General features: G+C 41.1%; 1 protein-coding gene and 2 long non-coding RNA genes across 11 annotated transcripts; 1 reads left to right on the top strand and 2 right to left on the bottom strand.

The window, feature by feature from the left end:
• Window positions 1–1,633: 1,633 nt before the first annotated feature.
• On the bottom strand, window positions 1,634–135,292 carry ZNF462 (zinc finger protein 462). Of its 9 annotated transcripts, none has more exons than XM_073226616.1 (14): window positions 131,771–132,277; window positions 131,127–131,175; window positions 80,478–80,727; window positions 74,220–79,789; window positions 73,288–73,452; window positions 71,458–71,561; window positions 68,529–68,647; window positions 64,845–65,036; window positions 31,001–31,268; window positions 29,038–29,174; window positions 20,212–20,435; window positions 7,538–7,670; window positions 3,148–3,271; window positions 1,634–2,037 (listed from the first exon to the last, which is right to left on the bottom strand). In XM_073226616.1, exons 3-14 carry the CDS (start codon window positions 80,695–80,697, stop codon window positions 1,833–1,835), a joined length of 7,461 nt encoding a protein of 2,486 aa, XP_073082717.1. In that variant the 5' UTR covers window positions 80,698–80,727; window positions 131,127–131,175; window positions 131,771–132,277; the 3' UTR covers window positions 1,634–1,832. The 9 variants fall into 9 exon arrangements, 7 of the variants coding, with proteins under 7 accessions (XP_073082717.1, XP_073082725.1, XP_073082702.1 ...); XR_012126920.1 differs by lacking the exon at window positions 131,127–131,175 and adding an exon at window positions 2,708–2,853 and having other exon boundaries at window positions 1,894–2,037; window positions 131,771–132,278; XM_073226624.1 differs by lacking the exons at window positions 131,127–131,175; window positions 131,771–132,277 and adding an exon at window positions 134,777–135,292.
• Window positions 131,131–132,940, top strand: LOC140847197 (uncharacterized). The gene is made up of 2 exons (XR_012126933.1): window positions 131,131–131,310; window positions 131,433–132,940. It is a non-coding gene; the product is annotated as an uncharacterized lncRNA (long non-coding RNA).
• A 70,739-nt stretch (window positions 135,293–206,031) lies between the features above and the next one.
• On the bottom strand, window positions 206,032–271,113 carry LOC140844969 (uncharacterized). The gene is made up of 4 exons (XR_012123558.1): window positions 270,829–271,113; window positions 258,263–258,430; window positions 253,021–253,095; window positions 206,032–206,434 (listed from the first exon to the last, which is right to left on the bottom strand). It is a non-coding gene; the product is annotated as an uncharacterized lncRNA (long non-coding RNA).
• Between the last annotated feature and the right edge of the window lie 17,245 nt (window positions 271,114–288,358).

Below are 288,358 nucleotides of genomic sequence, written 5' to 3' on the forward strand. Positions count from 1 at the left end.
AAATTAAATTAAAACAAATGCCCTACAAATAAAAATTCTCAACAGCAAGAAAATAAAAGAAGAACACGCTTTTCAAGTAAGCACTTATTCCACAAATGCAGTATCTTTCCATGGATTTTATTTGAAGCTGTGTGGGACACTGTCATCTCAGCAATCCCCCTTCCCTTACTTCCCTCCCCCTCCCGCAACCCTTCCAAGTAAAAAAAACAAAACATGAAAACCAAAGAATTCACACACACGCACATGCGCACAAGCAAACACACATCCAAGCACGCGTGCACACAGGCTGCTAAAACCTAGGCTTCAAGGAAAGTTTTTTCTACTTTTTGGAATGAAACCCTTTGTTCAATCAGAACATATTATAAATGTAGACTTAGATTTAGTCTAAGCTGCTCCCTCCTGAAAAAACTAATATGGGGAAACCAAGCAGCTGGCAGCTAGATTAAAAAAAAAAAAGTTCTCCAGGCTCCTTGTAAAATATAAGTATTTCTTGTCCACTCTCACCAAAGGGATGGGATTCTAGCACATCCCCCTGCCTGCAAAATAAATGAGAAACCCCCTAGAACACAATGCAAACAAAAACAGAACACAGATTTTAAAATCACACACAAAAGCCAGCCCATCCTAACAGAAATTATTTGTGTGAGACAGATAATATGTTAATTTGACAAGCAACAAAAGGGTGAAGAGGACTTCCTCATCTGGCCCACAAGCTGCATAGCTGTGCCGAAAAGTTTGGTTCTTTAGTTAAATTAAAAAAAAGTTAACTTCTTTGTTATTTCCATGTTTAAAATAAAAACATTCCTATTCACAAAAAACTAAATCTCCCTTGCCCCCAAATTAAAACAATAACATGCACACACACACCAAAAAACAATTCATATGAAAAACTGAATTGTGCTGTGTTTGTAACACTCAAACTGATAGAAAATAAATGTGGCAAACAAAAACTCCACAGTCACCTTAAAATTAGCCCACATCAATCTACCAGATTCTAAATTATAGTTGAACACTAATAAACAGCTTACCTGGAATAAAGGATGACAATTCACAAACAGTTATCTAATAATTAAAGTCTGTTTCTTTTTTTTGTTTTGTTTTTTACTAAAATAATTAAAAAAATCACAGTATTTTAAGAAATAAAACCCACGTGGGGATTTTAAGCACAATTTGTGTTCCTTTCTTTAAAACTTTTTTTTTCTCCATTCACCATCTTGCCCAGCAGTTCTCTCTACATTTAACCACAAAGACCACAGGTAGTACTGACAAATGCAGAGAATTCCCTTGGTTAAGTTTGAGGTACTAGGAAACAGGTGACTGTTTTTATGCAAAGCAGTTTTTTGTTTTCTGTTTTTTGTTGGTTTTTTGTTTTTTTTCCCAAAGCGGCTGCAGTTAGGTCTTGAAAAAGCTGAAGGTATTAAAACTAGAAAAACGCACCAAAAGTTGTGCGTCAAAAAGTTGTTCCCCTAAGAGAAGTCTTCTACTGTCATGGAGCTTCTGTTTCCATATACTGTCCGAGACCCCCACCGAGCACACTGTGTGCACGGGAGGTGCTTCCGTGTTCTGCAACAAATGATACTTCCATGATGAAGATCCGGAAGAAAAGATGGAGTGATGGAAAAGGAGCCACATATTCCAACCATTTAAATAACTTTAATTTACATACTCACTCACACAGGTACCAGTGCTTTGAAAATAGATTGTTCAGTCCTAAAAAGCAGCTTTGTTCTGTCTTCTCTTTTCTGTCCCCCCACCCCTTCTCAGCCCAAGCTGGCCCTCCCACTTTTTCATCACGGTTCAAGTAAGGTTTGATTAAGGATTTCACCAAACGCTTATTCGTTTTTGGCCTCTGCATTCTCCAGGAGAGATTTGTCAGCAGCTACTACGCAGATGGCTACCGTTTCATTCTTTAGGGAAAAGTCTATGCCGACTGCCTCGTCATCTTCCTTTTCTTCTATAGAGGGCATCTTAATACTGTCCACATTGTCTTTCAGGTGGATTTCTTCTCTGCTCACCTGCTTGGTGTCATTCAATGCCCTGGAAAAAAATTGATGGGTAGATAGAGATGAGTATATATTTTTTCCTCACTACACAGAAAAGACTCAAGCATCCTTATTTCCCTGATCCTAAAATATGCCTAGGGGTTTTCCCTCTGAACAAATGCCACTGATATTGGACTAAATTATGGGGAATTTATCCTTGCTATACCTTGGGTCATGTATTTTCCGATGTCTTATTAAAGATCTGAACCTACCAAAGAGTCTGCTATTACACAACACTTTGATTACACCATGCAGTCACGTAACTGTACTAGTTCCCTCCTCTACTGGGTCGTAAGTGATATGTGGTAACAGCAAGAATGATTCTTATGCTCAACTCATCAGCAGAACCCAGAAGCTTGGTGACTGGCTCTATTTATTAAGACTAAAAGAACGACTCAGGTATTTAAGATTTAATGGACAGGTCCAGAAACAAGTCAGAAACAAACCAAAAGCAAAAACCTGAAGATGGATCCTGTGTTGGGAAAGCTTAGTTACATTATATTCTCTGAGTTTTAGACAGTTAAAGGTTTCAGGGCATTTTCTGCTGAAAGGACCAACTCCTAGGTTCTCTCTGTGTCTGATGTAGTAAGAGCGCCTTGTCTAGGGGACTGTCTTTTGTTCAAGGATTTCATTAAGTGTTTTTTTACAGGTATGCTCCCACCTACCTGGGAGGCAGGCAGAAGCTGGCTCTGTCCCCGAGGCAGAGCATTGAAGGCACCAAGAGGTGCGTGGGAATGTTCAAGGCCACTCAGGGAATGAGTCATCACAGAGGCAGGAGCAGAAGCCAGATCTTTTGACCCCGGTCCACGCTCTATCAGAGAATGTCATGCTAATGAAAGCTGAAGGGACATTGGCCAGAGAAAGCGCTAAACTTCTACGCGAAGGCTTGAGCGGGATTTGTCATTCCCAAAGATGACTTTTCATTCAACTTCTGTCTGGGTGACCATTTTAAAAAAATAACAGAAAGGGAGAAACTACTTCCTGACAGCTGCCTCTCCTCCCATGCCCGGAAATGAGGGGTCTCCATATTGTCAGAGGAACCAAAAAAGAACCTGGTCTCCCTCTCACTTTTGGGCAAAGGTGTTCTTGGGATGGCTTGACTTACATGCCGTGTCTCAGCACATGCCTTTCCCACTCAGAACCCTGTGAAAATGCCCGTCCACAGAATTCACATGGAAATCGCTTCTCTGTGTTAATAGCGGCCCCACAGTCAGAAAATCTCATCAGGTCTGTGAAGAGAAAGGAGAAGTTGTTACCTGTGTGCAGTGGGAGGAGGCCGGAGGTAGGTCAATAGGAACCTTCACTGAAAAGCCATTCAAGAAAGCAATTTCCAGATTCAGTACTTTCTCCCCACTAGTTTTTCACCTAAGGGTATTTCTTGAATAGCTCTCAAGCGCTGTTCCTGGTTTCTGGGCTCTAGGTCTCCTCACCTCCCCAGCTGCTGCTTTCTTGTACAAATAAGCTCAGCCTTTCTTGCCTGAAGAACCCCTTTTGTCTGTTCCAGTGACTTCTCAGCGTTTTTTCCTATTGAATCTCTCCCTTCTGTGATGCTCTATCAGTTGGCACCTATTCATTTTCTACTGACTGGACACAGATGTATCTTGGTTCACTAAAAAGATAGAGGCCACCAAAAGTCCTGAATCAGGTGACACACAGTAGACTTCAGGGTTTCGACTGGTGCCAAGTGAGGCTGGGGGCGCACAATGTGTGGTCATCTGTCACGGATGTCATAATCAACACCTCACAGGTAGCCACCAGCACGGAATGAGATCTCCAAGCAAAGAACCTGGTATGCACGTGAATCCTGGACCACAGGGCGGCCGGCGTGTGACAGCATCTCCTCAGCTAGCAAGGGATCCTGGCTGGCTGCCCGGCCTCTATTCCGCATTGGTGGTGTTCATGAATGTGGAGATATACAGACATTTCTGGACATGTCTGTTGTAAACATTAAATAGTGACTGTGGCTGTTTTGTTTCCTCCACAGCGTTGGGCACACGTTAGGGGCCTGACAGATGTGGATTGGCTGGCTAGCTGGTTCCAGACCACTCCTCCTGGCAAACTCGAAGGCGGGAGCTTATATGGCCTTTGTGTTGTTCTGAGTCCCAAGCCCGTATGTCTTTCCTTATACCACAGAGGGCCAAATCTTCGTGCAGGTAATAAACAGCAAGACCCACTTCTGTAGTCACTGCAAAGTGAGGGCAGCGTGCAGGAAATGTTCAGCCTCGTTATATTTCTAATCACTCTGTGCCTGTCCATATAAAACGTCAGATGAGGATGTCTCCTGGTTGAATTACTCCACCTCATAAAATCCTCAGGATGACGTTAACAGGACAGGTGTCTCTGCGCTGCCTTAATCCTCAGCACAAAAAGCCATATGAATGGGGCCAGTTTTAACAAAAGATGAAACATTTTCTCACAAATTAAGAAGATCACCACACAAGCCATTAAAAATAATTGCACAGACTATCTTCCTTGATTCTTTTCATTGGAAATGAGTCGGCGCCATCTGCTCTGCGCATTAATTCCTTAGCAGGGATTATCTCGGGCAAGAAATCAACAGAATGCCTTCCTGACTCCTCCCAACTGCATAATGAGAGGGGGTGGGGAGGCTGCCGCTTGGATTCATTTTGATTTCTTCATGCCTGGTTTCCTCTCTTTCAAATTCCCTCTGAGCCTCCTAGGCAGCACCTGAGCTATGGCCAGACAGCCCTCTTCCTGGGTCTCGCGTTGAACGAAAGGGTGTCAGGAATGGGGCGGCCACAAGGTCATGCGGCCCCTGAATTAAGCGTGCTGGAGGAAAGCCTGCGTTGCCAACAGGGGGCATGCTCCTGGCACATTTACTCGCTTTCCCTTAGGAAACATGAAACCAGTCATCTGTTCTCTCCAATGGCTCATGCTGTTTCATCCTCCAAGGCGGCGGCCAGTCATTACCTGTCACACATCCAATAGCTCTCCATCAGCCCCGAGAGCCGCACTAATGCCCCCTCCCGCTCCCTGCTCCTGGATGACCGGCTGGCAGAACCCCGAGGCTACTGTGCACCATTTCTTCACGTTGGCAAGAATATACCTAGATGGTGGGAAACTGGCTCAAAGGAGACGGGACAAAGGAGGCTGTTCTTTAAAGGATTGGCCACAGCGATGTGAAGGTTTGGGCTCGGGCTTCCCATTAACATTACTAGCAGTCACTCAGGTAAACTCCCCACCCTCTGAGAGAGGAAAACATGCTTCTAAGTGCTGGACTTTTCGCCCCACATGGTTAAGGCCCATGAACGTGGAGGCCACACTTTCCAGTGAGATGCGACCAGACACCATGGAGTTCTTCCACGTCATACTGAGCCAGTCTCATGCCCAGTGTCCACGTGAAGGGGTGGCCAAGCTGGTCAAGCAAGGAAATTTGCCTGGTGCCCCACCCACCCAACTGCCATCTTTTTTCTTCTGATTTCCTCTGCTTTGATTTTGGAGGAGTCACAGGGGAGGGGCGGGCTAAAAGGGGTTCTTGGCTCTGCAGTGCTTATAACCTCTGAAATCATGTGTGCTCAGCCCTAGACTGAAAAGTCACAGCATCCAATGAGGGATAATTTATTTTCTAAGAGCAGCAGCAGGGCACTGAACATAATGAAGCAAGAGGGGCCTCTGTCAAAGGCATCCGCTTCCAGAAAACTCGAGTAGCAGCGCACAGACGTTCAAGAACTCATCGCTAAGAACATATTTGTGAAATGTGAAAAAGAAAAAAAAAACCCTGAAAATTAAAAAACCACGCTTCTCAGATCACAGCTATTTTCCTTGTAAGAAATGGATTACTATGGCCCCTATTAACAGAAGCTGTAACTTTACAAGGGCCATCAACCTCTGGGTGAGGATATTCGATCTGTCCCTTTACTCTTCAGGCTGACCGTGGGAATGTGGGTCCTGAAGAACTGGCACACATGGCCAGTGGCCCCCGCTGTGGTCTTGGCTGGGGGTCTGGAGCCAATCTGGAACCCCACTTCGCAAACCTGTGGTCTCCTGCTATGGTGTCACGGTGGGGTGGACTCGGGGGTGGGGGGCAAACACAGGGGTAGGTCAGCAAAGAGAACAGGCAGAATCCTGGAGGGAACTGGCCACCTAACAGGCTTTTGTAGGCAGGAAAAACAGATTCTGCAAAAGTACACCTTAGAGTGACGCCTAAGGGCCACTCAATAGACAGAATTCAGGGCCAGGTCCCTTCCGTGAAGAACATTCCACTTCCTGAAGGGTTGGGGGAAACAGTCTGTGGTATAAAAGAGGTGCCTTTGGAGCCAGAAGACCTACATCTAACCTCCAGCACTGGATGTTGTGGCCTTAATTTCCCTACTGTGAAGTGACCATAGTACCACCTATAGTGCAGGGTTATCATTTACTAGGCGGTTACTATGCTCCAGGGACTAGGCAATGTCTTGTGGATCATCACTCAAGCTTTATACAACCCTGGGAGATGATAAATGCACAAGGAGCTAAAATAATTTATCCGAAGCCACACAGCTAGTAAGCAGCTCAACTGACAGTCAAATCCAGGAGGCCAATGGCAGAACCCTGTACATTTTATAAGAGTCAGAGACAAAATTGAATATAAAGCCAACACTGGACATATTCTCAATAACAGCAACCGACACCATTGTTCTCATCACTGGGATACCTATAATGTTTATTACCCACGTCTATGTTACCCACAGGCATTTCATAAATCCGCAATAACTTATGTAACACACCTCAACCATATTCTTATATGTACCTTCTGGGGGATTTACCATATTCTGTGTTGACCAATACAGAAAACCAACTCTAGATCGTGACCATGTAAATGTCTGTAACTAAATACACTTTGGAAAACTTTATAGAAAATTATTTGAAAATAATTACAGACCCAGAGGAGGTTGGAAAGAGTACAAAACTCAAAACTCCCTTGAAACCATCCCCAGTGTTCTCTGTAAACTCATGGAAGCATAGAAGTTGGTCACTTTCTCTCTCTTTAAAAAGAAAACATTGCAGCAAGGGGTTAAGAAAAGCACCAGGCAGAGGTACCTAGGGAGAGGGCTCCGGGCTCAAGTCCTCTGGAGCAGTGCCTCACCAACTCAGCAGTGTCTACCCAGCAGCAGCCATTTAAAATAAGCAGCATTCAACTGGAAGTTCAATTATATTCCTCCATAGCCTCAGTGTCATCCATCCTGATGTCTGCCTGTCCTTATTCTGAAGATTCCTTAGACACCAGTTTTCCTTATTAAAAACAAATCACTGCATATAGTTTTTAGCAAACATACAGCTGTAGTCAGAACATGTGTTTTCCTTCGAGTTTCTATAGCTGTTAATAGTTTACAAAGACATGGCCCCTGACATTATCTCAAGCCAGTCTGTTCTGCTCCTTAACTAAGAAGGATCGTTCCTTCTGTTACTCCTACAACCACCTTCTGCCTCCCTTCTGTCTCACCATGGACGTGCTGGCTGCCATCTGGGACTCGGAGGGCAGGGGTGAGACTAACCTCTGCCATCAGCTTTGCTGCTCATTTCTTCTTCCTTGTCCTCGTCATCGCTGCTGGAGCTTTCCATCTTCTCCTTCATCTGTTCCAGCTGATCCAAGTTAACCCGTCCAACCAGCTCAAAGTTACGGCTCACCTGAAAAAGGGGCAAAGGAATGACGGGATGATGCACCAGACGGAGCGGATCTCCCTGGGGGCGGGATCTCCCCAACGTGGTCCCCTGGCACTGTGTTTCCAGATCCAGGTGCCTGAGAGGTCCTTTGCTTTCCTTTGATTCTTTCAGAGGTGGTTTGGTGCTTCATTCCCACATCCCACTATTTTTAATGGAACTGTTAACACTGGACCTTCCTTACTTGACTTAGTAAAAAAATGTGAGCTAGTCAAGAAATCAAACCCTGAAGGTGGGGTAGAGACTAGGTGTGAAATAAACATTTTTTTTTAAGTTGAATTCAACAGTATGATTTTTGTAAATAATGTTTCAAATACTTCTGGAGGCGAAGAGGCTCTGTAAGCCCCCTGAAAACTAGCATGGGTCACAGGCCTCTTCACCATGATCCTATGAACCCATGGGCTCTCCCAGCTTAGGTCAGATGATGACCATTCAATTCCTGACTCCAGTTTAAGTGGAAGACAGCATTGTTATTTCACTGCTGTTTAGAAGTTTACCAGAGTCTATTTTATCAAGCTTGGGATTATCTGAAGAAAATCTAAATAACTAGCCCCTAAAAATCCTTTAAAAGTGTTAACTACACTGATTTTCATCTACATAAAATATGGTTAGAATAATGTGGGAATCTAAACTTTCATCCAGGGGAAATAAAAACTAAGAAAACTCTATAGTGATGTTCTGTTTGGGGTTCTCATACAAATGGTGGCACCCAATATACCTTCTTCATTCATCTCTTTTCAGAACCTCTTCAGTTGGATGCATACAATTATCAGGAACAGCAGGTTAGGCAGGACACAAGCCGCCCAAATGCCTCAAGCCTGTCAACAGCGATGGGCTACTCCTCCGTGGATGGCACTGTGCTCCCGCTGGGGGCCAGGGGAGGGGCCTACAAAGATGGACAAGGCCCAGTTCCCGCCTCCTGAAGCTCAGAATTTACTTGAGGAGCTAGGACACCCATCGTTAATTAGATTCCAAGGACGATTTCCATAGCTGCCCCAGGAGAGAGTGTGGAATGAGAGCACAGGGGAAGAAAGGAGAAATTTACAAGACAATCCCCAAATATTCTCTGGGACCAGACAGGAACAAAGATTTACTGAGCACCACCAATTCCATATGCCTGGCAGATGGGAACACCAGCATCAACTGTGACTGATGGGAGAGCGACTCAGGATATCAGGGCCAAAAAACAGCCCTGTGAAAAGGCTTCACACTGTCCCAACAGCATCACGAAGGACGCAGGCAGCACTTAAAAGGAGGAAGAGAACTCAGGATAAAAGCTCATTTAAAACAAAAGAAACAATATATGGCTCTAGCTATCATAGCACAATCCATGAAATCACTATACTTTGAAAACATGAGGGTAGAAAAGGTCATCGCCAATGTCCACGCAAAACATCAGGAAAGGCAAGTTCTTGTTTTGCTAATCAAAACAAGTTTTAAAAATGAATAATTATTGTGTATCAATGATACTTTAATAAAAATATTAATAGAACTAAGGTGAAGAGGAAGTTGAGCTCAGAATCTTTCTCACCCTCAAAAAGTTCACAATAAGAGTCTCCAAAGGGCTTTTCCATGTTGCCCCACTTCCCAACTAGGGCTTTACCTATAGTGTGCCTCACCCCTTCAGACCTCAATGGATTGTTATTTGTTTTTATGACATAAAAGCAAAAAGGGAGAGCACAAGGAGCATGGGCTTTTAAATCAGCCAGATGGGAGTTCAAGTTCAGGGTTTGCCACTAACCATGACTGTGGGTGTTGCTCAACGTCTACCTCCAGTGTACTCATCTGACAAGTGACGGGGGGGATGGGGGGGGTTAGCACAGTACCTGAAACACAATAGTTCCCCCAAATGTACTTTCCTTCCCCTTTCTGGGAATGTGGCATTTCCCAATTTTGGCTTTTAGAAACATTTATAACCAGCATGGTAAATGTGTATTTATGAAATTATGCTTAGCCACAAAGTCCACATTTTAACCAAACAGAATTTAGGACAAATATTAAAAGTTTTCCGAGTTGCCAGCCAGTGTTTCAAGAACAGGAGGATGGTTCCAATTTGCCCGATTTTGAAATTTGTGTGAAGAAACATATTTTTAAATGGCCACTATTTGAAAAGCAGCCTTTTCCGACCACCTTCCCCCATTTCCCATCTTTAGCCAGAGCAACTGTAGGTGTACAGATGCGGCATGTGGGGGTGGACGCTGTCAGGGAACAAAAATACTGAAACCCATGAAGGCCACAAACAAATCCTCAAACATCTTTGATCCAGTGGTTTCTGTTCATTCGCTCGTTCATTCATTTGCTCCCCAAGAACCTGCTCTTGTGCCAGGCCTCATTCTAGGTATTGGAGCCCTGCTTCTCAGGGAACTCATGGTGACAGAAGGATATCTGTCATAAAACTGGATGTTATTTTTTTATTTTCCTTCTTCTGGTTTTTCTGAGGACTCTATTTGCCCATTTCCCCATCACCACCATCCTTTCACTGGAAAACGATTAACATTTTGGACTCTGCACAATTTTAAAAGAATACCTGACATTTTCATGGTATAAAGTTCATCCCGGGCTAACCCAGGACTTGTTTGTCCACAAGATTTCTAAAATGTTGCTATACAACTAAAAGATTTAAAAGTAAAAACTGAAACTTCTGCTTTGTAACTAGGATTAAAAAAAAAACACAAAAAAAACTATAGTGTTGAGTTCTTACTATATAGTTTAAATCCCTGGGTCAGCAATCCAATAATACAAAAGGAAGACTTTGCTGCATTTTGGAGCATCTCTTACCTGGATTGTTGCAAGCCCCTCCCTCCCTCTTTGCTGGTTTCCCAGTGTCCATTCTTGTCGCCTCTTGCATCTATTCTCCAGTGTGTTATGAGACTTTTAAAAATATATAAATCTGTTCATGTCAGTCTCTGCTTGTCCTGAGGATAGAATCCAAATTTCTTACTGTAGTTGACATGGCCAGCTATCACCCTGTCCTGGCCTACCTTCTCCAGATCACCTGACCTTACTCGGATTCCTGGGATACACCGTGTTCTTGCCTTTTGGCTTCTCTCTGCACATGCCACCTCCTGTCTGGAATTCTCTCAAGCCTGCCTCCTTCATGCCATGGCTCCTCAGCTGTAAAGCCTAAATTCAGTGTCACTGCACCTGGGAGACCATCCCTAAACTCCTCCTTGGTTAAATATCCTTAGTCTCTGCCTCTGTAGCACCCTCTTTTATAACTTAACCACTCAATTGTTTACAGCCTGCCTCCTCCTACTGAATTGTAAACTCCGCAAGGACAGACACTATGCATCTGACTCATAGTTGGACCTCCACACGGAAAGTGCAGTGTCTAGATTAGAGTGGGTGCTGATTTTACTTCCTGATACTGGATGTGTTCATTTTAACTTAATACATTTTTCTTTCCTATACATGTTCACAAAGAAAAACTGGAAAACAGAAAAAGCTCATTTAAGGTCTAACTACCTATACATTCTGTCAACAAGTTCTTGTATTTCTGTATATCCTGTTCTGTGAGCATAGGTTATTTAATTTCTGTAATCATATTAAAACATACAAGTGTGTATCCTGCTTGTTAATGCCTGGCAAGGCAAAAATGTTCTCTGTATAAATTATCATTTTTCATCACTATATAATACATCATCAAGTAGATACATTGTAATTTACTCAGGTCCTCCCATACAAGTCTTGAGTTATTCTGGCTTTTTACTATAAAATATAGTAATAAACCTTATTGTATATATTAACCTTTCTTTTCTGTTCAGTTTCAATTTTATAGGCTAAATTTCCAGACATAAAATTACAGGGTCAAAGTCAAAGGGTGTAGACTTCATTAAAGGTCTAATATATTTCTAAGTTGGTTTCTGAAATGATCATGCCAGTAAATTACTTTCTGGACCTAGAGATTGGTGGGTATCTGACCAACTTCTCAGCAGTGCAAAGGGCACATAGAGGGAAATTCGCTTCCTTTCTCTGGAGATGAGAAGTAATTTGTTACCTTGTTTCCCAAAAGGCCCAAAACAGAGGGAGAAAGAGCACGGCTAAGAGTTTATGAGATTCAGAACCTGGCCCCCTGCAGCCTTTTTGAAGACAAAAGGGGCTGCACGTGGTTTTGCAGGGTGGGTCGTTCAAATACAGTCACTCAGACTGGAGAACCGCGCAGATCCTGACATCCCATGAAAGTTATTCGTGAAAGCCCACAACTCCGTCCTGGGGAAGCCAGCTGTCCGCTGAGGGGAGACGCAGCACCAAGGCCACAGCGCCCCTTGGCGGTGGAGCAACGACACTGCGAACTCGTCCGTGCTCCTGCTAAACGTTCAGGCCTCACAACTGTCTTCTGTTTGATGTTTTCACCCACTCAGCAGAATGATTATAATCTGTCTCTAGCATGTGAAACAATTTCAATACTTGAGGCTTAGTCTAAGGCGAGAAGTATTATATGATTCAAAAATATGGTTGAACGTGCATTTTCAGATTGTCCTTAGGTGGCAGAAACCCAGACTTAAGAGGGAAGACTGAGATAAACTTGCTTGTTCATGAAGGAATGAAAATGGACACTCGTCTTCAGCTCACTTAGCAGGCATTAAGAGGGGCAGACAGTGATGGAAGAAAAATCCACCTAACGTTTCCAGAGCTTCCCGCTCCTAACCCTTCACATTTGTACCTTCAGAAGGGACACCCACTCAGGATGTTCACACCATCTAGTATTGCCATTTCATGCTGAAAAGAAAGACTGAAGTGAACTTCGTATTTCTAGAAAAAGGGACACTGGTGAACACGGGGAAACTGTCTCTTACACCAGAAATGCCCATCTCAGTCACAAGCTGAGAAAAGCATAGTGCTACCAAGATTTTGAAGGACATACATACAGCCCAGGCTGGCAAACTTTTTCTGTGAAGGGCCAGATAAGCAAGTATTCGAGGCTCTCTGGACCACGCGGTCTCTGTCACAACTACTCAACTGCTCTGGCAGCTTGAAAGCAGCCTCGGACAACATGGGAAGGCATAGGCATGGCTATGTTCCCACCAACTGTACGTATGGCACACTGAAATTTGAATTTCATATGATTTCACATGTCATGAAATATTACTGTCTTGATTTCTTTCAACCATTTAAAAATGTCAAAACCTTTCTTAGCTGGCAGGCCATATAAGTATCAGGTGGTTTACAGCAGATCTTTCCTTGTCTTTCAAAGTCAGAGAAGGAATGAGGGAAAGAAATTAGTGGTAGAAAGGTTCAGCAAAGCATGATTTCTTACAGGAAGATGGACAAAGGTACAGGTAAAAATCCTGAATTCTCAGAAAAGAGGTTTTCAATCAGAGCTCTTGTAAAAACTTCTAGAAAGGATATTCAGCTAAGTGTATTAAAGTTCTATGGTAGATGAGTTGTGACACTGTATTGACTGCACTATGCCACCGTCGTATTTTATCGATGCCTTTATCAAGTACTTAATGTGTTGGGTTGTGATTCTTTATTTAACCTTGTCTCATCTACTTGCTTATAAACTCTTCCAGGGTAGCAACCATTTCTTATTTAGCTTTATATATGCTCAGTGCAGAGTATAAGGTCAGTCATCTAGTTGACACACAGTAAATGTTATTTGACTTTACCGATAACATTAAAAACCCATGGGAGATCATAAAGTATGGTGAACTTCATAATATTGTATCCTATACAAATTTGCTTGTTAGTAAAATTAGACAATTTCTAGAATATTTCGTTTCAATTCTTACCTACAATGTGCTAAATATCTAATATGTGCTAAAAATTAATCCAGTGGTTTTTACATGTATCACTTAACACAACCATTCCGTAAAGTGTGAGTTATCTTCCACATTTGTAGATAAGGGAAACAGAACACAAAAGAACTAAGTGATAAGTCAGGATTAGAAAGCACATCTTCAGATTACATAGCTCCAGCTTTCCCTATTATAAGGTAAATCATCTGTAGAAATGCAAGATTATTTACAAAATTAACAAAAAAAATTACCCATGGTATCCCGGTCAAACACAAGAGGAAGAAAACTGAATTGTGACAATAATGGGCTGTTGCAATATTTGATGGGGTAAAGCAGTAGACTCACTTGAGAATTTTTCTCCAAAATGAAAACCTTCCTAAGAACAATAAAAATAAATGATGGTAAAGTACCCAGGAGGTTATGGAGCACAGAAGTCAAGGGGAGTATTGACTTTCTTTTGCAACCACTGTGCCAGAAGCAGAAAGCATGGATCTGCCAAGCCTAGTTTAGCAAAAGACCAGACAAAACCAAGTCATTCTGAGGATCTCTGCATAACTCAAGTCACAAGTATTCAAGGAAGCCAAGTGAAGGGTATCATTCACAAAGTCAAAGAACTTTGCTGTTGGCCAGCTGCACTGTCACCAATCTCTTGAACTCAAAATCCAGAGGGACAAGTGCTGATGCCTGTGTCATTTTGCTTACTTAAACAAACAGGATACTTAACATCTCCTATCTGAAAAGTGATTTCATTTATTGATTTACTGAGCAACCAGCTACTAGAGCTTGTATTGTGTGCAGGCACTATAGTTAGATTTTGGATGATAAAAGAAGTAAATAACGTACTTTCTACTTTAAGAACGTTGCATCCCATGGCGAGAGGGAGACGTGTTAGTAAATCCAAGTTGAGGCAGATATAGTAAGTGCCTCACTAGAGGAAGAAGTAAAATCCTACTTTGCCTGGAGAGATTATAGTTTCAAAGGTTACAGGCAAAGAACATCTTTAAATGTGGACTTGAGAATTAACACGTAAGGCTCTGCCAGGCACCTCCCTCTGATAAATGGCCACACCTTCTGCTCATCTGCTTCTGATTTCTCTGTCTCCCAAAACACATGAAAGAAATGAGTCTATGACAGACAAACCAAAAAGCAAGACTAAGATCCAAATCCAAAAAAAAAAAAAATGTGGCCAAAGGGTATGTTTTATAATTTGGAGGACGAGGTTCTTCCTTTCTTTTATTTCTTCTCATTTCCTTTGCCGGAAACAAATGTTTTGTGTGACTTTTTTTTGCCGGTGTGGATACATTTGTCCAGAAAACTGAACAATTTTATTGGAATAACTAAACTTTTGGTGATTCTTACTGCACTTGATGTTCTATTGCTTCCCCCAAGTAAAAGGAAAAAGAGATGCGAGTTCCTTAGAGTTCAGCCGCCTGAGGCTCCATTTGTATAAAAAATTAAAAACATTTCAAAGTAAATTCAATTAGTGAATCTGTATTGCCTGAATAGACTATCCTTCTAAATTTAATATAGCGAGCATGACAATTTTACGAGCAAACCAAGTTAGAGATAATATATTTTTATGTTCCTTAAACTAGCAAAGAGACTTCAGAACCATAAAGAACCCTAACAAGGTAGTGCATATACTTAAACTTTCTTTAAAAAAAAAAGGCATTTTTTTCAAATGTGAGAAGTGAAAGGTTTTTTTCATGACTTTAAGGTTCGTAGAAATACTGTCTTCATCTTTCCCCAGCATTGCTAACACATAAATGGCACAACTGATCTGATTTCATTTTGTGTGTGGGTGTGGGGGGCGTGGGGTGTGGTGGGGGTTAGGGAATAGAAAGTGGGAGGGATGGGAAGAATAGAATAGTCCGCTTCTAGAAGACCTAGTGAGATTGAAAAAAGTTGAAGGAAAAAAGAAAATTTCTAGTAGCCTGCAGTGTTTACTTTAGATTACAAGAGATTGCAAGTGATTCCTTGTTCAGTGGCACAAAGATAAAGGTCTAGAAAGATAAGATTCTCTGTCACCTAAAAATGATAGTGCTTTCTTATCTCTTTTCTACCTCACCTTGGCTTGAGAATAAACATGGCAACGTAAATCCAGAGCATTGGAGAATCTAGCTCTTAAATATAGTGGTATATTTGACTTCAAGGACCCTTCCTGCTATCCCAGTGTTCTGTTCAGTCCAGGAACGATACAGTCTGACAACTTGAGAGACATTCCTCAGGTTTACAAGCTTTACAGGCAGAATTCACAAGTCCAGTTCTGCATATCCCGTCTGTTTAATGAAATCCTTTCACTGAAAATACATCTGAAAGATACTGTAGGATTCTCTCCACCACACAAAATCACCTACAGCTATTTGTAGAAGAAGGTAATGAGCAGTGCACTCAACACACAAAAAAAGTAAACCTTAAGGTGTACAACCAATTGCTATGTCCACTGCACGTTTTATTTTTGGCAGTTTATACATTAATCTGGATATTGAGCATCTTGTAGATGTATCTGTTCCAAGGATCAACTTTATAAGAAAAGACTGTAGGAAATTAACATTTACTGAGGACCTACCATATATCAGGTCGCTGAGTTTTAGTAAAATGATACATTTGTACAACCCCTACCACAATCTAATTTAAGAATTCTTCTGTCACTGAGAAGTCCCTCATACCCTCTGCAATCCATCCCTGCTCTCAACCTCCAGTCCCAAGCAACCTCCATCTGATCTGCTTATTTCCCTAGTTTGGCCTTTTCTAGACATTTCATATACATGGAATCATAAATTATGTAGTCTTTTGTGTCTGGCTTCTGTCCACCTAACATGACGCTTCTGAGATTTATCCATGTTGTTATGTGTATCAGCAGCCCATTTCTTTTTACTGATAGTATTCCATTGTGTGGACATAGCACGTTTTGTTTATCCACCCACTTTATGTGGCACGTAGGCTTGCTGGGACGGACGGTAAGTTTATTTAACTTTTAAACAAATTGCCAAAATGCTCCGAAGTGGACATGCCATTTTACATTCCAACGGCACTGAGATTTCCCATTTCTCCACATCCTTGCCAACATTTCGGCACTATCAGTTTTCTTAATTTTAGCCATTCTAGCAGGTAGGTAGTATTGTTTTAATTTGCATTTCCCCAGTGATGAGTCTTACTGAGCATCTTTTCATGTGCCCTTTTGCCATTTGTGTATCCTTATGGGTAAAGTGTCTACTCTAAATTTTTTCTCAATTTACTCAATTATCTTATCAAGTTGTGAAACTTGTTCATACATTTCGTTAAACTCCTCTGTAGATAATTACTTCATAAATATTTGCTTCCAATCTTTTGTCTGTCTTTGCATTTTCTTAATGGTGTCTTCTGAAGGGCAAAAACTTAATTTTGATGACATCTAATTTATGGTATTTTTCTTTAAATATCCCTATCTTTTGGATGGTATCTAAGAAAAATTTCCCTAACACAAGGGACATGTTCTCCTATTCTTCCAGAAGTTTTATAGTTTTAGCTCACATGTGGAAGTTTATGACCCATTTTGATTTAATTTTTGTTTTGGGAGTAACATAAGGGTCAATGTTCCTTATTTGCATGGAATTGCAACTGTTCCAGCACTGTTTGTTGAAAAACTGTAATTTTCTTATTACATTGGCACCTTTGCTAAAAGCTAACTGACATATTTATAGGAGGGTTTATTTCCAGACCTTTTCTTCACAGCACTTACCCCATCTGTCTTACGCCAAGACCATGCTCTCTTCATTACCACAGCTTTATATTCACTTTTGAAATCAGGAAGGGTAAGTCCTCCAATTCTCTCCCCACACTATTTAGACTATGCTAGATCCTTTGTATTTCCATATACATTTTAGTATCAATTTCTACCAAAGAATACAGACTACTGAGATTTTTTTTATAGAGATTAGGTTGAATCTGTAGGTCCATTTGGAAAGAACACCAATATTGAGTCTTTCAGTCCACAAGTATAGCATACACTGAATTAACTTATTTTATTTCTCTGAATATTTTGCAGTTTTCAGGGGACAGATTTCACAGTTCTTATGTGAAATTTATTCTCAAGTAGTTTATTCTCTTTAATGTTACTCTTAATGAAATTGATTTTTTTACATTTCATTTTCAGATTGTCCATTGCAATATACATATAATTTGGATATTGATCTTATAGCCTGCAACTTTGCTAAACTAATATTCTAGTAGTTTTTAAAAATAGATTATATAGGATTTTCTACATACAAAGATCTTATTGGGAACAAAAAGTTTCGTCCTTTCCAATTCTTAAGCTTTTAAATGCTTGCTCTTGCCTGATTTATGGTCCTTGACTTTTGTGTTTTAATTATTAGCAAACTTTTCTTTAGTACAAGGTACACGGACACTCCACACTTTCATAAATGCTGAAATCAGACTTTTGTATATTCTTCACCCTGAAGAATGACCACTTTTAACTGGTGCATGTCACTGCCTATCAGTCAACAATTCGTTTTCAGCAGCGCTATTATCTTTGTTTATGAAACAGCATTTGGATAATTATTTCAAAAATTTGAACTGCATTTTGTATTCACTTAGCAAAGAAGGGATAGAAAGTGGGGATCAGAAAGCGCTGCATCATAGTAAGCACAAGTCTCATAAACTTAAAATTGAAACCAAGACGAAATCATTAGGCATGCTGAATTCTTCAGCTCACTGGACTTAATAAGCTAGTCAATCATAAGAATGAGTAAAATTAACATAGTATGGCATAGTGAAAATACAACACTGAAAGACTGTGTCTGAAGTCCAAGGTATAGCGAATTATTTTATATTTTAGGTCTTCAGGAATACACCCGCCTTCCTGATAGATGCTGCTCTTGTTATACCTGAACACAGTTCAACTCACAGACTGAGGAGCACAGTGGGTCTCAAAGGGCGGAAAATACTGGGAGTTCGTTTAACCATACAAAACTTCTGAGAAAGATATTGTGATTCCCATTTAGAAATCAGGAAACAGAAACAGAAATTTAAGTAACTTGCTGAAGCTGCACAGTAAATGGCTGAAACAAGATTCAAACCCCGGTCTGTTTGGCTCCAAAAGCTCTAAAGTGGACACTTCTTTCCTGAGCAGCCCATTTCCCTAACATGTACCTTGAAGCCCCAACCTGCACGCTTGCTCAGGAAGCCTCTGGCTCTACATCTACATGGTTTCTGACCTTCTCCGGTTGCCCCAGCAACTCACAAGCTGCTATGTACAACTGGGGAAGAATTTACCCTCTTGGTTTGTTTGCTCTGTCTCAAAATACCAGCTTGAAGGCTTCAACACTATAATACAAATATCTGAGGTGGTTACATAAATAAGATAGATGTGCATAAATGTAGAAAACTTGGTTAGAAACGGGTGATATTCCTTTGAGTTTGGGGGCAGAAAATGCCCCAAGAAGTCTGAATAAGAAAGGATATTAAAGTTTTTAAGTGAGGTAATTCAGGATTTTTTTTCTCTGCTTTCATTTTTGGGTAGACACAGCAGAAAATGAATGCATGCCAAAGCAGAAAAGTTACCATAAAGCCATTAAATTGTGGACGGCTGATAAAGTTCAGCCTTCCTTCTCAATACCCCATAAATTCTAACCTTTGCGTGCAGCTGATTCAGACTAAAATCTTTGTGACTTGGGTTTGTAAGGCCAGAAAAGAAAACTACATTTCTACTGTGGAGGCAAAGCAAGGAGAAAGGAAACAGTATCAAAAGTGCTTCTCATGGTGCCTTAAGTAAACACTCACTAGATGTTTCCAATTTGCGGGTTAATTAGAAAACATTTCAATAGGCTCTTTTCACGAAACAATACAAATCACAGCCTAGCCCTGCACTCTGGCCAATACACAAAACCAGAAACCATCATTTCAATTCCTGACGTGCCTAATGAATCACATAAGAAGGGACCTTGGAAGCTGTCCTGTATGATGCTGCCCTCTGATCAGCAGACCTTTGGAAGAGAATTTGAATCACAAACTCCTTATTTTATGTCCTGTACTAACCTATTCTTTATCAATTCCCCTCCCCAAATAAAACACATATTTTACAGTCCTTATAGTGTTCAGATATGAACAGCAATGCCTTGAAAAATCTTTTCAGTTAGCAAAATATTACAGACAACGCACGTGATTGACACACTGGCATAGCTGTCAGATAGAAGAGGGGCCAGCAACTGTGTGTGCACAGCCTGCTGCCTAGCTTTGTAAGTAAAGTTTTATTGGAACACATCCATGCCCATCCACTCATGCCTTGTCTTTTGCTGCTTTCTTGCTACAAGGGCAGAATTGAGTAGTTGCCACTGAGACCATCTTGGTCTGCAAAGCCCCAAACATTTACTATCTGGACCTTTACAGAAAATGTTCATCAATCCTTGTAAAACTAGATTTAAAATTGTATGGAAAAACACTCCTGTTAGGATGTTAAGTTGGAAGATACACTACTTCATGTATAGTATAATCAGAATTATGTAAAACAAAGGAAAGTGGGTCTGAAAGAGACTAACGATGTTAAGTAGTTGGATTTGGTTGGTGGCTTTCTGGGTGATTTTTCCTTAACTCCATCTATGTGTTCCAATTTTCTGAAACAACCTTCCATTTCTTTTACACCAAAGACACTGAACCTCACTGTAAACATTACTTTAGTCCATGACTCTGCCTTGCCCACACTGGAGTGACTAATGCAGCTCCGGCTCCCCGCGAGGCCCCTCCCCACAGGAATGCTGAGTGGGGGGAGGCAGGAAGTCCTGGGCAAGTACCTTATGCTCGTCCCGAAGGTGGCTGTCCAGTTCCTCCGTGTGCTTGGTCTCAAAGTAGCAGAGCTGGCATTTGTAAGGTTTCAGTTCATTGTGCTTTTCTATGTGTTGCTGGAGGCTCTCATCACTGGAGCAGGTGAAAGTACATTTATCACAGCGGAAAACTATTCCCTGCAAGTATTTTGACAGTTTGGAACGGCACACTTCAATGGGGACAACTCGCTCTTCTGTGGAGACAAATCGAATGTAAAGACGAAAATGTTTACTAATGGTAAGCAGAAGTTCTTTCTTTAGAATCTAGGAAGAAACTCACCCACTCAATTTTGCTACTCACGGGCCTGTGCCTGGGAAGGCCGCACATGCACGCTGACCCTTCCCCAGCTCCCAAATGGCACAGGCCTCTGGCAAACGTGTCAGTGTTTTATGACCTAAAGCTCTTTGTGTGCTTAATACGCCAAATGAGCTATACCTAGAGGTGGGCAGGCTGAAAGGTGCTTGCTAATTCCTGAACGAGGTGGTTAAAGATGGGGAGAAGGGAAGTGGCTGCCCTTTTTACCAACACTGATGATTACTGACAGCAAACATCAGCGCTTCCTCAGCAAATGTTACTTAGGTGGGATTTACAGACGTCTGTAAGGAGTAAGGAAACTGAGTCTGCAGGCAGCTGGGTACCACTGCTGTGCACTGTCCCAGCAACTCTATCAGGCTGGAATTGTCCCCATTTTTAACAAATAAAGCGAGGAAAAGAGCTCTTATATAACTCTCGAAAGGTCCCAGACATTGCAATTGGCCCAGCTGTGATCTCCATCTCTGCCTGTCCAACTGCAAATCCTATCTTCTATCATTTCCAATTCCACGGCTGTCTCCCCTTGCAAGATGTTCTCAAGGAGACTGTTTTCCTTCTCCTCAATCTCTCAGCTAATATCAAATTCAAAAACAAAGAAACCTGTTTGCTTTCATTCACTGAAACTCCAACTCTAGCCATGAAGAGCTCACAAATGAAATGGCTGCAGGCAACATTCAGGGGGAGATGGGGGTGGCGTGGGAGATACGGAGGATTCGTGCCTTTCAGACAATCTGTAATCTGATTGTCACAAGGGAAAAAATAAAAGAGAGGATTTGGGTGCTCTTCCCGTTAACATACCAAATGCTGTAGGGCTGGAAATGCGTGTGCTTGTTTACTTTGCACTCTCTCACCCTTGTGTTTAACTGCTCAAATTAAATTTCACACCAGTCTGCCCAGAGTATCGGCGCACGCGCCAGATATCCATAACCAGGATAAAATTAAAATCTGTGCTATTTATGCAAGGATCAAATATAGCGTGTGTTTTCATGCTGTGACTGGATTTCGGAAGACTCTGAAAGTTTACAAATGGACACACACAACATACACTTATATTATTTAGAAACAGCAATGTGTTATTAAGTCAAGAAAGCGTGATTTATTCTCAGAGTCACTGAGAAGCCACATTTCAGAGCATCAGTGTTGTGTGTGCTGACGTGACTCTCTTGGCGAGCCCTCCTTTTGTTGCTGGTCTGTGCTGGCCCCTGGGGAATTTTCTCCACCAAGAGTCACGCCTGAGTCTCACTGAGCACAGGCCTTGAATGCAGAGATTAATTGGCCAGCAAAAGGCTGGGCAGAGAAAGCGTGGAAGGTGGTTGTCTGCAACATACTCCGGGGAGCTCTCCTGCATATGTTATTTTCCCTAGACAAAGAGTCAGTCGCTTATTTAGAAATATAAATATTTTTAAACTAAAGTATAGCAGACAGCTAAGAAACACATGATTGTAATGTAATCCACACATTTTCTCAGAATAGCAAATGTTTAACAGTCTTCTAACCATTCAGTTCCACGGTTTGGTGTAAATGGAGGAAAAAAATGCTCTGGCGTAAACCACTGAGCCTTAAGAGAGCCCACGCTATGATGCTCTCCTCCTCTGAACCGGGGTTTCTCAATAGCAGCACCATTGACATGCAGGGCCAGTAAATCTTCACTGGTAAGGCCTTACTGTGCACCGCAGGGTGTGTATCAGCATCCCCTGGACTCTATTCACCAGATGACAATGGTGCCCCCTCCTCCCCAGCTGTGACCACCAGAAACGCCTCCAGACAAATGTACCACGCGCCCCAAGGAGGCAAGTCTGACCCTGGTTGCAAATTACTGCGCTAAGCAAAGGGTCAGGCATTAACTCCAGCGGCTCCAGGTAAGGCATGTGTGGACGTGGAGCACGAGCACACGATGGGGTGCAGGCTGAAGTCTGCGTACCAGTCTCCATGGGGTGTGCATGCCTTTCTACCTCAGGAGTTCACGGAAGTGCTGACATGCACTTTTCTGGAGCCTTCTTTGAGAAGGCAACCCCCCTTGGCTCTCTCTGTCCAGATCTGTACTTGGTCATTTCTGCTGCTTCCAATGTCCCTGGGCCCCGGCCTGTCCCATCTGCCCTGGTTCTGCCAGCTTCCGTGGAGATGGAAAGCAGCTGGGCGTGACTTCCCAGGTCACTACGCCTTGACCACCTTCACACAGCCTTTCAGTCACCCTGCAGCCTTCATTTCTTCCCTGTAAATAATCAATCAGTTCAGTTCTTTCCAACTTGTGTTTTGTAGATCTCCTTTTCAGTTTCCTTTACCACTTTGGTTAGTTTTTTTGCAGTTTCCAGTTTCACTATTGAGTGTAAGTGAATTTTACACAAATCCATGAGCACTCAGAATAATACTCCTGAGTTTAAATAATAATTAATGTAAATGACTGTGATCAATTATTAAGAGCTCACTGTGTTTCAAGCACTGTTAAGTATTCCACTCTCTCGCTACTTCTTATTCTCCTAACACCCTGCAAAGTCAATTTTATCATCTTCAGTTATTGAGGTGGGAACTGAGAACTGGTCTGCCAAGCAACTTCCTTGAAGTCACTCCTCTATTCCTTGAAGTCACTCCTCTAGTTCGGTATAAAGTTGTGACCTGGGAGCATGGGTCTCCTGACCTTAGCCAGCACCCTCATCCTTCACCCCAGAAATAAATTCTCAGAGAACAGCCAGTCTGTATGCAGCATATGTATGAGCCTTTTATTTCTAATAGTTAAAAAGTACAAAGGCTATAGGTGTCTAAGGCAACCATTTCTATCTTAATTGCTTTCAAATATCTTCTGGATTTGACAAAAGGTAACTTCTCTGCTTGCCTACTCTGAAATTAAGACTTCTTGTTTCCAAACTGAGACATTACCAACATCCCAAGGCTCTTAGCTCTATGGATTTTTGCTAAGATGTTAATTATAGAAAATAGCTAAGTTTCCCCAAAACATGGCTAATATGACCAAGATAAAAAACAAGACAGACTTTGAAAGGCAGGCAAATGACTGACAGCATTTTCTGAATGAAGTCATTCATGATCAAGGCAGGTAAAAAGGCCTAAAGAGACTGGAATGTTTCCAGGTATGGGCTGAGCCCCGTCTTGGCTACAGAAGCTCAGCGCTCAGGGCTTTTTTCTATGAGGGCAGTGACAACTGTGCGTCTTTCTTGACTTCACACCTCTCAAAATTGCTTTGGGTAAGAAATCAAGGTCTGAATCACACTCATTGTGACTCAGCTTTCAGGGCTGGCTGCAAAAATATTATGACTTCACCAGTTTGACTACAAGATAGATTATATCTCTCATCTTCTCCTTCAAAAGATGCTTGGTGCTGTAGCTGGATGTAAAACCCAGGAAGCTGGACCCCAGGGTAATGCCACCCTGAAGCACACGGGTCCTCAGGTGCAGTAAGAGCCAAGTGTGTGCTGTCAGGCGCTCAGTGGAAAAATCTGCAGAACTGTAACTCCACGGTTGGTGGTGCGGTGGGGAGGGGCCACCTCTGCCCCCAAAACAGTGAGAAACCACATCATCATGGAATTCCAAATCACCGAGGGAAAATTCTTCCTGAAAGGCGCACCACAACACACACGGGTGTCCTCCCCACACTTTGCCAAGTCTAAACGAAGCAGGGAGAGACTTGGAAGTCATTTGCTCCAACAAACTTTGTATGCAAATCATCACGCTAGAGGACTGAGACCCTTTCTGGGCCAAACCAAAGACCCACCCATTACTCTCTCCCAGCCAAACAAGTGACAAAGGCTGAGGATGAGAGAGCCACTAAGAAAACAACAACAGTTCTATAAAAACAATTATCCCAAAACATAACCTTAAACAGACACACATATACATAAATACAACAGCTCCAGACAAGACGTTATTAAGTTTTGATGTTAGCCAGGGTACCACCCTCAAGCCAGAGAGATCTGGGAACCGCCTGTCTACTTCCAACAGGCAGGCAGAAGCATTTGCTAGGGATGGAAGGGAATGGGTGATTTCACTGAATAAAATGAAAGGTTGGCAATCTCACTGTACATTTTTTTCTCAAGAAAAACAATACTGATCCCGTAAGTTAGGGGAGATTAGTTCAATTCCAAAAAAGATGCTACCTGCAGGGTTCACTTAAATTCAGCATTTGTCTAATTATGGGGCCACAGGTTGGGAAATAGAAACTTGAAAATGTCAACTGGACACAGCTCCGTAATTACAATGTAAATATTTGGCAAAAGTACATTTCATCACTACAATTCAATTGACCAATTTTTCAGGTTCATTATAGGTGTACCAGGTACATATAGGCAAAGCTACGCATGAGGCATTGTGTTTCCAGTGGCAATAAACTCAATGGAAATTAACTCATGAAACTATTTATTACCTTGTTCATTGTGTCTTTTCCCATTAAAGTTCAAGTTCCTTCAGGACACAAACCTTATATTTTCATGGCTGTATCCCTAGAGCTTAAAACAATGCTAGCATACAGCAGGTGCTCAATAAATATTTGTTGGGTGAATGAAAAGCCATCAAAAGTCCTACCACCAATGCTCTCCTTGAAACAAGTCTCGGGGCTTAATTTTTCCTTGGTTAAACTGGTCCAGTCATGGCCAACCTCACCAAATGCTGATCTAACCTAAGTTCATAGTTCCTCAAAGATGGGCCTACCAGTCCCTTGGTTTGGTCTTTGCTGAGTTAGTATTCATCAGATGTCTCACCCGTACCCGGCTTCCTCCGATCTGTCTACTGAGTAAAGTCCAAACTCCTATGTGGGTGTCCACACCTTCCATCATGTGGCCGCGTTCCCCGCCTTGCCTCCTATTCCCCTCAGACCCTCTCTGCAGTACAATCTAGTATCACTCTGTAAACACATCTCACTTCTACTCCCCTGAGGGGTTTGTTCAAATTTTCCATCCCTCATATAGTGGGTTGAATAGTGTCTCCCAGAAATTTATGTCCACCTGGAACTTCAGAATGTGACCTTATTGGGACATGGGTCTTTGCAGACGTAATTAGTCAAGAGGAGGCCACACAGACCCACACAGGGAATACGGCCACGTGCAGACAGAGGCAGAGGATGCAATGATGCAGTTACAGGACAAGGAATGCCAAGGCATGTTGGGAGCCACCAGAAGCTATAGAGAGCTAAGGAGGGGTTCTTCTCCAGAGCCTTCAGAGGGAACACAGCCCTGCAAACACCTTGGGAGAGACAAAAACCATTGAACTCTAGGTGGCAGGGTGCATCAGGACAGCCCTGATGGCATCTGTGTCCTGGCCTGGTGTTGATGTCTGTCTCAACTCAAAATGCCGATTTTGAGTTCCCTGAAGTGAAATGAGGAAATCCCTCTGATTTCCCATAAGTGAAATGGATTTTCTTCCCTGTCCTCCTCATTTAAATTTATCAATTTGGACAAAAAGCTAAGGAAACTCTATTTTTGCAGTAGCTCAGTGTCAGGGCCAGTCCACAAGTTGTTTTTCTTGCCTTTCATTCCAAGTATTTTAATTAACCAAGGCCTCAAAAAGGTCTCTTCCTGCAGACCCTGGAGATGAAAGATGTTTATTCATCCAGAGCAAGGAAAGCACAGGTGGAGAAAGAGCCACGTCTTATCACTTTCAGCTCAGCCCCAGCTTGACACTGCAAGGCAGACACCCAACCCTGTCTCTTGACTTGTCCAGACCAACTTCCCACCGAGTTGGCATTTTGAGTTGAGACAGACATCAACACCAGGCCAGGACACAGATGCCGTCAGGGTGCTGATGCACCCTGCCACCTAGAGTTCAATGGTTTTTGTCTCTCCTAAGACATCCCGCCCCTCAGATAATCCCATCTTCAGAGCCCAGCTGCCACGACCATTGGGATGTCATTAGGACGCCCAAAAGAGTGACACCACCCGCCTTCCCCAGGGCGAGGCTGGGACGCCTGGTGGTCAGATCCCAGCCAGGTCACTGGTTAGTCATTTGACCTTTAGGTAAGATGCTCAGTCTTTTGGACTCTGATCTGTATCTTGGCATCAGGGGTAACAGCACATTAATACTGGGACAACCAGCACATAGGGTTTTGTGAGAATGCCATCCACTGACACGCCGGAAAGCACTTGGCACAGCACCCACACCCAGCAAGCTCTCAGTGGCAGTGACCATTGCTGTTAATGTCGTCATATGGCAGCCAAGCTCACAGGCGCACGCTATTCCAGAATGTGTGCTTTCTGACCACTATTTCTACGAGGACGAAATTTATATACTCAGACGCCTCTCTTAGATTAAATAAGCAGAAGGGACGTTAGGTAACCACTGACAGGCAATATGATGGATGGGTTATGGGATCAGAGGACTGGGGTTGACTCAGAGCTTCACTGCTCACCAGCTGGTGATTTTGATTAAACTGTTTCAGCCCTCATGGGCCCTGTGGGACTTACCACTGGGTTTACGGTGGGGACAATATATACTCTATCATGCATGGTCCCCCTTAGGAGAAACCACTGGAGAAATTCTTTTCAGGTTTCAGGGTCTAGGATTAGGATTCCCTAAAATTTCCTGAACAAAATTTCAAAAGTCTAACAAACACTCTAAATCCAACTGATTCTAGCTTCTTCTCTCCCATGGTCTCAGCCCACTGCTAACAAGTGCACAGCCTCATGGCAGACGCCCAGCACCCAGGCTCTTGGTGAGCTTTCCCATACTTTCAGATCAGTTCCCAACTGGTTTCTCCTTATTTTGCATTTACCCCAATTTTCTCATTTGTACTGAATCCTGTAGTTGTACATGAGTATCTTTAAGATGCCTTAAATCCTCTGGAATGACCATAAAGAGCAACACTAAATCAAAGGAGAAGTAGATTTCTCAGCATCAAGCTTCACCTATGTGAGACAGGACTGCGAGCAGTAACAGCTCTGTCCGCCAGACGCCGTAGGAAGATGAAGTGACAGTGCACGAGCGCTTCCTCGAGGGCACTGCTCTAAGGGCGTATTTGTGGCGTTAGCGCGCAATCTCTCACTGCCTCCTTTCTTGCATTCTCAGCTCAGGGAAGGAAAGTCATTGAGCTCATTAGGCATCAAAGCTCTGATCCCGCCAGGCAGCAATCTGGGAAGAGAGAGGGAATCAGCCACAGAAGCGAGGTCTCGCTGTTTCTGTTTGCGTGGCAGCAGCGCTACTCATGGCCTCTTCCCCAAGCTGTGAGAGGGCACAGAGCCACGGCAGCACATGGCCAGGGACCCAAAGCCAGGCGACTGGGGCGGAACACCAGGTGGGACCACTCGGGCCAAGAATCCCTGCCTAAATGTTTCTCCGATGCTTCTCCCAGCTTGCAGTGGACGTCCCAGCCAGCGCCGCTCTCACGTCTCATTAGCACCACAGGGAGGAGCAAAATCTGAGCATGCTAAATGCTGAGCCTTCCCAGAAGTTTGCAGCAGACAGAGATGCAAAGTCCCCAAAATGCTGGTGAAAGACAGTGGGGCTCGGGGGAAATGCTGGAACCTTTGAAAATGCTCCCAAATACCCAGCATTCAGAGTGAGTGACATCTCTGCAGGGCAGCAGAAGACACTCACTGCTTCTGAGGACAGATGTAGCAAATATCAAAAAGCTTTCCAAGGTTAGAGGCAAGGGAAGGAAGACAGGAAGGAAGACAAAGAACAGAAGGGAAGGGAGGGAAGGAACAGGGAAGAGATGGAAAGATCAGTGGATGGAAACAGTGAGAAAGGTTGGCAACAGGTGTATCCTAGTTATTTTCTTCCGTCCATCTCCGGCTTGAACCTTTCAGGACAAAGTACTTTTTATGTAAATGTATTTTTCCTTCCAGTGCAACAGAAGCTTGTTGTTTAATAGTGTTTTGATTGGCCATGAATACACTCAACTTGAAGAAAAATTGAAGAGAACTTAAAAGAAGTGTCCATGTTTATCAACAGGCACCAACACTCACAGAGTGCCCAGTATCGACTGACAGTGGAACATACACGAGACCCTTCACGTGTTATTTCATAGGCATGACTGTCCTCTCTTTCTACAGAGGGGGGAGAGGTCGAACACAGACAGCTTTAAAAACTGAATTGGAATCCAAAGCCTATGGGTTTTCTAATGCATATGAGGAAACTTTTATTTTTGAGAATTTTCTCTCTCCATCCATTTCCAGGGAAATTCCACATCCTGCCTTGGAAATCATCACCTTGGTTTCCCAGAAAAGAATTGCTTACAACCAGATAGCTCTTCACCGTTTACAGTGCGTCCTCACCCACCTTTGCAAGGCTGCAAGGGCAGAAGACTCAGAAGTACCCGTCCCTCATGCTGGGCCAGAGCTTTTCCTGCAGATCCCACCCCTCTGCCTCTCCGCAGGTGGAGGAAACCGTCTCAGCAGGACGGCGGTTTTTATCCCCATGGGCTGGCATGTGGCTGTGCACAGTGCCTTCTTGCCTGGAGGTAGGTGAGGAACAGGGGACCAGGGCAAAGGGGCCACTGCCTCCTAGAGAAGGCATCCCCAGCAGAACCCCGTTAGGCAGCTTACCTCGGTGCAGCACGATGTGGTCAATCATGTTGCGTTTGTATTTGGTGTGATAGAGGCAGAGAGGACAGCGAAGATCTTTGGGACCCTCCTCAGGAACTGCTGAGTGCCCGGCTTCCACGTGCATAGTAAAAGCAGATCTGGGAAAGAGGTGGGGTGACAGGGATCAAGCCACTCACACATACCCTGCTGGCAGCCCGACTACAGCGCTTCTGGGTGTGACCCCCCTGCTTGAGGGGCCAATGCCATGCTGCCAATCACATCTGCTAACCATGGTCCTTGGCCACTCAGCCAATCACGGAACTGTCCTGCCTGTTTTCAGAAATTTGCCACCTGGCTGGGTTCAGGGCTTAGTTGAAAAAGAAATGGATTCCCCAGATACTTTATTCTTGACAATTAGAAATGACCTATTACAAACATGAAAACAAGATCTCTATAAGAACAAACATCTCATCAGGCTTATTAGGAGAGGGACTATTTTAAAGCTAGGTTGATTTATCAGTGGCCTATGTGATAAGGCGGGGAGGTAAGGGGCAGGGCCAGTTGGCTAAGGAAGTCATGACAGTTGACGACCAGGTAAACCCAGGGCTGCAGCACCAACAAGAAGGCAGAAGGGCTCTCTTGCCTCCTCCTTTATCCTTTTCAAAACTTCACAATTTAGAAAGCCTTAAATGTCTCATAAAAACGGATGCAGACAGTGGTATAATGGCACGGCCCCATCCTTATTAACCCAAGTGCCTCTGTCCGAGGTGATGTGTACACCTGTCAGGGGCCCTTGCCATCTCGGTCCTGTTAGCCTGCCCTCAGTTCTAAGTTCACATACATATTTATCTGGAAAACAACCAAATTAATAGTCAGATAGAATACATTTTCCATCAAATCCCAGCAACTAAAATGTCGATGGAGAAGAGACTTGTTCCTCTAATTCACATTTTACTTTGGGCATGAAGCCTGCTTTTCACCAGCCTCTCTGTGTGGAGTCTGTACTGAAGCACTGGGGTGGCCTAAGGAGCAGATAATAACGGCCTGACACCTGTAATACAGCATGTGATATTACACGAGCACAGCGACTCCCCACCTATGCAGTTACAACATTGAGGAGTGTCAGCATTGTGCCAGGCACTCTTGTAAGCACTTTACAGAGACACTGGTCCATTTTGTCCTCATAAGAGCCCTAAAAGGTAGGTACTGTTATTGCCTGTATTTTACAGACATGGAGAGACCCAGTGACTGGTCCAAACTCACACATCCAGCAAGTGGCAAAGCTGGAACTCGGACCCAGGCAGCCAGGCACCACACTATGTACTTGTAACCACTAACCTCAATGGTTTCTCAGAGGCTAAGATTCCATCACAGGAGCTTAGATCACCTGACAGGAAGCACTCCACTCTTTGAGCTCCCCGATTTTGTCATATGCAGAAGCAGAGGTGACTCTGGATTCTCTTTTTCTAGACTGGAACAATGTCTCTACCACTGCTCAAGTCTCGTCCTAATGGAGTGGGGTCTTGATTCTCTGGGTGTCTTTCAATAATATGATTGTAAGAAATAAGAATTTTCTACAAGGAAGTCACCATTACTGGATGTTTTGACTTTGACTTTGCTTAAGAACCTATTTCTTTTTTCCAGAGACAAATTAAAAAAAGGGAGCTAGTTCTCTGAAGGGGCAACACTCATGGCTTGATGCCCTGGGCCAAGGAAATCCTTTGCCACAATCTGACACAGCTTGGGCATCCATTTGCTCTGATTTTTAAATTTCTTCATTCTGACAGAGCTCTTCATCCTTTCTTCAAACCCTAAACCTGTCTTTGGAAACTAGCCTCCTTTTGTGAAGACTGGACCCAACCCCTGTATCCTGTGTGCTGGGCCTCCCCTGAGCCCCAGGTAGGAGAGAGCAGGGAGGAGTGTGGTGACAGGAGGAGCAGGCGCAGCCACTTTGTTTTTCAAGGCTTTTCTTTATGCTACTTACTTAAAGCCTGTATAAAAGGAGCAGTCTTTGCACTTGAAGAGCTTCTTCCCGCCATGCTTGTCCCTGTAATGGCGTCTGATGCTCTGGATGTAGCCAGAGGAGAATTCACAGAATTCGCAGTGAAGAACAGCCTCGGTTTTCTGCTCAGCGCTCCCAGTGGTCCCCGAGAGAGGCACAGGGCTAACACGGCTGTTGTTCCTTGCCAGGGCAGCAGACTGATAGTGGTTCAACTGCTGCTGAACATCTGGAGGTTCTGAGTAGGATGAGTCTGTGGACAGACGGGGAAAATGACACCAGACACAGAGAACAGAGCAGAAGTTTGACACTTGAATACCCCTGACATGAGTTTTGAGTATTTTTTTAATAGGATGAGTATGATCCCATCTTTCATCTTCATTTACATTCTACAACAAAGATCTGGGCAAAGGCAGGTAGGGAGGAAGTGTAACTTCTTCTAATCTGACTTTGAGGGTTCACAGCATTTAAAAATAAAATTCTGAGGTTAAAGATTCAAAGTGAAGGAAGAAAGTAAACTGTGTCTTAAAGGAAACTGCAGCATGGTGACAGGCCACCAGAGTACCCGTCCTTGTCAGTGAGATAAATAAACCTGCACAAAATACACAGAATTCTACGTGAGAAAGGAAAGCAGATGATGAACCATCTCCTCCTTTGCAGCCCCAAATTATTCATGACAATAAAAAAAAAGCCTTCCACTGAAATGCTCAAGCACATGGTACTCACAAATATAAAAATGTTTTATGCCTTCAGTCAAGTGATTTAAATTTTAAAATATAAAGATCCAATAGTCTTCTCCTGGAATGGATGTTTAAAGCTTACTCAGCATTAAGATGGAGATTTATTCATAAATCCCATTAAAATGAAATTCCAAACAAGTTTCCCTGAAAGGTAGTTTAAGGTTTGCAATTCAGCGGAAAATGTCAGAGATGACAGGCACAGGTCTTAACCCTGAGAAGCTTCAATGGCATGTGGTAGAGAAATCTGATCTAGATGGGAGGTGGGAAAATCTCAGAATTCCTTCTTAAAAAAAAAAAGAAAAGTAAAAAAAGAGAGAAAGTAAAAGGTCTTGAACCTTTTCCCAACACACTGCTTTGAATGTTGAGGTCAGGAATTCAACAACAGTGTCCGGTATACCCTACAGCTGCCTATGAATGACACAAATGAAGCCCATGAATACCACACGGATGAATTTCAGTGTAACTTTCCTTGAAAAGATAACAAAGGGCTCTTTTTTTAAGCCTTTCAAAAAGCAGGGGGAAAGGGGATAGACACTGTACCCGCCTCCTACTGAGTTTGATTTGATGGACACAATTTTCCAAACCATGATCCCCCAAGGCAGGACAGGGAGGAATTCTATAAAACCCGTATTTGATGAAACTAGTACCATCCATCCTATCAGCCTCTTCAAAAAGAAAAACAGAAACAGAGCAGCCTTAGCCTTCTTTCCTGGGGGGCTACCTCCTGTCTTCAAAGTACAAAAATAACCCCCCTTCTTGTTCTCCTCTGCCCCCTTTCTCAATTCCTATTCCTCAAGACTGAGAAAAACCCCTTTGGAAATTGTAAACAAACCTGCCACATACACAAAAATAAAACAAAAGGAAACTTGAACAAAATCTCCAAGCCTCCATGGGTTCATTACCAGGTGTGAGTTGAAGACAAAGGAAGATAGAAATGCACAACTGAATTCATTTTACAGATTCTTTTATCTCCTCTTTCTTTCTCAACCTTAGCTGATTGAACCCACTCAGGATCACAATAATGCAATTGTCAACTTCTCATTCTTTCTTTCAATAGGTGGTTTGTTTACCATTTCATGGATTGTTCGAGATGTTTTTCTACTTAAGCTCTCAAGACCAGTTTCTGCTTAAAACACACACAATGAAGCTCAAACACATTCTGCCTCTCTTGTTAACGCAGGCCTGGGCTGCAGCGCGGGCCCCGACACAAGGCACCTGACAGCTTCCATCCCTTGAATGCAGAATTATAAAGGAACAAGTGGCTCCTAATCAGATGAAAAGCCAGGTAAACTCACCTGCTGCTCCCTTCCATCCACCACCCACCACCAAACACATACACCAACCTCTTGGGTTGACCCCACCCGAGGGAAGGGAGTCTCCTTCAAGGTTAACACTTTTTTTTTGTCTCCAGAGCTTACTGCATATTATTCCGTCTATGCCAAAAAATGAGTTCTAAATTTTAACTCCAGTATTTATGTTATATGTATGAAACTTGAAGAAATAAAATGTAAGAAATCGTGGGGAAAGCATTCCAAGGCAGGCAGACCCATCACCCTTCTTAAATGGCAATGCAAAAGGAACAGCCGTACGGAGCCACGCTCTGGACGCCTTCTGTCCTGGTTAAAATCCGATGGACAGCTTTATTTACAAAAATAAGCAAATTCCACCACTTATGATACATTTGTAGTAGTGCCAGGTCTTCTCAAATTTTGGGGTCTTCTTAAAGCTTTACTTTCTGGTGCCAAATATACACCCTCTCTCTCTCTCTCTCTCTCACTTGCAAGTTTGTAAAAAATGTACAATTTTAGCACTTTGGGCACTAAAGTGGTAAAGACGTGAGCATGTATGATTCCACTGATCTTAAAAAAGCCCACTTGCTAAGCTATACAAAATACCAGTTTGTTCATAAGGTAGAGCCTGAAGACCACAAAGAGGGTCCTTTTGTTGCCAATGTTGGAAAGACAAACAGATTGTTATGTCATGTATGTTAAAAATCATTAGGACTATTTTTAAGCAAAAGACAGGAAAAAAAAAAAAAAAGTCCCTGTGTTTGGAGAACCAGAATTGTGGTCATGGGGATGGCAGTGGAGGCCCAGGAGCCTGAACCCAACGCAAAATTCTACACCCAACTGCAGGCCACCCAAGTCACATGGTTACACCTGTGCAGCCAGTATCATCTACGACTGAACCAACAAAAGATCCTAGGTTGGTCCACACATTCCTAACCCAACCTTGAGATACGTAGTCTAAGGGTTTAATTCTCTGACTTCTGACTTTATTTAGAAATTAAATTACAATGTATAATTGTAGTCATGAGATAAATTTAGTGGAGTTCTATGTAGCTATCCATTTTGTACATTATCTATAAGAAAATAAGTACATTTTATAAAATCAGGATCAAACTAGAATTTTAGAATGGATGGTCACAATGCTTACAGGCATGGGTTTGGAATTTCCTGAGCAGCCCACAATTAATGCTTACAACTATAGTGGGCGGTGTCATAGGCTCTCATTCCAATTTCATGGATGAGGTAGCTGAGGTGGAGAAAGGTTGGTTGCACAGCTACTAAGAGGCAGAGGTAGGATTTGAAGTCTAAGTCTTATCTATTAGGCATCTGTACTCAATGGTGACCTCTGGGGTCCCAGCATACAAGTCAGAAGAAGAAGAAAGAACACCTAAGTGTTCCATCAACAATTAACACACCAGAGTAAAGGGGGAAAAGGTGATGGAGAGGTTGGAAATGTTGAGAAAGTAACATTAGAATAGATAGAAATGATAACAAGAACACACATAAAATAACATTAAACTGAGTATGAAAGAAAACATTAAAACACACATTTCAGGGGAAAAAAATAATCAACAAAGCAAGATTTGTGGTAAAGAAAATGATACCCCAAATTTCAAGACTCTTTATAAAACCAACAAAAAAAGGGACCATAGCAAATAGCCAGAACTGGAAATCTACCTGCCCAAATAAATGACAGGCTTTAGTGAGAAGCTTGGTAAGATGCTGTCCTTAAATAATAACGGTCTAAATTCCTCAGGTGGCATTTGGCTGGGAAAAGAAAGGCACATGGATGCAAATGGGTGATGGATGTTCAGAAGTGGTTCTTGGCTGGCTCAGCATTCCACAGCAGGGAAAGGGCTGAGTTCTGGCGGACACCTGTATCTCTCTCCCTCAGTCATGTTCTTGGAGAAATGGGAAATTTCTTGCTTTATTTCAGCTTTCCAGAACACCTGCCAAATCCAGGCAAGTATCACTTCAAGGTTTTTTTTTTTTTTCCTTCCTCTTTCCCCCAGAAAGTAGGCAGCAGGGGGAAAAAAAATCATGGGAAATTTGACATTATAAAGGCAAACAACGAATAGGTTGAACGCTGGAAAAGAGTAATTAAGCATGACAGAATGAAGCTTCTTGAATCTTCTGTTCTACAAACATTCAGTCAACACACTTAACGTCAGGCCATGTTCTGGTGCTAGGGACTCAAAGTCAGAGACAAAAGGGGCTGCCTTCAAGGAGCTCAGGTCTGCAAGGGGAGAGAGCAGAGCAGTCGGCTGTTACGACACAATAGGCCTTCTCCATGTCTAGCAGACTTACTCCACTGGTTGAAGGAATGAAAGAGGCAAAGAACAAATGAACAGTAATGGGAGTTTAACTATTTCAAGACTAAAGAAGACCTGCGGAAGAGTAAGAATGAGTTGGGCAGTAAATTGTGGGAGCCACAGAGGACAGCCCCCTTCTGAACTGAGGGATCCAAGAAGGAAGCCATATAGAACGATCAATTTTCAATTTTCCGCAGCTCTGCATAGAGGGTGTGAGTGAAGGTCAAGTAGTAGAAGCCCGTTGGTGCCAGCAACCACACTTACTTATATCTGAGCTAGATTTTCAAGCAGACTTGGAGATAGGCTCTTTGGTCAGCGTGGATCAAGTACCAGTAAAAAATAAAAGACCATGGATGTTAGGCAAGCAAATTTTAGAGGTGGCCAGAGAAGCAACTGATTAAATTAGACCCACTCATTCAGCAAATACTTGCTGAGCATCGAAGTCAAAGGGAGACCCTGTTCTGGGACAGTAGGAATTGGTCCCAGTCCTCAAGCAATTCACTGTCTCAGACAGACATAACTGCACATAACGGTGATATAATGCAAAAAAAAAAAAGTCTTAATTGAGGCATCCGAACAGGAATAGTGGAGAAGGAAGCAAGATCAGTACTGGTGACTGACGGAATGTGGGAGCCAGAGAGATGGAGGGAGGATGTCAAAAGAACCCTGAACGTCCATTAACAATGCAACTGGTATCAGTTAATATGTTAATGAAAGCATCACTAGATATGAAGATACTAAATGCGCATGTCACCACACCTCCACTCAAGTCATAAACAGAAATTAAACAATTAGATTTTTATCAGTGAAAAAAAGTGACTTAGTTCCTACAGGAAAAACAAATGAATATCAGAGAATGAGTCTGAACAGAAAAATGTCTACATCAGAGGGTGGGGTAGACTGAATAAGGGAGAACTTAAGATCTCCAAGTGCTAAAACAGCATAGGAAGTTCACAATAATGTACGGATTATACTTTTCTTCAGAAAGGCAGGTGATTTAGCAACTAAAGGCTCATAGTATAAGGTATGAGAAATAGATTATTACCTGTGGATAATTTAACCACAAATACTATAAATATCCACTATCACACTATTGGGCAGAGGTAGTACCCAAATATGCTGGAAATGCCGTCCATTATTTCTAGTCTAGATATTATAGAAAATTTGAGAAAGGTACTTATGAAAGCAGTTTAAGGCATATTCTAGTTAACAGCCAGGAAACATTTGGAACGGCATGGAACTTCTGCCATACAACTGCTAATAAAATAAGGCAAAGGACAAAAATAGTCTGAGTATCTTTATGCATGTGGTAGTGACCGGAATCTGTAGTGCTGCAGGGGGCTCTGAGACGCCGAGTCTTCATCTAAAGCTGAAAAACTTGTTCAAGCTCCATGTCTGATGGACTCTTTCAACTCGACAAGCTGAAAGCTGACATCGCATTTGCCCACATTTTTGCATTCTGAATGTTAGTGAATGACTCACCACTTTGTTCAAGCTTAAACTGGGAGATTCTTCCTTCAAATCGTCAGATGTTTCCTGTGGCAGAGTATTTAACCAGGTTCCATGTCCGAGAGACGTAAGTCATGCTCACCTCCAATCATTATCCTCTCAGTCACCTGCCTTCCCCTCCCATTGTTCATGTGTGTCCTCATATCCCATTCGGGCACCTCTAACGGCTTCCTATGTGATCCTCCTTCCTCTAGGATCTATTCCAGTTCGGGCGGCATGCACGTGATGGATGTATCACACACATCACTAATATGACCGTGACATGACTCTAGCCTGATGCTCAAGGATAAAGTCTCTCCTCCTTAGCTCAGCACACACACTCTTCAGTTTGGCCCCAGCCCATGTTGCCAGCCTCACTTCCAGCCAGTTCCAGCTTCCTTGCCCCTTCTACCTACTTCATCACTGGGAGTTAATAGCCAGGAAACATTTGGAAGTGAAACCAGGTAGACGGGGGCTACCTGGTTCTCTTCCTCCTCTCTGCCTGGCAAATTCCTACCCACCCTTCCAAACTCAGCTGAAATGTCACCTATTCTGTGAAGGTTTTCCCCAACAATCCCAACAGAACTCTGCTCTTCTCTGTGCTTTGTCAACACACACACTTCAGGATTCTCTTCCTGACCTCATTATACACGTTATCTCCCTACAACCGGCCAGGTCAAGGCCTCCAGCCTTCAAACATCCTGACCAACAGTGAGCATGGCAAGCGCGCAGGGATCAGTGCTGCAGGCCGCTCTCCGGCAGACCCGTCCGCTGCTGCTCTCAGCAGACTAAGGGACGCTAACTAGGATCGGTTTTATTTGCTCCCAAACTTCTTTACACCAGTTTTGTTACTGAGCTTATTCAATTTCATTAATACTATCTAAAATGATCAAGTATTCTAAAATGAGAAAACATCATTTCTACTAAAGATATATTGAATGATTTCAAGATTTGATAAAGTCAAGTTGCTAAAAAAAAAAAAAATTACTGTCAAATTGTGTTTTAGCAAGACCAACTATGAAAGACTCTGAGAACATAAAAACCTAGAAGGACTGTGCTCTAAGACTGTTCCACAAACGTCTTAATCATCATTCCACTTAAAAGAAATTGAAACTGGAAATAGCACATGATGCAACGTAGGTAACTGTGGTTCATGCAAGAGAGAAAATGGGGAGCTCCAATCAGAGTACCCAGGCTCAAATCCACAAGCCTGACCCTTCCCCACAATACTGGTGAATGAGTCTATTTTTTAAGTGAAAATGAAATGCTTACAGCATTTTGAAAAGGATTTCTTGCATTAAGAAACTTCCAAACATAACTGAGAAACCAGGTCTTGACTACATCAGAGTTTCTTCTCTGTGTCTACGTTTGCTTCCCATTTTATATTAATTCAGAAAATATTTATGAAGAGGTTTCTATGTGCACTTCTAAGCACTTGGGATATGTCAGTGAAAAAACCCTGCAAGTGCCCTTGCCTGGGGAGAAGAGCTTGTATTTTAGACGGGACTGGAACACCTCAGGGGCTTTTACAGCCTCAGACGCTCGTGGTCCTTTCATAATGAAAGGTACCTAGGAAAATGTCTGCTAGATTGATTTGCAGACAACTTTCTCTTCTAAACCTCATCTTGTTTGCCTAGCAATCCATCTACCATCTACTGTTTCAAGTCACAAAAAACACTACGTGGCACAGAGCTGTCAAGGTGCTTCACAACATCAAGAGGCTTACTTATTTAAAGAGATTTTTTAGGTTCTGTCTGCATTTCTTTGAAACGTAACTTCATTTCTTTCTCAAGATGCTTGCTGTTCACTTTGTGTCATTAACACGAAGCAGAATTTGGCACCCAGGAGACCACCACCAAGTGCACATCGCCCCTGCAGCCTCCCAAGTGTTTCTTCTGGAGAGTCTAGAAATGTTCTCTACCTGCCGGCCATTCCGAAGAGAGCCACGTCAGAAACTAAGCCTTGAAGCACAAGCCATTTCCACTCCTTCTGGATAGTGTCTAAAGGGGAACAGAAATCTCTAGAGGCAACCATATTATTTTATTTCCTTCTTTTGATTATGCCTTGAAAATCTCCAGGCCAAGGACTCTGGCACCTCCTTGTCTTCTATCACATGTGGAGCTCTCTGGCCTGGATGCAGAAGGTTGTGGCACAATGGCCAGGGGACAACGGAGGCTGGATGACTATATATAGGAGTTCTGGATGTAGTTGTCATGGAGGCAAATGGAAAAACAAACGCCTAATCCTGAAAATAAGGTTGAGGCCAAACTTGAAGGAAACACACACTGAAAACTTCCTGTCATTCTGATGAGTGAAAACAAAACCTTGAAATATGATCAGGGAAAGATAAAAAAAAAAAAAAACACAAGACAAAACAAAAAAATCAGTCTTCAAAATAATAAAAACATGGCAAAAAATATGGGCAAGCATCTCTTTGTGAGATTTAGTGTCCTATCATACTCAAGTTCATCAAAGGGGTCTTTTAAAGACCTTATTTTGCATGAAGCTTCATGTTCTCACTCACTCTATATTGAATGCAGGCAAGTGTGTCCCAAGACAGAGGATTCCTAGGTTTGCATTTCACCAGGTCCTGTATTTGGGGACAAGTCCAGTTGTCTATTTTTTCCCCCCTATGGCATCACCATCTACCTAATCAATGACTCTAGAACAAATCCTTAACTCATCTCCCTTTCATTCTTCATGTTCAATGAGTGAAAAAGCCCTGACGGTCCAACGTCCCGAAAAGCTCCCAACCCTGTGATCCACTCACAGTTGCACTACCACTGCTTCTATTCAGGTCCTCCCAGTGCTTCCATGAACCTGCCCTGCACACTGTTTCTAACAGGTGATTTTCAGGTTTCTTTGCTCCCTAAGATTCCTTTCTTTTCAAAAAGCAAATGTGATTATGGTACTCACCCCTTCTGACAAGGAAAAGTCCAAACTCGAACCCTGGTGCTTCAGCTGTCCTTCATTTTCCCAGACCCACACGGCTCCCACCCTGTGTGCGCTTATTGCCAGCCACGTGGAAGGCCCCTAGCATTCACTCTGTGGGCTTTCTTTCACTGCTTCTTTGCACAGTCTCATGACGTCTTTCTATTTTTCAGCCTGGCAAACTCTATCATCGTTCAAAACTGAACTTGCTCAGTTCAGATTTACCATCATGATGAAAAAGCTTCCTTGATCTTTCTAGATACATGTATGCACTTCCCACTAGCACTCACCATGCTGCACTGAGGCTCACTTATTTATATACATAGAACCAAATTATTACCTCTTTGAAAGCAGGATATCCACCCATCCATTCGTTTATCCATTCATAACTTTTTTTTCCCATGGTTTTTAATCCATTGATAACTTTTTTAGAGCTTATATCTTCCAGAACTTAGCTCAGGGCCTGGCTCAACACAGATGCTCAATAAATGTATTACAAAGATCCAAAAAGAGTGCAAACTGGAAAGAGTGCTCTGGAAAACCCAGACTTAGAAAATTCAGTTAATTGAATGTCACTCTCTCTTTGGACATGGAGGCTAACAGAGGCTTTCCATTCAAACACGGACTCACTTTTGCTGAAACAAGCCTGCATCTTTTTTTTTTTTTAACCTGGGGAATGGCTTCTGACATTCAGAATTTGAATGACATGAAATTCAAAATCCACAGCCATCTCACAAGGCAAAAGCATAACTTATGGTTTTGACCCTAAATCAGCTATTAAGTCGAAACTTTGAAACAGATTGTCAGGACATGTGGGAGCCACTAGATGATTATATATACAACTCCCTCCTTTTCTGTATCCAATGGTAGGCACAAATGTTTGTGGATTGCACAGGTATAACTGGTACCATATGTTTAAGTGCATCACGACTTTTCTACAGGCAATTCCTAAGGCCATGAAAACAGCCCTCTGCAATCCATGAGGGTATTCGTGGATTACTTTCAGGTACTTAGCACTACACGCTCTATGTGTAACATGTTTTACCAATTTTCCTCCATTAGGTATGTACTCTCATCCCATGTACAGACTATTCATTTTGCATAAAGACTGGTGGCAGCTCAAAAAAGCAGAGATGGCTTCATGTCATCAGCAAGTCAATGGAGAAACAGGAACATAACCTGGGGCTCCTGCATGCCCCAGTTTTGAAAACGTTCTTTTTCTGCCATAGTCATTAGCAAACATTGTAGGTGTTCCTTCTGCACTCAATGTATTTGTAACTCAAAGTGTGTGTTCTTAAAAACCCTCATTGAAACAGGCTGGAAATCTATAGGGAAGCAAAATGAATGTGCAGTGAAGGAGCCCTTTTTTAAAAACGTTTTCTCGGTGGCATCTGCCATTGTTAATTGAGAAGCTCTTAGAATATGAAATGCATAATTCACCTGTGACTCTTGAATTGTGTGATGAGGAAGTAATGTTTCCTGCCGTTCATTCAGATCATATGGATATCTTTACCACACTGAGAATCCAATGAAAAAATTTGAGTACAAAAGCCTCTTTGTATCAGTGACTTGGCCTTAACCATGGAGAGCTTGCTAGGAACTTCAGATGGTATTTAGCGCTCACAGGCCATGGGCAAGACCACAGTCTTCCTTCTCGAGGCCTGTCTACAGGGAAGACGCCCACTGACTTCAAGGACTTGGTCACAATGTAGAGCTTACAGGGAGAGCCCAGGCAGGGAACAACTGTAGAGATTTCTTAAAAGATCAGATAATCAGGAGGAGAGGACACACCTGAGTATAAGAAGCATATAAATTTAGATACAGGGAGAGCGCTAAGTGACAATGTAGAAATCAGGAGAGAGAGGTGCTGGTTGACAAAGAACAAATGAGCAGCCACGCTTCAAAGCACAATTATTCTAAACTTGTCCCCAGCAGTGGGAGTCTCCTACCCAACAAACCCAGTGGGTTTCTTTCCCTTTTTTCTTTTTTCTCTTAATCCCATGCAGTCTAAGAAAATACAACCTAGCTCTGGGTTGAGTTTTTAATCACCATTAAAGCAGTGGGTTCCTCCCACTCCAAACTCACCCCCAGGAATACTACTGCTCAGTGGTGCTGGGCGCAGGTGTAGGGTGGAAGCCTCCAAGAAGCCAGAGGGATCAGGTAGTGAGTTCCAGGTTCTCCTTTCACTGTCTCAACCAGCTGTCTAGCAACGTGTTAGGTGCTTCTTCCAAGGTCTCTCATTGATATTCACCATGACCATGTGCGAGTACGAGCCTCTTTGTGACTCTCCTTGTGGTCCTATAAGCAGACCTCTGGTTCCTCGTTTGCAAATGGAAACGAGAGCCCTGGTGGCTTCATGGGTGCTGCGCAGAGTACAGGAAACCAGTGTGTGAGATACAGTGCCTGGCACCTAGGGAGGGCTTCACAGGCCTCAGTTCCACAGTGATTCAATCTACATCATATAATTTTGCCCTGAATTATAAATTACCTTTTAGTGTTTATGAAGTGTTTTCCACAGATAAAAGAATTTGGTCTCCCTAAGTGGGTTACAGGATGGAGTGGCACACAGGCACTCCCCTGCACACTGCAACTAACGTTCACCACAGCTCCAGGCACCTGGGAGGTACTCAGCAGCTAGTTATTGCCCTGACTCTGGGCGAAGCCGACCGCGCTACTTCTAGCAACAACCACCAGCTTTGTTTGCAGGTGGAGATGGCAGCAATGGGAGGCGAGTGACTGCAGGGCTTGGATTCAGCTCAAAGGCAGAGCCTGACCTGATTCAGTGATTCACCCCCATTTTGTTGGATAACAATGCACACTGAACGGTCACAGATCAGCTTGCTACAAAAAGGCTTGTCAGAGCAAATTTAATTTCCAAACTTTAGAGGCTTTCCTGGCAACCATTCTGAGGTCGATTTCCTTTTAAATTTTCTTCAAGATCACTCCAGCTTTGAGCAGCCCTTGGGTATCCCATTTACAGTTGTGGCAGTCACCCCAGTCATTAACGGTCCTCCCCCAAACCACCCTGACATGGCAGCCCCTCCTTTACCCCCTTCACCTCATTTTCTTTATATTGAGAGCACTTCTTGCCACCTGATTTGTAGTAGATATGTACTGGGCAGCTGTCTGGTTCTCCCTACCATCTATGGGAGATTTTTGTCTCAAACTTCTGAGCTTGCATGGATTTTTCAATCTTATTTCCTGACTGACAAGGGCATTGAACTTCCTTGGGAGCTTCTGGTTCAACTGAGCATGTGGTGTTTGCCCAAATTCAATATGAGAAACCTAAGGGTCCATGCCAAGGGGCAGCCCTGCCATTGCATGTCTACGTGTCTCAGCCTTCTGAATGGCACTGTGAACATCAACACTTCAAGCAAGATTCATTCACTCATCTAATTCATTGGGAGTGCCTATGGTGCACTAGGAAATCTGCCACACTCTGGGGACTGAAAAATAAAACAATGGCATCTGCCTTCAAGAAGCTGATGGTCTTGGGCAAGATGGAAAGACAGCTACAACAGAGCAGGATCCGGGCTAGGATTCCAATGAGAGCTCACAGACCTAAGGAGCAATCAAGGAGGCCCCTCAGCCAGGCAGGAAGGCCGCTGGAGGAAACGAGATTCAAGTTTTCAAGGACGAGTGGGAATTAGCCAAGTGAACAGAATAATGAGGAGGAAGGGCAAAAATAAGCAGAGAAGGGCTTCCAGGAAGAAGAAGTAGCGAGGCCTGGAGCTTGAGATAGCAGGACTCTGTAATGGCAGGGCATGCAGCCTGGCTGTGCCACAGGATGCAGGGGAAGAGCTGAGGACCGATCCCAGGGAGAAATGTGAGGCGCAAGTAACAGGTTTCCATGCTGAGCTTGGAATTTATTCTGCAGGCCAAGGATACAACCACCAGAAGGTTTAAACACAAACCAGAAGACAGTAGCTTCACATTTTTACACTTTCTATGTCTATAAACTGTGCCCATAGCCTGACCAACTTCCTCGGATGGGGAAGGCACCTTGGTGTAAATGGATTTCTACTGTGAGAAAAACGAATCAGCAGCACGTCCCTTACTGATGACGGAGTATCAGCAGCAGCCTGTGATGCCAGGTTCTGTTAGGTGGAAAACACCTATGTATTATCTTCTCTGGGTTTTACTAGCAGGTTGGAATTATTCACCTGAAATTCAGTTCCTGCCGTTTCTACTGAATACACTACACTTAACTTACGTCAGGAACAGAATATGGCCATACCTGTGGGAAAGAAGACAAACTCAGAAGGCTGTCTTTTCTGCTTCCTACCAACCCTTCATGTACAAAAAAATAAGGACAGGAGACTAAATGCTGTATCCACATGCTGGCAAACACCCGAACGTGTTGCCATCAGCCAAGATCCTTTGGTCTGTTTTCACATACAAGGTCTCAGGACCACCCACAACACTTCTAGATCTGCATTTCACTCCTTAGTGAGATGAGGTTTATGAAGTACTCAATAGACATTTTACTACTTAGTAATACACCCATGCGTCAATCCAAGGACACTTAATACCTATTTCTTGGACTCATTTAGATGCAACTCAATGGTCTAAGTATTACTTTGCAAATTGGTTGAATATTCTTCTGAACACATTCTCTTTTTATAGTTTGGTTCATACCAAACATCGTATCTATGTTCAGTACATACACAGGTACCCCAATCATCAGGTCTCATATTTCAAGGGCTCTCAGGTTAAGTGTTAATTATTGTACCACCCACTAAAAATGAGTGAGTCCTCAAAGAACAACAGTTCAATGCCTGTGGGCATTTCTATCTGTTGATTAGCAGAGTAGCTGGCAGCCAATGGGGCTCTGGAGTCAGGGGAACATACTCAAATCTTGATTTACTACTTTCAATGATTGTCATGACTATAGAGGACACAACTAACTTTCCTCTTGTATTTTTAGAGTGTCTACTCTCGGGAGGATGTGTTCCTATGCCAGGTGTTTAGAAGATGAGCAGGACAAAAACCCTGTCCCTAATGAGCTCCCCATCTGGTCTCATGGACTTGGCAGAATAGATCACATGTCCCCAAGAGAGGTAGGTCACTGCACTGTGGGATTTCAGAGGGGCAGCTGATTCAAGTCAGGGGACATCCTGGGAAACGGCACGGAAGTGCAGGAATCTGCAGATGGCTTTGAAGGACAAGCAGGGTGTGGACATGTGCACATGGAGGGAGGGCTGGGCACCTGAGGATGGTAATGGAGAAGGCCTAGAGAAGGAATTTTTTCCCTCAACAGGCCATGCAGAGTGGCTAGAGATTCCTTGAGAAAGTATGAGATGACTTAACTTTGCTTAGGGTAGACTGGAGGGAGGAGTTTGAGGTGGGGTGGATTTGGTAATGGCTTAGGTAGGAGACCAGACCAGGGAAGGAAGAGCAGCGTGGACTGGAGAGGACATGATATGGAAACAGCGGGGCTGAAGGTGGCCACACCAACTAGCTGATGGGACGCTGGTCCGAGAAGACCTGAGGATGCAGAGACCTACTGGGGACCATGAGCCCTGGCAGCGGGCGGGTGCGGGAGGAGGCTCCTGAGCTCCTCTTTAGAACCTCTCAGGGGAAGAGAGTAAGAAGGGGGTGGAAAGAGGATCTGGGGCTCACCCTGAGACGGCAGGGCTGGAGGCTGAGACTGTGGCAGCATGATCGGAAGAGGAAGGCGGACCCCACGTGTTCGTGAAGGGGGACAGCGCAGAGGCGACGGAGGGCCAGGTGAGCTCTAAAGGGGGGCAGCTTGAGGGAAGGCGGTAAGAACAGGGTGAGGAGAAGGCACTCCCGGGGAGGCCGGAGGGCCGGGAACATGCGGTGGGCCGGGCCCACAGGCAGAGCCTCCCCAGGAGGGACGTCAGCAGCTTTATATGCCACAGACGAGAAAAGAAGGATGACGCAGGAGCAGAGGCCATGCACTTGTGTGTCTGCGGCTGCTCTCAACCCTGGTGAGCCATTTCATTAGAGCGGCTGGGGCCGGAATCACACAAAGGACTCCAGAGGGAGACGGAGGAAAGGGCGGCGCAGCCGCATAACCAAGGAAGGAGGGAAGGGCTCCCTCCCAGAGACGTCGCTGGAGTCAGCAGACAGGCCCCTTCACGGGAGTGGTTTCAGTAACGTGCTACAGACAGAAGAACACAGACTCCAGCCGCCCAGCAGGAGTGAGCTGGGAACGCCAGTTCCTTGGACAGGTTTGGAGGACTGGACTCCAACTGTGGGAATAAAACTGCAGAAGGTCTGATCAGATGTGCCGAATGGTTTTAATACTTAAAACACAGAGCACTTTCCTGGGCCTCAGAGGGCTCCCATTTTTTTGACTTTACAAGGGAAAAATCACCCATCTATGAACTGAGGTCTAGAGAAGCGGTATGACCCAGTGGATGGGAACTGCACCCTCACCCCAGCTCTGGCAGGTGGTCACTGAGACTTGTCTTAGGGCTATTTTCTTCCTTCCGAAAACAGGAGGGAGCTGGTGGTGGAAGTTCCTGTCTCACGGGGCTGTCATGTGGATTAAATGAAATGAGATGAGGTTTGTAAAGTACTCCGTAGACATGCAATAAATGATAGTTACCATTAATTAAAAATGTGTATTGATTAATGCCCATAATAATACTAATCAAGTCTGACACTGAAATTTACAAATGCATTACACCAGCCCGTGAGGACATCAAGTGCTAAGGAGTTTGTGTGGGTGGTTTCAATTAAGCCCCCAAATTCAAATACATTTAGATTAACACAGCTCCAGATTAAGCATGGCTTTCCAAAATTTTAGGCTCCCAAAAACAGCTCATGATGTGGAGATTTCATTCAGCTTCTAAGGCTAGACATGATTTTCCCCCCCTTTTCCACTTAAAAAAAAAAGCCTCACCAATCCCTGGCTGATAACTATTTATCAATTGACAAGTAATTTGCTTCTATTATACTACTTTAATAACACCTAATATTTTCTAGTAACTTATTATGAAAGCATTTCCATATTATCTCATTAGATCCTCAAAATAACCCCATAAAGTAGGCATGGTTTTTATTTTACATACTAGAAACCCAGGCTCAGGGAAGGCGAACGATTTATCTTAGTACACTCACATGCCCTACGGAGGAGGCAGGGCCCCCGCCCAGGCCTGCACAGCCGTGCCCCTCATGGCTCCCACGTGGATGGTACCTCCTGGATTTGGGCCTGCAGCAGTTCTCAGGCGGGGCCTCAAGCTCAGGGCGCCAACATCCTGCACAGACTACTAAAATGATCTGTACAGAGAGCTGGTTTCCAAAAGGTCACTGGCCCCTAATTTTCACTAGCACCAGTTGCTTTATTCAATCAAAATGAATCCAGTGATACAAGGGAAGAGTCATGTTCCCTGCCAGTCCAGCAGCGCCACTCCAAAATCCCACTGCTTGTAACTGGTTGGGAGCTGGGAGAGAGCTTCCAGGGAACACGTGGATGCTTCCTGAGTGCGAGTCCCAAGCGGAGCCACAGCCACCGGACTCCCTGGGCAGAGCCTGGGCCCACCAACACCACCCTCACTCCCCTTTCAGCTACAGGAAGCCCCCCCCACCACCACCACAACTCTGGTCTGCAAGGAGTGGGCCGCAGACCTTCTGAGCTCTCTCAGGCCAGCTCAAGGAGTCACCTCCTCTTGTGGGGATTATGATCCGTACAAAAGCCATCAATTTGCTCAGCACATTACAGCTTACAAAGTTTCTTATACACTGTTGTTGCCTTCTCTCTATTTGGAAAACAGTTCAGTAAATACATAAAATCAGAAACCTGCACTTGACTTGCACAGAACCACCATTCCTCCATCATATAGTTCTCAAACTCTTTTCTGTTCTGGTAAACGTAATGGGTGGACATCTCTGTTCCCCAAATTCTTCCCTATCTATACTAGACAGTATCCCAGAAAATCAGAAGAGGAAGGAATACAGTGCAAAATACTACAAATCTTTTTGTTAAGCTACAGGGGTAGAAGGGCAAAATAATGACGCCACTGGGAGAAAAGGATAAAGAGTAAAAAAACCCTGTTTTTAATGTAAACACTGAATTTAATTTTTTAAAGGTTTTTCCTCCAGTCTTCCATTATGTAGGTAATATAATCAACATGCGAAATTAGTCGATGTATTAGCAAAAATGATCTTATTGTTAACATAACAATATACAGAATTCACTGATTTTAATGTGTTGGTTGGAAATTTTACTTACCCCACACTGTCTGCCTTTGATTTAGTTACCACAATTCTTATTTCTAACAGACATGTTGGTGGCATTATTAACTGCCCGCGAGGTAGACATGGATTTCTTCATCTTTCCTTCTCTGTATTCATTTAATTAAAAACCTATCCCTGGGCGAAATTTTAAAATACTGTAAAATCAAAGCAACAGTAAAATCACAACTCACAAGTACGATAATCTGTGATTGCAACAGCTATTAACTATACAGCTCTTCACTCCACTTACTCACTATTAGCTTTGGGGCAGGCAAGATGGACTGCAGCAATTTACAACTCCTAGCACAGTGGTTGTGAATGGATTCCTGTCTCTTTTACTCAAGAACGTACCCTGGAATGCTTACAGGTGTACTGACGTTACAAAGGGATAAATCTGAAAAAGCACAAATATATTTTTGAAAGTAAATTGGATTTGTGGTGAATAAAAGTAACCTTAAAAACAGATGGGAGATGGCGGAGCCAAGATGGCAGCGTGAGGAGAGCAGCAGAAATCTCCTCCCAAAACCACATATATCTATGAGAATATAACAAAGACAACTCTGACTAAAATAGAGACCAGAGGACACAGGACAACATCCAGACCACATCCACACCTGAGAGAACCCAGCGCCTCGCGAAGCGGGTAAGATACAAGCCCCGGCCCAGCGGGACCTGAGCGCCCCTCCCGCCAGCTCCCAGCGGGAGGAGAGGAGTCAGCAGGGAGGGAGAGGGAGCCTAGGACTGGTGAACACCCAGCCCCAGCCATTCAGACAAGAGCACAGGCACAGTGCATGCGTGGGGTCCTGGATACTAGGGAAACAGGGTGGCAGGACCGGTGAGTGGGTGCCTGAGGCCGACGCCGCAGAACAAAGAAACAGGAGTGGCCATTGTTTTTTATTTTGATTTTTTTTGGCAAGTGCTTTTGGAAGTCTTAAAGGGACAGGGACCTCAATACTAGGGTAACAGGGAAGCAAGACCAGTGAGCAGGTGCCTGAGACCGGCACCTGAGGACAAAGAAAATCGTGCTTTTTTCTCTTTTTTAATTAATTAATTGATTAATTAATAATTTCATTCATTTATTTATTTATTTTGTTGCTGTTGTTGTTTTGGTTTGGAGAGTGCTTTTTGGAAGTCTTAAAGGGGCAGGGCAGGACACATAGTCCAGAGGCAGGGAATCTGGGGATCTCTGGGCACTCTAACCCCCTGGGCAGCAGGGAGCACAGAGGCCCCTTACGGAGATAAATAGCCTCCCAGCCGCTCCCCCTCCAACAGGGCTCCACCATTTTGGAGGAGCAGCCCCAGCCAGGCCAAGCCCACAGCTAGCGTGGAGATAAACTCCATAGCAGCCGGGCAGGAAGCAGAAGCCCTGTCTGCGCACAGCTGCCCAGCACAAGCCACTAGAGGTCGCTATTCTCCCAGGACAGGAAGGCCACAAACCAACAAGAAGGGAAGCTCTTCCAGCTGTCACTCCTACCAGCTCTGCAAACTATCACCACGAAAAGGCAAAACTACAGACAGACAAAAGATCACAGAGTCAACACCTGAGAAGGAGACAGACCTAACCAGTCTTCCTGAAAAAGAATTCAAAATAAAAATCATAAACGTGCTGACAGAGATGCAGAGAAATATGCAAGAGCTAAGGGATGAAGTCCAGAGGGAGATCACAGATGCCAGGAAAGAGATCACAGAAGTGAAACAAACCCTGGAAGGACTTATAAGCAGAATGGATAAGATGCAACAGGCCATTGAAGGAATAGAAACCAGAGAACAGGAACATATAGAAGCTGACGTAGAGAGAGATAAAAGGATCTCCAGGAATGAAACAATACTAAGAGAACTATGTGACCAATCCAAAAGGAACAATATCCGTATTATAGGGGTACCAGAAGAAGAGAGAGGAAAAGGGATAGAAAGTGTCTTTGAAGAAATAATTGCTGAAAACTTCCCCAAACTGGGGGAGGAAATAATCGAACAGACCATGGAAATACACAGAACTCCCAACAGAAAGAATCCAAGGAGGACAACACCAAGACACATAATAATTAAAATGGCAAGGATCAAGGACAAGGAAAGAGTTTTAAAGGCAGCTAGAGAGAAAAAGGTCACCTATAAAGGAAAGCCCATCAGGCTAACATCAGACTTCTCAACAGAAACCCTACAGGCCAGAAGAGAATGGCATGATATATTTAACACAATGAAACAGAAGGGCCTTGAACCAAGGACACTGTATCCAGCACAAGTATCATTTAAATATGATGGCGGGATCAAACAATTCCCAGACAAGCAAAAGCTGAGGGAATTTGCTTCCCACAAACCACCTCTACAGGGCATCTTACAGGGATTGCTCTAGATGGGAGCACTCCTAAAAAGAGCACAGGACAAAACACACAACATATGAAGAATGGAGAAGGAGGAGTAAGAAGGGAGAGAAGAAAAGAATCTCCAGACAGTGTATATAACAGCTCAATAAGCGAGCTAAGTTAGGCAGTAAGATACTAAAGAGGCTAACCCTGAACCTTTGGTAACCACGAATCTAAAGCCTGCAATGGCAATAAGTACATATCTTTCAATAATCACCCTAAAAGTAAACGGACTGAATGCACCAATCAAAAGACACAGAGTAATAGAATGGATAAAAAAGCAAGACCCATCTATATGCTGCTTACAAGAAACTCACCTCAAACCCAAAGACATGCACAGACTAAAAGTCAAGGGATGGAAAAACATATTTCAGGCAAACAACAGTGAGAAGAAAGCAGGGGTTGCAGTACTAATATCAGACAAAATAGACTTCAAAACAAAGAAAGTAACAAGAGATAAAGAAGGACACTACATAATGATAAAGGGCTCAGTCCAACAAGAGGATATAACCATTCTAAATATATATGCACCCAATAAAGGAGCACCAGCATATGTGAAGCAAATACTAACAGAACTAAAGAGGGAAATAGACTGCAATGCATTCATTTTAGGAGACTTCAACACACCACTCACCCCGAAGGATAGATCCACCGGGCAGAAAATAAGTAAGGACACAGAGGCACTGAACAACACTCTAGAATAGATGGACCTAATAGACATCTATAGAACTCTAGATCCAAAAGCAACAGGATATACATTCTTCTCAAGTGCACATAGAACATTTTCCACAATAGACCACATACTAGCCCACAAAAAGAGCCTCAGTAAATTCCAAAATATTGAAATTCTACCAACCAACTTTTCAGACCACAAAGGTATAAAACTAGAAATAAATACAAAGAAAACAAAAAGGCTCACAAACACATGGAGGCTTAACAACATGCTCCTAAATAATCAATGAATCAATGAATAAATTAAAATAGAGATCAAGGAATATACAGAAACAAATGACAACAACAACACAAAGCCCCAACTTCTGTGGGACGCAGCAAAAGCAGTCTTAAGAGGAAAGTATATAGCGATCCAGGCACACTTCAAGAAGGAAGAACAATCCCAAATGTATAGTCTAACATCACAATTATCGAAACTGGAAAAAGAAGAACAAATGAGGCCTGAAGTCACCAGAAGGAGGGACATAATAAAGATCAGAGAAGAAATAAACAAAATTGAGAAGAATAAAACAATAGCAAAAATCAACGAAACCAAGAGCTGGTTCTGTGAGAAAATAAACAAAATAGATAAGCCTCTAGCCCAACTTATTAAGAGAAAAAGAGAATCAACACAAATCAACATAATCAGAAATGAGAACGGAAAAATCACGACAGACTCCACAGAAATACAAAGAATTATTAAAGACTACTATGAAAACCTATATGCCAACAAGCTGGAAAACCTAGAAGAAATGGACAACTTCCTACAAAAATACAACCTCCCAAGACTGACCAAGGAAGAAACACAAAAGTTAAACAAACCAATTACGAGCAAAGAAATTGAAACGGTAATCAAAAAACTACCCAAGAACAAAACCCCGGGGCCGGACGGATTTACCTCAGAATTTTATCAGACACACAGGGAAGATTTAATACCCATTCTCCTTAAAGTTTTCCAAAAAAAGAAGAGGAGGGAATACTCCCAAACTCATTCTATGAAGCCAACATCACCCTAATACCAAAACCAGGCAAAGACCCCACCAAAAAAGAAAACTACAGACCAATATCCCTGATGAACATAGATGCAAAAATACTCAACAAAATATTAGCAAACAGAATTCAACAGCATATGAAAAGGATCATACACCATGACCAAGTGGGATTCATCCCAGGGATGCAAGGATGGTACAACATTCGAAAATCCATCAACATCATCCACCACATCAACAAAAAGAAAGACAAAAACCACATGATCATCTCCATAGATGCTGAAAAAGCATTTGACAAAATTCAACATCCATTCATGATAAAAACTCTCAGCAAAATGGGAATAGAGGGCAAGTACCTCAACATAATAAAGGCCATATATGATAAACCCACAGCCAGCATTATACTGAACAGCGAGAAGCTGAAAGCATTTCCTCTGAGATCGGGAACAAGACAGGGATGCCCACTCTCCCCACTGTTATTTAACATAGTACTGGAGGTCCTAGCCACGGCAATCAGACAAAACAAAGAAACACAAGGAATCCAGATTGGTAAAGAAGAAGTTAAACTGTCACTATTTGCAGATGATATGACATTGTACATAAAAAACCCTAAAGACTCCACTCCAAAACTACTAGAACTGATATCGGAATACAGCAAAGTTGCAGGATACAAAATTAACACACAGAAATCTGTAGCTTTCCTATACACTAACAATGAACCAATAGAAAGAGAAATCAGGAAAACAATTCCATTCACAATTGCATCAAAAAGAATAAAATACCTAGGAATAAACCTAACCAAACAAGTGAAAGACCTATACCCTGAAAACTACAAGTCACTCTTAAGAGAAATTAAAGGGGACACTAACAAATGAAAACTCATCCCATGCTCATGGCTAGGAAGAATATCATCAAAATGGCCATCCTGCCCAAAGCAATAAATAGATTTGATGCAATCCCTATCAAATTACCAGCAACATTCTTCAATGAACTGGAACAAATAATTCAAAAATTCATATGGAAACACCAAAGACCCCGAATAGCCAAAGCAATCCTGAGAAGAAAGAATAAAGTAGGGGGGATCTCACTCCCCAACTTCAAGCTCTACTACAAAGCCATAGTAATCAAGACAATTTGGTACTGGCACAAGAACAGAACCACAGACCAGTGGAACAGATTAGAGACTCCAGACATTAACCAAAACATATATGGTCAATTAATATTTGATAAAGGAGCCATGGACACACAATGGCGAAATGACAGTCTCTTCAACAGATGGTGCTGGCAAAACTGGACAGCTACATGTAGGAGAATGAAACTGGACCATTGTCTAACCCCATACACAAAAGTAAATTCAAAATGGATCAAAGACCTGAATGTAAGTCATGATATCATAAAACTCTTAGAAAAAAATATAGGTAAAAATCTCTTGGACATAAACATGAGCAACTTCTTTATGAACATATCTCCCTGGGCAAGGAAAACAAAAGCAAAAATGAGCAAGTGGGACTATGTCAAGCTGAAAAGCTTCTGTACAGCAAAGGACACCACCAATAGAACAAAAAGGCATCCTACAGTATGGGAGAATATATTCATAAATGACAGATTTGATAAAGGCTTGACGTCCAGAATATATAAAGAGCTCACACGCCTCAACAAACAAAAAACAAATAACCCAATTAAAAAGTGGGCAGAGGAACTGAACAGACAGTTCTCTAAAAAAGAAATACAGATGGCCAACAGACACATGAAAAGATGCTCCACATCACTAATCATCAGGGAAATGCAAATTAAAACCACAATGAGGTATCACCTCACACCAGTTAGGATGGCCAACATCCAAAAGACAAACAACAACAAATGTTGGCAAGGATGTGAAGAAAGGGGAACCCTCCTACACTGCTGGTGGAAATGTAAATTAGCTCAACCATTGTGGAGAGCGTTCCTCAAAAAACTCAAAATAGAAATACCATTTGACCCAGGAATTCCACTCCTAGGAATTTACCCTAAGAATGCAGCAGCGCAGTTTGAAAAAGACATATGCACTCCTATGTTTATTGCAGCACTATTTACAATAGCCAAGAAATGGAAGCAACCTAAGTGTCCATCAGTAGATGAATGGATAAAGAAGACATGGTACATATACACAATGGAATATTATTCAGCCATAAGAAGAAAACAAACCCTACCATTTGCAACAACATGGATGGAGCTAGAGGGTATTATGCTCAGTGAAATAAGCCAGGCAGAGAAAGACAAGTATCAAATGATTTCACTCACCTGTGGAGTATAACAACAAAGAAAAACTGAAGGAATGAAACAGCAGTAGAATCACAGAACCCAAGAATGGACTAACAGTTACCAAAGGGAAAGGGACTGGGGAGGATGGGTGGGAAGGGAGGGATAAGGGGGAAAACGGGGCATTACGATTAGCACACATAATGTAGGAGGGTGGGGACATGGGGAAGGCAGCATATACAGAGAAGACAAGTAATGATTTTATAACATCTTATTATGCTGATGGACAGTTACTGTAATGGGGTATGTGGGGGGGGGACTTGATAATGGGAGTCTAGTAACCATAATGTTGTTTGAGTAATTGTACATTAATGATATCAAAATAAAAAATAATCAAACAAACAAATAAATAAACAGATGGGACAAGCTGGAGAGCAGAGCTAGGAAGACTGGCTAAAATCAGAGAAAGTACAAAGTGAGGGTTCTTCAAGGTTGGGGTCTGGCAAATTAAACCAGAGAAGGACAAAGAAATTAGAGACACAAGGATGCTGGAGAAAGTCCCTCTGAAATGGCCAACCCAAGGTCTGGGTTGGGTAAAGACGAGCTGGGTAGTAGTCAGGGAAATGTACATGTAAATGAGTCTGAGATGCTGGAGGTGGAGCGGTGACGGAGAACTCCTTGGCACATGATGATGGTGGTTGGAGGACAGTCGGGAAGTAGGCAAACCTCTCTGGCTGAGGAGACCAGGTAGCTGGTGGGTCATTATTCTTGAGTCTAGTATATTAGAATCCAGACATGACAGAGTGAAAAGGAAGGCTGTGAGCCTGGCACAGAGTTCACCAAGGAACGTGAAAGAACATTCCAGAAAATAAAGAGAAGGAAATAAGCAGCACACAGGCATTTAAAAGGGACCATTAAATGAAGGAAGCAGAAATACACTGAAGAGGTGGCCAATGGTAAGACACATTCAGTCCTCTTCTCAGCTGCCTGGAGCAGAGGGACCAATCATGTTGGCTGTAGGCAGGTTTACGGGGAAGGCAGAAGTTAGATAACTGGAGGAGGGAGGGGTGACCAAGGAAAGGTGCCCCAGGGCAAGAACACACACTACTGTCTACACACATGGCCAAGGCCCTCGGCTTTCTGCAGACATCATGTAACACAACTGGGCTCAGTCACTACAACTCCTAGACTGGTTCACATGTAAACTACTGTTTCCTTGTTTCTCCTTGTGGTTGATTCTCTTGTCGTTGCACAGATTAGAAGTATTTATTGAATGGCCTGCCAAGTGCGAGAGCTCTCAAATAGTCCTTGACCTTAGAGAGAACACAGTGTAGTTGGGGAGACACATATGGTAACTGACAATTGTAAGAGTATTTGGCAAGTCTAGTAATAGAAATGAATACAAGGGCCAGAAACTACCAATGTTATTTTATATTTATTCCCTAGCAAAAACTCATTATCAGTTCATTACTCTGAACAGTCCAGACAGTCTGTAATCTTGGATTTTGTCATTTAACTTATGGACCATTGTCATATGTGACAATATTTCAAATGTATTAAGTCTGAAACATTAGGAAAAAAGACTTTACTTAACTTTTCTAGGACATGATTGGCAAAGCCTCTTATATAATTCTGAGAATCCCACCTTAAACACACACATCATGGACACACGCAGAAATACCTGAAAGCCTTCAGGACTCAATCTCTATTATTTGAAGGTGAATTGTTTTGGCTTGCTTGTTTTGAGGTATAGACCCCCATCTTTTAAATTGTAGTTGAGTCAAGTAGTGATAGAAACTATCAAGTGAGAAGAAAACATGAAAAAAAGTTTGTATATTATGGTCCCAGTTTTCTAAAAAAAAAAAAGAAAAGAAAAAGAAAAAGAAATATCAAAACAAAACAAAACCTATGTTTGCAAATGCATAGAACCCCTAGATGACTTGACAAGAGATTTATTTTGGGTGCTGAGAGGGGCTGGCATTTTATGTTAAGTATTGCCATAAAGCTGTTCTTTAATTACAAGTTGGTATTACTTTTGTTGTTAAAAAGAAAAATCCATGCAGGTTATCTTAAAGGGAGTAACTACCATCCATGACTATTTTAAACACATTCATTCTTAAAGACTCACAGATGCTAATATAATGCCCCTCTAGCTCCGAAGTACCATCCCACTCCTAAAGGGGATTTGGACCTTGCTGCTGGTGGTCTTCCCTGTTCAGCTGCTTAACAAGTCTAAAAACCTCTTCCTGGTACCAACTACCCCTGCAGTCTAGCTCTGCTTCCTCTCCCCTCGCCGACTATCCCCTCACTAGCTCCCATTACCCCTACTCCACTCTAGCCAGACTGGTCTCCTTGCTATGAGGATTCCTTCTTCTGTATGTTTGCTCCCATCTGCTACTTCTGCTTGTATGGACTTCCTTCTGCCTGTATTAATCCCACTCACCCTTCAAAGCCCAGCCATAGTCCCACCTCTTCCAAGAAGCCCTCCCTGACTCACCAATTCCTTCTCCTCTCCATGGCTATAGCTATGAATATCCACACACACAATTTCTCACGTCACTCTGTTCTGCTCCTCTAACTCAGCACTACTGGTACCTATTATTAACTTAAACTCTGAACTTCAATCAGTAGTAAGAACTTCATTTTAGTTTCCTTTGGAAGATTACAAGGACCCTGAACGTAGGGGCAGGGGCCAGGTCGCTACCCTGGATAATGGACGGATGTGTATTTCCACCACGAGACTTCCATGACGTGGCACAGAGGTTAAGGGCTGTGGGTTCACACAAGCTGCACCATGTATGTTTTGTGATTTTACACCCATCATTTCAGTCCTCACTGTCTGTTTCCTTCTCTGTAAAACGAGACTAATAATTTGTGCCTCCAATTCATTTGACATATTAAGTCAGATGACAAATTTAAGGCAATCAGAATTTTAAAAAAAATATGCTTAAACTATTCATTTAGGAATTAAAGAAGAGACATCCAGAACCCTTATAACAATACCAGAATGGAAGACTTTCAAACTGATCAAAGGGGGAAAGAAAAGAGCAATGATAAAGAATTCAAGGACTAGATGAAGGGTTTTGAAGGTCCTGTGAGGCTCGATGTGGCTATCGCTGCAGCTTGGAAGAGGGCTCACAGCACATAAAAATAAAAGATGACATAAGGAGGGTGGCTTGCATGAGTCATCTAAGAATACTTTGTGTCCCTGAGGAAGCTGAAGAACCTAGCCCTGGATGACTTCTCCAAGAGCAGCGTGCTGGTAAATAAAACCTTAGCGGGGCCCTGAATTCTCAGCCAAACACCTCCTTTGGGTTGAGCTTTATGACTCTGAATCTACTTACAAGTAGAAAAGCCTCCAAGGCAGGAACATATCCCTTCCTGGGCATAAAGAACAAGCGACTGAATCCGGCGAAAAGCAAGCAGATCCTACCTAAGCCTCTCAAGTCACTTTGGCCTTTCTTTCTTTATTTCACCATTTTTATATTTAACCACCACCACTGGGATTTTTCCATAACTTACCATTTAGGATTACAGATGAGTTAGCATGAAATATGTCCATCATTTGGACATGCTTCCTTGGGCCACACCATCAAAACTCATGTAATTTATATATATATATATATAAAAGTTATAGTTGTTTGGAAAAGGTTATTTCTGGCATATTTCTCTCATCACTGCACTTAAAATTTTTTTTTCACCTGCTCATCTTGCCTAGGACATACTTTCTGCTCTAGGAAGGCTGGCCCAGGATCCCTATCTCTGAATCATGACTCACTCATGCCAGTCCCCCAAATCCAATACCCTTCCTTCTGCTACTGTAAAATCCTCTAATGCAGAACAGTATTGGAAAGAGAGGAGGGCCATCTATGAATCATATGAAGTCTCAAGAGACTTTGAAGGATTTTTATATCAAATATAACTAGGCTAAAATATCTAGCTCCAGTTCCAGGGAAAGAAAATTTGAGGTAGGCAAGAAGACAAGGGAAAATTCTTCCTTTCAAAAAGAAACCAAGATTAGTCACTTTTCAATGACTCAACTAAGAGCGGAATATATTTTGTGCCAAAGAATAAAGCAGATTTCTTCTTTCTTCTAGATACTTCCCACAACAGAGGCTCTAGAGGACTTCAGGTAACGTCTCAGCAGTTTGCCAAGAGATGCAAAGTCAGATATGGAATTATGGAGCAAACTCAAGTGTTGCTAGGAACTAGCTCTGAGTGAGTCTGGAAATATATGCTTATATTCCTGGTGAACAAATGTTTTCCTTGGCGTGGGAAGAGGGAGATGGGTTTGTCGGCAAAGTTCCCAGGACATGGAAAACTTACACTTGAAATGATTTTTTTAAATCCTTGGCACATGAAACTGTGGCTAATTCAAAAAGTTACAGAAATCTCAGGCAGGTGGGTTTTCTGGAAAGGTCTATCCATGATATTTGACATCAGGGTGGTGATCATTGTGGAAGCTCCCTATTTGCTATTGAGGCCTTCTAGTAGTTTCCCCTGATAACTTCTGAATGCACAACAGAGGTTACAGAATCATCTGTACAGGTTTGTACCACTGGAGTTGCAGACCTCCAAGTCATTACAGTAGAAATGCCATCCTTCATAATAAGCATTAAAATAAACTCAAGATCGCACATTAATGTAGAAATTCTGATGTCAAAAAGGGAAGGTTAGTATTCTCTGGTCAGATAATTTTGAGAGCAGAAGAACCTATTAAAAATTATGGCCAAACCATTAAAATGATGCCTTGTATCCCATGTGCTATAAACGATGTAAATCTTTGTACTTCACAATTATTCACTTGAGAGTCTCCATTTCCCTATGTCATTTTTAAAGAAACAACCTCTTCTTTCTTTCGCCCCCAAGAGAAATCTGATTGCAATTGGAACCTGTGTGGAAGGTCTGATGCCCTAGCAACTAATTGGATCCTCTTAAAGGTTGAATTTTATGTCTGACCTATTTAGAAATCTGAAAAGGTTCTCTTTGAAAAGCAGGCATCTTAGATCTTAATTTTTCAGTGTCAAGTATTGCTATAGTCAAGGTTAAATGAATTGACAGTTTGGCAATAGATTCAACACAATTCTCAGAGATTTTCCTTTAAGCTCAAATATAATTCATATGCAAACATTTTTAAAGCTATAATACCCTACATTTCATATATGAAATGAAGAATATACTTAGGTCAAGTTACACTTGAAGTGAAGTCTAGAAATATTCCATATATTAAATATAAGGGTCTATAATATCATTTGTTAACGTCTGGATTAATTTCATGGGTATTGCTGTAATTTTTCCGTCAACCATCTATGGCAGGAGTCAGTGACATTTGACCCAGGGGCCAAATTCAGCCTCCCTTGTTTTCGTACATCAAGTTTTATGGGAACACAGCCATGTCCATTTGTTTACACAGTGTTTATGGCTGCTTTCGTGCTACAATGGCACAGTTGAGAGGTTGTAACAGAGCATATGGCCCACAAAGCCGAAAAATATTTTCTATCTGATCCTTTCCAAATGTTTGCCAATCCTTGATTTATGGTTTGTAGAGATTGACCAGTATTAAGTCTCATAAAGAAAACTCTCTAATATACTATGTTAAAAACCCTAGTGGACAAAATTTCAGGCAGAAAAGAAAACTTTATTAATGTATGAGTTCTATTGATTAGTTTCACTCTAAAGCTTCTCTGAATTTGGATTTAACTGCAATCAAACTCTGTATGTTTTTTGGCAAAGACACAGAGAATAAACTAGCGCCCTCCAGGGTGAATGCTTGTGTACACTTGATCTAAGAAGTGTCTCTGCTACCCAGTGACCACATCAGTGATGCCACCTCTCCAGCTCTACTACATTTTCTGTCTCCTTCTGGGTGTTGTAAAGGTTTACACTGTCTCAACCTACCATTTCCCACCTCTACAGAAGGTCTTGTTATGCAGGGAACAACGACAATGTTCAAAATGCTTTCACAGACGACCTTTTCCCCTTGGCAGAATAATTTGTCAGAAAATTTTCTGAGAGCAGTCCCTAGAATTCCATCTTTGGAGGGTCTGTGTTTTGAACTTGCCCCCTCAGTAGAAATGAAATAAACTTACCCTCACACAATTTGATTCTGAGGACTTAGTAAAGACTTAAGAGACTCAAGGCCACGAACTGAGCTGAAAACTGTTAGGCCTCCAAGAAATCACTGAACACTAGAAAAAAGTCAGGACGTAGTATGTACCCACACCTAACTGCCCCCACTCACAAGTCAGGGGACAGAATCAACAGCCCAGCCACAAGTACAAACAGAACACTGAGATCGTCAATAGAAAGGAGGTAATCAGAGTTGGGTTGGGGCAGTGAAACTTGGTTTTCAGAGGAAGGAGCCATTAGTCATCAGAGAAGGCTGGGAACATCAGTTCTTGTTAGTGAAGCCACTCAGGAATGAGTGTGGTGGGACAGAAGGGCGACTGTGACTGTGTTGAGAGGACTTGGATATGACAATAACAAACACCTGTGGTTCACTGACTAGAGGTGTCTTTGCAAAAACAGTGTGTATCAACTATTCTAGAGTGTAGAACAGAAGAGCCAATTGAAAAGTTGTAACAGAAAATCTTTTGCTAAAAAAAATCACAAAGCTCTTTACAACATTTTCTTATAAATTAGTAATAGCAAAGACTTCTCCACTGGGAAGACTACATGGAGATTCTACACTATGGAGGGAGGGGTGATTGCCTCAGTGTCTTCCCTAGCCTGCACCTGGGGCACGGACCTAAAAAATTTACATTATCCATACTCATACTTGTTTCATATCCAGTTTAAGTGTCTGATTTTTGTTTTAAACGCATCACAGTAGCTACTTCTCAAGGCAGGCAATTCCATATGGCATGAAGGGGTAGACAGAAGAAAAATAATCTTTTCTTCTGGGGGAAGTTCAAGGGAGTAAAAAACTAGAGTGTGACCACTGGTGACTGCTTATAAAGGATGTAGCTGAATTTTAAATTGCATATCCATTGCCCATGCATTGTGTAGCTTCTCAAACCTAAACAAATCTCATAACTAAACTACACTGCTCTAGTTTCTTTGTTATTTTATAGATGTCTATGTGTATTTTTTGGTACTGAAAGCAGAAGACTTGGAAAAAGCCTGATAAAACCCAGTCCTTTATTTTGTGTGACAGAAGGAACCCTATAAACACAAACACAGCAGCGTACTTCCTTTTGTTGACAACCTTATGATTGCCCCTTAACGCATTGTTTAGAATACCAATTACATGTCATTTCTCATTATCCTACACACAGAACCAATGCCACATAGCCATTGCTTTTCTTTCCAACAACCGATCACAAAGAATATATAAGGGATTCACGTGCTGGTGAAACATGTCAAGATGGACAGCCCAGAGCCTAAGAGCTCTGTTTACGTACCGAACAGGTGTGTGGCCAGGCAGCTAGGGTGAAATCTTCCCTCCACCTTCTCAGGTTCCCTCCCTTACAGGGCTCCCCGCTGGGTTGGGAGAGAGAGTGGCTTTGGAAGAACCTTCTTTCCCAGCTTGCTTTCTTATGCCAGAGAAGACTGGCTCACTCTCAAGGCTGCAAGCATTTGACCACTGCAAATAGCAGTGAGCATGTCGACTCGTTTTATTCACATCCCTCACTAAGGAATCAGAAAGCCAAGGACACACTGGTGATTGCCCCGGTTTTATGGATCTCTCCTCCCCTCAGGCCTGCAACACATTTTTGGTTCTTGTGTTCACAGTGTCCTGGCATCTGTAGTGTGGGAAACCTTCACTGAGAGCCAATAGCCCCACAGCTTCTCCCTATTAAAATGTGCAATTGGATTTCACATGCATGTTTCAAACACCATTCAAGGCATGATTTACAGGCTACTGTCTAGCCCCACAGCTGTTTTTTTATCCCCCAGAGTTAGCCGTTCCTAGGAATCTACCACTCAGCTCCCTAGCAAACAGTCCTCCCATTTCAACCTCCTCAGTCATTCTTGGGCATCCAGAACCTATGCACGGTGTATATTGTAATGATTTCAAGAAAATATTTATTGTGCAAATAAACTATTCATTATTCTTTCCAGAGAGCTATTTATTCATGAGAATAGTCCACTGGATGCCTTCTTTCTATTTACCCCACCTTCTAACCAAGCTTTTTTAAATCAAATTACACTAATCATTGTCACCCCATTGATATGTTATTGATATACATTAAAAACAGCCCAAGTTCCTGGAACTGTAATGTAGGCCTCACTAAACAGTTACCACCCAAGGACTTTCAGAGTCACTATGTTTCTCCGCAAGAGGGGAAAAAAAATCACTTTTATACATTGCAGATTATCTTTTGGGGCTGAACAGACAGGAGATCTGTGTTATGCAGTTATTAAACATCACCTATCATGTTTCTGTGACCATCCCCCCCCAAGGTCCTAACCTAGTCCAGCATCAAGAATCACCCCAGGAAGGTTGAGCCTGAGGCTTAGGGTTACAGTCAGCTCAATACCATGCTGACAGTACCTTCTGAACTGTTGACTTTAAGCTATCCGGAGGACGAGAATGGTAGTGTACTTATGGTTCTTTGGTGCACAGCATAGATCCTGGCAGAGAGAATGGACTCTAGAAATGGACTGAACTCAGCTCTTCTTAGCCTATGCAGAAGAAGATGATCGGTGCAGTGACTAGTCTGTGGGGCTGCCTTGTCTGTGACCAAGACTCGCCTTCCATGGAAGAAGGACAAAGGAAAAAGACGGGATGACATTGAGAGAAATGTCTCAGGGAAAACCTCTGATGGAAATGGGGTTTGGATGGTCGATTTCATCCAAGTGGCTCCAGAAGTGTAGCTTCCATTTCAGATGAAAGCAATGAATTAAAAATCATGTTAATAAAGATGTTATAAATTTATGTCAAGGTGTATTTTGCCCTTTTGTGCAACATACCCATCTTTTCCAATGAACAGACTCTCAAATTGCAAAAGGGATATTTTCCATAGACTCTCACATGTACTCTCCCTTAAACCTAGCTTTAAGACTACATTTTCCTGGAAAACACCACCGCGAGGCTTCCTCCTCCACTTAAACCACTACACAACAGATGAGGAGACACTGTGCTCCTTACAATCCAGTCATAATAACAAGCCTTCTTCGTTAAATAGAAGTCCGTTAACATATGAATACCAATAAGGACCTGTTGTTTTTAGCATAGCATTTAATGATTTTGCCAAAGGAAAACCCACCAAGTTCTACAACTCAATAAAGGCAGCTTTTAGTTTCAGGACTTACCTTTTCCCCCTACAGTTGTCTCCATACAGGCCTCATGAATGAAGATTACTCATTTACTCTTTTGAATAATCTGATAATTGACATGTCCAGTTGTCAGATCTTCAGATTACCTGGAAAGCCTATCTTTTTAAACCCTTACATTAAAAATAACCCCAAATTCATTCTTGTTACAAATGGTCCCAGAGGCCAAAACTTCAGTCAAAGGGTAAAAACTGCAGAAATAAAATGACTGTTTAAAATACCTACTATGTGTCAGATGTTATATTAGCCATTTTACATGTATACCTTGTTTCATAATCAATTAAGGTAAATATCATTCTCCAAGTTTACATAAACAGAAGCTAATACTGCCCACAAAAAAACACAACTGGGAGAGAAGCAAGCTTCAAAGCCAAGGCTTTGTTGCGAAGAGCCCATGAATTAGCTTTCCAGTCCACTAAGCTCCTCCCAAGAACGTAACAGTAGATCTTGGGTACAGTCAGTTCCCTGACCAGTATTCAAGTGAGAAATATTCAAGCTGGTGGTAGATACCTGGTTACTAGAGATGCTGCAGAGATCTGAACATCAGAGGGGCACAGAAGACTCTAAGGTCATCTACCTCTCTAAGAATTTATAGGCTTCCTCCTCTCCTAAGCACCCCATTCTGCAGCCACCTAAGGTGAGCTGAGTAATCAAAACACTTCTGTTTTTTGGTCTGATCAAAACACTAAACCATCCCTTTGCTCACTATGCCACACCTGTATGGCTTCCTGTATTTCTTCTGAAGCTCCCTAGCTGGGCAGTTAAACTCGCTTCCTAACAGAAGCTTCTCAACACCCTTCAGCTCTAAGAAATCACTGTGTTATACTTGCCCCATCCATTCCTACCCTGCATCCTGAGTAGTTAACTCACAGATCTGGCATTTCTATACGCTTCATGGTACATTTTTTTTTAGGACAAGACAGAACATAATAAGTAAATAAGTAAACAAAGCAGTTGACCTGCCTGGCATTCCATCCACTTTCTTGCTCACAACCACGAGGGAAGAATCCCAGCATCAGTTCACCCCACACGATGTGCCCGTCCCACCAAGGCTCGCGAGTATTGGGCTTTTCCCGTTCTTCCCTTGCCACAGCACCAGATGCTCGCCGAGTTCACTTGTCCTTCCCACCCCATTTCTCTACTGTTCCAACATTTTCACATTTCTTCCTTCACTTGAACCATCATGTGTTTGTTACGATTTTCCTCTAGAAAGAATGACTGGCTGTTCATCCCAGCCCACCTCAACCTTAAGTGGTTAATTCTGGCTCGGAAGCCCACTTTTACCATTAGAGTCTTCCACTTCCTCCGCCGGGGTAGCTTTTTGGGAGGAGTGGTGGGCATGCGAGGAGAGAAGGCTGACAATTCGTGGCCTGGGGAGGGTCAGGGCTTTTCCATGGACCTTGAGGGAGTGTTCCTTCAACTGGCTGATTGTCATGGTGGAAAATGAGCACCAAGAACACTTGTAGGCATGTTCACCTGGAAGAGAAGGGTGGTAAGGGACAGACAGAATGGAAGAAAGAGGGAGGAAGGGCGTCGGGTGGGGTGGGAAACAAAGTAACACAGTTAGTTCACTCTGCAGAAGGGCTTCTCAAGCTTCCTGGTCTAAGAAGCCTCATGGACCCACTGCCTGCCCATTCCCACCACCACAGTGCTCCTCCGGATTGAAACTCTTCAACAAGCTCCAAAACCAAGTGACCTGCTCCCTTTTCATTTCCTGCTCTTCTTACAGGGATAAGCCTATGGGTTTGATTCTCCAACCGGGAGTGAAACCAAGTGTCTATGATACGTCTGTCAGAAAGTTCCCCAATCTCTTTCTTCCTCTCTCTGCTAGAAATGACCATGTCAGTTTTCATTCAAGGTTGCTTTTTATCATCTGCAGAAAATGACACGCTTAATTCTTATCCGAAGGTTTATCAGTGGCTTTCTAAGCACAAAGCCGCTCAGTGTAAACTCTATTGTGCTATTCTCATTCTTTTATTTCTTTGCTGACTCTACACCTTCCAGCTTCCATGTATCTAAATTTCATTTTTTGGGGGGAACCGCTTCACAAACCTCAGCATAAAAAACTCCATTTCCCTATCTAATCAATACTGCAAAAACAGGTAAAGATATTTCTGTAACTGAGAAAGAGTTGTGAATGTATAAATGTGTGTGTATGTGCATGTGTCTATCTCCAATATTCTTCAATTAACAGGACATTAAGTAAAAATAAGTGTCTTCCTTTTACTTACTTTTATACCACCAAAATACTGCACAGATCACTATGACCAAATTAAATTAGAGTGTGATTTACCTGAGTCCTAAGTCAGCTTTTAAATTAATTGCATTTTAAGAAGCAAGGGTATGAAATGGTCATGTGTAGGTTGCCCAACAGATATCCACTAGTTTGAACAACTCAGACAGTGGTCTGCTTTTTATGACAATAAGTTAGAATGTTCATGCCTGTAACTCAGTAACAGCACTTCTGAGAGTTTACATGAAGGGACTATCCTTTAATACACAGAAAGCTTTATTTAGCAATATATTTATGCTTGAAAATGGTATGAAACAACTTAAATTTCCAATCAGAGGCAAATGATTAAGTAAATGTGGGCAAATCTTCTTGGTGAATACTCATTCATTTAAATAAGCTCTCGAAGAGTTGTGGTAACAGAAAATTATGAAAAATGAAATACTTATACTCAGAAAAACAGAAAGGCGTAATACATTTTAGATTAAATTATGATCACAATTGTTCAAAATTATTAGAGAGGAGACAGCAGAAAGGAAACATCAAATGGTACCAACAGTGGTCTTTCAGTAATAAGATGATGGGTGGCTGGCTGTATTTCTTCTTTCATTTCCAAATTTTCTCTAATGAACAGGTATTTTTTAATTCATTTTTAAGGTGACAATTAAAAACCAGAGACAAGGAAAGAGAAAGAAGTAGAGACTAAGAGGAAGAAATGATCATCAGTAATGAGAGTTTTGTGGACAGCGAAGATGAACTGAGGACAGGGCTAGAGCAGCAGTGAGAAGGCAAAGCCCTGCCCTTGCTTTTACACAGCTGAGGTGGTTACTTCCCTGCTGCCTTGGAAATTACTAAATGGTTTCACACGTGCAGTGAGCGCGGCATCCCATGTTCTGCATAAGCCTCCCCTTCACCACTGATGACTCCCAGAGCACACATTTCCCAGAAAGCCCTTGATGATACAACATGCTACAGCCCAAGGTAGAAGGGCAGTTCAAAGAGGTCAAAGGTGGCTGTCTCTGAGCCATTACCTAGGGCTTAACAGGAGAATGCTGGGCACTATCAATGACCAATGGTATTATATAGCATAAGAAATATACATATATACAGTATTACATATACAATAATATATATTTGTATTAATTATTGTAGATAACACTACTGCCCTCCTTACCCCAATTTCCAATTTGTTTAATGCAAGCCTGGCTCCAGGAACCTTGTTGGGTAGCATAACACTCAGAACTCAAATCCAGATTATTTGGTTAGTCTACATGACTTTTCATCCTTTAAAATAAAATCAAGTAAAATAATCCATTGAACAGACAAGATGAGTCAAGAGTCCTGGGGAAAAAACTGTACTGGTTTTCTCCAAGCCAAGCCACTCTCAGTGGCTAAGAGCCATGTCACGGACACCAAGGTTCCAGGGTGTGTAGAGAAGCGAATCATACTGTTCCCGCTCTCTCTTCCCGGATGCTTCCCTCATACCAGCCAGTGAGCACAGAAGGTCAGTCTGCTTGGTCAGCTCCTAGAACATCATCTGAGCTCGATGCCCTGGGGTAAGCATACAGTCTCTGGCACTCGTTTCAAGTCCTTCCCACAGGCCAAACCATTTACCCAGCTCCCACTATGATTACAATATACAGAGGTTAAAGACTGGTTTGAACCCAGAAACCTCTTACTCCATGCAGTTCTGCAGAATTTTGTGGAGGTATAAAAATACTGACAGAGGAAAGCCCATACAGCAAATCTCCCTGTCCCATTCCTTAAGCCCAGGGTACTTTGGGCAGCTGGAAGGCCGGAGCAGTTTTACTCCATTAGTCAGTTCAACCCAACTTCAGGAAAAGCTGTCCAAACCTCTGAGAAGGCCACAGGCGGCTGCGGAGTCGGACTCCTGACAGTGACAGGGATCATCGTAAGGAGACCACCAGGTTCCTCTCCACTGCCTTTCCGACTTCTGACCTCTGCCCTCCCCGGGCTGAGTTCTGATTAGCTACCTGCGGGCATCCTCTATCATATGCAAAGTGGAGAAGAACAGAAAAGAAAGAGAGACAGTGTCTTATCTGTGATGAAGATACAGGTTTTTGTTCTGGAGTCCAGTTCTTAGTGAATGGGTGATGTGGTCTTAAACAGGTCACTTGATTTTGAGTATCCATTTCCTCACCTGATACTTTGGGTGACACAACCACTTACCCTTTAGGATGGTCAGGAGGATTAAAATAAGATGAAATAGCGTGCTCAGTGCAGAGCCCGATGAGATGGAACCACAGAGTGACAGAGCCCCGCATAGCTCTCAGGTACTTGTGAACCAAAGTCGTTTCTTATCTAGTGTGTGGAAATGTATCTTAGGGCTTCTCATGAGGAATCTTACACATCTTTAGTTCTCTTATCCCTCTGAACTTCTTCAAGATTGCAACTTCATTTTAGTTGGGAATTATCTTTAGTGGTTGTATCAATTCTTGCATTTCCATTAGAGAGGCTAGGTATTTTAGAAATTTCTCTAAAAGACAAAACCTGTTGGTAGCATGAATCAACTATGACATGGATGACGTTGGCTTGGTATTACTTTGTCTTGAGGCGAGTCTTAATTTTCTGTTTTAGGTCAGAATAAAACTGAATATATAAGCATCTCAAGAATAGCTTATTCTCATGTGTGGGCCAAGAGGTTTTTAAAATTTCACTCAGTAAAGATCACTGGATTTCAAACTCAGAGAACTAGTGCATCGTGAATACCAACTCACCAGCATGAGCTTTGAGTATATGCGTTTTCAGCCGGCTGTTATATGAGGACTTGAAGGAGCAGAGTTTGCATCGGAATGGTTTATGGTGTCCGTGGTGGGTTTGCATATGGCGATCCAAGCTGGATGTAGAAAGAAAAATGAAGAGAAAATGATAGGATTAAAAAATTGCCCTTTTCCATCTCTAAGCTGTTTGTTTTGTTACTTTCCAATGATTTGTTTTACCTACTCTAAAGGACAGGAAGCTCAAGGAAGTAGTCAAAAGTCTTTTTTGGATTGAGAGACACGGCATTGCTAACAGGTCTTGGTAAACACTACTTTTCCCTTCTCTAGAAGCACTGATAATTTGAAAAGGGCATCCAAAAAGGAAAGGTAAAATATGGGTGAATTCAAGTTTTCTGCCAAGTCAGTGAAGAATAGCCCTTTATCTCGTTGAAAAAAAGAATAGGAATCAGAGAAATTCTGCATTTAAAAAGGGCTGAGTTTCTAAATCTTAATCCCATGTTCACCATGAACACTCGAGTCGGGAAGGGTTTTAAAGTGGTTGAATGACAGGCAACAGGCTATATTTCCAAGGTCTTTGCAAATATGGAAGCAAAGCACAAGCAGGTTTAAAGGCTGTCATGTGACCCAAAGGCTGGTCATCCCTTCTGATAAATACAACCATGTTTGCTGTATATCAGTCTTCCAGAAGCAACTTAGAAGGAAGTTATTTAACTATAGGGAATGATCAGTATTTCATAATAATTACTAGTCTAAAAAATAATCAGTCTACTAAACAAGGTGTGGGAAGAAGTTCTAATTTGTATCAGTACCCCAGAGAACTCAATTCCTTTCTAAATACTCATATGGGAATGATACTGCTTACCATCTAAACGCATGATGTTCTCCTGAGCTCCACAGCAGTGCTTCGAGATGTCTCTGGACATCTCCCTCTGGCTGCCCTTTAGCTATCTGAAACTCAACTAGCTCTAAACAAAACCATGACTTTTTTCTCCACAACAAAATCTCTTTTTCATTTCCTCCTTTCTCTAAGGAGCACTACCATTCCCAGTCGACGAGACCGGAAACCGAGGTGCCATTTGTACCCCCTATGTTAAGACAGTTTTTCCAAGTCATGAAGATTCTAGTTCCCTCAACCACGGTCAGAATTCCACCCTAACTTCTCGGATCAGCTACCACCACTGCCTCCTCATTGATTTCCCCCATCTTTTTTTCAACCCAACAGCATCAGAGTCAGATGCCGGGAATCAAATCCCAGCTATTACTTCTTATAAACTGTGTGGCCTTGGGCAAGTTAAATAATCTCTCTCTACTAAAGGGCCTTACTTTTCCTATCCATAAAATGGAGATAATTATGGCCTGTACCACAGAGGGCTGTTCTGAGAATAAAATAATACTTGAAGAAGCTTAGGAAAGTGCCTGGCACATAGTGGAGCTCAATACATGTTAGCAATTATGACTTCAGTCATTTCAGAGGCTTTCTTTTACCAGTAATGAAAATTCCAAAGTACTAATTCTGTATTTGGAGACTCCAAATATGGTCTCAAGTGTTCAGACCTTATTTTCTACTGTTCCTTTAGATATAACTTAGATACCAGGAAACCGGACCACCAGCTGGACCCCATGGGCCTCTGTCTTCCACAGGCTTGCATTCTCTGGTCCTGCCCTCTACAGTGCATGCCCTTTCCACACCATTCAACTCCTATCTTCCTACTTTAAAACCGACTCGAATGCTTCCTGCTCTGTAAAACATTCCTGATTCTTGCAAAGTGGATGCCACATTTCCTTCTTTGAAACTTCATAGCGTTTTATTGATATATTTGTTAAAGACCAAATCATTTGTGTGCTTGCTTTCTTTATAACCCAACTAGACCCTAAAAAGCCTCAGATCACTGACCATGTCCTGCTCATCTTTATGTCCCAGCACAGTACCCAGCATAGGGCATATTCAGTCATTCACAATGATTTATCAAGGTTGTGCTGTGTGTCAGGAAACAGAGAGAGGCTGGTCAATAAAGACTTACTGAATTGATGAGAATACACAAGTTTTATGCCAGCGCATAGATCTGATGACCAGATTAGATATTAGGCTCTGTGTAGTAATTAAGAGTTCGTAACTCACCCTGTCCTCTGTAGAAGCACTGTCTCCTCCTGCCTCTCCACAAGCACTAATGAGCACTTTTTAAAAAAGCAAATGGTCCAACATCTATTTTCAATTACCATAAAAAGAAACCACATCTGTCTTACCATCAGTCCCCTTCCCCCAAGACTGTAGAACATGGTGTGGCACGCTTGTCTCTCTTAGACAGTTGAAAGAGAAAGGCACCACAGGTTTGCTCCTTCTCAGGACCATCCCTCTTCCTATCGCCCTGAAAGGCCTTCCTTACCCAACACTGCAAACTGACAATTTCAAAGCGGTGATGGGCTCCCTCTCAACCACCTGTACTTCAAGGCCCTCTCTTGGGTATCCATAAACTCCTTTCCTTTCAAGGTCTTTTTAAAAATACCAAGCCATGATTCCATGAGTCTTTGGTCACACGGGTTGAGTTGATGGTCCTAATTTTACCTCCTTAGCCATGCGATTTCCCAAATGAAACTTTACTTCGTCAAATGATGATAGAGTTCTGGATGTTTGACAGATGTACCAGTAAACACATCTACTATCTGGTCTTCCCTTGCATGAACTAGAGCAATACCTCCAAAACTGTCATTTAAAAAAAACGCCTGTTATCAGCCAAGTCTAATGTCAACCACATTCTTAGGCCCAGTTTTCAGATAAGGTGACTGAGGCTCAAGTTAACAGCCAACTAAGCAGGCAGGAATCTTGAGAGGGGCCTCTGACTCCCTAAGGCCGTCTGCTCTAGCCTGGCTGCCTTCCACTCTGACACTTCCTCCCAGTTACCACTTGCGACCCCTCCAGAGCACTTACTTGTGTCTGAAAGCAGAAACAAAGGAGCAATACTGGCAGCTGTACTTGTCCTCACGGGTGAACATGGCCAGGGCCAGATGGCTCCTCTCATGAGAACGCAGCCCCTGCATGGACATCAGGACTCGGTCACATTGACTACAATGGTATCCCCCCGGCCGGGTTTCATCTGCCAACATTCCATCAAGCAAGCAGTGTGCACCATCCACCCGGTCCACCAGGGTGCCGCCGGCATCTTTGGCAGCTTCCAGTCCATCCAAGAACAAGTGGGAAGGGTCCTCAGCCTCCTGCTAAGAGAACCACACACACACACATGCCCCACCAACAAAATAAATATCCATCATCGTAGCCCCCAGCTTTCCTCCTCTCCCTTCATGCTCCCAGATTTCTCAGTATGTCCTGGTAAGGCTTCCTCCCCTGCCTCTCCGGCTCCCTGACTGCCATTCTTCATGCAGTGGAGATGATTTTAAGGCAACATGTTCAGACATAGGTTGCTACTGCCTGGGAAACGTGAGAGGGGCTCTCTCACTCTGAAGACAGTTCACTGATTTATCTCCCATCTTAAAAAGAAAATTCTAATTGGGATCCCATCTAAACTGACATAAAGCAGGGTTAGGGTTACAGTTCAGAGACAAGGAAGGAAGGAAGAGGAAAAAGCAGAGTAGTTTGGTCATCTAGGAGTCTTGGGCCATCACTGGGAAATTAAGTGAAGATCCTTTCCTTTGCCGCCCCTGACCTGCAGATGATGACTTCACCCCTTGAATGAAGGTTGCTGTGTAATCAATCAAAAAAATTAAGGAGCAGACTGGCTTTAAGTTGCTTATGTGTCAAGGTGGCTCCTTGGATTACTGATTACCCAGGAAGAGCTGCTCTGTCTCCCTCGAGTGGTTCCAGAAAACATACCAGGGACACACCGCAGTGGCGTGGAAGAAGCTGATGCCACCGTGCCTGGGTGCCACTGCTCTGCAAACAGCCACAAGGCTTCAGTCTTCAAGAATAGCAGAGACTTAACCTCTATGCCACATTGGCAAAACAGGGTGCAAGATCAAGAAGCGCAGATGACAACAATATATTCACATAGCCACAGCCCTGAACTAACTTCTCTGCTCAAAAATGATTAAGTACTTAGCAATCTCCTGGAAGGCAGGGATGGTGGCTTGGTTATTGAAACAGTGGCTGCTGTTAGGATTATGTATGTTATTCAAAACAGGTGGCCTTATAATGGTTGTGGGAGAGGGAAGGCATTTGTCAGCAACATATGGGGAGAGGGGATGGAGGAAGCAAATCAGGTCAGCGGGCTCTCACGGCCAACTGTGACTTAGAGGCTTTCGTTTCAGATTTAGTGTTTCTCATGCTCCTCGGAGGACCCAGGATAAGAAGTAAGAGACAGATTCTCCTGGGCTATCTGGACCATCAGCCAGATGAGAACAGTAAGAAGTCAGGCAGTGGGAGGAGCAGAAGATGATGGGAACAGAACCCACTTGATTCGTCTCAAGAGCTCGGGTAACTCGGAAGAGCAAACACGTAATGGCACTAAATGCAGAACAGAAGGGCGACCCAAAGCCTCCTGTACCGAGAGGCCCGGATCTTCTGTTTCCGCCAAACTATCCACGTGGAAGGCAACCAGATCGAAACGCGACCGGGTCGAGACACGGAAGGTGAGGAAGGTCCAACCTGCAAAGAAATCAAAACAAGCCAGACCAATCCAAGCATAACTCAGGAATGCCCACATTCTGGGAGACCCTTTCCTGAGCTGCTTTGAGCAAGGGAGTTAATCAGTAACCCACAGGGCTCGCACACAGGAATGCTCATCCAGACCTTTTCAGTCCTCACCTTCACAGCGGCTGACACGGCGGGGACACTGCCATACTGGACATGCTTCCGGAGGTGATTGCAGATGGCTCGCAGCGTTGGGTGCACTTCCACACAGAATTTACATTTGTAGCCCACCACCTTCCTCTCCTTGATCTTTGGCACCTCTTCTAAGTGACCAAAAGGCTGGTAAAATACAGTGGTAGCCATCAGTACTCCGAGCCCGCCCTCGATTGCGGCATTTATTCTTGGAGCTTACTAGCACACTTTATTTTAAAGCAGATTGCAGGTTAAAAACTGAGGGAGAGCAACGTGAGTATTTTTACGTAACGAATTTGTGAGAGTCGCGGAGCACTGCCTACTATGCAAAGTCTCTGGAACCCAGACATGTTACAACTGGTGAGTAGAGAAGATTTCTGCGGAGACGCCTCATCATCACTGCCACCAAGTTATCTGGTTTTCCAGCCAATTTCAACTATGCAGGTGAGCCGTTGCACAGCTACGCCATTAGCGAACTTCTTGACCCAAAAAAAAAAAAAAATCTACTCCTTGAGAGGTCGGGTTCCTGTAGTAGACACTGCAGACCAAGGCGTGGCTGAGAAGCGCTAGTGATACCAAGAGGTGGCCCACAACTGCCTTAGGTAAGAAAGAGCAAGCATTGTCGTGTAACTGGGCCGCAGATAAGGCTACCCTGCAGGAGGAGAGACAGAGAACCACCCCAACCCTCCCCTGGGGAGCCTTGTGGGGAGTGAGAGGGAGGCAACAGGACTATGGAGGAGGGAGAGCAGAGAATGGGGGATAATCGGGCTTGGGATGTTTAATTGACTTATTGACTCTCTGGCAAGCTAAGTCACTAGGAAGCCTGTAGTGCTCTGGCTGGCAGCGGAGACGTGCACGTGGGCACCAGTGACGAGAGGCCTCCTGGGGGAAGGGAAATCAAAACATATCCTTACCCTCTCTTGTTTGAAATCTGCAAATGCACCATCTGCATATTTCTGCTTGCTCAAAAGCTGTTTCCTCCTCTCCTGGCGTTTGGCACGCTTCTGGAATTCCTCATTGTGAATGTTCAAGTGTGAGGTCAGCTCTGCTGTGCTTTGCAGTTTGCTATCACAGTGCTTACACTGGTAGGCGGAGTTCTGCCAGCGGGAGCCGTTGCCCAGAATGACGAAGTCCCTCTTCAGGTCCCGGCTGTGGTGGTCAGTGTAATGCATGCACAGCAGCTCTGCTGTGCTGAAGGAGAGCTTGAAGCATTTGATGCAGCGGAATGGGAGCCACTCGATTTCCTGCGCTTCGTTTCCCTCCACCTCGGCTTTCTCAAAGCTGCTTCTCTCCTCCTCTTCCATCAGCATAGGCCTCTCGTGCTCGTCGGCATAGACGGCGGTGAAGTAACCCCCCAGCTTGCTGGCGTGCTGCTTCTTTGGGAACACTCCCGGGTGGCGCTTCATGTAATGGGACACAATGCCCTTCTTGCTGAAGGACTGGAAGGAGCAAAGGGAGCACTTTTTCTTCTCCACTGCGCGCCGGAGCTCCTCGCTGAGCTGCGGGGAGTCATCCTTGGGCGGGGACGGGATGATCACCTTGTTGGGCTTGTCGCTGATGGTCCTGGAGGCTGCCAGGCAGTGCGTGTAGTATGCGTCAATGTCATGGCGCTTCTGGTAGTGGGCTGCCAGCCCTTTGCGGATGGGGTTGGTGTAGGCACACAGAGCGCACTTGAACAAGTTGTTCTTGCCCTCTGGTTGTGCTCGGACATTGTTGTGTTTGATGCGGTAGTGCCTGGCAATCCCCTTCCTGGTGGAGCAGAAGTACTTGCAGAGCTGGCACCGGAACACAGTGTGGGAGACCAGGTGCGAGGTAGAGAAGTGAGAAGTGGACACGGGCTCCTCTCCTACCTCCTCCTCAGTGATGGACACTTGGGAGGGGCTCACTTCAGTGGTTATCTCGGGCTCAAGGGACACTGGCAGCTTCGGGGGCGACTGGGAAAAGACATCAAATTCAGGCTGGTTGTGATACTTCTCATAGTGGATTTTGAGCTTCTCCAAAGTGCCATGAGTGTACGGACACAGTTTGCAGCGGTAGGCACCGTACCCTTGCTTGAAGATCCTGCTTGTCTCCTCCACGTCATTCTGGGCTATGTCGGCAGATTGCTCCACATCATGCACGAAGTCCTCAGCGGTCACCTTGATGGACGGGTGTCGCTTCTGGTAGTGGGTCAGGACGCCGTGGATGCGGGTGTTGATGTATGGGCAGTGCCTGCACTTGTAGACAGCGCCAGGGTTAATGTCAATGTCCTGGGCAAAGTCGGCGGCCTTCACTTTCATGCCAGGGTGCTTCTTCCCATAATGGGTGAGAAGGCCGTGCAAGTTGTTATACTCTGACTGGCACACGGTGCACTGGTACGGGGTGGAGGATATGGCGGGGTTGGCGGAAGCTAGTTGGATGCTCTTCTCTGGGGAAAGGCTTGCATCCTCTGGGCATTCAGCTTCCTGCTCGGGGAGTGGAGGGGGCATAGTGTTTTCACAACTCATGGGGCCCACCAACTCTTCGGTTGGAGGAAGGGGGTTCTCCACAGCATCTTTCTCCTTAATTATGTCCAGCAGCACCGACTCGTCACCATTCATGGCCCAGGGGTGGAATGCTTGGTAGTGATTGGTGATGTCCCAGATGGAGAGAGCTTCAAAAACACAGTCTCTGCATCTGTATGTTTTGGCTTCAGCTGGCATCGTGAGAGAGGGAGGGGATGGGTCTGGCCCAGCCCAGAGTTTAGTAGCCATGTAAGTATAGTCGACGTAATGCTCCGGGTGCCTCCTCTGGTAATGAAGGAGCAAGCCAGTGGGCTCTGTGTGCGAATAGATGCACCACTCACAGTGGTAGCCAGCTTCTATCAAGCCATCTAGAAACGCCCACCGCATGATGGATGTGACGGTGGCCTTCAGGGCAGGGTGGTCTTTCTTGATATGCTTCCTCAGTGCATAAAAGTAGGGGGAGGTATAGGAGCACTGCCTACATTTGAGTGCTCGGAGTTTCGTTTTGTCCCGCTCCACATTTGAGGCAGGGACAAGCACACAACTGGCAGGCTTCCTCTGGTTCCGATCACAGAGGCTTCGAATGGTGGCCGTGTGTTGCCGGATCACATCCGCATTGGCCTTGAAGTCTCGGTGCTTCTTCTGATAATGAATGAGGACACCTTTGACCGTCCGGTTCCCATAATCACAGTGCTGGCAAAAGAACATCTCGTTCTCCACAGGGGGGCCATCTCGCTCAGAGCTGCTTCGGTTCAGCTGCATGGGGGCAGGTGGCCGAGGGGAGCCTTGGGGCCCCTCAGCCCCTCTCATCACTGCAGCTGTGGGAGGAGCCTGTCTGATATATTTGGCAGTAACCTTTATTTCTGGGTGTCTTTTCTGGTAGTGGACAAGCACTCCCACAACTGACCGATTGCTGTAGGAACAGTGTTTGCAGTAGTAAAGCTCAGTACTGAGGTCTGGTGGCGGGGGTTGTGGGGGGGGTGGGGAACCCATGTTGGACATTTTGGGAGACATTGGAGCACCCACCTCAAATGATAATTGAGAAAGGGCAGAGCCCCTGTCCACAGACACCATTCGCATGGTTTTCTGGATCCTAAAGTAGGAAGCCTTTTCTTCAGGGTGTTTCTTCTGATAATGAACCAAGACAGAATGCATGTTGGGGCTGGCGAATGAGCAAACATCACAATCGTAAACGACAACGGTGTTAACCGAGGGGTCCTTCTGATTTTCACATTCTGGAGAAAAGGTCTTTGAAGGAGTGTTTTTATTAAATGTAGCCGGCATACCACCACCACGAGACACAGGAGTGGAAGTTGCCATGTTTTTGGGAGCCGAATTCAGAATCTCGCGCAGAGTCTGCGATTCCGTACTCAGCCCCTCTTGCTGCTCCACGACATAGCTTGAAAATATCATCGCATTGTTAATCTTAACCGTGGGATGCATTCTTTGGTAATGTGGCATCAGGCTTCTCACATTCGGGCTAGTGTAGGAACAAAACCGACACCGGTAGATCAGGTCCGAATGGTCAAAGTTGAGCACGTTCATGGCTTCTGGATGGTGTTCGCCGTAATGCTGCTGCAGATCTTCGAAGTTGGTATAATCGATGTAGCATTCCAGGCACCTGTACACCGCACTGTGATCATTGGGGTCCAAGATGTACCTAAAGCTGAATTTAATGTACGGGTGCATTCGTTGGTAGTGGGTGCTGACACTCCGGGCAGATTTGTTGTTGAAGTCACAGTGTTTGCAATAGTAAAGTCTTCCAGAGTCACTAAAGTCTGTATTTTCATTGTTGTGCTCAGTTCCATACATAGGAGTCTGGGTGTTGAGCAGAACCGTATTGGAAACCTGGTGATCTTTCATGGTCGTCGAAGAGCCATAATAATCCTCTTCATCTTCAGAAAGGGTGAGCTCAATCTCAGCCCCGTTGGTGGCGTTGTAGTCGTGGGTGACACTTCTGAAGTTGGGCTCCTTCTGGGACTCACTGGTGTCTCTCACCCAAATCTGTTGGGCTGAAAACGGAGCGGGCACCTCCAGGATCGGCTCGGCTGGCTCTTCTTCCCTGTCCAGCTCAACCTCTATCTCCACTTCATTGTCTTCCTCTTCCTCCTCATCATCCTCGACATTGATCACTGCGTCTTCCTGCTGTTTGGTTTGGTTAATTTTGCTCTGCAGGTTGCTTGCTATCTCGTCAATCCTGGTTCTCTTCTTCACGGGTGATAAATCAAGAGGAAAGTCATTAGTGAGCTTCCTAGAGGCCTTAGCTACAAAATTATTCTTGGAGGACAACCCAAGAATTGAGGTCTGACTTTTCTTCACAGTGTTGCTGGAAGAGGGGTGGCTGTCTGTCTCACTTTCCAATGGTAGGCTTGAGGGCTGCCCCTCGAATTTTGGCAAGTTGTCACAGAATGAGTGTTTGTGCTGCTGATGAACCCTTAGCCCTTTCAGGGTCGTGGTGGAGTAATTACACATGGTGCACTTGTAGGGGTGCAGGGGCGGGGCTGGCACGGGGGGCTGTGGCTGTGGGGGTGGGGGCTGGGGCGGCACCTGATGTGCAGGCTGCGGCTGTGATGGGGGTGGGGGAGGGGGTGGTGGTGGCGGCTGTTGCAAGGCATCTAACATGACTCCTGACTTTCTGCCATTGATGCTCGAGCTCTCATAGGCCACTACGCCTTCACTCAGTGAGGAAGAAATGCCTTCGCTCTGGGAATTCACAGCATCCCAATCTGACATTGTACCCGTGTGACACTGTTTGTGAGCCCCAAGTTTTAATGAGCTCTTGCAAGTAAATGGACATTCGTCACATTTGTAGACAGCTGTCTTTCCAGATAAGTGGATGTTCTCTATGTGACGGGAGATGCTACGCCGATGCATGGTGAGGAAAGGACAAAAGGGGCACTGGAACCTATTCATGAATCTCCTAAATGGAATTCCCTTGGTCTCCAATAATTTGTTGCCATCTGAGCCCATCAGCTGTTCAGCAGACATGCCTGATACCTGGTGATCCATAGCATTTAAACCATTCTCACTGTCTATTTCATTTAACTCTTCATCAGAACTAGAGTCATTCAGCATGCTGTTAGTTTCCAGGTCAGCAGAAGAATTGGTCATGTCAGCTATTCCGTAACGGGATCTCTCTGCCAAGTTCACTAGGCCGGAATTGTGAGGTGACTTCGGCTTCATCTGGGGGTAAGACATGGGCGAAAACTTGGAAGTGGAAGAAGCATTGGGTCTCATGATGGAGTTACTGATGGAGCCCCGGTAGTTGGAGACGTTGGTACTGGGGATCTCCCGGCTTGCAGTATTCATGGACAGATAGGTGGAATTGGAAGTGGGGCTGGGAGCACTTTTGTTCTGCACATCAGGCAGATTAGTCCCTTCTTGTTGCTGTCTGAGACTAGAGAGGATCTTGACCATGCTGCGGTGTTTCTTCATCATGTGATCACACCAGCGTTCGCGGCGAGGGGTCTGGTAGCTGCACCACTCACAGCAGAAGTTACCTCGAGATTTGGTCAAAGGCTTGACCATGGATTCTAAGATGCTGCGCTCCACGACCTCTGCAGGCAATTCCTTGCAGGGATCCTGCAGGGACACGGGTGGGACCATGGGGTCTGGCATCGGAGCAGGGGTGGGGAGGGAAGCAGTGGTCTCCTTCAAATTGCTTTTGTGATACATCTTCTGATGCTTGATTATTCTTGCCCTCCTTGGTGACTTGTATGTGCAAAACTGGCAAGAGAAGACCTTTCCAAATCCCTCATGCATCATGATATTGTAATTTAAGGATCCTGGAACAGGGAGTCCCGCCGAACTCCCTTCAGCTTGAGCTCCGTGGACCTTCCTGGTGTGTTCAATGAGGAGGTTTTTTGACCTGAAGTAGCGTACACAGAACTTGCACTGAAAAAACTTGTTTGTTGGTCTGGGATTCGGGACAATATGCTGACTGTAATATCCTGGACTGTGGCCATAGTAACTTCCAGTCCCCAGTGCAGTTGCATTTTGACCTAAAGAGAGAGCATAAGGTAAGTGGGAAAAGCAAAGCTGAGGAAAGCATAAGAGAATTAAGGAAATCAGTCATGCACATCAATTTTTTCTTTTCAAGTATTCTTCATTAGTCAACATCACATTCAAAAGGCCTACCATCTCAAGGTGAGGCCCTGGAGAGAATTAACGGAGCATCAATGAACATACACACATGGCTTCTCATGGTCAAAGACGTGGTGCTCAGCTTTAGGTACAATCCTCCTATCTTCTCCATTAATGTGCCATATCGCTATAAAAATACAAGTTTCACAGACTGCATTATTCATTCTAGAACTTTCTAAGATAGTACCTTGTTCTCCAAATTGAAAGGAATCTTAAGAGACCCAGGAAGCTGAAAGGACAATAACCTAGAATACTCAGGAAGAGGAACATGACATCCAAACCACAATCCAGTTTCTAGTTTCAAGTAGCACCTTGGTACCTCACTTTACATTAAGCACAACAGAAACTTGCAGCTTTGAAGAGGGGCTTGAAAGCCATGACTGCTGCTTCCCCACTTCTCTCCCTCACAAACATGGAGTGGAGAAACGCAAATAGGAGGAACAAGAATCTCATAGAAGCCACATCTACCAAGGACCATGGTCACAGGCTAAAAATAGCCAGGAGCAATGAAATAGATCAGATTGGCCAAGCTGAGGACAGATTTACCTGATAAATCTTCTGCAATCGCAAATTCATCCTTTATAGAAGAAAACTCCACCTCTGTCTGATTACTGGCATTCATGGACCCGGATCGTGGCTCATCAGCATTGTCTTCAGCGACATCAGTTGGCTGCAGAAACGCTGTGTGGACATCCTGAATGTGTGCCTTGAGATCTTCATAAGATGGGGCTCTGAAGTCACAGCCATCACACTGAAGCACCTCCATGATCTGGGTCTACTCTCTCACATTAGGAACCTGGGGGAGAAGTCAGAACAAAACATGTCGAAGGATGTACTAACTGCACAGCCCAAGCGGACAGGGCTACAAGTGCAGTAATGGAAAAAATTCCATTACGGGCAGATTTCTCCTACTGAACTTTGCCAGTTGGAACAGTGGCCAAAGAAAGGCAATCAGGCATAATAGGGATGCTGTCCTTGACTTCATAACTTCAAAGAAGGGGGGAAAAAAACCAGATAAACTTTTTCTAGCCTGATATGACTATATCTTCAAAAGACATTTGTCAAGGAAACCCTTAATACTTCAAAAGTTTTAGTAGTTTCTGAATTTCTTGAGTGAATTCAAATTTCTTAGGAAGTTAATATTGATTTTGATTCTTTCTGGGACCCTTTTTTTTTTCTGGACTAGAACTTTCTCAGTAGTAAAGAGGATGTCCACACAGGACAGGACAAATTCCAATCTTCATTAGCTGTTGTAATATAGTGACATTGATGTTTATCACCAACTGGTGAAACAGTATTGAATCTTGGAGTGGTGGCAGAAAGAGCATTTTTGTACCTTTTATTATAATATCTTAACTAATATTGCACACACCTCTTTCCTCCAGTTCCCAAACAGTTTAGTATTTTTTTTTCCATGAACAAAATGGTCATTTGCTTTTTACCACCTACCAATTGTAACCTAACAGATTCTCCAATCTCATTAGGTCATAAAATATTTCTCATGTGATTTTTAAACAACCAACTTTAGATGACAGTCCAGTTTCTAGTTTCAAGTAGCACCTTGGTACCTCAATTTACATTAAGCACAACAGAAACTTGCAGCTTTGGAGAGGGGCTTGAAAGCCATGACTTGCTGCTTCCCCACTTCTCTCCCTCACAAACATGGAGTGGAGTCTTTACTTAAACACAAATAGCTTTGAATAAAGCAAAACTTACCCAGCTACCTTCACTCTGCCGTTTACCGCATGATTGAAAGATACAGAGAGCTTCCCACTAACTCAATGGAGAGGCCCACCATTAAGAACTTTAAAATGTATTAGAAGATGTAGTCCTTCCTATCTTAATATATATCCTGAGTTGAGATACCCAGTTATTATCTTAATGAGTGAGTGACTTCACTGAGCTCACTGCAAACTCTACTGAGTTGCTGGAATCTAGAACCAGATGTCCAAGAACTAAAGCTGTAGCCAAATCTTTCTATACTTATATTGTGTGGCAACTTCCGATGCTTTTATTGTAAAAGATAAATTATTTCTGCAGGAGGAACAAGGTCTAGTAAAATGTCAATGCAGTGAAAGGAGCCATTGCAGGAGGATTTTCCATGAAAGAATGTTCCTGCTGATAGACTGCTAAAATAACTTCTGGCAAGTCCAGCTCTGGACGGACTGAGCTTGCAGAGTGAGACACATATTTAACTCCTCTTCTTTCACCCAGCAATTTATCCTTTTTCAATAAACATTGAACTGTGCACCAGAGTCTTTTCAGCTAACTAAGTCTCAATATTCCAGATACACAAGCTTTTATGTCTAAGCACCAACCCAAATTGTGTGGAAGAGGTTGCTATCAGCTCTGGATCAAATTACAGCAGTCACCGAGGCCCCACCCCACTTCTCCTTTCGCGCAGTCCATTAGACCTGAAAACAAATTTTTCCATGGTGCAGACGACTCCTGCATTTAGAACACTTCACAGAAAAAAGCAGATCATCCACTGTGCACTCCCATCCCCCCAGCTTAGTCCTTTCATCTCAGCCAAACAAGCCCCAGCTCTGCTGAATGTGTTTATCACACTTTCAAGAGATATGAGCTCCTGCGTCACTGAAGCTCTAAGACTCACTAAGCTGCCCTAGTCCTCTGAGCTTTAGGAGCAGCCATTTTAGCTCAGAGCTTCTCCTCCGTGCACAACATGGCTTCTCTGGGATTCTGCTAGGCTGACAATCAGAAATGCAGAGTAGAAGGGCAGGCTGGGCGCCTCCTATGCTCTTCTGCTCCCAACAAAGAAGGAACTGTTTTCATTGCTTTCCGAAAAGCAGCACCTTTCTCCTCCTCAAATGTCATTCACCAAGATCTCTGAAGGTTCTTTTATCCCATGATTGATAAGCGTGTGCGTGTTAGTCCCACCAGAGAGCACTGGGTATCGCAGTCCGGTCCTGGACCAGACCCTGTTCTACAGCAGGACTTGGGGGTGGGGGGGTGGGGGGACCTCCAGAACGCCTTGGCTTCTTAGGAGTCGTCCTTCCACACACAGAAGACATACCATCCGACTCTGCTTGCCAGATTCCAAAGTCTAATGACCTTTGTTAATCACCAGCCAGTCTGTCTGCCTCAGCAGAGCCTGCCAACAGACACACCCTTCAACACAAAGGCTGTAGCTATGCCTTTTAGAAGAGGTTCTCTCAAAGCTCCATTGTGTGGCCGAGAGGAAAACAAAATCTCTTCCCTTCAAAACTTCAAGCCTTTAGAAATAACGCAACAAAAGGCTTTCTGCTTGTGTGTCTTTTGGAAATTTTGAGGCTGGTTTGCACAACATCAATAAAAATTACCGTTGTGCACAGGGAAAGCAGGGCACCTTCAGCATTAAGTCATCCACCCAGAAGGGAAATTGATCTCTCTATGCACTTCTCTAGTGTCTTGGTGCCTTCCAAGGCTAGGATCAAGGATCCTAACTTTGCTGGACGCAAACACAAACCAACAAGCCTCCTTGTTCAGCGAGATTAAAGGGTTATGAGATCAGAAAAAAGCCACTGATTTGGAAAAAGGAACAGATGATGAAAGTGATTTCCTAATGGGTTCTAGCTTTAATGTTGTTGCAGCTTCTACCTCAAAAATAGCTCAGAGCCTTAGAAGAGGTTAATCTCCAGGCTGTACACAGAACCAGCGTCAGGTACAGCTCAATGGCCTTCAACAGGATCTGCACCAAGTACTAAAACCAGGAGGCAGCCTCCTTTGAAAGCCATTCTGCTTTGTACACACATTTCTCCTGAAGATGCTGACAGGAAAACAAAGCAGAAATTTCCACCATGGCCTACACAACCCAAGAAACAGAAACTCGACGTGTTTGGGACACTGAGGATGCAGAGGCAGGCACAAAGTGACAGCATGAGGAGAAGGGAACAGGGCAGGAGAGAGACAAAGGAAGGGGCACCTGCGGATGACCCACTGCCAGCCAGAGGCTGTTTTTGCAGCTGACAGAATCCTCTAGAAACCCACACCAATGAGGGAAAAGAGGAGTAAGCTCTGCCTCTGTGACCACTTCATTCAGCCAGTAAGAGCAGTGACCCTACAAGGCTAAGCCAGACACTCATCTGCTATAAAATCATGGTTTAAAGGCGAAAGCCTTGACCTCATAGCTACTTACTTCATTTAAATCAGAAGATTAGCAGTACTGTTTTTTTCATCATTGACCAAATCAACAAAATCAAAAGCAGAAGAAGCGGCTTCTGAACTAACGAAAGAGAGGCACTCTACAATCAAACAAGGACCCCCAACTCTTACCCCCCATACCATATCTCCAGGCCCCCCAGGCTAGACAGGTGTCTGACTACTGGACTCTATAAACACCACTCCAATCCCTGCTAGCAAATATGGACTCATTCTCAAATAACCCAAGCACCTGGTGATTAGTCCTCCTAACGTGAAACTCCCGGACCATTCAAAGTAGCCATTACTCTTCAGTACTACTTATGATCAGTTGTTGGTCAACCTGCATTCATCTTTTAGGGATTTCAAAATGAGGGCTTTTGATAAGAAACCCAAATCTAGTTCCCCATGTTTGATAAACTCTTGAAGACACATGTTTTTAAAAATCCAGAGATCTTGTGAAAGGATACATACAAGAGAATGGGCAAGGGGAAATTATGGACCCAGGCTGCTCTTTCTCAGTCTTAAACACCAATTTGAATTTCCACTGTCTGCACCCCCACGTTCTGCGCTCAGAGTCCCAGGGATCCCGAATGCCCTGTGTTTCCTTCTAACACACGACTCAGACGTAACTGGGGAGAAGAGGAGCCCTCGATGTTTCACGGGTTCTCAATCCTGCCCCCATCAACCCTCGCCCAGGTCAGCGTGGCCAGCACTGCTCCTTAAGCTCCCAAGGCCCAGACGCATAAGCATGGTCTTCAAGTGAAAATCCCAACTGTCTCCAGGAAGGGTCAAAACTATAATGTGCAGCCCTTGCCAGATCTAACCTGTCCTCTGACTGCAGGACTGTGGACCAGAAATAAAGCACCACAACCGCAGGGATGCATAACAACTAATTATAACCTCCTTCAAAGCCTTGAGCTACAGGATCAGAAGCACCATGAGGTGCTCTTCCCCTGTCCACTCCAGAAACCTACTTTCATTTGTAAGATACTGAACTCCTCAGTTCTCCTGAACCCCAGTTCTAATGAAAGGAATCAGTTGGTACCTGCTGGTGGTGCCTTTCTTTCCTTTCCTATGAATGGAAAAACCAGTTCTCCAAGGACAGGTAGTGGAACACATAACCTTTGGAATAGTTCAGCTAGAAAAGCAGAGAAACCAGGAACCTAAGGTCAGTCTACAAATGTATTTGCAGAACAGAAACTGTGACTATGATGAGGTCCAGGAGCTGTGGGGTACGTTGGGAGAATAACATTTCTAATTGCAAGCCCTTGATTAGCATGGATGGGGAGGAAGGAAGAATTTCCATGCTTATGATGAAAAATGGGAAAAAAATCACAAATTGATTTGCAAATGTGGGTTGCTACCCTTAGCAATTAGGGGTGCTCCACATTACTACTTAACATTTACTCTTGTCATGGTCGAAGTATGAGTTCTAATAATTTAAAGATCATATAAAGCATCTTTCCAAACAGGACTAGGCTGAGAAATTGTGAAATCTTTCATGAACAGGAACAGTAGTTACAGGATCATACCCACAAATGCAGGTATAGAAGGTATCTATGTATGTATGTATGTATGTATGTATGTATGTATGTATGTATGTATCTATCTATCTATCTATCATCTATCTCTGTCTACCTATCTATCTACATCTGTGTGTATACAATATATTCATGTATATATCTTTATATGTATTCATATATATTTTTACATGAATATATACATACAAATATATGAAATAATTAATTTTTACTTAACTTGACCTCAGATATGGGCATGTGCACTCCAAATTTAACAGGAGCTTTGTCTGTTAGAGTAAAATCAGTCCCCTTCTGAGTAAGTACAAATGACATACTTGATACTCCCATGTTAGAGTTTTAAAAAATAAGCCAGCAAAATAAGCCAACAAAGAACTTCCCCAACAAGCTACCTTCGTTGATTCCACAGCATTTGGTGCTACTACAGATCCTGGCTCACCATGTGGTGTCTTCAAATGTCCTATCAAATGTTGATACTGTTTGCTACATGATCTAAGCAGTTCTGTGTACTCTTGGCAATTCACCACACTAATGAAAGGTTTAACATATCAGGGAGGATAAATAATTAAGGAATTCAGAGGGGAGACACAGCTGTTCTTCAAAACGAAATTTTCAGAAGAGAAAGGATTAATTTGCAATCACATATGTAACCCTTAATATAAGACTGAATTTATATAGTAGCAGAGAAATACCATGAGGCCTGAGTCCTGCCTCTGTTCTATGTGGTCAGCCTGGTCCATCTGTGGGACCTTGTATATAAGCACAAAGTCTGAAGCAGGCAATCTGCAAACTAATAACCAAGGCACCTTCTGGCCAAAGATGTGGGTCTTCAGTTTATCTCGTTTTAGCTTTGGTCTCCTGCATAAAGTTTTCAAGTATTACAGCACATGTTGGAGTAACTGTTCATTAACAGATACCTTTGGGATCATCATTAAGATGAGATGAACATCTAGGGATGTAATGTGACTAAAAAAATGTCAGATATGTAAATAAGAAGCGATGCTGGCTGACTGACCTGTTATGAAAGCAGGTAGTGAGTGTCTAATACAGAAAGAGATCATACATACCTTCTGGAGAATTCATGCATTCCTCTGCAATGATATAAGGGTAATTGAGGCCAACAGGCCAACAGGCTGTCTGCCAGCTCTCCTGTCCTTAGAAAAGGAAGCGTGTGATTTGAACAAGGAGATAAAAGAGGAGAGAAGGGACAAGCAAAGAAAGGGAGGAAGCAGGGTGGTATCTCACTAGCTTTGGACTTCATTGTCTGGAAAGGGGAACCTGCAGTTCACTAGATAACTCTAATTCTGAGAAGTGTCCTGACAATATTCTCCCTGAGAAGCAAAACAAAACAGAAGGAAGACGCCTCCTCACACTAACATTCTCAAAACGCAACCATGACAAATGAGATCTCAGCTCATCTTGTTCTTTCAAGTGACGGAAAACCATCCTTGGTGTTGAGTGAATTTTCTGAAATGTCGCGGGCCCGTCAGGAAGTTCCTTGGACACTTTGAAGCCATACTTGCCCTCGCATTTAGAACAAGAGGTAAGTAATTTCTCTCCTGTACAGGCAAACCTCACCCGAATGGCAGAGTGAAAACCACGGTGTTCCTTTATAGATGCTTCAGAATGCTGGCTGGGTTTCTACAGATACTTTTCACACGACAACAAGTCTCATTATAAAAATTGTAAAATTAAAGGGAAGTTGCAGATACACTGCTGGGTCTTCATTACAGAACTGATTAGGATGCAAAGGAAACAGAAGCTTCCGTGTGGCGAAAGGCCGCACTGTGCATCGAGAACCTCCTCTGTGGATCTGAAAGCCTGACTGACCTCAGGCCTTGGGCAGGTCTCCATGGTCTAACTGCTCCCAGCACAGAAGTTCTGGCCAACCACACAAACTCTAAACTCTACAGTTTCGGTGAATGAATCCAGAAACCATTCTGACAACGTACCTTCCTGCTCTCTGTGACAATTCAGACAGAAAAAAAACAAATGAAAAAATGATCCATGATCCACGGTTGTTGACTTGTAGAGAGCATAAGGAGGTTTTGCTAGAACTTCTTTTATTCGAGGAGAAGCCCACAAAAGCCCCAACCTAATCCCTCTGAGACCTGCGCATTGCCTTGTACTCAGAAAATAGACAAGTCACTTCCTTTTGATGAGACTTGTCCCAAGTTTGCCTACGTCAGTGGTACACAAGGTCCTGATCCAAACAATGCAATGACCTTTCCAGTCTCATTTCTTATATCTGACAAAACTGATTATATAAATATAAGCCTGGCTCCTGGGTCTGTCTGTCTCTCTCCAAACCATGGTTCCTGATCTAACTAAGCCACCAGGATGAAGGTCCTACCCAGATCGCTTTCTGGAAAGGTAAACAATGGCTGGGCTTTTGCGGATCATGAACACTTTCAAGTCCTCTTACTCAAAGAGGCTGATATTTCTTTTCCTCCTCTTGGCCTCCAACTACAGCAGAAGCCATTAGAAGACCATCCTTCCTCCTCAGTAAACCAACTAACTGGTGCATTCAGATCCATTGCTGTTCCAACAAATTAGTAAGATCTTACAACAGGAAAAACATAGTATGTGTTATATACAGACCTGGAAGAAAAAAATTAGTAATTTTTTTACAAAATAGCTCAGGAATTTATTTTCTCTTGCAATTTCCAATCTACTTTCAGCAAGTAAGTTTACTCCTAAAAATCACTGCACCCCCCCCCCAAGACCTTCTCAACAGAAAGTTAAAACATTTGTCTGCTACCACAACAGTAGAATTTATCATCATGTGAAAATACCAAAGTGCTCAGGTATCTGGCCAAGCGCCACATTCCATAAATCCTTAGTGATAAGTTTAACAAACTTAGGTTTTTCAGTTTATTCACTATTGGGCTACTCTAAAAAGAAAGACAAGAATATAGAAATGCCTTTCCAGCAAGCAGAAGAATTTATTCCCAGCAGGCGTGATGACTCTGCCTGCCATCTTCACCTTGAGCAATTCTTTTGAAGCCTTTACTTGGATCCTTCGGCTAAATGAAGAGATCAGATCATGATGTCAACCTTTTTGTACAAAGGGAGTGTTTTATAAGATTTCCTTCTCAGATTCTGAAAGACTTTTTTCTGACTTAATTCATATTCCCTTACTTTTTATGATTGCTTAGAGACAACTAAATACCCACTTCTGTGTATTGCTGACTCCTCATCATTCAAGTCTGGGCTCCAGGGTTCTATTCTGCACAGGGCTTTCCCTGACCACTCCACCTAAGTCAGCCTACTCTCCCCATTCCCATGGAATTGAGCTCCCATCCACAACCCTGACCACACTCAAGTTCTCTCTACCACATGCTGCTGCTTTATGTCCTTCCCTGTTGACAGGATACCTCGTTGGGGGCCGTCTCCCTCCACCAGAACAGAAGCACCCTGAGAGCAGGTCCATGCCTACCGTCTGCTTTGGTATCGTCAGCACTGGGGACAATTCACACAATGGGTACTCAGCAAATGTGCTAAATGAATGAATGGACAAATGAATGAGTGACAGGATGCCAATTAAACACAAAAAGATTGATCGTGAGAGTCAGATTCTTCTACTAACTCTACGCTATCAAAGAGCAGCAGTCCCAACCAGGGGCAATTTTGCCCCCTTTCTCCCAGCCCAGGAATATTTGGCAGTTTCTGGAAACATTTTTGGTTCTCACAACTGGAGGGGAGAGCTACTCTACTGGCATCTTAATGGGTAGAGGCCAGAGATGCTGCTTAAACATCTACAATACACAGCAAAGAGTGATCTGGCCCCAAATGTCAATAGTACTGAAACTGGAAACCCTGCTGCAAGTGGTCTCTACGTATCTTCAGTCTCTGCACATAAACCACCTGCCTTTGTAAGCTTTTCATGGGGTCCTGGCTGGTGAATCTCTGGACTCCATGATCAGCAAGTCCTCTCTCAGCTTAAAGATGTTATGATTCTATGGTTCTAAATAATCTTAATAGCCCTCATGTCACATGATACCATAAGTTTCTAGTTTTGTTTTTCTGATTTGTGTCTTTTATGAAAAACTTGTAAAGAAAAATCTAAGATTAAAGCATGTGGTGGGGTCCATCTTTCTTTAGAGATAAGGCCCTTGGCCTGGGTGATGATGCTGTGAGCTTTCTGGGTAAGTGGTCAATTAAAAATGGTCAAGTTCTGTACTTAGCATGTGGCCACCAACATTTCTGTGCAAAACATGATGCACACTTTTTCTTCTCTCTAATATGTAAAATTACCTTCTTTCAAAGTGATGAGGCCCCAGGCTACTGAAAATTACTCTTCAGAGGACAAGTAATGGGTTCCTTTTGGTTCTTATACCCCTAGGGCCCAGCACAGGTCTGGCCCTGATGAGGCTTGTATGAAGGAGTGTATGCATGCCTGCTTTCCAGGAGAAAATTAACCAGCGGCACCAAATCAAACTAAATGTTTAGGAACCTAAGCAATTCCAGAGAGCCTCCATGACCAGAAAAACAAAACAAAACTTACTGTTATGTGGCACACTTTCCACTCCCACTAATGAATAATGAAGCTCAGGAATCCTCATCACAGTGATTCGCTGACTCTGGGATATTAAGATTCTGAAGACCCCACTTGTCCTTGGTATTTGAGTAAATGGCCATCTTCCTTTTCCTCATCATTCCTGGGGAAGTACTCTGGCTGCATCGTTCCACCCCCTATTTATAATATTGCTAAACTACCCTGAACTGCTGGGACACTTGAGAGTCTATGGATGCCTTTCTTCCACAGAAGTCTTTTAATTCTTGTTTGCAAAGATTCCGCAAACCCTGAGGAACAACAGTCCCCTATAGCCCCAAACTGTATAAACACTTCAGTGCAGGGAAGTATGACAGAATTAGGGAGAAGCAGAGTTTTCTCTCCTTTGCTTCCCTGAATAATACTGAAAAGGATATATTACTTAAGCCTTCCTGAAATCAAATAGAAGAGTTCACTCTAAAAGTCAAATATCTATAGGCTCATAACGAGCCCACCTTAAAGACCCTGTCGTCCAAGCTGGTCTACTATCATCTTCCTTTTTCAGATAGTGAAACTGAGATCTGACGAAAAACAATCTGTCCGAGGTTTCTGGAAGAAGCTCTCTAAGCGAGGAAAAAAACGTTTTGAATTCCATAATTTGAGAGAGGAAATCAGCAGCGAAGACACTCTACAAATGTTGTTCAGTTCACAAAAGCTACTCACACTTAAAGCCCAAGCCCCATATATCCTCACTAACAAGTCTTTGTTCACTTGGGGAGGCAGATGCCCAAATAACTTCCAGCGTCCCCTCTGCTTTGAATTTTACACTCAGGAGAGTAACTGAAAAGGTGCAAAATCCATCGTCTGCAGTTTGAGTGTTCAAAGATCTTCTCAGGCATGCAAAGAGTGTGTTCATACTTTGGAAGCACATCGGGAAGACTGAAAGTTGCTGACAAAGGTATTCACAGAAGAGCAAGGGCTGTAACACTGAATTATCTTTCTTCAGCATCCAACCTCAAGGAATCCGAACAAGGTTACGTAGAGGCTTTATGCCTGCCAAATCTACCCCATGAGAAACATCATCTTGTTTCTTATGGAAAATGTGCACTGCCAACAAAGGCACTTAGGGGTATCTGTAATATCGGGGTCAGTTCACTTAAAACTGAAAGGAGAAGAGCAGGTCAGTCCTACAAACACTGAGCAAGGAGGCTAGTCTCCTCATGGCACGTCCAGGGCATGGCTTCAACCAATAATCCCAGAACACTGTTGATACCAGTATTCAATGTATATGAATAAATTCATATTACATACTGTGTTTTGAAATTAACTTCCACTTGGAATATTTTACCACACTTACTAATGTATGTATATACATATTATTTATTTATCCTTCATTTATCTGTAACTCTACTAGACATCTGTGTTCATTAGTTGGATATGGAAAAGCTAAACATATCAGGAAGGCTGGAATTAAAGATCATAATGAAGAGAATGGCTTAGACATCATTAAGATGCTGAGGTCTCCATGTTTGTTCACGATTTTCCTTCCTGCAGAATACTTTTACCTACATTTTGAAGATCCAAGTAATTCTCATCTTTTAAGACAATGGTTCTCAAAGTGGGGTTCCTAGACCAGCAGCTTCAGCATCATCTAAGAACTTGTCAGAAATGTAAATCCTCACATTACACCGCAGACTTAATCAATCAGAAACTCTTGGGGTAGGGCCCAGCAATCTGTACTGTATGTAACAAGCCCTCCGGGCAATTCCAGGCCCCTCAAGCTTTGAGAGTAAGCTCATGTCTTCCTCTTCCCTTATGAAACAGTCCCTAAGACCACACCAAATGGTAAATACCCTTCTCCATCACACTGGGAGCTCTACTCATACATGCTGTTGATTGAATAAATATAAATAACAGCTATGCAGCCTTTAAAGAATCAAGGAGAGGACTATGTTTACAAAGTTTCACTTATTTAGCAATTAATGGGAAAACACTAAGTTGCAGAATGCTGCATCAGAAACTAGTAAGAGCACACTCAGAAAAGACAGATTTACAGTATTTTAAAGAGAAAACACCGTGGCCAGTGCAATGCTGATACTGATACCTCCCTTGAAAAACTTCAGAAGGGTTCATTACATGGTGTCCTTGACATTTCTAAAGTGGGATGAGGCAATACACAAAAGAAAGACTTGGAGCATTTTATTCAAAAAAAACTAAGATTTGGGTAAATGTTCAGGACCCTATACTCTTCCAAAACAAGAGGCTTTTGTGATAAACAAATCTAATTAGAATACACCTCTGAACTTGGAGTGGTTATTTGAATATCACACTAAAGCTACAGTGCAGAGCTAAACCCACAGTAAGAATCAATATCTGAAAACACAGATATGTTTGGAAATCCCTCAAAGGAAGGATATGTGCTTCAAGCTAACCAAGGGATTTCCCAAAAAAGGTGGCTAATTGTCTCAAACTGCAAACAAAGGCTTTGGCTGAAGGAAAAGAAAAAGGGAAATCTCCACAAAGAAAAAAAATGTTTGGCCACACCAAACCAATAGATCGATGGGGCCCTCAAATCAAAAGCAGGACTTGAAACTTAGAATCACAGAGTTCAGAGATAAAATTCATCAAGTATGTCTTGCCCAGAAGCCTAACCAGGACTCCAGTAGACTGCTGAAGGTCTATCAGAGAAAGACAAGCCATCAAGACCCAAACTCAGGTTCTAAAAGCAGAATTAAGCAGAATTTTAAGAAGAAATTCAAAGCCTCCTCATTACGTGGGGGCTCTGTGAAAGTTCTGACAGTTATGTCACAATCATAGATGAGTTAGACAAAAATGAACTGGGGGGAAAAAAGGAGACAGAAAGAAACAAGGCATGGAAAAGACCAATGCATAATCTATTTTTAAAGAACAAGGCACAGAAGAAAATTACATACAACGATTAATAGAGATACTATAAAAGAAGAGATCAAAGATATGGTAAGACATCAGAATGAGATGAAAGGGGAGCTGGCAGTTGAAGAAAGAAACTGACAACAAAAATATCACTGCAGAACCAATAAATATATTAAAGTAATAAGATGTGAATCTACAAATCAGAAACAAAGTTGGATGATGTGAAAAACAGTCTTCAAAAAACTGCACAAAAGGCAGACGGAAAGGACAAGTAGATGAAAGCAAGTAGAGAAGATGACAGATAAGGTTTGAAAACAGAGATCCAACTTACAGATGAAAGGTATTCTGGAGGTAGACAGCGGAACAAAATATGCTCAAATCTGTAATAGAAAATAATTTCACTGAAATAAAGGAATAGCTGATGTTCCAGGAAAATCTAACAGAGAGGTATCAAAATTGAAACATCTTGGTAAAGTTATAAAATTTCAAGGATAAACATTAAATTCTATAAAATCAAGATGCTTCAAAATTAGTCAGTTACAGGGGAAAAAGGCAGGAATGCCTGACTTTTTCAGAGGAACATTCAATTATAGAAAGCAGTGAAGGGATGTCCACAAAGCGTTGAGAAAGAGAACAAGACCTGAGCATTCATTCAGTTCTCAACTGTGTTTGCAACCGTCTATAAGAAGCAATAATAAAAAAAAGCACTTTCCAACTAGCACCTTCAGGAAATGCAGCATTTACTAGCTCTTCTTCAAAATCTACTCATTGATGTAATATATTCAACCAAGAGAAGATTCAGAAATGACATCCCACAAACAGGGAATTTAAAAGTAAACAGAAGATGTGATCATTGAATCTACTTACATTTAGAATTAAGACTGAATAATTTACGATAATTGCAAAACATGATAACCTCCCCTTAAATGTTATTAATTATAATAACAAGAAATTATTTCATATAATAGTAACAATAACATTATATAGAACTGGGGAAAAATCCTTCAGGATAATAACATAAATAAGGAGGTGGAAGTGAAGAGGCATTAGAGAATATTCTCAACTTTCATAGCAGGGCATAAATAAATACTCAAATTGCTTCTTTCTGGAGTTAATAAATCCCCAAATAGAGGCATAAAGCACATTAAAGTTAAAAACTTAATTAGTAATAAAAATAAAGATTCCAATGCTTTTAATGTTTGTTAACCAAAGAAAACATAAAGTAGTAAAAGATAGAAGACAAAGGAAATTGCACAGAAATAAATAAGTGAATGCAAAAAATCAATTAGAATCAAATATATATGTCATAGCACTACATGTGAACTGCATAATTCCTCCTGAGGAAAATATCCCCAGAGCAGATTTGAAAACAAAACTCTAATTGGAAGAGACACACATATAGCAAAAAGAAAAAATAGTTTGAAAGTAATAATAATATTAATAATGATCCCTATTAGGGATCATTATTATTCATGGTTATATTTATAAAAAAGCTTCTTTTTAAAAATTTTTACAAAAAAATTAAGGATAAAAGCAGAAAATACCAACAATGTAAAGGAAAATAAATTACAATTTTAAAAGTTTAAAGATGTACACTTAATGAAGATTTATCATGAATATTTATGCCTCCCCCAACATCACCAAATAGATTTTTTTTAAATGAGAAAAGATACAAGAATAGACATAAGCACTTAATAGATGAAATGGGGAGAGACCACTAAAGATAGAATTAATAGAGTTAAATATGATTGAGCTGAGACACATTTCAAATTCTATATCCTGGAAATGGAAAGCACGTTTTCATTTCAAGCAACTGTGGGACATTTACAAAGGTTTTAAATGCCATGGAGGTTTTCAAGCATCTATAATACCAAAATTAAGAAATAATACATTACAAAAAAGAAGTATCAGCCCATAGTTCCCACTTGCAATGCAATAAAACCAGAAGAAACAAAACAAAAAACTCCACAAATACTGGGAAAATATTTTTTAACATTCTGCTACACAACCAGAAATAAAACCTCAACTGTAGAATGTGGACTAAAAATGGTATGTGTATGAAATATGAACTTTGGTAAAAGCTATTCTTAGAGGAAATTTCATAGCTCTATGAAAATTATAAGTCAAAAATAATAATACTAAATGAATTAAACATCTAACTTAACAAAGAAGAAAAGGGTGAAAAGTGGAAGAGGATTTAATTAAGATAAAGACGGAAAAACCAAGAATCAAAAATTACAAAAACAATAAAACTGACCAAGTAACCACTTATTTTTTTTTAAATTCTAATACTGTATAAAATAAGTAAAAACTACTAGCTATCCTAGTAAGAAAAAAGGTGGAGGAGCAAGGAGGGCATAGCATAAATACAGAAAATTAATAAGAAGAAAATATCCAAATGTAAATGAAAATAAGCTCTAATTTAAAAATTTCTGTGTGCAACTCATAGTAGTATTTGTAAGGCTAAATGTAATGGACTGTTATTTGGAAACACATATATTACCAAAGTAAATCCCAGAGGAAACCACGCCAATAGACGACTAGGAAACAAAGAGCCAACACAACAACAAGAGAGCCTTCAAAAAATCAGCATATCAGACACTGTTTAAATTAGTCCAAAGCCTAAAGCAGAGTTCCACCCATGTATTTCTAAGGCTAGAAAAACATAGATATCAAAGCTTACCTCAAAACAATAAATAATAATGATAATGATAATAATAATAAAAGCAGACCAGTATACTTATAAATATTGAGGCATAAATTCAAAATAAAATCCAAGTACACATTAAAGGAGTATCACTCAGGGATCAAGTAGGATTCACTGAAGGAAGGCAGTGTTTCAATACAAGGGAACTTTGTTGCCAGAAAATCTGTATTTCACTACACTAAGAAATCAAAGGAGAAAAATAACTTGATCAGACAGGGGAGGCCGGATAGCAATTGTTGAAATTCAAGATACATTTCTAATAAAAATGGTAATATATATACACAAAACTCAGCATCATGCTTAATGATAAAACACTAGCAAAATTCAAGTTAAAAACCAGACAAGCATTATCATGATTACTTAGGTTTGTTATAGAAATGCTAGCCAATGCATTTGTACAAGAAAATAAAGTAAAAGAAGTAAGAATTGGAAAAGAGGAGGTAGTTTCCAAAATTTACAAGTAATGTTAAGTTCCCTGGATGTGGGCCCAGGTAAACAACACTTTCATTTTCTACTTCATAATTTAAAATTTTTTCAACAAGACTTTCTTCTTTAGCATATGAAAGGATCATGAAGTGTAAAGCACTGGAGTGATATTGGTCATCAATGGCTTTATTACCTCAGGTGTCAACCTGGCATTCCTTTTGCTACCCTGTTTGGGACTCTACTGACTCTTAAAATCAACAATCTCAGATGGATCCATATCCAGTGATTTTAGGAAATCCAGTCTTAAAAGTCATAAAGATCATTTTTAACTGATTATATACACATGTAATCAATTCTCAAGCAACAAGCTGCTCTTACTCATGCACTTTTATTAAAAGTCTTTCAGTTCAGTGAAAAGTTATACTTCATCTCCTTGTTAAAGATATTTAAACAGATGAAAGTAAAATTGTGACAATGAACTCCTTGAAATCAGATTATGAAGCCAATCCATTGTCTTCCCCTTATAACCATCTGGGAAGATCTCAGCCCTGTGTCTGTCTAAATCAGTGCTTTCTCCCAACTTCTCTTTGCCTACCTGCAGACTGGGTACCTACAAATTCTTGTTTTCCATTCTACTCAGTAGTCTGATGCTTACCCCTCATCCCTCTTCCTTTCCTCACTGTGACTAACTGAGAGGAGGGAGAGGTTTCCAGCTTCCAACTGCCTTTCCCTGCTTATCCCTGCAGGCATCTGTCCTCTCCCTCTTCTCATGCAACCATGGAAGGTGTGCTCCCCACTCCCCTTTATCTAAGGCTGATTCCTCCACTTGGGTTCTTGACCCTAGCCTCTCCTGCCTCATCTGGAGTCCACCTGATCTGCATTTTCCATTTTTCTGACTACTAGCTGGCTCATTTCCATCTTAAACTCTCTCCCATCCACTCACATGCACACACAGACAAACAAGCACGTGCACTCACTGGACCCTTCTGGCCTATCTTCTTCCCTGAATAAACAATGTAGGTTCGGTCAAAGCTGCCTGGAGTTGAATCCCAACTCTATGATTTAGGAATCCTTGACAAACCACTTACATTCTCTAAACGTCTCTTTTATCATCCATATAAAATCCATCCACATTTCATAGGGGTACTGTGTGGATTCATCTGAATAATGAACAAAAAGCATTTGGCATAGTTTCTGGTATAGAGGAAGACTTAATTATAATTGCCATTATTACCATTAATTGCCCCTTTTCGCAGAACTGCTTTCATTCTCCTGACTCCTCCCTGGATCCTACATCTGGCATCTGTAACTACCATCCTGCTCAAACAAATTCACCATGGTCAGGAATGCCCTTCTGAGCTCCAAAGGAAGGGTACTGGGGTACTGTCACTCCTTAGCTAAAGGAACCATTTCTCCCACATCATCCTCCACCATGGCGCACACTCTCCTTTAAGCAATGACTCCCTTCCCTGGATAGCTACGGCTAGCTCCACCCTGACCCTCTCCCCTGCACCGCCAGGCTGCATGAACTCTTCAGTGTTCTCATCCTTGGTTCCACTGGCACTGGGGCCAGATATGTTTGCTGTTGTGAGGCTGTCCTGGGCACAGTGGAACGTTCAGCAGCAGCCCTGGCCTCTACCCACCAGATGCCAAGAGCATCTCCCTCTTCCGCCCCCATCACCCCCAGGAATTACAACCTCCAGTGTTTTCCACAGGTCTCACTGGAGACACTGTGGGAAAAAATCATCCCCAAAATGAGAACCGCTTTCTCTAGATGGCCCATCCTGGCACCCCAGGGCTGCGTTGAGATCCTTCCTAGGTGTTCCTAATCTCCCAAGCATCTTACACTCAGCGCCTTCTGCTTAATTCCTGGTGTCCCCACACTCTACTGTGAGCTCCTTAAAGCAGGGACTATGTGTGGTTCGACCCCAGCCTTGGCCAGTGTGTTCTTCCTCCACTTGGGAGCAACTATTATGAGACATACTTTAATACAGATTTTCAAAGGAAAAAACCCATACACACTGGATATAAACCTTGATTATAACATGCATCCATTTTGAGAAATGTATAAAAGTGGAAAAAGTGTGCCTTAAGACCCAGGAAATAAGTCATCAAGCTGAATTGACAGGCTTTGGCGGGGTGGGGTATGGATGTGAGTGGAGGAGCTGAGGATCAGAATTAGAGAAGGGCTTTGGTCTCAGTCCCATATGGCCATGAGTTAGGGTCCTGGCTTGTGGCTGGAGGCTATTCTAAAGCAGATGAGCAGAACCCTTCTGCTGGCCTCTTTCCCTCATATTCTCAAGCACAAGTCATCACCTTCCTAATCTCAATGCTGCCCTTGTCTTAAGACTTTCTAGATGATTTGGAATTTTTTAACTCAATGATATGTTTCTACCTTCATCCTCCTTTTCTCCTATCCTTGTGCGCATTACTATGCTCCTTACACTGTTCATTCCTCTGGCAATAAAATTTCAGTCAAAGCAGAGCGTCCTTACAAAATACCATTTGCACTCATAAAACATTACTACATTCCAGAAGACTAGTGTATTTGGGGGATGAGAACTGTCAGAATTGAAAAGAACTAACTGGACTCCCAAACAGTTTATTTCTATGGAATTACTCAAAAAAATAAGTCTTTAAAGACCTACATATTAAAGTAGAATGAGGTCACTGATGGCCAAGGTTCAGCACAGCATAGGCAAAGCTCTCTGTCACCAAAGCTGCAAACCCCTGGCATCCACAGCCTCTGCCCGTTACACAACCTGGGCTTCACCTTAAGGAATTCTTAGGGGAGGTATTCTTAACATTTATAGAAAAATGAAAAAATAAGTTGCAATAAGAATGCATAGTCTGTTGCTAGTTAAGTGATAATGATAATAATATGTTAATATATGAATACAGGAACACAATCAGATGACAGTAAGCCTCAAACCCTTAACAGTGAGTTTTCTCTGGGGTGGGGTTACAAAGGACTTGCACTTTCTCTGAACTCCAACTTCTATGATGTTTGTATATTTTTAAAATTAGTATGTTGATTTTACAAGCTGGAGATTCTTTTTAAGGTTTAAGTGTCTTCAGAGAAATAAGTAAACAAGCTAAACAGTCTCCCTTAAAAAAAAAAAAAACCTCCAGGTTCAACAAGTCAGCCCACATTTTAGGGAACATGTGGGTGGTGATCACTGTGGTGTTTAAATACTTAATATGTGTCCACAATAATGTGGGCATGTGAACAAATGAACACAGCCAAGACCGACCACAGAACATTAAATGCCAATTAGCAAAGGGACCAAATGTCAGTGCTTTGCTAGCTCGCTTCCTGAGCTTCAGACAGGAGCAGGTGTGTCCCATGTGAACACACACTTGAACAAACTTGAATCAATCCGTTGACCCCACTGACTGACCATAATATTCAGTTTAGTTTCATGAGGCCCTAATGGAGGAGGATAAAGATTCTGTCCTCAAGGCACTGGCCAATTCACTGCAAACAGGGAGAAATATCTTAAATGTCCCTCCAGGGAATATCAGAAGCAATATAAACCATTACCCCCTGGAGATACATGGGCCACCAGTCATGACCATCTCATCCCACAACTGAAGTGCGGTGAGGTAAGGTGGTCAATCTGAGACTCAGTGAGGTAAAGTCTGGCTTAGAAGTGCCTCGTCATTGCCAAGAGCCACTGCGTCACACATCTAGTGAAAATGGAGTCATGGGCCTGGAGTTCTCTGACCTCATTTAAAAAAAAAATCATTTTCAATCAAGCCAAAAACACACATCTATTGATCAGCTACTGTGTGCCCACACCATCCATTTATTGCACAGCTGAGTGCCTACTGAGTAGCTGGTATGGTTCTGGACATGCAGGAAAAGCAAGAGACGTCGGGGGACAAAGGACAGGTAAAGGGCATGCTCTTTCTCACAGAAGAGAACATACAGTTGGGACAAGACGAACATAAAAAAAAAATGAGAGAATGAAGAATTCTTAACAGTTCATAGTGAAGAGTGGATTGTTATGGTGCAGTTTCCAAGGGCAAAGATGGGTAGAACAGCTGGGAGAGCAAAGAACATGGTGGGTGAGGGGGTTGGACAACGAATGTTCCGTAAAGCCAGGAAGCCAGTGAGGGTCAGGACAACGAGCATGGGTTTTAGCAGAGAAAGGTCACAGGCCCTAACAGTTAGGCTCTAACTTTAACACGACCACCTGGCCTCAGGCAAGATACACACAGGTTTCCTCACCTGTACAGTGGGCTTGTAAACATGCATCTCAGAGGGATTAAACATCTCAAATGTCACATCCTTCCCTCCCTCCTGCACTGGGAGAGCAACAGAGAGCTCTTATCATTCCTCACTGGGGCATGTGATACAACGAAAGCTGTGTCTTCTCAAGCTCACTTTGGCAGCACTGTGGACTTGTGGGGCGGGAGGCAGGGAAGGAGTGCTGGTGAGACACAAGCTCCTCAAGCAGCTGCTGAGATGGTCCAGGGACGAGATGACGTAGGTCTGGGCCAGTAGATACACAGGGGATGCAAAGGAGGTGGTCAGACCTAACCAATACTTAGAAGAGAGAAAGGACTAAGTAAACTCTTTTTCTGTGGACTCCACCTGATAACCAGGTTACCACGCTCTGACCCACCTAGAGCATCTGATGAGATGTAGTCCAAGCTCAGTTTTTTTACTCAGTTAGTTCTTCAGTGATAAATGAAACGTTATACCTTTAGCTGCATTTTAACAGGAATGGTGCCAGCAGAGGTGTAGAGTGTCGCCCAAGAGGTTTAAGAACCAACAGTCCTTAGGTTGGACTCCTTTAACAACCTGGCTCTCAGAAACAGTGCATCAACCTCTGCTAAAGGCATTCTTACATATTTTCCACTGAATTAAGTAGCAAGGGAATCACCTGGGCCAGCATTGTCTGAAGGAAATATAATGCAAGCTGTGTAAGCAATTTTTAATTTCCTAGCAGCTAGAAACAGGGGTAATTAATTTTAGTAATACAGTCTATTTAGCCTAATATACTCAAAACTATTATTTCAATATCGTATCTCTATGGTTATAGCGATAAGCTATTCAGATATTGTTTCAGTAATCCATAAAACTTAAGTATAAGGTGACAGACTCTCCTCTTTGAATGGTAGGAATCTCTAACTTTTTAGTCTTTATCTTAAAATGTATTAATTAGATATTTCATAATTCAATAGATTTTAGACATACAGCAACATCTCCGTTCAAGGTACACTTCAAATGCTCAACAGCCAGCCACCTGTGGCTCAGGGTTACTATGTTGGACAGTGTGGTCTAAGACAACCTTCAAGGATCCCTTTGAACAAAGCACTTATTCAACAGACTTTTCGTTGGAACTCACCTTGAGGCAGTCACTACTTCAGTTGAACATCTGGAGTGAGAGATTTAAAATGCCAATGCAATCACCTATGTTCCCTGGCTTACAGCCCTGCAGTATCTTCACATTTTCCTTAAGATAAAGACTAAAAAGTTAAGAGATTCCTCCCATTCAAAGAGGAGAGTCTGTCACCTTATACTTAAGGTTTATGGATTACTGAAACAGTATCTGAATAGCTTATCGCTGTAACCATAGATATATGATGGTCTTCCTCAAAGCACAGTCTCTGTGTCTACACCACTGTCAAGCTGTTCCTTTTCATAATGTGCCAACCCGAGAGATGATCCAACTGAAAAACATCTGGGGCAACACCGGCCATTCTGAATCTGGCACCTGGCCTGCCTAGGAGCACCCAGCGCGGTATTAAGAGCCTGGGCTCGGAGGCCACTCGTCTGAGTTTGAATCCAGGTTTCACCACCTATCATGTCTAATCGTGGTAAACTTGGGAACCTCTCTATGCCTCTGTTTCCTCACCTGTAAAAACTAGCTTAAAAAAAAAAGTATTACTAGTTCATAGGATTACAGTAAGGATTAAATGAGGTAATACATAAAAAAATTATTTGGGCACAGTCTGTTGCCAATAATTCTTAGCCATTATTCCTGTGGACTTTTCTAGTCCTCCAGAAACACCAGTATCATGTTTCTGAACAACCTGAGAGGTTTGTAGGCGGCACTGTACCATGGAAAGAGCAGGTCTGACCTGCACTTACATCCCCACACTGACACCTGACATGACCACGAGCAAATCATTTAACCCGTCTGAGCCCATTTTTTGCATACGCTGAATAGGAGTAGCAATAAAAGGGATCCACTGCGCAACAACCCAGTGAAGATTAAACTAGACCACAAACATAGGTAGTCTGGCTCTTAGAAATTTCTGTCAACAGTGCCTGCCCTGTCTCAGTACGATTAGCATCTCCCCTTTCCCTTCTCTGGACTCTGGTGCTTTGAACACATTACTTTGGAGATGAGTTGGGGTACATCTCCTCTGAGTGAAATTAAGGCAAAGGGAAACTATTATGACAGTACTGTTTGCGATTCCAGTGGACATCTTGTCATCTTACCAAATCTTTTACCATGTCTTTAATCATCACTAAAATCCATCCTACATAAGCCAGAGCAAGCCATCTCAGCCACTGGCCCTGAGGAGGACTATTCAATGAAGAGCATGGTGATTTCCTCCCGTGATGATGCATCCTCACAAGGTTAGAGGATGTCTCCTGAATATCCCCACTTCCTTTAAAAGTCTACAGAGCATTTGTCATTCATGGGTGAGTCATTCGTGGTGTACTGGAAAGGGCTGGTCAGACACGGTTTGGGACTTTGTCCTGGCTTTCTGCCAGCTGTGACTTTGGGGAAGTAACTTGACCTCTGTGGGTCACTGAGAGCACATCTGCTTCATGGAGTTGTCAGGAACAACAAATTCACATAATGCATACTAAAGGCCCTTGGTCTAATTTATAAAGAGCTTTGCAAATCACTGTAAGGCGGGGATTTATTTGAACCTGACACTCTTATATCTTGGTGGTGTATTTTCAGATTTGCTCTGAGATACAGAAGAGGACTCTTGCTGTATGTTAGATGTGTCATCTTCTATCTGCTTCCCCAGTTCCCAAGTCAGGAACTGGATCCAGGCCTCTGACTTTGAGACCCAGAATAGGATTAGGCAAAGGGAAAAGCCTGGGGCCTGGGTGACTCATGGCTGAGGAATTCATTAACCAGTGGAATGCTCTCTGCATTTCTTTCCATGTCAAGTCTCAGGGTTAGCAAGGTACAGATGACACATGGAGGAAACAGGCATTTTTCTTTTTAGACCAAATATTATTTACATATATACATACATGCATAGGTGTGTATGCCTCCAGATACAAAAGCAAAGATCTCAGCAAATCATTCCTCAATTAGGTTTTATAAAACCAGAAACCAATTTCACGTTTTGAAAAACAGGTGTGTTTTAGAAGGTAAGGCATTTCTTCCAGTTGTCTTTTTCTCCACTGCCGTGGAGTTTTAGCAAGCCCCATAAACTGATTTGACAAAACCCCATAAATGATTAAAACATTTAATAAAAAATGTAAGTAGAAAGAGAACTCCTTAGATAAGCCATCAAAGTTCTCAAACATTGTAAGACTGAAGTTGTGGTGTTACTGGGTGAGACATGGAGAGGTGCAGGTGTTATGACAAGCTTGATGATGCCAGAATCTTAATAAAAATTGTTTTAAAAGATGATCAAAACCACAAAGCGAACAGAAAATAGAACTACCATGTGGTCCAGCAATTCCGTGTCTAGGTATTTATCTAAAGAAAATGAAAACACCAATTCAAACAGGTAATATGTGGCCCTATGTTCATTCCAGCATTATTTACAGCAGCCAAGATGAAGCGACCTAGGTGTTCACCGATAGACGAATAGATAAGATGTGGTATAAATACACAATGGAATATTAGCCAAAGAATGAAACCTCACCATTTGCAACAACATGGATAGATCTAGAGGATATTATGCTAAGTAAAATAAGTCAGATAGAGAAAGACAAACACCATATATGGTATAGGGAATACAGTCAACAATATTGTAATAATTTTGTATGGTGATAGATGGTAACTAGACTTATTGTGGGCATCACTTGGTAATGTATAAAAATATTGAATCACTATGATGTACAGGAGAAACTAATATGATAGTGTATGTCAACTGTACTTGAATTAAAAAAGACTGAAAGCAAATAAATGCTATATTACATGCTCATGCAAAGAGCTACCTACTCTTTTGTCCAAGGTGCACTTTAGTTAATGAAAGAACCTCAAAGGGGACATTCCAAATACCCTGTGCTTGGATTTTCTCACACAGCTGTAGTTATTACAGCTCTATTCAACCAGCTGCTAATAATTTTCAAATGGTCCATTAGTTCTACCAGTGACCTTGGGCCACCACCAATTTCAGACCTCATCTTTATGTCTTAATCAAAAGCCTCCAATGGAATCCCCTCCCTCTTTCAACAGAGAAATGCCATTTTGAGGAAAGACTGTTGATCGCATAGCATCTTTGTCATTAGGGAATTTGTATAATGTGGAACTTAACCTACAAACCCCAATCTTCCTTAAAGGAAAATGATTCTTCTGGGATTTCCTTCTTTAAAGCAAGGTGAAAATTAAACTTTTTTTTCCCTTGTTTAATAGAACAGAATGCATGGATGGGTCTCTCAGGGCTCTGGAACACTCTCTTGAATGTGCTTGATCAACAATGGGAACTCATCCAGAGCAAAAAAAAAAAATGCCAGGAAAATATATCCTAAGCCACTTCAGATAAATCTAAGAAAACCTCACCTTCTCTATAATCAAGGGTGTGGAGAGGAAAAGAACTTTCCAAAGTGATTTCATTTTTAGATGTGATTTATTAATGGGACCAAAGATGATTCTATGAAAAGTCAACACCATGAAAATGAGAGCCATGGTGAAAAGGAATGTCCTTTTCTGAGGCTTGGGACTGAAAATATTTTTCTCTCGTGACCATCTTAACTTCAAAAGCAGAAGCAAAGAATGTCAACCCGTATAGAGCTTCGCTGGCTGCTCACTATGTTTCCATTCTTTCCACAGAGAAGGGGAAAGGCAGCCCATTGTGTGTCTCCACCAACCGATATGAGAAAAAAAAAAAATTGCACTTGTTTTTAAACTTTCAGAGGACACACAGAACTCAGGGAGAATGAAAACACAGAGATGAATAAAGACTATTTTGGAATTAAATGTTAGATTTCATAAAATCAAGAAAGAGAGAATTCAAGAAATGTCAGAACTTCCAATAACAAAGATTATGGGCTTTCAGTTTGTATGCTAGGAAAATGCATTTTTTTCTTTTTCTCTTTTTGCCTCTTTGTTATTTCTTTGGTAGTTTTGTTCCAGGAAGAACTTTAAATATATCAAACAATCTACCATTTCCTAGAAACTGATCATCTCCTTTTCCAGCTGGTGTATTCTCTGTTCCACCTTTGACTTTTTACTAATTCTCATCAAATTAGCTAAAAATATTGATTTCCTGTATGAGCCACATTCTTTGTCCAAAAAAAGCCTGCCTTATTCTTTACTCAACCAGAAGGGTACAGAGGAAACCATCAGCTTTTAAGAAGGCCATTTAGTTTTCAAGAATGAAGGTGAGAAAGTGGCTTGGGGCATCTCCTTGCTCACGATTGCCGGCAAGTTTCCAGGCAAAAGTATTCAGTTAATCTCTTGATAATTGGACAACACAGTCTATTATGCATGCCCTAGGATGCAATATTGTTTTATGTCACAGCATGACTGCAAGTGACATGAGCTTTGGTGTCAAGGACAAAGGCAGGGGATGACCTCAGGAATTCCGTATCAAAGCATATGCCCTCTGACCTAGACACATTTATCTCCCCGGAGACATTCACCCGTACTATGAATATGAAGGTAAGCCTAAGTGGCAGTAGGGGGTGAGACAAGCCTCAGTCATAGTATCACAAATGGTATTTAGCCTAATCACATAATACAACAAATGTATAACCATGCTTATGGACATAAAAAAGCACTGCAGAAGGTAGATAAGACATCTGGTTGAGTGGTTTCATGTGCTATGGATGCTAGTTTTTCTATGTCCAAAATGGGACTCCAGAAGTGGATGAAAGAATTTCCCTAAAGACACTTAGGAAACTATTACAAACCAAGAGATGAGATTACCAGTGCTCCTGGAAGAGGTACTACAGGTACTGCTGGGCTCACAGCAGGGATTTCTGAGGTACATACATGCGAATGGTGGTGCAACGCAGACGGACTGCAGATCTAAAGAGTAAGATCATCCACAGCCTAGTCTTAGCCAGGAAAGCCTATTTATATATAGTTTATATTGCCTCTGTGCTAATGCCATAACCAGATTTTATAAACTTAGGCAGAGTGTCATCCAGTGATGTATATATAGGTCAACCAGTGCAGAAAAAGTTTAATCTAAGAATCCTATAGGCACATGGGAAGGATGACAGATGGCATAAGACATCAATGTGGAATCTAGAGCATAAAGCACTCAAAGAAATGGTCATGTCCATTTGGTCTAGATACACATACATGTCAATGCCACCTGCAGCTTCCAAGGCAGTAATCCCACATCCTGATCACCTGGGTACCTAACATGTCTGAAAGAATGGATGACAAGATGTCCAAATAGCTTTGTTTGGGGGAGTCAGAGGGAGCAGAGAAGCTAAAGGAAATGCACTACTGCGCACCACGTGAGGTGGGTCAATGTGCTACACCTGCCAGCGACTACAGGTATAAACACTAGATTATGAGCTTCTAGAAGGCAGGGCCTGGATCTTTCATTTCATTTCACAAAGCCTCGCAAGGAGCCAAACGCCTAATAAATATTTGAACAAATGATCAAGTGAATGAATAAGAGTACAAGAGAAGTATGACTGGTGCCCAGCATTCAAAAACAAATAGGCGGTCTTTCTTCAGCTAAACAAGTGTGAGAGCAGGGAAAGGCTGGAGAAACACCCATGGCACCTGCAAATCAAATAGCAGGGCAGGGGGATGCACAGACAGTCCCATGAACAGAGTTCCCCAGCCCTGTTCCCTTTTAAGCAGATTCCCCAGTACAGGCACCACATCCCACCACTGGCATTACTTTCTAATCCCAAAGTCAGTAAGCAGCAGGGACAGCCAGACCAGAGCTCCTTAATGATCACAACAGGGCAGCAAAGAGACAGGAAAGTTTTACAAGATAAATGGAGAGGCAGCAATTTCTGAGACCTCCCTTTTAAAAAGGGTGGGGAGGAAGGGTGTGTAGAGGGGAGTGGAAGTACTGACTTCCACCTAGGTGCCCCATTAGGCCAATATTTTGCAAAACCAGGTGTGCGCAATTTGCTTATTAAAGTTCTCACCCTGGGGCAACTGACAAGACTCATCAGTCCTGGAAGACAAGTGCTATGACCCCAAGGCAAGTGAGAGCAAATCCGGAATATTTTAAGGGAGAAAGAGAGTCTTTCTGTTAAAGTGAAAGGGAATCATTTTGTTTAACAACTGACAGGGAGGAAAAGGCATCAGAAGTGGTTTGTTCCCAGTATTGTGTAGAAATTATACCATTACTTTCCCAAATGAAGGCTCAAGGTTCGACTGAGGTTCCAGAAGGAGCAAGGAAAATGTTTTTATTGATACTCTCTTAAGTAGTGGCACTTCAAAAGGAAATGTTCCAGCAGAGGGCAAAAAGCTCCATGGTGGGCTCCCTCGCCTCCTTGCTAAGAGGTCCATGAGTCAACAGTCTGTTGAGCACCAAAATCTCTTACAAACCTAGTAACCTCCCTCCTCATTGGCTAATATGGTGAGGAGAGGGATGGATGTGACGCAGCGCGGAGAACAGACAGCAGTGCATTCAGAGCCATCTGTTGCTGAGGATGCTAAAAAACAGGAGGGCCTCAGTGCTGTCTTCCAGACCAGCCAAGAGGAGCAAATGGATGTACCCGCATAGGAAATGACAGAGCCTTTCGTATGTTGTTATCAGTGGCGTTCATCTCAAATTGGACTTAACAGATTGTTCTGCTTGGGAAACATAGCTTCCTCCCTACCAAACACTGACCCTATCCAGGGCAAAGAATTAACAGTTCAGACATAAGATAAGCATGGCAGAACTGGGGGTTAAGTGCTCCAAACCCAGGAGATAAAACAAAGTTGCAGTTCCAGAACACTCTCATGCCTAGCACTGTGCTGGACAAATTCACAGCACTCTTTAGACTGCCAGGCACACTGATGCCCCACATGTGTCCTCACATCAGCTTATCTTTGGAGGTGGACAGGGTACCAAAATTATACTTAAAACCTTGGGAGGGCCACACTACCAAAAAAAAAATGTATGGCAAACGTTTTTCCTTCTCAATTGACTACATAAACTATGTAAGGATAATACAAAAAGTCCTCTTGAATCACAGTTTCGTTAATCTAACTACATGAAATCTATAGATTCTAATATGTTGCAATGCAATCAGGCCCCCTGTGAATTTTATGACAAACAGTTCATTTTTCTCATTAAAATAAAAAAGAGAGAAAGTAAAGGGGGGAAATAAACACTATGGGTTTGTCTTTCTTCCCTAAGATCTAGAGGGGTTCTGTGCTACTTAGTTACCTTGGGCAAGTCCCATAAACATTCTTAAATTCCATTTCTCTGGCCGTAGATGAGATTAAATAAATAATCTCCAAGGTTCCTTCCAGTTTCAAAATCACTTATGTTTTAATAGGTAGGAAACCTCCCAGGAAACATCTTGGAGCAGGGAAGGTCAGGATACCAGGGTTCCAGTGTGGATTTCTTCCACAATTTAGCTGTGTGACTCTGGGCAAGTGTGTAACCTCTCTGAACCATCTACAGAGAGAAAAGATTTGTCTATGAGGTCACAAAGAGCATGTAGACAATGAAAGGCAAACTATGGATGATGTGCACAACAGGTAAGGAGATAGTAAAACAGGGAGATTAAACGACCCCTCACCATTAGCAAGGCTACAGTATCAACAATGCAGAAAGAGAGCTCTTCAGGGTGTTTGATAGAACCAATAGTGAAAAAACTCAAGCACTGGTCCAAACCCTGGCTGGATAAGCCACCTGGGTAAACTATTCTGGCTGAGCGTCTCCTCCTGACTAAATGTCCTTTCACTGGGTTCAAGACATTTGGAAATAGAAAGATTTCTTCAACACCAAGTAAGAAAGTGTTTTGGGCGGGGTGAGTCTGTGATTTTAAAGCATGTAATTGTAAGGGACAGCAATGATGGGGCAGTGCCACCACCAATCATTTACCCTCTCCCACCTTCTGCAACCTTCTCCGCTTGATCTCCATGCTCTTTTCCAACAAGCCTAGACAAGGCACAGAATCCTCAAAGCAGAGCTCCAGGCAGCCTCCACCAATCAATCAAAACTGGCACAAGAAATGGAAGCTATCTGCCAACACTGTTGTAGTGGAATAAGCTTTGATGGCCAATGCAGGAAACTGAAATTCTACTTGAGGCTTCCCTACCTAACCTCTACATTGTGGACTTTAGACAAATCATTTTAGCCTTTCCACAGACACAAAACGCAGAGGGCTGGGCAGGATGATTTCACAGATCCATTCTAGCCTGGGATTTCTTTTCTTTGCATATAACTAGTAACTTTTACTCAGCAGATGACAGTAACTCCTTCCCTTTTGGACCCAGGACCCTATCTCCTTATGTTTTGTCATTGGCACGGCTGTTACCCATGGATCAAGTAGAATGTGCTCACAGACTATGTCTGGATCTTCAAGGTGGCACCCCGGCATTTTATTTATAAAACTGGGATTCAGTATCATCGCCAACATGCAGTGGCTTGAATCCTGAGAGCTGGATACCCTTGAGTCATTATCAACTTTCTAAACAGGCAGCACATTCACTCAGCTGAACAGAAAGACATTTCAAGCTTTAAAATAATTCTGCATTTACATAAACATACCGGAGTACTGCAAAGACAGAGAAACTTTAGAGTGGTCTGGTGAAGTAACAATCTCAACCACCTTCTTACCACCCCAGGCCCATTTTTCTTTTGTTCAACATCAGCCATGTTCAATGAGTCATTATGCAGCTCCCTCCTCTCATGCTCAGGCCAACAAACCAGCTTCTTGGCAAAGAGCTACCTCCTGATTATTATTACCTCCTATTCAAGTCTGTTATTTTATTCAAAATAGGCATCACGCATTTCCTAGGCTACCTTGAACACAGTTTACCTTTTCCTGGTGAAAACAAAAGCCTCCTCCATCTACTTAGAAGAGGAAACATTCAAAGAGCAAATCATTACAAGAACTCATGACTCTCTGGCGTTCTCTCCTCCCCCTTCTCTTCAAGTGTCTTATGTGAGGTAGGAACAGGGGCACAGGAAAGAACAGGAAATGTGTATCAATCAGATGGGCCCAAAACACCAAGCAGTCCTCAACTATCAGTCCCATGCGCAGGATAGCCAATTCCAGTTGTCCTTGCTCTAAACTCTTGGTGGTAGCATGAGCTCTGAAACATATGCCCCAAGGGCGGCCTAATGCAGATTTCTGCTGGGGCAGCTGGAACAGGACAGGACTGTTTGCCACAGTGATCTGAGTCACTTCTCAGCAACATCTCAGGGTTAACAAGGTCACATGTTCGGCTACTTAAGGCCTTGGAGGCACTTCAACCCCTTGAGTTGGGCAAGCATTAGAAGCCTAGCAGGTAGTGTCCAACTCCTCAAAATAACTCTGAAGAGACAGTCTTCCATTCTTGGAGCTTCTAAGCATGCCAAGGACATGACCATGAGTTCTAAGGCCGTGACCACTGTTTTCCGTTACTAACAGATTACTACTGTCAATAAGAGATTTCCTCCACTTTCTGCTTTCGAATCAATTGCTTCTTCTCTTCTACTTCTAAAACATCTCTCTCCTCCCTCCCTATGATACCTTTAAAGTTTGAAGGGAGAGTGGAGGAAGAAACCTCAAATATCCTTAACAATATTTGTTCTGTAGCCACTCTCTTTAATGTGCGCAGGGTTTTCTCGTGGTGCAGTGGTTGACAGTTGTTTGGGGGACAGACAACACGTGAAGAAAAGAAATAATTTCCCTGCATCTTCTCAGGTAGCCAGAGTGTTTCACCTGCGAATTTTGCAACAGAGTCATTTTTCTTTTTATTGAGATTAAGGCAAAAAACATCCTAGAAAGGTTGCGTTGACCACACACATAGCTTTGAAGCAGGCTCTCCTTTACAAGTTACTTCTTATCTTTTAGGGGCAATGTTTACTTAACTGGTTCAGTCATTCATCCACTAACAGTGGATCAACTACTTATCGGGCACACTATTAGACCCCAGATCAGGATGATCCTGTGGTCAAGGTCATTCTGATTCATAAATGGGTCAGTTAGCTGTGGCCCAATTAGCAGAAATAACAGCTCCAAACCAGGCCCGGCAGGCAGCCACATGGAGCAAGTCCTCGGACAACAAGTGCATCTCTTTATTGTTAATAGAAACAGGACAAAACACAACCTAACTGGGTGAATCAGTGGTGATTTCTTCGCATACAGAGGTCAACATAATTTAAAGTGCCTTTGTTTCTGCCAAAGGTATTAAAATGCAAAAACTGCATCCAATTTAATTGATGAACAACAGATATTCACTAACATTGTCTCCATGTTGGGAGGGAGGGGACAGGGCAGTGGAAGATAGCGGTGGTGTGAGGGCACATTAGGTAACTTGCATCCTAAAATGACATTTCCTGAACCTAAATCACCTGCAATACCCTTAAGGTGCCCCAGAGCTACTGAATTCCTGGGGAAGTAAAGACGGAAGCCTATTCCACAGCTCAAATTACTACTTGCTACAAATACCAAGCTCTGACAGCATCTCTTCTCCTTTTCCTCCTTCCTGCATGTGAGACACTGAAGTGCAGTGGCTGCTGCTTCCTCCCTTGCCACCTGATGGTAATGAATTCCCAAGACCAGTGCTTCCTAAATCGGGCTTCTAAGAACACACATTCTAGGGTTCCACCTTAGACCTACTGAATCCCTTTAGTATGGATTGACCTAAAAATCTATTTTCTAATAACCTTTTTGTTTCCAAGTCCTCAGAATGATCCTGAAGATCAGCTTGGTTTAAGAACACTGCCCCATACCCCAATTGTGGTGATTTTTTAAAACAAATTTAAAAGGAACTGTCCACCCCATCCATCCCACGCCACTCCACACTTAGGGTTCCTCAAACATTTCCTTTATGAGCACTGAAGAGAACAGAATGGTTTCCTTTACTACCACCCAGATATCCAGCCCATGGGCAGGCTAGACCCACAGATCGTTCACATTCTGAAGCTGTTAAAACAAAACACTGTGTATCTGGCACAAAATTTGCTCAGCAGCCCCCAGGAGTGTGTGGACTCCTCTCTTCATCTAAATGAACAAGCCAAGGTTGCTGATTCCAGGTAAAATGATAAGTCATAGGAGCCTTAGTCTTAAACTCTGGACTCTTTCCAAACTTCAAGCAGAAGATTTACTAATCCCTGGTTGGCAACACAAAAATAATAAATGCAAAGCCAAAATCACCTGCCATTAGCCAAATCTAATCTAATCTTTCCTTGCAGTAATAATTTTATTCAGGGTTCTTCAACATCAAACTTGGCCTAGCATGCACAAGAAATGAACTAACGACGGAGGCCTTATGTACAAGGTAGTCTGGGAAAATGCAACTCCTTAGAATGCTCTGGGATAAAACGTGAGCTTTAAAATCAGAATTAGTAAACAGGACCATGAAAAGCGAAGTCTTCATTTTCCAACCATACACTGCTCTGCCCTCACTGGGCCAGCATTAAGATGGTCTCTGCTTCAGAAAGGCTTTGACTTTCCTGCTATTATCCTAGTCTTGCTTTAACACATACTTTATATTAGAATGCGTTCCAGGAAGCATATGGCAATAGAACTAGGTCAACCATTAACCAAATAACAGGAAACTGCTCTGCAGCGCACACCCTTCAAAAGCCTGCTTAATGAGCTGGCTCTTCAGAATATGTCCTTCAGTGGGGTTGGAACAGGATCCATGGGTTTCTTTAATGCTGCAAGGTCACTTCATACCTAGAAAGCTTCTTCTGCACATACTACACTTTCACTGGTCTAAATCAGTCCACTGAAATGTTTGAGAATGAAATGCAAAGTTGAAGAAGTATATTTTCTTGAACCTGCTTGACCATCTTCAAAGCATGGCTATTGTACTGGTTCCATTGCTCCATTCTTCCAATTTTGTTAAATTCACAGCAACACTATATACTCTTCTTTCTCTGACATGTTTTTTTTTTCTATATTCCTTGAGGCTTCCATATCACAATTTACCCCATGAAATACATGCCACAATCCATATAGACTTAATGGGTCAAATAAAATCTTGGAAAAAGATGTCTTCCTTTTCTGTATACAACAGTTTTATACGAAAAAATGAGTTTTCTCGAAAATGGCCGACCTTGAATCCTCCAGTATTTCTCAGTTTGAACTTTTCTTCTCTAATATTTCAAATTCAATTCTATAAAATCTAACTTCACAATGCTCTGAAGAGTCATCTCCAAATCAGTATCCTTCAGAAACTACCAATAATCAAACTCTCCTTGGCTTCTTTAACCTAGATTGCCATCTAGACATTCTGACTTTCAAAACACAGTTAACATGAATTCTAGAGCTGGGCAGTTTCCCTGAAGTAGGAACTTACATTAATGCTCATTTTTAAATTAACATGTCAGGGTCAAATCTCCACTTACTGAAGTTGAATGCTATATGCTAGTGATATCCAGACTAGCAATCATTGTACAGAAGAAACTAAGACATAACCATTCTGTTTCAGAAATCTAGTTGAATTTAGGGAACAGATATTTAGGAGCAGTAAGACCTTTTAAAAAGTGCTGGATTGGGTTTACTGACTCAATACAATACATATGTATGGACTATGTACATCTGGCCTATGTGCAGTGCAAGATACCACGGGCAGAGAAGAACAAGGGATACCCAGGGCTTGCCTTTCTGGAGCTTCTAGTCTCATTCTGTTCCGTTAACTGATGATGAAAAAAACCAGACGTTGGTCTTCAAAATTGACGTGGCTAAATTTTAACTTTTTCCCTAAAAACAGTCAACAATGCTTCATTGAGCACCAACATAAGGAATGACACACTGGGCTAGAGGTCAAAGAAAATAGCCCCTAACAGTCATTAATATTTGTAGTCTTTTGGATTCTGGATTCCCCAGTATCTCTCATCCATGCTATTCTATTCTTGGGAAATGCCAGGCCTTTTTTTCATAGGAGTTAGTTGTGTAACAACAGCCAAATAACAACAAAAAAACCCAGAACTTCATCTAAGGAATTTAATAAATAATCTATTACAGAATGTTCAAGATAGCGCAAACAGAGGTTAAGGCGCTTTTCTTCCCCTTTACCAGATTTTGGAGTTGTGCTTCACAGAGGGGCACAATGGCTTTTAAAAGTGAACATATAAAAGATACTGCTCAGTCCTTAAAGCCAAGAAGTTAAATGTTTATCAGTCCCACCAGCGTAAGTGGTGAAGGAGCCTCCTCACAGGGATTCCATGTGGCCTCGAGGACATTCTGACTCCTATCAGATAGTCACTCTCTAACAGTACTCTGCCTATAATAATGTCTTATGAAAACTTAAGGATGGGAGAAAAGGGAATTAGTATTTTGTATGTGCCCCTATTCATCAGGCTCCGCACCAGAGCTTTACATTCATAATCTCATTTATTCCCCGCAAGAAACTTACAAAGTAGATTTTCTTTTTCCCCAGACAAGGAAATGTTAAGATCAAAGATTAAATCATTCACTCAAGGTCACACAACTACTCCCTGGCCCTGAGGTCTATGTTCTCTCTCCTACATACCACGGCCTCACTGCTAAGGTCTGCCCAGGCTTCCCAACATGGATGGCAGAGGGTTCGCATATACACGGTCTCTGTGCCAGAGCCAAGTGCTCCTTCCCAGCAGCACGGCGCTCCCAATACTCCAGGGCCCCGGAAAGATGGCCCAGCGTTTCTCAGAGTGCCCAAACAATGATGATGCAAAAACATCATCAGGCCAGTGTCTAAGATACAAAGCAAGATGAACTCAGCCGGTCCTCCTGCCAATTGCCCTCGTCCTTACTCATCTGCTGAAGCGTGCCAAGGCCTGCCTGGAATGACGCAGGAAGGGGTCACAGTGGGCAATCCTATACCCCTCCAGACTGCCACAAAATCAGAGCTCAGTGCTGAGCATGGCTGGCTCCTTCAACACCCATCAACACTGTGTCATAGGAATCCAAATTCGGAAAGAAACTATTTTCATCCTTCCACCTCAGCACTATGCCCAGGAGGTACAGAGTAAAAAGGAGAGGTCTAAAGGTAAAAGGTCTAGCAATCTGTGGACCCAATCCTTCCTGAAGTCCAAGTCCTCACATTGTACCTGCTGGCCATTCCTTGTTAATCCACAAAGGAGCCAAAATGTTCTGTTTTCCCTTATACTGAAGTTCTTATTACAAACACATTCAAGTAGAGAAATGCAGATGAGCATAATAGTGATGAAAGGCCCAACTCATACCATTAATAAAAACATACTCTGACAACCACTCTTTCTATGCTAGAGCAGCTCCGTAAAACCGACACCAGAAAGGCAGGATTGCTGAAATTCTGAGCTACTTAACATAAACAAATATTAAGTCCCTCCTTGGGTTTGGAGATGCAGCTAATTTTAGGTGACAGTTTCATATCTGATGAAATGGAGCCTGGACTTCTCACTGGTTTAATACAACCCTCATACTGACATTCAACCAACTCCACCCCAAAATTTTCTCAACTATGGAAAACAAGTAGCAAGGTAGCTGAAAGAAAGAATTCATTCCTATGCTGTGAGGTCTCCACCAACTAACCAGTCTGCTCCAGCCAACGGAGAGGATTACGGCGTTAGAAACATCTGATGATAGTCAGGCCTTGCGGAGCTTCCCTGAGTATTCATTCAAAAGAGGCTATGAAGATCCTCCTGAGCACATAGCAGAAATTGAGAGAGGGCTCTTGGTAATCAAATGCAACTCCGATGGTCCCCTTCCTGGGAACACTCTGGAAACCTCCATGCCTTGAACGCACACAGAATGTAGTTTCAGAGAGAAACCAGGCAGTACCATGTTCAACTGTTAAAAGAATCTACTTTTCCAAGAGTCCTTGAGTGTCTCTCTCTCTCTCCCCCCCCCACCCCCTCCCTCTCTCTTTAACACAGCTGTGAAGTCCACTGAATGTCCAGCCAAGTGTACTTGTGAATTTCCTCCCCTCTCATGCCAGTGTGAGGACCCCGTTCTGGCCTGGTGGCTTGATGCACTTGCTCATCAGCTTTCAGGGTTAACCAGGGAAAACAATCTACCCCTCAAATTGTAGAAGCTTTCTTTCCAGGAGAACTAGACAATCCTGATGGCTCTCTCCAGTTACATAGCAATTATGTAATTGCTGAGCTTCTGCAGAATCACTGGAACCATTCTGCAGCCTTCTACAGACTACAGCTGCAGCACAATGTTCCGAGATGATTGCAGCCTTTGAACGGATGGCCGGTCTCAAAGCTGAGCACAAAGAGACATACAATGGGATTCCATCTCAAGCACAAAAGTGCTCCTGCCTAACGAAGCCCTTTCTCCTCCTCCCAGTCTGTGCAGCTAACTCTTGCCTTTGCCTGCCCTACATGTGTGCAGAATGTGGTTCACTCTGTTTATGCTGACAGGTTCCAAAAGAGGCAGAAAATCAGCTGAAGTTTTGCCATGGACCATGCACAAGGTAATCATTTAACACATAATGTGAAAGCTCCAGAAGAGGACAAGATGCAAGGGGGGTAGGAAGCATCTCTCTAGGCTTCCTGTACTGGCATGAAATGAGTGCTTCCCTTCCTTCTGCCAGCTCCAATCCTTCATGTTGACATTACACATCCTGTACTGTAGATCCACCCCCATACTGCCGCTTGCCCAGCTGAATTATCTCCTGCGTCACAGCGGTGGTAACAGAACTGCTGGCTCGGCAGACCTGAAAGCACCATTTCAATGCTTAATGCATTCAGCAACTGGATAGACTACCAGAGCGTTGGCGCTGGTTTGTGGCCCTCTCAGCAGCCATGCAATCCTCGACCTAACCTTCTGCTAACCAGATGGTCTGTTTGCCTCTTGGGACCAAACCATTAAACTTTACTTTTTAAGTTCTATCAAAATGTAGGGACAGCTTACAGCAGTGTGTCTGGTTCATCTCCAACAGGGTTGCTAAGATGAAAATGACCTAAAAATAACTGGGAACTCTACTTTACACCATTAGAGAACAAGATATTTTGGAGTAAATATTTAAATGATCTGCCAGATTATGTACCCCAGCAGCACTGACTACACGTTTAGCAAACTGAATTGTAAATAAATACACATAAAGATGCAGAAATGCATGCGTCTAAGCGGGAACCCGTTTTCTACTGCCTTAAGCCACGGCTCACCATCCCCGGCTCCAAGCTATTTAAATGTGGCTGAGGACATTCATCTCCATCATAATCACTCAATTAACAAAACAAAGAACCTAACACAACTGAGAGAGAGTTCCTGCATGCCCTGGGTTCGACCACCTAGGCACACAGCAGGCCTGCCAGGTACTCCAAAGGCGCTCAATAAATGTTTGATTACATGAAGAGATGAATGGGCACATACTTCTTTAAATATAACGACATCTATAAAATGTTTTATGATAGTGAAGACATTAAATTCTTTCCAATTCTATCATCCCACAACTGTTAACTAGGCATGCAAAGCCAGGCGGCAGATGAATGGCAAGGTGCAAGCCATTTGCACCAGGGCACTGGATGGCCACTAATGGATCACTGCAAATGAACTGCAGAGGTGGCCATTTATTGGGTCCCTGGCAGGGTGCTGGGGGCTTTACATATATTATGCCTCAGCCTCCACCAGAGAGAGAATTCCATTTTCAAGATGAACTGGAGACTAGGGGTGAATTAGAAGCTTGACCCAAGTTAAGCCTATCACTCTTCTACTTTGTCATCACAGATACGTAAGGATCTTACAACTTGCGAAGAACTGAACACACATGTGAGGGTGACATTTCCAAACATATCACTTACTTAAGTCTCAAGGAAACTGGAAAAATCTTTACACTTCCAGAGCTTTTGTTTCTGCTTTTTCCCCGTATTCCTATTTTATTAAGGGACATTCCACATTACAGCCACTACCACATCCACAGCTATACACCCACACCTTTAGTTTGGGTTGTACTCTTTGAGACCAAAAATCTCTCATTTGAGAACATTCTAGAGCTATGAGCACTGGGAAATAAATTCATGGTCTCTTTTTCTCTCCTCCCTCAAATATCTCTGGATACAACAGTAAAGTGGCGATGATCCTGTTTTTCATAATTAAAAAAAAATCCATCGACACCCTTGTCTCTCAAGAAATTTCCGAAATGCAAAAATAAATAAGTAAGTAAATCTTTGGGGGAAATTTCCTTAATTTTAAAGGTGAAACACCACCATACTGTTTTACCAAAGACCCACTTACGTGTTCTTCATCACAGACACCATCACCACCTCCACCACACTGTCAACCACGGAGGCCACCGATCAATGTTCTGCTGACTTGGAGCAAACAAGGTTAGGTAAGTCCTGTTAGGCCCTACCAACACCATGCCACATTTTGAAATATCATCTACCCTTAAGGCACTCTAAAATTAGCCTCCTTACCCCTGAGATCTCAAAGCATCTGATATTACAGTGCATTAGTAAGACCAAGAAGACATGGGCTGTTAAAATAAACATTTGCACCAAGAAGACCAAAGCAATTCAAAGCAAGGCCACAGGGCAGTCCTCAAACTAGTTGAGCGTCATCTGTGAGTGAAGCCACAAAGGGGCACCCCACAGGTATATAAAACAGCATAGCCAGTATTTTCATTGCAATAAATAGTTTTCTCAGACAAATCCTTTTTGCCAGAATGATGCCACATAGGTACAGTAATGACATCTATCTTCCAAAAAAGCTCAAAGAAGTTCACACTCATTAAAAATTGATCCCTTCCAGCCCTCCAGGGAATATTTCTGCCAAGTTGGGATAGGCTTTGTTACCATGTAAATGCACTCTTCCAAGAGGACGTGGCATCATCCTCGGGTAGTTAACAAATCCCTACTGAATGCACACACATGCGCAGGGAGGCTGCGGGGTCCACAGGCAGGCAGAGCACGGCTCACAACCTGGAGAAGGCTACTTGTGCATGGGTAACAGCCATGGAGATCGTTCGTCAGGGAAGGCAGACACAACAAAATTAGTCAGGCAGGATTAAAAAATCAGAGTTTAAGTGCAAGGACAAAACAAGTCACACCTAGAAAAGCCCCAGGAGATGAACACTACCTCAGCGTCTTCATCAGTGAGGCAGGAACAAACTATCATTTTTCAAATGCCCATTATGAACCAGGACTCTTCTATATGGAATACTTTTTAGTCCTTATGGTCAGTTCTACAGTTACACTATAATACTCAAATTGTTGGGTAGGAAATCAGGGGAACAGAGAGGTTAAGTGACTTATTCAAGGTGACACAGCTAGAAAGAACAGACATAAAATTTCACTTGTGTTTGTGCAGTCCCAAAGAGTACACTCTACCCGCTTACATACCACTTTTTTAACAAAGCCCCCTGCAGAAAGAACTGCACATTCACCCAGGAATTCTGAGAAATGTGCACTCCTGATGTTTCCAGAAATAGTAAGTGCCATCTACCAGAGAGAAAAAAAATCTATACATCTATATAAAATACATTTACATACCTATACATATACATACACACACCCATAAATATGTAGTTGAGTTCCTAGCTGTTCTTCGGACAGTTCAACTGCACTGAAGTTGAGCCACAGTATGCAACTTTTAAGTGCATTATTTTCCCATATTAACTGCATGTCAGAAGAGGAAAGCTGCCGAGTGACAATCTGGCCCAGTGATTCACAGTATCACACCAACATACCCATTTCTGATACAGGTTGCTGTTTGTATTTCCTAGAAATCACTGCCTTCCTTTGGGAGACAGTAAACAATGTCCCCAGCAATGACACATTCTTTTTCTACTAGAACACACCGGTGGCCAAAGTCATGAACTTGGGGGAAAAAAACGTAATAATATAAAGTTAAAAGCTCTCACTCTATCTTCCTTAGACCTTAATGATCCAGTTGATGAGGCAGTATCTTAAACACAGATGACTTCCTTTTTCATTTTAAGACTATGCCTTATAAAGTAAAAGATCTATCCAAATGAATCACATTAAATCTACTAAACAGGTTTCATGTGCTGAGAAAAAAAAATCCAGCCAATTTTTGGATTTTTAGCTTCAAGATTCCCATTTGTTAATTCGTTACTGTTTTTTAGTCATATTGGACTCTTAGAAAACTAAAGAATCAATTTTTCCATAGACACCAACCCACACCATATAAGATGTGTGTGGTCAGACAAAACAAAGTTGCCACCAACCTTTCTACTGAAATGGAGGAAAGCTGAAGAGAAGGTACCAAGCAGGAAAAAGGAACAGGGAGGAATACACAGGGGGGTATTGGGAATTCATCGTTCAGAAGCTGCTTCAAATAAGATCTCCAACACTTACCTGTGCTGGGGTCAATTTTAATCATTGTAGTTGATGTCTAGAAACAGGGTTACGAATATAATTAGCATGAAGCAGCAATCGGGCAATCACAACCTAATTAAGTCCACTGACTAGACTATCTTGTTTTTCCCCTAATAATCACATAACATTTAACACTTGCTAATTTCAGGACCTATGGGTGATGTTCATTCATTATTAACAAGCTACAGCCACTGGTCAGAAAAAGAATGGATGAGGTACTCCAATACTTGAGTCAACCAAGGGGTAGGGTGAATTTCAGACAGCTGACACCTGTTGCTCAGTGCCACTTCACTTCTCACCCGTCCAAAATCACTAATTAGAGGCAAAGCCATAGAAGATGGAGTGAATAAGGACCCTGCCCATGCTAGTGGACGGCTACAGTACAGCTGTGCTTTCTGAAACATCTCTTTAATGTGATCTGTACACTGTGCTTTTTCACATGACAAGGGAATCTGTCTTTGAAAAAGTAATCTTTTCAGTAAAACAGAGGATTCCTCTACCAGGCCTAAACATACACACTTCATACATTTACGTCCTTGGGACATGATGTGTAAGGCTCCCTCTTGCCCGCCTCTCAAGGTGGGTGTACTTTCTAATTCAATGTCACCTGCAATGACACTCAGACCCGATTCACCCTCACTTTCTGCAAAGCTTCTGAGGATAGCCCGGGTAGGTCTGTCTTAAAAGAATGAACATTGAAGCAACACGCTAAGGACTGGTCCTGGAGACAGGCTGGTCTTTGAGACATGGCTAGGCTCCACTGAGGAGGGTAAGTTAAAACAACCTAAGGCTGATTATTATCCCTGTTGCTCTTAAAATACAATTCCACCTGGAGAACCACATGCTTTGGTATGTGCTTTACTTTCTTCAACTATGCAGTTATTTTGCCTGAGAAAAACTTTAAGAAAGGCAAACACCTTTGATAAATCTGGTTGATAATGATATGGACGGTAGGCAAAAATGAGTGACTGTGTGCCTCTATCTAGTTCACTTCACAAACAAGACACGTGCTTATCCTCCTAGAGGTTTTCAGTATAAGCCTGTCTGGGGACAGATCACCTAAATAAATCCACTGCAAAGTTAAGATTTTATAAAACCACCACTAGTTTATTCGCGGTTTAAGAATTTACTCAACCGCCTGTCTTAGAGCTGCTTCCTTACTCTATGGTGACGTTTCAGGGAGAGGCAAATAAAACGAAAAACATTCATCATGTCCCCATGATCTAAAGAGAGAGCACATGGCGATCCGTAATGGGCATGGGGGATCCCAGGACCCATGCTTTGAAGAGTACCTGCACTATTTTCCAAAAATGACCATTAGACAGTAGAATGAATTTTCAAACTACATCTTGTGGCTTTTGAAAACATTTCTTGTGCTTACAGAAACCAGAGCCAATATGGGGCACTGAGACATTCAAAAGGGGCCCTGAAGAAGGAAAAAAAAGACACCTTCTCTTAGAAAAAAGTCACACACTATATACTTCTGTGGTAACGGGTAGGTATTCCTTTTAAATACCCATGTGTATAACTACACTACTGAGCTTGACCCAGTACAATTTCAAAATATTTCTTCCCTAAATTTCCCCCTATGTGGTCTCTTGCTTTTTTTCTTCTTTCACCATCTCCTCTGTAATGCAAAATGAAGGGAGGGTGCTCTTTAAAGACACTTTGTCAAGCTTACAGTAAGTTGTATCTCTCATGTCTACTAATATACTACAATTAATTCTCCATTATGCTCAGATTTCCTTCCAGAACACCAGGATATACTCCTGGCATAAGCAACTGGAAGAGATAAACCATCAGGAACATAAGCTATTAGCATGCTCAGTAGTGACCAAGGCCAGTTCCCACCAGCTGCCAGCCAGGAGCTGGCGTTCCTGTGCAGGAGTCCTGGCTCCCCATTTCACAGCCCTATGACCTTGGGTAAATTACTTTACCTCTCCAAGCCTCAGTTTTCTCTACCACATGAACAGTCCCTGGTTCACATTAAACGTTAAACAAATGTTACTTAGTATTAATATTAACTATGAGTCACTCTGGGAGGGGGAGATAGCATTTTGTTGAAGGTCTATGTGATATTCCCACTCGACAGAGCAGTTGGCAGAATTGTTTGATGAAGCAATCTTCTTTATTCTCCTCATAGACAGTGTTCTTACCCAATATCAGAAGGGACAATGCTCAATTGACAGCAGGAGGAGGAGTTCTTACAGCTGAACTCTGACATTCAAATCAAAATCTCTTCTACCCAGATCCCCTTCCCAGATGTCATTATTAAATACTAATGAACAGCCAGCCTTCAGAGAAGACCAGAAAGACATTAACCATTGAAGAGAAAAGTTCCTGGGTGTTAAGTACTCATTATTAAAATCTTTACATGTTCTCTAGCTGGTATCTATTTTTGACCATCTTCAGTCCATAACCCAGTGTTCAAATTTCACCCCACATGAAGCACCCCTACATCAATCAAGTGCAATCTGGGTCAAATGACTGATGCCCAATTGCTGACTAACTGGTCACAGTACAGAGGAATGATGTCATTACAATTAGAATGGCTAAACATTCTGGACCACAATGGACTTATTTTGGATTTTAAAAATGCCAGGATTGGATTGACTGGCCAGCCGCAATCCTGGCTCAAGCAATGGCTTAATCCCAAAGCGGACACCAGGTAGATGCCACGGTCCCATTCCTTTCCCCTCTGAAATAAGCAGGCCTTTGTTCTTCACTTCTTCTAACACCCAGAGCACAGGGAGAGGAGCTCTATGGATAACCTAGAGAGGACTATCACATTTTCTGCCCATTAATAATGCAGCTCTTTTCTACTGTGCTCTATTCTCTACTTTGTTCATTTTCCAAGAAAATCTCCACATAGGCTTCTTAGCCAGTTCCTTCAAGTTTCCATCTGTCCTTTATCAGAAAGGCTGCATTTGTAACCCCTAAGTCACATAACTGTCCTCCAAGCTCACTTCTATTTTTTTACAATAAAAGCTGATGGAAGAACATGGGTTTGAGCACCGGTCTTCATATTTCACATGGAATAGGTACCAAATTACAAGGTCTTTTTCCACTTGCTTTAGTGTTTTCGCAAAAGCAATGCCTTTCTTCTTCCTACAGACCCCTCCCAGTGGACAGACCTCTCCTATTTTACCTTGTCAATCATTCCCGTTTCTCTTCTCCCCCTTTCCTGCACCCATCTATGCAGTCTCTCCCCCAGCAAATTTCCACCGTGTAATTATGACAGTGAGTTAGCCCACTTTCCTGTTAGCTTAACAACCCTATTTTCTCCTTGTGCTGATGCTACTGTTTGCTTTTCTGACGGGCTAATCCGTGTATCCTTTCAAGGCCTAACTTTCCCTTCCATGATAGCAGCTGGAGCTCTAATTCACAGGTGCCTTCCAAAGCTTTTCATTAGCAGTAGAAATGAGATGGTTTAGAAACCCATTTCTTAATCTGCAGGTGAGTATTGGAACCTTTGTGCAGCAAACATCTTTCAAGTATCCTACATTGTGCCGCTGCACAATTATTTTCTGAGTAATAGGTACAATGTTATAAGCGCATTTGTAATGGCAAAAGGGAGAATGTTCCCTCGGAGAAAATCAGCTCCCAACCCCTGCCTCTGGCATTTCCCAGCGCAAGAGAGAAGCACTCAGCTGACATGAGCAAAACTGAAGAATCATGACTTTACCTCCTTAAATCTGAACAGGGAAGAGAAGAATTCCAAAATTCGAACGCCTTAGGTCGTGTTCTGGTTCAACTGGCCAGATGAGGGCTTAGTGAGCGAGTTTGGCCTTCCCCAGCTGGGCTCTGTGGCAGATAAGCCTCCCCACAAATCCTGGGCTTAATTACTTCTGACACAGTTGTCTCGCCTGGGCCTCCAGCTCCTTTTGTGCTCAAACCAATCTGAATCCAAAGGTAAGTCTTTGCTTACTCATCTTGGACGAATGCTTCATTTCCTACTAAGCGATCCCAAAACATTTTCATCAGGATCCACTGGCTCCTAGAATTTTCCCCATCGTTCCTTGCACACTCTTTGTTAAAAGGCTATTCGAAAGCCTGGCAAATAACTTTCTGAATTAAGCAGTCTTCATCTTCACGTTACTTATTTTTTGAGCAAGTAAGTACCTACCAACCCTTCCGTTCAACCCCCAAGAACAGGCTCTGCTCTTTGCATGGAGCTGGGGTGAGATGCAGACAGGCACAGCAGAACAATTTCCCTAATATCCAGAAGCAACATGCAGTGAAGTGAACAAGCAAAGACAAAAAGCAAGGAAATCAATACCGAAATACCCACGACCTAGCACAAAGAGAAACCTTCCCTCCAAGAATAACTCAAGAAAAAAAGGTCTCCAGCTAGGAATTAGGCAAGACTGCTTTGAAGACTATGTAATCTGCTCACCAGAATTAAAGGACCACGCATTTGCAGGGGACCCTACCGGTCCCCTCTCACACCGCTCCCCCTTCTTGTCTTTCCAAGTCCTAAAAAAACCAACTTGGCGTTGGGGCCACACATCAAAAAAACTAAAAATGTTATGTATGATTCAATGGATGAGGACAGGAGCCCTCAGACAGTAGATACATTTTGTGATAGAATTTCCCAGCAGAAAATGCAAACCCAAGTGCTTCCAATTGACTTTGTATTTAGCAGTGTGTGCAGTTCTCCAGATTCAAAGTTCAAGGGGACAAGAGATTCCAAAGAGCTTCCTAGTAAACTGCAAATACAATCTCAATTCACAACAGTCTATTTTCCCTCACTTGGAAATGTCTTCTCCTGGGCCTTACAAATTCAGGAGACAGTTCAATTTAGGATTATCTCCTCTCCAGTGCCCCCCCACCCCACCCCACTTTTTTTTCTTCCTTCAGTACTGGCATGCAAACCATGCTGTTTTAACTTCTTTCCTGTTCTCCCAGTTCTTCTGGAACATTTTATTTTCAACAGTCAACTCATTTGGAGGAGTGCCACACTGAGGTTCAACTGTTTATAGCATTAACTGTGTTTCTGCCAGAAGTCCACATCCAGCACTACCTTCTCCAGACTGCCTCCTGGATTAGGAATTTATGCTTTAGTTTGGAACAAGCTTAGGAAACATGGAAACTTCCAAACATCATTTTTCTTTACAAAATAACTTTCACTTATCCAAGAGAAATCAGAAATGGAAACCTATTTCACCCTCCTAAATGTACTGTCCCCTCTCACCCTCTCATGGTGAAATGTTGCTCGTGTTGTTAAAAAGTCACTTTAAAGAAGTCTCCATGCATGTTGGGAAATAGGAAATAGTAGCCATTGGTCTGCAAGAGAGAACTGGGTTCTAAGGAGATACATGGGGGGCACATTTTGGGATGAGTGTGGAAGAGTGGGAAATCACCAGTAATTGCTTTTGACTGGATTTCACTCTCTAGGCCATTCATCAGTATTACAAAATGGCATCTCTGAAAGAAGCCAATTTAAATCTGTACCGCGTTGCAAAATAGATCCTCACAGTCCAACTGTGGGCAAATGCTGTAAGTTGCAATAGCTCTAGCAAACTTCCAAAGAAGGGCATCTGAAGAAGACTCCCAAGCCCTGGACAACACAACTATAGAGGAGAGTAGGACAATTAAAAGAAAAGCACAGCTAAAAAACCCAGTAGCTAAAGCGCAACTCAAAGTCACGTGAGCAAAACTTGCCTCTGGAACCTATCACTTCTATGAATGAAACCATACTCAGCCCAGGGCTCCCCAACATGTTGAATTCAACCAACAACAACAAAAAATCAATCCTTCTGCCCACTATGTATGATTTACAGGATTTCTCAGAGAGCCCTGCATTCTGGAGAGGTGAGGTGGTGTTTCACAAATTGCTCAGGTGCCGTGGGGTAGCAGAAAGGGCACTGGGTTGGGAGTCAGTCAACCTGAGTTCTAGGTCTGGCTTTGCTACAAGTGAACTTTCTGATCTTATGCAAGTCATTTCACGTCTGCTTGTACCAATGTCCTCTTCAGTAAAATGCAGGGGGAGGGGAGATTTGAAAGAGATGATCTCTCTAAGGCACAAAACAACCAGCTTCTCAATTAGAAGTTCTGACTGGTGGCAATTAATTACTTAATATTCATCATTTAGGAGGTACCTATCAGTCAACTTTTAAACCGTTTTATGTTAATTTCTACTTGGGAAAAATACTTTTTTCCATCACCCCACAACCTTAGCTTAATCTTGCTGCTCGGCGGTATTCTTTCATCTTACATAAATGCCTCTTTTCTTTTCCTTTCTTATTTTTTTAAGCAACCTTCCCCAAACGAAGACTTGTGCTATTAAAAGAGCTTAGAACTTCCCATTTCCTTGCTAGGGCTAAAATTAAACTGTCCATTCCTTAGGGCCCAACATAACATCTGCCAGATGTCTTGGCATATCACACAAGAAAAGGAATTTTTTCTAGCATTATCTACTCTCCTATTTTCTCATAATCAATTAATAGGTCACCAACACCCAGCTAATGTTTCTCTCAAAGCCACCAACTTCATAAGTAGAAACCTCAAAAGATATTTGCTTTCACACACACATACTCACATTCAGAGAAGCTGATTTTTTTTCCATTCATTCTATTTTAGCAATAGACCCTGGAACTATTTTCTACGACTTTTTTTGAATTTCCTTAGTTGCCAGATACCAATCACCCAATCACACTCATGTCAGATTTTTTGCAATCTGAGTTCATTATTTATATATTTCCTAATTTACGAGTGTGAAATAGCATCTCTGATTCCCAGTCATCAACCTGAAACATTCAGTACAGCCTTGCTGATGCTGTCCCGTGATGCAGTGAACTACATGTCTGATAAAGGTATATACTACAAAGATGGGAAGTAAGGTTACCTTAACCAAGAAATCTCAACACCAGGAAGAACTTCAAGATAGACTAGACCCTATTAAACCATCACACAGAAAATGGAACTCTTTCCCAAGGCAACTTTCCTTCTTTTCTTTCAGGAAAATTGGCCACAGGTACTCTAAAGTCCATTAGTAGGGCTGAACTTCTTTTCCCCTACAAGTTATCTCCAACACCAAAGAGTGGGGAAAAAGAACAAGTCCTCAAGGAACGTGGTCAACGAATTGGGTCAACATAAATCTAACGAGAAATATTACAGAATACGAAGATCCAACAAGAATCTTTTTTATGGCAGTGTGCATCACAGCTCACACGTATTTCTCCAGAATGATTTCTCTTTGTGAGGGATTAGAGCTACTGCAAAAACCTGCATAATGAGCCACATCAACTTGATGTCTCAAAAACAAAAAGGATCCCTGAGCTTTAACATCAAGTCAGAATGTTTAATTTGATACTCTTTTCATTTCTCTCATAGTGGTCCATCCAAAATACTTGTCCCATTTTGAAAGTGTATGCCCAGAAAAATGTAAGAAACCATGCGTTTAATTATGGTGCTCCCCATGTTAATGAAGGGCATCAGAGATGGACATGGACGTGCCTCTTAGTAATCAGTTAGAACATATTCTCAAACTCCAATGCCTCTTAGATACTTAATTTTTTTCCCTCCAGAAAAGCTTAATGCTAAGACTGTCTACAAAGACACCAAAACATTTGGTGGTAAAGTAAAAAATGTGGGGACTCCAGCTGCTGGACTGCCAACCACTCTGTCAGATTTTCCCCTCATTGAAGGAAGTAACCAGTTGTCCTGGTATCACCAATAAAAAAAGGTATCATGGAAGTTGGCTTCAAAATCAACATACAATTATTTACGTTTACATGAACATATATAGGTAATTAGATGCAAAATTATCTGGTAATTACTTTCTCAACTCTTATTCCATTGCATTTGAACTTCTGGGTTTGAACATGTAGCATCCATATATGTATTAGCAAATTTAAATAAAACATGGACAGCATTCCACGTAAGAGCAAAAGCAATGGTATCAAAAGACAACATTCAAAAATGAATGATAAAAGGTATTATTCCAAGTGAGATTTTTTTTAAGCGCTCTTGGAGGGCTCTAGGTTAATAAAGGAGCAGAGCTCTGAAGAGAAGGATTTTTAAATGAGCATACACATCAGCTGAAAATCTTGAAAAACCATGTATCTTCATCTGCAAAAATAGGGTTTTACTTCACTGACCATGGACAATTACCAGTTAAAGAACCATGATTTCTCCTCTCCTTTCACACCCCTCAGAAGAACAATAACCCTCAATTAATGACACAACAGTTTGGTTTGAAAAATGTGATGTTGTCATATACAGCACTGTGCACTTACTGAATGACACTGCTACCAGCTACTCAACAAAATACAATTACATCTGGAATCAAAACCACTTCAATATGCACGAAAATACCATAGACATAGGAACTTTATACACACAAAAATCTGACACATAATGAGAAAGCAAAGCAAGAAAAAAGCTGGTATAAGTCGCTCACCAATGTGTTCCTTATTTCTGTTGAAGCTGGTCTTTTTCTATTTCTCCTTAGTTGAAAATAAAGTCCAGTCAGCCTCCTTACAATGTATTAATTGGCTCTGAATCTCCTCCAAGTTTTCCTTCCACTGTGGAGCCTTCCTCACCTCTCTTCAACAGTCCATCTAACATTCTCCCAACATCTTCCCTCCTCCTCAAGATGGCTACCTTACCTAATGGAAAAGCAACCTCTTCATGGTTGGCTTTTCTAAATTCCTTGAGCATTTCAGGATTTCCTTCCTTACTTGGATCAGTTACACAGGTTCTCTAGAACTAATCTGTGAAGAACTCCATTCAGTGCGTGTGGACTGGGTCCCTTCTTCAGATCATCCTCACAAAATGTCCTCCTCTAAGACTAACAAATTCCTCCCTATCACAAAAGGTGAAGATACCTGGACATAAGGTTTTCTCAACTGGCACAGTAATTTAAAAAATTTGTTTCCATAGTGACATTGTTAAGGAGACATCTGATATTTCTGAAGACTTACAGTACTTGAGAACACAGAAAACAAACAGCAGAATGGAAGGGAAGGGGGAAAACAAAGGAACGAAAAGAAGGCCTAAGACACGAATGGAACAACCTGAAGAGATGTGGGCCCGGGAGAAACTGGTGTCTGTCAGTCTTAAGAGTTCCTCTGAGATCTTGCAGGGTTTGTCGTCATTCCTGCTGCTGTTTTGGCAGAAATCAACCCAAACCAGACAATGAAGTCTTGCAATGCATCAAAACATGATGATAACCCAGACCCACAACTCCAGAATCTCAGCGCAGGGTCACCACCATGTTCACGAGGAGGAAATAACATTCCTGGTGACTTTCAGGAGGCCTGGACCAACTTACAGTTCTGTGAAGACCTCAGTGGAAAAATGTTGAAGGTTTTGCCTTGCCTTTCCTGAAGGAGGTCAAAACCCTTCAGATCCACTCCAGAGAAGAAAAGAAATTCCAAAAGTTTACTTTAAAATGGAAACAAACACCTCAGTAACTTGTGAAAGCACTCCTTTGGTGGGAGAGAAATCTGAGCAGCCCTTAAAACCCCTCATTTCCTTGCAGAATGAATAGTGAGGAACCACCACAAGATTCTGCCCTGGAACGGGAGCAGGAGTAAGCAGGCAAGCCTCCTCCTCCAGCCATCACCAACAGAGCTTCAAAATGGAGACATCCATAATTTTATAAACACTTCTCATCTCAGCTTTGTCTCCTGGAAACCCGCTCTCCTCCATTTTCTGGTGGAGTTACAACATGACACGGCTTACCTGACTCAGTTCCCAGCTCTCAACCAAACTAGTCACTTCCTCCAAAAACCTGCAAGCCACCTCCAGAAACAAAACCAAAGCAAACCAAACGACCAACACAGACACTCAGACACAGCCCCCGGGAGCCCTGGGAGAAAGCCCCAACTGGTTGGTCTCTTCCCATCCCAGACGCGTGCTTAAAAATGAAACTTTTTTTTTTTGGTAGGGGAGGAATATAAAAGGAACTCCAGGCAGCCTCCCTCCCTCTCCATAGGTTAGAAGCTACAATGAAAAGAAAATGAGGGTTCCTTCAGGAATGGTGAAAAGCCTGGAGAATGAACGTGAGAAGGAGCTTTGTGTTTTGGAGTCTGGACTGGAACCAAAGCAGACAGCTTGCAAATGGAGGACAGGGAGATAAAGAAAGGGGAAAGAGAGGGGCTGCTCCAGTGGGGGGCGGCTGCGGCTTCCCCTCGTGCCTGGAAGGAGGGCAGCCCCCTGGGAACCGCACCAGGAGTGAGGCGACCCCCCAGGCCCCTGCCTTCTTTTCTCCCTTCCTCAGAGGAGAGCCAAGCGTGTGTAATGGCTTCTCCTCTCCAGAAACCGTTGTCCTCCTCCACCAGACGCTTCTGAGCCCCCAGGCTGGAGACAGCTCCTCGGCTGCCCCTGAGCCTGCGCCCCCCACCCGGCCGGCGCCCCCGCTCCTCGCCTCTCCGCTCGCCAGCAGCAGCCACCCCCCGACACATCCCGACCCCGCATCCCAACTTCGGGGACAGAGAGCCAAATACCTGAGGAGGAGGAGGAGGGGGTGCCAATCCGCACGGCTTTGCCATCGGGCTGGGGACAGGCGGACAGAGAGAGGGCAAGGAAGGAGAGGGACAGAGAAAGAGAGAGGTCAACCCGCTCGGGTCGGGGCGGCCCGGGGCGCTCCCTCCGCCGCCCCGGGCTCGCTCCCTCGGGCTCTCGGCTCAGGTCTCCTGCCTCCCGCCCTCCGCCCCCCTCTCCGTCCCTACTCCTGTCTCCACACTCGGAGCATCCGTCCTAAGCCTCCAGCCCTCTTCTCACTCATCTTTCATTTTCTCTTCTCTCCACAGAACTACACAAAATTAATTAAGCCCCAGCGCTCCGCTCCCCCCAGCAGGAGCGGCCAGCAGGAAAAGCACAGCCACCTCCACGGCCGCCACCACCACCTTCTCCTCCTCCTCTTCCTCCCTCGCTTCGCCCCCCCCTTCTCCGCCCCCCCTGCTCCCCCTCCTCCTCTCTCGCGGCTTCTCTCCCAACAGCCAGTCCAGGCAGGGAACTTCCTCTCCTCCCCGCTCCGCCAACCCTCCTCGGCCGAATGAATGAGCGCGTCTGTGCCTCCACCGCCCCGCGCTCTCCTCCCCGGAGCACTCGGACCACCCCGACGTGGCTGGTAATTGCAGTAACTTACAGAAGAAGCGTCCCGGCGCCGGGAGGTGTTTCGGGTTCTCCGGTCCCACCGCCGCCTTATCCTCTTTCTCTTTCTCCTCTTCCTGCTCGGGTTATTGTTGTGGAAGTTGTTTGGGAGTCTCATGTGCTTCTGCCGGGTCTCAGCAATGGAGGATCGCCATCTTCCCTGCCTTCCTCGGCTCCTCAGACTCGCTGCAGCTGCAGATGACCTGAGATATCCGTCTCCCTCTGCCTCTGCCTCTCTCTCCCTCCCTCCCTCCCTCTCACCCTCTCTCCCCTCTCTCTCTCCCCTTCTCTCCTCTCCTCCCTCTCCCTCGCGCGCTCGCTTTCTCCCTCCCTCTGTGTCTCTCTCTGAATAATGAGCAACCGGAGGGAGAGAAAGCAAGACAGAAAGAGAGAAGGAAGACAATCTTCTCCTGCCGCACAGAACGCCGGAGCACCAGGGGGTGCGCGAAGCCTTTCTAATAACAACAACAACGTGCCAGAGAGAGGAAGAAAAAAGAAAGAAAAAGAAAGAAAGGAGGAAAGGGCTGCGGAGGATGGGGAAGAATTATCCAAGAGCCGGAGAAGAGCAGAAGCAGCTGGAGGAGATGCTGCGGCTGCGGCTGCTGTCTCCCCTCCCCCACGCCGAACCCCAGAAGCCGGCAAGGTGGTTGCAAAGTTAAGGCTGGGACATTGTCTTTGTCACTCAGAGCAACACGGAGCCAGGCCAGTGAGATGCAAGAGGAGGAGGTGGCGGCGGAGGAGGAGGAGGAAGAGGAGGAGGAGGAGAAGGGGAAGAGGGAGATGAGATGAATAAAGACCTGCGGAGAAGGCTGCGCGAGGAGCGCGGCGGCCGGGCTGGGGCGTGCGCGCTCGCTTCCCGGAGGCGCCCGGCCGCCGCGGCCCGCAGAGGAAGCCCCGAGTGAGGACCCTGACCCGCAGCTCGTAGCGCTCCCACCATCAGCCCGGCCCCCGAGAGCCCCTCACACGCATCCATCCAGAGGCCAGTCTTTGCAAAGAACATACGTGGGGACCTAGATGGTTGCAAGTCTAAACCCAGATCAACCACGTGGGTCTTTTTAATCCTTTTCCAGCTTGCGGTGTATCTCCAGTGAAAAGCTCAAATTGTCCATTACTGGCACGTATTTTGAAGTCTTCTCCCCCCTAAATAAAGGCTCATTGTGCATTTTATTTCCTTTCCGATATGGAAGGGGGGGGGAGGGGAAGAACCCATCATTCCGAGCCTCGGAACCACCACTTTCTTTTCCTAACTTGTGAAATGTTTTGACGGCGCACCAAAAGGAAAAAAAAAAAAAAAAAAAAGCTTACTTAATTTAACTTTACAGCCTCCAACCCCGCGCTGTTTGCACTTTCTGGCTGATCGTCTAAAGGCTCGGAAAGTAACAATCAGCGCTCCTAATGATAAGGTGTCATGGTGTTGAAGACAAGACAGCCAAGATGAAGCTTTCACACCTTGAATTTTTTTGTGTAATTTTTCCCAAATCGTTCTGAACTATCTTTTTTGCAAAGAAGTGAGTACCCCCGACCCTCGCCAGGTCCCACGTCTCCTAAGTCTTTAATTTTATGAGGAGTGTGAGTGCTACTGTATTTTAAAAAAAAATCAATACGGCAAGTCAGGAGCAATTGAAGTTCAAGGGCATGGGCTGGTTGTAGCATTTCTATTTCTCTCATCCTCGTTGGACATCCACAGCCTCGGGAGAGAGGACACGCTGCGCGCGGGGCAGAGACCTTAATTAAAGTTTCTTTTGTCCGAGTCTGAATTGGGGTATGTTGCTAGATTCCTTTGCATTGGGGAACGCGCATCCGGTAGAGAAGGATCCTGGGCAAGACTATCTTCTTTAATCTACGCTCCCTGCCCCCCTCCAAACAACAGTCCTGGAAGATATATACCCATAAATCCATACAATAAAGGGCGAGGAGGAGACGCGCGCGGAGCTGGTTCCCATCGGATAGCGGGGTTTCACAAACAGATCTGAATCCTCACTTTCAAAGATTCTCTCCAATCGTTTATTCCGGGGCAGAATCTCTCACCCAGAGGCACGATTTCACCCCCTTCCAGTCAACACTTCCTGCCCTTTTCTCCTCCCACTTACATTGAAAAGCTTGGGAGCCCTAAAAGGGTGTTGATGGCGGGGGAGGTAAATAAATAAATAAATGACACTCTACGCGTGCGGCGGCGAAGAAAGGAGGGGAGAGGAACGGCGAGGAGAGGCCAGAGAAAAAGTAGGGACCGGAGAAACGCGGAGGAGAAAGCACACAGCCAGCTGCGAAAGGGAGACGGGAGTCAAGAGAAGAAAGGAGAGAAGAGGACGCAGGCTGTTCAGGACTCGGATGCCCCCGGCTTTGTGCAGAGCTGGGAGGACGCCCCGTTCCAGGTGCCTAGAGGGACCTAGGGAAGTCCTTCTGCCCCGAGCTCCTCCTCCGGGGACCCCAGGGGTGTCTGAGCGCCGGCCGCCGCTCCCCTACAGATTCCTCGTGGCAACGAGAGGAAGCGCGCCAGGTCTCCGCCGCCCCTTCAGCGCCCCGGCTGATAATTTACCTCTTTGTCTTTAATAAAAAGCTGACTTTTTCTGTCAAGCTCTGCACCGGGAAAAATAACAATCGTATTTCAGGTTGAAAGCGCCTATTACCGCAGGGTGTTGGAGGCTGTGATAAAATCACAGACGTGAAGGTACCTTGTGGGTTGGCTGGGCTCGGAAGTCCTAAGATGGGGGCCGCCCCTCCCGGGGGCTGGGGCGCAGGGAATGGGCGGTGAGCAGGGAGGAAGAAGCGACGCGAGGTCAGAGGAAACCCAAGGCTCCTGGGGCACCAAAGGGCTTCCCGCAGTCGGGGAATGAGCCCTGGGGAGGAGCCTTTCGCGAGAATGTGAGCGCGCCCCAACACGCCTCAGCCCTCGTAAACCCACTTGGCAAAGACCCGGGAAGCCGCTGGCGGACCGACTGCGGTGAACTCAAGAAATTAACCTGCGCTACAATTAAACGGGCTGCCGCCCTTTCGCACTCACCTCAAGGGACCGAGACTGAGAGCTCCCGAACCGGCCGCGGGGGGACCTGGCTCCTCCCTCCCGTCCCAGGAGAAGAGGACAAAAAGGGGAGATGGACTTGGAGATGGCCCCGCCCTTCAAACGCTCCAATCCTTGGAAGCTAAACCTCCTCTCCAAGCCTCCACGTCTAGAAGGGACAAAGGCAGCGAGGAGATCCTGAGAGCGATGGGGAGATAGGTGGCTTTGGGGCTTCTTCTGGGGGTGCATTGGGGGAAAGGTCCGCTGGCTAAGTTTGCATTCCAAATACAGCAGAGTCTTTAGAAGACCATCTTCTGGTTTAGAAGCAAATTGACTTCCCTAAGCCGTGAAGCAAACTATTGCAAAACTCCCGCAGAGCCCTGCTTTTTCAATGTGAGGTCTAAAATTTCAGTTAATGATGGCACACACAGTTCTCTTTGACTTTCTCGGAGTCACAAGTGCCTCAACTATCCAACTAAAATAACTGAAAAGAAATTAAACATGTTGGGGGAGTGGGCTTTGTGTTTGCCTGTTTTTACTGGGGGCAGTTCTCTTTCAAATGATAGTAAAGCAACTGAATAAATAAAAGCTGGGTCAGTCAAGGAAAGCGCGGTGGCTGAAGGTTTTAGTGAAAATCTTGATAAAGTTGGCACTTAAGTAACTGTAATTATGCTTTGCCATTAGCAGACCATTAAGATAAACAGGAGAAAGTTCACACCTCCTGCTGTTTCATTCCCTAAGAATATTCTCAAAGATAATACAAGCCTTGTTGGTGGGTTATCTTCTCCACCAGGAGGGTTAATTTATAAAAAAATTTTAATTAAAATGGAAACGCTTAGGGTTTGCCAACAATGTGAAGGAAACAATGTGAGGGAAATCTCATGGGGACGTGCTGACTCCATGAAATTTGCCCTTTTTTGCTGTACCCTATGCCATTATCCCCCAGAGTCATATGGGATTTCAAGACTTTATTAATGTTCCAGGAAATATGCATAGGTTGGAAGTCTGGACTTTTCTTCTCCCTTATCATGGGTGACTGGCATATAGGCTCCTCATAAAGGGAAATTATGGTTCATCAAAAGAGTGACTTTATGAGCATTAATAGAATAATAAATCTTGCAATTTTAGTGCAAGAAACAGTAGAGTCCTATAATCAGAGTGACCCATGCAAATACGACACACTTACTTGCCTGACTTTAGCAGGATAGACATAGTCTATAAATCATTTTGGTGTTTAAAGGTTTAGGAAAGGAAGGCACCCAAATTCCTCAGTGTGTGGGAGAAAGAGGGCTTCTGTCACCTGCAGGAAGCGATCATGGAAAGAAGGGAGTGTTGATCTAATTATTTTAAAAGATACAATTTCAACTAAAAAATTAGTCAGTAGATGTTCTATTTGAGTATTTACGTTCTATCATATACAAATGAAAACGTTCCTCTGCTAAAAAGTTCCTCTGCTTCTTGCAAACTCTACAAAGATACTCCAGTTTAAAACCCCATTTGCTGAATTCCAGCTGGAAAACTGTTCAAGCTGATGATTTTTGCAAAACAAAGAGTAGATGAATAGAGAGTATGGCTTTTACAGAAGTCTTAATTATTCTATCTTAAACATTTGACCATATTGTGATACACCTATTGAACTTGGTGGTATTTTCCCGCCTATGTAAAACTCCTTTTTCATGCAATTCAGTATAGTCTTTTTCAGTGTTTGAGTTTGTGATTTTTCAAGGGGTTACTTTGAAACCTTGAGATCATTTACTCCTGTTGGAAATTACTCAGTCTTTAGAATGTTTTTTTAACACTTCAAATTGGATGATTATGGATCACTCCAAATATAAAAAAAATGAAGTCACTAAGCACCCTAATTTTCTGATCCCTTAGGGGAAAAATCAATATATTCTCATAAACTCGTATCCAAATATATGTAACTAGTTGGCTAGTGTCCATGCCTAGGGAGAAGTGACTAAAAGACAAAGGTAGATGATTCATGGTTCTGAACAGCTCTCAAAGGAAGAGAAATTGCAATAACTTACATTAAACTTACTCTGTATGAATCTTTGTATATATACCTTAGGATACCAAAGATGTTTTAATACAAATGTTCTGAATTTTTTTAAAAGTCTCCCATAGGTAAAAACTAAATTTACAGTTCTATCAAACTAGTTACTATAATAAGGAACATTCATGTGTAATAATACCATTCAACCACTGAATATTTGTTTTGCATCTACCATATGATGTACTTAGAGCTGAATAGTAGGCATACAAAGATGAATAAGAGAAGATGAGTTAAAATCTTAACGCATGATCTACTTCATGAACCATTAACCTTAAAATCACATTACTTGGTTACAGAACTTTAGATTTTTGGTTTTCTCAAAAGAAATACAGGAATTTGGCCAGTTAGCAGACTATGATTAATTTGAACATTACTGTTCCTACTATGGAGTTATTGAGAAATAATACTTTGCTAAAAAAAAAAACTTTGTGGATTTCATTTTAAAGCCAGTATCTTCTCTTAACTTATAATTTAACAGGCAATTCTTAGTAGAAAAGATCTTTTTAGGAGAAAGAGCAACCTTTGATCAACTATGATTAGATTAACCAAAATTCGGGAGAAAGACTCAATGGAAAAGACTGCCCTATTACTGAGGCATCCCTTTCTAGCAGAAAGACCAGTATTTCCAGATTCCTACTGCTGGCATTCAACTGAAACCCAGAGAGGGGATGTGACTTGGTCAGGACCAAAGAGCTGGTCAGGGGCAGTCACCTCTAGAAGCTATGCCTCCATGGCAGTTTCCTTAAGTGATTTTCATATCACCTTCAAGATTTTTCTCTCTCTGTTTTTTTTGACATGTTTCTACTACTTGTAAAAGTATATGTTATTTTTAAATCTAATATTTTAAAAAATCTTAGCTTCATCAAAAGCAGTAATATTAGCCCATGAAATCCCAGGTCTGATGGGCTATTTATATATATGTAACAGACCTGTGTGATTTCATGGGTATTTACTGCTGTATTGCATACATAGTCAATACAAATAAAGATAAATATAATATAATTAAAACTAAAGTAATAAAAATGTTCAAATTTAAAATGTCTGATAGTATACATGCCAAACTGTTAATGTTAAGGAGTGAGAGAAGTGGAAAGTGTTTTAATTATTTTTGTGTGTACAAACATGAATCATTTTGTAATTAAAAAAATAAAAAATCATGTGGTCTAGTGGTAGCTAGTACACCCTTAATTTAAGTCTTCTCATTATATATTCTTGGTTGGAATTAAAAATTAACCTAAGACTTTTTTTAGCACAATTTCTTAAAATGTTCACACTTTTTGTCCCCTTAATTCTTCCTCTTAGAATCTACCCTAAGGAATCAGTCAGAAATGTAGAAAAGATTTATACAAAAAAATAATACAGGTAAAGAAAGTAATTGAAAATAACTTGTGATTAAGATAAGAGGAATGGTTAAGTAAATAATAATATATCTTCACTTTGACATATCAGGCAGCTTACAATTGTTTAGGGAGATTTTTGCAATTAAATTTTAAAAATGGCTTCAATCTAGGTAAAAGACCTAGCTACAGAATTATGATCATTATTTTTCTTCATACACACACACACACACACACACACACACACACACACACACAAATCACCTTGAAAGGAAATATGCCAGTGTGTCCATAGTAAGTTGAATTCTTATTATAAAATATTTAGGAAATGTAGAATTTATATATAATCTATATAAACAATATAATACATATATGATTATATATATAACTATAGTGTGTATATGTATACACATACATAATATACACACACACATATATATGGAGTTAACTGTTTTGTTTGAATTGTCAAGTATGGGTTTAAATGTAAAGTTAAATGATAGAATCTAGTTGTTTGTGTCTGGTAATTATAAATGTGTTTTAAAGAGCTTATTAATACTGCAATAAAATAGTTCAGCAACATTTTTCACAAAAATAATTTAATTTGCTTTTCACAGGGACAAGAGGAAGACTACACTTAGCATTTTGAATACATTTTATGTACAAAAGGAAAATTTGAACCAAAGAGACTGAATAATTTCACCTAAAATCTTCCATAGTTAATGGAATAAAGACAACCAAAATCCAGGTCTCCTAATTTCTGCTCTAACATTTTGAAAGCTGTAATTCCACTATAATATCAAAATATTACCAAATATAATTATCAAAAGAAAACTACTAATGGCCAATATGAAAAAAGTTCAACTTAGTTATGCAAATGAAAGCTATGATACTCTTAACCCTGAAAGTTGGCAGAAATCTATACTGTATGTGTACCTATATGTTTTGTTTATATTTCCCAAATGTTAAGAATACATATAATTCCCAGTTGTTGTGGCTATGGAAAAATAGACTCTCTAGTAGTCTGTTGGTGGGAATGTGAAATGTTTCAATCTTTCTGGATGTATTAAAAGTCTTTAACCCAGGAATTTAATTTTTAGAAATTGGCTGAAGGAAATATTCATAACTATCATCAAAAATTTATGTACAAGGAGGCTCATTGTGATATTAATACCCAACAACAAATGATTGGTTAAATAAATCATATTCACCTATGCAACAGAGAGCTACAATAGCTATCTATCAATCTATAAGAAATATTGAATCACACTAAAATATTTGAATTTTTTGATAAGGGAGAAGCAGACTTCAGAACAAACATATAGCATTATCCTATATTTGTAAGTGTGTGTGTGTGTGTGTGTGTGTGTGTGTGTGTGTGTGTGTGTCCAGGCATTGAAAAATGATTAGAAAAGTATAATCAAAATGTTGGTAGTTTTTTCCAGGTGAAGTAATTTTCGTGAGTCTTGAATTATAGTTTTTTTTTTTCACTGTGGCTTCTCAGACATTCTGACTGATTCCTTAGGGTAGATTCAAACATTTCCACAATGAACATGTTTCCTTTGCAATTAGAAAAACTTTTGCCAATACAAAATTTCTCTAAGACCAACCAAACCAAATATTTTTCTTATTTATAAAAGAAACATTAACTGTAAAGTTTTATTAATCATTATTTTAAAACACACATACCTTGAAATCCTTGCCTGCATTCATTTGCTTACCCATTCAGCCTTTACTTGGTGTTCAGTGCATCCAGTAGAGATTTTGGATAATAACTGCCAGCACTAAATGGACTCGACTTTGTATCCACAGGACCTACCTTCTGTAGATACCATGTCAGTTGCCCTTACACCACATGAAATCTACACTAACTCTTTCCTATCTACTAGGTTGAGATTTGATTTCCCAGGCAAGTTGCTAAAGGCAGTGTTTCACAAAAGTTACTCAGTGGTTACATGTTTTTTTAAGAGTATGGAAGGCAGAACAAGTTTATTTTGTAGTATATTTCTGATATTTATCCTGAGAATCTCATTCCAAGGGGTATTATTTTAAGTGAGTATTGATTGATTTAATGTTTAGAATTAAGATAAAACCAGACCTAGCAATGAACATCTACTCAATAGTTTCCAGCTCCTGCTCTTACCTTGGATTCCATGCATCAGTTTCTACATCTGTAAAAGAGAGACAATTAAATATAGGATTGCTATGAAGATTTTTTTAATGCATATAAAGAATATGGGTGTCTATAACTATAAGCTAATATGATTTATGTCCTTAAAACTTCATTACAAGCAGCATAGATGAAGGAAGAGTTCTGAATTTGGAGTCAAGATGCAGGTACCTAATCCTGAACAAATCAAAACTAAAGTATGTACCCATGACAAAAAAACAATCCATTACTATTTAAACAAACTTCAAAATTCAACAGTAATTAAAAGTTAAAAGCCTAAGTATAATTAATTATTTCTAAATTCTCCTAATACTGTTTATTTGCTGCTTGTCTTCCACTTTGTTATTTGCTAGAACTCAGCTACCAGACATGTGGCAGTGGGGCCAAAGTTTTTTTAAAAGTGGGTGAACAAATCTTAAAATCAAGAAAATTTTGTTGATTGATATCTCAAAATGAAGAAATAGTTGCATATGTTCAGAAAAATCCACCCAGTGCAGGAGTTGTTATAATAAATATAAATTAAAAAACTAAAGAAAAAGAGGAACATTTTATTTCACTTCATTTTTCTGTGAATTGTAAGGAGACCACCATTGTTCACTGGTCTAGCTTCTGGATTATCAGTTTTCACTGGACCACAATTTGGAAGTCACTGATCTATTCCAGATGAGAAAATGGTCTCAAGGAAAAGTGCTTTGCCCAGGATTACACACCAAACTACTCAAGATCCACACCTATTCAATCTCTCCTCTTCGTGGCAATTTCTGCTACATCCAGTTTGTCTATACTAGCCAAAGAGATTCCTTGAGCTGATATGGAACCCAAACCCCAGTTATCTTCTTTTCTTCCTTCTCCCATCCCTTCCTTCCTTTCTAAGGTTTCCCAGAAATAAGATCCTCTGTTTTACATGACCAACAATAATCAACAGTTTAGTCAACCAATAAATATTTTTTATGCTTTGTCTAAATTATTTTGATGACATTCACTTCATCATTTTTCTAACCTCAGAAGATTGGAAGAACACTTAATTGTGCTGTATGTCAACATCTTCTGTCTTTGAGAATGCTTAGGGTTTCCCTCCATATTTTTTCTTCTCATCTTTCAACCTATAAGGGTTTTTATAGGCTTAGGATCAAAAAAGAAAGAAAGAAGAAAAAAGACAAGGGGCATAAGATTTTTCATCTGGCAAATTTTAAACTTGCTTTTAATTCTCATAGAGATACATAAATGGAGAAACAGCACTATCCTGCTTAACAGGGGTCATATGAAGGAAAAGTTGATTCTTCTGGTCCTTTTTCAATCCCTCTATATCATGCAGAATTCACATAGGAATTATTATTAGAAAAAGAGATTGGCCATTGCTCTCATTTGTCTAATATTATGATAGAGTACTGAATCTGAAATTAAAGGGACTTTTTAAAAGTCATAAACATGGAATTATAGTATCAATTTGGTAATCACCTTAATTCCATGGATACTAGAACTTAATGATAAACCATGTAACATGGAAAATAAAAGCAATAATGATTACTATTACTAATACAGTTTCATTTGACTATGACCTGTAGCCATGATCTAGTACATAGATGTTCCTGTCCCATTCACTGAGAAGACTGCAAAATCCAAGACATCTCCAGTCTCTTGAACAATAACTCAGGAACCTAAGCCCTGAAGATGCACAGATTTTGCATGGAGGCTGGGAAATGCTCTAACACACTGGATCAGCAATAAGAATCTCTGACATCTATAGATGATCCTCACAAAGCATTTCCCACATGCATTTTCAAAATTATTCTTCACAACAATTTATGAGATGAAGATGATTTCTTCTGTGTTGTGTTTGGAGAAACCCAGGCTCAAAGTAGTTTACTGACTTGCCCAAGATCGTTCAATGAGCACTGGGACTCTAACTCAGGACTTCGGACACCAGATAGCACCATCTTTCCTCAATGTCATGTAGTAAACTCCTGATATGGTAATATGGTTTTTTGCATAATGTCTTATCTATCTATCTATCTATCTATCTATCTATCTATCTATCTATCTATCTATCTGTATATGTATTTCCTGATCACAAAAGTAATATGTATTATAGCAAATTTAGCAAATACAGAAAAGTTGAACAAAAGAAAAAGCAAAATAATATCTAGTTCCAAAATACAGAATTACTATTAACTCTTTTCTCTGTGTTTCTCCCTTTGCTACTTGACAGTTTATGTCTTTTGCTTATTTTTATTGCTATGTTCTGTGTATGTCTTTACATTGATTTGTGATGTCACCTTAAGATTAAGAATATCAACCCCTTATAATATGTAATAAAATAGTTTTCTTAGTTTTTTATTTGCCTTTAACTTGAATAATATGGCTTTTTGATATATGGAAGTTAAAACTTTTGTGTTGAAATTTATCATTTTCTTTATGCTTTCTACCATTGGTATAGTGTTAGAAAAGTCTCAAAAATCCATGATAAGACAACTATTTATGTACTTTTTTTCATAAATTCCAAGATTTTTATTTCACACTTTAAAAGCTATGTAGAATTTATTTTAATATGTGATGTGAGGTAGAAAGCAAACATAACTGTTTTCCAAATCATTAACTGATTGTCATAGTATCATTATAAAAACACCCTTCCTTTACCCACTTAATTAAAATGTCACTTTTATTACAAGCTATAATTTTGTATGTAGTAAGATAAGTTTTATTTCCATTTATTGGTCTTCTTTAGAAAATGTGTCAGTTTTATTCTTGGTTCTTATTTACTCTTTTATAATTAGATTTATCCCTTTAAGCTGAAAAAGATAACAATATTGTTTAGACTTTATTCAATATTTGAGCAAAATTTCCTAATATATATATGTGTTCTGATTAGCTCAGTCCAAATTCACTCAACGTGTAGGTACACAGGTTATTTTTTAGACTATGACCCTAAATAGTGGCTTAGTCATTTTACAAAATTACAGACACACTGTGAATTATAAATCCACTCGTTTGTATTCAACTTTATATCAGCTTTTTTCTTAACATAGTTAGATTCAGAATTCTGAGTATAATGTCTTATACTATTGTTCACTGTTCATCTTCACCTCACCAAAAAGCAGTTAAGGTAACAGAGGAATGACTTTAAAACTCATGAAAAAAAGAGGAAGAAGAAAATTCAATTAATGAAGTAAAAAAAGAAAGAAAAAAGATGTAAACAGGATATGACAAAAACATAGATACAATGTCAGAAATAAGAATAAGATATCAGAAATGAAATTGTTTGGCTAATATGTTCATGTCAATTTTCAGAGTAAATGTTAATGGATGAAATTTCTCTTGGGAGATAGAGACTCTCATACTGTTAAATCAAATAAATAACCACAAACTTCAATTAAGTTTATTAAATGGATTGAACAATTCCTCTATATCCATTTTTTTATGTGAGGATCATAGAATCTGTTAGTTTCTAGAAGGAGGTGTGTTAAACAACATAATAGTCTAAGAAACAGAAGTTGCAAACAACTATTTAAATAGGTCATAAATAAAAATAAGTGACCAAAAATTTTGGAAATAAAAGAGAGAAACCAGAAATCATGTAAGTACTATCAAAAAGATGTCAGAAAAAGATAATAGTAATATTAGGCAAAATAAAATAAAATAAAATAAAAAGGTTTAAAAACAGTGAAACGAAGAAGAAAAAATTGATAGAAAGAAAAATTCACCACTTTTGTACCTAGTAATATAGCTTCTAAATATGTTAAGTATCATCTGTCATATCTACAAGGAGAAGTTTAGAAAACTATAATGAAAATTTAGATTCTTGACATACCTCACCAAAAAGTGGTCCTCAAATACAAAAGAATATTAAAGGAATTGAATAGCACATTCATTAAACTTGATTATAGATGTATGTATAGAACTATGCATCTGATATTCTTTTCCAGTAACCAGGGAACATTTATGAAAACTGACCAGTCATTCAGCCACAGAAATAAAAGTTCTACAAACTTAATAAATACTGAAAGCAGAATACAGATCAGAGTACAAGAAAACTATAATGGCCAAAGGACAGAAATGTACACACACACACACACACACACACACACACACACAAACTACTAAAAATCTTTAAAATACCTTTCATAATAACTTTTCTTGGTTAAAAAGAGAACAAGCTGAAATTATAGACTTTAAATACAAACAACAGTGAGACTACTAGAACTCAAAACTTATGTGATATGACCCAGTAATAGTCAAAAATTAATATCTTCAAATGTATTTGTGAGAAAACAGAAAATATTTAAAATACACAAACACTTTGAATTAAAGAAGCTAAAATATTTTTAAAATGTTTTTTAAGTATGTAGAAAGTATTGAATGTTAAAGGCTTCTCTGCAAATTTACAAGTAAACTGTATCAATTAAACTTCCAACAGGAAAATCAGATTTCTGATAAAAAAAGAAAACACAAATATATGACATTAAGATAAGGAAAGAGACATAACTACAGATACAGAGGAGATTAAAAAGTTAGGAAAATATTATGTCAATGAAATCAAATTTCTTAGGTGAAAAAGATAATGTTCCAAAAATCTATATAAGAATGAAAATTCACTCAAGAGGAAGAAGAAAAGAAAAATAAACCAATTACTCTGGGAAAAGGGAAAACAGTTAACTCCCCAACTCCCACACCAGAAGTACCAGGTAAACTGAACTGCACCTTATAGAACCTATTTTCTGTTTGTAAAACATATATACATATATAATAAAGGTATTTATTTTTAAACTCCTCATATAATAATAGATGTTCATGGAAAAAATTAAAGAATAGAGAAAGTTTTAGACACAAAAGTCCTGTGCTATTTAAAGATTTTATACTCATTTGCTGTTTCTAGCGTTATTCTGTAATCCCACAAGCCAACAAAGGAAATCAAATCTAAAAATAAAACTTTATATTAATATTACTTGTAGATATAGATGCAAAACTCCTATGTAACACATTTCACACAAAAATCCAACAGTATATGAAAGAAGTGATTCATCATGAGTAACTAAGCTTATCCCAGAAAAGTAAAGATGCTCAAAACCAGGAAATCTATCAGTGTAGCACATTATATTAACTGAACACAGTTGAATTACCATGTGACCATCTTGATAGATGCCAAACAAGTAGTTGATTAAGTTTAATATCCATTTCTGACTTAAGAATAAAGCAAAATTGAATTTTTAGAAATTCACCACCAGAAGGATACTTTTTTCATTATCAGGATATCTACCAGAAAATTATAGCAAAATCTTACTATTGAAATATTAAGAACATTCCCATTTAGGTCAGGAATTAAAAAGAAAAATACCTGCTATCCACTGATATAACCTTAATATTTCACTGAGGTCTCAGCCTTTAAGATAATTCAAGAAATTATAAGAATAAACACTAGAAAGACTGAGACCAAATCGTCATTTTCTGCAACTTCAAATTAGAAACTTTCAAATGATCCTCCTACAAATTAACAGAACTCAGGATTCAAAACAGAAACAGAGGACAAGGGAAACATACAAAACCCCATAATTTTCCCACATGCCACTAATAACTCAATAAGATTGGATGCATTCAGCTTCTGTTAGAGAATGGTGCAATAATCGAGGTTTAAACCTTGTTTACCAGAAAGGGAATCTGGAGGAAGGAGTTCATGGGCATGTTAGTGGCTCACTAACATCTTTTGAGACCCAGACACTGTTCATCTTACTTCCTATCACCTCAACTTGTTGCTTTTTTGTCTTCATATTTGTGGCCCCATGGCCACATTGTGGGCTATCCCAACCAGGCACTGTGCCTGTTCACCAGCACTGACAGTTGGAAGAAAGAAGGGGGGTAGGAATAAAGGGGCTTACTTGTTATCAAGGAGTAAAAACTGTCAGAATTTCCCTTATCACACATTGTGTAATACTATATAATATGGCCAGTCTTGGTGGCAAGGGTGTCAGTGAAAGTGAGTGTTAACAAAAGCACAATCATTTGGATTGCTATGACTGGTTTAGAACAATCATGATTCATCCTCTAGAAACAGGCATATTGCTCTCCCCAAATAAAATTAGGATTCTGTTAGTAGTCAGAGGGCTACTTGGAACATGACTCACAGTGCATGTCACTATATAATTTAGAAAATATGATGGAATACAAGACCTGATCACTGAGATGACAATTTTTTAAAAAGCTGTAATATATCTAGAATAAACAATGAAATGTGCAAAACCTATATGATGATAGAAGTTTTACTGAAAGACTTTATAAAATGTCAAAATAATGGAGATACTCATCAGATTCTTGTATGAAAAGCCTCTATATGATACAATATTGATCTCTATATAATAATCTACAAATTCATGGTAGTTCTAATCAAAATGGCCTTTTCTTTTTTCACCTTGATAACTGATTCTAAAGCTAATCTACAAGAGGAGGGTTTCCTTTACAAAAATAAGACCAATATTAATAGTAATTGCTCACCATGTATCATAACATTTCTTGTACAGATATACAGTGACAGAAACAGTGTGGTGTTGGCACAAGAATGGAATACAAATAGAAGAATACAAAATGGAACACAATAAAGAATACAAAATCCAAAGCCAGTCTACGTATACATGAAGATTAGTATATAAGGAATAGTATTTCAAATCAGTTGGAAATAATTGACTCTTCTAGTTTTAATTTTTAAAAATGTCTCCACTTAAGAAGAAATAGTTATATTTCTTTCTTGTACCAAGTACAAAAATAAATTCCAGATGGATTAAAATTTTAAGTGTAGTAAAACAAAACTGTGACACTATGGGAGCCATGGGGTGTATTTTTATAATCTTGGGTGTGAAAAGATTTTCTAAAATGACATAGATTGACCGGTCAATCTACATAATAAATTCCATTGTTGAAGGAAGCTATAAGACAAATGACAGACCTGGAAAAGATATTTGCAACATACATAAATATTATTTACAAAGAGTTTCAATGATTCAATAAGAAAAGACAATCTACATCTTTTGCATGGACATAGGATATTATCAAGGAATTCACAGACAGCATACAAAATAGGCAAAACACATATTTTAAAAACATTGTACCTTTAATAATCATGAAAGTGAAAATTTTAATAATTATAAAATAATTTCATTCACCAGATTGTCAAATATATTACAAAATTGATGCTCTCCAGTGTTGATGTGGAAATACAAGTACAGAGTTTGTGGGAATATAAATCTGTACAGTGGCTTGGTGGACAATAGGGTGATAGCTATCAAAATTTAAAATATTCATAGCTTTCTGACTCCAAAACTACACTTCTAAGAATCCATCCTATAGGAATATTTGCATATGTGAACAAAGGTGTTTATTGTAGTATTGTTTCTAATAGGAGAAAATCAGGAGCTACTTAAATGTCCAAAAATACTGGAATTATTTTATAATTATAGAGTATAAATTAACACTATTAGAAATTTTTGTGTTTTCATTACAATTAGAATGGGTCTATTTATATTGACCCAGCAAGATCTTCAAGATATATTATTAAATTAAAAATTATATTTATTTCTTTAATGTTACATTTTTATATTACATTATATGTTACATTACAAATATTATATTTACATATTATATGAGTGTAAATTTATAGAGCAGTATCTAAAAGGGTGCTTTCACAGATGATCTCTTATGGATTAGAGAATATTAATATAGGGGATAGTGGAGAGAAAATATAGCTATAAAAGCATAGCTGTAATGGGTCTTTAATCTTTTAGTCTATGTATTTCTAACTATTCCAAGGTTTTCAAGTTAAGCGTTTATCATGTTGCTTTGCTATTAAAAATAATTTAAAAGGGACAGCTTAGTATTTGGATAAAACAGACTGAAGTTCAACTCCTGTATATATCACCTAATAGCTGTGACTTGATTTTAAAGTTCTTTAGAGACTCAGTCTCTTTCTCTACAAATAAGTAAAATGATATTTACTTTAACATATATAGATGCATTAACAGATCAAATGAGGTTATGTATGAAAAACACCTGGCTCATAGTAGGTACTCAACAAATGTTGGTGTCCTAAATGGCTGAGGTTAGAGGTAAGTAAACTATAATCTCTAATATTTGCTTTTCAGATTTTTGATTTCTTAAAGGAAGCATGATTTGATCAAGCATTTGCACTTGAAATTTTCTTTGAAAGATGACAGGGTCTACATTTTGAGATGAATTAAATATTTGATCATTCATTCATTTATACATTGAACATAGTACTATTTACTCTGTATTAGACAGTGTGCTAGACACTCAGAGGAGTAAAGATGAGCAAGAGCCAGTCCTTCCTATTGAAGAGCTTGAGGGTTGCCTTAATTTAATGCTTTCAGTTTAGCGAGATAAATGCAATTCTAGAGACATTTATACAATGCTAAAGAATAGTGCTGAGAAATCACAGAATCAGAGAATCTTTGAATTGAGTGAGACTCAGAGATCATTTATTCAACTTCCCATCTAATGCAAAAATCCCTTCTACAATATTCTTAAAAGATGGTGAAATAGTTTCTGCCAAAATAATAATGATTTATTAAGTGTTTATTATTGTACCAGACACAGTTCTTACTCTTCACAAACATTGTCTCAAACATCCCAACAAAACTGAAAACTAGTTACCGTCATAGGTAATTTGCACACAGAACCTGAGACCCAGAGAGGTTAAGTAATTTGTCTGAGGCAACACAGCTCATTCACAGGGCTAAAGTTTGAGCCCAGGTCAACTTCATCCCAGGACCCATGTTTTTAATCTGAATCACTACACCCAACTGTTTTCATAGCTGAGAAATAATTCCCAGTGATAAGAAATTAAATATATTGGAACTCTGTTGTTTCACTTCTTGTAACATTCTTCCCTATATAGTCCTGGAATCTATCTCCTTATAATATCAGTTCCATACCACAGTGAGGATCAAATAACACCTCCAGCCTACTGGACTTGCCAGGAATATTGAAACGCCTGACATGGTTTCTACTCTCAAACATCTTATAATCTTGTTTTTTAACAATTTTGCCTTTTCTATCTGGAAGGGCACAGAATACCTGCTCTGTTTTACCAGAGAGCCCTACAAATATCTGAAAACATGTCCATCCTCCCCATCCCAAATAAAAAGCACTCTACCTCTGACTGAATTTCTTGCTGTTGTTCCATATTAAATATCCTCAGTTCCTTCAGCTGTTGCTAGATTTCTAGATCCTCTCCATCTCAATTTTCTTTCTCCAAATGTGTACCTGATACTGTACTTGAAAGACAGGGTTTTGAACCATAGCAATGTAATGCTATGGTAGTACAGAGGAAGTTTAACTGACTTGCATTTGAATATAAACTTCCATTAATACTTGCAATAATGTTCCTTGCTTTTGATAGCAATAATGTTATTTATTTATATTAAATCAACTTAATACCACTCGGCTCTGTACCCCTCTCACCATTTTTTATTTTAACAAATACTGGTCTATCCAGGTCTGGTTTTTTTCTTCACTTTGAACTTGTCACATAGAATTTTTAATTCTTAAATTACTATCCCTGTTACATACAAGTTTAAAAAAATAATTGGCCTATGATTTCAGACTACCAGATTATTTTTTTCAATCTGGGTATTATTTTCCATTTTATTACATACCACTCCCAGCTTCATGAAATTCCCGGTCCCCAAAGCCCAGTGTTTTTGGGATCTCTTTGATCACAGAAAGGCAAAGGATCAAGGCAAAAGAGGGAGTTTTGAAGTGTTACTAATGACCTCTCCCAAGTTGGAATAGGTTCATTAATCAGTCCTCCTTTGTTATCACTGTTCAATCAGGGATGAGTTCACCTAAGTTGGCATCTGATGTATTATGTTATGAGAAACAGAAAACATGTTTGTGAAATTAGGGCACACTACAAGCATGGTATTTTCTTGTATTTGTGAATTTGGCCTAGTTTACAGTTACTGAAACCATAATGGATCCAATAATCAGTGCATTTTTCCCTCAACTCTTACAATCATTTATTCCCTCTACCTACCTACCTACTTACCATCTTCCTTTTTATTTCTCTACTACTTCTGCAAAGAATACAGGCCAAATTATAAAAATGAATTCCATTAAAAGGCAAAAGCAATAGTTCAAGAAATCTGAGCAAAGGCAAAAATGAGTAGAAAGAATAACAGCAGAGGTGAATTAGCATACAGATAATTAACACACAGATAGCATATATTGTATTAGTATAAAATGCATGGCATGGACTCTTACATGTGTGTTTGGGGTGGGCTAAGACAGGTGAAGACATATCATTAGGGACAAGACACTCAGAGGATAAAGGCAAAATAAGTTTTTATTTGTTTTGTATTTAAACATTTAAGAAAACCTGAATCTGTGGATGCATTTATAGCATCTCAATAGGTGATGGGTAACATCAAATCCTGATTGGATGAGAGGAGTTCTAGGAGGGCCACAATGCTGCCTGCTTAGGCAGGTTTCTCATGTTCCGACCTCATCCACAGTGAGAAGGAGAGTCCTACAAACACTGGATAGCAGGGAAGATGGTGCTATGGAAAAGCAGGTAACAGTTGTAGGGGAGGACAGGGAGAAGCTGATTCACCACACAGGGAGAAGCTGAAGAAAGTATGCTGAACTGGAGCGAGGGATGGAGCAAGCCAGTAGCTGTATTCCAGGGCCAACCATGTAACTTTGAACATGTAGGCTGTAGTAAGGATTGGGTATATAAGAGAAGTAAATGTCTGGTGCTGCATTGTGGAGGGGCAAGGGCAATACACACAAATTAGGAGGCTAGTGAAGTGATGAGTAACAGATGTTGACAGCTCTGTCTGGGGTCATGGGCATATCTATAAAAACGTTTAATAGAAATGTTAAAAGGGTGATGAGCATACTATTTATTGGAAACATAGTAAAAAGACTATATATAGAGTGAAGAATAGAATTCAGAACACTTTAGACCCAAGGCATGGTTTCCTGCCTTAGTAAACAGAGCAACACAATTATAATTTGTTTTGATTTTGATAATGGAGTCTCTTAGTTAAGATGAATTATACTAATTTTTTATGTAAAGCATCTGGGGTGATGAATTGGCCCTATTTGGTCTCAGATACACCCTGAACTTCATTCTTTTAAGTTGTTGACATCAGTCTTATTCCTTATCTTTTACCTTGTTTACATAAATGTGAAATGCTATATGCAACATAGCTGCTTTAATGGGAAATTAATACTCTAATTTAATTTAGCAACCTAATAATAGTGTTGACTATTTACTTTTTCCCAAATTGGTTATTTGCTTGGGATAAATTCCTAGAGAGATCATTTCTGGGTTACAGAGTATACGTATTTCTTTTGACACACATTGCAAACTACTACAGAATGTTTTGGTAATTTACCTTCTCACTAGCAGTATAGGAAAGCTTGTTTCTTCATATTTGCACCAACATTAGATGTTTTTATTAAGAAATTAGGCTTTGCCAATAATGTAGATAAAATAGAATCTTATCATTAGTTGGATTTTTATTTCTCTATTACAATATGTAATTCTTTTTTTCAAAATCAGTAGCCATGTCTTTGCCAAAATTCCTAAGGAGGCACATATCTGCTACTTATTGATTTTCAAGGATTCTTTATGTCACAAAGCTCCTTTAACCTTTTTAATAGAATATAAAACATTCTGTCATTCAGCGTGTATGTTTTGCTCACTTCAAATTCTGCTCCCTTTTAATTTAATGAGGAAATTTCTTTTCCCCTAAGAATGATTACTAAAAATAATTAAAATAAAGTTGTAGGTTTGCAATGTTAAGCATAAATGCAATTTGCAGACTGGGTAAAATTGTAACATTTCCAAATTATCTCGCCTGGTTTTTGCATATCCTCAGGAGTGGAGAGAAGTTCATCTCCATGTCAATGGGTAATTACCTGGGCAACCAAAGGCATGCCTGAACCTGAGAGGTTAAAGGGAGGGGCTTGCTTGCTTGCTTGCTTCCTTCCGGAGCAGGGGAGAGAGACGGCACTGGACTGCAGTTTGTAAGCAATAAATGGGTTTTAAACTTTATTTCTCCCTTTGACTGATTTCAGTTTTTAGAGGTATTTTGCCCTGGGATTTCCTCTTGCCAGACTTAACACAGACTTTGGATATTCATCTTTTCTCTATTTTACTATGCTGTTGCCCATCTGAGGGCATAGGTTTTAGAATTAGAATTTTATAGGTAATTGATACTTACATTTGTAATAATGAACTAAGACAGTGGTGTGCTGATAAATGTTTAATGAATGGATCTCCTTCTAGAATTTGTGCTTTCTGTGGTATAAATACTCCCATCATGGCAGATTTCAAACTACCAATGCAAAGTTGCGTAACAGACTCTTAAAAACTGATATTGAAGCAATGCAGGACTCTAAAATGCCATGTGAATCATTAGAGGGGGTAGATTCTGTAATACATAGTTTTATTGTTAGATATATTTCAACATTCTTGAATATTAATATATAGAGAATATTTTATTAATTGGAAAATCCCATTTAGCAAATGTGAAAGCCAAATGAAACTTACCTGTAGTTTTTCCATTTAAATCCACATCATAGGAAATTCTAGAAGTCTTGGAATTAACTAGGAAATAATGAAATATTTGAATGTGAAGTTATTTTCTACCATAGCAAATAAGACCCATGGTGGGGAGTGGGAGAATCATAAGAACTTGGATTAATTCATCCAGAAAAGAAGAGGCAAAGGATGGTGTTAATAATTATCTTCAAATGCTTGAGTGATAAAGATTAAATCAGAATAAAACCACCACCACCATCACCCCCACTACCACCAACCCCCAACACACACACTTTTCCCTATTTCCATAAAGTTAAAAACAAGAGAAAATAAACACTGGAAGAGGAGGGAGATAGCTTAAAGACAGAGGATTTGCCTGGTTGCCAAGACTGTCAAGAATGACTTATTTTTGGAGTCTCCTTTTTTCTATACATCTATTCAAATAATATAACTCTGTCTGGGATCATTTTGGCATAAATCTGTAATTGATCTAAGGAATTTCATACACTGAATACACTACTTTTGTTTTTCAGTATAGAGAAGGAGAATGTATTCAGCAAAAACAACAAAATTTTGAGCAACGTGGACTTGTTGAAATCCCAAAGTTCAGAATGACACCGAGCATATGAGTGATTGCCCTTGTGAGGGGGAGAACTTAGTGATTCAGGGAGGAAAACCTCAAGATGAGGGGATAGAGACTGGAAAATTCATTCGCTTGCTTTAAAAGATCAGCTTCACTCTGGCTCAAAATTCACATTTCCCACTTGTGTCTTTGTTCTTCAAAAATAAAAAAGAGGAAACCACCAATGAGAACATGTGGTGTTATAAATCATCCTGACTGTTGTTAGAAAAATGAGTAAGGGTTCTAAACAGTTTCAAAAGGTCCTGACTAGCCCTGTTCACTCACCTTGAGAAGAACCATCAAAGTAAGAAAACAAAAGGAATTCTATTTCCACACACCAGTCATCCGCAGTGTTCTCTTTGGACTCCTGGCATTTGGACCCAGTTGCTGGGTTACAGGCAAATATAATCAAAACAAACACTAAAAGGTACTCTTTTGGCTCTTGACATGTTGGAAAGGTCTTCTGCCTTCCATCCTCTACGCTAGCCAATTCTCAATGCAAAAGTGACTTTCCCACTTATTGTTGTCCTTTCCTTTTCTTCCTGCAGGACGACTCCTGATTACGAACTTGTTGTGGAGAAGAAGCCCTTAATTAGGAGGTCATTAGACATTTAGACCTTTACTCCAACTTCCTGCTAAACAGCACCAGGAATGTCACCTGTTTCCAGTGACTCTCATCTTCTCCTGTCCTTTGAGGACCAGTGGGATGCTAAGAAGCCTCCACAGTACCATGAACCCTTTGCTCCCACTTTGTCCAGTTACCAAGGCCAGACTGTTATGGAAACAAATGGTATTTTCCACTCAGAACTGTGGTGCCAGATTCAGTGATGGACTTCCTGCTTCTTAGCACTTGTGATGTGTTATGCTATATTTGAACTTGGACAGGAAAGCTACAGGCATGTTTAGAAGTTTGGGAAATAAGATCTATGGCAAAAGTCAGTTTGTCCAGAGTATTTCATTAAGGTCCAGGGGGTGCCAAGCACTTTAATAGAATCAGGGCATTTCACTATGCTGTGTGAAGGTGGACAGCACTGGTATGATTTGTCCTGGAGAAAAGAAGAGTGAGAGGAAGCTGTTCTAAATCCTCCAGCATTTGAGGAGGTGGTGTTTAGAGGGTGGCAACCAATTGTACTTCAACTCTGCGAAGGCTAGAACATGAGGAAATACGTTTGAAACCTAGACCTTCTGTTTGTTTTTAAAGAAGAATTTCCCAACAGTGTAAATTTCCTAATACCTTGATGGGTTCCCTAGAAAGAGGGCCACATCTCCTTTCTGAAAACCTAGACGAAAAAGGGTTACCTCTTATCCACCTGAAATGGACTGGTTTTGGATGCATGTTTTTGAATGTCTGTGTGTTTCTGTGAAGACAAGAGCTGGACTGACTTCTGACAGAGGAAATTTCTAACCATGATTGATCTTCAAAAAGCAAGTAGTCACTATATTTCCAAAAAGGTTGAAGGTAAATAATTTTGCCCCACTGTTTTGCAAAATCTGAGTCAAGAGAATAAGGTGTTTTTTCTAGGGTCACCCAAAATATGAGTGGTACAACCAAACATATACTTTGCAAGCACATATTGTGTTTTACTAAAAGTTTGAGAGCTCTGGAAAGAATTTTACCCTAATGACCTAAAAAATTACTACAGCTTTCCTAAGCTGACATACAGTATTTTTTTTTCTTCATTTGTTCTCATCATCATAGCTGCTATTCATTGAGCTTTTTCTATGTCAGGCATGGGACTCAGGGCTTTACCCACATTTTTATGTCTTTTAATCCTTACATACATTATATAAGATGTTATTATTTTTATTTACCATATGATGAAACTGAGGCTCAGATAAATTCTGCTACAACTTGTACAATTAGAATCACCAAACTAGTAGGTGGTGGAACCAGAATTAAAATCCTTGCCTCTCTGAATCCAGAGTGCTATCTCCACTCTACTGGCCTACCAGGGAAAGCCTGACTCAGCTGTTTTATGTCAAAAGGATTAAACTAATTGTTAATAAAAATATAATTCATACATATCAACCTTATTGAAATTGCTAAAACATAGATGATTTATGTCAATTAACATTTTTCAACCAAAGGTGGTTGAAAACCTTTTTCTGCCTAAGAAAATACACAAAGTGTTCAAAGCAAAAAACATCTTAATTCCCTTACTAGCATCCTCTTTCTGAAATTATTTTTCTGAGTGATTGTAAAGCCATAAGATTGATTTCACTGGAGCTGTATTTAATAACATAGCTAGCATCAAACTATGGAAATGTTTTCTAATGGCCTGGACTTTATGTTCAACAATTTTGTTCCATTTTACAATCTGAGTAAGGCATGTCTCTTACTCCCGGCTTCTGGAATATTCCAAATTCCTTTTGGAGATGACTCTTTCACTTGGGCCTCTTCAGCTGGCGCTTTCCCCTCTTTTCTCACGATCAAACTTACAGGCTCACTGTTTAATGAGAGGGGGCTGCAGGGTAGAACAGGCCATGGTAAAAAGTGCTTAGAACTTAATGTGCTTTCAGGCAAGACACTTAAAATCTTTGTGTCTAGGCTTCTCATCTATAAACTAGCAGTACTGACTTCTGTATCTTCAGTTGTTGTGAGAAGATGAGTGAATATAAATAAGAAAACTTGGTTAAATGTATACAAGTGGCTGTTTGCTTTTGACATGTGAAGTGGGGTATATCTTAGCTTTACTTTAAATACAGAAATTTGTAATAAGGAACCGATTTATTACTTGGTTTTTGTAATGACCCTTCATATTCTGTCTTCTTCCATAAGAAATAGGAACACTTCAAGGGAAGAGAATATAATACCTTTGTCCCTTTGCTTCGAATTTTCTCTATGGACCTCTACCAACATAGAACTCATTATTTTCTCCATAAAACCTGCTCCCTCTCTGTGTTTCTATCCTTGTTAACCATGTCAGAATACACTCAGTTTCAACCCCAGTCTTCCAAATTGGAAATCTTGGAGCTGTTCCCTGCCAAACCACTCTCTTTCTCTCTGCCAAAGAAAGAAATGGACATTCTCTTGTCCACTTCTCTTCTTTCTTTCTTCCTTTCCCAAGTTTATCTGGGCTTCCAATCCCGCTGATTCTATCACGCATATGTTTATTGGGTTTACCTTTCCACTTGCCATCCCCAGAGCCACTGTTCCTGGGAAAGACCTGGATCATCTCTTACTAAGGCTATTGCATGCTTTTCTGTCAGGATTGATAAAAGCAAAACTTTCCTTCACAGTCCCTGCCTGTAAATTTCTGTCTAAACGAAAATCATACCAACAGAGCCAACCAGGTGACTGTATTTTTCTGTTGTTGTGAGCTTTTGTTCCAAATTCCTATAGTAGGCATCAGGTTGGATGACATGCCAGCTGAAAGCATTGCTTGTGTCTGGGCTAGATGCTCATCTGCTCCAGGCTATGTTCTTCTGGGCTAACCTCTGTTTTCCTGCTGACCTCAGGGCCAGAAGGTAGGTTGGCAGAGGGTGAGGACAAGGCCCGACCCTTTTTATCTCATTGGCTATGTGGGAACTGATTTACGAGATGGAGAAGTGTTCCAAGGAAAAAAGGGAGGCCAAAGGAGCAAGATCCTCCCAAATGTTTCTCAGTGTGGGATCCAAAGCTGTTTCCCCTTTGCTCTTTCCCCAGAAGGCTCCAGCTGCTGGTGTCACGGACTAGCTCTGGGTTCTTGGTCTTAACCCATGCGTGGAGCTTGGTCTACTCCTCAGAAGGGAACTGGGGAGAGGAGAGAGAGGCCTGGATTTCTCCCAGAGCAGTGTTGCCATATTATGAATCATGAAACCATTTTTTCGTGGGTGGTGATCAGCATTAAAATGTAATAGAGTGCAGAGCAATAGGACACAACAGCATAGAAAGTATTAAAATCGTTTTTATGAAGTAAGAGTATAACTTTTTCACAAAACCTTTGTTTTAGTCATACATAGGGATGATTGTGTGTGTGCATGTGCATGTGTATGTGTATGAGTGTATTGGGTCATGGCATAAAACATATATTACTGTGTGGGTCATGGCCTAAAAAGTTTGGAAGCCAGTTGCTCACAGGACTAAGTCACGAGCACGACAGTCAAAGCCTTTAATAATCTGATTCCAGCTGCTTTCCAGGCTCATTTACCATTACGTTCCTTCTTACTGGTCTACCCTAGTTTTTCCAAAATTGTATTTCACATTTGTCTTTTGTCTTTACTTACATTGTTCTTTGGCATAAAAGGTAATTTTCACTTTTGCTTTATCTAAATCCAACTGATTCAAGAAGACTGTTTTTAAATGAAATTATTTTTCTGATTAAAAATTTGAAATGAAGTCCCATAATCCCATAATCCAGAAGGAGTATTATATCCTTATATCTTCTAGTCTTTACTTTAAAGCACATATACATATTTCTTGTACATGTACATATATATTTTAGAGCCCTTCTTTTTTTTTAATGTAGGAGGAAAAATTTCCAATGTCATTAAATATTTTCTTTAAATGTATGTGATAGATGAATCACTATATATTATTATGTAGATATCATTATATAGTTATCTTATTATATATTGTTGAACATTTAAATACTTTCTAACATTTTATTTTTATAAATAATGCCTTGATGTGTCTTTATGTGTCTCTCTGATTTTTTCCCCTTTCAATAGAGTATTATATTTGGATTTACTCAGTTAAAATTGTATTAACATTTTTGAGGGCTTTGATATATATTGATTGCTCTCTCATAAAAACTATATACTATCCTTATTTGTGCCAATATTGGATATTATCATTTATAAAATGGTTGCAACTGTGACAGATGAAAAATAATTTTGCATTATTTTCATGTACATTTTCAAGTATTAGTAAGATAAATATATTTTTCTTTCATGTTTATGGGTCATTTATATTGCATGTTATTGGAAATTGCTTGTCCAAGTTATCTGTCCATTGTTTTATGAAGGAGGTTGTTTTCAGTGTTTTTTCCCCTTATTATAAATCCTGCTTATTCTTTTTTAAAAAATTAATTTATTTTTAATTGAATTATAGTTGGCAAGTCCGTCTTATTCTCCAAAGCTCAATTTAAAACTCCATGTAACTTTCCTCCCATTTCTTAGTTTGAATCTTTGTTTTTCCTTAGCATGTATTTGTACCTCTACCTAGTAAACAGCTTACTCAGCCATGTGGGTTGCTCTCTTCCCCCCACTTAATTACAAGATGTTAGGGGGTAAAGGACATCATCAACAACAAAAAAAAGGCATCCTACAGAATGGGAGAATATATTTGTAAATGACATATCCAACAAGGGGTTAACATCCAAAATATATAAAGAACTTACATGCCTCAACACCCAAAAAGCAAATAACCCGATTAACAAATAGGCAGAGGATATGAAGAGACAGTTCTGCAAAGAAGAAATTCAGATGGCCAACAGACACATGAAAAGATGCTCCACATCACTAATCATCAGGGAAATGCAAATTAAAACCACAGTGAGATATCACCTCACACCAGTAAGGATGGCCAGCATCAAAAAGGCTAAGAACAAATGCTGGCGAGGATCCAGAGAAAGGGGAACCCTCCTACACTGCTGGTGGGAATGTTAGCTAGTTCAACCTTTGTGGAAAGCAATATGGAGGTTCCTCAAAAAACTAAAAATAGAAATACCATTTGACCTGGGAATCCCACTCCTTGGAATATAACCAAATAATACAACTTCTCAGACTCATGCACCCCTATGTTTATTGCAGCACTTTTTACAGTAACTAAGATATGGAAGCAACCTAAGTGTCCATCAGTAGATGAATGGAGAAAGAAGATGTGGTACATATACACAATGGAATACTATTCAGCCATAAGAAAGAAACAAATCCTACCATTTGCAACAACATGGATGGAGCTGGAGGACATTATGCTCAGTGAAATAAGCCAGGTGGAGAAAGATAAATGCCAAATGATTTCCCTCATTTTTGTGGAGTATAACAATAAAGCAAAACTGAAGGAACAAAATGGCAGCAGACTCAGAGACTCCAAGAATGAACTAGTGGTTACCAAAGGGGAAGGGTGTGGGAGCGTGGGTGGGGAGGGAGGGAGAAGGGGACTGAGGGGTATTATGTTTAGTACACATGGTGTGGGGGATCACGGGGAGAACAGTGTAGCACAGAGAAGGCACATAGTGGATCTGTTGCATCTTACTAAGCAGATGAACTATAACTGCATTGGGGTATGGGTGGGGACTTGATAATATGGGTAAATGTAGTAAGCACATTGTTTTTTCATGTGAAACCTTCATAAGAATGTATATCAATCATACCTTAATAAAAAATTGAAAAAAAAAAGATGTTAGGGGGTAGAAACCTTTTCTTATATGTTTTTATCTCTCTCTCCAGGAAAAGGAATAGATTAGGTATTCAGTATATTGATATTCTTTGCCAGTCTAGAGAGCAGAGCCATTTCTCTTCAGTGTGAAATTTTATAGGTTATTTTTCCTGTGCAGTTCTGGAATGGTCTGAGGCTGTACTCACACATATTTAGGAAGATCCAGTGAGCACAGAACGCATTCTTTTTGGAGTGCTGGGGAGAGAAGAGAACGGTGCTCTTCCTGACGTCAGTTTGGCTGTACTAATTTCATCAGCATTAGAGGTTTTGCACTCTGGGTGATGTGAAGTTTCTTATATCCCCTCTTCCTCTCAACATTGTAGTGTTCTGCCTTGATACACTTACAGGCCATTCGAGATCATTTAAATTACTCAGAAGTTATAATCATAATATGCAACTGCTGAGTCAAACCTCAGAGATCATCGAGTCCTGCACCTTAGACCCTCTATCTGCTTCTACTCTAGTGATTTTCTCTACTTGAGCTGACACTGAACTCTCAAAAAGAGTAAAACTCAGCCCAGTGTCACAGCGGCAAGTCTCCCTTTCCATGCTTCATCCTGAGGGACCCTCCCTCTGAGCCCCTTTTCTGGGAAAGAGCACTTATTGGACCCATTGGTTGGCCAGGGCACCAGCAGCAGATGCCACTCCAGAGTGGCCTTGCTGGTGTTCTCCAGGACTGGCATAACCACCACACCAGGGTTTTCTGTTTGCTTCCAGTTGATCCAGTTGTTCGTATTCTCTTAAAGTGTTCTCTGAAGGAATCTGATCTTTATGGAGTCACATATGCCACACTGTCCCAGGAACTTTGCAGATACTATAACATTATTTTTTTCCGATTGTTCCCATTTTACATGAAAGAATTGAGGCTCGCAGCAGTTGAGCTGTTGTCACACAGCCAGGGAGTAGTGGGGCACGTGAGCCGGCATTTGCCTGGCCCAGCGATCCTGTTCCTTACACTTCACCCTATGCCAATTCAAGGAAGAGTGATTTGGGTTACTGAAATCATATGTGCATCCCTGAGAGGTGCTCTGCCTTTTGGCAATGCATTGAATTTTGGGGGTGGGAGAGATTTGTTTTAAGATATATTTATTTTGAAAGTTAATTATAGGTGTTCTGATTAAAGTCTGAATCACTGTTTGTACAGCGAAGGTATGAAAAGTTTAAAAAATAGATGATCGAAGTATTTATCGAATGAAAGAGAATTATATGCTTATTTTAATCAAGAATGTGTTTAATTTAATGAGGAAATGAGGCTTAGGATCCACAATACCAGAAGACATTCTGCAGAGCTGTTATAACCAAAGACCTTGGAGTCAATCAGAACTGGACTTAAATTCATCTCTCATGAATCCAAGTTTGCTCATCTGTAAAGATAGATTATAAAACTTATCTCTTAGACCTTTAATGAGACAATAGATTCATCCCTTCACTATTCACTCCTTTGAAAAAAGTTCTTTTTGGATATTTACAATTTGCATGACATTGGAGATGCAGCCATGAAAAGACACAAGACATGGTTCCTGCCCGAAGAGAACTGACAGTCTGGTGGGTACATGTAAAGTGTTTGTCATGGTGTCAAGCACATGAGAAGCACGAATAAGTGGCAGATGTTAATATTATTACATTATTATTATTATCATTATTATTATGAGTGTGTGTTTCTACACCTTCTTGTAATTTTGACATATCTTACATTTTGATAATAGGTACGAGACCTAGTTAACATTTTCCTTATTGGCATTTCTAATTAAAGGATAGTGTTGTAAAGTACCAAGCAATTATTGTTAACAAAGGAAGTACTGTATAATCAGAGCCTTGCTTCAAGAATGTAGGATTTTTTCCCTGCTCCTTACTTGACTGTTTTTCTGTCTTTAGCCCCATGAAACAGAACAGTGTCTGGCACAATGAATAACTATGAGTTGAATAAAGAATGTACGAATGAGCAAGGGTTGCACAACACTTTAAACACAGCATCTGGCTGGTACCTACTGAGGAGGATGCTGTCTGGTTATAAATTGTACAATGAGAGGCCCCATGTAATAAGTGCCCTAGGACAACTTTTGGTAAACTCAAGCACCTTGGGGGAAAGTCCACAGGACACTCTAAACAAGACAGTTATTTTGAATGTCAACAGACTATAGTGGAAGAACAAGTGAAAATGCTGAATATGCAATAATCACATCCTGCAAACGAAGGATTCTAATCTGAAGGAATTAAAAGCTGAAATCGTTATTCAGTATTTTTCCACACATTCATCTATTTTATGATGTGTGTCTTTAAATATAGTTTGAGTAGTGTTTTATAATAATTTACTATGTTTTGAGATTCATATAGAATTTAATGCCTTATTCAATGGAAATACCTTTTACATGCGCTTCAAACATAGCTTTGAAAGTTTTCAGTAATGGAAAGAACATGTGGCACAGAACTTTGAATGGCTTTCTGCCATATCAAATTCATATCCACAAAGAGAAATTTGTTTATGTGTATCAGATTCCATTTCAAAAAATACCTCTTTGGGCATGAGGAGAGGGTGGAGCCAAGATGGCGGCGTGAGTAGAGCAGTGGAAATCTCCTCCCAAAAACACATAGAGCTATGAAAACATAACAAAGAAAAATCTTCCTAAAATAGAGACCACAGGACACAGGACAACATCCAGACCACATCCACACCTGCAAGAACCCAGCGCCTTGCGAAGGGGGTAAGATACAAGCCCCGGCCCAGCGGGACCTGAGCGCCCCTCCCCCCGGCTCCCGGCAGGTGGAAAGAAACCGGAGCGGTTTTTTTTTTTTTTTTTTTTGGCGAGTGTTTTTTGGAAGCCTTAAAGGGACAGGGACCCCGTTGCTAGGGAGGCAGGGTGGTGGGACCGGTGAGCGGGTGCCTGGGACCGGCACCTGAGGACGGAGGAAATCGCGCGTTTTTCCCCTTTTTTTCCCCTCTTTTTGGCGAGTGCTTTTTGGAAGCCTTAAAGGGACAGGGACCCCGGTGCTAGGGAGGCAGGGCGGTGGGACTGGTGAGCGGGTGCCTGGGACCGGCGCCTGAGGACAAAGAATATCCCGCATTTTTCCCTGAGGGACCGGTGGGCGGGTGCCTGAGACCCGCACTTGAGGACGGAGGAAATCGCGCGTTTTTCCCCTTTTTTTTTCTCTTTTTGGCGAGTGCTTTTTGGAAGTCTTAAAGGGACAGGGACCCTGGTGCTAGGGAGGCAGGGCGGTGGGACTGGTGAGCTGGTGCCTGGGACCGGCGCCTAAGGACAAAGAATATCGTGCGTTTTTCCCTGCGGGACCAGTGGGTGAGTGCTTTTTGGAAGCCTTGAAGGGACAGGGACCCTGGTGCTAGGGAGGCAGGGCAGCAGGACCAGTGAGCGGGTGCCTGGGACCGGCGCCTGAGGACTAAAAAAAAAAATCAAGTGTTTTTTCCTTTTTTTTTTTTTTTTTCTGTTCCCTCTCTCATTATTGCTGTTGTTGTTTTGGTTTGGAGAGTGCTTTTTGAAAGTCTTAAAGGGGCAGGACAGGTCCTTTAGACCAGAGATAGGGAATCTGGGGATCTCTGGGCACTCTAACCCCCTGGGCAGCAGGGAGCACAGAGGCCCCTTACGGAGATAAATAGCCTCCCAGCCGCTCTCCCCCTCCAACGGGGCTCCACCATTTTGGAGGAGCAGCCCCAGCCAGGCCACGCCCACAGCAACAGCAGAGATAAACCCCAAAGCAACTGGGCAGGAAGCAGAAGCCCTGTCTGCACACAGCTGCCCAGCACAAGCCACTAGAGGTCGCTATTCTCCCAGGTGAGGAAGGCCACAAACCAACAAGAAGGGAAGCTCTTCCAGCGGTCACTTGTACCAGCTCTGCACACTATCTCTATCACCATGAAAAGACAAAACTACAGGCAGACAAAGATCACGAGACAACACCTGAGAAGGAGACAGACCTAACCAGTCCTCCTGAAAAAGAATTCAAAATAAAAATCATGAACATGCTGACAGAGATGCAGAGAAAAATGCAAGAGCAGTGGGATGAAGTCCGGAGGGAGATCACAGATGTCAGGAAGGAGATCACAGAAGTGAAACAATCCCTGGAAGGATTTATAAGCAGAATGGATAAGATGCAAGAGGCCATTGAAGGAATAGAAGCCAGAGAACAGGAATGTATAGAAGCTGACATAGAGAGATAAAAGGATCTCCAGGAATGAAACAACACTAAGAGAAATATGTGACCAATACAAAAGGAATAACATTCGTATTATAGGGATACCAGAAGAGGAAGAAAGAGGAAAAGGGATAGAAAGTCTCTTTGAAGAAATAATTGCTGAAAACTTCCCCAAACTGGGGGAAGAAATAATCGAACAGACCATGGAATTACACAGAACCCCCAACAGAAAGGATCCAAGGAGAACAACACCAAGAAACATAGTAATTAAAATGGCAAGGATCAAGGACAAGGAAAGAGTTTTAAAGGCAGCTAGAGAGAAAAAGGTTACCTATAAAGGAAAACCCGTCAGGCTAACATCAGACTTCTCAACAGAAACCCTACAGGCCAGAAGAGAATGGCATGATATACTTAATGCAATGAAACAAAAGGGCCTTGAACCAAGGATACTGTATCCAGCACGACTATCATTTAAATATGATGGTGGGATCAAACAATTCCCAGACAAGCGAAAGCTGAGGGAATTTGCTTCCCACAAACCACCTCTACAGGGCATCCTACAGGGACTACTCTAAATGGGAGCACCCCTAAAAAGAGCACAGAACAAAACACACAACATATGAAGAATGGAGGAGGAGGAATAAGAAGGGAGAGAAGAAAAGAATCTCCAGACAGTGTATATAACAGCTCAATAGACGAGCTAAGTTAGGCAGTAAGATACTAAAGAAGCTAACCTTGAACCTTTGGTAACCACGAATCTAAAGCCTGCAATGGCAATAAGTACATATCTCTCAACAGTCACCCTAAATGTAAATGGACTTAATGCACCGATCAAAAGACACAGAGTAATAGAATGGATAAAAAAGCAAGACCCATCTATATGCTGCTTACAAGAAACTCACCTTAAACCCAAAGATAAGCATAGACTAAAAGTCAAGGGATGCAAAAACATATTTCAGGCAAACAACAGTGAGAAGAAAGCAGGGGTTGCAGTACTAATATCAGACAAAATAGGCTTCAAAACAAAGAAAGTAACAAGAGATAAAGAAGGACACTACATAATGATAAAGGGTTCAGTCCAACAAGAGGATATAACCATTCTAAATATATATGCACCCAATACAGGAGCACCAGCATATGTGAAGCAAATACTAACAGAACTAAAGAGGGAAATAGACTGCAATGCATTCATTTTAGGAGACTTCAATACACCACTCACCCCGAAGGATAGATCCACCGGGCAGAAAATAAGTAAGGACACAGAGGCACTGAACAACACCCTAGAACAGATGGACCTAATAGACATCTATAGAACTCTACGTCCAAAAGCAACAGGATATACATTCTTCTCAAGTGCACATGGAACATTCTCCAGAATAGACCACATACTAGCTCACAAAAAGAGCCTCAGTAAACTCCAAAATATTGAAAGTCTACCAACCAATTTTTCAGACCACAAAGGTATAAAAGTAGAAATAAATTCTACAAAGAAAACAAAAAGGCTCACAAACACATGGAGGCTTAACAACATGCTACTAAATAATCAATGGATCAATGAACAAATCAAAATAGAGATCAAGGAATATATAGAAACAAATGACAACAACAACACTAAGCCCCAACTTCTGTGGGACGCAGCGAAAGCAGTCTTAAGAGGAAAGTATATAGCAATCCTGGCACACTTGAAGAAGGAAGAACAATCCCAAATGAATAGTCTAACATCACAATTATCAAAACTGGAAAAAGAAGAACAAAGGAGGCCTAAAGTCAGCAGAAGGAGGGACATAATAAAGATCAGAGAAGAAATAAACAAAATTGAGAAGAATAAAACAATAGCAAAAACAATGAAACCAAGAGCTGGTTCTTTGAGAAAGTAAACAAAATAGATAAGCCTCCAGCCCAACTTATTAAGAGAAAAAGAGAATCAACACAAATCAACATAATCAGAAATGAGAATGGAAAAATCACAACAGACTCCACAGAAATACAAAGAATTATTAAAGACTACTATGAAAACCTATATGCCAACAAGCTGGAAAACCTAGGAGAAATGGACAACTTTCTAGAAAAATACAACCTCCCAAGACTGACCAAGGAAGAAACACAAAAGTTAAACAAACCAATTACGAGCAAAGAAATTGAAATGGTAATCAAAAAACTACCCAAGAACAAAACCCCGGGGCCGGACGGATTTACCTTGGAATTTTATCAGACACACAGAGAAGACATAATACCCATTCTCCTTAAAGTGTTCCAAAAAATAGAAGAGGGAATACTCCCAAATTCATTCTATGAAGCCAACATCACCCTAATACCAAAACCAGGCAAAGACCCCACCAAAAAAGAAAATTACAGACCAATATCCCTGATGAATGTAGATGCAAAAATACTCAATAAAATATTAGCAAACAGAATTCAACAGTATATCAAAAGGATCATACACCATGACCAAGTGGGATTCATCCCAGGGATGCAAGGATGGTACAACGTTCGAAAATCCATCAACATCATCCACCACATCAACAAAAAGAAAGACAAAAACCACATGATCATCTCCATAGATGCTGAAAAAGCATTTGACAAAATTCAACATCCATTCATGATAAAAACTCTCAGCAAAATGGGAATAGAGGGCAAGTAACTCAACATAATAAAGGCCATATATGATAAACCCACAGCCAGCATTATACTGAACAGCGAGAAGCTGAAAGCATTTCCTCTGAGATCGGGAACCAGACAGGGATGCCCACTCTCCCCACTGTTATTTAACATAGTACTGGAGGTCCTAGCTACGGCAATCAGACAAAACAAAGAAATACAAGGAATCCAGATTGGTAAAGAAGAAGTTAAACTGTCACTATTTGCAGATGATATGATACTGTACATAAAAAACCCTAAAGACTCCACTCCAAAACTACTAGAACTGATATCGGAATACAGCAAAGTTGCAGGATACAAAATTAACACACAGAAATCTGTAGCTTTCCTATACACTAACAATGAACCAATAGAAAGAGAAATCAGGAAAACAATTCCATTCACAATTGCATCAAAAAGAATAAAATACCTAGGAATAAACCTAACCAAAGAAGTGAAAGACTTATACTCTGAAAACTACAAGTCACTCTTAAGAGAAATTAAAGGGGACACTAAAAAATGGAAACTCATCCCATGCTCATGGCTAGGAAGAATTAATATCGTCAAAATGGCCATCCTGCCCAAAGCAATATACAGATTTGATGCAATCCCTCTCAAATTACAAGCAACATTCTTCAATGAATTGGAACAAATAATTCAAAAATTCATATGGAAACACCAAAGATCCCGAATAGCCAAAGCAATCCTGAGAAAGAAGAATAAAGTAGGGGAGATCTCACTCCCCAACTTCAAGCTCTACTACAAAGCCATAGTAATCAAGACAATTTGGTACTGGCACAAGAACAGAGCCACAGACCAGTGGAACAGATTAGAGACTCCAGACATTAACCCAAACATATATGGTCAATTAATATTTGATAAAGGAGCCATGGACATACAATGCAAAATGACAGTCTCTTCAACAGATGGTGCTGGAAAAACTGGACAGCTACATGTAGGAGAATGAAACTGGACCATTGTCTAACCCCATATACAAAGGTAAACTCAAAATGGATCAAAGACCTAAATGTAAGTCATGAAACCATTAAACTCTTGGAAAAAAACATAGGCAAAAACCTCTTAGACATAAACATGAGTGACCTCTTCTTGAACATATCTCCCCGGGCAAGGAAAACAACAGCAAAAATGAGCAAGTGGGACTACATTAAGCTGAAAAGCTTCTGTACAGCGAAAGACACCATCAATAGAACAAAAAGGAACCCCACAGTATGGGAGAATATATTTGAAAATGACAGATCCGATAAAGGCTTGATGTCCAGAATATATAAAGAGCTCACATGCCTCCACAAACAAAAAACAAATAACCCAATTAAAAAATGGGCAGAGGAACTGAACAGACAGTTCTCTAAAAAAGAAATACAGATGGCCAAGAGACACATGAAAAGATGCTCCACATCGCTAATTATCAGAGAAATGCATATTAAAACTACAATGAGGTATCACCTCACACCAGTAAGGATAGCTTCCATCCAAAAGACAAACAACAACAAATGTTGGCGAGGCTGTGGAGAAAGGGGAACCCTCCTACACTGCTGGTGGGAATGTAAATTAGTTCAACCATTGTGAAAAGCAGTATGGAGATTCATCAAAATGCTCACAACAGACCTACCATTTGACCCAGGAATTCCACTCCTAGGAATTTACCCTAAGAATGCAGCAATCAAGTTTGAGGAAGACGGATGCACCCCTATGTTTATCGCAGCACTATTTACAATAGCCAAGAATTGGAAGCAACCTAAATGTCCATCGGTAGATGAATGGATAAAGAAGATGTGGTACATATACACAATGGAATACTACTCAGCCATAAGAAAAGGGCAAATCCTACCATTTGCAGCAACATGGATGGAGCTGGAGAGTATTATGCTCAGTGAAATAAGCCAAGCGGAGAAAGAGAAATACCAAATGATTTCACTCATCTGAGGAGTATAAGAACAAAGGAAAACCTGAAGGAACAAAACAGCAGCGGAATTACAGAACCCAAAAATGGACTAACAGGTACCAAAGGGAAAGGGACTGGGGAGGATGGGTGGGCAGGGAGGGTTAAGGGGGGGGTAAGAAGAAGGGGGGTATTAAGATTAGCATGCATGGGGGGGAGGGAGAAAGGGGAGGGTGGGCTGCACAACACAGAGAGGACAAGTAGTGACTCTACAACATTTTGCTAAGCTGATGGACAGTAACCGTAATGTGGTTGTTAGGGGGGACCTGATATAGGGGAGAGCATAGCATACATAGTATTCTTCATGTAAGTGTAGATTAAAAATTAAAAAAAAAAAAAAGAAAGAAAGAAAGAAAGAAAAGGGGGATTACTCCTTGATAGGATAAAACTATTGGTAAATCAAAGATCAACGCATGCTTTAAATATCCTTAATGTTGATCACTTAAAGGGTGTCAGATGATCAGCTATGGAGGTACTCTTTTCTGATAATATTCCTTTCTCTTAATAAAAAAAAAAAAAAGCAGTTACTGTGTGCTGACCTCCAATGAGTTCTGCACAGTGATATAGAGGGCATGTCAAAGTGTGGGCAAAGGGTCTGTTTGTTTCTATGCAGAAGATCAAGGCCTAGCTTGGATACCCAGAAAATGAACTTAGATATGATATGAGGAGGAGCTTCCGGCATCAGCACTCTCTGGAGGACTTGTGCCGGGGGATGATCATCAAAAAGCCTCCACAGGGATCCGGGCGATGCTGCGGTCGTGGCTGCGTCCACCCCACCCTCTCCTGGACTTGCCATAGGAATGAGGAGGGAGATGTCTAGGCTGGCATGTGCATACAGTGAGACAATGAATTTGACCGGATCTGTACTGTTGGAACTCAACCAGGAGTTGGGAGGGGTGCAAGGTGTAGCACTCCAAAATCTTATGACTATAGACTATCTACGGTTAAAAGAACATATGGGATGTGAACAGATCCCAGAAATGGGCTGCTTTAATTTGTCTGATTTCTCTCAGACTGTTCAAGTACAGTTGGACAATATCCATCATATCATAGACAAATTTTCACAAATGCCTAGGGTGCCTCAATGGTTTTCTTGGCTTCACTGGAGATGGATGGTAATTATAGATTTGCTTTGTTTATGTCACCGTATTCCTATTATGTTAATATGTGTGTGCAAATTAGTTAGTAGTTTAAAACCTATACATACTTAAGGTACTCTACAAGAAGATATGTCAAAGAAATAATCAATCCTCCCATGTTTCCTTCCATATGCTACATCTGTAGCTTTTCTTCTTTCTTCCTAATTACAACCCTTAAATAGAATTCGTGCCTCATATCGAATTTACCAAGTATCATAATTCCTCCAGGTGGTAAAGATACCTCGAGACAAGTGCTGGGCATAGAAGCCACAGGGCATAAATCTGCAAAGAAGTAAAAAGCTAAACATTTCAAACAATATGGCTTCTCTCTCACTTACCAACTTTACATTTCCCTGTATGGCCCCGGAAGATGACTGGTTAGCCAGAGACGGGTAAGATTCCTCAAGGGAGGAACAACCTAAGACAGGCACAGTCGCAGGGGGCCCATCAGGTGAGAATTTGGGGATCAACAGAGGTGAGGCTCAGAACCTCACCCCCCCTGCTTTGAGAGAAATCTTCTGCATCCGTGGATGTCTTGCTGCCCTTGTCTAGCCTGGATTAATACTTAGTCCATAGGCACACACCTGATCATCTGATCATCTACATTTGCCCTCTTACAGCACTAAACTATGTTTTCTACCTTTATCTTGCATCTACCTACCACTTCAGCATTTTATTAAAAATAATAATAAAGGGAGAAATGTGGGATCAACATATAAATCAAGTACAAAAATCAAACGAATATTCATATTTGACCTGATTGTTTATAGGTCATAATGCGTGATCAAAACCGAAAGTTTCTGTGATGAATGCCCTTGTACTGTTCACCATGTGAGAATTTATTCACTATGTAAGAATTCGTTCACCATGTAAGAACTTGTTGGTTATGCTTCAGAAGATTGGAGACTGACGAGAATTAGACTTGAGATGGATTAATGATTGTACATTGAGCATTGACCTCCCTATACTGAATTTTATTGTTGTTACCAACCATTTGATCAATAAATATGAGAGATGCCCTCTCAAAAAAAAAAAAAATACCTCTTTGCAAAAGATAAGAAAGCCCCAGGTAATAATCTCTTCATTTTATATCATAAGACCCATTCATTTAATATTATATTTACCTATTCATGCAATATTATAAAAAGTAGTATATAAAAAAATACTTTTATGGAATTTAAGATCATGGAATTGGACCCATACATTATTAACTATGAGTTAACTGGCATAATTTCTAGACCATCTGGAGATATCTTCTGTTCTAAATAACCTTTGCAAGAGCATTAGTGGTTATTTAGTTTCAATATTTCTATATTGTAATTCAAACTCATTACCACCATAAGGAAATTAATGTGATCAGTATGAGCATATTTTTACCTTTAAAGACATAATCATCATAATTTTGATATGTAGGCGAAATGAACTTGATAATGACGTCTAAAGGAAGGATAGCTTTTTTTCCCTGCCAACCTCTTTCCTCCAACACACACTATAATTTTTGATAAACACTGCAAGCTATAAGTATAATACTCCTTTACTGAAATATCAGGGAATTAATATTTGGAATAAATTCCAAACTATATCAGCTTCTGTTTTTTTTTCTTTTTTCTTCCCATCTAAAAAAATATGCTTTCATTCACTATGCATTGACTATAAATCAGAGAACCAATGCATCAGGGATGAACATAACCTTTCAAAATCTATCTATACACAAATACTCATGTATCTCAAACCTTAATTGTATGCATGTGTGCGAGAGGACTGCACATAGTATGTAAAAACATTGTTATGGTGGGTGAGCGCTTATGAAAATAGAAAACAGCACTAGCTTAAGCCAGCCATGGTGCGGGTAGGTAATATGAAAGTTTCTTTCTTCAGACCTAAGTTGGTTATAGCATCCCAATTCTGAGCTAAAGCCTTCATTGCAATTCTGGTCATAGAATTTAAAGATGGAAAACACCTATTAGGTTACTTAGTTTATTCCCCTAGGCCCAGCACTGAAGATTACTCTGAAAGCATATTTTATTTCTTCAGCTTCTTCAGTATTTGGCCTACCATTATTCTCAAATGTCTGTGCTGACAGACTTTTACCTTGTTTTCTTGGGTAAATATATTCTCCTGGAGTTCCTTACATTCCTTCAACATTTAGATATATTTTCTAATTTGCAAATACTGTTGTGTGCTTCTAATCAGATCCAAGCAAATGATTTTTTTCCTCCTTTATAGTATTAATCATCTGCTCATGGAGCATAGGTCCTGAAGCAATGTCAGGGTAATAATAACAATAGCTTTAATGCATTTTTTGTTTCTATGCATATATGTGTATACGTATGTAAGTACCTCATGGGCCACCATTTTCTTTCTCAGATTGCAGGTCATCAGAGTTATGTAAAACTCTGCATGCTGAATGAGCCACAAAATAGGATTGCCCCAAATCTCATTACTGGAGCAAATAGAGCCCTTGATTCAGTTCAAATGAAGATATCTGGACCTTGAAAGCAAATCTAAGCTGCTGGTACTTCTCAACCCCAAGAATCCCAATTGGACATACCAAAATGAATGGTGAGGAGCTTAAGAAGTATCAGGAATTTTTCTAAGCACTGCACACATTTAAACTAAATCCTTCTGAAAGTTTTTTGGAATAGATTCCAAATGGCTCTTATTTTACTGAAAACTGAGGCAAAGTTTCACCTGCCCTCTGTCACAGGACTGGTCTGGGATGAAGCTGGGTAGGATTCTAGTAGTCTGGTTTCTGAGTCTGTGTCCATAGCCATTGTGCTGATTAGAGTGAGTAGGCATGTCCTTTGGAGTCAAATGAACCCTGTTTGGAGGATTAGCTCTATCCCAACTTCGGTAGCTTTGTACAAATTACTTGTCCTGATTAAGTCCCAGTTCCTTTGTCTGGTTAGTGGGTTAATAATAGCCTCCTCTTAGGATTTCATGAAGATAAATAAGGAATTCATGTCCAGGTCTTAGTCTAGTTTCTGGCATATGAGTGACATCAAAGGTGAGTTCCCTTCTCTTCCTAATGTCAGGGAGGAACACTAGCCATCTTATTTATTTCTCAGCTCCTCATTCACCATTCTAAAAGCAAATATTTTTTCAAGTGACTGGCTTTTGTTCTCTACCTGAAGGCATAGGCTTGTTAGACATTTTGTGGTATGAAGGAATGTCTTTGTGGAATCAAGCTGAGACATGGTCTGACCAGTGCCTTCATTCCATACATCATGTTGCATTGATAGACATTGTATGGTGATTGCTCCAGACTTAAGTAAAGATTTTGTCCCAAAAGTTTGTTATAATTTGGAACTTGAATCATGTTTTCTTCTAAAAATTATGTTATGGGTTATGAATGATAGACCATTAGGTTAGTTGATATAATCTTTTTTAACATATGTCTAAGCTGCAACGGCAGCTGGTAACAAAGACAATAGTTGATTTGCTTGCCATAGTTAAATTCTCCTTCTAGATTAATCTATCCCTTTCAGAGCCCTGGAAGAGCCAGACTTAGATATTACAAGTTCTACTGACCTCTGATAATTAGAGGAGTTTTAGAGAACATATAAATCTATCAGCTGGCTAACAGAAGAATTTTAGAGAACTTATAAATCCATCAGCTGTCAATCAGATTCTAGGGAGACTTAGAATTCAAAATGCATCACAAAGACTGTAGCCTAACTATGTTGAACACTGAGATGCTACAGTTAGAGAGATTCCATGCTATGCCCATATTACAGATAGGGCAAGAAAAACCAAGCCAGGGGAAGAGAATGAAGTAGACTCAGAGCAGTGAAAGAAACCATGTAGTTCAGACAGTGAGATGGAGCGAGTGGCACCAGATGACCTTCTAGATCATGTGATGTCTGGTTGTTATATTCTACAATTGGAACTCATAGGATCCTTCTATATTAGTCAATAAATTCTCTTCTTAAACAAGTTTGAATGGGTTTCTGACATAAGCAACAAAATAATTTCAATTAAAGCTAAATTTCTCAGACCGAGCCCTTCTGAACTCTAGGAAGGGCAACCTTTCTGTCCATCTGGATGGCTGGCTATGTATGGTTGGGTAAGGGTTCTGATAGCTGGATCTGCTGTTATTAAGGGAGGGCCCTGTGTTGGGAGAAGAGAGCAAACAGGATCCCTGGCCTTGACAATATTCTATTTTTGTTAACTTCATCAAGCATTACTACCATTGTTTGAGGGTCTTCCCATCCATATACAATATATGGGTCTTCTGATTCACATTTTTTCTATCTTGAATGCTCCTTTGTTCCTCTCTACTTAACACAAGTTTATTCCACCGTTTTTGTAACTCAGGATGAGTCACAGAGAGTTATAGAGTTTTATGGCAGGAAGAGGACAAAGCCATCTAGTTCAAAGACTCAAAGAGGTTGCTCCAGGTCACTCAACTAGAAAGCAGTGCTGTCAGAACTTGAATTTAGGTTCTGACTTCAGTATGTTTTCCACTAGACAGCTCTGCCTATAGCCCACAGGGTCTTATCCACATCTAGTACATCAGAGTGGCCTCCTCACCAGGGAGTGTTAATTATTTGTTCCCCTGACTTATATTCTTGGCTCTTGTGTTATTCATGTTTATCTCAACAGGCTGCAAGCTTGTTGAGAGCAGAAAGAGTAAACTTTCTTTTAACTTGTAGTTCCTCCTAGTACTTCACTCGAAGCTGAGTATATAAGTGATCAGGACATTTCTGCATATTCCTTCAGTGACTGGAAATATGTAGGGATGAAAGAACCTCAGAGGTTTCCAAAGCTGACATCTACAAAAGATGAGGAACATTCTTAACACAGGCAAGTCCCATGAAAATAGTTTGATTTCATAACCATAGGTGAGAGGGAATTTTAGCTGAAGTGTAGGTACTGAACCCTTTACTCGTTAGGAGTGGGAGGCAGATCCTGAGGCTGGAAGCTACCTTAACTGCAGAAGTGAGGTGATGCTTATTGGAGGCACAAGCACACAGATGGACATGTGCACCAGTCATTCCCATCCAGGTGTGATGTGGGGGGGTATGCAATTTCCAGGTGGGGTAAATAAGATGAGTCATGGATTAACTTGTTTATTTCAAGTGGGGACCCTGTGCTTCTCATAACATCATCTTGGGTGGACCTCTTCTAAGATTTCATCCTTCACAGGGAGCATGGATGAGAGGGCAAGCTAGCCTTTTCTCTTTTCTGATCCTAAGAATGTCCTAGTTTTGACTTCCCTACTTACTACTCTCTTAGTGCTGGCAACCATCTTCATGGTCCCAGATTTCACTGTTCACACATGCACCTTAACACATTTTAACTGTATGTTTTGCCGATGTAGACATAATATTCAGATTAAGAAAGTGGTAGGTATACCGTTGGGTCTTAGATTTATGAAGCAAGTCCATCCTTACAGATACGACAAAGCTGTGACTTCCTGCTAGGTCATGTCTGACAATGACATCCTTTCCATTCACTTCGGCATATCCAGTTGGAATTTCTAGGTGTGAGAAGGGCCAGCAACTTAAAGATGCTCTCGATGATCAGGTATCTTCATTTGAACTGGATCAAGGTCTTCTTACTACACTCTATTTTCTCTACTGGTGAGACTCACAGAAATTCTAGCAATCCCATGGGAAAGGCATTTTACTTAGTTTAAGCTGAATATTTGCTGTGTGATTGTGAGCAGACATCCAAACTTTCTGAAATCTGGTTTCCTCATCAGTAGAGTGTAAATAGCAATGAGTTGTTATAAATGCCAACTTAGATAATATGTGTAGATTTTCTTTTAAACTGTGGAGTGTTTTGCATGTCTAGGAATAATAATTATTATTTCTATTCTAAAATTCATAGATAATCTTACAAAGCTTTCTTATTTTCATTGTTGGGAATGGACTTGCTGAAACACCTAGTACAAGCAATGCCCAGCTTCCCTGGTCAACCCTCTCTTCCGTGATTATAACAGGACATGTCATGCCAGCATGACTTTGCCCAGGTCATTCCCTCCACCTGGAATGCTCTCCACCTTCTTCTCAGATAGGCATGCCTACTCATCTTTCAAGGTCCAGCTCAAAAGTCCACACCTATGTAAAGCCTTCTCTAGTAACCCCTCGGGAAGAATTAATTGCTTCAACCTCTCCAGTAACCTTGCTTTCTAGCATTCCTATGGACTATTATAATTAGTTGTTTACCAATCTATTTCTTTAACCAGATTGGTGTTTCTTAATTGTTGTGTCAAGGTTGACAGATATATCATGAACCTTTCCCTGGTGTGCTACCAATATTGAATCTAAGTGTAAGGTTCTCCTTTTTTTTATAATTGAGTAGGCACATTTATTTCAGTGACTTCTGTTGTAAGATATGATGAGCTGAACAAGTTGTACAATGTGGTATAAAGCAGAATGTTACTTGCAGCAAGGAAAGGTAAGAACTGTCAACAGAAGGCCAGGAATGAGTAAAGATTTGAAATTTATGTCAAACTAGGGCAACAGTGAGACAATGTTTTGTGATTGATGGAGTCAACTTAAGCCCATCAAATACACACCAAATTTCTAGTATTTAAAAGTGTATCACAAATGCCAAGTAGAATCAAGAACCACTGTCCTTGTTGTTGAGGTCCTTGAGAGTGTGCATCTGTATTTGGATAAAAAAAAGAGTAATGCATAAGAATCAAGGCTGGTAGATCTGAAGAGGTAATTGGTCAAGTAATTTTTTGATAACTTAATTTTGGCACTTTTCTAATGAAAAGTAAAGAGATTTTTGGTAAAGTGACTGTCAGTGGCCAAAAATGTTTGGAAATTTACAAAAATGAGTCGAGTCTGTTTTGTGGTTAAGAACATAGGCTTTGAAAAACAGATAGCTATGTGCTCATATCCCACTTTTACTCCTTACAACCTGTGTCATTCAGTTGCTTATCATCTCCTCAGTTTTCTTGCCTTTAAATGAGGCTAAAGACTATATCAGGTTGGGATAATTTTGTCTACAAGTTACAAACAACTGACAATAAGATAATTAGTTATTTCACTTTGCAAGAAGTTCAAAGGCTCAGGGGATTTCAAGATTGTGATATTCAGTGACTCAGTTATGTTCTTTACATCTTTCAGCATTTTCATGTTCAGGATTCTCTACTTTGAGAGGAGAAACAGAGGCCACATATTCTAGTGTCTTTTGCTTAGGAGTGAAAGAATTTTTATGTGGAGACCAGTAGGTTAGCTTATTCCCAAAGTAACAATTGTTAGAGAATGGGATGACCATTACTGGCACAGACCAATTATCTTAGGACTCATGCATGCTGGGGAGTCATCCACAGCCACTACAGGATCAACTGCTTCTTTTGTTTTGAAGGGAACTTTTGCAAAACTCTCAGTTCATTGGAACATGGTAAAAAGGTAGCTCTTCTTATCAATTAGCCACTAATTCAGACCTAAGATGTCCACCTCAAACATCTGATTTGTATCATTTCCTTCACTTTTCTTTCTTTTTTTTTCTACTTAAAATATATTTTTTTCCCCCTCTGTTAGCCTAAATCCCTGTTCTCACTTCTGGTTAAGTTTTGCCAAGTCTGTCTCACATACAGTGGACCTAAAAGTGAGTATCTAATACACGGATGCCTCTTTGCTTACCTGCCAGTAATGTTTAGCTATTATAGTCTGGAAGCTTTCCTTTGGCCTTCAGAGTATGGATTTTGTTGTGTGCATGTTCTTGAGGAAGGAAGGAAAGAAGCAATTCCAGGATCAAGAGTCAGGTCCTGGGGTAGGTGTTTTCATATAGGATTGGCGAAAGGAAATCTAGGTTTCCCTGTCTCTCCTATTCACCAGCTGGGTAACCTTGTGCAGACTACCATCTCTTGTATCTCTCTTGCAAAATAAGGCTGATCCTGTGATCAAGATAATGATTTAGAAGGCTTCCTAAACATTTCAGCTCTGTGAAGAAAAAAAAAAGTTATTTTTCCTCCACTGGGCAGCTTTTTTGTGTAACATAAACATGATTGTCAGATGGCTATAGCCTCCTTTAGGGGAAGGTGCAAAACAAACACTGCAAATGATTTGATCTGGGAGTAGCTTCTTAGGTTTAGATATAAAAGAAAACATGTTTCTTCTTATTCTTTTTCTGCTGGAATTTACCCACCCTGGAAATTGTTAATGACCTCAATGGAGTCTCCTAGTGTTCAGAAAATGTCTCTGATTGAACTGGAACAAGGTGGATTGGTTTGTTTGGTTATGCTTGGTCATTTGGTCTATGAGGAGAGTTCCTCACTGCACAAATGAGAAGCAAAGTCCTCTGGCTTTCTGAGGATTAATGGACAAAGTGCTACAAACATCTGCACATTTGGTAAATCAATGAAATGTTACTCAAGGATAAGTATCATTTTCTGTAATGTTCTTTCCTGGACTTCAAGACTGAACCAGTCAGAGTTGTTTTTCAAATAATGAGAACTATTCCTTGGGAAGTAGTATCAAATAAAGTGACTTCAGGGATATTCCTTGGCCTAATCTAAAACTGAAACAGACATTACACATGGCTTTATTTAGGAACCTGGAAGTTTAACATGGAAGGAGTTCTTAGCTCAACATTCTTCCAGATTGTAGAAACCAGTTGATATTTCCTGACAAGGCCTCCTGCCAATCTAACCTCTCCTAGCTAAGCTATTTTAACTCTGGTTTTAGGCTGATATATCTCCTAGCAACACATCATCTCCTAAATAAAAACAGATCTCCCAGATGATCTTGTTCACTATTTCCTTCTATTGACCAACTTTGTTACCCAGTCTCATCACTGTCTCAACCTTAGTCATTCTTTTTCTTTTTCATTCTCTTCCTTCAATGCTTATTACTTCATTGTTTTCTCTTCACCTAGGTGATGACCTAGGTTAACACTGTCCAGTGTGGGAGCCATTAACCACATGTGCCTATTTTGATTCAAATTGATTAGAATTAAAGAAAAATTTTAAATTCGGTTCTTTGGGCATTGCATTAGCCATATTTCAAGTGCTTAAAAACCCATATGTGGCTGGTGGCCATCATACTGATCGGAGAGCACAGATATGGAAGGTTTCCATTATCACAGAAAGTCCTAGAGATGGTGCCGATCTACGTATTCAATTTTCCTGCTTCCTTAAGTGATTTCCCCCCTACTTTCAGCTAGTTTCTACCAATTTTTACCCTTATTCCTATAAAAAGCCAAAGATACTCATTTGAACCAACAGAAATGTCTTGGTAAATTGGTGCCTGGAGTGCTTATTCTTTCCCTTGGGCATAGCCATTTCAGAGTCTCTATATTCTGGAAATGACAGAAGAGGAAGTTGTTTTAGTCTTTAAGGTTTTTATTCTCAAAAACAGAACTTCATATAAGGTATTAAGACATGTGAACTCCTTGGTGTTTGAGGTGACCATAAACACAATTCACCAGTGATCACTGAATACAGACTTTTGTCAACAAGAGTTTGATCACCTATTTCACGCCTGTTAGGATGGCTGATAAAAAAAATCTAACAAATATTGGCAAGAATGTAGATAAAAGTGAACCTTTATATACTAGTAGGTGGGAATGTAAATTGGTAGAGCCACTACAGAAACCAGGATGAAAGTTCCTCATAAAATTACACTGAAATACCCTATGATCCAGCAATCCCTTTTCTGAGTATATATCCAAACTGAAATCAGGATCTCAAAGAGATATCTGCATTCCCTTGTTTACTGCAGCACTATTCACAGAGGCCAAGACGTGGAAGCAATGGAAAGGCCTACTGATGGATGAATTATTAAAGAAAATATTCAGCCTTAAATAAGAAGGAAATCCTGCCATTTGCAATAACATGAATGAACCTGTAAGATACTATACTATGTTAATAAGTCAGACACAGAAGGACAAATACTACATGATACCACTTACATGTTAAATCTAAAATAATCAAACTCATGAAGTAGAGAGTGGAATATTGTTGCCAAGAGCTAGGGGGAAGGAGAAATGGGGAAGTGTTAGTCAAATGGTGCAAAGTTTTGGTTCTATAAGACGAGTAAGTCCTAGAGATCTACTGTACACCGTAGCATTTACAGCCCTGTGCTGGCCTTCGTCTGCCTTGACCCTGGCCAGCTCCTCCCTTGGGGTGTATTCAAATAACACTTTAGCTCTGCTTCATTATTGTGGCTCTGCCTTTCAATTCTTTTTTTCGGTGGGGACAAGAATCGAGGAGAGCAAACTCGACCCGCAACATATTTGGTGCCGTGATTTGTATCAGCACTCCCACTTCTGCTGGGGATTGGACAACCAAGGCTTACTGTTCCTTAACCGTCACAACAACCGTGAAGGTCAGGATCATGTAAGGAGGAAGGCATTTTGACTTGCGGACTGTCCTTACTTGGTCCTAATTACCTTCTGCTTTACTTCCACCAAAGATGTCTGAGATGTCTGAAGGAAGGAAAGTGAGATGTGTGTCACCACTCATAGTTGATAAGACAGAAGATTCATGAAGGACTCAGCTATGATTCAGTCACCTCATTCTCGACATCCCCTAAGAAGAGCCCATACTTGGATGTTTGTTAAAGAAGGTGACGTAGGTAAGACGACATGACCAACAACTCAATGATTTAGAAACTGTACTTTACATATCTTCATCTGAACTGTTATAGATTTTTAATTTTTACAGCATTTGCTGGAATGTAATAGAGAGTCTGAAATTTAAAAATGAAAACACTTTTAACTCAGTAATTTAAAAAAATTACAAAGATGTTTGACATAGGCCATCTCCTTGCTAAGGTGACCCTTTCTCAATAGAACATGGCTCTGTGACTTTTGAAATGAGTCACTTAGCCCACTAGACCTTAGTTTTCATGTTTGAGAAATGTGATTAGAATGCCACCCACCATTCAGGACTGTGAGAGTTACATAGATAATAAGCATAGAGGCCTGGCTCCATATCATAGAAATAATAAGTTCAAAGATTGCTGAAGACTAGGTAGTTTGTTGTCCAAAATATTCTAATTATCAACTAAAGATAAATAACTTAAAAAATACAATACCATAATGTACACTTAAAATTTTTCTAAAAGGGTAGATGTGTGTTTTTATCACAAAATAATAAATAAGAGGGCAGAAGGACACTTGGAGGTGATGGGTAGGTTTATGGCATAGATGGTGGTGATGGTCTCACAGATGTAACTTATCTCCAACCTTATTGAGTTGTATACATTAATTATGTACAGCTTTTTGTCTGTCAAAAAAATTAAAAATATAAAAGGGCATTAGTTTCAGCAGAGAGTGTTCTGTACAATATGTCCAGACCTAACTTTCAGATTTTACTTCTCTAACTTCGTGCCTCCACTCCTGACAGCTCAGATCCTGACTTATTCCCTAAATTGATTCTTATCCTTTGCTTTTGTTAGTCCTTTGATTAGAGTCCTCATCTCTTCCAGTAGTCAGATTCTGATTTTAGCCTGTTCTCTGTTTTGTTTCCATGCTAATCACGCAAAGTTTGATGACTCATCTGCATTGTTGACAGTGTATGCTCTCCCCCTGCACCCACATTTTTGCTTTGCCTTTCAGAATTTGAGGCACGCTTAGAGCTTGAGGACGCTGTCTATTCCCCCATTGGCCAGCATGAGTTTTGATTTTCATTTGCTTTCCACTCAGCCTGGGGAGACTGAAAAGAATAGGAGGATCTGTTTTATCTTCAAAGAGCTTACATACTTGTTGGGGATAGAGGAGACAGGAAATAAGACCAGATGATTTGCAAAGACCTCAATGAGTGTTATAAGAACTGTTAGAATTAAGAGGATTTGGATTATTTCTTTAAAGAGGTAGAACCTGACTGTCTGGGGTTCTACCTCCTTAACCCCAAGGGAGGACATCTAGCTGGTGCACTGGGGCAGACGTCGAGGCAAGAATCATGTAGGACTGGCTTTTCCTCCATAGTATTTGTTTCCTTTCTTCGTTTTCTGTTGACGGTCACATCTACAGCTGGGCCCTGGGTGCTACCATCATTCATTCCGACACTTTCATATATGTGGTTCTGCTTAGCTGCCCATGGTACACAGGGAGCTTACGGTTCATTTACTTTTATTTTTATGTTTTGGCCATATATTTAGACATTTTAGATATTCCACTCGGGCTAATACTCACTTATTCTGAGAGTTGAGTTTAAGTCTGTGGCTGACTGTGCCCACATCTTCCACACAGAAAAATTACCTGTTGTTTTCTTCCTGGGAGATTCTGAGATCTTAATTACTTAAAATACTTCCATTGAGCTCATATGTTTTCACATATTATTCCTGGGTATTGACAGGTATCGTGGGTGTATAAACCTTATTTTTCAGATGGAAGATCTGACTTTCTACCATTGAAAATGATGTGCTCAGGGTATGAGCTTTTCTAGGGTTCAGAACTGTTCTTTTTCTTTGTCTCCCCTGTGCCCATTGTTGTTTCTGGAACATATCAGGTTCTCAGTAAATGTTTTCTTGGTGAATATTTAAAGACTGTCTCAGAAAAAACAACAACAATAATGCAGGGTGTGAGCAGAGCTCAGCTAAGCTGAGTGTGCAGAACTTCATCCTTCCACAGTGGTTTCAAGTTCTTCTCCTTGTTTGAAAGTGTAAGATGTTAAAGATTATTTCCTCTCTGAAGTTTTGCATGACATTTACCCCTGGCTATTATGCACTTATTCATTGAGATTTTGTAGCACTTTTATCCTTGACAGCACCAAACACATTGTATTTTGTGGCCTCTTTATACGTCTGTCCCTTCCTGTAGCTGTTGAAGTTTTTCATGGAATCATTTATGTTTCATTTTTATAAATCCAGTACTTGGCATAGTACCTGGCACATGGTGGACAGTAAATGATCATGTGCCAAGATAGATGCCTTTGGTGCTCCACACTGGTCCCCCTGGATGTCATCCCCTAGCCCTGTGTGTCTGTTCTTAAAAGTTCTTGAGAGGACTACCCTTGGGGCATAGGAAACTCTTTGCCCAGACCTACCAAGAGCCAAAGTGCTTGGTAGGTTTATATTCCTCAGGGGTGTCCTGGAGCTCATGGTTTACTGCTTCAAAATATGAAATTCCAGCTCCCTTGCCTCAAAGTGGACCTGACTCTATAGCATCATGTACCCTCCAGGGCTCCACACAGGTTCAGACTGAGACTAGAGTTTCACCTGAGCTTGCACCATCCTTGGCTTCTTCCCCTTTGCTCTCCTGATTTCCCCACACTTATCAATCTCTCCTGAGAACACCTCTTCAATAAATCTCCCTTGCAAAAATCCTCATGTCAGATTTTGCCTCCAAACTAAGACCTATGTTGATTCTGAATGTTGGAATTATACATGCAAGTTTCTTTGCAATTTACACTGACATAATAAAAGTGTTTCAACACCCAGGTAACTTTGAGAAATATTAGAGACAGAGCTCCTGTAATGATTTTCCAATCTCATTTTTAGGATGTAAAATACCTTTTATGGGGGAGACATATCCATTGATAAATATATTGATAGAGAGGACTGGCTTTCTTCCTATCAAAAAGAAGTGTGCTTCCAAGAAAAACACCAGGAAGCTAGCAATGGTGTTAAAACAGGACGACTCACGTATTAGAGCTGAAGAGATGGGACCCCCTAATGTATGAGTCACAGAGAAAACACAGCTGGAATGAAGCAAGACATTCCAACACATTCAGGAATGTCACTAATTCATTTCTGAATACTTGGGAAAATGTAGTCAACTGTGCAACACATACCTCTCTGTTTGCTATTTCCCACTGCACCTCTTACTTTCTCCATTTCTACAGCTCTCCAAATCTGTTTCTCTCACTGTCTCAAATAGCTGGTCAAATTTTCTTCCATCTTCTGGTGACTGTAGCTGCGGTAGGACCCAAGGTGCCCAAGGTGCCTATGGAAAGAGCAATGGCTGAAAAATAGGGCTTTCTTCATGGCTTTGTATATTTTCCAAGAAGAATAGATTCCTGGCATTTTAAAGGGATCATAAATATACCATTAATGAACCTGGAAGCCATCATTTTAGCATCCAGCTTAGAGTCAGGAGTTGAAACTGTTCTGAGAGGAGGAGAATGCACGAAAATAAAATTACCCAAGTCCAAATATCTCTACACTGCATAGGCGTAGGTGAATGACACTTGGGTAAACATGTGCATCAATATCTTTTAAGTGCAAACTGTCCCTTCTGAAACCCTTGGGCTGGTGATAACTTGACATACAGAAGACATAGCTCTACGTAGGCTATTTAACCAAGGAAAGATGATTGTCAGTTTTCTTCAGTGTTCTTTTGCTAATAGTCTATAAACATGGATGCCTGATTAGGTGCAGCTCCTTTTCTTCATTTGAAATCACCATTCAATTATTCTCCCCACATACTATAGAATGGCCACAGACCTCACTGAGCAGAAGCCAGCCGTCTCTCCCTTGAGCTTTCCTCTCCCTTGCTGCCTGTCCTTTGAGTGTGTAATCAGTTCTGATCTCCTGCTGAGTACCATCAGGGAAATGGCAGCTCTCGCTGAGAGACAGCAGAGCCGTTCACAGTCATGGAGCTATTGAAACATTGGCAGATATGACAGACATTTCCAAAGCTGTGTGAAGCATTAATTTTAATGTATGCTGTGTGTCCTTACTTAGTAAATATTTATTTGACTGTGAACGATAGGAGAGGTAAGCACTGCTTTCCCTCAAATACAGTTCCTGTATGAGCTCCAGCCCCCTTCTCTTGAGGGAGCTCAGGGCTCAGTTGTGGAATTTTGAAATAGAGCACAGAAAAAAAAAGAGGTGAGGCAAGATCTCTATTCTAGACTCAAACGTTAAGAGCCTTCTGTGTTTTGTCCAAACTGTTTCCTTTGGTCACATGGACATAGTGTAACCATGTTGGTTCAGTAACCAATAAGAATCTTGCTTAGCTAGAAAACAATTTCTAGGAGGACTGGATTGCCAATGAGATCTTATCTGGAGACATGTAGACTTATCTGACACTATCTCTCACTCCATTTTTCCCTAATATGGTCTTGTAAGTTAACCTCTATAGTCATTGGCTGTCCAATCTACTCAGAGGAGCTTTCTGGGGCCACCATCTCACCAGATGTATAGAAAACATTTTGTTCTTTAAACTAAGGGGATGGAGAAGTTGGAAGGCAGTAGATTGGATCACAACAATAATCACTGAACACCTGAACACCTGCAAAGGAGTCATTATTTTCACATGTACCATCTCAGATAATCCTAATAATTTCTATACAGGCCTTTCACAGAGGAGAACACTGAGACATAAAGAAGAAAGAATACTTTTCCTAATGTTACATAATGGCAGAACTGGGATTTATGCTTGGGACTTTCAAATCTAAGGTTTGGTGCTTTGTCTACTACATTGCAACAGAGAGTATTGTATACCTACAAGTATTTTGTAAACCTTAAATCTTTATGGAAATGTTAGTTACTGCTATAGTGGATGACTAGAAAAATGTGCTTGCTAATTTTGTCTGGCTGTTCAGCCATCCAGGGCTTTTCTAATGAGGCAATGAACCCAAAAGGGGTGAAGGGATGAGCTGCCAAGCCTTTTACATCAACTTTGTGTGCACTAATTAAACATCATGCTTGGATAAATGGCCCAGGATGACAAAGTCCATAGCTTCTCACAGATGGTTCCAAGAAGTTGCATGGCTGGCTGGAGAGGATTTGGTCATGAATAAGATGCAACCTCAAACCTCCTTCACTGGTTCTGTGTGACCAGGTACAATTAATCTTTCTTTGTATCAGTAGCAAGCTGTGGAGTGAATGTCAGGTGAGCTCCAGAAATCAATTTCCCATTGGTTAGAGTCTGCTAAATATGTGCCTATTTCATTATAATATATGAATTAAATATACTGGACTATGAAATTGAGCTCAAAAATATTAATTAATTGTGTTTTTTCCTTTGAACCTATGAAACCTCTCTTAAATACCCTTTGAGTTTTACAAGATGGATTATTTGCTAAATTTGCTCTCTGGCATTCTTCATATTCAGTGGAACTTCTTTGGAATTTTCTCCTGGAAAATTTTTACACTGGAGAGGGAAATGTACATAGACAAATTCCCCTAAGGAACAGAAATAGGTTTGCACCTTCATTTGAAATCACCATTTCAATTCTGTGTGCATTGGTTATGCATACTATGTTACACATTGTTACACTATGTTACAATATTAAGGCAACTCTAGTTTAGGGTTTTAGAGGAAGCTAGTTCTCTACACAAAACTTCAGTAAATCTCAGGGATGCTCTACCTTATCTGTCTCAAGTTCTGTAAGTGTAGAAAAACCCCTTTTTTTCTCACTTCAGGGTTTATGTGGCCAGCTGATTATACCTTTTAAATGTTGTAAAGGTCTGTTTTTTTGTGGAGTACCTGAAAAATTGCAATCAGAAGAGCAACTACTTTTTAAAGGCTTGAATTTTCTAGTGACCAAAAGAGGAATGTATTTGCTACATTCTCCATCTAATGTGGCTCAAGATCTGTGACCTCAATAGTTCCAGCCCACTAAGTCATTAGAGCAAAGACTCAACATCTAGTATAAGCAGACCATAATCTTATCTAGAGACAGTATTAATATTTGGGGTAAGTCTTTATTTACTTGTTACCAAGCTGAGTGTTTTCACATCTATAATCCTGTTAGTGTGCAAAAAAATACCTGTAAGGGTGGTAATGTTTTTAGTGTTCTACCAATAGAGACATGGATCCCCTAGAAAATGTAATTGATTTGCTCAGCATAGGAGCTGAGATGTGAACCCAAGGTTTTTAAATTTCAATTCTATGTTCTTTCACTGGTAATTGGGATAACTGCCTCCTATTGTTAACCACACATGGTATGTTGAACAATGAGGAAATGGCAAGCCATTCTGGTTAATCTTGCCCATCAGTCAGCTTGAGGGAATCTTTGGTAGTCCGAATGCTCTTTTTTACCCAATATTTATCTTGAAGATGATGAAGCATTATGGATCTTGAATAATAATCCTGCCTATAAATTCTTCACACTCAACTGAGGTAAATGATGAACTATTTTTAAAAATGATAATAGTGTTTGGTCATTCATTTGCTTCAAACAACTGGCCTAGGGGCTGATGTTTAAGGTGAAGCTACTCTTTTGCAGACATCTTTGGTGCTCAAAATTTCTTGTCATAGAAGGGTCATAGAAAATTATTATGAATCTGGAACACAACAAAGAGCTTAGATTTGTCTTTAGAGAAGAATCCCACTCTAAAGAGGTGAAAGAAAGAGAAATGATAAAGGTGAAGAAGGCCTTTGAACTTTGATTTCTATAATAAAAAGATGGGCTTCTTGGTCAATGTGTATGTGGTTTATTTTCTGAAGATGAGTTTATTCTTGTCTTTTAAAAATGAGTGATTTAATTCTCCAATATTTTGTGGCTAAGCAAAGTTGAGGCAAATTATTTGTAGTAAGAGGCTGTAGTTTCTAGCCATTATCAAGAGGTAACAAAGCCCCAAAGTCTAAGAAGCATGTTTCTTTTGACTAATTCAATGCCATAAGACACTTCCTATGCATTAGAAAGGGAGGTGAGTTAACCATGGTCACATTTTGTGGAATAAAAATGTGGCAAAAGTCAAACAGCTCTAGGATGGCATGAAGACCTTATTTTTGGAGACCATGTGACATGTATTATACTTGGCTTCATTTTAGAAAAGTGAATACCAGGCAAAGTAATGCAATAGACTAAGAAGATAGCATGTTGAACTCCTCTTTCTGGAATCACTCCCAGAGCTTTCACTGCTTACTATTCTCTGATGATTCCCAAATTTATATCTTTAGCTCAGAGCTTTGCAATGAACTCCAGACCCAATTTTCAACTGCCCGTTCAACAGTTCCACTAACGTGTCTTGCAAACGCATATTACTTACCTGACCAACAAAATCTAGCACTTCTGTATTTTTGTCTTTCTAGACTTATTCTAGTCAAGCCATTCTAGACTCTTCCTTTTGTTCCTTACCTTTGATCAGTTACATGCCATGTTAATCCTACCTTAAAAGGCATCCTCAGAAGGATGTCTCAAATCTAATTTTTCTATTTCGTTTACCACTTATTACCACCACCCTGGATTTTATTGCCAGGATTATTGTGAACGTTTCCCTCTGATATCCCTGCCTCCAATTCTCCTCTCTCCAGTCTCTCACATACTCTGCTGCCAGAATTTTCTCCCTAAAAGAATGTCATAATGTTGCCTTCCTGCCTAAAGACCTACATTGTCTCCTCCTTGCCAGCAGGATAAAGTTCAGACTCGTTTGTATGGTTTACAAGGTCTTTCACAGTCTCCACCTAGTTTATCTTTCCAGTCTCATCACTTGTTGCCCCCTTCAACCACATGCTTTACACAATGACCAGACAGAACTGTCTTGTTCCCTTAATATACGGTATGCTTTCTTAATTCTATTTGTTTGCATAAACTTTTTCCTTGGCTTAGAATCCCCTCTACTTTTCTCAGAGCTCCTAGTCATCTTTAAAAACAGCATATTGACTGACAACAGGTGTATTTATTGACCATTTATTCTATGCTAAGTACTTGGAATGTATCATCTCAATTAATTAAAAATAATCCCAAGATATGGGTGTTATTCATGTTTCAAAGAGGAGGTAATTACGATTTAGAGAGCTTGGGTGATTGCCAAATTTACACAGGGTATCCATGCTAAGGGACTCCAGCACCCACATTCTTATTTCTATAGAACAGTGCTTGAAAAAGTAAATGAATGAGTTATGAAGGAATGAACAAAGAGTACTAGGAAGATGGCAATCTTAGCTTTTGGGGAAACCATGCCATGAATTATATATTCTTTACCTTTAGAGTGGGAGCTACCAGACCCTTTTTAGCACTGAGAATAATAAATTCATCATCAACAACCTCTTCTCCGAAGCTTCTGTGATTACCACCATAACCCATCCAGGCAGTTAATAAGACCTCCCACTGCATTCCCATAAATTCATGCCTATCACTCTGTTGGTGGATGGAATTTTCAACAGTGACTCAACTGTCTGTCTCTCCCTTCCCAGACAATGAGATCCTAGAGAATCAAGAGATTCTAGATCATGGATATGTTTTGATCCTCTATAAACTGCTATAGTACCCAACATATTTTTGTACGGAGAAGGCATATGGTGTATCTCTGGAATAATGAGTGAATGAGTACTCCAAGAAGGCTTACCACCCATGCTTTAGTCTAGGGATAGCTATATCATAGCTACTGTGAAATTTCTGCTCATATTTCCACTCAGTGAGTTTATATCTCAGAGTGAATGTAAATTGGAAGCTATGATTCTGGTGTCCTTAGGTCTCTCCAAGTGGCCAAGTGTCTCTTCTAATGGGAGCATCTTGCTGTGCTCATTCTAGGTCAAGAGTTTAAGACACAGATTATGTTTCTTAATACAATATGACTCCTAAACACATGCTGATGATTTTCTCTGGTGTGCAACTGAAAAACTGGTAATCCATTCTAATCCTAGAGGAAAAACTGCTTCTTTTAGAATTGTTGAAGGGTTATATTATATGAAACTTTATGGATGATTTAAGAGATTTTTCCAGAGTATTTTTTTTTTTTTTTACTCTATTGAATTTTTACCTGAAACCAACACTGGAAACTAGTCTTTAAATAAGATGTGACTCTACTCCTATTGGGTGTTGGGTAGAGTATTGATGTTAAAGCTTAAGAAGATGATATTGAAGTTTCAACTTGACTTCTAGATTTTTCCCTCTGATTTATGATTTGTCAAAATGATATAATGCAACCAAAAGTCTTTACATGAGTTTATCTTCCCTTATGTGATTGGTATGCTATCTTTGCTGCATAGACTGATGCTAACTGCCTAGGCCACTCTGAAACTGCTGAGCCAAATACTAGCAATCAGGCAGGGCTGGCAATAGTATGGGAGTGTGTATAGGGTACATAAGCAAGCAAAGCCCATACTGGGAAGAAGAGCAAAAATGTGGGTGAGAGTTGGGAACAGTGGTCAGAGTTTCAGTCATCAGGATAGCAACAGAGAGATTCTAGATTTCACAAGTGAAAATCATAATCTGGGGGTTGGCAATGCGATGAGAGAGGTACACATTGATAGGAGCATATCAGCATATTAAGTGTATGAGCTTTTGTGAAGGCCCAGTCAGTTCACAGTGGCTTCCTTAGAAAATAGTTACATGACGTAACTACAGATGAGTCCCCTTGAGGCCTGCCCCTGCCGGGAGACACACAAAGCATTCCCATGGGAGCACCTGCGGGCACATCCCCACCCAAACCGGGATAATTTTGACTCCAGGAAACTGGAAAATAATGTGGATCCTTACTTTCTTTTCCTGAAGGACCTTTCCAGGGGTTTTATACAGTATAACATTCAGCAAAGTATATTAAATACATTATACATATTAAAATTCTTCTTCATTCATCTCTCTGTCCAAAGATATGAAAAAAATTTCCCCTCTTTTTGTTTCCAACCTATGGAAACAAAAACAAAAAGATTCTCTCCCAATCTCTGACCCTGTCCCCACATTTCTTGCCCCTCCATCTTCCTTTTCTCAGTTGAGATAATGCCCTTCTTTTCCTATTCTGGAAATATCCCTTTTATTCTTCAGCCCAGAGAAGGAGTCTGGTGAATTAAGTTCTCTTATCTTCTTGCAGATATCTATATCCCTTTTAAGGTATATTTCTTTAAAGCTATCCCAAGACTAGAAGATTTTATGGGAAAAAGAATTTCTAACAGAAGGCATGTAACTTGAAATGACCTTTCGCAAATGATGGTTGCTTCATCAAAGATCAACTGTTAACCAACTTGGACGAGGCTAGGCTTTGCAAAGTCCCACTACCAGCAAGAACATCCAGAACCAGATTGTCCAAAAACTCTATAAATGGCACTGCTTAAGAGTTTGTGGTTGCAATTGCATTCTTTACAATGCCCAATTAGTAGGCAATAGTGAAATGGAGGATGTGGTTAAAAACACAGTGCTGACTTGAGTATACTGATTATCTGTTCAAAGTCTTCCATTTTTTCCTTGGAGCCAAAGATTATTCCCAGCATGAGAATGAACTGGTATATTGGCTAAATTCAGAATGAATGACACAGGCTCAATCAGGTTTTCAGAGGATACTTTGGGAGATATTCTGTCAACTTGGTGAAATTGGGATATTTGAATAATAATATTACAAGTGGGAGATACATACATTTAGGAAAATAATTTGACTACTAGCAAATTAACTACTAACATCTATTAAGAGTTTTAAAAATGACCATTAATTCCATTTCTGAGTGTTTATCTAATGAGATGAGTCTGAATACTAAAAAAATAAAAACTTTATGTATAAAGATGCCATCACCATGTTTTTATAATAGAGACCAGTTAGTAGAAGGTGGAAGGACTCTTCTTTTGAGAAAAATATACAAATCATGATAACCATGTTCAAAATAGATAATTAGGCAGTCATTAATTAGCCTGGTGCTGGTTATGCCCATGTTATAATGTTTAATGAAAGCTGCACATTGAAAAGTGAGATCTAAAGTCATATATACTTTTGCAATATATACAAATATTGAATCATTATGTTGTATGCCTGGAACTACTATAACATATGTCAATTATATTTCATTAAAATTTTTTTAAATAGTTATATATACAGTAAAATGACTTAAAGATATATAAAACCATTTATACATAGTAAAAAGAACAACAAAAAAATTCCCCAAACTGTTAGTTGTAGTTAACCTGGGATGCTAGAACTATGGATTCCCCCCCATTCCCTTTCTACTTTTTCGTATGTAATGTTTTTATCTCTGAAGACTATGTACTTCTTTAATAATAATTGTAACAAAGGTTAGTAAAAATATTTTTAGGTACAATTCCAAATGGAACCAAGACCTTGGGCATGGAAGCCTATAGCTATAAACTAAATTTTCTTTATATATTTTGGTTTCACTCTTCTAATGACACCTCACAATGCAATTTCCAGCATCGTCAGCTGTGAGATGGTTGTAATCTCAAGGAATGCATGGGGTCTTAACAACCATGGCAACAGACTTTGTAAAAAGTTAAACAGAATGTGTCTGATTAAGCATCTACCACAACTCAGTTCAATTTGAATCTTACTCTCCTGGTTGATGGTGGAGTTCAATTGCTAATTCCAGGCAGGTATGCTGTGGTACTATTGCAAGAAAAATGCCATTTACTCCCTGTGTGGAGGTCTGTAGCTGTCACTTATTTTCTTGAACCTTAGTTTTTCTCTTCTTAAAACTGTGATAGGAAAACCTACATCAGAGAGCTGTTGACTAGAACCAATGAGGCAATTCATACATCAAAAAGCACCACGTGAACACTGGGGAAGTAGTTCAGTCTGTAGGGAAATGTACCTGGCTTGCTGTTGAGCAAAACTGCTTTTCCTGGCTCAGCCAGTTACTATGTCCTAGGCCTTAAAAGGATGACCCAGCACATCCCATCCTTATCAGATAATGGCACTCATCTTACAAAGTTCTGAGGGTTTGAATTAATATTTGTTAAAAAATGACTAATATGAAGCCATATAATTATTAATCACTATTTAAAGTATTTATCAAAAGCAACTTGACCTATTTATTTGCTGACTATGCTCCAATCCTTGGGATTCACCGTATCTGAATAACCAAGAACTCCTGATGACAGGTTATGGGCACAGCTAACAATGTTCCTGGATTCCAGTCTAATGGATTCTGAAAAGCATGCTTGGTTAACATTATCCTTCTTTTTGGAGAACTTGGACTTCCCATTGCTAAATTTGTGAGTAGAGTTTTAGTGTGAGTTTCCACAGCTTGGATGGTTTGCTATATCTGAAACTAACTGTAGAAATTATGGTACAGGTACTTTTCTGTTAAGATAGTTATTTAAAGATTTTTCTCTATGCTTTGTAGAAAGTACTTCTTGTGGGAGCTATGTCCTTGATTTCTGAGATACTTAATCATGTAGTTTTGTTCATGACACAGAGATATTTCCTGGGCCATTAAAAATGGCTACCCTATTCCAATTCAGTGAGAACTTACAGCAATTGGTTCACTGTGGTCTTCTCAAACAGGATAATCTTGAAATACCTATGTTAATAAATCCAAAATCCACAGTCTGGGGACAGAAAGGAAACTTCTGTGATGCAAATAGCAATGCCCTCATCAGGATGTTGGTTTTATTTGTAAAATGTCAGTCTCTAAACAATGACTAATGGTTAGAAGAGTAGTTATGTTTTAATAATTTGGTCATTTAATTTCATATCCTCTCCTTAGGTAATGCAGAATCTATGAGAATTCTTACCACCTGGAAGTTCTCTACTTGGTTTGAATGAAAGCATCCTAACCCATGAGATCTATGAACAAGGATGATTGACAGGGACTCCTTGTCCTAGTTCAGAGTAACCACATAATCACAGAATGTGCTCAGTTTCACAATGATGTCAGGATTAATTTGCTTACGGGAGAATCTTAAAATGGACTTGCAAAGCCTCTTATTCAATTTTCTCCACTATAGTAAGAACTCAGCTTGTTATTAGAAGCAGTGGCATTTGAAGCCATAGGAAGAAGTTCAGACCACGATTCTCAGTTACAGCTGAGAACTACACTATGTTTAATAGTACCCCTCCTAAAACATGAATAAAGAAACCCCCAAACAACAATAATACTAGAAAATCTTCAGCATCCTCCTCTAGGACTTCCCCCCTTATCTAGCATATGCCCGAGCAGTCAATGAATTCTGAATGCCTTAATGGAATCAGAACAGAGATTTTTGTCCAACTGGAAGCAAATGTTCTATTTTGAAATTCGGATGGAAAGTTACTGTTTTGAGAGTGTATGTGAAGGAAGAATGACATCAATCTTGATGAGCAATGTGGGGCTTCTCATGTTTTCAGGTGGCAGAGAACACAATAGTCAGGAGCTCATTGAAGAACACTACGAGATAATGATTCATTCCTTTCCATTATACAGATTAGGAACAACTCTACCATTGGAACACTGATGACAAAATAATAATAATAATAATAATGGCTAACATTTACTGAAAAAAATTGACTAGTGCCTGACTGTGCTCAGTAAGTTCTCAGTAAATGTTAGCTATTATTATTATTAGTTGTCATCAATGTTCCTGATAGTAGAGTTTTTCCTGTGAAATGGTGTTGTACAGTATCCCAGTTTTACAGGTGAGGAAATCGAGGTAACAAAAGGTTAAATAACTTGCCCAAGGAAGAGCACAGAGCTCGTAAGCAGTGAGACAGAGATGAAACCCAGGCAGAATGGCTCCAAAGCCTGAGTTCTATCTCTATAGGTACTTATTTGGTCATGAAAGAACAAATAAACAAAGCAAAACAAAGAGAGCAGATTTTCTTGTTAATACCTATTTGCAACTTGTTATGTATTGTTTTGTTGTCAGTGAGTGGAGACTTAAGAAAAGGAGCTAAAAAATTTAAAGAAGAAAAACTCAAAGTTGAACAAAACATTATCCATTACTATTTTCCCTCAACAATGAGAAAAAGACCAGGTTTTAGATGTAGAATCCATCAGTCCAACTCATGATAAACTACTGCTGTGGGGGATCACCATTTGAGAACTACTCAGGTATGAAAGAGTGTTGAGCTTCAGGTAAAAACACTTGCGTTTGATACAACTTCTGCTTTTTTTATTGCTCTGTGACTTGGGGAAGTGGACAAGAAAGAGGGAGAACGAGATGAAATGCTGCTAGCATACACCAAGATGTCTCTCACTGCCCTGCCTTGACTTACAGTCTATCACGTCTACTTTATTCACTGCTCAGATTGAACCTCCCCATTTTGTATATCTGTCAAACCCTGTGCATCCATTTTTGTCCTTTCTCAAGTCCCAGCTTGTCTATGAGACCTTGCTTAACCACATTAGCTCCTCACTGAATTCATGTCCCTTCACCAATGCTACAATGCAGATAACAACTTGGGAGGTTTTCAAGATATTTCATGTATAATTATCATGGATCTTCATTGTGATGGTAAACATCTTAAAGGTAGGGGCTGGATCTTTTTGGTCTCTTTGTTTGGCACAGGTCTCAAGATATGTCTGATGGTGGATGGTATTACATAAGAGACTTGAATAGGCATTGACTTGAAGCTGGTTCTACATTTCCATCTAAAGGTCTACATTTCTATCTGAAAGGGCTCTAGACTACTTCAAGGAAGATGGAGAAGAAACATTTTTAAGTTTGGATAACAGAAAAAGTATTTAAAAAAAATAACCGCAATTGACTGTTAAAAAGGGTAGTTTCTATTAAATAGAAGGCTGAGTCTTTCTGAGTTTGACTGTGCAGATTGGTAATTAGGAAGTAGGGAGAGATGACTTGTTCTCGGTGGTACAGGGAATGGAATTTGGAATTCCAGGGGAAATCCAGGAGGAGAGTAGAAAGGGCGAGAGGAAAATGAGCCAGAAGCAGGTGGAAATTTAGGTGTCTTGAGGGGCATAGGTCACTTGTTTCAGTTGTTTGATCTAAGATAAACTGTCAGACGTCTCTGCCCAGTGCTGTGTGTTTGTGTTTATGTGTTTGTGTGTGTGTACATATTTGTGTGTAGTGAGGTTTTTGTTGCTGGTTGGTTGGCTTTGTTTTTTTAGAACTGGCAAAGGAGCTCAGTTTCAGCTCTGTTTTCACATTTTGTAAATGTAGAATAAGGAATCAGGATTCCAGGAAGTAGACAAAAGCTTGGGCTCATAAGCCCTCTGGGGATTTGCAAAACTCTTGGAGAGGATTTGACTTTCCACAAGGCATTGAAATGGGATTCAAGCCAAGTGTACAGATCTTGAAGGTCAAACCTCAGATGATGATATCTGGGTTACTTTGTCAAGACTACATCTTGCCCTAGAAATAGTAGGAGAGGTCATGAAGGATAGTGAAAGGGAGGATAAATTTGGAATAAGAGGACTTGGTTTGTATTGTCACTCCAAAGCTTACTGTTTGGAGCTTCAGCTTCATCCTTTTTCAATGTAAATGCCTACCCAGCTGGTATGAAAATGAAAATAAAATATATAGCACATACTAGCACATGATATATGTTTGATACATGAATAGTTGCTCATACTGTGAAACTGAATTGATTCAACTCTCTAATCTGTTATATTTATCAGTCAGCAAAGCTAGATTATGCCTAGTAACAAACAATCACTAATTTTTAGTGGTTTATAACAACAAAATATTTTTCACTTGCTCTGTGCATCACAAAGTGGCTGAGTATCTGTTTTGTCTTGTCTCCATTCTGGAAACAGGCTGATAAAAGCAGCTATTATCACTGGCCATAAGGTGAGAAAGGAAAAATGCTTTGGAGTGACTAGAATTATGTGGCAAACAGCACTAAAGATAACAAAACAATATGTTTATCCATATTGTTTCTCCAACCTCTTCATGAAGGTTGGGGGCATGGGTTGTTGGATAGCAACTACTGAATGAGTGCTAGAAATTTCTTTAGAGTACTCTACCTTCTTGTAATCAATTACCCTCTGGTTCATGGCAGAGGATTGCTTTCAATCTACCACAATGATTCTGAAGCAGTAGATTTTAAACATCATTTAATTCAGTCAAAGATTTTAAAAGTACAAGTGCAGGATTTCCTGATGTAAAATCTGATGTGTTCAATTGTATGGCATTTGTGGCTAATTCTTCTGTCTTGATAGGGGCTAAAGATACTTCATATTCCAAGTCAAATTTGAAAATCAAATCACCAGAATGTTGAGTATAAAGTTTCTCAGTACTGTTACATCTCATTATGATATTTTTTACAGGCTAAAATATATATCTGTAACATGCATACATATATGAATACTCTGAAAAAAGGAGCATTTACAGAGGTAAATTTTATTTGTGGTTCTCTGTGCTGTGCAATATGAACGTGTGGGATTGACAGAACTGGTATGTAAAATGATGATAGAAATACAGAGACAGATCTCTGGCCAATCTGTGTTCCTTATATTTTCTCCCATCTGCTTGAAATTCTTATCAACCATGCCGACTTTTTCCCCAAATGCTATATACTTCTATACATATAAAGGCATAGATCCACCTTACTTTCTCTACCTAGGAAGTACTTGCTCCTTAATTACTTAGCTCAAATTTCATGTCTTCTCTGAAGTTGTCTACATTTTCTCAAAAAGACCAACCTGCTCCTTTCTCTGTAATTCCAAAGCACGTTGATAGTGATTTTTTCTATAGCACTTAGCACATTGCATTTTAACAGTCTGTCTCTCTCCCCTAGTCATTTCTGTATTACTAGCACCAGGCATAATTCCTTGTATATAGTGGATGTTAGAAGAATAAATAAAAGATTTGAGCTGGAACTTGAAGCTGGGTCTTCTAATCATGACTGCAGATCATGCTCCCTTTTTCATACTGCTCAACATAGGTTTGGCAGTAGAAATGTTAGCAGTAGAGATGTTTCTAAAGGTTAAGATCCTCACAGTAATTTAAATTACTAGAACATGTGCACTTTGAGCATAAGGATCCTTTCTGTCTTGCTACTATAGTGCTGATGCCTATATAGTATCTGATCTGTAACAGGCAGGCAGCAAATGTTTGTAGAATAAGTAAGTGTATTGCTGTTAGAAGACATTTTGGCTATTATTACCACTGGGCATTTTCAAAACTATTATTTTCCCCCAGCATGCCAGACAGAGAGAGCAGGACACTGGGCAAATACATTAAGATGTTAGGGGAAAAGAGGAAAGGTTTGGAGTATGGGGTCATCCAGTATGTGAAGATCTGTTTGTGGTGATGATGGGAACTCTATGATCCCCATGGCTTAATCATACTTGTCTGTGTTAAAAGGAATAGGGTGACTCTGAACCACAGGATCCCTGCTTTGCTACCATGCATGTGGCTGTCACCCAAACTCTTGGGGACTTCAGTGTCTAGAATATAATGTCTCTTCTTTATCCAAATCATCTAAGTGAAATTGTCATCTCTCTTACTAAACTCAGACCTAGAACCTCCAGTTTTGGTAGTGGAGGGTGAAGCTCAGGTGGGGAGAGCTGGAAGAAGTTGGTGGCCGTAACTCTGGCTTTGCTAAGATGTTCCTTCCCCCGGAGATTTCCCTGCCACCACCACCCAGCCTACTCCCCTAGTAGTATCTTGGTCACTCACATTAATCTGCCATAGTGGTATAAATGAAGTGGATAAAAGTATGTTTCTTCCACTGGACATCCTGGGTTCATATCTTGGTTTTTGGACTATGTCAAAATTACTTCACTTCTCTAAGCCTCAGTTTTCTCAGGTGTATAATGGGGGAAATTACAGTGTTATGGGCACTGAATCCTGACTCTCCCAAATTGATATGTTGAAACCCTAAGTCTTATTGTATTTGGAGATTGGGCCTTTAGGGATGTGATTAAGGTTAAATGAGGTCATAAGTATGGGGCCTTAATCCCACAGGATTGGTGTCCTTATAAGAAGAGGAAAAGACCTCAGAGATTTCTCTCTTCACACAAGCAGAGAGGAAAGGCCATGTGAGGACATAATAAGAAGGAAACTGTCTGTAAGCCAGGAAGCGAAACTTCACCAAAACCAAATTTGCCCACACCTTGATCACAGACTTCTAGCCTCCAGAACTGTGAGAAAATAAATATCTGTTGTTAAAGCCACCAGCTCTGTGGTATTTTGTGAGGGCAACTGGAGCTGACTAAGACAAGCAGTGTCTAGTATAGCTCTTGTGGATAGTGGGTGAAGACTCAATAAATGTAACTTACATTTGTGGTACCAGTATTTGACCAGTTGAAAAGATGATTCACAGATATGACTCTACTAGAAGTTCAGGGATAACCAAAGAAACATAGTTACCTACAAATAGGCACTTTGTCTATAAGACATTATTTACTCATCTCCAGCATGGGGCCTCTAAGAGTCGTTTGCATGTGCTGAAGTCCTGTTGTCCGTGTGACTCAGGCATGACCACAAGCAAGTCTCAACTCCAGAAGATCCCGAACCAAGGAGTGAGACACACTGAGAGAAGTGTCCTCTTCTTAAGGTCTGCTTGGTAAGTTCTAGATTTCTGTTTCTGATCGCCGTTTACAGGGATGGTTGACTGGCTAGAGTGCCTGGGAGGCGTCACCTGCTCAATGGCAGGCTCTTCCACCAACACTTAAGACCTTACCCTATGGTTCATTCCAGACAAAAACATCAAAAGATGCCTACAAGTCAAAGATGAAATACACATACAGCATAGGGGTGGCGCAGGGATGTCCTTTGTTACCTTCTTCCGTTTTAAGCTACTCAAAGAAGAGACAGCCCTTTCATTTTTTTAAAAAAATGGCCTTATTGAAATATAATCAACGTACTATACAATTTACCTATCCCGAGTGTATTCAATGCATTTTAGTATATTCGAAGAAAAGTACAGCCATCCACAAACTCTTTCATGGCTAATGTTTCTCAAAGTCCTTATATAACACCATGCACAGCCTGGGGATTTCACCAGTCCAAGGCCAGTTCATCCAGATAGTTCTTTCTCCAGTCTAAAGGGTGTCTCTTCTTCTCTCCTCTGGGTGCTGGCTCCAGCTCCTGCAGTGAGCATAGCCGCACAAGAACAAACACATCCCCATGAGTGCAAGCAACAGGTTGTTGGGCACAGGCTGCTTGCATTTTATGTAAGATAAGCTCCTCAGAGGAAGGGGGCTCTACCCTTCCTCAGTCACCATGGTACACACCCGCCCAAAATTCATGATTTCCTGAGACACTAGCTCGTCTCAGTTCTTCCCATGAATTCTCCGTGGGTTGAATCTTTTGTCTGAAGCCCTGCAGTCAGGGCTTAACAGACCATCCCTCCCTATATTGAACCTGGGATCATCCCAGATGTTGTTTTTAGTAAGCAGGTCTGGAGAAGAAACACTTTTAAAGAACTAGCATAAAGAATGCAGAAACACAGCTCAACCTAATACCCCAAATTTACATTACTGCACACAAAACAGGGTAGAATATTCCTTAGGTCACAGAAAACTGTTAAGCTTCTTAAACACAGAGCTTTCAAGGATCTTCATTTTAGATGCTGGCTAATGAAACTATTCCAGAATTGGGTTTCCAAGAACAGTGGCCATGTACTTGCATTCCATTTGCATAACCAAATTAGTTTTTGCTGGCTACTCCTCTAGAAGAAAGGGAAAATCTTGGAAGTGTATTCAAACAATCACCTCTCAGGAGACTGACAAATGCTTACTGAGTCGAAATACCAGGTTCCTCCAAAATCCACCATTGTCACCAGGGCCTCACAGCCTTCGTGCCTCGTCTTAGCCGGGGCCACATTTCAAGTTCCTGGTGCTCTTCCTCATCCTGGCAGTGCCATCAGGAGGAGGTTCCCCACCGACACATGCACAAGGAGGCTACTTGAGCTTTCTGTAGCTTTCATGACCTTTTATTTCACATTTGCTCGAAAAACTAGCAGCAGACTTAACCCCCAAGAAAAGTAGTTTTCCCCACAAATTCAGATTCAGCTAACATTTCCTGAATTCCAGCTGTGTGCTAGGTATTCTCACATGTTTCCTCTTAGGAAATCTTTACACTAAACCCATGAGGAAGGACTAATATTATTATTACCTTCTTTTAACAGCTGAGGAAATAGATCAGGTAATTGGTATAGTTACCAAGCAACAACAACTTTCTGAGTCAAACCTAAATCTTCTGACTATGGCAGGATCCATACCATCCTGTATTTTCTTGAAAAGTAAGAGTTTATCAGGGGCTATGCTACAAACAGGAGATTAGAACTGTAGGAGGTAAATATGTAGGATAGAAAGCAGTCAGTAAGTGTTAAATGAATAAATGGAATGAATGAATGGAATGAATGAATGAATGAAGAAACCTGGAGAACTTGATACTTAGTCCAGTAGTTTACTAGTTCAGCTCCTAGATGCCTGGCAATCTTGGAAGATTTTATTTTAGTCTAATTTTCATAGGCACTCCATCAAGCTTCCTTTTTCCTACCAATGTTCTTGGTCATGCAAGGAAGCAAGCAGTCACATTTACCCTCTTGAGAACTAAATCATCCTGGAGGTTTTCTGAATCTCTAGCCAGAGGGCTAATCTAATTCCTGGTTCCCCCGACACTCACTCAGGGACCTACTGCTCTTCTTTTCTTTGTAGGCAAATAGGACAAAATGGCACAAAGAACTAAAGACACATTTGGGTGGAAATTATGGTGCTGCCACTGATAAGCTGGGTAATTTTGAGAAAAATCATCTTTCTGAAGCTTACTTTATTACAGACACAATGAGGATGATAGCATCTACCTGATAGGGTGATTGTGAGGCTAAAATTAATGAAAATAGAGTTAAAAGCGTGACACAGTCCAGAACTGTGCAACACCTGGGCCCCATTTAAAGGTGCAGGTAGCTTTACGTGGACAGGATAGGAGAAGATGGTATCTTGTGTTTAAGAAAGACATTTATAGCAGTTGTACATTTATTACCAAGAGGCAAACATAAACCATGCCGAGATTATCATTCATCCCCTTGTCTAGGGCTTGGGAGGGGAGACATCTAGGGTCTTGATTTTGGCGAGAAATTCTGTTATTGTGGTTGATGTTATTTAAAAATTTAATAACACAATCATGACACTGTATTACCCATTTCTATGTGGGAAAATGGACTGGGATGCCTTGCAGTGAAGAAGCTCATGACATACCCCTTTGCTGGCCTTCTGGCTTTGCCTCGCCTGACTCCTGCCCTCATTAGCTGTAACCCTCCGGCTGCCTTGAGACTCCTGGGCTGTGCTGACCACTCTCATACTTGATTCCTCTGTTTGGAACATTCTTTCTATGTCTCTGTTCAAATACCAATAAATTATCAAGGCCTTCTCTCGCCACCTTGCATAAATCTTGCATCCTCCTCTCCTGACACGGCCTCTGTCATGTTCAATATTAGGCATTTACTTCCTTACACTTCCTCTCTGCCTCCATGAGGGGGGAGTTGGCCTATTATATTTACTGAATATATTTCAGAACAGTATCTAGAACATTAAAGGGACTTAAGACACAAATATTGAAAGAGTAAGCTAATATTCTTGTAATTGCTATTAGCATCATTAATATTATGATAAAGTGTTTCCTGGGGAGACTGGATTATTTCCACCTCTTTCAAGCACACCCTGAACTTGGTCCCCTCGGATTACCTGACCAGCACTTTGGTGTGGCCCCGTTTCTCCAGGCCCTCCCACCCAGCTTTCTCCAGTACTGCTTGTGACTTAGTACTCCTTATTGCAAATGGAAGGCAGGAGTGTCTGAGAAAGATGAAGCTCAGGGTTTTAGTAATTCCTTTTTTTTACTTAACACACATTTATGAAGGGCTCCTTATGCGCCAGGATCACTTAAATGGAGCAGACACAAACCAGAGTGGCTCCAATGGGGCATCCAGTCGACTTAGTAGATAGTCTCAACACAGGGTTCATGACACAGTTCAGGGGGCAAGCTCAGGGGTCTCAGAGAGTCCAGAGGAAACATCCCCACCTCACTTATGTCCCAGTCTGTTTGTTAGAACCAGGCTGATCATGTGATGCCTAGTCCCGGAGGTGAGTCATCCATGCTGCAGAAATAAACAGGCAACACCAAAATGCTGAAGACAGTCAAATGCAGTGGATTTCCCATAAGACACACTGGAGGTGTACCACTGGCGTAGCTTCCAGTGGTTTCCAGAGGTTGTTCAAGGTTTCTTCACATAGAAGAACCAGAAGCCGCAGATGCTTGTTTCGATTGATTTTCACCGTGGCCGCGCGGCCCCTTCCATACACTGGGCTCCAACTTGCCTCTTGCACATCGCACTCACGGGTGCGGCTGCCTCGCTGAGTCTAACAGCGGTCTGCGCACAACCTGTACCTGAGCACATGCTGTATCCAGAGAGACAAAGTCGTATGAATGTCTCCGAGGCCAGGGAATGAAATACTGATCCTGAATTTAGGGCCAAAACCTTAAAATGGTCCAATCCCTGAGCACAGCAAATCATTTGTGAAACTGTCTTATTTTCTTTTAATCTTCCGTGCTTTTTCACAAACCTCCTTTGTTTAAGCTCACGGAGGGAAGATCAGATGCTAAGTTTCTCAGTTTCTAAACTGGAGACACTACTTAACAAAACTGCTCACCCTCATTTACTTAAGGACAACACATAGTCTTTGAAAATGTTAATTCTGGGAGTTAATGAACAGGTTTTGGTGTCCTGCCTCCGAGGTGACTTGCATTTAGATTATACCTAATCACATTTTAGAGGCTGTTCGGGACAGAGAGATGGGAGGGGACGGCCAAGAGTGTCCTTAAACATGTTAGGCTCTACATATGGTTCTAACTATAATCATGTTTTCAAGGCCTGTGAGATGGAGTTCTCCAAGAACGCTTTTTATGTATGTGTTAGAAATTGGCTATAGTTAGCTTGGCTTGATACTTTGAAAGTTTTCCTGTAAAACGTCTCTGCCTCTCCTCCCTATTCTTGTTGGCTTTCTCTTCCTGCCCAGGATTCTGAGCTGGGTTTGAATTCACTTGAGGGAGATGTCTTGATTCCTTATCTTGGTCAGTGACATGTAAGGGAGGGGCACATGGTACTATGAAGGTGCTCACCCATTATCGGATTTATGAACAATTCCAAACATGGTGATTCTCTCTCCTGGAGGCCTCAGTCCTGCCCGAAGCTTGTGGGCTTAGTCTCACCCAGCCACAGAGCCAGCCCTAAGCAGGCTTGGCCCTTTGTCAGGAGCTACTCACCCACAGGCAGCTGGGTCAGATAAATGTCTTGCTACAAACAGCATCATCTTTATTTCCAGGGGGTCTGGGCCCAGCCCAATTACCTACAGGTCAGTGTGTTAGCTAAGCACCCTACCTGCCTTGGCTTCCTGACTATGCTCCACTTTTCCTAATACATGTCTTAATACACAGGAATCAGGCCACTTGAGTCCAACCCATGGGCTGGACCACTTGCCCACCTAGATCAGCATGGTCCAGTAGAATGGTGATGTGGGCTATGCATGCAAGCCACACAGGTAATTTCAAATTTCCCTGCAGCCACAATGAAAAAGATAGAAAGAAACACATGGAATTAATTTTAATGATATATTTTATTTAGTCCAATAAGTATTATCATGTCAACATGTAGGCTATATAAGAAAGTATTAATGAGCTATTTGACTATTTTTTCACATTAAGCCTTTCAAATCCAGTGTGGATTTTACACTTATAGCACATCTTAATGTGGACTTGCCACATTTCATGTGCTCAATAGCTACATGTGGCTAATGGCTACCATATTGGACAGTCCAGGCTTTGACTCAACACTGATTTGGACATTGTTGCAGGAGAACCAGGAGTTGGGGAGCTACTATTCTCTGTGAAGACACTTCTGTGGGAAGGTCACTGTCTATTAGTCCTTGTCTTCCCTTGGAGACTGAAATCAGCCTGCAAAAAGTATTAATTATAGTTTATACTGGGCCAGGCGGTATGCTAAGAATTTTATAAGTATTATTTCATTCTATCCTCAGAATAATCTGGAGGTTCTTTTATTACCTCTGAGGCATAAGAGGATATGTGACTTGTCCATGGTCAGAGAGTTGCCAAGTGGCAATACTGGGGTTTAAAACCAGTTCTGTTTAACACTGGAGTCTGAGCTCTTACCTGCTGTGCTATATTCCTTTCCCCTTGTACTCTTGGACACGGGAACCTGGATGGCTGCTCTCTGTCTCGGTGCCTATCCTGCAGCCTGGTCAGCCCCTCTCCCAGCCATGCCTGTTCCTGCTTACTTTTCTCAGCTGACTCAGCATGGCCATCCCAGCATGCTCTACAATTAAGTCAGCACAGGTTATGGTGGGAATTAATGAGTGCTTATGGCATGAGGTTCCAGGAAAAATTGATCTATAAGGAAAACCAAGTGAAACATTTCTCTGTCCTCTGTTTGGAAAAGCTGGTGAGCCCTGAGTTTCTGGCTGGCTTTCTGCTAATAACCCCAGGAATATGGCATTAGAACACATACCCAAAGTCAGCTGCTCAGCTAATAGAGACATACTGCATGTCTCAGGGGGTTGTCTCAGGTCTCTGGGGACCTGGAGCCTCTCGTGTTAAACAGCTGGTTTAGCACATCATCTGCCCTGTGAGCAGATGCAGTGGAAAGCTCTTATGAAGAATCCTTGGGGACTGGAAGAATGTTTGCTATGGGATGGATTTTTCATGGTGCCAACCCTCCCAGCCGGTCTGGTTTTCTCCTGGGAGGAAAAAAGGACTGGGCAGAGAAGCCCTGAGGATGGAGAGTGATCAGTGAGCTCAGGCAACTTCACAACCTCTGTGGGCATGCAGTGTGACAGGACATTCAGCTGTGTCCTAGCAGTATTTCCTCTATGCCACAGGAGCAAAATACAGTCTCCATTCCAAGCTAGCTCACTAGGACATGGGGATTCAGAAGCCTGGAGCTGTATGGAGGCCCTACATGCAGGATGTGTGTGCATTGAAATATCAAGCATGAACTTTAACACCAGACTGACAAGGTGCTGTGTGTTCTTGGATAAGTGACTGAATTTTGGTCTCAGTTTTCCCACCTCTAAAATCAGGATCCCACTTTAGGGGAATTGCTGGGTATGTGAAAGTGACTAGCACATTCTTGGTTCATAGAATACCCTCAATGCATTCTAGATTCCATTCCCTGAAATGAGGCCTTAAGTGGCAAGCTGTAGTGATGCTGAGAAAAAAGTGATTCATCTGGACAGAGAGAAATCAGAAAGGGTTTCATGGGGTAGGTTGATCTGGGGCTTGACCTTGACAAATGAGGAGATAAAGTTCAGTTATTAGTGTGCATGTGTGTGTGTGTGTGTGTGTGTGTGTGTGTGTGTGTGTGTAAGCAGTTAAGTCATCCCCACACAAGTGAACTCCAGGTTTGGTCACTGACCAACTCACTGCCTTCCTGGCTTTTGATCTTTTCTTGACTCTTGAGTCTGAATTAGGTCCCAATCCGTGTGCTCCTATATACCCTCCTATAGCTCCCGATATGGCTTCTGTTGAGTTTAATTGAATGTGGGTGTATTGGATTGAATAATGTCCCCTCAAAATTCATGTCCACTTGGATCCTTAGAATATGACTTCATTTGGAAATTGGGTTTTGCCAGTGTAACTAGTTAAACTCATACTGCATTAAGATGGGCCCTAAATCTAGTGACTAGTGTCCTTATAAAAAAGACATATGAAAACACCCAGAGAGGAAGACGAGGTGAAAACACACAGGGAAGAGGGTCAGGTAAAGGCCGACAGGGATTCCAGTGATACAGGTACAAGGAATGCCAAGGATTATTGGCAGCCACCAGAAGCTAGGAAATGCCAGACACCATACCAACGTCTTGAAATTTATAGGTAAGAATGGGTCCACCCACCCTCACCCATGGTGTCTGCCATTCAGAATTCTACCCTGTACCAGCCCTCTGTAGATTCATATGTGAACTCCAGAGAAAGAAGAGAGACTGCAAATCACCATAAATACAACTTCACCATGGTTGTCATAATAATACTTCCAATTATAATGGGACTTTTTGGACTTCCCTTCTTCTGCACGGATATTGGTTGACTTAAGCACATTAGACTTATGGAAGGAAACAAAGTGTTGCTTTGGCAGAACTATACCACATTAGTTGCATTTTTTGAGGGGCCCATGGGAGGTGGGTCAATGGTGTGCCTTAGCAACAGGGTTGAGGTGCCTTTATTCAGCTTTGAACTTGATAGATGTCACCGAGGTGTCTTGGACCTAGAGGGGAAGACAAGGTAAATGGTGGGAGCAGATAGGATGAATGTGTACATGTGAGAGGGCCCTTAGGGGATTCCTGGGAGTCAAAGGGTGAAATGATAGGATAATGCCAGAGTCCTCCAAGAATCAGAAGAGCAAGTAGTTTTAAAGTTGCTGAAATGTTGTTTTAATGAGAATCCATTTCTATCCCCTAGGTTGGTCTGTCCTGGAGACACACAGGCTACAATGATAAAGGGACCAGACAATCCCCTTGAACTTGAATTTACTGCAGGAGTGAGGGCCATGCAGGGAAGTGGGTGTATGAGGAGGAACTTTAGTGGATGGTTTGATATAAGAGAGACAGCCTTAGGTCTGGTCACCAGTAGGTGCCCCTCCTCCTGTCCCTGTTAATTTATTATTAATCAAACTGTTTTCGTATGATGAAATTGGTCTACATTGAAGGACACAGATTCTACTTGTTGATGACATATTTTAAGAATATTGCTGAGGATATTGCTTGTTACATTATGTAGTTTCTTTAAGATTAGTAGGTAAAAGTTCTCCCTGGTTTAAACATCAAGAATAGATGATGTTTTTGGGGGGAAATAATCTGTGTTGATCTTACTTTGTGGACACAGTAAATCTTCTAACTTGTCAGTCTTGTTTCCTTTTTAACATTGGTTGCTAGGAAGCTCAAAGACAAATTTTAGTTTCATTTCTATAGTGATATATAGTATTTGCTGGCTTGCATTTCATAAACTAAACTTATCCTTGGAATCTACTATCCTTATTTCTTCTCCCACGTGCTTCTCGAATGATTTATTTTTAATTCAATCTGGCAATGCTGTCCCTGAAGTACCTTTTTGGAATTAGGCAGAATTGTAAATAGACACCTATTACAATGTTGCTCCTTAACCTTTGGATGAAGGAAAAGGTAAAGATTTAGAGTCAGTAGACTTGTCTCAACTCACCTCATTTCTCTGATTCTCAATTTGCTTATCTATAAAATAGGGCTAACATTAAATTCTATCTCGGGATTCTTGTAAAAACCAAATGAGATAATAGATGTCAAGGTACTTTATAATACTGTTTGTTATAGTAAAAACAGGAGACTACTTCTCTTTTTGATTAAAAATTGTGTGTGTGATACACATAGTTTGAACATAAAGAAGTATTAAAGGCTTATATGAAATACGATAATTCCTTGGCCCAGCCCTTCCTGTCTCCAATCTACTCTTCAGAGGGAGCTACTTTAAACTCTTTTAAAGTGTTTATTTTGATATTTATCTTCAAATGTCTAAATAATATTATTATAGTGTTATTTTTTGATATTATATACTGGATTTCTATTGTGTTATATCCTCATATAATTCTTTGCTTTCCAATCCTCCAGCAATCCAATACAATTATGTAATAATTTTTTACCTACTCTATAGTTAGGGCGATACTATCACTACTACTTAAATAGTTTACCACCTAGCCAAGTAGTATAGATTTTTTTATACCTTTTATATTTCCCGTTGTTAATAATTACCTCAATTTTTTATTAATTTTCTGTTTAGTTACAGCACTAAAATTTTTTTCTAGATACACCAACAGCTATGTCAAACAGTGATTGTTGCAAATGCTTAATACATAAGGTACAACCTTTCAAATCTCTTATTTTCTTTTTTTCCAGGGGAGTTCTTTATTACAGTTCTCAATACCCCTCATCTAATCTGGATGAGTTTCACTCTAGGCCTGGTGCACATCATGAAATTCTGTTTGCCACTCTCTTTTATTCCTAAATCTTTAACTTACACTTTCATGACATAGTCCCTATTTTTGCTGACATACATCCTTTGGTAGCTTTTGAGAAAAGTCTACAATGTAGACATTTTTTTGAGCCTTGGCATATATAAACATTTGTCTATTTTTCCTTCGAACCTGAATAGTAATTTAGCTTGATATAAAATACTAGGTTAAAAATGTCTCAGAAATCCCCATGCTTCACTGACTAAAAATCAATGTTGATGCTGAGAAGTCTCAGGCCTTCCATTATCTGTTCCTTGTCTGTGACCTGCATTTTGATTCTGGAAGCTCTTTTGCATTTTCTATTTCTCTTTGGCATCTTGAAATTTCATGATGATTTGCATTTATGTGAGTCTGCTCCCGTTTTTATCCTACACACCCAAGGGCCCCTTAATTTCAAGTTTTGTGTCCTTTATTTCTCTGATAATTTCTTTTGTTCCCTTTTTGAATTCTATTTTTCTTTAGCTTTTATTATTGGGATGTCAAATCTCCTGATTGATCCTCTTTCTCATCTCTGTGTCTTCTGCTTTATGTGGGATTTTCACCACTTTCATATTTCTGATGACTTTTACTTAGATTAACACCTTTTAGATATCTGAGGGCTCTCTTGCTCTCTGATTATTTTTTTCTTATACCACCTGTTTCTTGTTTTATGGATTAACATCACTTCTTATCGCTGTAAAGATATTAAGTAAAAGGTTCTGTTTTTAAAGAGTTCTTAAGCTCTCTGTGTTATCTTTCTTTCCTCCAAATTTCTTTTTTTAAATATTTAGTTCAGCTCTTTTTAAAAAGTCATGTTGATGGTACTTCCTAAATGCCTGTTCTTATTTAAAATGGAGCCATTATCTGGAAGCTGTGTGCTTGTGTGTGTGCATGTGTATGAGGGTGTTTATGAACTGGTGGGCTTCTAGGGAGACCCAGAACCAAGACAGCCTTACCACTGCTGAAACTCTGGAATGTGTACCCATGGTGTTTTTTCTCTAGAACTGTTAAATTTTCCAGAGATAGATCTTCAAAATATCTGCTTTGAACTTCTTAGATTACTGACCTGTGGGGTTTGCAGTTCAGTAGGTCAGCTTACTTGTAAATGGCCTGTTCCCATCCTGTATCCCACCTCTGCTATCCTTCGCATCTGGTGCCTCTGAGCCTGGGGTCTCTCTGAAATAAACCTCTGTTCTACTACTGCAGAGGGTAAAAAAGGGGTAATTATCTGGCTGCCTAGAATGAAGGCGGAGCGTATGCATGGGGGTCCCATTCCTCTCTACAAAGACTTTCAGCTAATTCTTCTATTTTTATTTTCCATCCCCTCCCTCAAGTTCTAAGCTTCTTTCCTTTTCCCTCGAGGGTTCCTGCAGGGGAAACGGCTCACTAACTTCTCATGATTTTTTTTCATCCATCTGTAGGCAATGAGCTTGTAACTTACTCTCCTCTGCTGAGTACTGAAATCTGTTGAATTCTCATCTTCTGAAGACTTTTTTCCCCTATTCTCCTAGTCCCTGGGATGTCTTTTATCCATTCCTTTACTATCATTTTAGTGAGGGGGGAAAAGTAATTCCCTGTATTTATCTGTGAGTCCTATTTCAACATTCTCATAAACATAACACTATTTAAAAATATTTAATAAACTTTACTGAAGTATAATTTACAGACAGTAAAATGTACCACCTTAAGTGTACAAGGTGATGATTTTGGCAAATGCATACAGATAGCTAACAACGATGATCAAGATACACTTCTGCTAAAGGAAATCCTGTCATTTGTGAAAGCCTGGAGAAAACTTGAGGGCATCATGCTAAGTGACACAAGTCAGACAGAGAAAAACAAATACTGTGTAATCTCTCATGTGCTCATTAAAAAATCCTGAATTCTTAGAGAATGGACTAATGGTTTCCTGGGGCAGGAAATAGGTGAAGATGATCAAAGGAAATAAGCTTCCAAATATAAGGTGAGTAAGTTCTGGGGATCTAATGTTGATGACCATTAATAACACTGTACCTTATAGTTGAAAGTTGGCTAAGAGATGTTAAAAATTCTCACCAAAAAAACAAACAAAAAATGGTAAATATGTGAGTGATGGATGTTAACTAACCTTAGTGTGTTAATCATTTCACAGCATATGTGGATATCAAATCATCATGTTACACACATTAAACTTACAATGACATTCTAGGCCCATTTTACCTCAATAAAACTGGGAAAAAAAGATACATTGTTATTACCCCAGAAAGTTCTTTCTTGTCCCTTATAGTCAGTCCCCCTGACCCGCTGTCCCAACTCCAGGCCCAGACAACCACAGGTCTGCTTTCTGTCACTAGAGATGATAAATGTATTGTTTTTGTTTAAAAGATAATAACAGGGGTTGGGGAGGTTGTGAGATAGTGAAGGATTATTTTTATTCCCTTGCTGAGTCTCAGACAGCAAAGAATTTTTCAAAACTTTGTTCTTGCGCTAAAAAAACTAATACCTCTTAGAAAAGCATAAAAGACAAATATAATATTAAAAGGTGTTCTGTAAACTGTAAAATGCTTTCCTGTATTACTTAAAAATTTTTTTCTACATTATTGGGAATTCATTGGAGTTGAGGTGCTCTGCTCGGGGTGTGTGGTCAGAGGCTGGGCCAGGGCAAGGGGCTGAGAGCGTCAGCAGGACCAATGAGCAAGACCCCAAATGAAAATTTACCATGTGTTTCCCTTCGGAGAAACTAGTAACTGGAGAAAAATTACTACAGGACTGTGTGAAGAGAGCAGCCAGTTAAATGTCCACAAACCCTTCATATTTAGAGCAGAAAAGTAGGATTGTGCCCTGAAGGTGTATATGAGGTAGAATCAATGAGGTAACTTGTTCAGATGGTATTTTTTCCATTTGTTAGCAGCACATACAGATAATTTAATTGTTGCGATAGCCATAAGCAACAATAGACAGATGTGAATTAGGAAAGCTTAAATTAAGAGTTGATGTTTTTCATGGGTATAAATAGAGTAGGGGGTTGAGATGTCTCCATAGTTGGGAGGGATTCTCCAAGACCTTGAGCATTTTAAAAGGGCAGAAAAGTACACATCTTCAGGATGAAGGTGAATAATAGCTGGTTGGAATTATATGACATACAGAGGTTTCTTTTCCTTTAAAATTACAGCAAAAGAGCCTTGAACTTTAAAAAAATGAAACCAAGGTTTGTTTGATAAAAAATTTGAACTTCGATAGCATAACTATTCTTCATGCCTAACGGTTAACATGCATTCTTAATGGACAAGAAGTATGAAGAGGCCGCGTGGAAAAGAGAGGGAATAACGAGTCTATCACTTAAGTCCAGTTTAAGAAAAATCGATACCACTATTCAGGTTGTTGTAGAAAAACAGAATTAAAATTCACATTATCATGAGGCTACATCCTAAGGGGTTTTTTTTAAGGCTGAAAGGGAAATGTAGCTGGAATTTAATATTTAACTTATCAAAAGTATGTCATAGCTAAGAATTCTGATAACTCTGGACATTAATAAGAAGATAAATCAGTTATATCAGTAAAGATGTTGCTGTAAGTACCACATAAGGTCATGGGGCAGAGGAATATACATGTTAATTTAGAATGATCTGATTGGAGTGAGTGATCTAGGTTTTGCTGTAATCCTATTCTACCAACCTTAGAGTTTTTTTTTTCCTCTTTTCTTTTTCCTAACTCTTAACTAAGAAGAAACACTGGCTGAGTGATCAGAGAGCTATGACAAATGACACACACAATAGTCTTATTTCCCTTTGAGAGACAGGTCGTAGCATGGTGGATGGAAACAGTTTCTTCAGTTGTGTAACCAGCGTCAATCTGACAGCGGGAAGAGAAAAAAAGAGAAAGGAGGAAAAGGAGGTCAGCCCAGCTTCAGCCCTGAAATTTAAATGTTCTCAGGTAGTTTTTTAATTTTCCTGTTTTAGAAAGACATTACTCTAAAGGGACCTGAAGAGCAAACCCACAATTAATTGGGAGATTAGTGGGTTTCCAATTGATTGAGTTTCTACTTAGCCCCATTTTATGAAGGTAAAAATAAAAACCAAGCCTACATTTATTGAGTAAGCTGGGGTTGGGATATTTTTATAGTTACAGCATAGGATCCAGGGAACTGACATAAATGCACACTGGCCCAGGTCTCAGGGCATGGAGGGTTTGTTATCATCACCACCACCGTCGGCACCACCATCTCTACCACCACCACCACCAAGTATGTTTTGGTTGTGAGTTTCTTCTTTTACTTACAGAGCATAGAGAAAACAATAAATGAGGAGTTTGGCTCATTTTGTTCAGGCTACTTGATGTTTAACTGTGTTTTCAAATACCCTGTAAGTCCTATTTTAGTTTAAAGCAAAGATAAGAATAGCACTAGACTGGGCTGCAGGAAGTTGGAATTCTAGCATAGGCTGTGCCAATTACATGCTCACTGTGTGATGCTGGGCAAGTCTTCTCATTTTGGTTTCAGATTTTTTTTTTTGTGGTAAAATACATAAAACATAAAAGTTACCATCTTGCCCTTTTTAAGTACATAGTCCAGTGGCACTAAGTATATTCACATTGTTGTGCAACCATCCACCATTGTCCATCTACATTGTTTCATCATCTTGAACTGAAAGGCTGCACCTGTTAAACACTTAACACCCATTCCACTCTCCTTTCAGGTCTTGGCAACCACCATTTTACTTTCTGTATCTGTGAATTAACCATTTTAGGTGCCTCAGATAAGTAGAATCATACCATAGCTATCATTTTGTGTTTCAGCATAATGTTTTCAGTGTTGATCCATGTTGTATTATGTATTAGAATTTCATGCTACTTTAAGGCTGAATAATCTTCCATTGTAAGTATACCACATTTTGCTTATCCATTTATCTGTCAATGGGCATTTTGGTTGTTTCCTCCTTTTGGCTCTTGTGAATAATGCTGTTATTTATGAACATGAATGTATAAAATCTGCTTGAGGCCCTGTCTTCAATTCTTTTGGGTATATACCCATAAGTGGAATTGCTCGATTATATGGTAATTCTGTGTTGAATTTTTAAGTAGCCACTATATTGTTTCCCATTCTATTCCTACCAGCAATACAACAAATATTCCAATTTCTTCACATCCTTACTGACATTTGTTTTCTGTTTTCATCCTGATGGGTATGAAGTGGTATCTCATTGTGGTTTTGATTTGCATTCCCAGATGATTAGTGATATTGAGCATCTTTTCATATGCTTATTGACATTCTGTATATTTACTTTGGGAAAATGCCTATTCAAATCCTTTGCCCATTTTTTAATCAGGTTGTTTATTTTTCATGTTTCGTTGCAGGAGGTTTATATATATATTGGATATCAATCCCTTTTCAGGTATATGATTTGCAAACATGGTCTTCTATTCTGTGAGTTGCCTTTTTACTCTCTCAATAGCGTCCTCTGATGCATAAAATATTTTAATTTTGATGAAGTCTAATTTATCTATTTTTCTTTTGTTTCCTATGCTTTTGGTGTCATATCCAAGAAATCTTGCTAAGGTCAAGGTCATAAAGGTTATTTTTCCATGTTTTCTTCTAGCAGTTTTATAGTTCTTTTTTGATCACATATTTGAGAGTTTACTTTTGGGATCTCTATTTTGTTCCATTAGTTGATATGTCTGTTTTTATGCCATACCACATTGTTTTGATTAATGTAGCTTTGCTGTCAGTTTTGGAATCAGGAAGTATTAATCTTCCAACTTTGTTCTTCTTTTTAAAGATCATTTTCACTATTCAAGTTCCTTGAGATTGTATATGAATTTTAGAAAGGGTTTCTCTATTTCTGCAAAAAAAAATCACTGGAATTTTGATAGAGTTTGCATTGAATCTGTAGATTGCTTTGAATAGTATTGATATTTTAACAATATTAAGTTTCATTCCATGGATGCAGATGTGTCCCCATTTATTTGTGCCTTTTAATTTCTTTAGCAATGTTTTGTGGTTTTCAATTTACAAGTCCTTCACCTCCTTGGTTGTTTTCTTAAGTATTTAATTCTTTTTGTGCTATTGTAAATGGAATTGTTTTCTTAATTTCCCTTTTGCATTGTCATTGTTAGTGTGTAGAAATGCAACTTATTTTTGTGTGTTGATCTTATATTCTGCAACTTTGCTGCACTTGTTTATTAGTTCCAACAATGTGTGTGTGTGTGTGTGTGTGTGTGTGTGTGTGTGTGTGTTTAAGTATATATATGTAATCTTTATGGTTTTTTACAATAGGATCATATCTGCACTGATAATTTTACTTCTTCCTTTCCTGTTTGGATAACTTTTATTTGTTTTTCTTGCCTAATTACTCTGGCTAGAACACCCAATACTATTTTGAATAGAAGTGGCAAAAGCAGGCATTGGTGCCTTATTCCTGATCTTAGAGGAGACAGTTTCAGTCCTTAACCTTAAAAATAAAGTTAGCTGTGGATTTTTCATATATGGTCTTTATTATGTTGAGGTTGTTGCTTTATATGCCTACTTCCTTGAGTATTTTATCAGTTTTGGTCTTTTAATCTGTAAAAATAGGAGACTGAATGAGGTGACTCATTCAGCATAGTGAACATGGAAGTGTATCATTAATTGACCTTTGGTAGATGCCTAAACTCTTTAAGTCTTGGTTTTTCATTTATAAAATAGAGAAAAATAGCAAATAGTTATTGGGCAGATTAAAAAAAAGATGTATGTCAATTGCCTAGAATACCTAGTAGCTGTTTAATATTAGTTCACTTGTCCATTCCATACTGTCATTCAATAAGCATTCACTTAACATATACTCCTGTCAGCTTCTGGGAATGTTGCTAGGAATACAGAACTGACCAAGACATAGAAATGTTCTCCAGATGAATATGGTTTATGGATCTCTGTGATACTCTCCGGTTCCAATAATCTTTTCTCATTCATTAACTTATGAAGTGAACACTTTGGGATGGCTATTACAGACCAGACACAGAATTAGGAACAAAGCTAGGTGCTGAATAGCCAATAGTGACACTCCTCATCTCCAATAAACACACACAAAACAGACACGGTCTTTGCCTTCATGAGCCTACAACCTAGTGGGAGAGATAAAGAATAAATATTCAAGCTAAATATATAATTTTGAATTGTGTCTGGTAAAAGCTATGGAAGAAATAGAATGCTATGAGAGACAATAGTGGAAAGGGAGGAACTGACTGGGTGGTCAGGGAAAACCTGGTCAGGAGATGCATAAAGCTGAGGCCAGAAAAGGAAGGAACCAGGAATGGGAGGAATCAGGGAAGGAGAACCCAGCCAGGGATGACAGCATGTACAAGGTCCAAGGTGGGGAAGGACATAGTTTGTTAGAGGCTCTGAGAGAGGGCCAGTGCTGACAGAGCATTCTAAGTTATGACAGTGGTTCAAAATGGTGGTAGTAGAAGGCAGAGGTCAATTGAATAAGTTTGGATTTCACTCTAAGTTCAATAGGGAGCCAGAGAAAGTTTTCCAGTAGAGTGTGGGACATGATCTGATTAATATTTCAGGAAGCATACGCTGATTGTTCTATGGAGGCTGGATTAGAGAAGTCAAGAGTGGAAACAGGGAGTAAGATGGAGTGACTTGTGTTAGTATAGGGGAAAGATAATGGTAACTTGGTTCAAGATGTGGGGATAGGGTTTCTGAATTCTGGGCTGAAAAACTGGAGAGTTGGTAGCCCGTTGAGTTCCCTTATTTTAAATATATATTTAGGTCAGATGGACACATTGGTGATAATCATTACTGGGAAAAGCTACCTCTCATTTCTTTGGATTAGCTGTAGCCCAGTATTGGATGTGTTCTTAGAAGTGTCATAAAGCTCTCCTCCTGTGAATCACTCAAACTTTTAAAGATCTTTCTTTCACAACCCAAAGTAAATTCAGTCATTCATTCAACAAATATCTACCTGTATTGTTATAGGTTCTGGGGATACAGGAGAGGATGAAAATGCCAAAAATCCCAGTTCACATGGACTTTATGTTCTGTAGATGTATGGCAAAGATTTTTGTTGTATGGAGTTTCCCTGGGGCACTGAATAGATTTCAAATATCAACTATTCAGTTTATTTTGCTTTTCTCCCTCCCTGCCCCTACTTCTTTATTTCTTTTCTTTAAAGAAAAAAAGGACAGTTAATAAGCACTTGTACTTGGGAACTAGAACAACTTGGGGTCATATTAAGTGTAATCACTTACCAGCTGTGTGACCTTGGTCAAGTCACTTCATATATCTGAGCTTTACTTTTCCCTTTTTGATTTATGATGAGGGGACACCTGACCTCCAGGGACTTGTGAGGATTAAACTCATGTCTAGGGAAGGGTTTATCAAATGGCAGTACCTATTATTACTACTAAATGGTACCTATTATTACTACTACTACTATTATTACTGATTGAATTGTTATTGACATTCTGGGCTGGATTCCTTCAGAGAAAGTATAGCCCAAGTCCATACTTTCAGATCTTGGGAAGAGACCAGGCTACTGTAAAAGATCTTGGCCTGGGGTTGAGCCAGGCTCTGACATTTCTTGTCCTTGTGACCTTGAACAAACTACTTCCCAACTCCCAGCTGTAGTTTGCCCATTTGAAAACTGGGGACTCTTGTATCCGACTCACAGCATTCCTATAAGGATCAAAGACAAAAGTGTGTGCCAGTGTCTGGTGCAGGGCAGTAGTTATTCCTATAGGCAGCAATTAAGAGTTGGGACTTTGTAGCTGCACTTGTGGGCTTTAAAGTTTGACTCTTGCACTTGCTAGATGGTGGACATGGGCAAGTAACTTAACCACGTGCCTCAACTTTCCTCATCTGTAAAAAGGAGATCATAATGGCACCTACCTTGCAGTGATGTTTGAGGTTTAAATGAGTAAACATATGTAAAGTGCTCCTGCCTGGCATACACAAGCACTATGTGATGGCCCTTATTATTAGTATTATAACTACTATAATCATCTTGGCTGTCCTTTGTCAGAAAGTCTATAGATTACAGACAACTTTATAAAACCATTTCTAACCTCCCCCCCACCCCCACCTCATTAAGTGAATGAGGTCTTAAAAAAGAGAGAGAGAGCTCCCACCCACAGCCCCACATTCCCCTACTGGCAGTGCTTTCTCTTCTCCTTGTTGCAGTGACGCCACCTGGAGGGGACATTCCCTTCCCCTGCCCCCCATGGCTTCAGCAACAGGCCCGCTGGAGATCTGAGCAGATGTTTCTGCTTTTCAGACCCAGACATTTCCCCTCTTCCAGGAGCACATGCCAGCTCAGTCAATATCTGGAAACCCGCTGCTTCACAGTAGGGCTGAGGACTAAACTGGTACTTTACTAGAAAATGGTAATAAAGCAATTTGAATTGCTTTTCATCCTCCTTGCTCTTAACGGCTTTTAGGTTCATATGAGACCAATCAATTAATCCTGCTTCAGAGCTACAGGAATGGGGTGTTTTCCAGCCTTTGAACAGGCGATGGGCCCATAACAGAGATTTTCCAGCACTCTCCCGAGAGGACCACCCTGAGCCTGGTGTTCGGGCTGTGGTGAGTAGAGGTGCCATATTCTTGCATCCTGGCTGTCTTCCCAGGTGCTAATGAATTGCCTCTGTCCCAAAGGTGAACCATAAGTGTGATTCCGCTTTGCACATTCCACTTCTCACACACTCACTTCCTTCAATCCCAGGTTTCTCCCTGGGAGAGTTAAAGTAGAGATGACAACTCACTTGGGTGGGAACCAACATGCCAGGAAAGAACTGCCTTTTCTTTCCCGACCAAGTATGAGGCACGTGGTCTGGAAGCATCTTCCCTCACCCTGAGAATGTCCTCAGCAATCCCAGCACGCACAGGGCTATGCCTGACACACTGCAGCTCTCAGAGAATCACAGGGGAAGTGAATGAAGAATTGAAATGAACGTGTGGAAAGAGTGGAGGTCAGGACAGGATTGTTTCGCCTTCTCTTCATAACTAAGCGTTGAATCTTATTCTTTTAGGAATTAATTTCTTTAAAAAAATCTTCAGACTAAAGACAAATGATTAATCCATAAATGAAAGGTAACAGATTGAAAGTGATCAATGCAAGTAGAAGGACTCATTGGCTGCCCTGCAGACAAATTAGTGATGAGAAGAGCTGATATCTATCCCTAGTTGTGGAGTCACTGTGAGGTGTTTCTCCATCTCAGCACAGATTTTCTCCAGAAGTTGTCTCAGACTTCAAGCACAACTTGTTTAGACATTTTCCAGTTGTAATTTTTTTTTTTGGCTGTTAAAAATATTGACTTTGACAGCTTTAAAATAACGGCCTCAAAATTGAAATAATTTACATTCTGGAATTAAGATAATTCAGGCATTTCTGCTGGCAACGACAGAGTGTAGGAGCCAGTTATATAAATCCCAGGCTTGAGGAGGACTGAGCCATTAGCATAGATTGGTCTGCTGTGGGTATTCAGAGCAGTCACCTTCCCATGTAAATGGATCTTTATGTCTCTCCCAGGCAGGCCCAGATTCGGAGCTATTTTCGGAGCTCCTTTCAGGTCAGGTGATGTGGAAGAGGGTGGGTGACGGCCGTGGACTCAGGCCACACTCCTTTTGCTGCCTTCCTGGGGTTCTGCAAGAAACATGGAAGGGCTGAAGAAAAATTCTAGCCACTGTCTGTAGCATGTTTACCCTAGATGTTCTCCCCATGAAATCTTGGGTCTCATTCCGGAGGAGTCAACATAGAAGGCATTCAGACCAGCTCAGTGGTCCTGGCCCTGGACCAGAGCTCTCTGCCAGATTCCAAACACACCTGCTAAACAGATTCCTTTCTCCCAGCACTGTGCTGACATTTTTAGCTGGAACCCAAGCCACTCTCCTGATCCATAGCATTCCTCTGACTACTAACTGGATCATTTGTCTGCCCCATTCCTCAGGAGCTGCTCCTCGATTCTGGCTGGAAACAGCCAAATCAAAAGAAAACTTGGTCTAAAGCCAGAGGCTATGGATGAGAAACGATGGAGTGGTAATCATTTTCTGTAGGGAAAAATGCAAGCATTCAGAGTCCCTCTTCCACTGCCTTCTTAGTACCAGGCACATGCACACTTGTTAAATTTTGTCCTCCCCAAACTAATCTGAGGTGTCATCTTTGACATGAAAAATGTCAGAAAAGCTAAAGAATTTGCCCAAAGACACTTGATGGGTGACTGAGTTAGATGGACCCCACAGCTGTGGTTGGGGTATTTCACCTTTCAGTTGGTAAAGGATGGAGTCAGTCACCTCCATAGAATTCAGCAGGTAGAAGGATGCTTGAGCTGACAGAGGCTTCTCTTAAATATGTAGCATGTGGGTGGTTCTGAGTTCAAATCAGTCACAGCATCAGAGGCCTTTGGAACTTTAAGATGGGAAGGGATGAGAAAAGCCATCTTACCCAGCTCTTTAAGTAACACCCCATGCCTGACACCAAAAAGTAGATGATGGGTTCTTAACTAGGTGTGATTTTGACCCATTGGGGAGACTGAGCAATGTCTAGAGACATTTTTGGTTTTCATAACTTGGGTGGGGCCAGTAGGTAGTAGAAGTCAAGGATACTGCTTAAATATCCATAATGCTCAGGACACATAACAAAAAATGATCTGGCTCAGTATGTCAGTACTGCCAACGTCGAGAAACCCTGACATATGGAAAGGCAAGGTGATGGAAACATAGCTATTGGAGATAATCTGGAGCAAGGTCCTCATTATTATACACAGAAAAAAAGAGGCTCAGAATGGTGAGGTCACTTGCCCTTGATTGCAAGCAAAATTTTGGTAGAGGTAGAGCTATACTTCATTTGATACTGACACATGAAATAATTATATATGAAATAACAAAGTGAAATAACTATATATGAAATAACAAAGTGAAAAATTGCAAATAATGCATTTATAGAAAAGTATAAACAAAATATTGACAGCTATCATCACTGGGCTTAGTCACATTTATTCTGCATGTGCCATTATGACAAATACGAGAGGAAGATACTGCCCAGAGATGATTCCAACTTGAAAAAAAAGCCAATTGAAGAAGCTGAGGTATAGGGAGGGAAATAAACTGGCTCAAGATCTCATAGCTAGTAAGTGGCAGAGCCTGGAATTGAACCCACTTTCTCAAACTCTTAAATCAAAGGCCTTTGGGATGATCAGCCTGTGCCTTAGTTACTCCCATGACTGAAGACACATGAAAAATAAAGAAAGTTTATGTCCTTATATGTGAGAACTGTATGTTCCAACACCTTTTATTGTATTACAGTCATATGCATTTGATATATCTTTGGAGTCTGCTGCTCTGAAAGTTGCTGTCTTTACTCCTGTAGGCACTTCTGTTGGTGTATAAATTGCTCTGAAATTTCTGGAAGGTAATTAAGCACGATGTATAAAGAGCTACCCTTTGATACAATGATTTTACTCATTGGAATCTGTCCTATGAAAACAAGCAGAGTTGCAGATGGATTTATGTGCAAAGATATTATAATAATAATAATGGCTGGGACTTATTGAGCTCGTACCATATGCCAGACTCTGTGTTAAGTGCTTTACATGCATCATCTTATTTACACCTCCTAACAACTCTTTGAGGTGCCTATTATTCTATCCCCATTTATGCATGGGAAGCTGAGGCTTAGAAAGCTCTAATAATTTGGCCATGGTTATTTGGCTACTACATGATAAAGGGGATTCAAGGCAGGGCAGCCTGATCCATAAGATTTTTCATTTTAATGATTATGTTTTACTGAATGATAGCAGCAAATCACAATTTTATTGGGAAAAATTGGAAGGAACCTGGACGTCTACCATTAGTGCCCTTGGTTCGGTGAATTATGACCTGTTTCTCACTTTTGGTATCTTGACCTGAAGTGACCTTGCCTGGCTTCCTTGAGTAACCAAGACGCCAGATAGAGATGTGATCAGAGGCTTTGCAGAGAGGTCATACTTTAGCAGAATGTTATTTAGAGCTTAAGTGGTTATGGGATGGAGAAGGTGGCAGAGTGGAAATCAGACGGACCTCAGTTGGAGTCCTGGTTTGGCACCTCGTGTGTTCCACCTTTGACAAGCTGCCTTTCCTTCACCAAAGCTCACATTGAAATGGGAAGTCATGTCACGTCATGGGCTCCCTGGGTGTAATTCTTGGCTTGGAGAAGTGCTTGGTGGCCTACAGTTGGTGCTCACTAAGAGTGAGGAGACTGGGCAGGGGCTGAGGCTCTGAGGAGCAAGGCCTGCTGTTGTCCAAGGGCAGTACACTTCCTGCTGTGCTCTGGGGATGAGGAAGTAGGGGAAAGCCACCTGAGAACCCTGCATTTTTGTGGCAAAGGCTTGTGAGCAGCTTTAGAACAATGTCAACAGGATAATTGGCTGTGGGAATTTTCACAAGCAGGAAAAACAGACTCTCAGAAATCCAGAAACCAGTAAAAGAGGGCCTTTTTCTGTGGAAGCCCCAGCAGGTCTCCTGGACTGAGTGCATTTGAAGAGAGAAACTTAGAGAGGCTTGTGTAATCAGGGAACAGCTTCTGATACCTGCCCCACCCTCAGACCAGCCCTGCTGGTCACCACCTCCTGAGAATGGACCTTGGGGTCCTACTGCAATGATGGGGCTCAAATTTACTGGTCGGCCCAAGAATAATCTGTGCTTCAGAGGTGACACAGCTTGGGAGAGGCCAGAGCTGGAGGCCTGTTATCACGAGGGTTTGACTCATAGTGTATGAGAAGCGGAGGAGGCCTTGGAGATAAATCAGCCCAGCCAGCTCCTCCATTTGGGACACAAGAGAGGTTCAGGGTGCAGAAGCGACGAATCTAACGTCCAGCCGGCTGCTAAGGCAGTGGTGCTGACACCGTCCTGAACCCTGCTGACTCCAGAGGAGCTGTTTTCCTCTAGCACCTGAGTGTTATTTATTTGTAATCTTGGAGGATCTTTGGTTGAAGTATGTGCCTTTATTCAAGCAATTAAGGAGATTACTGACTTTTGTATATTGAAAATATATCTGGTGAACACAAAGAAGTATATACCCATCCTGTCAACAAGTGCTGACAATTCTAATCCAAAAACGTCTCTTGAATCCACTTCTGTCTGTCTGAGTCGCCTCTTTTCTGGATCTTTGTAAGTATCTAACTGGTTGTCTTATCTTCTGTAGCCACTTTTCTGCTCAGACCTTGTGTCAACACTGCCACCAGAATCATTTTTCAAGGAAATCTTCTCATGGTCCCATGGCTTGCTGGACAGACTCACACTTCTTTGGAGGACACATTCAAGGCCTTTTATAGTCTGAGCCCAACTTCCCTTGCCAGGTTGCTATCTAACTGTTCTGCCCCCCAACATTTGATATTCTCCAGTCATACCAGACAATTCGTAGTCGCTGCTTCATGCCTCCACCTACGTCCACAGTGTTCTCTCTGCCTGGAAGGCCCATCTTTTGTGCCCTAGCCCAAAAAACTTTTGCTCATCCTTTAAGCACAGCTCAGACATCACCTTCTTTATGAAACTCCCCATCGCACCTCTCCAGGCAAACACAATACTCTCTCTGCTCTGTTTCTTCAGTTCTCTGCGCACACCAGCATTACAGCTCTCATACTGCCTGACTGTCCGAGGAGGCTGTGAATACATTTTCATAGTAGGACTACATCTGTCTCATCCCCTCCCAAGTTCTAGCTTAGGGCCTAACACAGAATAAATGTTTAATACTGTTTTCTGATTTAATGAATAAATGGTTGAATTAACATAAATAAAATCATGTATTGCATGTCTTCTGTCCTTTGAAGCAGGCCATCTATCTAGATAGATATTCACCAAACCTGGAAGATATATTTGGGATGGTCTGAATTGAAACTATAGACTATGTAGGACCAAGAAATTTGTATGGACAGAGAGCACCAGTGACTTTAAAGGTAAGCCCTAAATAAAAACCATAAGGGAAGATGCTTTGAAATGCAGGAATGGGATAGAAATGGAGCTGCTTCTCATTTGGGCAACTCTACATTGCATACTCAGCGTGAGTAGTGGCACATATTTATTTAGATAATGAAGACATGATGGCTTCCAAATACAGTACCAGGGAGGCCAAGAAGAACCTGATAAAGTGTTTAAGTGAGGCTGATGAATGCCCAAGTGTGCTTTGTATTAAGGACAACCTCTTGAGAAGATACACCTTGAGACAGAGTCCCTTCCATCACCATCACCGAACATGAACCAAATATCAATCACTCACGGTTTTTGATGTAATCTTCTGACTTACATTTATTGGATCTGGCTTCCTGTATTTTGAGCTTTTATGTTTAAGACAGTAACTATGAGGGGGACTTGAAGTTCTTGAATCAGACCATATTCAGTGAAGAAGTGAAAGCTAGAAAGTTCCAACCAGCATTTTCTTAGACCTTAACTGTGACCTTCAGGTGACTTAATTGATAATGAAGTTTTTCAAGTCCTTAGCCTTATCATCCACTAATATTTTATATTTGCCATTAAGAGATGTGGGAATGGGGTTAGAAGACATCAATGAGGAGACTCCATTGGATTTTTGAAAATTATGATACTGTTTTATTGAAGGTTGACCACCCTTTGCTAAAAAGATTTGGATTAATCATTATTTTTATTTGTCCATTTAATCCTATTTTTCATTTCATGGGTAGGTGAAAGCTGGTTTAACAATACTTCCTTATAAAAAAAAATAACAGAATGCAGGGTGCCTTCACATCTGCCATCTTCCTGGATCTTCCTAACAACCTGAGATAAAGACTTAATAGACCATTTTCCAGATGAGGAGTCTGAAGTGCAGAGCAGTTAAGTCATTTTCTAAACCGAGTTAAACTGGCACAGATGAGACTTAAACGTAGACCGCGTTCTCTTGGGTGGCTCAGAGCTCCTGGTTTTCCAGCCTGTTTCCACCACCTCTACTAAGAGATGTGATTTGGAGTAAGTTGCTGTACTCAGTGTCCTCACCTGTAAAATGGGCATGATGGCACCTCTTCCTGGGATGTTCTGAACCCCATTCAGGAAACACACAACGTGAGGAAGGAAATAAAACTAGTAAATCTAAGTAACTACATTTGATTCCCTTTGGGTGGCTGGAATGCAGGCTGGGAGGCTGGAGTAGTGAGACTTGAGGATTGTAAAGGAGGCACATATTAGATCATTCAAGATCTCACAGAGTTTGCATGGTAGCCCAAGAGCATTGAAGGTTTAAGGAGATTATATAAGAAAATGGGAGGTTTGCATTTTCCAGCAGAGTCTCTCTGACACGGGGGTCTTACGAGAGTGTCCTAACTGGCCTTCCAAGCTACATTCTCTCCCTCTCCAATCCAGCCTCACAATGACACTTCTGCATTACACCATCATCTCCATCTCCTGGTTACACACCTTTACCAGCTTCACATTTCTCACAGGATGAAGAACAAACTGTGCACCCTGACTCTCAGGCCCTTTCCCCCATCGCCTCTGCCAGCCCGTCTGGCTTCATGTCATGGTTCCTTGCCTGCAGTCCCGGTGCAGTGGCTCATCCTGGGGAAAGCCCAGTAACTGTCACAAGTGTTTCTTACCCTTGTACATACTGCTCCTGGGAGTGGAATATTTTATTCTGTTATCTTCCAAGAGATATGATTCACCATTAAGACCCTGCTCAGCCAGCACTGTTCCACCTTATTACAATTATGTGTTTGTCCCCTCCATCAGACTGCGAACTCAAAAACAGTGGCCTGCCTTGTTCATCTTGGAGCCTTTAATGTGCAGCACTGTGCTCAGCAGTGTGGACATAGCAAATGTGTCACGAACCAGCATGGGCTCAGGAGCCAGACTGCCTGAGCTCTGACCTCAGCTCTGCCACTCACTAGCTGTGCAGGTTAATGTAACCATTTTGTGCCTCAGTTTCTTCATTTATAAAGTCCTTCTGGTATTGATTGTATGTATGTACATATTTCTGTGTAATAGTGGTATTATCCTGTGGTGTCTTACAGTGGTATATATAATGTATGTAAATGGATATTGGCTTATATATAGTATATATGTATGGACAGATAGATAGATAGCATTGTATGCACAGTGATAATAAAGGGGGCTGGTGAATAGTAAGTCCTCATTCAAAGTTAGATATTGTTAGTATCTCAATGGCAGCCCATGAATTGGAAGCCAGAAAATGTTTAATGATTTTCTTCTCCTTTGGATTTTCTGTGAAAATGGAGATACAGTAAGATTTGGGATGGAGCAATCTACAAACTCAGAAGCCAAGTTTAACATAAACTCCTCATTTTAGCAGAACAAACACCAAATTTCCCCAGTCTGCAAAAGACGAGACCCATCCAGATAGGTAAGTGAAAACAGAAACAGAACCCTGGAATGGGAAATAGGCCCCTTTTCTCCCAGGTGGCCATTGATGAATGCCCTCAAGCCGGGTCACTCTAATGGCCTTGTGGGTGGCATCCAGAGATGGCTCTGGGCCTTATAGCCAAGTGGCTGAAACGTGTTTTTGGCAGACCCTTCCTCTTGCCGTTTGCCTACTTGCACATTTCAGAGTTCTAGCTTCAGATGCTGCTTAAGCTTCCTTACTTCCCTCAATCAGAGCTTACTGTCTGGATTCACAGTCTCTCAGGATCCTGCTTGATTTCTGCAATAATAGTGTGAGAGTTTATGGGAAGTGGTTTTTCAGATTCATGTGTTCTAGTTAGCATTTCAGAATCTTCCCAGGTGAAAATAATCTCTTAGCAAGTCATAGAAGACTAGTCAGAACTGTGAAATGTTTACATAGTTAGCCTCTTAAATGAAGGTCATTGCTGGGGATTTCAGTGCCCAGCCCTGGGTTAATGTTTCCGATGACACAGGGACAGTCCATCTGCAACAACATGTCATGTCCCACAAACAACCATCTGTTCTATGTCATGTGAGAATATTCTCATCCCTAGGACTGGACCAAATTCCATATTTCTGGAGGCCCTGATAACCAATGGATAACTCACAGATGGGAGCAAGTATGCATGGGAAATGTCTAATGCATGGCCGTGATGGCTGGCAGCACTGGGCAAGAGGGAAAAATAAGAAAGAAGGAAAGCTAACAGAACCTGCAAGAAAGATGCTTGGACTCCATTTGGCTGACTTCCATCTCACAAAGAGCTTTAGATGGGAAATAAAGGGAGAGAATGTATTATATTATGAAACTAATGGTCCAATCTTTAATAAATTGAATGATTGCCTTATAAATAATATATAACATATAAAGCCAAAAATGCTTGTTCTGTAGACCTGTTTATTCAGCTGCTAAAATATATATCCTGGGCCACTTTCTCTTTTTCCCATTAAAAAATCTATTTCATTGAAAAAATACAACATCCTTCTGACATAAATTCTGATGTAATTTTTCAGAAAGGTGAAACTTGATGAAAATAGAGAGCTACTCTACAAAGGCCTTGCAAACCAGCTGGTTGATATTTGTCTGAAAGGACAAAAGAGGATGTAAAATGAGACACTGTGCATTTGGAGTGGGCTAGAATCAGGGAATGTGGATTCTAGTTCCCTGGCTTTCACCAACTAGTTGTGTTCCTTTGAGTAAATTACTACTAAACCTTTTTGACCTAGACTTACCCATTTGAAAGTCATCCTATTTGAATACAGGGCCATAACCTTTCTTTTTTGATCTCTGGTGAAAACAGAGTAGCCTCCGAGGGCTGGAAATCTCTTCAGAATGAATCTTTTATAACCTCTTGCCCCAAATAAGCAACAAATGCTCACTGCTTAGAGCTTTTTCTAGCTTAAAAGTTCACCCAGGAAAGAGCTTCTACAACCTGCCATCATAACTCAGTCCACTGTCTTGCAAACCCTCCATCAACTGGATGTGTAGAATGCTTTAAAGAACACACATGCATGTATGCGCATGCACACACACACACACACACACACACACACACACACGCACACACTCCTGACTGCAGAGGACTATTCAGATGCAACAGGTGCAATGAGTTATAGATCTTACAAAGAATACAAAGAAGCGCCCAGTCAGCAGGAACAGCGGTTGCCAAGAATTTTATTCATCAGTACAAATCCAAATTTACAAAGAACTAATCCCACATAATGGATAAAGGACAAAAAAGAAGGATTAATGGGGAAAAGGGAGTTTCAGAAAATTCACATCTCCAGTCTGCTAAACTCCTCGTTTGGCCGCTTCCTTTTCCCCTTTTTCCCAGGAGACCTTAATTTATTTTTCTTAAGAAAAATTAAGGTGACTGTGATGAATAGTTGCAACCTAAGAACATGTATATGTTCGACTGCTCTGCAGTTGGGTTGAATGTATCTGGGTGCGGAATAACGTTTGTGTTGGGAATGTGGGAAGACTGCAACAGAAAATAATGAATCCCTTCTCCATGACTGGCACTGCCCTTGCAGAGTCAGGGCAAAAATCTGTTTCTTCTCAAATGAAAAGAAACTTCTTTCCCTCAGCCATGGAAAGAACGTTCTCCTGGTGACAATGAAAATGAGAGGCTTAGCGGGCCAATCAACAATTTTCTCTTCAAGACTCACCATCAGTTTCTTTAGTAGGTAACAATTCCTGCCCAGGTTGGAAATCATCCTTGTCCTGTTGGTTTTAAGAGTTTACAGTTTCCCCTTTGTTCTGCAGCTGTACCTTGGGGATGACCCAGTTTAAGAAGAATGGACAGAGAATGACTTCCCAGCAAATGCCCTCGCCTTGGTCTTAGGGATTTGGGCCTTTTGTTGCTTTCCCAATATTCTTTTTTTGCTCCCTTTACTGGATGTTCTAACTCTCCACCTGTCCCGAAATGCTTCTCTCCTAGGATATGAGCCCCATTCTCTACTCTTTTCACTTTAGACTCTCCCATTTGTTGATCTCATTCACACCCATGACCTTAAACAGTACAGCTGTGTAGATGATTCCAAATCCTCATCTCTCAATTTCATTTTTTTCCCTCAACTGTTTGTCTAAATGAAATTGGGTAATTAAACATGGCTTTCTAGATGCTTTATGGCCACACTGAGTGAAACCTGTTTCAAACTGAATGCATCATTTTCCTCCTTAAACACTGCTCCTCTACCCAGGTGGCCAAGGGAAGGAACTCAGGTATATTCCCCCCTACAGGAAAGTCACTTTGCTTTGTAGTTTACTTTCCTGAACTCCTCACACATCTCTTGTTTTGTACTCCCATACACACCAGCAGCATGCTTTTACGTTCATCCATTTTCTCTCTTTCTTCATTCTGCCACAAACTGAAATATACTAAATATGCCTTTTACTGTACTTATCCATTAAAATGCCTGTCTCTCCAACAAGAGGGTGGGGTTTCTCAAGGTCAGGTTTATCTTTGCTATGCCAAGTGTCTAATATAGTTAAATCTCAAAATGGTCCCTGACAGCAGATGCATTTGGTAGGGCCTGCAGCTTTGTTTTAAGTAAAAGGAATTGCGTGTCAACTTAAAAAGTCTGAGACATTTCACATAAAATCCATTCAAATTTCTCTTGAATGAACAGAATAGCTGATAATACTGAACCAATTCCTGCTCAGCAGTAATGGAGGGGCGCTGAGGAGTGAGTCCTAGCTTTAAACAGAGCAGGCCTGCTCCAGTGCGCCCCTCTCCCCAGCTACTCCTCAGTTATTCCCAGTTCTCAGCCAACTTTCTCATGCAAGTTGCATCTGAGTTTGTGCTTCCTCTGGACGTCCAAAGCAGGTAGTCAGAAGATGTTTACTGAATGAACGCTACACTGTGAATCCCTGAGTGATACAGAATCTCAGATCTCCCAGTCCTACAGTCCCATTAAAGGTTAAAATTTTCTGCAGCAGGTTTAGGGATTCATTTCAATTCCCTGACCATCTCTATGATTGCATGCGAACTGGTGAGAACCAGTTCCTTGACTTCACAGGCAGCTCATCTCTCCCAGGCAGGCAGAAATCTCTAATTGTTGGAAACGTCTTCCTCGTATTAAGCCAAAATCAGGAAGGCAAGTATCAAAGTGCTGAGCAGTACAGTGCAAATTTTTAAGTGTTTGGAGGAGCTAGAGATTTAAAAAAGGAATGGATCGGGCTGCAGACACTTAGGAAGGTTAGGATTTTGCCAGAGAGAGGGATATGAGGAACACTATTCCCAAGGAAGAAAATGGCAAGAACAAACACATCAGTGTAGTAAGTTTTGGGGTGTACCAGTAACAGCTTGGGTGGCCCAGGCGGTTCATGGTGGCATAGGAACAGGGGGCAGAAGATGGAGACGGCATATAAAACAAAGGATTGGAGAGTTGTTAAGAGGGGTTAAACTTCGCCAGGCCTTTCTTCCAACTTCTGCTTACTGCTCATTTCCATTTCCAGCATTTCGTCTAACTTTCCTCTCTGCTGCCCCAGTGTCTAGTTTCATTTGCCTCCCATCTGAGTGCAGCTTCCCTGGCTCATCCCTCATTATTCACATCCTGGTTCCCTTATGATGCATCTTGCCCACCAAGGCCCAGACAATCTCCCTAAAATAACATTCTGAGGAGGTGTGCGGTAATTCTCCTGTCAAAGGAACTTGCGTTTTTGTTTTGCTTAATTCTAAACCCCTTTTCCTGAGTTTCAGAGATATAAACCCATGCTGTCTGCAGAAGCGAGTTTTGCACTGGTCCCCTTATGTTCCTCCTGTGGCTAAAATGGACTCCTTGTTCCAGCCTTCACATCCACACACACGGAGCCGCTTGGGAGTGGCTGGTGTGACGCTTGCCTTCATCTCTTACTAGCTGAGTGGCCTCTTGTAATTTCCTTAACTGAGTCTTAGTTTTTTAATATTTAAAAGATGTTTAATATAGACAAGTTGATGAGTTTTTTTTTTAAAGATTGAGACCAAGTGGGTTCTCTTCTTGCAAGCTGTTTCTGATCACCCCAACAACTGGGCATTTTTCCTCTTGGCCTGTGCCTTGTCCACAACTTTGATACATCTCTTAACAGACTGTATTCCAATTATTGACAATAATATAAGCTAAACTTCCTGAATATTAATTTTCCTGTGTCAGGCTCTGAGATGAACACTTCACATGTATCTTCCCCATATAATCCTATCCAGCTAGCCCTATGAGGTAGGGGTGATTATTATCCAATTTGTAACTCTTGGCAGGCAAAGAACATGTCAGGTTCTTTTTTGTAACCCTTTGCTGGACAGATGATAGGTATTTGTGGTAGTAGAATTTTAAGACAGCTCCAAGAATCCCACACCCTGGTGTCTGTACCCTATATAATCTCCCCTTGAGTATAGGTGGGAACCTTAATATGTTGAATGTCACATATCTGTTAAGAGGATGGATGTCACTCCCATGGTTAGGTTACACTATATGCTGAAGGTGAAATGGTTTTAATGATCTTATGGCTCCTTATCCTGTACGATAGATTTGTGAGACATCTGTCTACACTTGATGGTTGAAATAATGGCATGGTTGAGCTTGACAAGAAAGAGTATAAAGGGAGATGAGGAATATAGATAGAGCTCTGACCATCACACCTACACAAGCAGAAGATTAGGGAGAGGAAGGATCCCTGAACAAGAAGGAACAGAGGGGTGGCCTGGGATCAACTCAGAAATGAACAAAGTAGTGTTTTAAAAAGTATAAATTACCCATCACTCAGTGGCCTCTACATTTGCATTATTTTTTCATCCTCCTCTTTTCTCTACTATCATTCCTGGTAATTAAAATATTTTTGAGAATGTTATATTTTGCAAAGCCTCTTTTATTTATGTGATCTCATTACAAGTTAATGAGGTAGGTGTTGCTACCATTCCCATTTTATAAATGTGTAAACCGAGGTATGGGGATATGAAATAACTTGCCCCAAACTCAGTCACCTAATTTGTGATTAAATCAGGATTCACATCTAAGTCTCTGACTCCTAAATTCCGTATCTTTCTCACATCCACAAAGACAAGCACGAAGTGTCAATGTCTATACAAATATAATTCAGCCATATTCTAACCTGCTGCCTGTCTCGGAGACTGGTGGGGGAGGGGCACAGGGGGTGAAGGAGAAGGCTCTGATGAAGGGGCACAATGAGGAAGGCAACAGTCCTGCAGGCATCTTTGTATTCACAGGAAGCTGGTGAAATCAGATACAATAACATCTAGCAGTAAAAGGAAAGATGGATATGCAAATGAGGGAATGCACTCCTCTGAGCTGCAGAGGGATTTAAGAATTCCCTTTCTTAGAATGATAAGTAGGGTTTCAGTTGCCTAGAAAAAATATTGCACACAGCAATGGATGTGGCTGAGGGGATTAAAGGACCCAGGGCTGGTAAAAAAGAATTAGAGGAAAATGTTCTAGGTCTCCCCAGATTCTTCACCCAGCAAGTCAATGAACCCTTCTCAATGAAGCTGGAGATGCCATTCTCACCTCTGGTGGTCTTAGGGTCCCATGGAAGACATGATGGAGCTAACATTTACTCATCTATTATTATTAAAAATTGAGTAAAAAGCTTTTCCATCTCCAAATCAAATATAAGTTATCAGCAAATTGCCTTTTCTGCTGTTGACAATTCTGTGTTCAATCCAAGAGGCTTTTGCTTTGCTTGTTAGGGACACATAAGAACAGTAATAGTGGTGATGATGTTGAGGATGATAATGATGGCTACTGATGCTCTCTAGCTGCCAGGCACTGTTACATGGTTTACAGATTTGATTTCATTTTGTCATTACAATAATCCTGAGAGATTTTTTAAGTTTTTTATCTCCATTTTGCAAACGAGGAAATGGAACATGGGAAGGTTCAGTGATGTACTAGAGAACTCACAACTAGAGAGAGTGGAACAAAGTTTTAGGTAAAGACCTGACTTCACAGCCCTCTGACTCTTAAATACAGAGCTATGTAACCACTGAGCTACATGACCCCTGGGCTTTATGTCAAAATGATGCTCTACACAGGTGGCTTTGGGTGTAAAAGTAAACATTCCTGGTCTTGCTGCATCACTTGCATCTTTCCTGTCATTGTTTCTTTCTTTCTTTTTTTTTTAAGTGAACTGACAGTAACAATAAGTAAATTAAAAAACACTATTAGGGCTTTAAACCAACATGTGATGTGGAGTCTGACATCTTATCTCGGTGCTTTACTAGCTGCAGAAATTTGATCAGTTCAATGCAACTAATGATTATTGAGCACCTACTGTGTACCAGATGCTGTGCTAGGTCCTTGCTTCTGTGATGCTTAGAAGGGAAGACAGGCATCAAGGAATTAGGAGTGAATGTTAAAGATAGGGATGTTAAAGAAAGGGTAGATCCAGCAAGATCTACCCTTGTCTCTTAATGGTCTGACCAACTTTAGTTGACCTATCTAAAGAATGGTGATGGTAGCAATACCTGCTTTCCCCGTTTCAAAAAATTCAAAGTATTGAATATGACTGTATCATGGAAACTGTAAAAATGTAACTTAATTATCCTATATTTGGAATTGCTATTGGGAGATAGCCAAGGTCCCCATTACATAAGACTTGTCTGTAGGTATCATATCCCCAACTGGTAGCTTTAAGAAATCAATTCTAAGAAGGTATAAATTCAATGGTACATATAAGCCAGACTGTGGCCATTATCCAGCTTATGGACTTTAGAACTAATGTGTGCATTAAAAACACGAACAACAGAAATATATTAGCATTTATAGTACCATGAGTTCACATAAATGCTGAATAGATGGTTGGGTGAGAAGATGTGGATTCATAACTAGACATATAGTCAACTGGCAGATTATAAAAAAAGACAGCTGTGTCTCTGTATTGATAAATTTGGTGGGAGATTTTACTTTTCCCCTCTCTTCTGCTTTCTTCCAGTTGTTCTGAGTGTTTGCCTCAAGAAAAGGAAATAGTTCCATTTACCCAAACACAGGCATTTCCCATAAACTCTGCAGTCATGATCTTGAAATGAAATCTCAAAACTGAATTTCTAAGAGGATCAGTTGGAAACTGATGCTTGATGTAGGGAAGGAAAAGCTTTTACTCAATTATCTGCAATAACAGCAGGGGAAATGCTCAAAATTACTGATACAGTAAATGGATTTTTGCATAAATGTTCTCTGTTTTCAAGTTTACCTTAGTATGAAAGGCCTTTGTTATAGAGCACTCCCTCTACCTCACCTCTTATTTTCCAAGAATAGAGATATTTATTTATTTTTGTCAGGGGCAATGGACAAATCACCACGGTAGACTGTTTAGTGTTAAACATCTGACAGCTTCCAAGATTTGATTTTCCACAGTTAGGTGGGCAGTATTTGGTGACGCAGACAAAGGATGATGTGATCTTAAGCATAGTGGATAGATATCTCTTCCTATTTTTTTCCCTGAAAAAACCCCCAACTTTATTGAAATACAACTGTTGAAAGTGTACAATTCCATAATCTAAATTTAGGGCATTTTCATCACCTCAAAAAGAAATCCTGTGCTCATTAGCAGGCCCTCCCATTTCCTCTAATTCTGTCAGCTCCTTTCAACCACTGAACTGCCTTCGGTCTCTACGGATTTGTCTAAAGTGGACAATACATATAAATTGTATCATACAATAGATGGTCTTTTGTGATTGGTTTCTTTTATTTAGCGTGTTTTGGATTTCCTCTGTGTTGTAAAATGTATCAGTATTTTATTCTTCTCCATTGTTCAATAATATTTGATTGCATGGATAGGCCAACATTTTATTTATCCAATGTCCTACTTTTCTCACCTCTCTGCAACACTTGTCCCTGTTGGTAATTGTTTGGAAAACATTCTTCCCTTGATGTCTGTAATACCACTTTTGATTTTCCTTTTTTTTTTTTTTTTACTTTTTAGCTGTTGATACTCCTTAGACTGTACTATTCTTTAACAATGGGAGCCTTGCTCTGAGCAACATCCTTTGGAAGGCCTCACATATCACACCTTCCCAATAAATTTATTGACGAACACAAGGGCACCCCTACCATTTGGGACCCGGGGCTTGGCATGGGCATAATGTCTCAGAACCTTGAGCAATTACTCTCATGACTGACATTGTTCAGTCCCCAGGGAAATTCTCTACATCTTTTGCCCATGACTTTTAAACAAAAGCCCTCCAAATCCAAGTCCCAGAAAGGTGTGTGAGTTATGGGGCTATGGAAGCCAGAGATAGGCACTGCTTTGGAGCCCAGGCACATGTTTCATCTCAGATAACATGAATGAAGTACCTTCTTATATAATGAAGTATCATTTCTCCAAAGTGCTGCGTCCATTTTCTTGCTTTTCTTCACTTTTCAATTCAGAATTCTGGAAATATGCATGAATGAATATGGAATTCACAGTAGTGTCACAAAGAGGCAGGGAGACATTCCATAATATTAAATAGCTCACATTATTCTTAGATTTGTATATATGCAAGATTTAGATGGAATGAGTAGAAACTATGATAGTTTTTATAGTGCTCTGCAGATTTAGATACCACTCTAAGAGATAATGAAGTTAAAATATTTTGTAATATTTTCTGTGTATTCTGTATATTACATTTGAACATGATGTGTAAAATTAATGGTTCATTTATGAACTGAAGTATTAATTCAACATTTTTTTAGTTTCCCAGTGTTATTGCCTCAGTTTTATATTTTGGCACTACTGTGAAAAGAACATGAATTATATGAGAATGTAGATTATAACAACATAATTAGTGCTCTTGTTGAAAGGCAGAAAATAAATTTCATGGGATAATTTATAAAAACTCAGAAAGTGTGTATGGCTTCTTAAAAATCCCCACCAACAGAACATGCAGACATTCAAGAGACTAGCTGAACTCAGTCAGTCACCTTAAAATTGTTTTTTTGCCAAATTTCAGGCATTTAAAACCATTATTTCATACATTTAAAATTATACTATTATGTATAAAAATAGTAGTATATAAAATATACTATTATGAAGATATAATTTCAGAAGCAGGAGGATTAGACATTGTTAACAACCTGTTAACTTGATGTTTCACTTTCAAATACTAACCATCTGCATGTGGACTGCCATTGGTACTCTTGCCCAAGGCCCCACAAATAGAGACTGTCCTCACAGATCTCTGTTAGGACTTTTCTCTTTTCACTTTATATCCTTTTTCTGGCTGATATCCATTTCCATGCCTTCATGCCATTTAGTTGCTATGGAACCCAAGTTTATTTTTCCCACCCAGATTCATCCCTTAGCTTCAGACTTGCAGATCTTAATGTCTAACTTGCATGCTCCACCTTGGACACAGTGTGTCGCTAAGTAAATGCACACCAATTGTGCTCCTTCTCAAGCTGACTCCCTCTGAAACCTGGGAATCCTCTCGACCTCCTTGTCCTTCTCCCTCACCTCCTCCTCCAGCAGCATGTTGGCCATTACCTTCTGCTGATTCCACCTGCTTGACGTCTCCTGCCTATCTTCTCTTCTCCATTCCCATTGCCTCAACCTTTCTGAAGTCATTCCTCATTTCATGTTTATTTTCCTATTAGTCTTACTGACTCCAAAGTTGGTCCTTCCAGAAAAAGTCTGTTCAGTTTACTATCCAGCTAAAATTTTTCTAAAGTCACATGAGGACCTTTAGGGGAAGGTCCAAACTCCTCAATGTAGTATAAAGGGTGCTCTGTGACCTAATTACCCCCTGCCTCTCCAGCCACATCTTGAAATAGTTTCCCCCTTGCTCATTGTACTCCAGTCACAATGGCCTTTGAGCTTTCCCAAAATCCTCCAGCAGATTTTCTCTCACATCTCATTGACTTGAATTACATCCATGCCACGACCTAAACCACTGCTGAGGGGAATGGGCCTGTGACGCACCCCTGGAGCTGGGGCTAAGGGCATGCATAGGAACCAAGAATCAGTTTTCCCCAGGCTACCTGGCCTTCGACTTCTGACTCAAAAGCTTTGCCAAAGGAAATGTATTCTCTTTCTTCTCTTTCTTCCAAGCTCTCACTCCACAGGAGGAGAAGGACTAATTTCAAAAGAATTAATGAATTTTTTGTGTGTGGACTCCATTATCTATTGGAAGCTAGTCAATGGGCTCATCTCTGTGGGTTGGTTGTAAGTTACGGAGCCTGGAGAGCAGTCCGGGGTACTGGAGATTAATTGCAAAATGCATAAGAGCAATTAAATTTAATCACTATATCTTCTCCTTCCTTGTACAAAGAGCAGCCTATGTGGGGTTTGCCAATCGTATCAATCTGTTCCAGCTTCTAGGCCAGTAGTATTCACAGTTATGTGGCCCTGGAGTCACATTTTCTGTCACCATTAACCAAAGGAGCCACATGAGCCTAGTATAACAGAATATTCTAATACAGAAATGAAAGGTCTTGCAGCCTTGTAGGTTGTGGAAGAAGGACCCACACTCAGCCTGTTAGCTTTTGCCTGAGAGTATGATTTTCTCAGACAAAGCTCCAAGCTTGGCTTTATATCCAGAGGGGAAGAAACTGGTCTAACCGGTTTATTTTTAATCCTTTGTTTTCCCTCCACCATTTTTTAACTTTGACAACATTTTTAGACCACCATGCAGACAAAAGTAGTTCAAAAAAAGGAAATTCAATCAAACTGATTGTTTCATAGATGCGTAGTTCAATTCCAAATATACTTTTTTTTGAGCACCAACAATGAGTAAAGCACAGCACTAGATATTATGGGAAATACACAAACTAGAAAACATGCCATACACATTTTCTGAGAATATACTTTTAGCCAAGTATTTGGATAAATTTGGGTACATAAAATGAATAAGAGATTTCTCTGTTTTCAAGGTGAACATGTGTTTGAAGTGAAAAGAGACAAACTAGATGAGTAGAAAAATCCACTACTATAGCCTGAGTGTTTGTGTTGCCACCCCCACTCCAAAATCTTATGTTGAAACCTCATTCCCAGGGTGTTGGCATTTGGAGATGGGATCTTTGAGAGGTGACTAGGCCATAATTGTGGAGCCCTCATGGATGGGATTGGTGCCCTTATAAGAGAGACCCCATAGAGCTTGCATGCCCCTTCCACCATGAAAGGACACAGTGAGAAGACAGCCATCTATGCACCAGGAAGGGAGCTCCATCAGACACTGACGCTGCCAGGGCATTGATCTTGGATTTCCCAGTCTCTAGAACTATGAGAAAGATACTTGTTATTTATAAGCTACCTGGTTCATGGTGTTATGTTACAGCAGACTAAATAGATGAAGGCATGCACTGAATTTCATTGCAATGTGTCAAGTCAGTGCTGGTTTCTGTGGCATCAGAGAGATGGCCAAGCCAAGGACAAAAAGAAAGTGAGGGAAGTCATTTCCCCAGAAGTTATATTTAGGTGGGCATTGAAGGGCAAATAGGGGGTTTTGTCAGATGATCATGAGTCCCAGTTTTCAGAAGTAGAAATTGCTACAAATGCTCTGAGTTCTCTAAGGGGGCATCACGGAATGCTTCATGGAGGACGGATCTTTTGTTCTATGCTTTGGCAGCTGAGTGGGTATTGACAGAAATGGGCAAAGGATCGTCCATGCAGAGTGTGCGCTGCCCTTGTGACAGAAATAGGACAAAATATACTAAAAACTTCTCAGTTTACTCTGTCTTCTAATGAGGAAGAATTGTTTTGCTTGTTGGGTCAGCTCTGGGGCTCTTATAGGGAAATTCTGAAAAGCCAGGGAGACTGAAATGATACAGACAGAGATAGGGATACAGATGTAGATACAGCTATAGTTACAGATACAAAGAGCTAAGTAGGCAGGGGGACAAAGAACCTGGATGTGGGCTCCACGGAAACCTTGGAGCATGAGCTGAGAGGTGGGGAGGACAGGGATTTTGGGTCAGCCTTGACATCTGGGAAAAATGAGAAGAAGGAATGGGAAAAGACATGCTTCAGGAGATTTTTCTATGTGTTACTAGCATGTTCTCCATTTTGGTGTTTTATGAAAGACTGCTGTAAAGATTGAATTGATTTTGCATTTTTGGGTCTGGATTGATGTTCCTTTGACACAGCACTGTATCAAGATGGACACCTGTGTTTTATGTGAGTTGCATGAGGTAAGGTATGAAAGTTGGAAAAGCACAAGCAGAGTAGGGAAGCAAGAAGTCACCTTGAATGATGAAAGACCAAACTGTCTGAAGGGGAGTATTGGGACAAAAGTTAGGTTTACTGCAGGCAGTGCAGGGCTTCAAAGTCAAGGTTAGGAAGGTGGTTTGTGCTACAGGCAAGGCAGAGCCTCTGAGGTTTCTGGATAGGGTGGTTCTGTATCAGAGACATGTTTTAGGACAATTACATTGATAGCAGAATCGGTGGGAAAAGGAAAATGGAATAAGAGATCTCAATTAAAGACCTATTACAAAACCCAATGGACTTGGAAGATTTTTCATGAAATCGATTTATTTGAATCAACCAAGGGTTTGAGTTTAATCAGATGTAGCCTTAACCAGGGCTAAAATGAAAATGTGCTCACCAACCTTGTTATTTTTTGTATTTCTATTATTTGGGAGTGATGGAGGACTTGCAAGTGCTCTGGGTGGACCTGGAGTACAATGCAATAGAGCAAATTTTTACTGAGCCCTCATCAGGTGACTGGCACAAGGGTCTTGAGCACCAGGCTTACCATATAATTAGAGTTACCAGATCAACACATAAGCCAGCCCCCCAATGCACAGGGAGACGGAGGGCTGTAACTTAATGAGAGGCAGATGTCAACGGGGAGCAGATGTTTGCAGCTCTTCAGTTATATCAAATTAATCATCTCCTGACTTCAAGGTGCTTCTTGGAGTCCAGGAAATTTCCCTGTAATAAATTGTTCCTGGGATTGAATTGTAAAGTGAGAATCTATATGCCACTGCCTTGGATGCTTTAGAACAGTTCCCCCTTGAAGCACAAGAAGTTTGTTGATATGGACAAATTTAGGGGGAGGTAAAAAGACCAAATCTAAATTGCCAGACCTACTTCTAAAAATCAGAGAGGCTGGCCTTTTATTAATAAAATGAGCTGCTGGCCCTGCTCAACTTGTCTGCCCACCTTTTCATTTATTTAGCAAATGATTTTTATATATACACCATGTACTGAAGCTATGATAGTACATGAAAACACAGATGCTGACCTCATGGAGCTTACAATGTAGTAGTAAATAATCATCAAATTCATCTAAAATTCCAAATGTGCTAAATGCTAGAAAGAGAGTTATGAGGTTCTTAAGGAAAAAGGTAATGCAGGTGTTTGACTTAAGTTTGGGAGAACAGAGAAATCTTTTCTGAGTGAGAGATGAGAGCAGGGCTCTTCCTTCTAGCCCTTTCCTTCTTCTCTTCCTCTTCCTTTCTCTCCCCTCCACCCCAATTCCCTTTGTCCCTTCTTCTCTCCCCTCCCCACAGCATGCGTCCTCCTCTCCTCCCTCCCTTCCTGCTGCTTTTCCTCCAACCTTCTCTTTCCTTTCTTTTCTTCTCTCTCTCTTCATCACCTTCCCTCTCTCCTTTTTTTCTCTTCCTTTCCCAAATAAATTGCTGAGAGTTTGTTAGGAACCCAGGCCTTACACTAGGTCTGGGAGGGGGTTAAGGGCTGGCATACACGAAGAGCTGAACAGGAAACTGTCCGCATGCAAAGTGCCCAGAGACAAGGCACAAATCGTTGAAGTTCAGAAGCACAGGTGCGATGTTGGAGGTGGGTACAGGTGCATCTCCTGTCCACAAGAGGGGCACGAGACTCAGGCTGGGGTGGTGGCAGGGGCGGGTGTCGGGTGAGAAAAGAGTTTTTGAAGTGGCTGATGTTTGAGATCAGTCTTTGAGAATGCTAGGAGGTCCTTGCAGGCACAGGAAAGCTCCCATGTTTAAAAAGATGAAGAGAAGCATGACAGGCCTGTATGTCCCTGGGAAGAAGTTCAGGATGCCTGGGGCAAGAGGTGTGAGATGGGAAGATCCAGGAGATGACATGGTCGGTGAGATGGGTAGGAGCCAGATGGAGAACAGCGTCGTATTTTGGCCTGTGTGCAGTGAGGAGCCATTGAAGGCCTTAGGCAGAGAGGCACATAATCCAGCCTCCCATTTAAGAAGGTCTCTCTGGAGTCATGTGGCCATAGGGTGGTCCTGCCCACTCCCAGCAAACAGGAAGGGAGGCATCCTCACATCTGGCTTTTTCAAAACATTGTTTCAGGCTGTGGGGAAGTGTCTGGTGAGTCCTTTAGTGACCTCAAATGCCAGAACAAAATAAAATTTCACACTATTTGACTCTGACAGTGTTGCTGTGGCCCCCACCCCCTGCCCCAAGCTCCCTATTATGTCAGACCCCCTAGTGGAAATGAATAAACAACTTTGGAGTGTCTTCTTAATTGCTGGGACTTCTTCATTACTGAAATGATGATAGGGTAAACCATTTCCTTTTGTTTTAAATGGATGTTGCCTTTCAAAGTACAAAAATAAAGTAAAATAAGTAAAATAAAGTAAGATAAAATAAAACAAAAGCCTGTAAAGCACAAAGGGTCAGAAAACATCTACTGTTCTAAATCAGAGTTTCTCAACCTCAGCACTATTGACATTTGGGCTGAATAATTCTTTATCATGTCTTACATTGTAGGATGTTTAGCCGCACCCCTGGCCTTTACCCATTGGATGCCAGAGGAAATCCTTTCTCAGTCTGATGATCAAAAATGTCACCAGACTTTGCTAAAAGTGCCCTGGGAGCCAAACCCCTTGCTGAGATCCTTCTTTCACACATGCGGTTGGAAGTTTGGTAGATAAGTTCAGATGCAATTTTGCCAAAGTCTGCTCGGCAAATTCTTCCTGTGTGTAGAGTCTCATCAGCAGGGACCAGTGGCATCTGATGGCAAATGAATTCCGGCGCTGCCTGTAGAAGCACTCTCAGGTCTCTGCTGAGCATTAGGCAACCTCTCCCTTTCTTTCATCTCCAAATGCCTCTAATGTGTTATCATGGCACGGGTCCTATTTTCTCTCTAATTACATGATCAGATGGACCTTTTTCAATTTGGCTTTCAAAGCTGGTTACTCCTAGGAGACAGCTTTGCTAAAAGCATTTAATGATCCTCAAGGTAGCCAAGCCATAGAGGTGCTTCCTACAGGGCTAGGCAGGATGGGGATGCTCTGTGAAGTCCCATCCACCTTCCAGAGCTGCCACATCGTCCGTTTCTCTGTCCTCCCAGAGTGAGGCTGCTGGCTTCATTTAGGTTTTGCATTTCAGATTCCTGTTTGATATGATGCCAGCAGCAACATTTCAGATGTTCCCAGGCAATACACGGGCTGCGTTTTCCCAGCTAGGTTTTGTGCATGGCAGTACAGCCCCAGATGTTAAAATTACCATGTTTTGGAGTTGCCACTAGGCTGATGAATAGACTTCAAGTCCTTGGAGAATGAAGACTGTCCTATTTCTCTTTGTTTTCCAAGTGCTTCTAGTTTCTTTCAGACCTTAAGGATGCTAAGAGGTGCCCTGCTGGGTGCTTAATGTGGATATCTTCTGGAGCACATGAGCCGTGGACGTGTCACATTCGGGGTGTCTCCTGTGGGAGCCTACACCATGGGTGGATGGGTGGGAACCAATATTTTACCTGGAACCTTCAGCTGGGAGATTGTCTGCTATTTTTAATAGCACCCTTTTTTTCCCCTCAACATGGTTCTTTAACAAGGTCATGTCATTATCAGTTATTTAATATTTCTAAAATTAGAAACCATTTCGCTGCTGTGGCAGCTTGAGCTTTAGGCCAGACGTTCTGAGCCTTCTCACACCGGGGCTATTGACAGTCTTGTGGTGAGCCTTCCTGTTCTTTTTGTAGCCTTTGGTGGTTCAAAATTCAGCCAGGCTAAACTTTCTGCTGCCTTTTGGTTGGAATATTCACTTATTTAAGGAATCGCAATAAGCCACGGGACTCGGCTTAGCGCACTGATGGGCAGTCAGTATCCATGCTAAGTGGTGTTGCTCAACTAGCTCAAGACGGCTCTCTGATCAGTCTAGAGGAAAGGCGGAGCGGAGACAGGGGGTGCACTACACATTCCTTCCAAAGCAGCCCCATCCCACCCCACCGCTGCTTCCTAATAGGGAAGCTCTAAGTTATGCGGATAATTAAGAAGAGGTGAAGTGACAAGAAAGTAGAAGAAAGAGAAGGGAAAATGCACACTATTGTTTAACAAAAACCAATTCATTCCCTGCTGTGTGCCAGTCCCTGTGCTGGTGGCCACGTAGGGTGCGACTTAGTCTTGCCCTCACCGAACTCCTGTTCTATATGCAAAGGGGAGATGGGGAGCAAAAGCTGGAGGCGAACTAAGCCTATCAGGAGGGGTTCTCTTTAGCACTTCCTAGAATATAGAGAATTCTGACTCTCTCATGGGATCTCCACAGTGCCTGGGTACTGTTAGTATCCCCATTTTGCAGAGGCAGAAACTGAGGCTCAGACAGGTTAAGTAAATTGCCCAAGGTTACTTCACTGATAACGGATAGAGTCAGGGCTGGAACCCAGATCTTTTGACTGCAAATCCAGGGACCTTCCACATTCCCATCTGTGTCCAGCTGCCCTCCTCCACCCAAAAGATCCCCAGTGGCATTTTATTACTGATCTCCTGGCAGCCTCTTTTGTCCTTGTGCCACGTCTACAAATGATATTTACTCCTTCCATGGGGCTCCGTGCCTGCAGCAGCGCGGCTCATTAGGCATGTTGGAAATCTCAGCACCTTGTCAAGCACAGCCTTAAAGCAGGGGCTGCACGATGGCTACTGGTCAGCCTGTTTCTGTTCCCCACTGTGGAGGAGTGACTGAACACCTGCAAGGACTTTATGCCCATAAGTCAGTTCCTTGTCAAAGTCATTAACAGGGCGATCTGCAGAGGATGAATTCTTTTCCAAAGAATCTGAATTGGTTGGTCCTTGAGGTGAACATATCTAAAAAAGGAGGGGGAATCCTCTCAGAAAGAAATAATGTTTCAAACTTGTTTTCTTCTGTGGAGAAACAAGGAAAGTTTCACTAGGCCAAAAACGGCTTTAGCACACAAGATAATAAAGGTAAAAAGAAGTGTATAACACCTACAGCATGGGTGAGTTATTTAAACCAAGTTACAGGGAGAAAAAAATATGTGAAAATTTTAGCATCATGCCTAGAACTTAGTAGACACTCAGTAAATAATGGTTTTATGGAGTGAGCAAATAAATGATGTAGCGCCAAGAAACCCTCTCAAACGGAAAACCTTAGTGGCTCATTTTTACTACATCACACCAGAAAACCCCAGCCTCACTGATTTTTTTGCTCCAGTGGAACTGGCCCAGTGTTGACTGTGCATTTGGGACAATTAGAGATTATGGAAGATTTTAGATTCGGTACATGTACCAATTTATGTGCATGAGCTCTAATTACTGTGTGGGACTGTGAAGAAAAGGGATTCAGACTGGGAAGATCAGGGTTAAAGTCCTCATTTTTCCTCTTATTAGCTGTGGGACCTTGGGCCAGTCATTTACCCTCTCTCAGTCTCAGTTCCCTTCTCTGTGAATCAAGATGACATCCACAGAGATCTCCAGTGTTGTTTGCTGTGTATGTATGCCAGTGAGGGTGGAGGTGCCCCACAACCATCAGCTGGGATGCAAGTGTGAGGCATGATTCATATAATTAGTCACCAGTGTCCTTATCAGTACTGAATGAGTAAAATGAGTGACCAGATTTCCGATTCCAGTGTTAATAATCATCATCATGAACATTAATTAATTTGAAGTGGCTCAAGCCTTTGGTGGGGGACAAAGCACCCATTGAAGCTGGAGGAAAACCTCCCTTAGTGTTGTTGGAGGGCCACACCAGCGTGGGTTCTGCTTGCTGTCTGGGGCCTCCTTGTCCTACTGGAATCATCACTGGCTAGCAGCATCTGAGTGAAGGACTCTGATGCTTTTTCCCCACCATGCGTTGTGCTCAGAGGATATGGGACAACGGACTTCACTGAAGCCAAGCCAGGGCTGTGTGCTGGGCTGGTTTGCCAGTGGGAGCAGATTCTCTTCTATAGCCGGCTCCAAAGGGGAGATGACATGGGTGCTTCTGACCCTAACAAAACCGTATTTGTCGAAGGGAAGTCAGAAGGTGAGGAGGGGCTCTCATCCTCCCTTGGGTTTGTCCTGATCACCCTTCTTTCCCAGCAGACGTGGGTTAGGAACTCTGCCCCCAAAGACTTCCACAGGGCAAGATTAGGGAGTAAAGCCAGGGTTCTACCGACACCCCAATCCTGTCTCAGCCATAGGAAACTGGGCATTGGAATGGAATAAGAACGTAAGTGAATATATTCCAAGCTGTCAGCTCCCTCCTGATTTCTTTTTTAAAGGTTAACCTTCAACCCCTGTGCATCTCAAGTTTTCTCTTCCACAGCTTTGTCTTTGCAGCCATTTCAGTAATTTGTGTCTCTGATGGCTCTGCTCCACTTGATCAGACTAACCTGGATAGCGCGGGACCTATTAAGAGAACACACCATTTCCTTGGAGAGTCGCTTATTCCCATGATCACTGATAACAGTCCTCTTCCTGGGCTTGATGCTAATGACTTCTCAGTCGAGACTGGGTGCATTTTCTCCAATTGCTGTTTCTTCTTGAGCTATCACTTGCAGTCTTGTGGAAGCAAGGATGGAATATGCTTCATGAACCTGTTTTTTTTGCTCTGTTGTGATTATTGTCAGCAATGAGGATAAGGCAATATAAGTGAATGGGTGTCGGGTAATCAGGTTTTTGGGTGATTAGACAAAGAAAACATGAAGTGCTCCTATTTTCCTTGTTTGGAATTCAGAATGGATTTATAAACAAACAATGAGAAGGTATCAACAGACTTTACCACTTCACAATTCAAATCTAACTTTGAAAAGGGAGATTTCTCACAAATACAGTAAGAAACATTTTCCAACTTCTTACATGTTTAAAATTGAGTTTATATCCTCCTCATACCCCTGTTTGTTCCTCAATGGAGCCACTGTTTCTGTCATTCCATTTTAAAATTTCAGAGTCTCCTGTAATTCTTCTCATTCCACATATATGATATCTAATTCCATCTGGTCCTTGTAGTTGTTAGTATATGTGTATATACATACATACATATATATATATATACACACATACATATTTTGCCTTATAATATCTACCTACCTAGGTGAAGTCATTGTCTTTCAGTGTGTCCACTGTAAGAGCCTTTCAACCGGCTGTCATGGCCCCAAGCTTTCTGAACTCCATGCAGTCCTGCACCCAACTTTGAGGTCAGTGTTCTGCCAGCAACACTTTGCTCAGATCATTCCTTGCTCCAAGTCATGGACTTCTTATTTCTAGGAAATAAAAGCCACACTTGTCAGTGTGAGACTTAAAGTCATGTGTAACCTTAACCAACGTACTCATCCCTTCCCAAGAGTTTTCTCTTCCATTCCTTTAACGTCCAACCACACTGATTCAGGCATCCCCTAAAATAGCTTTGTACTTTTTGACTCCATATCTATGCTCATGCTCTTCTCTCTTCCTGGGATTTCACTTCTTTATGTGTACTTTTAAATGCTTTTTCTTCAATTAATTCTTAATAATCAATGCAGAGTGATGTATTATAGTCATATGCATATCTATTTGGCTCCCAGTGTATTTACTGATGTAAATATTTAGATTATTTACATCAATAAGTGTATTTACTGAATGAATGACTGTGTAAATAAAGATAGAATCAACATATTGTTTAGACTTTGGATTATATCATACCCTGAAATATATGATAGTGGAATCTTTTGGAAAACAGAACTGGTGTTTCATAGAATGGAGAATTTCAAATCTTTTTAGTCTTATCAAGGCCAGAATTCCCCTGCTATTTCTATCTTAACCCTCTCCTTGTTTTCATTTCCTTGGTCCCTACCTTTTCACTGTCTCATAAATATAGCATGTTATATAGAAATACAAATTGGAAAAGCGTTAGCATATATATATATGTGGCAATTACATCATTTCTCCTTAACTATGCCAAGCAGTCTCCATTATTCAAAGACAGCATGTAAATAGAGACAACTCTTTGCGATACAGTCAAGAGTAAAACCATGCAGTGAGTTCCTCTGGCCAAGGCCATCATTGGAAATAGTCAGCAGTCTCTTTGAGACCTTATCCTTTTAGCTGCTTTTAAACTGACATCCCTCATATTCTAGAAAACTGTCCTCCTCCTGATGTTTTGGAAAAGTCCAGGATCCTACGATACAGCTCCAATTGTCAATGGGACATGTATGGACATTTGTATAAGCGTGTATTGTGTGTGAGAGCATGTCCATTTGTATTTATGGGTTGGTTTTACCTAAAAGTTTCCCAGATCTTTTGAGACAGAAAGTGCAAGTCTCAATTTATTCCTGCTTAAAAGAAAGGCCCAAGTCCAAGGACTCAGAGGTTTGGTTTGGACAAGCACCCAGACATTGGGATGACTATCTGAAGCTCTTTGCGCTGGATCAATTGAGGACAGGGGTTGTTATGATATTTTCACGACTTCTCACTGCCATTCAGGCTAGAAAGGAGCCCCGCCTACACCACAATAATTAAGATTTGGGGAACTGGAAGAACGAACAGGAAAAGTAGACAGAGAAAAAAAGAAAGCTGGTTGCATTTCTTTAAGAACTGCCATTCTTCCATTGCCTCCCAAACTGTGATTATACCGCTAATGGCTGGGTCAGGCTATGACATGCAAATGTTATGAGTTAATAATGGACAACGTTACAATAGATCCATAGATTCACAGAACTGGAGAGCTAAAGGGACTTTGGGGATCTTCTGGTCAAAGCATATTTTTATACTGATTATAAAACTGAGGCTTGGAGAGAGGAAATGGTTTGCCAAGGACTCAGAGAGTAGAACTGGGATTCATTCCAGAGTCCTGACATTTGGTCAACATGGTTATTCTAAGTCATTAGCCATTCAATTCTATTGTAGCATATCCCAATGGATTCAATAGGCTGAGATCAGACTGAGGCTGAATTTTACTCTAATTCTCATTTTTATTTAAACTGACTTTTGTCAATTCATTTGTAGAATGAAGGCTTGAAAGGTGGGATGGATTAGTAAGTATGGGAGCCATCAGCAAGGGGGCAGTAGGACAGTCATGACTAAAAGTCCTTTGCTAGGAAGGAGCATAATTGAGCCTTCTGAACCAGGAGAGGAAATGCTTTCCTTCAAGGTGGATGATGGTTAGCAAAGACTGGAGGAGAAATGCCAGTTTAACCAGAATCCAATTTAGGGAGGCATACGTCACCAGTTAGAGAACCAACCAAACAGGAAATAAAGGAAATGGGCCAGGGTACCAAGAACCTTTAGCCAAGCAAGGGCAAGAAAGTTAGGGAGTCTTGGGAGCAGTACCAAGTAGAATTGCAGGCAGAAGAGCTGGCCAGAGGGCCCCCAAAAGGCAGGTGACTTCTGTGTCTAAACCTGTGGTTACAGCCATATTTTGGGGCTCCTTCCTCCTCTGCGATTTTGGTTTCTAACAGTTTCAGAAGACTCTTGATGGCAGAAATTTTATTAGTGTTAGTGAAACTCAGTTTTCTAATTTACTGATGCAGTATATTTCAAATCTTCCTATTCTGAAAAATCAAATTTATACACAGAATATTCGAGAAGCTTAAGTTCCATCACAGTGGGATCACAGACAGCAGGAGGAGCAAACTTACAACGTCCCCAAACAAGTGCTTTGAACTTCACAAGATGAAGTCTCCTTAATTATAGACTTTGTACAGGAAGGAGATCAAGATTATTTAATTCAGTTCTTTGCTTTTAGGTAAGTGAAACACTTTTTCCTCCCTTCCTGACCCCCTCTTTTTGTTTGTCAATTTGGGGGTGATATCATATATATATTAGATGATGGATTCAGCATCCAAGAAGTCTTAACTCTGAAACTATGGACAGAGACATTAACATCCAAAGACATGAAGCAGTATTAACCCTTGATGAATGATCAAGGTTCTAATATATTGTATGACTTATCTGTGGGAGGACATATTATGAATTAATTAAGCCATGTACAGCTATTTTAGGAAGTGGGCAAAGATTCATGGGAAAGAGGGCACATTTTACTAATTACAGTCTCAAAAGTTTATTTCTAGGCAAAAGTCTCATATAGTTTATGAAAGATGGATTGTAACCCTCAGAAGCCAGCCTGGGTCTATTGAGACCTGCTCATACTGGAATAACTTATTTTTCAAAACTGGTTAACAAGGGAAATGCTGTAGACATAACGTATCTGGATTTTGTTTTTTTCGGATGTGTCTGTACTTCACTAAAGACTATAGAGTCCTACAGATGGCAGAAAAAATAGGCATAATTCCATTCCAAACTTTATGATCTTATGAAGATGATAGTAACAGATTCTACAATTAAAATAGATAATAACCAATCAGTGACCACACTCAGAAAGAACTGATTAAGGGATGGATGGAAATCTAGCCCTCCACATGATGCTTTTTTTGGTAGTTTCCAGTTTAGTACTTCATATTATAACTCTTATTTTGTTACATGGCGATTTGAGATTGGTTTCCAGCATGATGATAGGAATCAGTGTCTGAGATTCCCCCAGTGTGAAACAATGGGAAAAACATCAAAAGAAATGTAATTTTATATGTCAATTTGACTGGGCCACAGGATGCCCAGATATTTGATAAACACATTTCTAGGTGTGTTTGTGGGGGAGCTTCTGGTTGAGATCAACATTGGAATCAATAGAATGAGTATAGCAGATTGCCCTTCTCGATGTGGGTGGGCCTTATCCAATCCATTACAGGCCTGGATAGAACTGGATAGAGTAAAAGGCTTGGCTGTCTTTGAGCTTGAGCACCAGCTTTCTTCTGCCTTCAAACTCAGACTCAGACTGGAACTTACCAGTGGCTCTCCTGGTTCTCAAGCATTTGGACTTGCACTGGAACTATACCAAAAGCTCTCCTGGGTCTATATCCTCAGCCCTCATAATTGAATGAGCTAATTACTTATAATAAATTTCTCTCTCTCATATTCTCTCTCTTTCCCCTCTCCCACTCCAAAAAAAAAAAAGAAAAGGGAGAAGAAACTGACTTTGGTATAAGTCAAGAGAATCAGTGTCTACTGAAACATCAACATTAAACCATTAATCTTAGGTCCAGAACAAGCAAGGCAATATCTTACTTATTACTCTGCTCTGATCAGATTACACCTAGAGCATCATGCTCAGTTTCTGGTAATCCCAAGAAAGTGGAAATCCAGAAGGAAACAACCAAGGTGGATGTGGTATCTCAAATCATGCCAATGATAAAATGGTCCAAAGAACTGAGGATATTTTTTTCAGGAAGAGGATTTCAGAGAAGGATACAACAGCTGTCCTCAAACTCTCAAAATGCAATGAGCAAGAAGAGGAATGATAATCAATCACTGTGACTCCAAGAAGCAGGCACATAGAGTGAGCATTTTAAGGAGAAGGAGTTCAGCCCAATCTAAGAAGCACTTGCTAAACATGGACTAGGTTGAAATGAGAGCATAAGTTTTCATCAAGGAAATGCTTTTTCAATCTATGAAGTTGCTTTTCATAGAGAAAGTGACCATTAACCAAGCAAATATGTGATATGATGGAATACTTACACTATTTAATGGATTTGCCAAAGGACATAATCACTTATAAGCAAACTGTAATTTTGAAGTAGGTCCCTTATGAAAGTTTCTGCATTCATACTTTTTAGTCAGCTTACTTTAAATACTTAGGTCTTTTTGAAAGTAATGTAATGAATTAAAAATACATTTGTTATCTGATTTTCCAGCAATTCAAGCAAATATTTCCTTAATTATCTTGAATGAATCACACTCCTCTGAAAATGTGAATAATGTGTACTAAAGAAATGTTTACAAGTTCATCTTGACTAAAAGTGCTCACTATGTGTTAGGCATGACTTTAAGCATGGATTCATTCATTTACAAGGATTTACTCCCTTAATCTTCATTAGGCAACTATGCGAAGTAGCTGCAATTATTATTCCCCATTTTATAGATGAAGAAACTAAGCCACAGAAAGGTTAAGCAATTTGTCCCAGAACATATTACTAGTAAGAAGCAAAGCTGGGCATCTGGCTACAGAGTCTGCGTTATTACCACATTATTTCTGTTAAACAACTTTCCAATTTTAAAGCCTTCGATTTACAAGTAGAAGTAAACCTGGGAATCCCTGAATGTGGTCATAGACATCCTACCCTACGAGACGCTCAGAAAAAGCATCTAATCTGCCCTGAAAGAGAAACAGTTTCATTGCCTCTGCTCACACTTCTATTGAGATACACAGGCAGGTTGAACATCTTTATAACCTAGTAATAAGTTGATGTTTCATTCCAAGTCATTCCCAAGGGATGTTGCTCTTGCCGCTTGCAACCTGAGCTTTTTAGATGCTTTGATTCTAATAATGCACAGATTAGAATTCATCTGAGCTGCATTCGTCTTATGAAATTTAATTTCATTAGACCTGAACTCAGACCTTAACTCTACCTCCTACTAGGTGTGCAGACTGGGGCAAATGACTGTACCATATGATAGCTTCCTCCTATACTTTGCAGAGTTTTTGTGAAAAAGAAATGAGATATTATGCATAAACTCCCCTGTAAAGACATGACACATAAAATAAGTATTCTAGAAGTGAGAGTACTTTTTTTTTCAATTGATAAATACTATATATGCTACCTAAAATTTTTTGATACTGCTGGTTGAGGGAAAATTTACCCCTTGTAATCTGAGTTTCTGTCTGAAGATAAAGAAGAATCACATTGAGACGGCCTCCAAGTAGTTCCACAGGTTTAAGTAGCTTCCTGTGTGCCTGCAATGGGGAGCTGCATACCAGTGCAATGTGTAATTGGGGATTTTTTTCAGGCTTTGCAAAACATTCCAGGGTATCTTAAATTTCCCCAGCATTGGTATTAACGATACAATTGTGTTTTAGATGTGGCCACCATGTCAAATGCACTGTCCATGAGGTGCCCAGTCTTTACACAAACACATGGAGCCCTTATTATAGTCTTGCCTCAAAGTAATAGGACACAGTGCCTAAGGTCTAGGCAGAAAGCTCTGGAACACTGCATAACAAGGTTACATTACTGAGCACTCTGCAAACACACAAAACAAATAAGGGTGTGGGAAGGGAAGTTCTACCTAACCACAATTCAGGTATTCAAGAAAAGACCTGCACAGGTGAACGGTTTTGTGAGTTGTGGATGGACCTTACATAGACCTTCTTGCTTTTTCAGACTACTTACACACAGATTTTTTTTTTCTCCTCTGGGTAACTGGGTTTGTGATTAATTTTTGTATCTCTTGACCTTTATGAATAAAAGGATATTTTGATTAAACAGTCTACTGATAATTCTTTTTCCTTTTTTTAAGAAACAAATTATAATATTGTCTTAAAGTAATAATATACATGATGCTGCAAATTAGAAAAATGCAGAGAAAAAAGTGAAAATTATTTGCAATCCATTATGCAGAGGTTGCCTCTATTAACGTTTGAAAGGATTGCTCTTCCTTTTTTTTCTATAAACATCTATGATACATGATAGGGTCATACTGCCTTTAAAAAAATAATTTAGTAGCATGTAATGAACATTTTCTTGTGTTGTTAGAAAAGGGAGAATGGGTATAACCACTTTAGAAAAAGATCTGACAGTTACTTATTTAACTACACACATACTTGCCCTATGATTCAGCAGTTCTGTCCTAGGTATAATACTCAAGGAGAAATAAAGCATTTGTTCACAAAATTACTTGTACAAGAATGTTCATCACAGCTTTACTCATAATGGTAAAAAACTGGGAAAGGCTCAAATATCCACCAACAGGTGAATGAATAAACTAGTCAGCAACAAGGAATGAACTATTGATACATGAAACAACATGGACAGATCTCAAAGTATTATGCTAAATGAAAGAAACCAGACTAAAAAAAGCACATATTAGGATTTAATTTACATGAAGTTCTAGAACAAACAGAATTAATCTAGGATGGAAAATACCAGAACAGAGGCTTCCTCTTGGGAGTAAGTTGGGATAAAGGCAGAACTGACTAGGAAAGGATATGAAGGAAATTTCTGGTGCAATGACAGTATTTTATATCTTAGTAAGGGTTTGTGTTACATAGATGTATGCATTTGTCAAAATTCATCAAATGATACACTTAAGATTTATGCATTTCATTGTATATAAATTTTTACATAATAAAAAGCAGAAAACACATACTGAATTTTAAGCACTATTTCTTCATCAGTGAAATGGAATCATATTTGGAAAGCATAATACCTTTATATAGCATTGCTCTTTAAGTGACAACAATCCTTGAGAACACAGACATTTCTTCAAAACGAAAGGTTAATATACTTAATATAAAAAAACAACTCATGCAATTCACTAAAAAGAAACCACTGAAACTTCAATTGAGAAATGGGAAAAACAAACGAATTTAAAATTCATTTTAAATTCTAACAAGAAATATACATATCAAGTAGCCATAAAATTTTCGCCCAACTCATTTCTAAAAAAATAATAATCTCTTTTCATGGAGAACCTAGTAGACTTGCATGCATAATCTCTATACAAATCTCTATACAAATATTTAATACATTTATCAAACATATTCAACTTCACCAGTATTCCAAAAAGGAAAATTAAAATAGTAACTTAAATTTTTTCTTAACACAAATAATGAAGTATAAAATGTGTAATAGTGGTGGGGAAGGTGTTATTGAACAAGCACTCTAAAATATTCCCAGTGGGATATAATTTGTTACAACTTTTTTTGGAAGTGTTTTTGCCATATGGAGTAAAAGTTTGAAAAGAGAATATATTCATTGAGTAAGTAATTTCATTCTGGGATCTTTTCTTGTCAAAAGTGTACAAAAGTGCAACTATAAAAATGATTATTCCAACATTATCTATAATTGCAGAAAACCAGAACAATTTGAACATCTACTATAAAAGGTTGGTAAATGATTTATTGGCATGTACTCACATACTGCAACAATGGAGTCCTGTCCATTTTCTTTAGTAGGATGCCAAATTGTCATCTGAACACTGACCAGAGTACCTGAGAGGTACAAAGAGAGAGGAACTTTTCTTTATCTTGTTCTGCCCAGGAGAACAGGGAAACAGTCAGAACTTGATTTATACATTGTCTTCTAAGCTTCTGTGGATTTCTGAGGCATAGGAATGCCAGTATCTCTGCGCACTAAATGAATCTCAGGACCTCAGAGAAGATGCCTGAGCTACGTGTGTATGAGGAAAGCAGGTGTGTTATTGCAAATGCTATTAGGATCCCCCTCCCTGTGCTCTAAAAGCTCCTTGTACATGTCCTATCAGCCCACCTATCACTGTATTGTACTACCTGCTTATTTGCTTTCTCCACTAATTCTTTGAGGAAAGCAACAATATCTGATTCATCTTGGTACCCCAGAGTAACTGTTCAATGTATTAAATTGAAAGGTTGTATAAAATAGTGGCTAGGCTCTATATTCAGACTGCCTGGGTTTTAATCTTGGCTTTCCCATTTCTTAGTTGTCTGACATTGGATGACACACTTATCTGTACCTCAGTTTCCTTATTTGGAAAATGGGATTATAAAAGTAATCAAACATATGGAGTTTTAGTATTAAGTGAGTGAATACATGGAAAGCTCCCAGAACAATGGCTAGGAGATAGTAAGTCCTCAATAAATGTTGGCTGTCATTATAATTCAGATAGCCATAGCAATTATTGTTTTTATAGAAAAATTGGTCTACTGAGAGAGACATAGCCATACTTGCCAGTGAGTTCTAATCACTAGATAATCAGTGAGTTTGCCTTGGGGACCCAGAAACACATTTTACTCACTTGGAGTTCATCCCAAGTCCTTGCCACTATGTCTGGTAAATGGTAGCTGCTCATTAAGTGTTTAATGAGTAGATAAAATAAAACCTATGGATCAGATGCAGACAAAAAAAAAGGAAAAATCTGTGGCTGCTATAACACAAATAAATGCTTCATTTTTTTGTGTTTTGATGACTATGAGTGTCTCTGGCTAGAAATTGGATGTATACACATCTTTGGGGGAGGCCATATGGCTCCATAGGATGAGGTGAGGGAATGGACTCAAGCAATTTGCCTCAAATCTGGGCTCTGCCCCTTAGTAGCTGTGCGACCTCATACAAATTACCGAAGTTCTGTGGTCTTCCATGTTCTCTTTCATAAGGTAATGTTGATAATCCCCATCTCCTGGAGTTGTAGTTTTGTGTTGTGTGTGCAGTCTTTATGTCAAATATTCATTAATTGATTAGCTTATTCCTCAGGACAAGAGCAAAGTCCACCCCCTGCAGAAACCTGGGAACTATGCACAGAACTTTATGGACCAGAGGAGGACACTTGTGCTGAAGCCTGGCTGTAGACCAAAGAATTAAACATGATGAGGTATATAGAGCACTTTCTAGAGTGTATTGTACTAATTATTTCTATTTCACACTACTTTGTGTGGGTTTCCAGGCTCAGGGGTGAGACTCCTAGAATCTATTTTTCTGTGTGGTTAAAGAGTAGTGGAAGTGGGTGTTCGTGAAGCTCTCGGAGGCAACATGTAGCCACGAACATGGACATCGTTCAAATCAGATCAGTTTTGAACATTAACATGGAAGAAAATGGTTTCATATGGACGTACTGGAAACTATGCCCTAACTTTTGTTAAGTTGATCCAAACAGCCTATCCTATTAGTCTTCTGGAATCCTCTGTGTGATGTATCATAGAAGAGACTGTATTTTTTTTTTCTTTAATTCAATCAAAGGAATTTTGTTGGGTTGACCTTTAGTAGACTGTGACACCAAAGCATTGTCTGAAGGTAATATACAAGATACAAATGGGGTTTTTGTCTTTTGGCTTAGGAGGTAAAGACATTATTTATTTATTTATTTATTTATGTATTTATTTATTTATTATTTATTTTTATTTTGGTATCATTAATCTACAATTACAGAAAGAACATTATGTTTACTAGGTTCCCCCCTTCACTAAGTACCCCCCCACATACCCCTTCACAGTCACTGTCCATCTGCATAGTAAGATGCTGTAAAATCACTACTTGTCTTCTCTGTGTTGCACAGCCCTCCCTGTGCTCCCCACGCACTACACATGCTAATTGTAAGGCCCTCTTTCTTTTTCTCTGCCCTTATCCCTCCCTTCCCACCCATCCTCCCCAGTCCCTTTCACTTTGGTAACTGTTAGTCCATTCTTGGGTTCTGTGATTCTGCTGCTGTTATGTTCCTTCAGTTTTCCTTTTTTCTTATACTCCAAATATAAGTGAAATCATTTGGTACTTGTCTTTTCCCGCCTGGCTTATTTCACTGAGCATAATACCCTCTAGCTCCATCCATGTTGTTGTGAATGGTAGGATCTGTGTTTTTCTTATGGCTGCGTAATATTCCATTGTGTATATGTACCACATCTTCTTTATCCATTCATCTACTGATGGACATTTAGGTTGCTTCCATATCTTGGCTATTGTAAACAGTGCAGTGATAAACATAGGGGTGCATCTGTCTTTCTCAAACTGGAGTGCTGCATTCTTAGGGTAAATTCCTAGAAGTGGAATTTCTGGGTCAAATGGTATTTCTATTTTGAGCATTCTGAGGAACCTCCATACTGCTTTCCACAATGGTTGAACTAGTTTACATTCCCACCAGCAGTGTAGGAGGGTTCCCCTTTCTCCACAACCTCGCCAACATTTGTTGTCGTTTGTCTTTTCGATGATGGCGATCCTTACTGGTGTGAGGTGATATATATCATTGTGGTTTTAATTTGCATTTCTCTGATGATTAGAGATGTGGAGCATCTTTTCATGTGCCTGTTGGCCATCTGAATTTCTTCTTTAGAGAACTGTCTATTCAGCTCCTCTGCCCATTTTTTAATTGGATTATTTGCTTTTTGTTTGTTGAGGCATGTGAGCTCTTTATATATTTTGGATGTCAATCCTTTATCGGATCTGTCATTTATGAATATGTTCTCCCATACTGTAGGATACCTTTTTATTTTATTGATGGTGTCCTTTGATGTACAGAAGCTTTTTAGCTTGATATAGTCCCACTTGTTCATTTTTGCCTTTGTTTCCCTTGCCTGGGGAGATATGTTCATGAAGAAGTCACTCATGTTTATGTCCATAAGATTTTTGCCTATGTTTTTTTCTAAGAGTTTTATGGTTTCATGACTTACATTCAGGTCTTTGATCCATTTGGAGTTTACTTTTGTGTATGGGGTTAGACAGTGATCCAGTTTCATTCTCTTACATGTAGCTGTCCAGTTTTGCCAGCACCATCTGTTGAAGAGACTGTCATTTTCCCATTGTATGTCTATGGCTCCTTGATCAAATATTAATTGGCCATATATGTTTGGGTTAATGTCTGGAGTCTCTATTCTGTTCCTCTGGTGTGTGGCTCTGTTCTTGTGCCAGTACCAAATTGTCTTGATTACTGTGGCTTTGTAGTAGAGCTTGAAGTTGGGGAGTTAGATTCCCCCCCACTTTATTCTTCCTTCTCAGGATTGCGTTGGCTATTTGGGGTCTTTGACGGTTCCATATGAATTTTTGAACTATTTGTTCCAATTCATTGAAGAATGCTGTTGGGGAGGTAAAGACATTTTGTTGAGAGCACCAGCAACTGGATTGTTACCTAGAGTTTTCTGGATATTTTGGGTGATGCGTAAGAAGGATCTCAGGATTCAGATTTTCAGTTTTTGCATTCATTAAGCTCTTCTAAAAGCACTCATTGTGCACCAGGCCCTGTGCAAGGTACTAGGGACCCTAAGATGAACAAAATACAGATAGATTCTGGCCTAAAAGAATTCTAGTGGGGGAGAAGAAAGTAATTTTTAAAAATATAGTTTTATACATGTTCTAATGGAGATGTATGTAAAGTGCTTTGAGGGGAAGAAGAGCTGGCTATTAATTCATCCTGGGAGCATCACAGACAAGGTGGAACTTTGGGTGGCTCTTGAAGGAGAAATGGAGGTTCACCAGAGAAATAAGAGAGGGCTGGCATTCCTGGGAGAGCAAAGAGCACTGGCTGACATAGCACGGAGAGGAGGCATTCACCATGGGGGTGGCGGTAGCTTGGAACACACAAGGGAGTGCCAAGAGGTAGGGGAGGCCACACTGTGGAAGACTTGAACTGGGGACTTTTTGGAAAATTTAAAAAATGCTGACTTTAAAGTGACAAAAGTAAGCAAGTAATGCTTGCTGTAGAATCTAAAAAACACTAGCAAATTGCCTGAAGTGAAATGTTCAAGTTCTAGTTCATCTCTTCTAGGCTCCAAATCCTACTTCCAGAGAGAACTGTGAGGTTTTTTTTCTTAGATGCTCCCATGTATTTTCTATGCATACATAATACATATGTGAGCATGGCTGTGTATATGAATAGGCACATTTTTACACAAGTGGAATCAATGTTTGTGCACAATTTGTTTTATTTCCATGAAAAGTTATATTTTAGACATCCCATTTCAGTCTATATATTCCTATCTTATTTTGAATGGCTGTATGGTATTCCACCATACAGGTGGACCACAATTTGACTAAAAATGATGTTTAAGGTTCATCTCAATGTAGTACTCTGGGAATTTCCATTGGCTTTCTTAGATCTCAAATAAAGATGGTAGTAAGGTAATATTGAGAACCAGTCGAAATGTTCTTAGTGGGTTACAACAATCCTCTTAGTGGGAAGGGGGCTTCCAGGTCTCAGCAGGTTACTCATCTCCACCGAAGTACCATGCCATTTGGTTTGACAGAAAGTCCTCAGAACCTTCCTGTTCCTGGGGTTTCAGCAAAGGAGTCAGCCTTGAAGCTAGATCTTGAAGCCCCAGCAGGAAAATGCCATTCTGTTCTGAGCAGAATGCTGCTGGACTGGTTTTAGGGGCAGGGGGGCTGTTTTCTCATTTTAATCAGTCAATCAACAAATAATTTTTGAATGCCTGCAGTGTGGTTCATATGAACCAACAGAGAAACATGATCCTTGTCTTTGAATAATTTATAATCTGGTTAAACAAACAAGATTCATGAAGCAGGTAGTAAGATTGATTAAGCAGAATGTAAGGATTGTGGAATTATGTCCTAAACAAAGTGCTGTAAGGACTACTGAGAAGGCTACTGAGTGTGGACTGTGATAATCAGGGAGTCCTCTGAGTAGGGGGAGATGTGAAATGGACTTAGGACGATGAGTAGGACTCCAATAAACAGGGTACTTACGGGGGACTTTCCAGCCAAAACCAGTGCACAGTCATAATCACGCAGTCGATTGATAGGAATACTCAATCCAGTTGTTTAAATAACAGGAAAGGTCTAGATTTTCTGTCTGAATTCTCAGACACCAAAGCATCCTACAAGTCTCCTTTCCTCATGAGTCACAGATTCCCCCTGGTGAATAAAGAAAAGAATGAACTTACTATCATGAAAAAAATAACTTACTATCATGAAAATAAGTTAATGTTTATACCCCACCCCTCCTGTTTTCAGGCATATATCACTCTTTTTACCAGGGCTGCTGGAGAACTGCTTTTCTGGGTTTCTGAAACTAGAGCAAGACATTATGTTTGACTTTCAGATGTTTGACTGTAACTGGAAGATAAGATAGAATTACTAAATAAGAAATGTCTAAAATAGATATGAGCCCATCATGAACTCTGGTCCATTGAAAAACTTTGGTATTGGTGACTTGGCATATCCCTTTGACCCAACTTTACTCCAAGTCTTTTCTTACTGTTGTATTCTCAGGTAATACTTCAGTCTTCCATAGGGTTCCTGTAGATATATGATATAGAGATTTCTCTTTTAACTGGGATTGTGGGAAACTAAGGAGGCTTTAAGATCTAAGTGAACAAAGGATGTGTGAGAAAGAATGCTGTCCTTGAAGTTAGAAGACCTGATTTCTATTCTGAATCTTCCATTTAATTTGCCTTATAATCTTGGGTAAATTACTTCACTCATTTGGAAGGACTAATCAAAAATAAGAAATATTGTTCAGTAGGCAGAATGTTGTATTGTGTTCTAAAGTCCTCTCAGAAAAACAGTTGAACTAGTTCAGGTGTTTTTATCCTAGGGAGTTATCCATGAATGTAAGGGTATTCTGAAGCTCTTCCATTTTATGTAAAATTTGGTCCATGTACATATATATGCATATATATTTGCTGGGGAGAGACTCCATAGATTTCATGAGATTTCCAAAGAAGTTCATGTCCCCCTGCCGGCCCCCCACAAAAGTTAATCACTTATGGATGATAGAAACTCTGAAGGCTTTTTAAGTTTGACAATTTTATCAATCTTTAATTTTTGATCTTTACAGTAAGACATAAATATTTTTACAAGGAGAAGGATTAACACAAATCCTTTTAAATCATACCATCTTTACTTTAATCTGAGGCTAATTCTATATTGTGGAGGAACATTTTTTTTTATTAGAGAATTCTATGAAGCCCAAAGTCCTAGAAGTTTTGTTCTATTAAACTTGGACTTGTTTGTATGCTGACATGTTGTTTATTGCATTAACACTGTCTATGCTAAATTATGTTGGGGAGAAAACATGTTTCCTTCAAATGAAGAGTGTTTCTCAGGGTTCTCTAAGGTCTATCCCTGGATTAAGAGGTTAAGTATTCCAGGGGAAAACTTATTCACTATCTTACTTTACTTTCCTGAAAAAATGTCATTTTCTGAGCTTTTTACTCTTACTTCTTTAGTGTTTACTTTTTCAGGTGGCCATTATAAGGCCATGCATTTAAACAAAGTTTCTGTGTCTTTCAAAGAAGCAAAGGAAAAAGCATTGCCTAATGTTACCCAATGTCTCTAATATGTATGTAGTCAATAAGAACCTCTTCAAATTGAATATCGGGAAAGAAAAGTTTTTGACAGATGAGTTTGTATTCTTTCTATTAAAAAAATGACAATGCAACTTATTTCCCTTTTTGATTTATCTACCAGGACTTTCAGACCTAAAGTCAATGCTCAAATATAATTTGTAAGAGGTTATTCATTATAGATATTTGCATATGTTTTCCAATATTTACTCCAATATTATAATTTATACATTTTTTGGATTATAAAATAGTACATTCTGATTGAAGAAGAATGTACAGAAGAACGTAGTCTCATTAGGACTAATAGTTATTATTCTTCTGGCCTTCCAGTTCTGTTTTTTAATGAATAGGTACACTTTTCATAAGGTTCAATCAATTGTACATAATTATATATAGACTACCTTTTTATTTAGTAACATATTATGAGCATTTTCCATTTCTATTAATGATTTATGATGACAGTTTGGTATTGTATAATAAAGATGTACCATTATTTTATTCTAAGGTTGACATCTTTATATATAAATGTTTGTACTCCTTTTTGTTTACTTAGAATAAACATCCAGAAGTAGAATAAGTAAACTGAAAGATTTTCACTAATACTGAAAACTTGCTTTATGGACATGTTACAACAATTTACACTCCACACCAGCAGCGTTGGAGGGTGGCCATTTCCTTACACCATTATCAACACTGATCATCTTAATCCACTTTACAGTAGAAAAAAAGACATATCATTATTTGAATTTATGTTCAAATTGATTTCAATGTGATTTAATATTTTAAAAAATTTATTAACCACTTGGAGGTTTCTATATGTGTAAACAGTATGTCATTGTCCTTTGCCCATTTTCCTACTGAGGCATCTGGCTTTTTTCCTTATTGTTTTGCAAACGTTCTTTGTATATTAAGAATAAAATCCCTTTGCATGTTTCTCCCATATGTCAGTTGCTTGTTCATTGCTGTGAGAGGCAGATAGTGCAGGGAGCACAGATAAAGACACTAGACCTGGACTCTCTGGGTTCATAGCACAACTCAGAAATTACTCAATACCTTTGTTCATCTCTTTCCTTATCTATAAATTAGGATAATAGTGCTATCTCCCTGCTATGTACAACAGTTGGAACAGTGCCTGGAGTCCAATGTGCACTCACTACTACCTAGGTTTATTAATTAGTAGTGTATTTTCAAATACCCTGTTTCATATTGTGCCGATTTATTGGTTGTCATATATCTTTTTTGGGGAGAGGGGCATGGGTGGAGGGCGGCAGACTCAAAGGAGAGCAATGAATGCCTGGGTCAGTGCCATTAGCACGTTGTGACAGCTTTGTAAAGGACAAACAGCATTCCAATTCCAGGTTTGATTCACACACAAAATAAATGTAGGTGTACAGAGAAAGGTACCTGAATATACTTGGAATGTGCTGATTGTAAAACACTTAGGTTATTGTATCTATTAAATTATTTTGTTTTAAATGACATATCATGTTCCAATGACCTATGAGGATCTCAGGATGTCCCACAGGTCCTCAGTTTAAACCTCATCTTTTCCATCCAGGAAATAATCCAAGTGGGGCTCACTTGCTTAAAGGGAGGGAAATGACAGACATTAGTGTGAGGCTTCTCCAGGAAGGAGCTGCCAGTTAGCCATCAACCCTGGAAGCCCACAGAATAATTTCACTTGAGACTGGAGACCCCAACAGCTGAAAATAAAACAAATTATGTTCTAAATCTGGCTTGACATGAGGAGTGAAGAGCCTCCAATTTGAAAATAATCACAGCCACTGTATCTTCATCCTCCAGATGAAGCCTCGCATTTTAGTCAGTCAGTGAGCAATGTTCCTTTTATTCTATTCTCAAAGTCTTGACATCACTAAAAATAAATGACTCAATTACACTTGTGCATAAGCAGCTGGAAAACTACCAAAATCTTCCCAATCTCGAAACTGTGTAAACAGAGACACCAGAGCTGGGGGTGGGGGGAGAGAAAAAGGAAACAAAAGTGTAGAGAGCAAGAGAATCTTAAGAATAAGAAGCTACACAAAAGCAGCTAGGGGAAGACGGGAGGGTGCTTATTCCATTTCTCTGTTCCCAGTAGCACCTTGTAGTCCATAAACCTTTGGGTCCAGGAAGCAAACCAGGTGGAAAAAAAGGATCAAGAAAGTTTGTAAACACCTTGCAAATAAATGTGCTCTGCCAATACACATTCCAGTGTTCAGGGGAAAGCATTGGCAGCTGCCTGGGGTCAGATGCCCCAGGATCCTGGGGGCCTCATCTAGAGCTTAAGGACTAATGGGAAAAATGGAAACAGAATGCTTGCTGGCCAAGAAGCCCCCAAATACAACCACAGAGCCCCTCATTTTCCAGAGACTGGTCTTCTGTGGTGGCTTTTATCTCAGAATGCACATTTACAAAAATGAAATGTTTCAAACGTCCTACACAACCGCAACATTCTTTCTTTTATTTACTGTCTTGGGTGGAAGAATATACTTTGTCTCCTAGTGTCCTTTTGCCAGGAATGCAAAGCAGGTTTGGCCAGCAGAAAACCTGATCATCTTTATTCCTTCCTTCGTGTTACTCAGGAGATGAAGGAAAAGGTCAGAGCGGCTGGGCAGCTGAACCTCATCGCCCCAAGATGGGCTGCACGATATGTACGCACTTCAAGGGGAGAACTTCACTGGAGGTGAAAGGGGAATGAGACTAACTGAAGAAAATGAGGAGCGAGAGCCGGGTTAAGCCTGGGGCCTAGAGTCCTCCGTGCTTCTTCTGAGAAGCTGCCCAGAGAGCGGAAGCCGAGCGTTCCTCCGTGAACTCTCTCCTTCTCTGGCTCTGCCAGCCCTTGCTGTGCTCTCATTTTAATCAGCAAATGACGTACCTCTGGGAGCCAAGGAATCCATGAAGGGACCCTGCAAGAGCGGTGGCAAAGAGCTTTCTTCTTTTTCCACACAAAGACAGGCCAAAGGGGAATGGTTTAAATTGCTTCCAGCAGGATTTAGGTTCGGCATGAGGAAAATCTCTGGGAGGGTGATGAGCCTCTGGAATGCATTACTAAGAGAGGCGATGGAATCCACTTCAGAGATCTCCAAGGATGCCACGGAATGCTAATCTTTCCTTAATGGCTAATATTTTGGTGTAATCAGAGGCCTAGGCATTGATGAACTTTCAAGTCCCTTTCACTCCTGAGATGCGAATATGAAATCTGGCAGTGGAATGGCAGTAGAATGGAATATCCATTGTCCTGTGACATCTGGAGTATTCAAACCCTGCTTCATTAGGTCACCTGAGGCCCCTTGAGTACCTGCCCCCACTCGTGATTAGGTAAGGATGTTGAGTTTACAGATCTGGTGGCATGGAGGGGAGGAAAGGGGGTATTGGGGAGAAAAGAATCACATTGAAAATAACACAGTTTAAATGCACCAGAAAGTGAGTCTGCGCCAACATTTAGGGAGTGCTGAAATTCGAGTAAGGGAAATGACAATAATCTATCAAATATTCCAAGGGGTAGGAACCATGCCAGAGCTGAAAAGCAGGGCAAGGCTCCTAAGCTGGGTAGAAGGAAGACAAAAAGGCAGAATGTTAAGAGCAGAATTTTTACTTAAGGGACCCTTGAAACTCAATCTCACCACAGGTGTAGCAAAGGAGTTGAGATGGGAGTGAATAATTAATATAAAACTGCATAAAAACTGCATAAACAGAAGGTAGCATCCAGGATTTTATAAATAAACCAAGAATGACGTCAAGGGTATTTTTATAATAAAAAGATAATTTCATCACTCCTGGGCCCCTTTGATTTATTGAGTGAAAGCTATTAGGTGGGGAACTGGGATGAACTTGCACCTGCCCTTGAAGGTGCTTCATGCAGGCAAATGGGAGCCACATGTTGGAGAGTCATGGACTGGCCCTTGCTGAAGGTCCTCCGGATGGATCTGGTGGGCCAGGTCATCAGTGGGGAGTGCACGACTGGGTGAGGGGCTCAGGCCCCTGGGAGGTCCATGGCTTAGTATTAAGGTACTCTGATTAGTGCATCTTCACGTGAAAATATTGTCCTGTGCAAAGAATCAGCACCTTTTTTCCTTTACTTTTTTTCTCCAGGGTGACTCAGTCATATAAGCACACTCATTTCTATTGAATAGTTTCAAAGAAAAAAACCAAACTAATTGTTATGTTTACGGGAAGAGGTGTAGGCTAGCCAACATTTTGCTTTCTGGTTTGTGAGTTTTTGAGCCAACAAGCAGAGAGAAGTGGTTAGCTTTCCTCTCTCTTGTATTGCACATTTGTGCAACATTGTCTTTTGAACTGTGACCTAGGCCATGGAATAGGGAGTCAGGATGACTGACGTATGGTTCCTGCTGTCAGAGCGGTCCAGTCAGGGTGGGGGACTAGCCTGTACCAGGCTTCTGTGTCAGGGAGCCCACCCAGAGAGCAGGGAGGGAAGGAAGCCATCATTGTTGAGCATCATGATTATTTGTTACTAAGTTTGTTACTAAGTTTGTTACTCAGTTTGTTACTAAGACCATACTGATACTAATTACTAAATTCTCCTGATTTAATGAGAGAATCTAATCAGTGGAGGTTAGTAGAAGTCATAACCCTTAGAAGGGATTGGTTAACACACCATTCCACCTGTTTTATTTCTCCACAGGCAGGATTTTAACTCGAATATGTGAAACCCCATCATTCCCTAAGATGAAGAACAAGGAGAATAAAGCTAGTCAGGAACCGTGAGGGCCAAGGTGCTCTCATCCTCCAAGGCTGATATAACACTTGGGTTTCCTTCCTGGATGCCTCTCATCAGAGTGGTTTTAAGGCGAGAGGTTCTGGGATTTTTTCTGTGCCATGGGGATGGGTGGAGTGCCATTATTGTTGAGTGGCAGGGATGATGTTAATGACCCGTGCTGGGAGCTGTCGAACTGGTGGTAATTGTCTGAGTCTTGCCACTGACATTTCTAGGAAGGAATTTTGGCCCTAATGATTTTGGCTGCAGGAAGTTGGTAAGATAACCCTCCCTTCCCCCTTCCAATTTTCAGCACCTCTGGGGAAAAGGAAAACCCCAGACACCAGCTTTCTGGTAACATAAGATGCTTCCCATAACCATGTACTATAAATTATACTAAGCACGACCCTCCTCTTTCTCTTCCCCTTTGTATCGCTCCCTGAGCAATATTGTAAGAGTCTACACGATCTCATAAGGGACTTGGCTGGCAATCAGTTGAAGATACTGTTCCTTTGGCAGCAGTTCCAAGTGACTAGACTAATGTATTCCTTTTTGCTTAGTTTCTACAAAATCGCGTTACCGTACTAAGCAGCTGAGGGACTGGAAGATGAAACCCAAGCCTGGAGAAAGTTCAGGCACAAGCTGGCAAAGGCCCTCAACCAAGTAGCATTATTCCACCTGCTTTAAGTCATGGGACTGTGCACATGAAAGGTAGTTGCTGTCTCCCTTGAGGTGTGGCCTCCCGGCAGTCAGTGAAGTCCAGGGTCTCTGGCTGGCCAAGAGACAGCTGGGGCTCTGACCAATGTCTGCAGAGGTAAAGTCTTCCTAGCTGACTTTGTTTTCTGTGTAGCATGTCCTCCTCCTTTAACTCTACCTTTGATGTTGCAGAATCTGACTGTGTTTGGGACCTGGAGGTTACTGGAACTCTGCACAAATACTCCTAGAGACGAAGGTGGCCAAGCAGCTTGGCCAAGTGAACCAGAGAAACAAAACTATTTGTTAAGGTCCTTTGCTGCCTATCCTGGAGTCATGAGAAATAAACATTCTGAAGTCCGACACTTGCTACCCATGTGTCTAAGGCATGCTGTAAGCTTTTCTGCCCCCCAACCCTTCATTTGTAAAAGGATGGGGAACCAAGTGATCTCTGAGTTCCTTATTGCTCATTTAGAATGACCCCATGAAACCAGGTCAGTTTCCCTAGAGTGCATTGTTAGTAGATGAAATATTTTCCCCACCTCCTGAAAAACAAATAAATACATACAATCTTATCAAACTTAATTATTAAAGGTGTCTAGTCATTATCTTCAATTTCATTTCATAGAAAGTGAAACAAATTCAGACCAAATGTATTACCCACATGAAATAAGTCAAGCTTTAGTGAGCTTAATAAACAGTGAGATGGGGCCTGGACAAGTCTCTGGCCACATCCACAGATGCGTCAAGGAAGTTCAGTCTAGCGTAAAAGCAAGACCCAAAACATATGCATGTCTAGTTCTTCCAACCTCTTGGAAGCTTCCCTGCCTACCCCATGTCCAAGGCAGTTCATTAAGAGGGTGTCTTCCACCCATGTCTCTAGTTGTCACTCACAATCACCTACTGAATTATTCATTAGTGCTTGCTCTGTTTTGCTGCAGATCCATCCTGCTACTAACTAACCTCAGGGGTTACTCTTGTTTCTGCACTTGCTCTGACCTTTGGACTGTATGGTCCCACTAAACTTCCTCCCAGAAGACTTCATTTCACCCAGATACTTTGCCTTAGGCCTCATTAGCTGAATGTGGCCTTGGCCTTTATTCATGTGAGTTCTACTGCCACGGGCATGACACACATCAGTTTTAGCTGACTTCCAGGAGCACCTTCCGAACATGATAATAGAAAATAGATGAAATAAGAGCCAGAGGTTAGACTTAAGGATCTAAGAAAATTTTATCAGAGTGCCTGATGGACGAGCAGGGGACCCAGGTGCATAGTGGGAGTCAAGGACAGTAGGTTCCTAGATATTGGGTTAGACTTCAGGCTTTGGGTTGTAGTTCCTGATGGGGGCGATGGCAAGAGTTCTCACAGGATCAAGGTTCTAAAGACTCCAGGGATCCTGCAGGCCTTGAATAGTAATACCAATTAGAAAACCTTGACACATCAGTATCTTTACCTACAGGACCACCATACTTATGCTCCAGGTAGTGAATCCTAGTCAGTGTGAGTTATTGTGCAAGCAGTCAGAAAACTGAACAAATGCAGTCATGACCCTTAGTCTGGGGCTTGGTACCTGGTGGGGCTCTGCTCCTTGTACCCTGCCTTTCCCCACAGGTGATAAGCCCAACTCAGCTAATCCAAATAAATCGAATTTCATCAGATCCTGAAAGTGTCTATATTTTCAGACATTCTGGCCCAGGTCAATTACATGCAGTCTAGGTTTCCTCTTGTGAGCAGCCAGCAGGAGGGTTGTCACTGAAGGAAGTGTGCTGAGCGACAGGTGAGTGAGTGGGGGCAGAATGGCAGCGTGGGGGCTAGGGGAGGAGTCTAGTATGCAAGTCAGGAATGAGTGAGGGGAGACGGCCCTTCTTGGGGACTCAGTAAGTACTTGGAAACGGATGCACGAATAAACCACTCTTTCTGATTTTTCCCAGACTCAGGATGAAGGCTGCTGATCAATTATCCAAACTGACATACCAGGTCATGGCTGAACTATCGGCAGACGTGACTCAGCATTGAGTCCTATGATGCAAGGCTATTCCTGTTTTACCTCTAACCCCAGTTTGTTGGCCACTGGGGACAGGTTGAGCCGTGGGGAGGACGAGGTGTGGGGAAGCGGGGCTGGACAAGGCTTTTCAGGGCAACGTTTTTCAGAGCCAGCCCATTTCTGGCAAAAGTATTACTCTCTAGGCAAGTGTTATTTTCTGTGTTGATCTAAGACAACATTAACTTCTGAAACAGTTGCACTCGTTTTGCCAATTTTCCGAGCTCAAAACAGGAATGGAGTTAATAAAGCAACGGAGGCATTTTGGACGGTAAACCTCTACTTTCAAAATGCCCACATGTGTGTAATTTTCCACTTTCTTCCTAAATTTCTATGCCTGGAAGGAGCCTCAGAAATCTAAACCTCTTGTTTACAGATGAGAAAACTTAGGCCATGAGAAGTAGAGGATTTGCTCAAGGCCACACGGCTATCTAGGGAAAAGCCAAAATCAGAATCCAAAACCTCAGGCTTCTGGAAAGTGCTGTTTTAACCCTTCCCATCTTGAATGGGTACCCCTGGGGGTTTTGAGATGCTGCTTCAGCATTGGGGAACCATCAGCCTTGACCTGCCCAGACCACAGCTTTACCTCAGCAGGTAAGTGCAGCCGTGCAGAATCATAGTCTTCTTATAAGGGGAGGTTCAAAAAGGTTAGAGAAAGCAGTTGAGAAGCTTTATCATAAACTGATATTTTATGTTTTAGCAACTATTTTGTGTTATGATACTATTTATCATAATAAGCTGGTTCATTTACATGTTAATTCCACAAATACAAGAGGGTGTCTATCATGGGCCAGCACGACTTTAGGGACCAGAGGGAGGGTTGCAGCAGCGGATAAGGAAGGCTTCCTTGATCCTTGTCTTCCTGGAGTCTTCAGCCTACTAAAGGGTTTGAAAGCTGTTCTTTGTTCCAAGTCCCACTTCTCTGTACCCATCCCAAGCGCCAGTTGGACTATATCACTGTACAACTCCCTGCCATGACCCTCCATTCGATAAAAACACACTTCAGAAAAATGAATGCATGTTTTTGCCAAATTTAACCCTTATCAAATATTTCTTGGTTAAGTAGCTCTACTAACTCAGAAAATAAAGAAGAGGAGACTGAAAACCCTAAATGTCAGGGAAGTATGGAAACTGCTCAAAGCTGGAAAGTGACTTGCTGAAGACCTCAAACATTAATAAAGTCAGAGAGAGAACCAGATTCTGAAGCTCTTATTTTATTGCTCTTTCACAAGAACGGAACTCCTAAAAATTCACGAGCACTAAAACACTTCTAAAAACTTAAGTTATTCCTTTCACAGTAGAAAAATCTGCTGGGAAGACAACATCACTTGCCCCCACTGAGCCTTATTCATTTCCTGCTGCCATCCTAGGACTTGGCAAACTGCGCTGTACAGAGCAGGCACTCAATATACTTGCTTCATGTGCACATGAGTGAATGAATGAATGTTATGGACACTGATACAAGGCATCAATTTACAGTGTTACTCACAGACATGTAGGGAGCACACTTTAAATGTACTTCACTCATTCTGTTCTTAGAAGAGCTTTGTGTAGGATTTAAAAAAATTCTGTTCAATTCCATAAGAAAGGGAAACAAAAGTGATTTCTGCACATTTCTTTCTACAGGTGGAACCCCAGAAGGATTTTTTGACATAAAGTGTCAGGCTGGTCTCCACGATATTATAAGACTACCTCCAAACTGACTTTTACCTTCTCAAGAGAGGGTAGGAGGTAAGAGAAGTAGTATCTCCTTTTAAACACTGATCAGTCTAGAAGATACAGAAGGACATTTGAAGGGAATGGGGAATGTGGAAAAAGGAGAACTATGTTAGTAATTTTGTTACTATTTTCAAAACATGTTCATATCCATTCTCTCATTTACTGCTCAAAACAATTGTGTAGATGCTGTTATTCCCATTTTACAGATGAAGATACTGAGGCATAAGCTGAGAAATGTCTGGGCCTGCACTCAAGGCTAATTCTCCCGACTTTAGAGATGGTACCTTTCCCAGCACCTCATCTTTTCTTTGTAAAACACAGCAATACCACAGACCTGGGCATGAATAGGCTTCACCCATGGATCACGAAATGGGAGATTTTGTGGTAAATCAGTCTTACAACTGATGGATGCTGTACATTGGTGTACATTCCCTATTTTAGTTGACAGCATCACCTTGTGGATGAAAAAACATCTGGTGTGTGTTTTTATTTGTAAATATATGTATACTCTGCGGATTAGGATAATGAGCCAAGCTATTATGCTGTCAATCAGAATTGTTTAGGGGTTGAAACTTCTTTTCCAGAGTTTATTTTTTTAGAAGTCAACTATTAAAGAGTGATCAAATAACAGTATTTACTGATAAATGAACAGAATTGAAAGCTGGTTTGTTTTTGGCCGTCTTGGTTAAAACTTACTGCAATTTTGCTTGCTTAATTAATGTTTTTTGAAAAGTGGAAATTAGAATTTATAGTATTTGTGGCTTTGTGGTGAGAACTGAAAGGGCAAAGTGAAATAACAGCAGCTTAACAGAGTCTTATTATCTAAACAGAATGGTAGGGCCTCAAGTTTGAAGATCTTGAAGTTAAGCTGTTTCAGCTTGGGATGAATGAAAAATCTCTTAGCCTCCGTTACTTTATCTCTAACATAGGGAGCGTAATGTCAAGCTTGTGGGTTGATCATCAAATGCCTGATAACCCGGATCCATATTTTTAAGATTTTAAGAGAAAGAGTCCCTTCATTTAATGAGAAAGAATGAAAACAAAACAAGTGTGGACAGAATCCACACCCCGCCAGCAAAAACTTAGACACATTTTTGCAGGAACCTTAGCTAGCTTGGATTCTTTAGCTTGTTGCCGTTTTTAGTAGACACATTGGTTTCTAAAAAATACTTTGTTACCAGAAGTGAAAAATGACAAATTCCCTGTTTTTTCCCCCCAAAGGTTATAAAACTAACACCACAATTTCCTGGCAGCAAAGTAGGAGCAATTTACCCCAATTTGATAGATTATTAATAATAAAATAGGTTATTACTATTACATTTCATAATTTGGTCATTACTCACGTGAATGATTATTTGGAAGAGAATTTATCAATCTGCATTACATTGCATACCACGTCCTGATTAAATGTTTCCTTCAGAAAATATTTTGGAAAAAAGTTTGGCTCTTTCAAAAAAAAATTTCCCTTTTCTTGTTAGATGAAGCCTCATTGGGCAATCCATGAACAGTCGGCATGGATTATAAATAACGTCTCATGTTCACAGTCTGAAAAAAGCTGCCCGCTTAGCGCCTCACACCAGCCTCTTTGCAGACGCCGTGCCTCCCTCAGCACACACCCTCCCCCCAGCCCAAACTCCCAGCTGAAGGTCTTCAGGGCGAACTTTCAGTTTGAATTTCCCGGCTTTCTGTCAGTTTGTGTCAGAGCCGTAGCCACCTTCTCCCACCGACTGTGATGGCTTTGCTTTCCCTCCCCCTCCCACTCGATCGCCTCCGTGCACTGTGCGGGCACACTTACAGGAGCAGCGTGCTGAAGACAGATGGTGGGGCCGGGCCGGCCACCCTGGCACGGGGCCGAGGGACACGCCTCGCCGCCGGCATGTGCAGCCCAAAGCTCCTCTGCGAAGCCTTGTCCCCTTGGTTGGGTCCTGTGGGCGTGTGTGTGCGCGCTTGTGCACACGTGGCACGTTTTGTTGTGGTGGTGGTTGTGGCTGTTTGTGTTGTTGTTTGGGCCAATGACAACAGAGGCCTCGCTGGCTGGCTGCTCTTTCCACTCTTGGCAGGTTCCAGACTCCCAGACAGGAAATTCTCCCAACGATTGCAGCTGTGAATTGGCCCATTTTTCTGGAAAGAGGATAAAGAAAAGAGTTCTGTGGGTCTTTTGCTTTTCTTGCACAAGCCAGGGTGTGTTGAATACAAACAGGGTGTGGAGGGTAGGTGGACAGGGGGGCTGGGGTGAGGGAGGGGATGGGGCCATGGCCCCGTGGAGCGTACGCTGCTGTTCCCTGGAGCCAGAGGTGGGGCTGTTCTGAAGGGGAGACTGCCCTAGGTCCCTGTGGGGTTTCAGCAATTTGACCCCTTTGACAGCAAGAGGCACTCACTTCCATTCATTTCTTCAACAAATAATCGAAGGCTTGCTCTCTGCCTGGTGTGCTGGGAGGTGAGACTCCACCAGGGAACAAAATGGTCAAGGTCTACACCCCATGCAACTAACAATCAAATAGATGACACGTGCGTAAGCAGCCATACCACAATTACACACTCTTGCTAGTGTTTTCCATGCAGTGTAATAGGCTATTCTGGTAGAGAATGATGATAACTATTTACAACTTTTAATGAGTACTTCTGTGCCAAGCACTGATCTAAAGGCATTTCTCATTTAATCCTTAATAACCCTGTGAGGTAACTGCTATGAAAATGGGCATTGCAGGCACTCAGGAAAGGCCTCTCCAATGAGATCAAATCTGAGTTGAGATACGGAGGATGCAAAGCAGTCAGCCGTTTAAAGAGCCAGTGGGAGGGGATGGCAAGTACAAAGGACCTGAGGTAGGAAAGAGCATAAGTGTATTCAAGTCACTGAGAGAGCCCCATAGGATAGGGTGTTGAAGCAAGATGGCAGAGGGTAGGGGAGACTAGGGAGACTGCAATGGTGTGTGATATACTTAGGTCGCTTGTGAGGACTAGTCCTGGGAAGGGATATGAAAGCAAGAAGTTATTCCTGGATTTAGAGCTGGGAAGAGACATGACTGGAATTACATTTTTGAAAGATTTCTCCATCTGTATTGGGGGGAATGAAATGGATTGGATCAGCATGTGTGGAAGTGGGAATATAGGAGGCTATTACTGGCAAGAAATGATATGACATGGGTAGGATGGCAGCTGTGGACATGGGGAAGTAGAAGGATTTCCATGTTGGAAGTGGACACAAGAGTAAGTGCACACCAGCGGAGTTGATAAGGTGGTGAGGAAAGTAGTCACGGCTGACACCCTAGTTTCTGCTTCTGGCCTACTGGATGGTGGCAGATGGTGTCACTTACTGAGATGGGAAGGACTAATGATGGGCCGGGGGGGTCCCCCCTTAGCACACAGCAAGAAGGTACTCCTTTGTGCACTAGAAAGGTCAGTGCCCAGAGAGTAATGAGGCTCTGGAATGAAGAGAAAACACCTACCACTGAAGGGAAAGAAGAACAACCATATCATAGCAGGAAAAGAATTTCCTACATTTGTGAGGTGATGTTTTACACATTAGCATCATTGTCTTCTCTGATCTTTTCTCTAATATTGCCATATAATTATAATTATGTCCATTTTATAGATGGAGAAAAGGAGACCCACAGGAGTGAACTGACTTTCGAGTCACACAGCTATAATATTAGTTCTTGTTAATATTAATTGAAAGTTTCATTGTACCAAGCACAGTTCCATGTGCTCTATATATGCTGAGTCTTTAAAATCTTATTAGGCAGGTATCACTCTTATCCCATTTTTCAGTGGGGAAACTGAGGCACAGAAATTTTAGATTACAGGTCACACAGCTGTAAGTGTATGACTTACCACTCTCCCTTACATAGCTGGGCTTCAAACCCAGCTTCCTACTTGTCTTCTTCACCACCTGCCTAACTAAGTATGACTGAATTGGGACTCTGGATCTCACAGCCTCTGCACTGTTCTGAAATGCCTCCTTCTTCCTCCTTCTGATGATCACTCTGCCCCTCCAGAGGATTTATGTATCTGGGGCAGTTACAGCACTGTTTTCCTAGTTAGATTCCCATTCCTCAAACATTTTCCTCCAAAGACCATACAGTGTCATGATGTGACATCTGCAAAGATACTATACCTTGAAGTGATTTCACCTTCGATCAAAACTAATATAAAGAAAAGAAAGAACCTACAACATAATTGTGGCCTATATTTATCTACTTATTGGGGTCCATATATATATATATATGCCATGGAATGTGAATTCTTATTTTCTTGAAAATCCTAGTGCCAAGTAGGAAGGAAGGCAGGCATATAAACATCATATCAGTTTCATTTTCATCTCTTTTGAAAGATGATCCATGCACATAACAGGGGAAAGAATCGGGCCACAAACAATCCCACGTGTACCCTGATGAGGTCCAGGAAGTGATCATCTTGGCAGCATTTTGAAAATACTTCACAGCACATTTCTTTACTGAGGGTAAGATAGGTATCTTATACCCAGATGATGGGGAATAGCTGCCTCCTCAAGCTGGTTCTGAAGATGAAGTGAGGTGATTTCTCCATTCTGGCCACCACTCAATCAGGCCAAGGGCAAGAGAGGCAAGATGGTCACTCCATATTTCTCAAAAGGAGCACTATTCAGCAGTGGTTTATGTTCTACACAAAACATGCTCTTCAGTTAGGTTTGGGAAACGTTGCATTGTATTCCTGCTATGTATTGGCATATTAAAAGCTCTGGTAAATCCTACAGTAAAAAAAATGTGTTTAATTTTGCTAACACAATATTTCCCAAACTATCTTTTACCATCACGGCTGATGATCAGTTGTGTGACTGATGCCCCAGCCAGATAATTCTTTTTAGCCCATTCAAGGTATGTTGAGATGAACTCGCCATTAAATAAAACCCAAAGAGAAAAAATAATCCACAATAAGGTGTTTCTATTCAGATGACCTGTGGCTCATGTGCTGGTTTAGTGTATCAGAAATTCTATAATTTGGGGCAAGCATTCTTATTTCTTTCATTTGCAAAGTGGGACAATGAATCTTTCCTAAAAAGGTAGTTGTGATTTGTTTACTCACTAGTGAATTCATTCATTTAACAAAATTTTATTGAACACTTTCCTGGTGCCAGGAATGGACCAGGAATCCAGCAGTTAACCAGTTGTATTTGTATTTGTCAGGGTTCTCTACGAATGTAAGATTTATTCTAAGGAATTGGCTCACTCAGTTATGAAGGCTAAGAGGTCGCTTGGTGTCACCTGCAAGCTGAAGGCGTGGGAAAGCTGGTGGCGTAATTCAATCCGAGTTTGAAGATCTGAGAGCCAGGAGTACTGAGGGCAGGAAAAGATCAACTTTCCAGCTCAGGCAATCAGGCAGGAAGAGCCAAATTCTTCCTTCCTCCACCTTTTTGTTCTGTTTAGGCCCTCAATGGCTGGGATGATGCCCAGGCATATTGGAGAGGGGCAGCTGCTTTACTGAGGCCACTGATTCAAACGCTAATTTCATCAATAAATACCCTCACAGATATACCCAGAAATAATATTTAGTCAAATATCTGGGCATCTCATGCTCCAGTCAAGTTGACATATAAACTTAACCACCATACCAACCCAGCTGGAGTTTGTTTACTCATGAGAAGTCCCTGATAAATTTTTGCAGTTATACTACTTTAGGGCATCAGCAACTTGTTCCTGTTTTTTGTTATTATATAGCAAGAGAGATTCACCAGCAAGGCTGGTCTATGCCAGACCAAGCCAGATGTTTTTCAGAACCTCTGAGCAGAAAGGAATGTCACTCAAAGCCTGGATGGGTAACATAAATGTTCCAAAGTGAAGACAAGCTATTTGCCAAGGCTTCTCCTACAGAATTTTAAAAACATTCTTCTGATGCCTACCCTGTGTACTATTTTAAAATAAATCCTTGGAGTTTTCAATCTTTGTTCCTTTATTTGAGAAATTTATTTTTAAAACTTGACACAGAAAGACTTTCTTTTGAAGATGAATCTGTTAGTAAAGGGAAAGGCAGAGAAAAAGATGGCTGGCTCACTTGTACCCTATGTTGTTATTACCAGTCCTGGGTGGAGATGTTTGATCTACTCCCCTTCTCCTTCCTTCCTACTACCCTCTTAGCCTTGAAAAGAAGCCCTGCATTTTAAGTGAGCCCCCCCCACCCCACACTTGCAGAAATCACTGAGGAAACTGTACAGTCAGCACAAGACCTGGGTTGCTAGAGGGTTTATGGACTATCTCGCTTCTGCTGATGAGACACCGACTCCTCACTTGCGTGTCTAAGAAGTTGGTCCAGTAAATCCGTCAACACTCATAACTCTGCCTTGCCCAGAGCCTCTGGCTCACAGATCTAGGGCAACTTGTAATACTTGGATTGGGGTGGGTGCAATAATTAAAAACAAAGACAAAAAACCCTACTTTATCTGCGTGATCAGTCAAAAGGAGAACAGGGGAATCAAAAAGATGAACATAAATGCGAATTAGGTGGGAATGGAAAGACTAGCAACTTTTCGGCCTTTTGTTGTGTATTGCTCTAAAACAGCGTTTCTCAAACTCAGTACCATTGACATTTGGGGTTAATTCTTTGTGTTTGGAGGCTGTCCTGCGTATCTTAGAATGTTTAGCAGTATCCCTGGCCTCTAACCACTAGTGCCAGTAGCAACTATTTCCAAACACTGTCATTTGCCAGGGGCAAAATTTTTCCTGTGTAAGTGTAAGAGAATCACCGCTCTAAAAGCAAGAATTCTCAAAAATTTTGTGGCAATGGACCCATTTGGCAGTCTGGAGATGATAGACTCTTTCTCAGAGTAATGTTTTTAAATGTATAAAATAAAATACATAGAATAAAAATGGAAAGAATTTATATTAAATTTACCAAAACATCTAAAAAACAAATTTGTGTAGTAATCTGTGTGCATTTTTATTAGCATGCCAAATAAAAAATCTAAAAGTGGATCCAAATACCTACTTTACTTTTGAAGTAGTGGTTAGCTCATCTGATATTTCAGGAAACCTGTAACAACTGTTATGTGATATGAAGACATCTGTGATTTTAATTGCAACAAAATTCTAAGACTAGAATGATTTGTTCCCTACGTTTATATTTAAAGGTAATGTTAAATTTCAGTTAGAGATTGGTGAAAATTAGGATGTAGCTTTTATTTGTCCATGTTCTCAGAGCCCCTGAATTCAGAGGCATTGAATGTAGCACTTCCTTTTTAAATGGGTGAAGGAAAGAAGCCATATAAGATTGAGTTATTTTTATAATATTTAATTAATACCCCAAATTCAAATCTGAATGCCTCAAGTGAAGACGAAGCTTCGGCAGTCAGGCAATTATGAGCAAACCATGAGGGCAGAGAGAATCTTTAAAGGCAGGAAAGCGCACATTTTACAGGCGTAACCTGAGCCTATAGTCCTCCGGTGCTGAACTCAAAGACAGCAGGAGGACAACTGTAAAATGGTTGCCCTGAAACCAAAGAAGGCATCCTGGTGTGGCCTAGGGGCCCAGGAGACCTGCTGGACTCTGCTGCTGATGGTGACAGGGGTAGTGCTGGGAACTGGCTCAGCCTACAACTCGTTGCCCACCTGAGCACGTTCCCGGACTGCTCGGGGCCTCAGGGCCTCAGCTCTAGAGTGATGGGCTGGGGGGTGGGTGGGGGGACCAATGCTGATCAAATCTCTGCTGCTTGTTGATACAGTCTAAGGCACTTTCACCTCCACAAAACTCATGCAGGCTGACAAAACTCACAAAGCCGAGTATTTTAAAGATGAAGAAATTGAGATGGAAAGAGGTTCCCTCGGGTTGTCCAGTTGCATAGGTAGGTAATGGGAGAGTCACGTGAGCGTGGTGGGGCCAGGAATCGGGTTAATTTTTTTTCCCAGGAATCTCAGCAAAAGCCAGGAATATGACAAGACACCACAATAAATACTTATTGAATGAATGAGTGAACAAATGAATGTATCCATAAATCACCAACTTCCACTTTTAGTGCTGGTGGAGTCAACCCATTTATCTCTTAACATTATACTCTTTGGGTAAAGGAATTGTGGAGGTACATTTTTACCCAATTTGGTTATTGTGTAAGTTATCCTAATACACTTACTCATAAATCACACACACTCACACATGAATGAGTCCTTTATTTTGTGGGTCTGTTGGTTCTTGTGGGATAGAGAAGCCTAGTCTAGGGGTGTCTTCTAGAAGGTCCCTCAAAGCCTTCACCAGGTTTCAATTGACTGCAGGAGGGCTCCTGCAGGATTTATGCCCACCTGGTGTCACCACCCTACTGAAGTGAGGTTTCTGATGAAGTGGTAGGGCCTGTGAGCATGCAGGAATGGAGACTGTAACACAGAAACTTTGTAATGTAAACCGTGGGAGGGCAAGTGTGTCTGAGCCTAAGGGAGAAATCACAACAGGCTTTCATTTAAGGATTTTCTTTTGAAACCTAGCTTTTTATCAGTAAGGGGAAGCCAAGGTCAGCTGTGGAGTAAAGAAGTCTATTCTCTCCTGCTTTGAAGAAAATAAATGGACTTGATTATGGGCACAGAGCTCCACAGTTGCTGTATTGTGTGAGGCACATATAAATTGTAGACTAAGGGGATCTAAAGTAGAAGTTGGTGGGTTTGAGTTCTTGCTGTGTGATGGTGGTCAAGAAGCTGTACTATTCTGAGCTGCAAATATTTCTTCTGCAAAATACCATTGTTAAACTAGCTGCAGGGTTGCAACTCAAAGGCCTGCAGCCAGGGAGTGTAATGACTGAAGCATAATACAAAAGGGAGTAGTGGGGACTGTGGCTAACTAGAAAGCATATGTATCATTTGAAAGAAGCACTACTACTCAATTTTAGTCCATTATTACTACACTAGAATGTGGGTTTAAAGTTGTGAGATCTTTGACTTAAAAAAAAATCTGAAATTTGAATTTTCAATATTGGTAATTCTTTCAAAATTTTAAAGTCACAGCACAGGCTTGATTTGACCCTAGGATGGCCGTGGATGATCTCTAAATTCTCACAGTATTAACAATTCACTGAATACAAGCAGATATATTTATTGCCTGTGAAATAATTATTTGAATTCACTTTTTATAATGCTTTACGGTTTGCAAGTTACTTGCATGATTTTATCTGAGTCTACTGAAAACCCTGAGTGCTGCTGTTATCCTTGTTTTATGGAGGAGGAATCGTGAGTTCAGGAATGTTAAGTGACTTGTCTGCAGTAACAAAGCAAGAAAGTGGCAGAACCTAGATTCATTTTCTAGTCTTGGACTCCCCATCCCTTCTGCCAAACATACTGCCTTATCCCATAACACAAGACCTTATTAACCCTATTTAGCATCTCTGGAGGTTCAATAAGAAAACATCACCACTTCAATCATTGATCTGTGGAAGTCTCCCACTGGAATGAGGAAGGGTTATGAGATGATCAGTCTTTAAGAAAGAACACTGGAATCTCTGTTCTTGTACTGGGTTGAATGTCAGGTCAACGTCTCTTCTAAAGCTTCAAGTAGTTCTCAGTCGCTTCCTAGAACTAGAGGAAGGAGCCATATATACTGGTCATGACTCAACTGCCAACTGGCTGTTAGGCAAAAATCCCTTTGTCCTCTCTCTAAACTTCAGGTTCTTCATCTATAAAACAGGAACCATGATGTGTAAGTGGCAGAGCTGGAAATCAATCAGTATTCCACCCCATTCCACAGAACACCACCAGTTTATTCTTTAGAGACCACAGGTAACTGGGAAAAGCAGACCTCCCATGTGCAATTACTATATAGGGTGATACCTGCTGCTAATCAGGAAAGCTTGGAGAGTGATGTATAAGGAAGGCACAGAGCAAGATATCCTGGGCGCTCGGTACTTATAAACAGTTCCTATTAGAGGTTATGAGTAACTATAGAAGCTGACTCTATTTGTTATTATCTTGATACCCTTCAGGAAGGATTAAAAATTGTGAGTAAACAACACCAAAAACACCAAATAACTGAATTAGAAAATGGGCAGAGGACCTGAACAGACATTTTTCCAAAGGCATACAGATGGCTAACATGCACATGAAAAGATGCCCCTCATTGCTAATCATCAGGGAAACGCAAATCAAAACTACAATGAGATATCACCTCATACAAATCAGGACGGCTCCTATCCAAAAGGCAAGAAATAACCAGTGTTGGTGAGGATGTGGAGAAAAAGGAACCCTCCTCCACTGTTGGTGGGAATGTAAATTGGTCCAGCCACTGTAGAAAGCAGTATAGAGATGCCTCAGAAAACTGAAAATAAAAATACCATACAACCCAACAATTCCACTTCTGGGAATTTGCCCAAAGAAAACAAAACCACTGGTTCAAAATACATATGCACCCCTATGTTTACTGCCACATTATTTAAAATAGCCAAGATATGGAAACAACCAAAGTGTCCATCAATAGATGAATGGATAAAAAGATGTGATACATATATTCATCCATAAAAAAGAAAGAAATCTTGCCACTTATAACAACATGGATGGACCTAAAGGATATTATGCTAAGTGAAATAAGCCAGGTAAAGAAAGACAAATGCTATATGATTTCACTTTATGTGGAATCTAACAAAACAAAACAAATAAATGAACAAAACAGAAGGAGACTCATAGACACTGAGAAGACACTGGCAGTTACCATGGGGGAGGGGTTGAAGTGGATGGGTAAAATAGGTGAAGGGGATAAAGAGGCACAAAACCTCAATTGTAATATAAATTACTCATGGGGCTGAAAGTACAGCATAGAGAGGGTAGTCAATAATATTGTAATATTTTTCTATGTTGACAGCAACTACACTGGTTGGGGTAAGCATTTAATAATGTAGGAAACTATCAAATCACTATGTTGTATACTTAAAACCAGTATAATATTGTATATCAACTATAGTTCAATTAAAAAAAAGAGAAAAAGCCCTGCAAATATAAAAGGATATACTATAGAAAGGAATCTCCCTCTCACCCTGACCCCAAATTATATCTGAAAGATAACATAATAGATTCTTGGGTGACTTCTCAGCATTTTCTAGATATACAGAAGTACATATGAATGTGAGGTATATCTCCACCTCTATTTATGTGGGTATCAATTTATACATTCCCCCTTTTTCACAAATGGGAGCATACTATACTCATCCTTTACTTGTTTTTCTTAGTTAACAATTAAGTTAAGATTTTTCCATATTAGTGCATCTATCTCATTTTTTAATGGTAGCTGTATAGTATTGCATCATTGCATCTCTTTATGTACCTGTCTAGTGCTGGCTGCTATGACAAATTACCATAGACCTAGCAGCTTAAACATTTATTTCTCATAGTTGCAGAGGCTAGAAAGTCCAACATCAGGGTGCCAGAACTGCTGGGTTGTTGTAAAGACTTTGTGGTTTACAGAAGGCTTTCTTCTTGTATCCTTACATGGCCGAAAGCAAAGAGAGAAAGGAAGAAAGCTCTCATGTTTTTTCTTATGAGGGCACTAATCCCATTCATCAGGGTGTCAACTTCATGACTAAATTGCCTCTTAAAGGGCTCATCTCTTAATACCATCACATTGGAGATTAGGATTTCAACATAAGAACTTTCCAGGACACAAATGTTTAGTCCATTACATTTATTTAATTATTTCTAGTTGATGAATATTTAGTATATGCCTATTCTTTTGCTATTTCAAAATGTTTCAATACACATCCTTGTATATATCTCTGAATAAATATTCATTATAAAATAATTTCTACTATTGCTTTGTTATAGGTTTTAGACATTTACATTGCTCTTTGAAGAGGCTGTACACTTATTACTTTGAGGAACATTTTCAGGAATTATCTACACATTTTTACCAACATGTTGTGTAATAAAAGTTGGATATTTTGCCCACAGAGAGCTGAGAGTGTTCTGTTTTTATTTGCATTTACTTGCTTTTAATGAAGTTGAATATATTTTCCAATCCTGACAAGACATTTGTAGAGCCTATGAAGAAGCTTGCTCATGATCTTTTTCCATTTTTCTATTGGGCTGTTAATGTGCTTTCTTACTGAATTATAAGAGCTCTTTATATATATGTATTATATTAATTGATATATACTTAGATATTATATATTAAGCTCTTTATGTATATATATTAGATATATATATAACTAGACTACTTGTATATCATATGTATTACAAATACTTTTTGCTGTTTATTATTTGTCGTATCTTCCAGATGTCTTTTTAAGGGTCTGTTCTTCAAAGCTTTAAAAATCAAGATGGCTCTTCAAGGTTACCCTGACTTTGAGGCTGATGTTGCTGAAAGTTAGGTTTGTACAACTTCACCAAGAAGCTTCTGCTTTCATCACAATGGGATGGTGTCATACTTCCTCAGTAGGACCTGGTTTATGCTATTGTGAGTCACTCAAATTACTGGAAAAATGGACTGACCGCTGGACCTTGTCGGCACATCTCCCATAATTCTCCAAGGAACTGAGGGCATTCAAGAGAGAGTGTTTCTCATTTCCTCTGTAATCATAGTCCTTACTGACTTCAAGGCTTTGTCTCTGTGAGAAATTTAAAGAAAACCCCAAAGCAAAAAAGGCTGGGTAAGTTATTTGAATTCGTGAAAAATAATGTTCAACAGAAACAGGGATTTTGGAAAGAAGATCCAGAAGACTTCTTGGCTGCTCAACATCTCCAGCCGTAACTGTTTTGTTTGCAAGCCACATGAAGAAATATTTAAAGCATCCCAGTCAAAGAAAAAGACTTCCATTAATCAGGCAGAGACACTGACAGAACTTGACTTCAGCATGAACTCATGGAACCAAAGGGCATGTACAGTGTCCAAGGTAAGAGGGGTACCATGTTTTCATTCTGATCCAGATTTGACAAGACAAAAAAGTCCCTCCCTATAGATAATGAGGAGGGACTGTTCATTTGAAAACCATTTGGCACTGAGCTGTCAGATTCACTGTCTGAAGCAGCAACAGAGATAGAGGGAAAGGAAGACCAACTTTCTTCCTAGGTCACAATGACTGCCAAGACAGAGTCCTAGCAATGTGCATCCATGTCACAAGGCTCCTAACCAACTGATTTAAAGACCATGTTTAATTAAGGGGGAAAGGTGGTAGTGCACACACTGGTCTATACGGGGCATTTGCCTCTAGTTTCTCATTACTCTTGGTTGTCTATATTTGTATATATATAGAATGTCGGGAGTTCTTGGCTTTTCCAGCTTAACCAGAGGTCAAAATTCTACACTAAGTGAGGTAGAGTGACTGATTGTCCTATTTATCTAGGACTGTCTTTGTTTGAGTATGAAAAGTCCAGTGTTCTGGGAAACCCCTCAGTCTCAGGCAAACTAGGACAACTGGTCACTCTAACTCTTGCTCTTATTCAGTTGATTCTTTCTTTAGCCCTGTTATTCTATAGAGAAATTAAACATGATAAAATGCGCTTACATTTAAGAGGAAATTTGGCAATACCTAAATAGGATCCCAGCTTTTGGAGTGAGAAATGCTGGAACAAGACATGTAAGACCACACTCTCAGGTAAGAAAAATAAGTTTTGAGGCCACTTCTAGTTCTACGATTCCCTGATTCTATAACAACGTCCTATCATCTTAGGAAAGTGAGGTGAGCCATGATTAAAATGATCTTTATTGCCACTTATTGAATGATTACTATGTACAAGGGACTGTGGTAAACTATTCTCATGACAGCCTTAGGAAATAGATATTATTAGATATAATTTATAGCTGAGGCAGCAGGCCTAAAGAGGTTATGTCATGCCCCAATTTATGCAGGTAGCAAATTGTGAAAACAAGATTTGAATTCAGGTCTAGGTGGTTACAAGGCCTGTGCTCACAATCATTCTACCTCCATCATCCCCTATCTACGAATAGTTCTGAGCAATCAGTTCTGCTGTCTGCTTGATAAAAGGTTATCAGTACTGCGTATAATGTGATCTCTGGAGACCAGAGAAATAGTAACACTAACAACATGCATTTGCATAACATATTTTACATTTCAAAACACTTCTATTTGTCATCATCCCAAATATGCTAGGAAGTAGCTAACGTTGCTCGTATCTCTATTTATAAGGATTGGGAAGAGAAGTGTGATTGAGCATGGGCAACTGGTGATGGACACACAGGGGACTGTTGACAAACTGGGCTCATAGCTGCAATTCAGCCTAACTCCTGAATACCAAGTCTATTCAGTAGATTAAGGATTCTGTGGCTTTCTTGGTTGATATCAAAGGCCTTCAAGATGCTGCAGGAATCAGTCCAGTTTTGTTTCCCCCTGTTCTGTCTGTCCCCCACACTGTAGCCTCTAAGGAGGTAGATCATGTGTTTGTCTTACTCATTTCTGTGTCCTCAGCATCGAACACATAGACCCTTAACAGATATTTGACAAATACCCTTTACAAAGCCTTTTCTGAATGCAGATGGTGGTCACCTTTCCCCATTCCTGTGCACGTTTTCTCGCCACCATGCTGCCTCTCACACTGTTGTTTCCTTTGCCTGGAACGCATGCTTCCTCACCTCATTTCCACATGGTCAAAAACTAAGTGTTCTTGGAGGCATGGCTCAAATACCTCCTCTACCAGGCAGCTCTCCTAGGCCTCTCAGCTGCAAATGTTCTCTCCTAAACACTGAGGGCCTGCCCCAGTCTCATCCCTTTCAGTTGCCCTTATCAATGTATCTTTTTTATTATAGTAATTTCTGACTTGCATAGGTCAAAAGGGAGTAATGGGGACTGGACCTCCCATCATGTTACATAGACACTGTGAGTAAACCCTTGAATCATGAGTCCATGGTTCAGATCTTAGGACCTCCACCAAGTTCAGAAGCTTCTGAAAAGAACCCAGAATCTCTGCATCCTAAGACATCAGTAGACTCTCCCAGTTACAAGAAATGAGATGTGGATGGGGTGGCCCAAATGTGATGCCTCCACTTTGAGTTCGAAGAGGTAGGCTTGAGACCCAGCATGAGGGCTGTGGTGGTTCTTTAATAACGAGATGACATTCGTTGTGGCATGACTTATGTTTCCCCTGCCTGCATCCACCCGTCTGCTCAGCTTGTTGGGATTGTCTTTTAGTGAAAGTTTAAAGGGATGTTTGTTATTATTTTATGCAGCTGATGGACTGAAAGAAAAATGTTAAAAACTATGGATCCAAGGTAACACTGGACCTTTGAGATTTGCCTCTCTGCTATTGTTATTTCAAAATTCAAATAAAAATTCCCCAAACCATCAAAAGAATCACGGAGCAACCCTGAGGTTGTGGCCATTCAGGCTAGCTGTTTGCTTTCAGCACAGTACTGGTTGACCTCAGGTTTTTGTTTTAGATTTGCCACTATAAATGCTAGATGATATTTACGATAAAGCTTATTGAATCAGGGCAATGTAATAGCACGGGTATGATTCTAGCTAGAGAAACCAGAAAAATTCAGTAATTTATACACTCAGGCAAAATAAAAATAATTTACTACCCTAACGCAGTTTGTTGTAATAATGGTTTAGTGTGGTGTGTTTTCTTATCACAAGGAATAACTATGTTATTTTGATAAAAATATGTTGGTTTCATTCCCCCCAAAAAAGCAAACACAAAAAACGAGCAAAAACAGAACCTCCAACGTCCTCAAAAAGCCCTAATGATGATTCCAGTATAAAGTAAATGATTCTTCCCCAAATGTCTGCTTTCTTATTACTTGGCGAGGGGTGTAAATGCTCCCTCACTTCCCTCTTCCATGTCCCCATGCTGAGTGTCACCCACCATTACAGAAGCAGGTGGGTAGGATGGAAAGGGTTCATATAAACGTATCCTGCCACTTCTTAGTGGTGCAATGTTGGGTCATTTATTTGGTCTTCTTTCAGACTCTGCTTTCTCAATCCAATGGGATTAACAATACGTACAGTGCAGGCTGTGAGGATTCAAAGGGTAAAATTCCCTACCTTCTGTCTAGCGCAGGGTAGACCCCATACTTAACTTTAGGGTCCTTCTACCTTCCCTTGCTGCCACCTGCATTTCTGTTGCATCTTTTCCCAAAGCCCCTCCTGTCATCTCACAGTGCGCCTCTGGCTGGCTTCTCTTCACACAGGGACCACAACTACCACGGAGCTGGCATGGAGGGAAACCCTCCCACCTGGAAATTCTTATGTGGGCTGCACAGATGAACCTGTAGCTGCAGAGTGTCTCAGCTTCTTGTTGTTCTGAACATAAGCAGAAAGTGGAGGGTAAAGAGTCCAGAAATCAGTGGACACCCGTGAATGGGGATAGAGATCCCGAGTGAGCGAGGAGGACTGAGACCGAAGCTGAGGCTGGGGCTTCGGCTCACCTCCCTCAGGGCTCTAGCCAGAGAATCTAGTCGCAGTTCTTGCCTTTTCCTGCCCCTGGCCTTTGCCTGTACATTTATATCTCCTGCAGAGTTGTCCCTGCTACCATCTGCATACATCCTTAAAGTTCTAGCTCACTTACCTCCTTCATGAGTCTTCCTTGGCTTATTATTGTCTAAATGCTTATTATTTAATTCCACAATGGTGATAATGAACACCCATCATCTTTTACTGCTATGTGTGTGCAGCAGCTTGCTTCCCACCCCTGAGACGGTGGCTACTACTGGGTGGAGAGCGTCATAAAGGTGAGTTGTTACAGGCTGGCTGGAAGGAGGAGCCACCAGGGAAAAGAGGAAATGAATCTCCCAAGGGAAAGGAAAGGGAGAGGGGGATGATAACTGGGAGGGGAGAGAAGAGCAAAAAAGGAGACGCTCCGTAAGCCTATTCAATCTTCTTCTCTCTTGTAACCTTGAGAACGATTCACCCTGGGAAGCTGTGCACAAAAAATAGTCCAGCCACGTAAACCTCCCTGCCTGATGGATGGATTGCCAGCAGGGTAAGGGGGGAGTTCAGGCAGATTGGGCTGCTATAACAAAGTACCATTGACAGGGTGGCTTGGAGACCAGACATTTATTCTCCAAGTCTGGAGGCTGGAAGTCCAAGATCAGGGTGCCAGCAAGGTCAGTTTTGAGGAGCGTCCTCTTGCAAGTTGCAGACTTCTTGTTGTGTCCTCAATGGCAGGAAGAGGGCTGGAAAGCTCTCTGGGTCCCTCTTACAAGGACACCAATCCCATGCATGAGGGCTCCACCCTCAAAGCCCAATTACCTCCTGAAGCCTCCACCTCCCAGGGCCATCCCATTAGGGGTTAGGATTTCAACAATTGGGTTTTGGGGGGACACAAACATTCGGTGTATTGTAGAGGGTAATTCAGAGAGAGAACTAGCAAGATGTACCAGCTGAAGTGGAGGATAAAAATGCTTCAGCACAGTTGAATAGGAGGAGGCTTCCCAGGCAGCCCTGTAATTCGACCTGCACATTACTGTAGGAAGGCTGGCTCTGGGTGAAGGATGAGAAGGGAGACCTTCTTAAGATCTCCCCAGAAGATTATGGTTTATGTCTACTGTTCCAATGTAATTATTAATAGCTTCCCTTTTACTCTCAAAACCTGTCTTGGTGAAGGTAAGTCGTATGTTCACCCTAGACTGGAGGCAGCCTGTTTCACAGAACTTTCCCCACCCCTGTAAAGAATCTCATTTAATTATTGCATAGCTTTAGTTTCACTTACAGTAAAATCATATTCCTTATGAACATGGGCATAAACATTGGAACTTTATATGTTGCATTGGTTTTAAACTAATAATGGAGGATATATACATATACATATGTAGACTACATTAATAACAGTACACATGTTAAGAGGGAAGTGGGAAGCTAGGGTTCTGAGTCATGTAGTTGAGTGCGCATGCCTGTGTGTGAGAACTCCCCACCCTCACCCCCCACCACGCATACAAAAGCACACAGATTCAATGGAGAAGGACAGGAGGGTGGAAGGAACAGAGTCAGTGGTTGTAGCCAAGGTGAGTGGTGTCTGAAGACCAAGACAACCCACAAGCTCTCGGTGATGCCACAAAGGCTCAATGTTTGATTTGTATTGCACTGTATCTTTAGCTGATTAAAGTTCTTATGATAATTTGGATAGGAGAGAGCTTATCCTTCACCTCAGTTACTTCTAGGCTTCCTAGAAAAGGATAATTCATCATTTATCATATCCCATGAACTTATCCTTGGGTGAATCATATTAAAAAAAACACACTGACAGGTGTCAGGAGAACTCGTACAGAATTTTACTTTCCACACAGCCTATGCCTCTTATTTCTAAGCACCTCTACCAGGATATATTTTATACATGAGGGAATGACATTCTCAGAGAGGATGAGTAGCTTGGAAAGCTCACATAGCTAGTAAGTGGTGGCCAGACTGGCCCTGGGAGCCCACTCTGCTAGCTCTCACCCTTATCTCCATGGAGTACAATATACAATAGAGGGTGGGAATGAGGGCATGCGGGATATATGATTCCCTCTCGCTGAGTGCTAAGCTCCCATGTTCATTGAGTGCATCACTGTCTCCCCACATCCACTTACCCTTCCCAACATCTCATACCTCAGCCAGTATTATTTTATCTGACTGTCACCTCCTTCCACCTCTCCCTCTAACCAGCCCAAAATATTTCAATATACTCACACTGTAGTTGAAACAAACGCTGAAAGCTTTAATGCAGCTCCCTAAGATTTGGTGGGGTGTGATCCAGACCACCCCACCACCACCCCAGTACCACCTCCCCCATGATCTCAGGACCCTCTGCTCCCTTTCAGTTCCCTTGACAATTGCCACCTGCATCAGAACCTCTGGCATAAAATTCCCTCTGCCTGGAAGGGTCTCTCCCCTGGTTAACATTTACCCATCCCTCAGATCTCAACCTGAGCATTCTTCCTTCAGGAAATGTTCATGAGCCACTCAGACTGGTCCAGGTCCCCATAAGACCCTGTAGCTGTGCTTCACAGCACTCACCATCATTGTATTTTTATCTCCATTCATATAATTATTTGATTGCTATTCATCGTTAATAGACTGTAAGCTCCATAAGAACAAGGGATTCCTTTATTTTTCACCTCACTTTACCCCCAGCATCTAGCTCAGTGCCTGACGGATAACTGGTGCTCAATAAATAACTGTTGAATAAAATCTCTTTGCTATCTAATGGCCACATGTGGTATTTAAACTTAAATTAATTAAAATTAAATAAGATAAAAAATTCAGTCCCTCAGTTACACTAGCGACATTTCACATATTGGATCGCCACATGTGCTTCTGTACTTGGCAGTGCAATCATAGGACATGTTCATAATCTCGGAAAGCACAATTGAACAATGATGTCCCAGGTGTCTGCAGAACACTTAAAGACAATGTGCTTGCATATTGATCACACCCAATACAGTCAATGCGTACGTTTTTCTTA

Source organism: Manis javanica, chromosome 2 (genome assembly GCF_040802235.1).
Source record: "Manis javanica isolate MJ-LG chromosome 2, MJ_LKY, whole genome shotgun sequence".
Taxonomy (NCBI): domain Eukaryota; kingdom Metazoa; phylum Chordata; class Mammalia; order Pholidota; family Manidae; genus Manis; species Manis javanica.

Excerpts from the sequence above, each read along its gene's own strand:
- ZNF462 (XM_073226624.1), bottom strand. The coding sequence starts at position 80,697 with ATGGAGGTGCTTCAGTGTGATGGCTGTGACTTCAGAGCCCCATCTTAT. Across the intron at positions 73,453-74,219 it reads CAGATTTCAAACAAGAGAGG|CCTTTTGGTCACTTAGAAGA; the intron begins GTAAGGATATGT and ends GTATTTTACCAG. Across the intron at positions 31,269-64,844 it reads GGAAGTGGAAGACTCTAATG|ACTCATCCTACTCAGAACCT; the intron begins GTAAAAGTGGGC and ends GTCTGTCCACAG.